This window comes from Scyliorhinus canicula, chromosome 14 (assembly GCF_902713615.1).
Source record: "Scyliorhinus canicula chromosome 14, sScyCan1.1, whole genome shotgun sequence".
Taxonomy (NCBI): domain Eukaryota; kingdom Metazoa; phylum Chordata; class Chondrichthyes; order Carcharhiniformes; family Scyliorhinidae; genus Scyliorhinus; species Scyliorhinus canicula.
The window spans coordinates 58514433-58802790 of record NC_052159.1 but is presented as its reverse complement, the minus strand read 5'-3'; the positions used below and the strand labels follow the sequence as shown (position 1 = coordinate 58802790).

The 288358-nt window shown below is 45.4% G+C and overlaps 2 protein-coding genes across 11 annotated transcripts in view; one reads left to right on the top strand and one right to left on the bottom strand.

The window, feature by feature from the left end:
* Positions 1-84384: 84384 nt before the first annotated feature.
* Positions 84385-244580, top strand: LOC119977091 (probable ribonuclease ZC3H12C). 10 transcript variants are annotated; one of them, XM_038817681.1, is made up of 8 exons: positions 84386-84457; positions 123470-123655; positions 129054-129341; positions 208337-209091; positions 225454-225593; positions 236647-236881; positions 237030-237136; positions 239141-244580. In XM_038817681.1, the coding sequence occupies exons 4-8, from the start codon at positions 208406-208408 to the stop codon at positions 240517-240519; spliced, it is 2547 nt and encodes an 848-aa protein (XP_038673609.1). In that variant the 5' UTR covers positions 84386-84457; positions 123470-123655; positions 129054-129341; positions 208337-208405; the 3' UTR covers positions 240520-244580. The 10 variants fall into 10 exon arrangements, with proteins under 10 accessions (XP_038673613.1, XP_038673609.1, XP_038673612.1 ...); XM_038817684.1 differs by lacking the exon at positions 84386-84457 and adding an exon at positions 87152-87168; XM_038817685.1 differs by lacking the exon at positions 123470-123655 and having other exon boundaries at positions 84385-84457.
* Positions 244581-260116: 15536 nt separating this feature from the next.
* The window catches only part of LOC119977196 (radixin-like), a 113875-nt gene continuing 85633 nt past the window's right edge, over positions 260117-288358 (bottom strand). Inside the window, 6 exon segments of the mRNA XM_038817893.1 lie at positions 260117-262318; positions 267070-267309; positions 267514-267606; positions 273121-273281; positions 273820-273950; positions 283971-284134. Coding sequence (XP_038673821.1) covers positions 262154-262318; positions 267070-267309; positions 267514-267606; positions 273121-273281; positions 273820-273950; positions 283971-284134 — 954 coding nt within the window. The 3' untranslated portion in view covers positions 260117-262153.

The following is a 288358-nucleotide window of genomic DNA, read 5'->3' as shown; positions in this document are numbered from 1 at the left end:
AACCCACAGAGAGCCGAGTGTGGTGAATGTATAAATACTGTTAATTCACCAGTATACTGTATTACGTTATACTATGTTATTAACCCTGTGGGCTCCAGCTATGGGCCATTGTGTAGCTTCACCCACAGGGGGAGATGTTGGAGCATGTACGGGCTCCGCCCATGGCTCCACCCTTTAGAGGAAGTATAAGAGCAGCTGACCTGCGGGACCGCCTTCAGTATTGTACTGGTCGCAGGCAGGCAAAGTTGTAAGTTGATTAAAACCACTGTTTACTTCGACACGAATCTTCGAGTGAATTGATGGTCGCATCAATTTAATCAACTTAGAGAACTACTATGGAGTCAGCCTTCAAACCTGACAGACTGGAGCTCAATCCACAGGCCACGGAGGTGAAAGAAATTTTTTCGTATTGGCTTCGATGTTTCAAGGCCTACCTTGCCGCGTCGGCGACGCCATCCGTCACGGATGAACAGAAATTGAGTCTCCTCCACACATGGGTGAGCCATCGCATTTCTGCCCAACTCGACGAAGCCACCTCCTATACTGAGGCCCTCGCAACACTCGAACGCATCTACGTGCGGCCTGTGAACGAGGTCTACGCGAGACATATCTTCACCACTCGCCGCCAGCGCCCCGGGGAGTCGCTGGATGACTATCTGCGCGATCTCAAAGCCCTCGTGCGCAACTGTAACTATCAGGCCGTTACGGCCACTCAGCACTTGGAGCTCGCCGTCAGAGACGTTTACGTTGCGGGCCCCATGTGCTCATCCTCGCTGGAGGTCGCTTTTCAGAGTCCCACTGCGTTCCCGGCTGACCACGTGACTCCCTCGTGGGCCCCCAACCAGAGACTACCCCAGGCCTGAGCCGCGCGTCCGCCCGCTCATCATGGGGGGCTACCTTGCTATTTTTGCGGCCAGCCTCAACACCCCCGGCAACACTGCCCGGACCACAAAGTGAACTGCAGCAGCTGCGGGCGAAAAGGACACTTCACCAAGGTCTGCCTGGCCAAGCCTAAACACTCAAACTTACAGACCCGATCCACCAACTCTCAGGCCCGCAGACCCCGTAATGTGGCAGCATGTCTGCCGTCTCAGACTCCGCACAGCACTTGCGACTCACGGGGGCCGCCAGCTTGGCCATCCTCCCCCAGGCGGCCGGCCACGTGCGATCCATGGGAGCCGCCATCTTGGATGCCATATTCCTCCCTGCCCGCCACGCTCAATCAATGGGGGCCGCCATCTTGGCCACCATCTGCTACACCACTCGACGCATACGACCTGCACGGACAGTCATCGCTGGGCCGCCCCAGCACCGCCGATCATGCCGCCGATTACCCTCAACTCAGTGCAGTCACCTTGGACCAGTCGCGTCCCAAACACCTCAGGAGCTCCATGATGGCCGTCCGGGTTCCCCCTCCCCCGGTGCCCTCAGTGATCCTTAGTGCACTTTGACTTCTTAGTTCTACCGCTATGTCTGGGTGTCTCCCCAGGATGCATACCTGAGGTGGAGGCAGACAGCTGCTTACCTTGTCCTGTGACCTTCGTTCCCCTAGTGGGTATCCTCTGGAAGCTCAGGGGCAGCTATTTTGCTGGTAGGGACAGCTGGTTTTCAAACAGTCTCGCCAGATTTGCTTCAGCATGTCACAGGGTGTGGATGATGCGTACCATCGTGTCAACGCCCTCGGTGATGCTCGTCAGTGATTGGGACATGATCTGCAGCGCCTTGGCAATGCCCATCTGAGAGTGGGACATGTCCCGCAGAACCTCATCAAGGTCAGCCTGGTACTGGGTGACATTCGCCCAGCGAGGCGGAGATTCTGCCGAGACCCTTGGCCATGGCCATGACCGACTGCGCAATGCCTTGGACACCTTCACTCATGGTGCCGACGTCATGCACCAGGCTCTCCACTGCGATCGCCACCCTGGCAATGTTGGCCTCAGTGCCACTCATTGCCGGCGGCATCTCCTGTGCCCATAGCCTCTGGGACTCCTCCAAGTGGCTATGATTCTGCTGGAGTGACACTGACATCTCCCTCTGAATGTCTCTGCTGCTCCCTATTATCTGCATCAGCTCAGGGATGGCATCTTCCACAGGCTCAGCATCAGGCTGGGATCAAGCTGGGTCCTGGGATCCAGCTGACCTCCGCCTGCTGTCTCGCCTGGAGGTTCATGCCTCAACCTGATGTGCATCAGCAGCTGTGTACTGCTCACCAGATTGTACCCCAGATGCCTGACCATTAACATTTCCCACCAAGGTGCATGAATCTGCGTTGGTGAAGGGTGGGGATGACAGCTGTGACATGATTATTACAGTGGCACCCTCAGAGTTCTCATCCAAGGTGATCTTACGGGATACTGGAGAGGGGGCCACCTGGGACGGGCCGGTCCCGTCGACTGGAGGGCCTGCAGGAGAATGGACATGTGGTCAGTGGGAGGAATGGGTCAGTCAGTAATGCAATAACAACTCACATTTGTCAGGTCTTCCGGATGGAGCCCGGTGGTTCCTCAACTCTGTGGCGTCTGTCAGCCTCCGCGTTGGTGACCGCCCTGTCCTCGGCCACATCAGTCACCTCAAGGGCACGCTCCTTGAAGCTGGTGAGCATTCTGATATCTGCCAGCCCGCGTGGTTCATAGTGGTGGGGGTGGGGTGGGGTGTGAACAGAGATTTGGGGTGAGGTTGAAGGGGAAGGTGGTATAGAGAAAGGGCTTGGGTGTTGAAGGGGAGTGGGTTTGGAGGGAGGGTTGGGGGTCGCAGGAAGAGTTGGGGTGGATGCTCCCGTGGGGGCGGAAAGGTTTAGTAACTCGTGCTGCCCGGTGTATGTCATTGACCCTTTATCGGCACTGGAGGCTAGTCCTCCTGGTCACACTCCCCGAGCTCACTGCCACCACCACCTTATCCCAGGCAGTACTGGCTACCCTATGACTGACCCTTCTGGACCCTCGGGGGGATCAGGACATCTCTCATGGCATCCATCTGGGCGTCCAGCAGCCTCCCCAGGTCAGCGTACCCAAATCGTGGGGCTGGTCTCTTTGGTGGCATTGTTGCGAGCTGGCTGGGGTTGGCTGATCAAGTGCAGGTTAAGTGCTGCTTGACCTTGTTAGCGGGAGACTTGCGAACACGGTCCTGGCGAATCAGCTGGCGAGCTTTCATCTGCAGCAGAGCCCGTGAGGCCTTGTTAAGTGGACCAATTAACATTGAATAGCGTTGCCAGCCTCGCTGGACTGAGCGCTGGGAAGCTCACTCCAATTTCCGCTTGCTACAACACTTAGAAATCTTTCTGGAGAATTGCGCCCTAGATGTTTTTTGAATGAATCGCGCCCAAACAGCATCAATATCTGATTCAGAAAATGGTGCTGATCATTGAGCAGTCTTCAGCAAACAGCCCCATTTCTGACCTTAGGATGGAAGGAAGGTCACTGATAAAGCAGATGAAGTTGGTTGGGCCTAGGGCACTACCTTGAGGAACTCCTGGATGTCCTGGAGCTGAGATGATTGTCCTAAAATCACCACATCTTCTTTTGTGCCAGGCATAACTCCCACCAGTGGAGAGTTTCCCCCGGATTCCCATGGACTCCAGTTTAGCTAGGGCTCCTCGATGCCATACTTGGTCAAATGCTGCCTTGATGACAAGGGGAGTCACTCTCACCTCATCTCTGGCATTCAGCTCTTTTGTCCATGTTTGAACCAAGGCTGTAATGAAGTCAGGAGCTGAGCGACCCTGGCAGAACGCAAAGTGCGAGTCCGTGAGCAGGTTATTGCTGAGTAAGTGAGTAAGAGATGCTTGAAAGTGCACTTTTAAAAAAATTCTCCAATCCACTACCCTGGTTGTGGGGGTGAGACCCAAGCAGACACAGGGAGAATGTGCAAACTCCACATGGACAGTGACCAGGAGTAGGGATCGAACCTGGGTCCTCAGCACCTTGAGGCAGCAATGCTAGCCACTGCACCACCGTGCGAGCTTAATAGCACTGTTGATGACTCCTTCCATCACTTTGCTGATGATGTGTAGACTGATAAGGCAGTAATTGGCTGGGTTGGATTTGTCCTGTTTCTTGTGTATAGGACACACCTGGGCAATTTTCTACATTGCCAGATAGATGTCGTTGTTGTAGCTGCACTGGGACAGTTTGGCTAGGATCACAAGACTATTGCTGGAATATTGACAAGGCCCATAACCTTTGCAGTATTCAGTGCCTTGAGCTGTTTCATGATATCATGTGGAGTGTGTTGAATCGGCTGACGACTGATATCTGTGATGCTGGACACCTCAGGAGGAGACCGAGGTGGATATTATACATTTCAATTCTGTGCCATTAACAACCATAAAATTAAACATTTCCAGCCATGCTAGCGACGATGCCTGCCTTTGGGTAGGCCTGGAAAACCCTGAACACAATTGAAGAACCACCTCTAAAAATAATTATTGAATTTTGATAGACTTAAATGCCACCAGCTTGCGCTTAATCTTTTGAAAATTGATGAAAGGAGCTATCTTCTGACACTTGCTGATTTTTGTGCTTGCTTAATACTGTTGGAAAACAGCAAGATTGCCTTGAAAGTGTTTCTATCCATTATTAAGTTGTATTTTCTCAGCCGATTATCAGAAGGCTTCTGCCTTCCACTAACAATGTTAATTATTTGGAGTAGGCAAAATCAATATAGATAGAACATTATTTGTGTTCTGTGATCTTTCCTGGATAGAAAATTAAATTAAATTCATGACCAAATAAAACAATTCTAAGTCTGCTTGTCACAACAGTGACTTCCTCCCAATGCTTTTCTTCTCATCACAAATGGAAAGTGTAGAATCTGCATAAAGTAACATACATAAACGGCAAGTAGAAAATACTGGATAAAGGTTTAATATCAATACAGCACGTCTCCACTCCCCTAAGATTCTCCTTCCCCGACCCTCACCCAGGGGTCTCCTTGTTAAGGGAAGTTTGCCCCCTTACCAGGGATGTTCGTATTCTGTGGAGGTCACAGGAAACTGAATGGTCCTTATCTCGCAACCTCCATGGGAGTTATAACAGAAAGCTTCCATAGTCAGTCCCTCACTTCCATCATCAGAAATCTAATTAATTAAAGAGTGTATGGGGCATAATGGTTGAAATGATGGTGAAACCTTCCATGCTCAACATCATTACTGTACAAAACCAGCAACAACATTTGCCATCCACACACACACACAATTAAATGTGGAAGTCAGGGAGTCGCTGTCACTGACTCACTGTTCTCCCACAAGGTGCACTGTTGCAGTCCTCGTATCAACCCAGGATCAACACAGAATCATGATCTGATGTGAATTTCAATTTTTAATGCACTTTACTCACAAGAAAAGCCAGTTAAATTGTTAACACAAGGCATACATAGAAACATACATAGAAAATAGAAGCAGGGGTAGACCATTCAACCCTTCGAACCTGTTCCCCCATTCATTATGATCATGGCTGATCATCAATACTCTGATCCTGCCTTCCCTTCAGATGCCTTGCTCCCTTTCGCCCAAGAGCTATATCTAATTCCTTCTTGAAATCACACAATGCTTTGGCCTCAACTGTGGTGGTGGATTACACAGGTTCATCACTCTCTGGTGAAGACATTTCCCCTCATCTCAGTCTTAAAAGGTTTACCCCTTATCATCAAACTATGACCCCTAGTTCTGGACTCCCCCCACCATCGGGAACATTCTTTCTGAATCTACCCTGTCAAATCCTGTTCGAATTTTATAAGTTTCTATGAGATCCTCCTGATGTACCATCAATTGGACTCGAGACATGATGAAGATCCAAACTGTGGCTTTAATCAGCTAGTTGTTAGCCCAGTGGTCGACTACAGAGAAAGGCCGACCGCCAGGAACTCTGGGTACTTATACCCCACCTTGGAGGGGTAAAACTGCACACAATACTCTCGGTGTGGCCTCACCAACGCGTTATACAAATGCAGTAAAATATCCCTATTGCGCCACTCAAATAATCTCGCTGTGAAGACCAACATATTATGTGTCGCCTTTACTACCTGTTGTACTTGCATGCTTACTTTCAGTGACTGATGAACAAAGACACCAAGGTCTCACTGAGTATCCACCACTCTCAATTTACATTCATTCAAATAATAATCTGCCTTCCTATTTTTGCTACCGAAGTGGATAACCTCACATTTATCCACATTATACTGCATCTGCCATGCACATGTCCACTCACTCAACCTGTACACATAACATTGAATCATCTCTGAATCCTCCTCACAATTCACCCTCCCATCCAATTTTGTATCATCTGCAAATTTGGAGATAATACATTTAGTTCCCGCCTCCAAATCATTAATATATAATGTGAACAGTTGGGGTCCTAGCACAGATCCCTGCAGTACCCCACTAGTCACTGCCTGCCAATCGGAAAAACACCCATTTAGTCCAACTCTTTACTTCCCATCTGCTAACCAGCTTTTTATCCATGTCAAGACACTACACCCCATATGCTTTAACTTTCCATATTAATCTGCTATTTGAGACCATATTGAAAGCCTTCTGAAAGTCTAAACAAACTACATCCACTGGATCACCCTGGTCAACTCAACTAGTTACATCTTTAAAGAATTCCAGTAGATTGGTCAAGCATGATTTACCTTTTGTAAATCCATGCTGACTTTGTTTGATTATACCACTGCTTTCCAAATGCTGTGCTATCAAATTCTTGATAATGAACTCTAGCAACTTCCCTACTACCAACATTAGACTCCCTTGTCTATAGTTTCCGTTTTCTCTCTACCTTCCTTTTTGAATAGTGGGTTTGTATTTGCTACCCTCCAACCTGTAGGAACCATTCCAGAGTCCAAAGAATTTTGGAAAATAACCACCAATGGATCTACTATTTCTCGGGCTACTTCCTTAAATACTCTGGGATGAAGATTATCAGGCCGTGGACATTTATTCGATTTCAATCCTATTAATTTCCCCAAAACCATTTCTCAACTAATACTGATTTACTAAAATTTGTTTCTCAGAACTCTGTGTGGAGTTTCCACATTCTCCCTGTGTCTGCGTGGGTCTCACCCCCACAAACCAAAGATGTGCAGGTTAGGTGGATTGGCCATGCTAAATTGTCCCTTAATTAGAAAAAGTAATTGGGTACTCTAAATTTTTTATTTACTGTTTTAATGTGTTGCCACTTTATTATCGAACCACAAACAGCGAGTACTTTTCTCGTATTGGCCAAATGACCACGCAACCAATATGTTAGTTCAAAAGACAGTTTATTATTAAACACAAGACTTATCTCTGTGCAATGATACACACGGCTATGCATTAAACTACACCTATCAACTAAGATGACCTTTACTTAATGTCTGGATGACCAGCTCTGTGCAGGTAGATAAGGCCTTTATCTGAATCCCCACGTGTGTCGGCTGGAAGTCGTCAGGTTCGTCTCGGCTGCGGCTCGTCTCTCTCAGGTAGCGATCGCGGGTCTTGAACCTGGCTGGTCGTTATGCTGCAGTTGGAGTGGTCACAGGCCGGTCCCAAAAGAGACCAATCCCTAGTGTGCAGGGCTTCTTATCCTTCTTCTCTTTCGTGCCCTTTTGGGCGGGGTTATCTCAGGATCCAATGGATTGATAGGATCTCGATCACTCTGATCGACACCGGCCAATTAGGGATGGTACCTTGATGGCTGGGAGGGTCCTAGTCATTATTGTTCCAAGTGCGTAGGCCTTTCCAAATAAGGGGAGGTGGCGCCGGGGATCTGCTACTTTTTAATTTGAGTCTATTGTCCTGGGGAAATCGGTGATTGACCTTTAACAGGTGCAAGTTTCAATTCGGTCTGGTTTTCCTTTGCTCAATACACAGAGGCTGTGAACTGTCTGTGTGCTGACTTGACCACAATTCCCTTGATTCTTTGCGGGTGGACATTTTAGATGGCCACAAATGGGTGGGATTTTCTGACCTTTCCTGCCAGAAGGTGATCCCCTGCAGCGGGTTCCTCGATGGTGGAACAAGTGAACCACACAGAATATCGTAGACATCAGCGGGACCCGAAGATCCCATCAGCAGCCAATGGCAAGACATCTCCGTTCCAGAAAAACATATCCTGTGGGTCCAGAAAATCCCACCCAATATTTCACCTTGTACATTAATCCTATGTGCAAGTTCCAACTTCATTCCGTTTCTCTGAACTGATCAAAATGTGAATTATACCCTAAGCTTTTTATTTCCTGCTTTGCTGTTTGTGGGAATTCGAATTGGTTGTTCAGCTTGTTTGATGATTTCACTGTTGCTCTCTGCCAGACATGCAGTGCCAGATTACACTACATCTCATGCTTTTCCAATTGATGCCATCAGCCATGGTAGTTGCTTTCTGGAACTAGCTAAACTTTAAAACGTGTATTCGTGAATAAGCTATTTGTAGAAGCAAGTAATGTAAGTGAAACATTGAATTAAAAATCTGGAAACACGTCACATGGGATTAATAAAAACAAGAATCAGGAGAGTTATAGAAATTCAAATCAAGGATTTCTGGGGAAGAAAGTAAGAAATTGTGTTCCTCAGTGAAAGCAGAAGACGACAGACATGTGAAGAACATTTTGCAGAGACTAAAAGAAGGTATCTCACCTCACTGCAACAAGATAAACTGAAACTTTCACTCAAAACATTATCTGCTTTTCTACACTATTTTGAAGAATGTACACTTGCTTTGAAAGTTAGCTGAAAAGTGCCACAATATTACAAGGTATAAGTACAACGACATGCTAATTACCACATGGAATGTTTGATGAGAAAAACTCCTGCATGTTGATTGGCAATTTGTCACAATTTCAATGTACCATTATCTTTTTATATTTTCCATCCACACTGGGTTCCAAGTACCTTTAACTTAAATTGATTAATTTTTGACCAAAGTAACCAATCTCTTCTCTCCAACTTGACCTCATCAATGCATTAGAATGTCAACATATCCTCACCACGGCAAAAGGGGTGGCACGATAGCACTGAGGTTAACACAGTTGATTCACAGCTCCAGGAACCCAAGTTCAATTCCCGGCTTGGGTCACTGTCTGTGCGGAGTTTGCACGTTTTGTCTGTGTCTGCGTGTGTTCCGGTTTCCTCCCACAAGTCCCCAAAAGACGTGCTTGTTAGGTGAATTGGACATTCTAATTTCTCCCTCTGTGTACCCGAACAGGCGCGCTGGAATGTGGCGACTAGGGGCTTTTCACAGTAACTTCATTGCAGTGTTAATGTAAGCCTCCGTGTGACACTAATAAAGATTATCATTAGAAAAGCAATGCACACTTTGCCAGAAAGGAGATACAGAGCTTCCCAGTAGAGCCGGCTTCCACATTGCTGGAGGAGGTGCTGACAACAGGGGGACCGGAGAAGGGGGTAGTATTGCCGTTTTACGGGGCTATTTTGGAGGAGGAGAAGGTGCGGCTAGAAGGCATCAAGGCAAAGTGGGAGGAAGAGTTGGGAGGGGATATGGAGGAGGGGTTCTGGTGTGAGGAGCTCCAGAGGGCGAACGCCTCCACCTTGTGTGCGAGGTTGGGGCTGACACAGCTGAAGATGGTGTATAAAGCGCACTTTACAAGGGCGAGGATGAGCTGGCTCTTTGAGGGGGTAGAAGATGAAAGTGAACGTTGTGGGGGGAGGGGGTGCGCAAACCACGTTCATATGTTTTGATCCTGTCCAAAGCTGGAGGATTACTGTAAAAAAAGTGTTTACGGTAATCTGTAATGTGGTGCACGTGAAACTGGACCTGGGCACTCGGGAGGCCATATTCGGGGTGTCGGACCAACCGGGGTTGGAAACAGGCGCGGAGGCAGATGTTGTAGTGTTCGCCTCGTTGATCGCCCGAAGGCGGATCCTGTTAGGGTGGAGATCATCCTCTCCACCCTGTGCCCTGGCATGGCGGGGGGGACCTGCTGGAATTCTTAATGCTTGAAAAGGTCAAATTTGAACTGAGGGGAAGGATGGAGGGATTGTACAATTCATGGGCGTTATTCATTATGCACTTTTGAGAATTGGACTACATCGAACATTAGGGGGGATGCTGGGAGGGTAGGGGGGAGGGAGACTGTGTGTGCTAATGGTGACTATGGGTGATTCCTGATTCCTTTTTGTCATTTGTTCATGTTAAAATGCGGGCCAATGTTTAGGGTTTGGTGGGAGGGTGGGATCGTTGTTATTTATATGGGGATTGACATTACATTCATTATTGATTATTGTTTATTGTTGGGTGTAAATTTGAGAGAAAATGTGAAAAAGGAGAATAATAAATACTTTAAAAAGAAAAGCAACGTATATATCTCAGGTACGATTGAATGGCTGCGTTGCACCTGGCGCGGATCCGTACACGCCAGTTAAATCACAAGAAAGACGGAAATCGGGATCCGGGACGGGCCTGGTTAGGGACTGGGTGCCATTGGTCAAGGGTTGCTCCTAAACCTGGAAAGGTGAGGGGATCAGCGCCAGAAGGTTCCCTGAATTGTACATACACATAACAGCGGCAACTACAGCTGCTGCCTGTCTGCACCACCAAACACTTCCAGGACAGAGCCCTGTTTGTGGTTATATGGTGAAGGTCACTTTAATTCCCTCTGGCTGCACAGCTGATGGCCATTACTAATAAGGAATTGGCATGTTAATTATGTGAGCACTGCACACCACTCAAGTGCATTCTTGGTGGTACACGTACTGTGGGCAGGATTCCCCAATTTTTTGAGAATTCGTGGAGTTCCTCGACAGCTAAACTGGCGCCACACCTGGACTGATTAGGCTACTGTTAAGGGACTAGCACCGGGGCCACGTGGAACACAATCAATTCCAATGAGAAATGGTGTGGGATTTGGCGGGTCAGAGATTGACACTCAGGAGTCTGACAAGCTGCAGCCACATATACACACTGCACTCCCCACACACACCATCCCAGCCAACAAGATGGCAGCCAGGAGAGTGGCCCCAAGGTTCACCGACACCAAGCTGGAGACCCTCCTGGACGCGGTGGAGGAGAGGCAGATGACCTTGTGCCCCGGCCCAGGAAGAAAGCTGCCAACCACCATGCCTTTGCACAAGTGGCAGAGGTGGTCAGCGCCATGGGTAACACTTTCCGGACCGGCCAGCAGTGCCGTAAGTAACTGCACGACCTCCTCAGGACAGCCAGGGTGAGTAGGCAGCACTATGCCCCTGGCACAAACCCCCATTCCACACACTGTAACCACACCCCCCACCAATCTCCCCGTGAGGGTGAGCGAATCCCCACCCTGCACCACATGCCAGCACCCATACCGGCCGCCATGGCCGGGTGCCCTGGCCACTGAGGCCACCAGCTACCCACCTCCTGGCCTGCATGCTTTGGACTGACTAACACTGTGGTTTTCCATCCCCCCCACCCACCACCACCAGGAGAAGGCCACCAATAAATTCCAGGTGCGGCAGAAGACAGGAGGGGGGCAGCCGGACTTGTGGTCCCTCACCGTGGCAGAGCAGAGGGCCCTGGATGTGGTAAGTGGCCCACAGGAACGGGAGCTTGCTGCGTTGGAGTGGGTGAGGAAGTGAGAGCCTGCTGAGATGCGGTCCCTGTGACATGTGTGTCAACCCCCTCCCAACACCTCCTCCATACCACCCTCACCCCCACACCACTCTCACCCTCACCCCATCTGTGTTGTCCTCTGCCTTAGCTATAACCAGATGGCTTTGATGTGTGGTGTTGATCAGAGAACAAGGGCCAGAATTCTCTGATAATGGGGCTATGTCCCCACACCCGCGAGAAAACGGGAGCAAATCACTCTGGACTTTCCTGGAGAAAGTCCAGAGTGATTTTTCTTTTGAAGGGGGCTAGCAGGACCCCGGAGTGGTCCACGAAGGTCTGGCTGCCGATACAGGGCCCTGCACTTCCGGCCGCGGGTCTGCGCATGCGTGCGGTGGCCGCCTGCAGTGGCAGCCCTGCGCAACATGGCTGACCCACACAGCGAGCCGGCCCCAACAATATAGGCCCCCCCCAGATAGCGTGCCCCCAATCGCGGGCCTGGCCATCCTGGATACCCCCCCCCCCGGTGACGGATCCCCCTACGCCCACCAAGGCGGCCGCAGACTGGGTCCTCTGCCGCCACTCCGAGCTCCCACCGTGTGGAACCATGAGTGAACCACGCCAGCAGGAACTCGGCCAGTTGTTGGTGCAGAATTGCCGCGGGGGTCTCTTACAATGGCCCCCCGACAGGCGCGCGTCAACCACGCGCACGCATATGCCGGCGATTCTCCGGGGAAGGCGTCAGACCCGATCGAGGATCTGGTGCCTCATTTTCCCCCCCTCCCCGCGTTGAGCGCAATCCCGGCAAACGAGTCTTGTAAACTAACAGTACTAACTATTTAACACTACAATTGGATTCAACACTTATCCCTCAGAACTAACAGTTGCTTAAACACACATAAACTATATTCATCTAACATCTAACTCACTAACTCATCAACTACTGTCTTGCTCTCTCACTATCTTCAGTACTCCTATCAGCTCCTGCTCCAACCACCTACTCCAACCTTCTGGCCGACAAGGCTCAGCGTCATCCCTTACGTACTGCTCGGATTGCTCCCTCTACTGGCTGTCTGTATACATTTCTTTAACCCTTACCTTATAATAATATAGTAATCTTTATTAACACCCAATATCACTATCAGCTTAGGTTGATTTGAGTTATTGCCATATGTGAACTTATTTTTATTCATTAAAGGGATGTAGACGCTGCTGACTAGGCCAACATTAATTGCTTATCCCTAATTGCATTTAACAAGGTGGTGGTAAACTGCCTTCTTGAACCACTACAGTCCAGCTTGTGTAGGTTCACCCACAGTGGTGTTTGGGAAAGAGTTCCAGAATTTCTGTCTCAGCAACAGTGAAGAAATGTTGATATATTGAGTGGCTTGGGGAGGAACTTGCACGTGTGATCCATAGAATCCACAGAATCCCTGCAGTGCAGAAAGAGGCCATGTGGCCCATTGCATCTGCTCTGACCCTCTGAAAGAGCACCACTCCTCCGCAACCCGTAACCTGCACATCTCGGGATTCTAAGGGGCAGTTTAGCATGGCCAATCCATATAGCCTTCATATCTTTGGTCTGTGGGAGGAAATCGGAGCACCCAGAGGAAACCCAGGCAAACATAGGGAGAACATGCAAACTCCACACAGACAATCAATCAAGGCCCTGGCATTGTGAGGCAGCAGTGCTAACCACTGTACCACTATCCCAGCCCAATGGTGTTTGCATGTATCTCCTGCCATTGCCCTTCTGAATGGTAGTGATCATGGGTTTGGAAGGTGCAGTCTGAGTTCCTGCAGTGCATTTTGTAGATGGTACACGCGGCTGTAATTGTGCGTCAGTGTTGGAGGGAGTGAGTGTTTGTGGGTGGAGTGCCTCACACTCCCATTTCCATTCCCACTCCCCCCAGTACCATACTGCTTCTTATAAACTAAAGCAGCATAATAGTATTTTAGTTTTTCATTTGGCAAAACTAATTCACAACCATTAGATCCAAGATATATAGAATCAGCATACATGAAGTTTAGCTAGCAGTGTTATTGTGTCAATTTAAGTATATCGGATTATACTGTCGTATCCGATTATCATCAACAGTAAAACCTGCAGACCTTGCTGATTGCTGCCAAGCATGCAAATTTGAACTAATTTTAAATGAAGGCAAGAAATGAAAATATCACTGATTATTCCCAAATTAGGAACATGCAACCAAACTGGGAACAAAGTAAATTATGTTTCAATGTATTTGTTATCCAGAATGTGAAGACACATAAATCCATAAAAGCAGTGTTTTTAAGAATACTGTTATATACAAACAGAATGTTGTTTCCCAAATAGTGTGTCTTTGAGTTCAATGTTTGAGACATTCCCGGATAAGCAATGACAGTGATGGGGAGTGAAGCAATTTTCACTTCTGCATTGAGCAGCAAAATTCCAAAAGACTGGCATGAGTAAGATACGGCAGGGAATGCAGCCTCCAATATCCATAACCTCAGGAAGGCTCCACCAGCCTTTTCACTGTGACATTGTCCTTCCCTGCACTCGCTCTTCGTGATAGAGGGTTACCTTTGTGCCAATTTGTGTTGACTGGTAATTAAATAAAGACAGGTATAATAATTTTTTCCTATTGCCCTTAATTCTAATGTTTGAAATGATTGTTATTGTCTGCTGAATTTCTATCCAGCCTGCAAAGGTGAAAGGAATTAGCAAAATGTATCATAATTTTCCTGCCTGGTGGATGATAGAATAGTAGTGGACCAGAATAAATATTCAAATTTATTTTGAAGCAGGTTGCTCGGATTTGTGTGTAGTTTATCCGATGTTCTCTACAGATATCACTGACAGAAGAACGTGATTAAACTCATGAATAAATCACCATGGTATTACATGTCATCACGGACTTTAATCCAAGTATTTATTACTAATTGCTATTCTGGTTTATCTACAAATTAAGGCTTGTTAGGAACAGATAAAGATTTCCAATTATATTTCCCTCTACAGATGCCTTTTTAACACAAAGAATTGACAATTATCTTGCTACTTAATTTGTGTCCATCAGCACCGTTCACAAAGATTGATTAATGTAAATTAAACCACTTGAATTAGCAGATCTGATTATGACTGGAGCATTTGTTGATGATTGCTTTGGATAGCTCATGCTTAATTGAAAAAAAAATTAACTTTGGTTTTTGAAATTAGACATGTTACACTCACCATTAAATTGAATTAAATGATCATACATAGGCAGTTCTAATGAACATAATCTCCCCATTAGCTTTATCTTCATGTTTTTCCCTTTATTTTCCTCATGCTTCTTTGTATTTTCATACTATTTTCTAGTTGAAGAAAATATTGATCGTATTACAACAGTGAACACTAAGTTTGCCTTAGGCGAGAAATCTTTCTGCTGTAGCATACAAATATTGCTAAATAGTTCTTGTGGTGTACTGGAGACAATAAAGTGAAGGAACTGGCATTAAACTGCAATGTATGCAATCCAGTTCCTGCCATGTGGTGCTATATCCAACACTCTGATTAGGTTGCAACTGAGGCAGCTCAGTTGAATGTGATGAGTACTCTGATTTAATAACATTTTAAAAATGTAATGGTAATTCAGTAAATGCAGCCACACAACACTGGATTCTAACTGGGAGAAATGTGAATTCTAGTATTGTTTAGCATTCATACACAGGCTTCTCCTGAGAAGGTTTGAGTTTGTGGGTGGAAAACTTAATCACGTGAATCAGGAGGAGGATTTAACCACCTCAAAAACAGCTTTTTCTCCACTGTCACCAGACTCCTAAATGACCCTCTTATTGACTGACCTCATTAACACTACACTGTATGCTTTATCCGATGCCAATGCGTATGCAGTTACATTGTATATCTTGTGTTGCCCTATTATGTATTTTCTTGTATTTTCTTGAATTTTGTTTAATTCCCTTTTCTTCCCATGTACTGAATGATCTGTTGAGCTGCTTGCAGAAAAATACATTTCACTGTACCTCGGTACACGTGACAATAAACAAATCCAATCATAGAATCATAGAATTTACAGTGCAGAAGGCGGCCACTCAGCCCATCGAGTCTGCACCAGCCCTTGGAAAGAGCACCCTACCCAAGCCCACACTTCCACCCCAATCCCCGCAACCCCGTATCCCCACCCAACCCCTTTGGCACCTAAGGTAAATTTAGCATGGCCAATCCACCTAACCTGCACACCTTTGGACTGTAGGAGGAAACCCACGCAGACACAGAGAGAACGTGCAGACTCCGCACAGACAGCGACCCAGGCCAGGAATCAAACCTGGGACCCTGGAGCTGTGATGCAATTGTGCTAACCACTGTGCTACCATGCTGCCCATATGTCCGACCGGACAGGCCCAGTAAGAAAATGCTTTGAAGGTGCCCATTCATATATCTGCTGCTTATCCTGCTATTCAGTTTACCATTGGAAGATGTTTATAAACCACTTGAAATTTTATTCTGATAGTTCATCATGTAATCCCTCCACTGTTCCAATAAGTTATTATTCTACAAATTTTGGAGCAGTGTAACTTAATTAAAAATGAAATTATTTTTAATTCATACTTCTTTTAATAAGTATTTGATATGCATAAAGTCATAAAAGTCTTGTTTTATGACAGGGCAGACCCACCAGAGATGGCTGTAAAGTGGTGTAAATGCTGGAGGGAGTGACCCTGGGAGTCGTGGGCCGAAATTCACCAGCCATTGTGATTCACTTTTCCCTCCCGCAGCACCCCTCCCCTCCTGTAGATTTCTCACGGCATCAGGTCAAATATGGCCCATAAAACCCCCTACAGATTACCACCCACCACCCTACCTCTGCTGATAAATCAATACTCCTCCATGTCAAGCATCACTTAGAAGAAGCAGTGAGGGTCGTGAGGGAACATAATGTACATTAGGTTGGGGACTTCACAGAGCATTGTTGTGTTCAGTTGTTCAATTGTTCAGTGCTTGATTGTGCATGAATGTTGCTATTCCCTGTGATGTGTTCTTTTATAGGCATGGTTATCAAGAAAGAGAAACTGAATGTAAACCAGTAGCTTCAGAAATGTTAAAAGCTTTTTTAATAAAGTGCTATTTTAACATAGAACCTAGTGTGTCTTTTTTTACTCATTCTTGGAATGTGGCCTTCATTGGCTAAGCCGGCATTTGTTGCCCATCCCAAGCAGTACGGTACTGGGGCGGAGTGGGAATGGAAATGGGAGTGTGAGGCACCCCCATTGCCTTCGAGAAGATGGTGATAAGCTGCCTTCTTAAACTGCTGCAGTCCATCTGGTCTATGTACACCCACAGTGTTGCTAGGGAAGGTGTTCCAGGATTTTTACCTGGTGACAATAAAGGCATGATGATGTATTGCCAAATTAGCTTGGAGGGGATCTTCCATGCAGTGGTGTTTCCATGTGTCTGCTGCCCTGTCCTTCTAGATGGTAGAGGTCATGGGTTTGGAAGATGTTGTTTAAGGAGCTTTGGTGAGTTACTGCAGTGCATCTTATAAGATTGTAAACACTCCTCCTGCTGTGTATCAGTGGAAGAGGGAGTTAATGTTTCTAGAGGAGATGCCAATCATGCAGGCTGCTTTGCCATGGTTGGTGTCAAGCTACTTGAGTGTTGTTGGAGCAGCACTCATCTAGGCAAGTGGAGAGTATTCCATCACACTTGACTTGTGACTTGTGACTTGTAGATTGTGGATAGGTTTTGGGAAGTCAGGAGGTGTGTTACTCACCTTAGGTTTCCTAGTCTCTGATCTTCTCTTGTAGCCTCAGTATTTAGATGGCTAGTTCAGTTCAGTTTCGGTCAATAGTAAGCCCCAGTATGTTGATTGTGGGGGATTCAGCGATGGTAATGCCATTAAAGTCCAAGGCTGATAGTTAGATTCTCTCTTGTTGAAGGTGGTCATTTCCTGGCACTTGCGTAGCACGAATGTTACTTGTTACTTGAAACTTGTCAGCCCAAGCTTGGATATTATCCAGACTTGCTGCATTTGGACATAGACTGATTCAGTGTCTGAGGACTCATGAATGATGCTGAATATTGTGCAATCAAGAGCAAACATCCCCATGTCCGACCTTGTGTTGGAAGGAAGGTCAATGCTGAAGCAGTGGAAGATGGTTGGGCCTAGAACACCACTCTGAGAAATTCCTGCAGTGATGTCCTGGAACGGAGCTGTTTGAAATCCAACAATAACAACCATCTTTTTTGTGCCAGGTATGACCCCATCCAGTTTTCCCCAACTCCCAATCTCCATCTCTGCTAGCTCTCCTTGATATAATAGGATTACATTATTATTAAGTCATACTCGGTAAAATGTCTGTCTATCTCCGAGGTACAAAACATAATAACTAACTGTCAATGAGGATGGAAGATTGTGTAAATTTACTGTTTCCAGCACCTTTCCTTTCTTCATTGGGAAATCCAGCCTTGACATGGGATTGATGGATTTCAGAGTTAAAGACATGTTTTTTTTCTGATGGGTATAGACGGTCACAGGTGGGGGCAACCGCAAGGAGGTGATGCTCTTCCATTACCTCAGAGCAGAAGGCCAGGGGGTATTCAAGCAGCTCACTGAAGACAGGTCTATGTTTGATACTGTGGTAACTGCTCTCAAAAAAGTTGGGCAAAGGACAAACGTGACGATCGACTGATATACATTCTGCCAGAGATTTCAGGGAAATGGTGAGACTATAAAACAATTTATAACAGCAGTTGGCCCACAAACTAATGAAATAATTAGTGATCAACTTATTGAAAAAAACCTCAATTCCACAAATTTGAGAATGCCTACTTATGCAGGATGATGATTTAACCTTGGAAAAAGCTACAACCTGGACAGTCCAAATCAGATCCACCATGTTTGATACAAAGATGTCACACAAAGATGCACCCTCAGATTTAGGGTCACGCGCACAACTTATCCAGCTGGCTCAAGTATAAGGGTTATGGAATAAGAGACCTCAGCAAGTTCATCAACACTTGCTGCATCATGGCCAGGTACATCAAAAATGTATATTGAAAACAGAGAATATTGGAAAAGCTCAGTAGGTCTGACAGCATCCATGGAGGGAGAAATGTAGTTCATGTTTCAAGTCCGTATGAATCTGAAGAAGAGTCATATGGACTCAAAACCCTAACTCGGTTTCTCTCTCCACAGATGCTGCCAGGTCTGCGAGCTTTTCCAGCATATTCTGTTTTTATTTCAGATTTCCAGCATCTGTAGTATTTTGCTTTTATTTTAATAACCTTCAAAATGTGCTCTACTTTGTGGAGGTGCACATCCATTCACAACATCAGCTCGAAGGAAAGTGTGTAATTCATACTCAAAAATGAATCATTTCACAAAGTGTGCAGGTTGCCGAAGATGAAGACTTAATTCGTGCAATACAGGGGACGCTATTCCCAAGAGTGAAATATGGCATGCTCATAACTTTTATTCATAGAATTTACAGTGCAGAAGGAGGCCATTCGGCCCATCGAGTCTGCACTGGCTCTTTGAAAGAGCACCCTACCCAATCCCACACCTCCACCCTATCCCCATAACCCAGTAACCCGACCCAACATTAAGGGCAATTTTTATTTTTAGCATGACCAATCCACCTAACCTGCACATCTTTGGACTGTGGGAGGAAACCCACGCACACACGGGGAGAACGTGCAGACTCTGCACAGACAGTGAACCAAGCCAGGAATCGAACCTGGGACCATGGAGCTGTGAAGCTAGCCACCATGCTACCGTGCTGCCCTAACATCATTGTAAGGATTGCTCAACAAAGATCAAAGATGATGATTCAATTGGCATGCCAGCCAACACTAGTATTTTCCTGCCCTTATGATTCCATTCCTGTCCCTAGAGCCCACAATTTCAGCCCTGTCTGTCGTTCAAGACAGTGAATTTATTTTCATGATATCATCCTGTCATACCTTTTGTTTCAAAAAGGAAATGTGCACAGGCAACATCAGATTACAGACACTTAAACTGAGGTTGTTCTTTGCTATGCCCTATTCTCTTCTGAAACTTTGAGGAGATCACTTTTCAATTAAAATTGTAACTTAAACGTTCCTTGGCTTCAAGCAAAAAAAATGCAAGCTTAAAAGGCATCACTTCTGCTTAAGGATATCAATCATGTTACTCTCCAGAGGTTGCAACAATATTTGCTGGACATTTTTCTATAGTTCGTAACTGATCTGAGGTCAAACTTCATATCCTTGTGGGTATCCTCAGATGCAAACTTTCTAAAATTGCTTTATTTAATACCCCTGTTCTAGTCAACAACGCTTAAGACAAATATTTTGCCACTCAATTCATAATAATAGGGATCACAAAACAGCATGCAATTCTCAAATATCATTAATAAGAAATGCAATTCAAGCAATAAATTTTAACTATAACATTCCCTGAAAGTAATGTATTATCCGGGCGGATTTCCACGGTTATCCCAATTGTCTGCTGTGTCTGCTGTAACTTTGTTTCTCTGCTAACCGAAAACTGTTGGACTTATTTATGGCCTTTTGGATTTAAGCCAAGTAACTCGCTGTCAGCTGTTCTGAGAAAGTTCAAAGGGCCTCTACATGTAGCTCAGACCACAGTCTGCAAAGTGATGAATTAGGCACTCAGACTGCATTTTGAGAGGAAAGTTGAGATTTCCAGGACCTTTTCTGTGAAGAAGTGCTTCCTGAATCGCCCCTGCAAAGCCTAGTTTTAATTTCAAGGTTACGTCCTCTTATTCTGGACTCACCCACGGAGGGAATCATTTCTGTCTGTCTACTCAATCAATCCTTCGGTCATCCTGAACACCCCAATTTGATCATCTGTTCATCTTCTACACTCTAAAGAATACAAGCTTAGTCTGCACGACCTGTCCTAATAATCTAATACATCAGCAACAGTCCCATTCTGGTGAATCTGTGCTGCAGCCCCTGCCAGGCCAATGTATCCATCCTGATGTGTGATGGATCAGCTTTTCGTGGATCAGTGCGGTATGCAGCATCTTGTTTAAGTACTGCCCTGATGCATAAGCTGGGTGGAAGGACAGACACCCTGTGTGGAATTCAGGCATGCCAGTGCAGATCCCAGCAGCAGACTGGGAAGTGGTGTGGCACCTCTGCACATGGCGGGACTGGTGACCGCCTGCGATCATGTGGCAGCCAGTCAATAAATAAACCGAAGGCATGGGGTCCAGCCCGTTACGTGGTGGGGCTGGTGGGAAGTCTCTGAGCCCGCCATCAGATGATGGGGTTGGAGGAACAGGCACCATTTTTAAGCAGCAGCCAAATATGCCTGCATGTGCTCGAAGGCAGAAGCTTTGATATTGCAGTCAGACAAATCCAACTCTTGAACAGAACTTTAGACTCAGCCTTATTCCCTGGCGCTGAATCCCAAGATCATCAGATTGACCTTCAGACTTAACCTAGTTTATCCTGAGTTGTGACTGGCCTTGAACAGGGAAGGTCCCTGGCTCAGGGCAGAAAAAGGGTGGCCCATTGTTCAGCAATGTTTCCCTGCAGTTCTTCTCCAGACTGCCTGGGAATATTGGGAAGTGCTCTTCCCCACTGATTGCATCAGAAGACCCTTCCGCCTGACCAAAGAAGCCTGGATGGAGATTGTAGTGGAGCATAGCAGTCTTAGGTTCCACAGGCGCGCCTGCGTGCAATATTAAAAGAGGGCCAATGACCTCCTCCGCACTGCCAGGGTGAGTATGACTTTGTCATTAGAACACCATGGGCACAATTCTCCGCGCTCATGAAAATTCGGAGAATAGTGGGCGGCGTAAATTTTTACGGACACACTGGTCCGACGCCCTCCCGCTATTCTCCCCCCCCCCCCCCCCCCCCCCCCACGGCCGCCCCCCCGACACAAATCGCTGCTCGCCGTTTTTTTACGGCAAGCAGCTATTCACCCCTGGCTGATGGGCCGATTTCCAAGGCCTTTACGGCCGTTTTTATGAACGTAAAACACACCTGGTCTGACCATTCGTAAAAACGGCCGTAAAGTCCCGATCTGGGGAACCATGGCACCGATTGGCACGGCCGTACCACGGCCGTGCCAAGGGTGCCATGGGCCCGCGATCGGTGTGAACCGATCGTGGGCAGCGGGTACTTAACCCGCACACTCTTTCTCCCTCCGCCGCCCCGCTGGATCCATTCGCTGGGCGGCTGAGGGGCATACCGGCCCGCGCATGCGCGGGTTTCACGCATATGTGTGATGACGTCATCCGCGCATACGCGGGTTGGAGTCGTCCAATCCACGCATGCGCGGCTGACGTCATCTGACGCGTCAGCCGTCGCTAACTCTGGCTAGCGGGCTTAACGAAAATCGTTAAGCCCGTGATGCCGGAGTTCACGGCTGCGCGATGCTAGCCCCGACCGGGGAGCTGGATCGGTTCCCGGTCGGGGGGGGGCGGAGGCTTGCGTCAAACGCGCCCGTTTTTGACGCCAGCTTCCCGAGTTTTCGTAACTCGGGAGAATCGCGCCCCATGTCTCTCAGGAGGACTGAAAGTAATGTGAGGGGAGCAGCGGGCAGGCGGGTGAAAGAAGTGGAAGGCACAGCTGCAGTTGCATTGTGAGGCTTGGATGCATGTGAGTGTGAAACTAGAGCTTCAAGCTTACAACACAGTAAAGGTCCCAGGAGAGTGCAAGTGTCTGCTGGAGAAATTGGCATATAATGCCAAAGGATGTGCAAAGATGGGTGGAGAGGGCCCAGCATAAGAACATTCACACCAACAGAGGAGGTGGCAGTGGATTTGGTCAGAGAGCATGGCTGAGTAATGGTCATTGAGACTGGAAATCAGAAAGAAAAGTGAGGAGACCTTGGGCGGGGTTCTCCAGTTGCCGAAGCCAAAATCGCATTCAGTGATCAGCCATAGCATCCCCGTTTGCGGAAAAATCGGGGACGGCGGCGCTTTTGCGATGCTCCGCCCCATCGAAAACGGCGTACTCTGTGAGCATACCGCACGCCGTCGAGACGGCCTCAGGACATCACCTGAGACCCAAACCCTGATGCTCCGCCCTGATGGGCCGATTTTCCAACGACGTGGAACACTTATCCTTTTTTTACCTGAACCCGTTGTTGCAGCTGCGACTGAATCTGCCGTGCACATGCGCAGCCATGGACCCGACAATTCTCCTGCTGTATCCGCAGGTAAAGCCGGGGGCTTTACGCTGCGTGGCTGGTAGCCTCCCACCAAGGGGAAGGGTCGGTGCAACTTTTGCGCCATTTTGTCTGGCGTAAAACGCCACTGTTCCCACACCGGCATTAGCACTTAGTCTCCAAATCGGAGAATCCAGCCCGTTGAGTTTAATGTTGACCAGTGAGCAGAACAGAGATATGTATCAGAGAGGGATGAGAAAAGGGATTGTGAATAATATGAACCTAATTATGAATTATGAGAGCTCCCTGGGGACTGAACACACACCTGGAGGACCCATCTCCTTTTCTCACAGACCAATTGCACATTAATGGAATGTAACCTTATACTGTTTATGAAGTAATTAAAGTAGCCATAGTCCCAGATAACCATTGGCTGCTTTCTCCTTTGAGGGGGTAGCTGACTGGTGGTGATTTAACCTGAGGATCACCACACTTCAGTCAAGGGGCAAGGTTGAGAAGGCGAGACCCTCATGAATAATGTCCCCTAGTACGGGAATTGAACCCGTGACGTTGGCCTTGCTCTGCATCTCAAACCAGCTGTCTAGCCAACTGAGCTAAACCAGCCCCCACTAAAGCAGCTAAACTGTTTATGAAGGTGGCAGATTGGTGCCACAATGCTCTGACCACCACATGTGTGCAGTCAGTAACTCCCCACATTTGTGGAAATTTTGATGGTCCCTAAGCCCACAGCTCCATGGGCCTGGGTCCCTCTACCTGTTCCATATCACACACACTCTTTGGCCCTTTTTAACAGGGCATTTGTCACTTCTTTGATGCAGTGATAAGAAGTGCCTAGGAGATGCTGCACATGTCGCCCATGGAGGCCTTGGAGGAGCTGCTGATGTAAAACGTTTGCCAACATCACATTCAACCCCACTGGCACGAGGCTGCTTCTGAGTTCAAGGAGCAGCAGGTCATCCTCCAACAGAACAAACAGTTAGCAATGGCCTCCCAACTGGTAATGTCCCTCAGACATTTGGAGATAGTTGAGGTGAGATTTGTATACTTTGGGATGTGGTCATGATCTTTGTCAGACTGGGTCATGGTTGGCTCAGTATTTGGTCCAGCTGCAGGTTGAACCCCTTGATGACCTACTGCCAGTTATGCTTCTGGAATCAACTCTAACCTTCCTTCACACCACTCTTCTGCCGCCAGGAATCCAGGAACCCTGGCTGGATAGACCCATGCTGCCTCCAAAAGCACTCCAGATATCAGGACCCTGGCAAGCGTGTGTCCGTCACTGGGTACTGGGCCTTCAAGAAACACCTGGCTCTGTGGTCAAATCACATCTTCCACAGTGGCAGCCAGTTAGATACACCTTGTCCTTCCTGAGATTACCCTCAACCATTCTGAGATCACCCTGGATCTCCCTGTGTGCAGTGACCTTCAATCTTTACATAGTGACACTTGCCTTACCTACCCCCGATGATTCACGGCCTCTGCTCCCCTCTTTTAAGAAAATATCCACGTGATGGCAGGTAGCTGTAACTGCCTCACCTTCTACCCATAGACTGACTCAGCTGCTCACTGCTACTTTGACCAGTCAGGAAAATCAAGGCCTTGATTCCTGTGCACCTCACACAAATTCAAAAGATAACATTGAATCACTAAAAGTTCCATGTTCATGGCCAATGATGATATGAAAAGTCATTGAAATGACCTTTCAGACACATTGCCTCAGTACTGCCAAGTCACTTCTTCCCCACTAACAGGATGATATAGGCCTTTATCCCAATATCAAGGAACTGACATGTTGCTTCCTGCACGATTCAATGACCACCCCACCCCACTCCTGACTTGTTCCCCAAGGCCACCATTAAATTCTGCCCCCTCTTTAGCATTGCAGGGGATTCATTCAGGAGGTGGGAATGCACTATGCTGGGCAGCAGGCAATCACCAATCTCAACACTGACTACAATATTTATCGGACCGAGAAACAGATACAGAAATTTGGTCACTTGTCATGTGAGAGAGATATTAGGAAATGAGGTCCAGAAATGAGACCCCAGTATAGCAGGCAATTTAGGGGTTAAAGAGACTGAAGACAAAAACCTGCTGGCACAGAGTCAGAGGGATACGCTAAAACCTGGCCAAATTACATTGTCCCAGTCAGACTTAAACTCGTTAGTGGGAATACACAGGATGCCCAAGATCCATTGTCCTTCGTGACATACCTGTCTGACCAGCTATTAGCCCATTACAGAGTCTAATGGCCTCTTTGTCCGTCACTGAAAGTTTAGTTGCATATCAATGCCATGGCACTGTTCTTTTGTGGGAGGGACCGGGTGGAGCTTAGAGAGAGAAAAAAATCCTGTTTTGAACAGGTGCAGGCAGTAGACTTTGGAAATCGGTCGAGAGAGGTCAGGAAAGTTCCCACCGAGGCAGGCTTTGAAAAAGGGATTTGAATGAATGTCACTAAAATAAAAATAAATAAACAATTGCTTATTGTCACAAACAGACTTAAATAAAGTTACTGTGAAAAGCCCCTAGTCGCCACATTCCGGCGACTGTTCGGGGAGGCTGGAACGGGAATTGAACCCATGCTGCTGGTCTTGTTCTGCATTACAAGCCAGCTGTCTTAGCCCACTGTGCTAAACCAGCTTGAAACCAGGTTTAAACAGAAGACAAATTGCTTTGTTAAATTTAAGTAGTGCCTTTGCCTGTTTATTTAAGTGGATGCTGCATGTTCATGTCCATCACCTCCACCCCCCGCCCCCCCCCTCCCCACCCCGCCCCCCCACCCCCCCTCCCCACCACCCCCCCACCCCCCCTCCCCACCCCCACCCCACCCCCCCCTCCCCACCCCCCCTCCCCACACCCCCCTCCCCACCCCCCCCTCCCCACCCCCCCCCTCCCTCCCCACCCCCCCCCACCCCCCTAACAATGCACACGCTCATCCTCTGTTTGCGGGGGATGCCCTATGCCATGCCCCAACCTTTGTATGTTTGAAGTTGGCTGCTGCCTCTATGGTGTTGACGGCCTCCAGGGTTTGGACAAAGTGAACAGGCCTCATAGTTAGATTGGAATGCATTGCAGTAATTGTTGTCTGAGTCATGGCAGGTGTACCCATGGGAATGCACTCTACAGCTGTGTAGTGCTCGTATACCTAACAATGCTAACTCCTTATCAGCAATAGCCTTCAGTTATGTGGCCAGAGACTCTCAGACTCAGAGGGGTTTAAATGACATCCCGGCTACTGCCAGGAACAGGGCTCAGTCCTGGGCGTGTGTGGTGGGACTGACGGGCAGCTGAGCTGCGGTACACTTGCCCCTGTTATGGGTACACACACATATTTCGGTGTTCAGCCCACAAGTGCTGAGCCCCTGCCTCCCACCACCCCCAGCTCAGGGGAGACCCACGATCGATGTCATTCTGTCACCTCTGACCAGACCTGTCCCCCTCTAGGGGCTCCTCCCTCCCCCAAGCACTGAGGTGGCCCGGTTTCGAGGGCGGCTATCACCTCCTCCAATCCCCTCGGCAGCATTGCTAGCGGCTCCCATTTTGAAATAGGTGTACTACTCAGCATTGGCATGATGCCCCACTGGGTAGCAGGTTAGATCCCAGGAGGCCATTAGAGAAGGCAAGTGTCTCGTTAATGTGATGGAGATTGTACTTAGTTGGTGATTATTGGTTTCTCGTCATGCCTAGGCGGGATCCTGAATCTGCCAACAGAAGCAAGCCGGTTAGATTGCAAACTGTTTGGCGTCAGGCAAGGTTCCCAACTTTGGCCACTCTGGGATCTAACCAGCTTGCCCTAATCCATGCCCGGCATTGTGAGCCATTAACTCACACCCAACAATTCCATTCTAGTATGCAGATGTCTTCCACACGTTCGCTCAACAGGAGGTACACCTATAGTTGAACATGGAGTGTTACAATACATCATCAAATAGTTCTTCAACTTCAACTTCCAATCTGTTTTCATATTCCACAGTTGTTTTGAATGTCTGGACAAAGTGCTCCACTTCACCATTTGCAGATGGCTGGGAAGGCGAGATGAGATTCTGCTTGATCGCATTGTTTTTCAGGTATGTTTGAAATTTGCATGATGTGAACTGAATTCTATTGTCAGGCACAATCTGCTCCGGCAATCCAAAAATAGAGAACACATTCTGGAGAGCATCATTGGTCTTAGTTGAAGTGGTCAACTTTACGGGAATGACATGAGGCCTCATTGTGTGGGTATCCACCACAATCAAGAATGTATATCAGAGAAGTAGTCCAGCAAAGTCTACATGAGATCTCTGCCAAGGGCAGTCAGGCCAAACCCATGGATGCAACAGGAGTAGGTACAGGAGAGGACTTTATTTCTTGGCATGGAAGGCAGTCACTGACCATAACTTCAGTGTCTTCAGTGTCTGTCATAACCAGGTGAGGCCAACATACATGTAAATGAGCCAATGCCTTTCATTTTGGTGATTCCTATGTTACTGAGATGAAGTAATCCTAACACTCATATGTGGAATCTTGCAGAGTCAGCTCAAATCTGTCGTAAGGTCTAAACTCAATAATCACTTCTTGGGGTGCACAGCAATCTTTCTATGTGTACAGGTAAACTTTGGAGAGGACAGCATCCCTCTGCATTTCAAGTCGAATTTGAGCCGCTTTAACAGGGAACATGTCTATCATGATTCTCAGCAGAGTGCAATTTAATTTCATATTGATAAGCAGATAAGATCAGTGCCCAGCTTTGTAGGCGTGAAGCGGCAAGTGTCAGGGTTTGTGACTTTTGGCTAAGCAACCAAGTCAAAGACTTGTGGTCAGTAATTAATGAGAATTTACACCCATGGTGGAACTTCTTAACTCCGTAGATTAGTCCAAGAGCTTCCTTCACTAATTTGGGCTTAATTTCGTTCTGCCTTGGATGATGTGTGTGAGGCGTATGCAATGGCCTTTCACTGCCATCAGGAAATGTGTAAGAGATGACAGTTCCAACACTACATCCAGATGCATCACAATCCAGGCTAACAGATAGCTTATCATTGAAATGTGCTGGGACTTTAGTAGAGGTGAGCTCTTGCTGGAGTTGTTTGAACATTTCCTGACAGGCTTGTGACCAATCTCATTTTGCATTCTTCTTCAGCAGATTATTCACTGATGCTGCCTTGGTAGCCAAACTGGAAATTAACTTAATGTAGTCATTCACAAGTCCCAAAAATGGACAAAGCTCCTCACCTTTCTGGGCTGTGATGCATTTATCACTGCCTCCACCTTTGGGTGAGGTTGAGATCATCGATCGCATATCCCACGTACTCCACTGTGGGCTTCAGGAAGGAGCATTTCGATTTCTTACAGCGATGTAATATTTTTCCAGTCTATGCAGGATCTTGCCTAAGTTCCTTTAAGGGGTATGGAGGTTTTTTTTGGGTTACGAGCATGTCGTCGTGGAAGCAGGTTACAACAGAGAGGCCTTGTAGTATTTTGTCTATGGCCTGCTGGATAAAGGCTGGTGATGACACAATTCCGAATGGTATTTATTTGTATTGATACACACTACACACCTCTTGTGTGTACTGATGATTGTATACTTCCTGAATATACAGCTGCATTTCCAAAAATTCCTGTGATAGGTCAAGCTTTGTGAATAATTCACCTCCATTCAGAGCAACAAACAGATCCTTAATTTTCAATAGCGAGTACTGATGCACTTCCAGGAAAAGATTAGTGGTGATTTCATAGTCATCTCATATTCTGATATCTCCATTATCCTTCACAACTAGGACTATGGGAGCTGTCCACTCTGCATAAACAACTTTCTCAATGATCTGTAAGTTTTCAAATCGTTCCAGCTCCTGCTTGATTTCCTGTTGCATTGAGTAGGGATGGTTTGAAGAACATTGGAGAACTATAAATTCAGCATCATAGCAAGCCTGGCTTCAATGTCTTTAATAACTCGAAGACCTTCCTTGAAGGACATGAAAATGAAAATGAAATGAAAATCGCTTATTGTCACAAGTAGGCTTCAATGAAGTTACTGTGAAAAGCCCCTAGTCACCACATTCCGGCGCCTGTCCGGGGAGGCTGGTATGGGAATCGAACTGTGCTGCTGGCCTGCTTGGTCTGCTTTAAAAATCAGTGATTTAGCTCAGTGATCAGGATGCTTGTATATCAAGGACAGCAACATAATGTTGCCATACACTTGATTTATTTTATTCTGGCAGCATGTGGCACAGTGGTTAGCACTGGGACTGCGGCGTTGAGGACCCGGGTTGTGTGGAGTTTGCACATTCTCCCCATGTCTGCATATGTGTCACCCCAACAACCCAAAAATGTGCAGGTTAGGTGGATTGGCCACACACTAAATTGTCCCTTAATTGGAAAAAAATAATCGGGTACTCTAACTTTAAAAAAATTATTTATTTTATTCCAGTCTGTAATGATATGTATATATGTAGCCATGTAAAGGATTAATTATTAAATCTCAGTGTAATACATCCACTAGAGGGCACCACTAGTCCCCACTATAAATATGAGAACTCAGAGGATCTTGGGTCTTCTAACCAGGCGAGTCTAGACAGCAGAGTGTAAGAGAGATAGATCGCAGCATAGATAAAGCAGCACATGTAGTTTAAATTAGTTATTACTTTAATATAGATTACTTGATTACTAGTCATAGTTCTGTGGAGTGTGCAAACTCAATATTAATCAATCGTTATTCAATAAATTTGTTTTGCTTCAAGTTAGAGATTGGTGATTTATTTATAATCACACCATCAGACCATTCTGGATTGCGAAGCAAGGAGCAACAATATATTGCCAAAGAGTAAAATAACACAATCCATCTGAATTTCTTTTAGCAGTTTCTGCCCTTAAGTGATGGGTGATCCAATTTCACAATGATAAGTGGTAACTTTGCTACCTTATCTCCATATTTAGCTTGAACTGACATTTTCCCAAGTATATTCACAGGCTGTTCAGTGTAGGTGCTAAATGGAGGAGGGTTTTCTTCAATGGGAATTTCTTGAAAGTTTTCTCCCACATGTTCCCAGAAGCATAAAAACAGATTCCCCAGTGTCAACTTCCATTTCAACTATTTTTCTATTTAAGGTAATGTCAATATATAGTCCTTCATCAAGTTTCAGATGAAACTAACAAGCACAGTACACTTGTGCTTGTTAGTTTCACTTTTTGTCTCAGCTGGACTTTTGTATTTTGTTTCCAAGTAGTGCATCTTTTTCAACTGCCTGTTTATCTTCATACATGGATTGTCTGTATTGTATTGCTTGGTTTAAGTAATATATGTCACTAACTGTAGACGACGTTGAAGAACACTCGAGTCTTCAAAGTAAACTGAAAGAATTTATTAACTAAAGACAAAACTAATAAATGAGTTTGACACTCTACTGATCTAACTCTAGCAACAAAGTAAAAGTTACTAATTGTACAAACTGTATCTAAGCTATACGTGGTGGCTGGACTGAGATCTCTCTGCTACACTGATGTTCTTCCTGTAACTCCTGCTGGAAGTCAGAGGGAGAGCTTCTGGGAGCTCCGGATATATAGTGGGTCGTGTAATACTCTCTAGTGGTTATGCCACAGTTCGGTGTTGTGATTAACCCCTTGGTTACATGTCTGTCTATATATCATTACAGTCCATGTGCACTTCATGACACAACTTCCCTGTATTATTTTATTGCAATCAGCTTTAGATCTGCATTGCAAGCTGCATGTGTCCTTTTTTCCCTTGGTAGCGAGAATCAATGGTTTTCCACTTAAAGACTTCTGCATTATGCCCTTTTCCATTACAGTGGTATCATATTTGGAAGCAAATATTCCCTGACTTTACTACTTTACCTTCAGTGTTGTAAGAATGCATATTAGCACAGTGGGTAACACTGTTGCTTCACAGCTCCACGGTCCCAGCTTCAATTCTCGGCTTGGATCACTGTCTGTGCGGAGTCTGCACGTTCTCCCCGTGTCTGTGTGGGTTTCCCCTGGGTGCTCTGGTTTCCTCCCACAAGGCCCCAAAGTTGTGCTGATAGTTAATTTGGACATTCTCCCTCTGTGTACCCGAACAGGCACCGGAATGTGGCGACTCGGGGCTTTTTACAGTAACTTCATTGCAGTGTTAATGTAAGCCTACTTGTGACAATAATAAAGATTATTAAATATTAAATTAAATCTCCAGCTTGTTTCTCTGCCATTTCTATGCATTGAACAATCTTGAATGCTTTTTTCAGTGTCAGCTCTTGCTCTACTATCAATCTACACTGAATTCTTTGATTTCCTGGTTCACAAACCAAGCAGTCAGGCAAAGCTACTTCCAGGCAATGTTTAATTTTCACAACTCAGCCAGGAATTGAGAAGCTGACTCACTCTCATGCTGTTCCCTTCGGTGAAACTTGAATCTCTCGGCAATAACTGCTGATCTGGGATCTAAGTGCCTTTTCAAAATGTTCATAACATCTTTAGAGCTTTTATCTGCTGGCTTGTGGGGGGCAATAAGAATTCTCTCCAAAGTGAAGTTTTTCATTCCGATGACTGCAACACAAACATAAACTACAAAGCCTATAATAGCTGGATCTAAAGCCCCTAATAACCCCACTTTTGTCGCCATTTGAGGTGTTTTGCCACTTATAAACAATGAAGAATACAAACACAAAGACACAATTGTTTGTGAAGTGAACTGCCGGCCAAAACAGGAAAGCCTCTTTTCTTCTATTCTGAACGAAAGAGAAATAGAAGACTCCGGCTCTAGCAACCCTACTGGCAGGTTATATATACCACTTCTTTATAACTAAACTGTCCTTTTACAAAAGCATATAATTGAATTCTCCGTTGATGTTGGGCAGGACTCGTGGATTTCTACAACAGCAAAACTGGTGCCACACCTTGACCGATTCTGCAACCGTTAAGGTGCGAGCACCGGTGCCACGTGGAACACAATCGATTCCAATGGGAAATGGTGTGGGATTCGCCAAATTCATGATCGAATCTCAGGAGGCTAACAAGCTACAGCTGCACATACATATGCCACTCTCCAAACACACCAACTCAGCCAACAAGACAGCAGCAAGGAGAGCGGCACCCCATTTTCCGTGCGCTGAGCTCGAGACCCTGCTAGATGCCCTGGAGGAAAGGCGGCAACCCTCTGCCCTGACCCGGGGAAGAGGCTGCTAACTGCCGCAGCTTGCCATGCCTGGGCACAAGTGGCCAAGGTTGTCAGCGCCGGTCAGCAGTGCCGGAAAAAACTGCACAACCTCCTCAGGGCAGCCAGGCTGAGTAGGCAGCACTGTGCCCAGGCATCAACCCCCATCCCACACACCCATAACCACCCCCCACCAGGAGAATGGCTGAACTCCCACCCTGCATCATATGCCGGCAGCATACCAGCGGCCATGACGGGTTGCCTGGCCAATGAAGCTACCAGCTGCCCATCCCCTGGGCTGCAAGTGTCAAATTGTCTATCACAGTGCATTTTCTGTTTCCCTCACCCCCAGAAGGCGGCCCATAACCACCGGGAGAGGAAGGAAACTGGAGGGGGACCATCGGACTTGCGGTCCCTCACAGCAGGCCCTGGACATGTTTGGCAGGCTCGAGGAAAGGGCAGTCGCCGGGGTGGAGGTCGGCGTTGGGCGAGGAAATGAGACCCTGCTGAGTTGCAGTTCCCCATGATGCATGTGACACCCCCCCAACACCATCCTCACCCCCACCCCACACCACCCTCACCCGCACACCATCCCCATACCATCCTCACTGCCTCAACACCTTCGTACCACCCCCACACCACCACCACCACCCCTACTCCCTCCTCCCAAACACCCACCCCCAAATATCCCCTCCACCCCCACTAACCCCCGGGCTGCGACCTATCCATGCATCTTGTTTTGTGTCTTGCAGGACCTGTTGGTGATGGGGTGGGCCCTTCTGGTGTCCCTCTCCCCCAGCCACAGCAAGAACCCCTGGCTGACTAGGGACAATGACACCGACATGGACGCGAACCATAGACCCGAGACCCAGGACACCCCAAAGCTCAAGTCGGAGGATGATACAGATTTCCCGCTATAGCTTTCTCCAACACCCTCCACCATCCCAGAGATGCTCACTTTGGTTGGGCATGTTAGTGAAGAGGCTTCTGGGACACTATCTGGTTTGCACCACACACAGAGGATAGCAAATGTGGTCCCTTTGTGAGGATAGCAAATGTGGTCCCTTTGTCCAAGAAGGGGAGTAGAGATAACCCCGGTAACTATAGGCCGGTGAGCCTAACGTCTGTGATGGGTAAAGTCTTGGAGAGGATTATAAAAGATACGATTTATAATCATCTAGATAGGAATAATATGATTAGGGATAGTCAGCATGGTTTTGTGAAGGGTAGGTCATGCCTCACAAACCTTATCGAGTTCTTTGAGAAGGTGACTGAACAGGTGGACGAGGGTAGAGCAGTGGATGTGGTGTATATGGATTTCAGTAAAGCGTTTGATAAGGTTCCCCACAGTCGGCTATTGCAGAAAATACGGAGGCTGGGGATTGAGGGTGATTTAGAGATGTGGATCAGAAATTGGCTAGTTGAAAGAAGACAGAGAGTGGTGGTTGATGGGAAATGTTCAGAATGGAGTTCAGTTACGAGTGGCGTACCACAAGGATCTGTTCTGGGGCCGTTGCTGTTTGTCATTTTTATAAATGACCTAGAGGAGGGCGCAGAAGGATGGGTGAGTAAATTTGCAGACAACACTAAAGTCGGTGGAGTTGTAGATAGTGCGGAAGGATGTTGCAGGTTACAGAGGGACATAGATAAGATGCAGAGCTGGGCTGAGAGGTGGCAAATGGAGTTTAATGTGGAGAAGTGTGAGGTGATTCACTTTGACAAGAATAACAGGAATGAGGAATATTTGGCTAATGGTAAAATTCTTGGTAGTGTGGATGAGCAGAGGCATCTCGGTGTTCATGTACATAGATCCCTGAAAGTTGCCACCCAGGTTGATAGGGTTGTGAAGAAGGCCTATGGTGTGATGGCCTTTATTGGTAGAGGGATTGAGTTCCGGAGCCATGAGGTCATGTTGCAGTTGTACAAAACTCTAGTACGGCCGCATTTGGAGTAGAACATAGAACATAGAACAGTACAGCACAGAACAGGCCCTTCGGCCCTCAATGTTGTGCCGAGCCATGATCACCCCTCTCAAACCCACGTATCCACCCTATACCCGTAACCCAACAACCCCCCCCCCTTAACCTTACTTTTATTAGGACACTACGGGCAATTTAGCATGGCCAATCCACCTAACCCGCACATCTTTGGACTGTGGGAGGAAACCGGAGAACCCGGAGGAAACCCACGCACACAGGGGGAGGACGTGCAGACTCCACACAGACAGTGACCCAGCCGGGAATCGAACAGTATTGCGTACAGTTCTGGTCACCTCATTATAGGAAGGACGTGGAAGCTTTGGAACGGGTGCAGAGGAGATTTACCAGGATGTTGCCTGGTATGGAGGGAAAATCTTATGAGGAAAGGCTGATGGACTTGAGGTTGTTTTCGTTAGAGAGAAGAAGGTTAAGAGGTGACCTAATAGAGGCATACAAAATGATCAGAGGGTTAGATAGGGTGGACAGCGAGAGCCTTCTCCCGCGGATGGAGGTGGCTAGCACGAGGGGACATAGCCTTAAATTGAGGGGTAATAGATATAGGACAGAGGTCAGAGGTGGGTTTTTTACGCAAAGAGTGGTGAGGCCGTGGAATGCCCTACCTGCAACAGTAGTGAACTCGCCAACATTGAGGGCATTTAAAAGTTTATTGGATAAGCATATGGATGATAAGGGCATAGTGTAGGTTAGATGGCCTTTAGTTTTTTCCATGTCGGTGCAACATCGAGGGCCGAAGGGCCTGTACTGCGCTGTATCGTTCTATGTTCTATGCTCCAGTACAGCAGATGGAGGTAAGAACTCCTGAGAGGGGCGGACGGTCGGAGGGTGGGTTGACCCCAGGGACTAGCTGCTATCTAGATGGGTTTTAGGTTTCTGGAATGGACAGTCCCATCGATCGTGGAGGTGCAGCCGCAGAGTCAGGGACTACTTGAGGGGTTGTCGGTGAGCTTCTAGCACCAGCAAGCACAGGTGGAGGAATCAACTGCATACTGGGGATGGTGCTGGCTGTGGATGCCACACAGGCTAACACTGCACAGATGGAGTCTGCAGTGGTGACCTTGGGATGAGGGTTTTGGCTATGGATCGGCATGTCCAAGGCCCACGGCACTCTGTGCAGGCAATGGCCAAGGCCCAGGACAGGGCTGCCCTCCTATAGGCAACCATGTGCCAGAGTCAGCTGGACATTGCAACGGCATGCTCCTGAGCACAGCGGGTCATGGCTGAGAGCGTCGGTGACATTGCCCAGGCGCTGGCCTCATGGCGCAGACACAGAGGTGGCCCAGTCCCAGAGGGAGATGGCGCAGTCACTGGCTGATGTAGCACATTCCCAGATGGAGGTGGTTCACTTCCTGTGCACCATGGCAGCGAGCATGCAGACCCTGGTTGTGATGGCAGGGGCCTCCAGGATTGGCAGAGAATGGATGGACGTCGGGGTGAGCTTGGCTCAGGGATCACAGTTCAGTGAGCTCTCTGGTGTCCCAGCCCCATCCCCTCCCCACTCTCCCACCGTCCCCATCTCCGCCAACCCAGGGAATCAATAGAACCGTGTGATGGAATGACTAACTCGCATGCAGGGATCACCCAGATGAATGGTGGGAAGTGCTACCGTGGGCAGGCGTCAGACATTGTCAAAGGAGGTGGAGCACCAGGGCTCATCACAGGGCGGGTTGTCATCATCCTCCATCCCAAGGGCCGTACCCAGTGTTACTGCCAACCCAGGGCTGCACCCCATAGTGTGGCATGTATGTATCATGGAGGGGTTGCGGGTTGCAGGGAGTGCCTTGGGCTCTGTCTGAGGTTGGGATGCGGAGCCATGTCCCTGGCCAGTACACCGCACAATCGGTGAACCTGGATCGATCAGAGCCTCCTGTGCGTGTTGGCCTTGGTGCACAAGTTGTGCGGCTGCCTGTGCCTGCCCAGGCCACAAGTCCTCACCATTCTCGGCCACCCAGGCATCATCCTTGTCGTATGAGGCCTGGCGTTGATCCTCCTCCTCCTGGAAGCCACCCCTCTGCTGCATGATGTCGTGGAGGATGCAGCAGGCTGCCACGATGTGGGCAACTCTCTCAGCATCAAACTGGAGGGCCCCTCCAGACCGGTCCAAGCACCAGAACCGTATCTTCAGGATGCCATGGAACTGCTTCCATCCCAATGTTGTTCGCTACCCTTTTCCCACCACTACTGTCTCCTGGCCTGTCCCCTAAGGCCTGATCAAATCCCGGCCAGGGTTTAATTCAGGAGATTTTGGGGCCTCACGGTAGCATGGTGGTTAGCATCAATGCTTCACAGCTCCAGGGTCCCAGGTTCGATTCCCGGCTGGGTCACTGTCTGTGTGGAGTCTGCACGTCCTCCCCATGTGTGCGTGGGTTTCCTCCGGGTGCTCCGGTTTCCTCCCACAGTCCAAAGATGTACGGGTTAGGTGGATTGGCCATGCTAAATTGCCCGTAGTGTAAGGTTAATGGGGGGATTGTTGGGTTACGGGTATACGGGTTACGTGGGTTTAAGTAGGGTGATCATTGCTCGGCACAACATCGAGGGCCGAAGGGCCTGTTCTGTGCTGTACTGTTCTATGTTCTATTTGTTAAACTGAAAAAGAAAGGGTCAATAAAAATGGACGGGCCCAGGTACAGTCATAGCTCACGATGTTTAGAAAGTACTTAGCAAACTGTTGAGGTTCATTCCTCATAACGAATTGGAATTATTAACAAAATCCTGGGTTCTGATTGTGGTAATGTGTGATCCTGCCACATATGATAGAGATATCACATACACAGGCCAATTTCCCACAGTGAGTACTTGGGTGGCATATATTACTGAAGGGGCTAATGAATGGAGTGCTGTAGAAAATGTGGAATGTTCAAGAAAAGCTATTGGCAAGTTCAAATATTGGTTAAATACTCAGGCCGCTGGTTAAGAAGTAAGGTCCATGGACTGGCAAAATGGGGTGAAAGTGTGGAAATTAAGAAAGCATGGTTTTAGTAGAGGGTTTTGTGGTGATATGCCTGTGCACAGTTCTGTATATAGTTAGCAGTGTGACCTCCAACTAGTTGGTGGCAATAGAGATCTAGCATGTGACTCAAGACACTCGCCAGTTGGTAGTAAGACATACAAGAGGATTGTTGCACTTAGAGGAGTTACAGGAGAATTCACTGAATTAATTTAATAGTATTAATGTTTGTTGGTTATCTTTCCACGTGTTTGTTAATAAATCATCTTTCTAGTTAAACAACTATATGTTCTGTGTACATCATTACAATGGCCATGTCACCAAGAACACAACAATAGTGAGTCCAGAAGTGACTCATGTGACAGAAAACAATCACAAACTGGAGAAAGAACCTCTGACAATGTAAGAGATAGATCTTGCAGTAGTAGCCCTGACAGACGTAAAAGTGGAGGTAGAAGCTATAGCTCACATAGATTAGACAATGAAATAAAGGTGACAGAACACTCTAAGATCAAACTTAGAAGCAGAAATTGTGACCAGGAGATTTTAATGGCTTCTAATAAACTTGAGGATAAGAAAGGTAGAACAAAGTGAGTTATGTAGTTGGAGAGATTTTGAGTATCAGATAATATCAGATACCGTGGGCAGCACGGTAGCACAGTGGTTAGCACAGTTGCTTCACAGCTCTATTATCCCAGGTTTGATTCCCGGCTTGGGTTACTGCCTTTGCGGAGTCTGCACGTTCCCCCCTGTGTATGTGTGGGTTTCCTCGGGGTGCTCCAGTTTCCTCCCACAGTCCAAAGATGTGCAGGTTAGGTGGATTGTCCTTCGTGTCCACAAAAGGCTAGGTGGGGTTACTGGGTTATGGGGATAGGTTGGAGATGTGGGCTCAGATAGGGTGCTCTTTCCGATGGCCGTGCAGACTCGATGGGCCGAATGGCCACCTTCTGCGCTGTAAATTCTATGATAATGGTCAAACAGCCTTGTCCAACAGGAGGATTGTATTGAAAAAGTCTTTGTAGATGGGTTTTATAAGGCAAACAAAAAGTTAGTTGCTCGAGGTGGAAGATTGGGGATACAGATGTTAGAGTGAGAAAAGTCATCTTAACAATTTCTTTTAGCTCTTTTGGCCACATGTTCATGGAAGTGTCGGTCAATCGACGTAAAAGCTACATTTCTGCATGGCAGTACCTCCAAGAAAATGCTTGCTGAAACCATCCAAATAGACAACAGATGTATAAAGGGAACAATGGAAACTAAACAAATGCATCTTCACTGATGACCCTGGCAATTTTTCAATAAGAGCTATTGTGCTGAAGAAAGGATGTGTTCAACTAAAAGCAGATTCTGCAATGTTTTATTGGTACCATAAAGCAAAACTTTCAGACGTGCTGATGGTGCATGTTCATGATTTCATATGGCATGGTACTGCGGAATTTGAGAAATATGTGTTAATTACAAGGTTATAGCAGAATTTAAAATTGGGAGCCAGGCTTGTGACATTTTTAATTATGATTTTTTAGATATTAAGCATAGTAGGTCTGGAATAACTTTAATAAACAATCCTTTTTTGAGAGCGTAACTGTTATCCCTACTAATTGTACAATATCATGACTGAAGAACTAAAAGACAGACGGAACAATTGTGAAGCTATATTGACCAGTTGAACTGGTTATGCACACAGTCTGGACCAAATGCTCGTTTTGACATATTGGATTAAGTACTATGATTTTTTTTTAAATCCCAAGAGTAGAAATTATTTTAGGGCAAAAGCCAGAGAGGCTTCTGCCAGGACCGGGGGAGTAGTGGAGGGTGGCCAGGAGGTGGGCTGTGGGTTGAGGGTGGATGGGCATGGAACACCATTTTGTCGCAGCCTTTGAGGCAGCCGTGCAGCTGCGCACGCCGCTGACTGCCCACTGTCAACTTAGGGCCACAGGCTGTATGGGTCCCCCCCCCAGGCCACCCCACCTAGGTGTCATCTGGCCCTAGCCCACTGCACACGCTCCAGCACAACCTGTACCATCTTGTTGGCTAGGATGGTACGTGAGGGGAGTGAAGTGTTTATCTGGCTTGTTTGCCTCCTGAGTGTCAAATGCAAATCCGGCGAATCTGGCACTATTTTTCATTGGAATCGATTGTGTTCCACGTGGCGCCTGTGCTCACCCCTTAACAGTCATTGAATCGGTCCAGGTGTGGCACCGGTTTTGATGTCGTGGAAGTCCACTAATCCTGCCCCAATGTCAACACTTAGTCTCAGGAACAGAGGAGAATCCAGCCGCTGGTCTTTATACTTCAGCTCCCTAGTCCAACACTGCCCTGGGTCCTGCTCCCACACATTGGCTGGGGTTCGGGCGTGCCCGCACGATTAACCCTGAGCCCGTCGCATGGTCCATGGAGCCCTCCCCATTTAAAGGGGCCACAATACCGCAGGTGGTAATGAGAAATGTTGTCCTTTAGCTTGGGAAACTAAGAACATGAAAAAGGTGGGTATTCTTGCTGCTAAAACGATGGCTCTGATTGAGACAGTGAATAAGGAATTGCATTTGTCAAATGATTTTAATGAGATTCTATACAATGTGAGCACTGAAAATAGTATACACATTGAATGTTGTTTAGGTAATTATTCCTTGTGGAATAATGTACCCTCTACACAAAGTGCCAGTGAGAAAAGATCATGGATTGACCTCTCTGGCTTGAAATATATGCTGGAGAAAAAGGATATTTCTCAAATTAAATGGGTGGTCATCAACTATTTGATTGTTTTACAAAAGAGTTGTCAGTATCAAGGAATTGTTAGGAGCCCGAGAGGAATGTCTCCCAATATAACATTTTTCACCCAATATGAAGGTTTTTGATTCAATTTCACGGAATCACAGAATATTTACAGTGCAGAAGGAGGCCTTTTGGCCCATCGAATCTGCACTGGCTCACTGAAAGAGCGTTCTACCCAGTCCCACTCCCCTGCTTTATCCCCATTACTTTGCACTTTCTTTCTTTTCAGATAGCAATCCAATTCCCTTTTGAATACCTCAACCAAACCTGCCTTCAGCACCCTCTCAGTAAGTTCGTTCCAGACTACAACCACCCTCTGGGTGAAAAGAAATTTCCTCAGATCACATCTATTCCTTTCGTTAATTATTTTTGATTTGTTCCCTCTAGTTCTTAATGCTCTCTTCAGTGAAAACAGTTTCTCACTATTAAATCCCTCCGTACCCTTTATGCAGAAGGAGGCCATTCGGCCCATTGAGTCTGCACCGACCCACTTAAGCTCTCACTTCCATCCTATCCCCATAACCCAATAACCCCATCCATCTAACCTTTTTTTTGGTCACTAAGGGCAATTTATCATGGCCAATCCACCTAACCTGCACGTCTTTGGACTGTGGGAGAAAAACGGAACACCCTGAGGAAACCCACGCAGACATGGGGAGAGCATGCAGGCTCTGCACAGACAGTGACCCAGCGGGGAATTGAACCTGGGACCCTGGCGCTGTGAAGCCACAGTGCTATCTACTTGTGCTACTGTGCTGCCCAGAATTTGGAATATCTCTATCAAGTCTCCTCTCAGCCTTCTTTTCTCCCAGGAAAGCAGTCCCAACCCCTCCAACCTATCCTCATAACTACAGTTCTTTAACCCTGGGATCATTGTTGTGAATCTTCTCGATACTCTCAATAATGCCTTCACATCCTTCCTCAAGTATGGGGCCCAGAACCTGATGCAGTACTCGAGATGAGGCCTAACTATTGTTTTATACAATTTCAACATGACCTCCTTACCCTTGTGCTCAAAGTCCCTGTTAATATTGTGGTGATTGTATATCAGTGTAGATGCAATACAACTGAGCAAGCACTAGAGGGAGCACGGGAGAGATATAAATGCAGAGGAACAGGAAGTGAGGACACACTTCACAGAACGGGAACTGGGAGCTAGACACACACTAGCAGCATCGATGTAACTTTAAGTTAAGCACTGAAGACAGCACGAACTCACAATAAAAGCATCTACTTCAATTTTGAGACTACGAGCTTTATTAAGACACAAGGAACAACTCAAATATAGCCGAAGATACTATATGGGCTGGAATTCTCCATCCATTCACGCCACCGGGATTCTCCAGTCCCGCTGCAGTGAATGGAATTGTGGCTGAGCACTAAATTCTCCATTCTCACTGGCAGCGGTGGAAAGCCGAACTCGGATCGGAGAATTCCGGCCTTGCTTTGTTTACTGTTCTCTCTCTACATGCCCTGCCATCACCAATGAATTACTATTTTAAAATATTGGTTGGCCGTATAAACTCTCATTTTTAATTAAAGCAAGAAAATGGAATCTGTTAATTGTAAATTTATTGTATTTGATTGCAAGTGATGGTATCACCTGAGGATTCACTAGTCCCTATATAAATAGGAACAGACTTGGACTGGTGTTAACTAGAAGCAAAATACAGCAAATGCTGGAAGTCTGAAATAAAAGCAGAGAGTTCTGGGAAAACTCAACAGGACTGGTAGCATATGTTGAGAGAAGAACAGAGGTACCGTTTTGAGTCTAATATGATTCTCCTTCAGAACTGGAACTAGAGGCAGCACGGTGGCCCAGTGGTCCGCACTGCTGCCTATGGCGCTGAGGTTTGATCCCGGCCCCGGGTCACTGCCCCTGAAAGTTTGCATATTCTCCCTGTGTCTGCGTGGGTTTCACCCCACAACCTAACGATGTGCAGGTTAGGTGGTTTGGCCATACTAAGTTGCCCTTTAATTGGAAAAAAAATTATACATTTTTTTATGATGTGGAGATGGTGGTGTTGGACTGGGGTGGGCAAAGTATGAAGTTTTACAACACCAGGTTAAAGTTCAACAGGTTTGTTTTGAATCACTAGCTTTCAGAACGCAATTCCTTACTCAGGGGAATGAAGAGGTGTGTTCCATAAACACATATATAGACAAAGTCAATGATGCAAGACGATACTTTGGATGCGAGTCTTTGCAGGTAATTAAGTCTTTACAGGTCCAGATGGAGCGACTGGAGAGAGGGATAAACACAGGTTAAAGAGGTGTGAATTGCCTCAAGCCAGGACAGTTGGTAGGATTTTGCAAGCCCAGGCCAGATGGTGTGGGGTGAATGTAATGCGATATGAATCCAAGGTCCCGGGTGAGGCCATATTCATGTGTGCGGAACTTGGCTATAAGTTTTGCTCGCTGATTCTGTGTAGTCGCGCGTCCTGAAGGCCGCATTGGGGAACGCTTACCCGAAGATCAGAGGCTGAATGCCCTTGACTGCTGAAGTGTTCCCCGACTGGAAGGGAACATTCCTGCCTGCCGATTGTCGCGCGATGTCTGTTCATCATGGTCGCAGCGTCAGCATGGTCTCACTAATGTACCACACCTCGGGGCATCCTTTCCTGCAACGTCTGAGGTAGACAATGTTGGTCGAGTCGCATAAGTGTGTATCGTGGGTGGGTGGGTGGTGTTCTTGCTTGTAATGGTGGTACCCATGACGATGATCTGGCACGTCTTGCAGAGGTTGCTATGGCAGGATTGTGTGTGCCGTGGTCGCTGTTCTCCTGAAGGCTGGGTTAAATTATTTTTTAAAAGGAACTGGAACTATGGTCATGCACGTTTATAATGTGTATCTTTGTCAATAAATGCCAATAAATGTGTGTAAAGATTGGTTGAAGTTGAATGCTTTATCATCTGACTTCATCATAAAACACATGGTGCTTCATAGATGTCCAGTTTTGAGTTGTTAAATCTTTTCATCCGACTTAGCACTGTGGTACTGCCACACAACATGGAAACTTTCTGCAGTGAGAAAACAGAACTTTGTAATTACCTAGCAGTATCGTTATGGAGTGTATTTTTATGCTCAACTATTTTAAGACTAAAGATATTAATCCTTTCTGGATTACTATATCCTCTACCTTCTTAACTAGTTGGCTACTCTAAGGTCTTCTATCCCTTAGACTCCTTTGCTGATACTAGATGGGAACTAATCTGTTTCAAACTATATTTCAAGTTTTTATAGGATCCCAAATCTACAAGGAAGAATTTTAACTCACTTACCACTCAATGTCCTTTAAGGGTCTGGATCTGTTGAGGATTTATAGGTGAGTCTTTTGGGTAAACCACTATTTCAGGTTTTAAATTTTGGGCTTCATGTATTTTTATCACCAACTTCTTTTTAAAATCTCCCCCTAAACCTAAGGGCCAAAAAGAATCTGTTTGGTGCAAGGATTTACTCCTCACCTCCTTAATGCAGACTTAAGTAGGGACTATTCAGATCAAACTAATATTTCAAGTTATTCGCAGTATAATCTATATCCACAAAGAAGATTTTATCTACTTACCACTCAGTAGCTTCGATCCTGAGTCCCGTCTTGCTGAGGTATAGTATAGTAGACTTTTCGATATTTTGTAATAACCACTATTTCAGGTTTTTAACTTACTTTATTTTGCTTCAAAAGATAACATCACCGTCTTTACAACAAGTAAAAAAGATCTTGCTCCTGAAATTTTGTTCCGGTTGATCAGACCTTCCTGGACTCCTTGACAATCTTTCTTCTTTATCTGTTGGTTTTCTCTCGGTAGTTTTGATTTCCTGTTTGGTTCCCGGGTCCAGCTTTCCCCATGCACCGAAGCCTCCCTGACAGCTGACTGCCTTGGCCACTAGCAATTCAGGATATTTATTACCCTTCTAGCCGCCTTACTGATTACATGAGAATGCTTTGGTGTACAATATTACCGTAGCTTGTCAGACTTTAATACATCTGGTGGCTGCTTCTTGGGGAGAAGCAGTTAGCTGCGGTGAATTGTACCATAGTAAACTCAACCGTTATCTCCAGATTCCCACTTTTACCTGGTGTCATTAAGTTTTTATCATTCACAAATAAACATTATTTCAAGTAATTCAAACTTAAGATTCTGACAATTCTAATCAATTGCTTGCTAAAATAATTAACTTCTATCAAAGGGTGGAAAATTTGTTCCCTTTGTGTAACTTTAAAACTTAATTTGCTAGAATTTCTCTGATTTGAAAGAAAGGTATCAGGTTACAGCATGAGCTGTTTCGAGCTGTTATCTTAAAGCCTGTGTGATGGCCTCTGTCTGCATTCTAAAAACTTTTTTGCAGCTGTTAACCCTTTGAGGGACTTCTGACTGCATTTTCTCATATTCCTTCGGGTTGATTATCAGACCTTCATCTTTCAAATGACATGTTTCCCATTTTATTTTACAGGAGTGACAAGTCTGTAGCAAATAGACTGATGACAATGAGATTACTTCACTGTTCTAAACTTTTAAACTAATTATTGCAATCCCAGTCTACCAGTTAATACCTTCTGGACTTAGCTGACTGACTTAGTGGTGATATTACTGAGCCATTCTTGATGACGAGCATTAAAGTCCTACCCCCACCCCGTCCCACCCAGAGTGTGTATGCATCCTTGTATAAGAACATAAGAGTAAATAAAGTCACCATAGTCCCAGATGACCATAGGATGCTTTCCCCATTGAAGGGGAGAGCTGACCGGTTGTGATTTAACCTGAGGATCGCCAGACCTCAGGCGAAGAGCAAGATTGAGAAGGCATGGTCTTCATGAATAACCTCAGCCAGTACGGGAATTGAACCCACACTGTTGGCTTCGCATCACAAATCAGCTGTCCAGCCAACTGAGCTAAACCAACCCCAGTTTGATAACGTAAGCATTTAGAGCAGGAGTAGGCAATTCAGCTCCTCTAGCCTGCTCCGTCATTCAATATGATCATGCTGATCTTATCTCGCCCTCCACTCTACTTTCCCACCTGTTCTCCGTAACCCTTCATTATTAATTAAAAATCTATCTATCAGCTCCGTGAATGTACTCAATATCCCACCCACCCCATTCTGGGGTAGTGATTTCCATAGTTTCACGGCCCTTTGAGAGAAGTCATTTCTCCTCATCTCAGTTTTAAGTCTGCTACCCCTTATCCTAAAACCTCTCGTTTTAGACTGCCCCACAAGAGGAAGCATCCGCTCTACATCTACTTTGTCAATACCTTTTTTCATCTTATATACCTCAATTAGATCTCTTCTCGTTATTCTAAATCCTGGAGAGTATAGGCTGAAACCGCTCAATCTCTCTTCATAAGAGAAACCCCTCATCTCTGGAATCAATTCAGTGAATCTCCTCTGAACTGCCTTTAATGCAACAACGTATTGTCCCTTTAAAGGCAACACACCTTGCTATGCTCAATGTATTCTCAATGGTTTTCAACTTGGAGAAACACTGATTACACTATCAAGTGAAGGCAACAGGTGGTAATCAGCAGGTTTCCTTGTCCATACTTTATCTGAAGCCATGAGACTTCATTATGTCCGGAGTCAATGCTGAAGACTTCTAGGGTCAAACAATCTGCCCCCACCCCTCCAAATGTATGCCACAGTGCACTCTCAGCACCCTCATCCCACCCCATCACACCCAACCTCATTGGGGTGATTTGAGGTCACATTTAGCCAGACAGGTGAGGATGGCAGGTTTTCTTCCCAAAAGGACATTAGCTGGGTTTTTACAACAATAACGCCATGGGCACTTTCACTTATAACAGTTTTTCCTTTGCAGATTTTTTAAAGACTGAATTTCATTGTTCAAACTGTCATGGCGGGATTTGAATTCAAATTCCCTGGGTTATTATTTCAATCCTCTGCATTACTAGACCAGTAACATAAATTTACCTACTGCAACCCTAGAATGTTGAGTTTTAAGGGTATGACTTGATCCCATAGTCTCAAAGAGCATTATCTAGAAATATTTCTCCAACACTGTACCCTTGGATTCTCTGACCAGCACTTCTTGTTACAGTGGCTCAACCTGAAAGCATGGAATTGTGCAATTATTTCTTTAATTTCCCTCTGTTACAGTAATTAGCGGAGAAAAATAACCTGTATACATTGTGTTAAAAACAATGAAAAGATGGGCAGCACGGTGGCGCAGAGGTTAGCATTGCTGCCTCACGGCTCTGGGTCACTGTCTGTGTGGAGTTTGCACATTCTCCCCGTGTTTCGCCCCCACTACCCAAAGATGTGCAGGTTAGGTGGATTGGCCGTGCTAAATTGCCCCTTAATTGGAAAAAATGAATTGGGTACTCTAAATTTATTTTTAAAAACAATGAAAAGAATGATTTGTAGCAAAATATGCATATTGCCGATACATTTAATAATGTAGTTTCTGTGTAGGCCAGAAAGAGCCAAACAAAACTTAACTTTATTAACATTAACATTTACATAGCACCAGTACTTCATTACTGGTCTTCTCTCTAGCTGATACTTAACTGGCTGGTTCTATTTATACAACAGAAAAGGTTAATGATTGCCCCGCCTCCTTATCGGGGGAGCTCATATTCTCCAAGGTCCATGGGGTAACCAATTGCCCCCAGCCAATAGGATCTGTGCAGGTTACAACAGACTTAACTTGCACACTACATCCTTTCTCCTTATCTGCCACACAATAAAACAATAAAGCATGGAACATTTGATTATGTATTTTAGTAAAGAGTTAAGGCTATGGAAGATAATATCCAGCATCCAATTGATCTTCAGAAGATGAAGATGGCTCCTGGTCTTCTCAGCTGCATTGCAGTACATGGTGGTGTACTGTGTAACTCTGTTGCTTGAGAATCACGGTCACTGTGAGCAGTCTTTCAAGCAGAACCTTTATTATTTCTGCTCTGTTTGGGGAAACGTGTAGCCATCTATTCCTGAATAAATTTCAATAACATTGCTGTTTTCTGTACCTCCAAGATCAGCTCACTGGATAGCAGTCAAAATAATAGGAGTTAACAATTTAAGTCCTCCCTGGGCATTTTTTCCTCAAGAATGCTGGCAAAGACAACTGAAATCCTTTAGTGCCAGCCTTGTGTGCTGAATAGCTGTCACGAGCAGATGATAATGATGGTTTTCTGCAGAAATTATGGAAACCTTTGACCACCTCTTGAGATACAATTCAGCTGTTAAAAAGGAATAGTCTGATGACTTTAACCCATTGAACCCCTTTTAACGCTCACAAAAATACATTTTCTTATTACTTCATATCAATAACATGCTGCCTATAATTTAAATATCATGAAATGGAGTTTCATTATTTGCTAGTTGCATTCCTGCAGCTTAAAGCAGCGCTGTAATACAATCAATTCAATCTACAAGAAAGAGAAATTGTTATCCAAAGTAAACATTTGTCAGATGACACTGATCAGTAAATAATGCAAAAAGCCCAATGTTTTATGGTGAACCACATATTCATGGGTATGAAGTTTGAAGCACAAATGAGTATATGGAGTTATTCAGCAATTCAAATAACTTGTTGTATTTCTACCATTTGTGTTGAGGTGATAATATTAGAAATATGTTTGGTATTGTGACTTTATTTACAGTTGCAGATTTACATTTGCTGAGTATTCTTTTAAATGTTTTTATTGAGTTTTCGTATTTTATATCCAACAATTTAAATATTCCAAAACCGCGCAAAAACTAACACATATATTCACAAGCGAGCATCTTCACAACTGTGGCCGCAACCCCCTTTTAGTCAGCATACATATCTTACATTCCCCAATATAGCCAAAACACAGGCAATTATTTCCAGGCATTTATATACAATTTTGTTTGGGCTTTAGCTTGCCCTCAGACTTGCCCTTGCGCTTTGTCCCTCCTGCTTGTTCCCACATTCCTTTTGCGTGCCTTTGCTCCCCCCTCCCTTTTTCCTCCCCCCACAGCCCCCCTCCCTTCCCCCATTCCTTTTCTTCTGTGCCCCGTGGCTCGCTCGTGTCTCTCCCCTTCCCCCCTTACTTTACTGGTTGCTGGTTATGAACAGATGTTGAAACAAGTTGGTGAACGGTTTCCACGCCCTGAGAAAACTTTCTTCCAACCCACGATGGCAAATTTTATTTTCCCCAGCCTGAGAAATTTGACCAGATTAGACAACCAGAGGGTGGTACTGCCGATCGCCAGCCGAGCAGGATTCTCCGGTGGGCGATCAGGGAGGCAAAGGCAAGGACATCGGCCCACTCTGCATGAAGAGTTCTGGCTGATCTGAAACCCCGAAGACCACCACTTTTGGGAATGACTCCACCCTCACTCCCACAATCCTGTACATGGCCGTGAAGAAGTTGTCCAGTACCCGACAAGTCTGGGGTAAGCCCAGAACATGTGGGTGTTGTGCCATTATACAAATGTACAGCATGTGAAGAGTTAATGTTATGTTAAGCCTGGCCACTAGAGGGAACTAACTGACTATAAATTGCACTGGCTCTTGGGCTTGGGGGGGGGGGCATTCGGTTTGGAGCTGAAGAAGACCAGATTCATAGTGTATAGCTATAGTCGTGTTAAGGTACAGGGTTTAGAGAACCCCAAAGTTCACCTGACCCTTAACTTTGAATTTACTGTGGTTATGGGGAACACATGGGCCTGCCTTTCAGGTGTTATTCAACAGCGAGTTACAGTACTTTTAAATTAAAACAATGTTTATTTATGAAACCAGTTAACACTTTATAAACCCACAGTAAACATCTTAACAACACCAATAAATCCCCAAAGAATACAGTACTCGACAGATAACCCTTAATAAATTGTCAAACAACATCTGGAAGACAAAGGACCCTTTTTAACACAGAGATCAGGTTTAAATTCTCTACTGAGAGCAGTCATCCCTTTGAAATCACCCAAATGAACTCTCTGTAGCTTGTATAGAGATCCATGCACATCTGCTGGCTTTCACTGCCGCTCTTCTCTCTGAAAACAAAACTAAAAACTCACCCTGTAGCAGCTTGCTCAAAAATGAAAGTAAAGCAGACAGACAGCCCAGCTCCACCCACACTCTGGCATCACTGATAAACACCCATTTCTTAAAGACCCATTTCTTAAAGTTACTCTCACATGACAGTTAGTAGACAGAGATAGTGTTAGTGAGTGTAGTTTAATTCTTACATGTATATTTGCTCTTCAGAATAAGTGTTGAACTCAAATTTAGTAGTGCTAATAAAATTAGTTTAGTTCTTCAAAAGAGCTTTGTGTGTCTTTGTGATCACAACGCCTCCCATCATGGAAACCCCTCACAAAGATCACCACATGGTACCAGGTTGTGTATTCCCGAAAAGCAAGCAGTAAGAAAGAAAGAAAATAAATCAGCGCATCACTACACATTTCAAAATTCTGCAAAGAACAAAGAAAAACTGAGACCAAAATGGATGCTTTGCAAAAACCAGATAATTTCTAGATGTCCAGTAAACTAAGTTTGAAGTGGAAAAACCTCAAGCAGCAATTTGAAGTCTTTCTCTCTGCCTCTGCACTTGAAATAGCTCCTGATACTAGAAAAATAGCTCTTCTACTAAACCTGGTAGGTCTGCAGGCATTTGAACTGTTTAACTAATTTGATTTTTCAGAAAATGAAGTTAAAAATAAGTATGAGAAAGTAATGGAAAATCTTAACTCTCATTGCAAAAAACAAGTCAATGAGGTGTGTGAGAGATACGTGTTTAAAAAAAAAGGGTGCAGCTAAAAGGGGAGTCTTTTGACTCTTTTCTAACTGATTTGAGACTCCGAGCACAATCCTGCAATTTTTTCTCAATCACCAGAATCAATCCTGCGTAACCAAATTGGGTTTGGAATATTTGAAGAGCAAATGCGGGAACATTTATTAAGAAAACCAAACTTAACTTCAGAAGAAGCTAATGACCTCTGTAAAGCAAGTGAGAAAGCCACCAATAAATATGCTGAATTCAGATCCCGTGAAAAAGGCGAGAACTTCAGCAACGTGGTCAGCACCATTGCCTCTGTGGCGCAGTTTAAAACAAATCGTGCTGCAGAAGGTAGCCGTTTTGCGCACGCGCGGTTAAGAAATAAACACAAAACCACATTCGACGTTCTGCGCATGTGCTGGGTCAGTTCGCTTATGCGCACTTTGAAAAAGGACGCAAACTGGAAGTTGACCTGTTTGTGCATGCGCACGAGAGATTTCCGCTTGACGTCACCAATGTTATGACGTGTACACAATGTGGACACTCCCACTTAAGGCAGCACTATCCTGCATTTGGAAAAAAATATGTACAGAATGTAACAAACTCAATCATTTGGCTACACAATGCCGATTTAACCCAACAACACAGCTGAATTATTTTAAAACGGCATTTCAACAGCATAAAAAAGTCAACTGTGTACAAAACATGGAAGAAGAAAACATTTTAAAATTAAAGAGAGTTGTTATCTCTGGGTTGTTGCCCGTGCCACGTGATAGTGAGATGAGGAATAGGGAGAGAGAGCAATTAAACACGTGGCTACAGGGATGGTGCAGGCGGGAGGGATTCAGATTTCTGGATAACTGGGGCTCTTTCTGGGGAAGGTGGGACCTCTATAGACAGGATGGTCTACATCTGAACCTGAGGGGCACCAATATCCTGGGGGGGAGATTTGTTAGTACTCTTTGGGGGGGTTTAAACTAATTCAGCAGGGGCATGGGAACCTGGATTGTAGTTTTGGGGTGCGAGAGATTGAGAGTAGAGAGGTCAGGAGCACAGTTTTGACTTCGCAGGAGGGCGGCAGTGTTCAGGTCTGTGGTTTGAAGTGTGTCTATTTCAATGCCAGGAGTATACGAAATAAGGTAGGGGAACTGGCAGCATGGGTTGGTACCTGGGACTTCGATGTTGTGGCCATTTCAGAGACATGGATAGAGCAGGGACAGGAATGGTTGTTGCAGGTTCCGGGGTTTAGGTGCTTTAGTAAGGTCAGAGAAGGGGGCAAAAGAGGGGGAGGTGTGGCGCTGCTAGTCAAGGACAGTATTACGGTGGTAGAAAGAATGCAAGATGGGGACTCTTCTTCCGAGGTAGTATGGGCTGAGGTTAGAAACAGGAAAGGAGAGGTCACCCTGTTGGGAGTTTTCTATAGGCCACCTAATAGTTCTAGAGATGTAGAGGAAAGGATGGCGAAGGTGATTCTGGAAAAGAGCGAAAGTAACAGGGTAGTTGTTATGGGAGACTTTAACTTTCCTAATATAGACTGGAAAAGATATAGTTCGAGTACATTGGATGGGTCGTTCTTTGTACAATGTGTGCAGGAGGGTTTTCTGATACAATATGTTGACAGGCCAACAAGAGGTGAGGCCACTTTGGATTTGGTTTTGGGTAATGAACCAGGCCAGGTGTTAGATCTGGAGGTAGGTGAACACTTTGGAGACAGTGACCACAATTCGGTGACCTTTACGTTAGTGATGGAAAGGGATAAGTATACCCCGCAGAGCAAGAGTTATAGCTGGGGGAAGGGCAATTATGATGCCATTAGACATGACTTAGGATGTGTTGGTTGGAGAAGTAGGCTGCAAGGGTTGGGCACACTGGATATGTGGAGCTTGTTCAAGGAACAGCTATTGCATGTTCTTGATAAGTACGTACCAGTCAGGCAGGGAGGAAGGGGTCGAGCGAGGGAACCGTGGTTTACCAAAGAAGTGGAATCTCTTGTTAAGAGGAAGAAGGAGGCCTATGTGAAGATGAGGCGTGAAGTTTCAGTTGGGGCGATTGATAGTTACAAGGAAGTGAGGAAGGATCTAAAGAGAGAGCTGAGACGAGCAAGGAGGGGACATGAGAAGTCTTTGGCAGGTAGGATCAAGGAAAACCCAAAAGCTTTCTATAGGTATGTCAGGAATAAAAGAATGACTAGGGTAAGAGTAGGGCCAGTCAAGGACAGTGGTGGGAAGTTGTGTGTGGAGGCTGAGGAGATAAGCGAGATACTAAATGAATACTTTTCGTCAGTATTCACTCAAGAAAAAGATAATATTGTGGAGGAGAATGCTGAGACCCAGGCTATTAGAATAGATGGCATTGAGGTGCGTAGGGAAGAAGTGTTGGCAATTCTGGACAAGGTGAAAATAGATAAGTCCCCGGGGCCGGATGGGATTTATCCTAGGATTCTCTGGGAAGCCAGGGAAGAGATTGCTGAGCCTTTGGCTTTGATTTTTAGGTCATCATTAGCTACAGGAATAGTGCCAGAGGACTGGAGGATAGCAAATGTGGTCCCTTTGTTCAAGAAGGGGAGTAGAGATAACCCCGGTAACTATAGGCCGGTGAGCCTAACGTCTGTGGTGGGTAAAGTCTTGGAGAGGATTATAAAAGATACGATTTATAATCATCTAGATAGGAATAATATGATTAGGGATAGTCAGCATGGTTTTGTGAAGGGTAGGTCATGCCTCACAAACCTTATCGAGTTCTTTGAGAAGGTGACTGAACAGGTAGACGAGGGTAGAGCAGTTGATGTGGTGTATATGGATTTCAGTAAAGCGTTTGATAAGGTTCCCCACGGTCGGCTATTGCAGAAAATACGGAGGCTGGGGATTGAGGGTGATTTAGAGATGTGGATCAGAAATTGGCTAGTTGAAAGAAGACAGAGAGTGGTAGTTGATGGGAAATGTTCAGAATGGAGTTCAGTTACGAGTGGCGTACCACAAGGATCTGTTCTGGGGCCGTTGCTGTTTGTCATTTTTATAAATGACCTAGAGGAGGGCGCAGAAGGATGGGTGAGTAAATTTGCAGACGACACTAAAGTCGGTGGAGTTGTAGACAGTGCGGAAGGATGTTGCAGGTTACAGAGGGACATAGATAAGCTGCAGAGCTGGGCTGAGAGGTGGCAAATGGAGTTTAATGTGGAGAAGTGTGAGGTGATTCACTTTGGAAAGAATAACAGGAATGCGGAATATTTGGCTAATGGTAAAATTCTTGGTAGTGTGGATGAGCAGAGGGATCTCGGTGTCCATGTACATAGATCCCTGAAAGTTGCCACCCAGGTTGATAGGGTTGTGAAGAAGGCCTATGGTGTGTTGGCCTTTATTGGTAGAGGGATTGAGTTCCGGAGCCATGAGGTCATGATGCAGCTGTACCAAACTCTGGTACGGCCGCATTTGGAGTATTGCGTACAGTTCTGGTCGCCTCATTATAGGAAGGACGTGGAAGCTTTGGAACGGGTGCAGAGGAGATTTACCAGGATGTTGCCTGGTATGGAGGGAAAATCTTATGAGGAAAGGCTGATGGACTTGAGGTTGTTTTCGTTAGAGAGAAGAAGGTTAAGAGGTGACTTAATAGAGGCATACAAAATGATCAGAGGGTTAGATAGGGTGGACAGCGAGAGCCTTCTCCCGCGGATGGAGGTGGCTAGCACAAGGGGACATAGCCTTAAATTGAGGGGTAATAGATATAGGACAGAGGTCAGAGGTGGGTTTTTTACGCAAAGAGTGGTGAGGCCGTGGAATGCCCTACCTGCAACAGTAGTGAACTCGCCGACATTGAGGGCATTTAAAAATTTATTGGATAAGCATATGGATGATAAGGGCATAGTGTAGGTTAGATGGCCTTTAGTTTTTTTTTTCCATGTCGGTGCAACATCGAGGGCCGAAGGGCCTGTACTGCGCTGTATCGTTCTATGTTCTATGTTCTATGTAAAGATTGATCTCACTATGCCTACTTCACTGGACAAATTCATAATAGAAGCAATCACTAGAACAAATTTAAACAATACTGCTGATAAACCAATTAGGCAACTATCCAATAGAAATAAAGATTGGATGGAAACATTGATAATAAATGGATCAGAGGTACAATTTAAATTGGACATTGGCACACACGCTAATCTGATAACAGAATCAGATTAGGGCAAATTAGAAACCAGTCCAAAATATAAAAAGACACATTGTAGGTTGACAGACTACAATGGAAATGAAATAGCAACAAAAGGTTCATGCTACCTCACTTCAGAGTGGTGATATTAAAATTCCATTTGATTTTGAAATTTGTGGATGAGACAAAATCCTCACTTATTGGAGTAGATGCATGTATCCAGCCAAACTTGATTCAGAGGATTCACATTGCCAAATCTTTCCCTGGTTCGAAAATATTAATACTTGCATACGTTGTCCAGAGCCACAATGCATGAGGATAACAAAGCTGTTGACTTAGTACTCAATATAAAAGCAGAAGTCAACTTCATCACAGCAATGCTACCTGTCACAGATGCTAAACTACAAATAATCAAGTGAGAAACTCTACAAGATACGACACTTCAGCAAGTGATTCAGGGCAGCACAGTAGCACAGTTGCTTCACAGCTCCAGGGTCCCAGGTTCGATTCCCGGCTTGAGTCAGTGTCTGTGCGGAGTCTGCACGTTCTCCTCGTGTTTGATTGAGTTTCCTCTCACAGTCCAAAGATGTGTGGGTTAGGTGGATTGGCCAAGCTAAATTGCCCTTAGTGTCCAAAAAGATTAAATTGGGTTATGGGGTTAGGGTGGAAGCGTGGGCTTGAGTAGGGTTCTCTTTCCAAGGGCCGAATGGCCTCCTTCTGCACTATAAATTCTATGATTCTATGATACAATATCTATGTACTGACTGGCCTAAAGAAAAATGTGCAAACTTTCGCAACATCAGAGAAAACCTAACAATCATAGACGCCTTTCTATTGAAAGGGGACCACATTGTAATTTCATCATGTTTTAGTCAAGACATTCTTGCACAAATCAACAAAGGACATCAAGGCATTGAGAAATGTAGAAGAAGACCACAGGAATCAGTGTATTGGCCAGGAATCAACAAGGATATAGACAACTATGTTCAATAGTGTCAGGTACGCCAAATGCACCAACCAGAACAATGTAAGCAAACCTTGGTGGAAAGCAAACTAGTTACTCAACCATGGACTAACATCGCCATGCATATATTTTACTTTCAAGGCTGTGATTATTTAATAATCATTGACTATTACTCAAAATTTCCGGAGGTTATCAAATTATCCGACTCAACAATGCATTCAGTTGTCAGGGCAACGCAAAATGTATTTGCCAGACATGGCATACCAGTTACTGTTGTCACAGACAATGGACCCTGTTTTAGTAGCCTGGAGTGGTTACAATTTGCTAACGACTAAAACTTCACACATATAACTTCTAGCCCACTATACCCGCAGGCAAACAGGAAAGCTGAAAAGGGGGTGGGAATTGTGAAGCAGCTTTTGTGAAGAGGACAAGAGGACTTTGACTTAGCACTGCTAACACACAGGGCTACACCATTTTCATCGGGGATTTCTCCAGCACAACTATTGAAGGGACAAAAAATACCTATAATGTTACCAACTTTAATTGTTCCAAACAAAGTCGTGCATCAAAAAGTGCAACAACTGAAGAATAAACAAAAGACATATTACATCAAAAACTCCATACAACTATCTTCACTCAGAGAAGGTGATATCGTACGCAGTTGTAATCCTGAAGGTTGGTGGATGGACATTGCAAAAGTACTCAATGGACTCACACCAGGATCGTACGTGATCAGAACAGAATCTGCAAAGATTTTCTGTAGAAACATAAGTGATCTCTTGAAACTTAAACAACCTGTTACATTCACAGAATCAGTGACAACGAGTCAACAACTCATATTTCCTACAAATTACTTTCCAAAAGCTATAATGTCAAATGTCCCAGACAATTCAAATAACAATATTGTAACATTAAGAAGGACTACAAGACATAGGAAACCTCCAAAGAGATTCAATCTGTAAATCTAACATTAGTTTTATCATTGTTGACATGCAGTATGATACTTTGAACAAGAAAATGTATAGCCATTCAACCTTGTAAGGAAAAGAAAAAAAAGTGGAACATTTTTTTCTCAAAGAAAGGGGGATGTGACATTATAAAAATGTACAGCATGTGAAGAGTTAATGCTATGTTAAGCCTAGCCACGAGAGGGAGTTAAGGGACAGTACTATAAATTGCATTGCCTCTTGGGCTCGGGGAGGAGATTAGATTTGGAGCTGAAGAAGACAAAATTTATAATGTATTGCATGGTGACTTTTGTCCATGACTGAGCTAGTTAAGATGTAATAGTTATAGTTAGTAGGTAGAGATAATGTCAGTGAGTGTAGTTTAATTCTTACATGTATGTTTACTATTCAGAATAAGTGTTGAACTCAAATTTAGTAGTGTTAATAAAATTAGTTTAGTTGTTCAAAAGGGCTTTGCGTGTCTTTGTGATCACTACGCCTTCCATTGTGGAAACCCCTCACAAAGATCACCACAGGTGTGGTTGGCCAGTCCCCAGTCCTCCCTGGCACCATTCGCAATTGTCCTCTACCTCCATGAAGACTTACTCGTGTTCTGGTTAGGTGTGCTCTGTGCACCACCTTTAACTGTGTTAGGCTCAGCCTTGCGCACGTCCAGGGGTTTGAGATGTAGAGGAGCAGGTCTTCCACATAGTGTGAGACTGAATGCTCTCTTTTTCCCCTTTGGATACTTCTCCACATCTTCGTCGCTCTGAGGGTGATCGCCAACAGTTCGATTACCAGAGCAACAACATGGGGGATTGCAGGCATCCCTATCTGGTGCCACTGTGCAGCCAGAGGTATTTAGAGCTGGTGGTGTTTGTCCATATGCTCGCCATTGAAGCGCTGTACAGTAGTTTCACCCAGGAGGTAAACCCTGGCCCAGACGCAAACCGTTCCATTACCTCTATGAGGTATTTCCAGTTGACTCTGTTGAAGGCCTTTTCAGCATACAGAGAGATGATCACTTCTGGTGTTCTATCCCCGGATGGGTTAATTAACACGTTTAGCAGACTCCTGATGTTCGATGTTAGCAGCCTGCCCTTGGCAAAGCCTGTCTGGTCCTCTACAACTGCTTCTGGCAAGCAGCTCTCCAGCTAACTCACCAGGGTCTTTGCCAGGATCTTTGAGTCCGCGTTAAATAGTGAGATGGACCTGTAGGACCTGCACTGTCATATTTTTGTCTTTTTTGGGTATCAGCGATATTGAGGCTTGGGCCAGTGTTGGTGGCAGGGTTCTCCTTACTAGTGAGCCTGCGAATATCTCCCACAGGTGTGGGGCCAGTGCTGGTGCACATTCTTTGTAGAAGTCCGCTTGAATCCATCTGGCCCCAGCACCTTTCCCACCTGAATGGAGTTGATACTCTCCATGACTTCCCCCAGTTCTAATGGTGCTTCCAGGCCCAGTCTCGTATCCTCCTCCACAACTGGTATGTCCAGTCCGCAGAGGAACTGCTTCACCTTCGAGTCCCCCTCCAGGGGCTCAAAGGTGTACAGCCCTCGGTAGAAAGTTGCGAAGGCTTTGTTGACCTTTTCTGGTACAGCAACTAGCCTGTTGCTTCTGTCTTTAACCTGGCTGCCTGCTTTCTCAGCTGGTGAGCCAGCAGACAACTGGCTTTGTCTCCACATTCATAAAAGGTTCCCCATGTCTGGCAGAGCTGGTGCATTGCTTTCCCGGTGGAGAGCAGGTCGGAATCCATTTGCAATTTTTTCCTCTCAGCCAGCAGTTTCACAGTTGTGGCCATGGAGTATCGCCGGTCCACCTCCAGTATGGGGTTGACTAGCTGTTGCCTGGCTGCCTTCTCCTCCCTGTCTTTTCGCACCTTGAATGCAATAATTTCCCCCCTGATCGCCACCTGCAGCCCCTCCCAGAATGTGGAGGGTGAGGCCTCCCCATTCTGGTTGTTGGTTACATACTTGTCTATGGCCTGTAATACCTGATCGCAAAATGCCTTGTCAGTGAGGAGGACCATGTCCGGCCTCCATGGGGGACTTTGAGCCGGCCTGTCTCCAGCCTCAAATCCACATTGTGTGGAGCATGGTCTGAGATTATGATTGTGGAGTATTCTGCTCCTACTACCGCTGTAAGCACTGATCCCCATTACAATAAGTCGATCCTCGAGTAGACCTTGTGGACCTGGGAGAAAAAGGAGAACTCTCTTGCCCCTGGGTGCGTGAACCTCTCAGTGTCCACTGCTCCCATCTGCTCCTTGAAAGTGTTCAATTCCTTTGCCATATTGGTTAGTTACCCCAGTTTGGGGCTGGATCTGTCCATCCATGAGTCCTTTATGCATCTAAAGCCCCTCCCCCCCACCACCACAATGAATCGGTGTGTGTCTATATGGGATTTCTGCCATGGTTTTCTTTATGAAATTCGTGTCGTCCCAGTTGGGTATGTACACGTTTACCAGGACCACTGGTGCCCTTACCATGACATACCGTCCCTCTGGGTCCATGACCATCTTTGTCGCCGTGGAGGCTGTCCTCACCGCCCTAGCCCTCGTTCCGTAACACGATTGGTACATCTGACCCACCCAGCTCTTCCTTACCCGCAGACGGTCCTTCTCCCTCAGGTATGTCTCTTGGAAGAAGAAAACATCAGCCCTCAGACTTTTTAGGCAGGCGAAGACTCTAAATCTTTTCATTAAGTCGCCTGACATTCCAGGTGACTATCCTGATAGGGGGTTAATGCCCTCTCTTCCTGCGGGGTCAACTATACTTATCCTGTGGATGCGCTCCTACTCACTGGGGTTTCCCTTTGTTTGGGGGCCATCCAGGGTGGCCGTGTTCACTGTACTTACCGTGTGGCAGCACCCCTGGGTTCTGCGGCTTCCCTTTCTTCGGGGTCCACCAAGATGGCCACTCTTGGATCCACTGTTTCCACTGCTCCATGTGCGACCTGTTGTAGCCAGATCTCTATCCTTCCCCCTCCCCCACGGTTCCCCTTCTTGGGTCTGTCCTCCCCTCTTGCCCCCCCCCCCCTTCCTCTCTGTGCCTCTGTGGGCCCCCGCGCCCCTCCTGTCTTTCTGGCACCTCTGTGTTTCTGGAACTCCTGAGTCAGGAGGTCCATCCACCCGCTTATCGGTGGATAGTCCGACTTGGATCCCAGCGACCGAGCCCGCTCACGTGTGGCCAGCTCCTACTCGTTCCTCATGTTAGCCATCGTCCCATTCCTCCTCTCCAGGCTTTTGCTGGCTCCACCATCCTATCGGGTCCTGGAGTTATTACCGGGCATTTCCCGGTAGTTGCAGCTGCCTTGTGGGAGGGTGGGGGAGGTTTAACAGATTTGGCAGGCTATTTTTGTGTACAAGATGCTGATTTTCTGAGTTCCTGGAGGAGCCATCTTTCCCTGCGTCCACTCAGTACATTCTCCTCATCGGATGTCCCATCTTCAGAGCATTGTACTATGAAGCTCCTGCTGCTGCTGGCTGTTCAGCTGATATTACAAAACAACATTCAGTTGGGAAAATAAGCAGCTAGTAACACATTGGGTGACATGTTTGGGGGGAAGGGTAGCCATATATTCCTGCGACAAACAGTGCTGTGACATCATTTTACATTTGGATAAGTTATATATTTTAGTTTTTGTATTGATTCTGGCAGATATAGATAACACAAACTATCCATAGTGGGGTGCTGAGCACTCAGTACTAATGTCCCTGGGCGAAGTCCACAGTCACACACCACCCCCACCCCCCCCCCCCCCCCCCCCCCCCTCGCCTCACCATCACTCAACATTCCATCCCTCTCCCACAGCACCTTCCCAGCACAGGCGTTGGAACACCTGGCCATTTACTATCTCCCAATTTTCACCATCCGAGGCTGAGAACATCCCTTCCAGGTGAAACGACAATGAAATTGTGCTTCTTGCTACTTAGTATACTGTTTTCGCCACTCATAGTGTGGCCTGCTGTACATCGGGAAAATAACAGACAAACTGGGTGATCACTTTGCAGAACAGCTCTCTTCAGTCTGCACTTCATTCTCCACTTTCCTTCCACTCTGACCTTCCTTTCCTTGTCCACCTACAGTGTTCCAATGAATCAGAACGCAAGCTCAAGGAACAAGTGCTTCGACTAAGCACTTTACAGCCTCCTGGACTCAATATTTTCAAATCAAAGCCTCTGTCCCCACTTTGCTTCCTTTCTCTTTGCTGAGTTGGCTTTTTTCTTTCTTGTTTCTCTCTTCAATCCTTTTGCTTTCTGACAGCAGTTATTCATCATTCTGTCATTCAGACCTCCTCCAGACACATTTTTGTTTCTTTATTTATCCCATCGTCATTTCCTTTGACCTTGCACAAGAACCCTTTGTCATTTTCGCTTTGCATGGAAAATCTTCAAGGGTTACATCCAAACCCTAGTTCACAACAGGAAGTGACCTGTCAGTGCTGCGGCAACTACGTGTGTTGAAAATCATTTTCAGAAAGTCATGTCTGGTGATGATAAGACCAAACTGTTGCCAATGCCCTGATCTTGGATGTCTCCAAGTCTCCATGTGGTATGTTTTCTTTCCTGAAAGGAAGTGCTAGTTATACAAAGCTCATGGTGATGATAGGCAGACTATCATCTATATATAACATTGAATAGTTCGTCATCACTGTAAATTCTATGATCTATAATCTTCATGTGTATTATAAATTATATGTTTTGCTGTTGTAGTTCTAGAATCCGACCAGCAGGTGGGGCGAGTACTGAGTCCTGGGACCCGGATGTACTATGCGTTCCTTCAGAAGTTGTTTGTAATGTTGGACTTCTATCTTTATTAATAACCACAAGATGCGAGTGCGTTCCGTGTGTTGGACAAATGATCACACAACCAGTATATTAGTACAATTGTAGCTTACTATTAAACATGCGTTTGGTTCTATACTTAACAACTCACACGCTACTACACATTAGACTTTATCTAGCAGTTTAACCAAACTTTACTTAACTTTCAAGTGACCGGCTCTGTGCAGGTTAGATGAGGTCTTAATCTGGTTCCCCACGTGTGGTGGCTGGAAGATGTCTGGTACGTCTAGGCTGAGGTACATCCTTCAGGTGGAGATTGCGGGTCCTTGAACTTGGCTGGGCGATTTGCAGGTGGTGGGCAGAGGCCGGCCCAAAAGAGACAGAGCGTTGGTCGCGCAGTTCCTCTTATCCTCCGATCTTTTGTGCTCTTTTGCGATCTTCTGGGCAGTCCCAGGTAGAGGTCCAATGGATCGATAGAATTCCAATCACCCTAATTATGGCCAATTAGGGGTGGGTCCTAGTTGTTACTGTCCAAAGCACGAATGCGCTCCCAATAAGGTGAATAGGCGCCCCTGAGTCTGCTACTCATGTTACGTTTCAATCTGAGGCCATTGACCTGGGGACATCTGTGAATGACCTCTAGCAGGTGCGAGTTTCTGTATAGGTCTGGGTTGCTGTTTGCCAATACAGACAAGCTGTGTCTTGTCTATGTCCCAAGCTCACCACAATTCCCATCATCCTTTGTGGGTGGCCATTTTAGATGGCCACAGTAAGGAGTTGATAGCAGTCGCATATTAGAACAGGTCTGTTGTATCGTAGTGTAAGTTAGTGTTTGACATTTATTTCCAACTGTATTCATCTTAGACATTTTAGTTATTCATTAGTGCAGTGTTAGTAATAAATAATGTTCTTTGTTCACATGGCAAAATTGAAATTTCACAGCAGCCCAATCAGTCCACATGGTAACAGCAACAGTCATGTAGTCTCTGTCAATTCTCATTTATCTTTCCCAGACCATAATGTCTGAAGCCGTGCCTCATGGTCCAATCCACTCTTCCATTGAAATCTCCCAGTAGGCAAAGATGTTCTGATTTAGGGATTCTCCTGAAAGCAGTACAAATTTCCTCATATAACTACAGTGGAACACAGAGTTGAAGCATAGATAACTGGCCCTGTTTGAGTTGAGAGGCATATAGAGAGAGCAAGTTCTGAACTATTTATGGGAGTTCTATCATTGAGAGCAGAGACTTTGGACCATGGTGGGCCAGCACCTTACTAGTCGAGGGCTGCCCGATTTCAGGTGAGCAGTGATGGAACATAATGATATCTCCTCCTTTGGACATAGCCTGTACCATCTGTTCTCTACTCCAATTAACTTGGGCTTATCACTCGTAACTACTGTCTCCTGTGTTGTCATGCAACCTACCCAGATAAAAACCAACCATGATTCGGTTGCTCTCTGGCATTCCCACAGTTAATGCAGCAGCAAAATAGAACATACTTCAAGACACCATCTTCAAGAACACACTGCGGAATGTGGCGACTAGGGCCTTTTTACAGTAACTTCATTTGAAGCCTACTCGTGACAATAAGCGATTTTCATTTCATTTCATTCAACATTTGGAAGCAACAGCAGAAAAATATTGACTGGTTTGAGGCTATCATCCCTGTAATGGACCCTATTATTAAAGATAAACGGTTCGTTCTCATTAAATGCAAGAGAGATCTGAGCAACAAAACTCTGAATGCACAAAGAACTGCTCAAAATAAAGTCCAACAGACTGCTCTTCTTTTCTGACTGCTAGATAGCGTGACAATGACTACAGGTTACAACTTGGCCAGAATATTCAGATGTCCTTAAACACAGGGAATGCTGGGGCAGATATAGCAGGATCAAAACAGCAACAGGTCCACCAGCAAAGAAAATATCTCCATAGAAAACAAAGGCAGGAGAGGTCATCACTGACTGCAATAAACATGTGAAGCGATTGGTGGAACACAATCTTTTTTTTAATAAATATAGAATACCCAATTAATTTTTTCCAATTAAGAAGCAATTTAGTGTGGCCAATCCACCTACCCTGCACATCTTTGGGTTGTGGGGTTGAAACCCAAGCAAACACGGGGAAAATGTACAAACTCGATATAAAGGGTGACCAAGAGCCGGGATCAAACCTGGGACCTCGGGGCCATGAGGCAGTAGGGCTAACCCTCTGCTCCACTGTGCTGCCCCTATGGAACACGATCTTGAGTTGTACTCTAGGGCAGGCATTTTCAAAGTCGGTCGCAACCCGCAAGTAGGTCGTGTGCGGGTGTCGTGAGAGTCGCGGAGCTGTCCGCCGCGGCGCTCCCGATCTCGCAAGGTTGCGTGAAACAGCCACAGCAGCCGGCTTTTAACAATGCTGGCTGAGAGTGGCCTTCAAAATGATGGTTGCGACCATATTAAAAAATGCAAGCACACTGCGCATGCATGCCCGCTCGTCGGTGCGCATGCGCAGAGCCACCCAGGACATCGATAGAGACAAGCAGAAACAAAAAAACAAGTTGACTTGGAACAAGGCACAGAGACCAGCGAATTGTGTACCTAATCAGCCTACTTGTCTTTCTCTTCAGCAAATGCTAAGTTTAATGAGTTTAGGAAATATTATAAAGAAGAAACACTTTTATAAATTTTCATGCCAGGAATGACACTCAATTGGTAGTTTTAAACTTCAAGTACAGGTGAGTTTTGAATAGATGGGTGGGATTTTTCAAACTGAAATGAAATGAAAAAAAATCAAATGAAAATCGCTTCTTGTCACAAGTAGCCTTCAAATGAAGTTACTGCGAAAAGCCCTTAGTCACCACATTCTGGCGCCTCTTCAGGGAGGCTAGTACCGGAATTGAACTGTGCAGCTGGCCTGCCTTGGTCTGCTTTAAAAGCCAGCGATTTAGCCCTGTGCTAAACTGGAATGCAACCTGATTGCAACAAATCACTTCTGGGTTTAACAGAGACACATTTGGCTGGCCACAAAAACCCTACTTACTGAAATTGGGCATCTGCTTACTGCAGGCAGGTGGGTACTTTCTGCCAGAATTAATATTCTTAGGAGATGTTAATGAACTGTTTGCAAATTGTTATTATCATGGCTTCATATTTAATTTGTACAACACAAGTTTCCACAGATTTGGGAAATTGACCATGGGAACAGAAGCGAGTTCAAGCTGAATTCAGCTGTGTAGAAACATAGAAAATAAGAGCGTGAGTAGGCCATTCAGCCCCTTAAGCCTGCTATGCCATTCAACTAAATCTCAGCGATCTTCTGCTTCAGTGACATTTTCCTGCACTATACCCATATCCCCTTGATATCTTTAATATCTAGAAATCTATTGATCTCTGTCTAGAGTATACTCTATGAATCCACAGCCATCTGGGGTAAAGAATTCTAAAGCTTCACAGCTCTGAATGATTCTTAATCCCAAATGGCCTACCCCGTAACCAGAGCAGGTCAACCCTGAAGAGGATTTTGATGCCTCTAGTGCAGCCAGAAAAGGTGCTCTCCATCAGCAACTTGTCTTGTTTCATCTCACATTATAGTTAACGCTGTCCTTGAACAGCACTGTGCAAACATTTCTGTGAACAGTGTCAAAACCGTTCCTAACCTCGAATTTTATATGTTAATGGAAGGAGCAAACAACTTTAAAGTCTCGTGCAGCCAGTGGATATGTGCAGTTCTCCAGAGGCCATGCTGCAGTGAGGGGAGGGGGGGAGGGGGGGGGGGGGGGGGGGGGGAGGCATGGCAGACACCTCCTCCGTCTCATTAACGATGGTCAAAAACGACAGCCCTCCACCAAAGGTGGCCAACTTGTTGGGAAAGGCCACACTGGGGCTTCCAAAGGCTGGAAACAAAGTCCTTGAACAGAAGGTGGAAGACCTCGCCTGCGAACTGGAGGAGGCCATGAAAAGAAACCTCCAGCACCAAACGTACAACATGCAGGGCCTCAACTTGTAGCTGTAGGAACAACGAAGGATCTGCTCACCAGGTAACATTTTTCCCTTCATAGAATAAATGCTACTGAAAATTTTATGTTCCAAAGACACAGTGCAGCATCCACGCCACAGTAAGATCTGAATAATGAGCCAACATTTTTGCTTTGTGTTGCAATCGAGAACCTCAACGGACAAGCCAGGCCATGAGGTCTTTAGGCTAACATCCCCCCCGAGCTACATGAGGATACACCTATATCACAATGGCATGGCGGCACAGTGGTTAGCACTGCTGCCTTACAATGCCAGGGATTTGGGTTTAATTCTGGCCTTGGATAACTCTCTGTGTGGAGTTTGCACATTCTCCCCATGTCTGCGTGGGTTTCCTCTCGCAGTCCAAAGACGTGCAGGTTAGGTGGATTGGCCATGATCAATGCATGGGATTGTGGGGATGGGAGGGGAAGGGGGGGGGGGGGGGGTAGGCGGGGTGGAGTGCTCTTTCATAGGTTTGGTCCAGACTCGATGGCCTACTTTTGCACTGTAGAGTTTCTATGGACTAACTACCACAGAGCCCAGTGTCCATGAAGACAGCTGGCTCTACACACCCATTGATGGAAAGATTATTTTTCTCAAGTGTACCAAGTAATCTTACCTGGCTCCAGAAAGCGCCTCTGGTACCTTACCGTCCATGTCCATGTAACATCTGTTTGTTCATAATTTCTGGACTTGTTGCTAGATACTTATGTTTTATTTCCCTACAGGTTTGTATAGTCCTCACGGAGTGTCAAATATATTATGTTCAAGGATGAGCGCCATGGGTGGAATTTTGAGTCCGCAAATACCGCCATTACCACCTGGTCTAATCATGCGTCCCGTCTTGTGTCTTGCAGGACCTGATGGTGATGGGGCGGGCCCTTCTGGTGTCACCCGCCCCCAGCCACAGCCAGAGCCCCAGGTGCTGAGCAGCGAGAGGATACCGATATGGAGGGGACCCATTTACCCGAGACCCAGGACACCCTGGAGCGCGAGTCCGATGATGACAGATTTCCCATCACAGCTGTCTCCAACACCCTCCACCATCCCAGAGACACTCGCCTCGGTTGGGCACTTTGGTGAAGAGACTCCTGGACCACTGTCTGGTGTTCACCACGCAAATATTCCAGTATATCAGTTGGAGGTAGGGACTCCTGAGGAGGTGGACGGTCGGAGGGCAGGCCGACCCCAGGGACTAGCTTCCATCCAGACGGGCTTCGGGCTTCTGGAATGGACAGTCCCATTGATTGTGGAAATGCAGTCGCAAAGCCAGAGACTACATGAAGGGTTGTCGGCGAGCATCCAGCCCCTGCAGGCACAGGTGGAGGATTCCAACCGCATGCAGTAGCAGGAAATGGTAATGGTCAAAATACATAGGTGGCGTCTGTAGTGGACGCCTTGGGGTTGAGGGTTTTGGCATGGATGTCCAAGGCTTGGGGCATTCTGTGCAGGTGGTGGCCAAGGCCCAGGACAGGGCTGCCCTCTCACAGGCAGCCATGTGCTAGAGTTACCTGGACATTTCAGCGACACTCCTGAGCATGGCCCAGTCACAGCAGGTCATGGCTGAGCGCATCGGCGGCTTTCCCCAGACGCAGCCGACCTGGCACAGATGCAGAGAGAGGTGGCCCAGTTCCAGAGGGAATTGACGCAGTCACTGGTTGATGTGGCACAGACCCAGAAGGTGGTGGCACAATCTCAGCGTGGTGTGGCGCAGTCCCAGGCAGAGATGGTCCATTCCCTGTGCTCCATGATCACGCGCATGCAGACCCCAAGACGGCAGCGGGACTCCAGAACTGGCATGCCAGGAGAGCCTCAGGGGTTAGCTCCGATCGCACCCTCATCCCATGGAGTAGCCTGGGGGCCATCGGGCACTCTAAGGGAGGAGAGGTGATGGGGCCTGTACCGGTGACTTCCGCAAGGGAGGTGCCGGAACAGCACAGCACCTCAGACTCCCCCTCCCTCCTGTCGCTGGCGCATCTGGTGGGCAGAGGGAAGAACAGAGCGGCACCGCACCACTTGAGACACCCAAACAGCAGCCTGATCCATCCAGGCCAGATGACAGCTGCCACAGGGGGCCCAGGGTGGGAATCACATCAGGCCGCCTCCACTCCTGATGTACCATCTGAGATTCACCTAGATGTAGTGTTAGGGACCCTAAGGCCAGAAACGTAGACGCTAATTAAGGGTGCAGGGCACAGTTTAGCAATAGGGGCTAGGGCACATATCTGTAAATATGTTTTCACATTAAATGCCTGTTCACAATGTTACAACCTGACTTGATGCTCTGTCAGAATGATGTGAGGGGTGGGTTAGTCTGGACTGGTCGCAGAGGAGGTGCGGGTGGGGGAGGGATGGGAATTGGCGGATGTTGTGGGTGGGTTTGGTTCAGGGACCGCAGTTCAGCCAGCGCTCACCGCTCTTCTGTGGCACCCCCATCCCACCACCCCCCATCCCCGCCCCCACCTCTGCCACCCCAGGGATCGGATGGGACCGTGTGATGGAATGGCCAGCTCGCATGCAAGGATCACCCAGGTGGGTGGTGGAAAGTGCCACCGTGGGTAGGAGTCAGATGTTGTCATGCGGAGCACCAGAGCTCATTTTAGAATGCGTTGTCATCATCCTCCATCACATGGACCACACCCGCTGTTATTGCCAACCCAGGGCCCGCATCTCATAGTGTGGCAGGTATGTGTCACGGGTGATGTTGCAGGCGGAGGGGTGGCTGCGGAATGAGGGAGTGGGACATGATGTCCATGCCCCGGACCAGACCCCCCCCCCCCCAGTCGGTGAACCTGGAGTGATCAGAGCGTCACGTGCGCGTTGGCCCTGGCACACACATGCCCCATATCCTTTCCATCCTCACCCTCATCCTGAGGGGAGCAGGTGTTCATTCTCCTCTTGCTGCACATCCCCCCGCTGCTGTGGAGGACACAGCTGGCCGCCACAATGCGGGTAACCCTCCCAGTGCTATACTGGAGGGCCCCTCCAGATTGGTCCAGGCACCTGAACCTCATCTTCAGGATGTTGAAGCACCGTTCAATCACGCTCCTGGTCACAACATGGGAGTCGTAGCAGGTCTCCGCGTCGGTATGTGGCCTTTGGATTGGCGCCATCATCCACGACCACAGCAGATAGACCCTGTTGTCCATGATCGAGGGTGCACCTCGAAGAGGTCAGGAATCGTCGAGTGTGCCAGGATGAAGGCATCATGCACAGTGCCCAGGAATCAGGCGCAGGCGTGTATGATGAGCATCTGATGGTCACACACCAGCTGCACGTTCATCGAGTAGAACCCCTTTCGGTTTGTGTAGAGAGGCCTGACATTTTAGGTGCTCGTAGAGGGACATGCAAACCATCAATCACCCCCTGGACCTGGAGCATGGTGGTGAGGGTGGCACCCTGGTGGACTCGGTCCACATTGAAATTGATGTATTGTGCTGACTGGGCATATAGGGCCTCCATGATGGTGCAGATCCACCTGTGCACCGAGCTCTGTGAGATCCCGGACTGGTCCTCATTCACACCTGGACGGACCCCATGGCGAAAACGTTCAGGGTGACTGTCATCTTGACGGCCACCGGGAGCAGGTGTCCTCCCACATTCCCCCACGGTGCCAGATGCACTGTGATCTGGCAGATATGTCGCACTGTCCCCCTGCTCAGCCGGAGTCTTCGACAGCATGCCTTGTCCAGCAGGTTCTCAAATGACATGTGCTGTCGGTACACGTGAGGTACACTGTGGGAATGGAGGCACCCATACTGCCAGTGTCACTCTATAGGGGTCAAGGTGGGTGGTCAGTGGGGTGCACAGCAAGATGGCTGCCTTGCAGGCCGCAGGAAAGATGGTACATGCCTGGACACCGCCCCAGTCCCATGGGGTGGGGGGGGGGGGGGGGTTACCCTGGCACACAACCCTTCCCCCAGTAACCCCCCCAGCCCTAGCAGGGTACCCCCACCCCTGCCAGCCCACACTGGCAGCCCACAGTCATGCCTCTCCCTGTCCTACCTCCGCTCTCTCCTTCATCAGCCATGGCGCCTGTTTCTCGATTTTTAAAAGCACAAGTGAATCTCGCCATCCGGAATTCACCCCGGTGGAGGCAGTGAATCATGGAGGCCCTGGAGAATACCGGGCCAGGCCCGCTAATGATATGCCAACGGCATTTGCTGTATGTGCAGAGTGGAACACATTGATGCCACTGTTGAGGCACCAGAGAACTGCAATTTGGCATGAAATCAGCACCCATCTGGGTGGGAAGCATACATTACTGTATTCAGAGCTCTGGGACCTGGTGGCCAAAGCCCATTTTATACTGGTATTCGCTGGTACCAGAGTTACCGGTTTATGCATTTGGGTTTGTTTCTGTGTCCCCTGGTTCTGGGTCCCCAACCAGGGGCAACATCCTTTCTGCATCTAACCTGTCGAGCCCTGCAAGAATTTAGTGTGCTTCAATAAGGTCACCTCGCATTCTTTTCAACTCTGGAGAATCCAGGCTCAGTCTCCTCAATCTCTCCTCAATCTCTCCTGCCATCTCAGGGGTCGGTCTGGTGAAACTTTGTTACACTCCCTCAATGACAATTAAGTACTTCTTTAGGTAAGGAGACCAAAACTGTAAACAATATTCCTGGTGCAGTCATACCAAAACTCCACACAATTGCAGCAAGAAATGTTTATTCCTGTACTGAAATCCTCTTGCAATAAAGGCCATCATATCATTTGCCTAATTCCTAGCTGTATCTGCATGTTAACTTTCAGTGATTTATGGCAGGGACACCAAGGTCCCTTTGACATCAGCAGTTTCCAATCGCTCACCATTTATGAAATACTCTTTTTTTCTGTTTCTCCCACCAAAGAGGATGGTTTCGCATGTTTCCACATTATATTCCATCTGTCAGGTTCTTGCCCACTCACTTAGTCTATCTAAATCCCATGAAGTCCCTTTGTATCTTCCTCACAACTCACATTTCCACAAAGTTTTGTGTAATCAGCAAACTTGTAGTTATTACATTTGGCCCTCACCTCAAAATCACCCACAATCTATACTGTAAATAGCTGGAGCCCAAGCACTGCTCCTTGCAGTACACCATGAGCCACAGTCTGCCAACCTGACAATAACCTATTTATTCCAACTTTCTGTTTTCAACCAATTTTCAATCCATGTGATCATATTACCCTAATCCCATGAGCTCCAATTTGATTTACTAACCTCCTGTGTGGGACTTTTTAAAAAAATCTTCTGTAAATCCAAATGTACCAAATTCAAAGATTTCCCCTTTATTTATTCTGCTATTTACATCCCCAAAGAACTCAAAATGGTTTGTCAAACACGATTGCCCTTTCAGAAATCCATGTTGATTCTTCCCAATCCTACCAGGCAATGGCAAACATTTAAAGATTTAATACTGGGTTTACAACATTCCTTTGAGGCACAGAAACCCAGCAGAAAAAGTGATCCAACCTGAGCTAGCTAGAGAAATTAAGGATTTTATTCGGTCAAAGAGGTTTATAAAGTTGCCAGAAAAGTAAGACTGAGGATTCGGAACTTTTTCAAATTCAGCAAAGAAGGATGAAGAAATTTGGGCCGGAATTCCCCATTTTGGGACTAAGTCCTGGGGCGGAGGCGGGAAGATGGAGTATTTCTCGCCTCAGAGGCCAGTGGGAAAACACGCCAAATCTTCTAGCCCAAACTTATTAATTATGCACCAGGGCATTTTGTGCAGTATTCCGTGGTGGGGCAGGCCTGATGGTGAGTAGTATGCCATCCTATCCAGGTGCCACATTGAAGAGGCATCCAACATTACTGATCCACTATTGAAGAAAGAAGGTGGACCTTCTGAAAATTATGATAAATCTCTAGCGGCACGCTGAGACCGGAAGATAGACCTCCTGAGAATGAAGATGCCAGGAACATTCTCAGTCCAGAAGATGAATTCCCTCCAGGATACCTAATCTGGACTGTTCATCTGCAGATGCTCCCCACTGTTGTGGTGTTCCAGGGTCCAGGGTAGTGGGAGATTTCTGATCAGAACTCAGGCGGCAGCCAAGGCATTGTTCAGGTAAATCCCGACATCCGCCGCCACACTTCGAGACATGTTTTGCACGGTGTGCTTTCCTGCCGGCACCACAGAGAATCTGGCAAGGGGTGTCGGGCCTTCATCTGCATTTAATTAGCAGGATGCAAATGAGGTTCACGCTGGCCTCCGTAGCACTTTCCATCCAGCCATTGCAGCCACCAGCGGAAGATCGCGCTGCAAAGTCACGTTGGCGTGAAACTGATTTCTGGACATCCTGTCATATTCTCTCCCCACGGCCGCCATTGAACCGACCAGCGGGGACTTGGGAAAATTTCACCCTTGGTGTCAAGCTGTCTAAGTGTCCAGTTATCACATCCTTTATTATAGGGTCTGGCATTTTCCCAACTACTGATGTCAAGCTCACCAGTCTGTAGTTCCCTGTTTTCGCTCTACCTCCTTTTTTAAATATTGAGGTTATATTTTTTACCTCCCAATCTAGAACCATTCCAGAATCAATAGAATTTTGGAAGATGACCACCAATGCATCCACAACCTCTACAGCCACCTTTCACAACACTCTGGGATGTAAATTATCAGGTCCTGGGGATTCATCAGCTTTCAGTCCTATTGATTTCTCCAGGATTACTTTTTTACTGATTCTTTTAGGTCCTCAATCTGGGTATTTCTGGGAGGTTCTTTTGTATTTTTCTCCAAACACAAACATAAAAGGTGGAATTTTGCCATGTTTTGGCAAAGTGTCAGCTTGGGTGGGAAAAGTGGAGTGTAGCCTGCCAGCTGCACAGCCGTCTTTTCCCGCCCTATTCTTTGACACTTTGTTACAAATAAATAAGATACGGACTCCACAACGTCATTCTGGCAGGACGGGCTCAAAGATCAGGGCACCCTTTTTAAAGGGGGCCCCAATGTATAAATTAAAAACAATTTCTCCGGTCCCCCAACACCCTCCCCCACGACATCACAGAACTCCAGAACCCCCCTCAGAACTATCCCCCCCCACACCAGAACCCTTCCCCGCCTCCCACTACAGTACCGTCTGCCCCCAACTACCACGGAACTCCCTCCACCCCACTGCGGAACCCTCCCTGGTCACTGCCCTCTGGGACTGGAAGGCCAGAACCCTCTCCTGCTGGGGGCTGTGTTCCCTGAGTGTCTCCGGCACCTTCTGTTCACCAGGTTCACATTGTGGGAGGCCTGCTGTGCTTCACGTTGATGTGAATAAACAGCTTAACACGAGGAGAACAATCAGGCGTAAAGGCCTGAAATAAAAATAGGCCTATTCAAATAGAAGTAAATGGAGATCCTGACTTTTAAAATCGGGATCCCCATTCCTCATTGACGGGGGCAGGGACCAGTGTAAAAGCCGTAGGAAAATAACCCCCCCCCCCCCCCCACCCCCCACCCCCCACCCCAAAAAAGATAGTTGTTTCATTTTTCTGCCATTTCCTTATTCACCATTATAAATTCTCTTGTCTCTGCCTGCAATGGGAAATATGTCCTTGTTAAAATTTTCCTCTTTACATACCTTTGGAAGCTTTTACAGTCCTTTTTATGTTTCTCACTAACTTACTTTCATATCCTATTTTCTCTTTCTTTATCAATTTATTGACCCTCTGCTGAATTCTAAATGCTCCCAATTCTCAGGCTTATGACTCTTTTTTAGCAACTTTATAAGCCTCTTCCTCTGAATTAATACAACCCTTAACTTCTCTTGTTAGTAACAATTGGATAATTGTTCTGCTGAGTTTTTGTGCCTTGAAGGAATGTAAATTTGTTCTAAACCATGTATTAATTATTTAAATGCTAGCCATTGCTTGTTGGTTCTCAATCTGCCACAGCCAACATGCCCCTCATACCTTTGTAGTTTCTTTTGTTTAGCTTTAAGATCCTAGTTTTGGATTGAATAAATGTCACTTTCAAACTTAGTGTAAACTTCTCCATATTATAGTAACTATTCCCCATGGGTTCCTTTACAAGTGATGTGAGAGTTGATATCAAAGCAGCATTTGACCAGGTTTGGCAATCCTGCAGCTATGTCCTGGTAATGGCAATTAGATCACACACTTTTTACTTCTATTTGTGCCGTCAATTTATCTAGCTTTTGCGAATACTGCGTGCATTCAGATAATGACTTTGTTCTTTCTTTTTATTATTTTTGCAAACTTTCGCCTTATCTGCTGACACAATCTTAAGTTTGTAAGCTCTGTCCCTTCCTGCCACAATCAAATCATCAATTCCCTTATTGCTACCCTTTATCCATGTCTTCTCTCTCATCCCCACTATGTTTAAAATGTATTTAAACTTGTAATTTCCTCATTGGAATAGAAGTTCACTTAATGTGGTTGGTGTCTCTGTTCCTTCTGCCAAATATTTGGCAGAGACCTCTTGCGTGCATACACTTTTTTCTAACCTGGGAAGCTTTCAAGTCTGAATGGGAGGCACTTTGGGTGTGTTCGAGAACACATCAGAAGACCACCACCATCCACAGCAGTGTTGACATAATGTGGTGGGATCTGCCCATGCACACGAGGGCTGTGCACAGAAGAGGGCCAAGGTCACAGGGTTTATGGTCAAAGATTCAACTTCATTAACTTCTCAGAACTGCAATCCTTCCGCATGATGTGTTGTTACATCAGGTTGTGGCAGACATCTGCAGACTCTGAAAAGACAGGTGACAGCTTGCACTTCATTGACACTAGAAAGGAAAATAAATATCTGCTCCGTAAGGAAGGCTAATTGAAACTTCTGCAGATCAATCTAATTCTACCTTCTCCCTGCCAGGCCTGTTGGCCATACAATAGCAGTACCTGGAAAGTAATCATTGCCCTTAACTTTCTCTCCTTGAGATCCTTTCAGAAAGCTGCTGGTGACACATCCAGAATCTCTAATTGGTTACACAGAAATAAGGCAGATCACTGATGGATTATTTGCCAGACCCAGACCCTGTGATGACAATTGTCAGAATGAGCAAATACTCAGATTCATCTTTCTGTCCGGATTATGACATGGGGAAATGTGAGACTATTCACCTTGATAGGATGAATAGAAAATCAGAACATTTTTAAATAGTGAGAAACTTTGAATTGTTGTTCAGAGAGATTTAAGTTTCCACATACAAGAAATACAGAAAGTTGGCATGCAGATACAGCAGGCAATTAGGAAGACAAATAGTATGCTGGTCTTTATTGTAAGGGGGTTAGAATACCAGAGGAAGGCGGTCTTGCTACAATTATACAGGACTTTGGTGAGACCACATCCGGGGCTATATTTTACAGACTCCTGTCTTTGGTGGGGTGGCATATAGAATATGAGGGATGGCAAGCTCATCATATTCCCACCCACCTCTGAGCTTCTCTCGTAACACAATAGGCGGGCAGGCACAAATTGGCAACCTCCACCTGATTTATTTTTTTTAAAACTCCATATACCTGCCTTTGGCTAATATCCCTTAATATCTTTGCTTAACAAAAGTCTATCTATTTCAGATTTTAAATTAACAACTGATCTAGCTTCTACGGCAGTTTGTGGGAGAGAGTGCCAAACCTCTACAACCCTTTGAGTGAAGACGTTCTTCCTGACATCTCTCCTGAATGGTCTAGCCTTAATTTGTCGGCAATGCCCCCTAAGTTTAAGAATCTCCAACCAGTGGAAATAGTTTATCTTTATCTACCCTGTCTTTCTCTATTAACCTTCTAATTCCTCCGGAAACAAGTCTAATTTGAGTAATCTCGCCTCGTAACTCACCCCTGTAATCCAGGTAATGGGACGGTTGTTTTGAGGGTTATGGATGTCTAGTCGTTGAGGATATTCAAGGCTGAAATCGCAAATGTTTGTACTGCAGCTGTATCAAGGCATTCGTGTATCCAGTGGGAAAGTGAAAAAATTAGTGATGATTTTTATTTTTATTTTAGAGTACCCAATTATTTTTTTTTTCCAATTGAGTGGCAATTTAGCGTGGCCAATCCGCCTAGCCTGCACATCTTTTGGGTTGTGGGGGTGAAACCCACGCAGACACGGGGATAATGTGCAGAATCCACATGGACAGGGACCCAGAGCCGGGATTAATACCCGGGTCCTCAGCGCCGCAGTCCCAGTGCTAACCACTACGCCACTGTGCTGCCCATTAGTTAGGATTTTGATGGAGCAAGCTCAACAAGTCATACTGCCTAGTTCTGCTCCTATTTCTTAAGTTCTTATTCTCACAGGTACAGGGGGTGGGATTCTCGCGACGCCACTCCGATGCCGGTCCGCCGATTCTCAAACGACCGGAGAATCGGCGCCATGGCGTCGGCGCAGTCAGCACGGTGCCGGTCAGGGGCCGCAGATTCTCCCAGCGCAATGAGCCAAGTGCCCGCTGAGTTAGGACGATTCCCACCAGCGGCGTTCTCATATGGACCTACACGGTGGGACCTCAGAGTTTATGTTGGAGGGGGCGGCCTGGTGGGGGGAGGGGGGATCCGACCCCGGGGGCGGGGGGGGGGGGGGGGGGGGGGTCTTCAATGGTGGCCTGGCCCACAATCGAGGCCTACTGATGGGTGGGCGGACTTATCCTGGTGGGGGCCTACGTTCCTCCGCGCCGGGCCCGTGTAGCTCTCTGCCATGTTGCGTCGGGGCCGGCGCAGAGAAGGCGAACTAGCGCCGGTCGTAGCGCACATGCGCGGACCCACAACGCTGTTCTGATGCCCGGACCGACAGCTGGAGCAGCGTGAGGCTCTCCAGTTCCGTGCTGGCCCCCTGTGCGGCGTAGGATCACTGCTCCTAGCCTTTTGACGCCGTCATAAAACGCTCTGGTGTTTACTACGGCGTCAACGCTTAGCCCCAGGTTCAGACAATCCCGCCCAGGCTGACGCACATAGCAATATGAGCACTGCCACAGGGTTATCATTCTATCAGTTCACAGTTGATATGCAACCACCAGAAGAGGTTTATGTAGTTGACACCAAATTCCCAGATGTCTATTCTGGTGCCTTTACAGTGCGGCAGTCCAACATTCAGGAATGTTTAGTTCCAGGAAACAATTTATGGCTGGCTCATAGAAGGCTTGGCTTATGACACGTCTGAGGAACCCCTTCAATGAGAAGCAGGAGCACTACCAACGTGACCCATATGACTCTCAGGTCCATTATGGGAGCAAACCAATGAAATGCAGGTCTGGAGGTGCCCTTCATTACTCACCATTCAGGGACTCCAGCACAATATTTATGTACAATGTGTGGACAGCATTGTGCAGCAGAGAGGATTTCTGGGGGTGAAGACTTGTGGGGCTCATCTCTCATCTTTGTATAAGGAAAATAAAGAGGAGGGGGGAGGAGGCTTACATTGCTTACATTGCTGACTGTATATCAGAGACACCCTAATTTCTAGTGTTTCAACCGCTCATCCACCCATTGCATGGACGGCCATGTATTAGTATTCATCAGAAAATAAGTGAAACACGAGTTGACATGCCAAATACAATAATGGGCAAGATGAGGAAGTGCTGCAAATCAATAAATTTTATGTGTCATTACCTAGTAAAGGAAAATTAATAGCAGAATATTTTGTGAAGCACACATGGATATACTCTCGATGAATTACAATTTCTTGGCCTTATGCTTCCTGCCCCTTCTACATGGTGCATCCAGTGTGGCTTCAGCTGAGACGCAGGCACACTGCTCAGAACTCCATCTGAATTCCAGAGTTACTTGTCATCTATGCACTCTGGATTTTGGAGTTCCTGTGGGTCTCGCCAAAGACTTTTCCACTGTTACTGTGCCAGACTTGGACAGTGGGAGATAAGGTAGCATGTTGGGTACAGGCCGATTAGATATGGTGGGGGCAGTGGTTAATAAATTGGACCAATTTGAGGGGAATGGAGTGAAGTTCCCACCTTCATGTCCACTTTTACCATGATCTCTCTCCTGGGCCAGAGCCACATTACTCCTACTGCTCTGCTACAGATTAGCTTCTTAGATATCAGTGACCTGTTGTAAGGCCAGGGATAAGGTACTTCTCATCCTGTTTAAGGCAGCAGGCATCTCCTGCATGGCCATTTGAGGGCCGTATCTGAATCTCCAAGGTGGCGGCCACTATGCCAGACATTTTCACAACTCCATTAATGATCATCCACTCTGCTATTGTGGAGCGTGTTTGCCATTTTTGTCAGTACCTGGCTAAGTATCTAATGCACCTCTAACATTTTCCATCTCAGGGTAAACCCCGAGATTCAGCATCTTTGTCGAGCTGAGCAGAGTTTGGTGAGAACTATTCACATCTGTCCCTACCATCAGTGTCTACTTGTGAGGTGTGAATCATTGGAAGAAAATGTTAGTAATTGTCTAAAAGGACACATCGAAGTTTGAATATTTGAACTGTTGCGTGGTTGTATTCCTATGATGGTGCACTCTCAGAAGAAAAGAAGTCCGTTGAGGAAGCCTCCTTGTGGGTGTCGGTTATGGATTGATAATGTTTAAGAAAAAAATCAAAACACCTAATTAACCAACAGAAATATACCAAAAGATTTCATGTTTTTCAACAAAAGTAACTTTATTGCATATCAAAACAAATTAAACAAAGTAAGCACAATGAACTTAACACTAAGCTTATAAAGATGTATGCTAAAAACTCAATTCTACATTTACTCCAGCCTTCAAGAGTTCCCTTACCTTACAAAATTTTGAGAGTTCATTCACCTTTCCTAGGGCTAACCCAAAGGTGTGTCACAGCACTCCGATTTACTTTAATTATCCTCAATATTCCACCTATCATTCCTGGGAAAATACTATGGATGTCCTTCCATTAGCTTTTTGGTTTACAATGCACCACTTTGCTTTACCGACCTCATGACAGTGGATGCCTTACTTCATTATTCAGGTTGATGGCAGAGATCCTGGGTGGGATTCTCCCTTCTGACGGCAGAGATGCCGTCGTAAAAGCCGGAGAGTTTAGCAACGGCATCATCGGACCGCTAAGTGCAGTGATCCTCTGCTGTACAGGGGGCTGGCACGGCACTGGAGCGACTCATGCCGCTCCAGCTGCCGATACCAGCATCAAACATGCATCGCGGGTCTGCGCATGCATGCTGCGACCAGTGCGAATGTGCGCATGTGCGCTGCGACTCGCGCAAACACACGCATGCACGGTAGCTTCCTTCTCCGCGCCAGCCCCGACGCAACATGGCGTAGGGCTACAGGGGCCAGCCCCTGTAGCCGTACGCCGTGTTGCATCAGGGCCGGGGCAGAGTAAAAAAGGCCCCCACCAGGAGAGGCCGGCCCGCCGATCGGTAGGCCCCAATCTCGGGCCAGGCTACGGTGGAGGCTCCCCCCCCCGCCCCCGCCACCAGGCAGCCCCCCCCACAGGATGGACTCCGAGGTCCCGCCGGGTAAGACCACATATGAACGGGTGGGACTCGGGCTTTCTTGGCAGCCACTCGGCTCATCCTGGGCGGAGAATAGCCGGGTGGGGAGGCGCGTAGAGTGGCCCCCGACCAGTGCCGCACCAACCGCGCCGGCGCCAATGGCGCCGTTTCTCCGATAACCGGAGAATCAGCGGACCGGCGTCAGGGCGACATCGTGCGAATCACGCCTGGCCCCGCGATTCTCCGAACTGACGCGGGCTGAGAGAATCCCGCCCACAATGTCTTTTCAAGCTAACTCTGCTCACTGCTGTCTGCTGCAAGGCTCTGTGAGGACCACAGCAGATTTCTTCAAGTAGCTGCAAGCTAGAGCAAATCTCCAGCTATAGCTGTTTTACCCTCACAAAATCCAAACTAAGAATGAGCCCATCCATATCCCACATGATGAATGAAGAAGTTAATATTTTCTTTGCTTGAAGTGCAGGCCTAACTGACTATCATTTTCTGTTGGCTCACTTAATCCCATGAGCTGCAGTCTAAGTGACTAAATACAGTGGCAGGTAGGATTAACGGCGGGTTTCCCACTAATCAGCAGGTCAGATTCTCATGCTTTGAAACCTCATTAATTATACATAAACGATCTGCTCACTGAATCACTTGGTGGGACGGCCACTGTTTCATCCATCTACAATCATCACATGGAATTGAAGTCCATGGCGCCATATCTAAATGGCACCTGAATACACACATTGCCCTCTGCACCCCAGCTGTGTGGCTAGAAGTTCTGGAGATGATCCCAAGGAACAAGGAGACTACACCAAGGTTTAGCTGCATTTCTCTGTAGGCTTTAGTTATAGGTGTCCACCAGCACCAGGAGGTTCTTTTTCTCAGGGATTAATCTAGGTGGTTCACCAACCTCACCTCGACGGCCTGGGAGTCCGTCGCAAAGGAGATCAGCACTGTAGACAACTACCAGACAAATGCAATCTCGTGCAGGATGAGGATGAATGATCTCATCCACAGCACCAGGGTAACTCACCCTTAAACTCACTCCAAACACACACATTCATCATGGCACTCTGCATTCAAAGCATCACACAGCTCAGGAATCTCACACAATATTAACGGGGGAGATTTCAGCATTGAAAGCCTCTTCACCAGCATCTCATTTATTATCCTGCACAAACAGTATCTTCAGCCCTTACTGGGGAGGGCACAGCACACAAAGCAAGAATGTACGCTTCCGAACCTCTGCTCCATCCCTTCTCATTTCATCCCATCTATTTCTCTTCAGGCAGGCCAAGTTTGCTCACAAGAGGGAGAAATCCTGGGAGTGGAGGGACAGCCATCATCCAAGAGCTCTGCAAATTCAAGGAGAATGCTGCCGAGTTGGCAGGGGTGGACAGGATCACTCCTGTGGGGAAGGTCAGCCTCTCGCAGCAGGCCGGTAAAGGTGAGACCTCTATGAGTTGATCACATCCTGACATTTTCAGTGAGTGTCATGTGATGTTTTATTTGTTTTATTCTGTTCATGAACTAAATCTATATTCTCACTCTTACAGGCAACAGTATGTCCAGAAAGACCAGCACAAGCAACATAAACCCCAGCCCCCAGAGGAGGGTGATAAGGATCCATTTGAAGAAGATCCATCACAGTGTTCACCTGCACCTTTCACAAGCGTAGAGATACACACCTCAGTCAGAGGCGGTGACTGAGAGAACAGGCACCCACACATCTCATTGGATGGTGAGCCTCTGGAAAAGGCTTTCACAAACATGCTGGAGATAAAACGGCAAACAGTGGAACATCGGGCAGAGTTGCAAGAGGTTTTGATTTGATTTATTATTGTCACATGTATTAGTATACAGTGAAAAGTAATGTTTCTTGCATACTGTACAAACACTGCATACCGTACACAGGGAAGGAAGGAGAGACTACAGAATGTAATGTTACATTTATAGCAAGGTGCAGAGAAAAGATCAACTTAATATGAGGTAGGTCCATTCAAACGTCTGATGGCAGCAGGGAAGAAACTGTTCTTGAGTCGGTTGGTACGTGACCTCAAACTTTGGTATCTTTTTCCTGACACAGAAGGTGGAAGAAAGTATGCCCAGGGTGCATGGGGTCCTTAATAATGATGGCTGCCTTTCTGAGGCGGTTAACAGACTAGATCAAAGGATAGAGGGGTCCATCCGCGATCTGTCTGATGTCATGTCGCTGATATATGAGTGCCTCAAGCTCTCCATGGGAAGGGTGGTGGCCACCTTGGAGACCTGAGTCCAGCAGATTCTTCCGGATTTGTACTTGTACCTGCACTCGATCACTTTAGGGCTGCATCAGTTGAGGAAGTGAGCAAATGAATATGATGGACAGTAGGACCCTGAGGGTAATGTGTTCACAGACAGAGAACAAAGGGATGAGCACAGCATGGCTAGGAAGGGGGAGGGGAGCTTTGCCTCCTGGAGAGAATAGTGAAAAGGATGCTGGGTAACAAGAGGCCCAGATAAGTGAGCTAATTAGGATATATGACCAGGTCAGGAGGCGTGTAAAATGACCAATGGGAAGTTTGTATGCGAATCTTGATGTCATTTGAAGTATATCTCCAGTGTCCCTTTGTTCTGAGGTTCTCTTTATCCTGGGTTCTTAGAAGACAGTGTGTGTGTCCTGAGGTCCTATGGATTGAGTCAGCCTTGCAAGTTAGTTATTATTAAATGATATGAGACCTGCAAATCCATCTCAGATTTTATTGAATCCAGACTGACAGCAAAATAATCAGGAATTAACATTCAGTGACTAGGCAAGAGGAGGAAGGGCATCTCAACCTCACTCCAGCTGAGACACAACCTCACAGATCTAGGTGAACAAGATGCCATCACAGCTACTTGACATCTTAATCTCAAAGAGATTGTAAGAGGCTTGACTGTATCCAGAATATGTGCAACCTGACTAAAGGCTCCCCTACTATGTCTGATCTGCGATACTGATTATACCTAACCTGTAATGTTGGAATGAGTGGGTGTTCTTTGGTCCGTTAGACAGTTGGGGAAAGCACCTTAGAGGTTTTCACAGATCATCTTGCAGATATCCGGCAGCTTCATGGTTGTCAGGGGCTCCAATTGCACTTCTCAATAAACTCTTTGTGAGTTCTATCAGCTCAGACTTCATTTCCATGGTGTTACACTAAGCAGTTTGAGGGTGCTCCCTATTAGGGCCAGAATCCAGCCATGCGCTGCTCCCAGCCCCCACCCTTGCAGATTCTTTTCCTATTTCACACCTTGTCTCTTAAGATAGTGATGCTGAATGTTTGAGACCAGCTTCGACCCTCTCCTCTCAGAGATTGGGTACCATGATCTTCCTGGACCCTCAAGATATGCAGGTAGAGCTCCCTCCGGTTATTCTCCAGCCTCTCTCAGTAACCCTGGATATCATTGTTATTGTGGTAGACATTCCAGCCCTCCCCCTCCAAACCATCACTGTTAATGTTTCCATGCCCCATATGGACTTCACCCCTCCCCACCTCAAAGCTGTGTGCATGGTCACATACAGAGGCTATACCCTCAGGAGAACATTTTCCCCATTTTCAGGCTGCAGATGCCTCCCCTGACCATGACCAACCCATCTGCAGCCCAATACTGAACCAGACACCGCCATTACCACCAACTGTGAGATTATGATGATGCCCTGCACATGAAGCAGTGCCTCACCCCTATTGAACATACAGGTCTTGCCCCTTCCTGGAGTGGAAACACAGTGTACCCATCATGCATAGCCCTGCAGTATGACCCTCGAAGCCCAGGGACTGCCTTAATCTCTCAACCAGACCTCTTTGCTGCAGTGCAGGCACTATGATTGCCTTTCATTCAGCTCTCTGCTTCTTTCAGGGCTGGCCACAAGACCATTTCCCCTCAATGAGTCCTTCTCGTGTAAGCCTTTCCCCTGACATCAGTCATGATTCTGTGTATAACCCTTCACTAGCGTGCCACACAAACCTCCCCTTTCATACTGTACAATCTGTGTGCATCTCTGCACATTCATGCAATCCGAATCCCATCCACCCCCTTCCATTTCAGCATTCCAGTGTTCCATATCAGGCTCCAGCTCCTCCTACTCCCATCTTACTCTGCCTTCTAACGTGTTCCCCACGCCTTTTATGCTGGTGAAAAATTTGTTCCACCTCCAGACTACACCCCACAATAATTACAGCAATATAGTGTCAAATATGGATGCTGCCTTTTCTCTATGTCCATATTCCATCCTTCAGCTTCCGTGCATGGATAGTCCCTTTAAATACAACTGAGATTAGATCATGTCAGCGTGCATCGCATCTACTGCACAGCTGGGAAACTCAAAACCTCAATGTCAAAATTAATTGACACAATTGGCTTGACACTGTAGATTCTAACCCACTCCTTTGACTGTCAGGCTTCATCTATACAGCGTAAATGACACCAACCCCACCCACTCATTCACCAGCTCAAAAGGCACCTTCAGTTAATAACTGGACCCTAGTTTGTGCTAAAGATATTGAAGTTCCATGAGATTCAATCACTCAATTAAATTTAACAGCCCCAGACTTGGAGGGCTGGATTTTTCTGTTTTTGTTCCTGGAGGGTCAGGGCAGCCTTCCATTCATCAGCCTGAGATTATTAGGTATTGATGGTAGTCCTACCTCATGAGAAGTGAGGAGTGGGGGAGGAATAGCCAATATTACTGTCGGAGCTGAAGGAGTTAAAGCAGCCTGTTTTGTATTGTGGCTTAATGCAATGTTTGAGACTAGTTCAGAAGATTGTTCAGTTATCATGTTTATAATCCAGCATTGGATGACCCGGAGTTTAGCTCCAGGGAAAAATGCCCACAAAGAATCTGTGGATGAAGATGATCTTGACAATGAGTGACATCTCACAGCCATTAAGGGAATCCCTTCAGAAGCCCTCATCGTATTCCATATGACAGCATGGAAAGGGTCTTCACACTCTTTACTTCTTTCTCAAAGTAGAAATGGCCCTCAACTGAAAGCAAGCAGATATCAACTCAATCTCACATGTTTTCTATTGCTTATCATCAGTCAGTCAGCTCAGAGGTTCATTTCTGGAGCAGCAGAAGGGCAGGTTTGAAAGACCATGTAAGACTATGCACTGGAGGGATCCTTGGTGGCCGTAAACAGTTAGAAACTGTCAGATTTGCTGTCAGTGAGATGTTTTTCATTGCTGATGGGATTATTTACAGAATGATATGAAGTAAGCTTAGGCAATATCTGAGGAGCTGCAGAATGATCCCCAGTGGTGACCTTGGAAGTTGTGGAGGAGAGTTATATGTCATTTAACAACTGATTGATAATGCTGCCTCATGAGACAGCACTCAACTGACATTGTGCACAGACCTTAATCAGCTGAAAGTCTCCTGGATGCGATGTTATGCTTTTGTAAGAGGATTTATAAGCATTGCCTAACTGGATCTGTAGACAGTAAAGTATGTATTACCAGTGGATAGGGCCTAGAAGCTGCTTACAGTCTCTGCTCATCCTGTCATCTATGCAACTGTCTTCGTGATGCTTTTTCTCTTCCTTCTCAAGCCAAAAGAACCTCACACCTGACTGTTCTTCCTCCACATCATCACAAAGTCCCTCAAGCTCCCAAAGACTTTCATCAATTTGCTTCTTGACACATCTCTATTACCTTAGGATGACTGGTATCTCAGGGTAGCTGCTGTCTTGGAGAGACCAGTTTCTTGCAGCCTTTCTTTTGCAATTGGAAACTGTGCTACACCCATGGCTGAAGGTCCCTCATGAAGGTACTGGAGAAGACCTTAAAGTAGCAGGGCTGCTGCTACTCTCCAGAGAAACAGCAACATCTGCGCACACTTCTTGCAGCAATCTATTACAGGGCAGATGCTCAGAGTTCCCATTAGTTACCTTCATCACAGAGCGATTAATCCCAGTGACACTTTCCTGTTGAAGGAATTCATGACATAGTGGAGGCTGTAACTGCAGAAGCCATCAATGTTCTTAAAAGCTTTCCCTGACTGCTTGACGTTGCAGAAATCATCCAGGCTATCACAGTCTCTGGATTATTCTGTTCTCCCTGCAATATTTCTGTATGTGCTACAGATGTGGGTTTTCATATATGTAATGCAGTAAATAATTAATCCCATAATTACCACCAAATTCTTATAGTGCTGTGAGGGAGGGAGTTCCAGGATTTTGATCTAGCAACAGTGAAGGAAGAGTAATATAGTTTGTCGTCAGGATGGTGTGTGGCGTTGGGGGGGGGGGGGGGGGGGGTGCTTGCAAGATGTGAGGTTCCCATACGCCTGCTCCCCTGTCCTTCTCACTGGTACCGATTGCAGGTTTGGAAGATGCTGTCAAAGGAGGTTTGGTGAGTTGCTGCAGTGCATCTTATAGCTGGTACATACTGCTGCCACTCACTGGTGATGGAGGGAAAGAATGTTTAAGATGGTGGGTGAGGTGTTGATCGAACTTCTTTCTTTGACCTGGATGGTGTTGAGCTTCTTGAGTGTTACTGGAGCTGTACTTATTTTTTAAAATGTATTTTTATCGGTTTTTCCATTTGATTGTGGCAACATTGTAAAAAAAAAGCAAAGTAATAAAAAATACAAACAGGAAAATGAAACGACGAGAGGGAAAACAAAGTATCAGGTGAGAATACGTAGGAAACATATATACAGCTGCGAGGCACGTTAACATTGGGCCCCAGTAATCAGTTGCCACAACCATACTGTTTAACTATTTACATGTGGCACCATGGTATTAAAACATACCAGGGGCATGTTTATGGCCACCAAGGCACACCCCATTGTTGTTGCCATGGCCACACCCATGAGCTCTATTTCCTTCGATGCCCTTTGGTTCCTCTGCCCTGCTTCCCTATACTCTGGGTGTTTTTTTTCCCTCCTCCCTTCTCATATATCCCCTCCCCCACCCCTCCCTTCTCTTTTCCCTTTGTTTGATTTGGTCCCCCCCCCCCCCCCCCCCCCCCTCCCTGCTCTACTGTTCACCCCACCTTCCTTATTGGTTGCTGGTCATGAACAGGGTCCTCAAACAGGTTGGTAAAATGCTTCCGTGGCGTGTGGCGGATGTACTGCGAATGCCTTCCTCCAATCCTCTGATGGTGAATTTTATCTTTTCTAATTTGAGAAATTTTGTTAAGTTGGGCAGCGAGTCTACGGCCTTGAGTGGGGTTGCTGATCTCCAGCCGAGCAGGGGTCTCCGCTGGGCAATTAGGGAGCCAAAGACTGCCCCTCTCCCCACAGAGAGTTCTGGCTGTTCTGATACCCTGAAGACCGCCACTAGTGGGCATAGCTCCACCCCCCCACAAACTTGGACATGGCTTCGAAAAAGACGGTCCAGTACCCTACAAGTCTAGGACAGGACCATAACATGTGGATGTGGTTGGCCAGGCCTCCCTGGCACTGTTCAGATTTGTACTCCATCTCCGGGAAGAACCTGCTCATGCGTGTTCTAGTCAAGTGCACCCTGTATACTACCTTTAGCTGCGTTAGGCTCAGCCTGCGCATGAGGAGTTGGAGTTCACTCTATACAATGCTTTAATCTTGAATCCTTCTTCAAATCCCCGTGGATAGGTTTTCCTCCCACTTTCCCAGTGTCTCGTCCAGTGGTGCCCTTACTCTCTCCAACAGTCGTCCATACATGTCAGTGCAGCTATGGTCCCCCTCGGCCGGGATTCTCCCTTCTGGCGACTAAGTCCCCACGCCGGTGGGAAAACCGGCGCCAACGACTCCGGCGTCAATGCCCCCCCCCCCCCCCCAAGGTGAGGAATTCTCACCTTTCTAGGGGGCTAGGTGGACGGCGGAGGGATTGGCGCAGCTCCAGCCGGTGCCGAAGGGCCTGCGCGAGTTCGCCCATGCACGAGACAGCTGGCGTGATTCCGCGCATGCGCAGACAGACAGCGTATTTTCACGCATGCAGAGGGCGTTCTCTGCTCCGCGGCGGCCCCCAGGCAGTATGGCGGAACCCTACAGCTTCCCGGAATGGAAGAAAAAAGTGCCCCCACGGAACAAGCCCGCCCGCAGATCGGCGGGCCCCAATCGCGGGCCAGGCCAGCGTGGGGGCCCACCCTGGGGTCGGATCCTCCCACGCCCTCCTGAGGACCACCACCGCATACTCACTTGCCAGATCCCACCGTGCGTGAGGTGAGTAATTCATGCCGGCAGGACTGGCCAAAAATGGATGGCTGCTCGGCCCATTGGGGCCCGGAGAATTGCCCGGGGGGGGGGGGGCGGGGCTGTCAACAGCATGCCGGTCATCCCACCGCCCCCCGAAAAACGGCGCCGGAGAATACTGCAGCCGGCGTCGGGGCGAGATTTAAACCCCCCCCCCCCCGGCAGGGCGTTGGAGAATCCCAGCCCTAGTTTCCGATGTCATATGCTTGTCCAGTAGGGTGTGCCCGGGTCTCTGGGGGTACATTGCGGACTCCTTGCCGAGGAAGTTGCTTAGTCGCATGTACCAGAGCTTGTTCCCTTTCGGGAGCTGGAACTTGTTCATTAGTTCCCAAAGGGCCATCTACCTATAGGTCCCCTATAGTCAGTACACCTTTGCTTGTCTCCACCTTTTAAAGGAGGCACTTACTGTTGCAGGGGTGAATTTATGGATTCTGCGGCTGGAGCTATAATGGACATTGCACCAGATGGAAATGGTGCCTGAGTTGATTCCACGTCCTCAGAGTGGCACCGGGTTCCTTGAGTACTTGGCAGGGGGGAAATGGGAGTGAGGTCATGGCCAATGCTCAGAGGGACGTCCCTGTGCAGAAGATCTCCTCCATTCTCACCCATTCCGCTTCCCGCTTCTTGGTCCACTCCCGTACCCTTTCTGCATTGGCCGTCAATGTCATTGCAGGACACTTTTACATATCCTAGCTTGAACGGTAGCTTTCCCAGCTCTGATGCCCCACACCCCGTTACTGGTTCACAGGGAAGATTTCCCTCTTGCTCTAGTTGAGTTTGCAATCTGAGAAGGCTCTGAACTCCCTAAGACCTTCAGAGATCCATTATTCTTCCCATGCTGGTTAAGGGGTTTGAGACATTTTAGAGCAGGTCATTCTCGTAGAGTGAGACTCTACTCTCCCTGTCTCCCTTCTGGATGCCTCTTCATCATTTCGCCAATGGCTCAATTACCAGGGCAAATAGCTGCGGGGACAATGGGATTCCCTGCCTCATGCATCTGTGCAGCCAGAAGTATTCAGAGCTGGTGATGCTTGCCTGTATGCTCGCCATGGGAGCGCTGTACAGTAATTTCAACCGCAAGGTGAACTCTGGCCCAAACCCAAACTGTTCCAGTACCTCAATGATGCCATCCCCTTCATCCTTATACCGAATAACATTTGTACAACTGCCCTATCTAATTCTTTCTTACCCTCAGTCGGTCCTTCTCCCTCAGGTGTGTCTTTTGAAGGAAAGATTTTGGTCTCCCTCAGGCTTTTTAGATGGGCAAAGACTCTGGATCTTTTCACCGGGCCCTTGAGTCCCCTGATGTTCCAGGTGACTATTCTGATGGGGGATTTCTGTCCCCTCACTCCTAAGTGGTCAGCTGTAACCATGTAGATGTGCCTCTGCATGCTGCCGTTACTTTCTTTGAGGGGCATCCAAAATGCCTGCCATTTTCTTCTTGTTCCAGCCGTTCCCATGTGCGACTTGTTGTGACCAGCATTCTGCCCCCCCCCCCCCCCCCCCCCCCCCCCGACCATGTCTCTGTGCTTTTGGAGTTCTATTGAAAGATGCTCCATCCACTGCTCCATCGGTGAGTGCACCGGCATTGGCACTGGCGATCCTGCTTGGCCCGCCAAGCTCTGCTCCACTCCATGTGTCTCCTCGCTCTGAGATTTGAACCTTCCTCTCCTGACTTTTACTTAGTTTCCACTTTGTGGGGCTGGTTTGAAGGCATTTCCTTGGATGGTTGTTAGTTTGGGGTGAAGATGGTGGTGGGGAGGGGTCGGGGGGGGGGGGGTATGGTCGTTATTTTTGGTATCCAATTTATGGAATAAAAGGGCCTAAATTGAAGTTCCCGAGGGAAAGCCACCTTTTGTGCGACCACTTAGCACATCAACATCGCTGGAGGTCCAACACTGAATCAACAGTTACACTAACACACCTGGAGCTGCATTCATTCAGGAAAGCAGAGAGTATTCCATCATACCTGACATGCCTTGTAGATGGTGGGCAGGTTTTGGGGAATCAGGTGGTGAGTTGCTCGGCGCAAGATTCCGAGCCTCTGACCTGCTCGTGTAGCGACAGTTTTGATATGGCTAGTCCAGTTCAGTTTAAGGTCAACAGTGTTAATTTCAATGGTGGTATATGATGGAGGAATATTATAGCAGCTTGCTTTTTACCTTCAGCAAGTTTATACAACATGCAGCTCAGTAAAGATACACACTCCTTATGGTTCCCCCACACCAACTGTTCCAGCTGTGCCCATTTATACTCTTTTGGAGGTTGGGCTAATAATCGTCATCTGTCTTTAATAAGACAATGAACCTAATAATGTAATTGCCAAAACAGACACTTGTTGATACGTTGACAAATGGTAAACCCCAGGATGTTGATTATGAGGGATTCAGCGATGGTAGCGCTATTGAATGTTATGAAATATTCCTTCACCATCGCTGTATCATATTCCTAGAACTTCCTTCCTAACAGCACTGTGGGTGTATCGACACCACATACACTGTGGTGGTTCAAAAAGGCAGCTCACAGCACCTTTTCTAGTGTAATTAGGGATGGGCAATAAATGCTGGCCTAGCCAGTGATGGTTGCATCCCAAGAATGAATAACAAAAAAAAATATTTTGGGCAGTAACCCACGGAAAAAAATATTTTGGCAGTATCCCACGACCAAATTGAAGTGCCCGGGCACTCCACAACCTTCCAGAGAGCAAATGACAGCAGAAAGTACACCAAAACTAAGTTTGAATGTTACAATACAAATGGTATTTCTATATTGCTTCATCATAAGAAGCCAGGTAAGAATGCTAATGCAGCGACATGCCATTCAAGTAATAATCTAATAATATATTAGTGATTTGTAATCTTTTCCAGTGATCTATTATTCAGGATATATTATTAAACTTTTAGTTGTTCAGCATTATTATATTGTTCTTTGATGCCGCTATTAAATTCTTACATCATTTTTAATCAAGGGGCAATAGACTATAACTGACAAAACATTGAACAAAATGTGGGAATTGCTTTAGTTCTTATCAGGAATGAAAAAGACATTTGGAAATCTTAATTTGTTTGATACATTCATGAGTTCAGGCAAGAAAATAAATTAATTTGATTTGAGAGACCGCTGAAAGCTGACTGACAGCCTTCCCCTCCCTGTTCCAACAAGAAAAATGAATCTTTTCAACTAAAGACTAAATCTCAATCATTATTGCCCTGGAGGCTATCGATACTGCCTATTAATATTAACTCTAGGAAGTCACTGTACTCAGCAAAAAAAATCTATTAATATTATCTACACAAAGTTACTGCAGCCAGCAAAATAATTCCATATCTCAGTTAAGTGAGAGTCTCATTTATAATGTCATACATTTTATATTCAGAATAAAACGTCTCGGCTGAGTATCACAATGAGTATCCAAACGGGAACAAATTATTGTTATTTAGTAATGTGGCATGGTTCAGTTGGCAGCACTCTCAAATCTCAGGCATAACTTGAGCACAAAATGTTTGTTCTACTGAGGGATTGCTGCATTGTCAGAGGTGCTGTCTTTCAGATGAGATGTTAAACTGAGGCCCTATCTGTCCATTCAGGTGGGCATACGTGATTCCATGGCACTACTTCGAAGCAGTTTATCTCTGGCCAATATTTATCCCTCAATCAACATGACTATCAGCCCACTGCTGTTCTTGGGAACTTGCTCTGTGCAAATTGGCTGCAATGTTTCCTACATTACAACACTGACTACATTTCAAAAATGCGTCATTGGCTGTAAAGTGCTTTCTGACACCCTGTGGTCATGAAAGGTAATATATATGTAAATCTTAGTTTTTAATTAGAATAACAATGAAGAAGATATGTTATTCAGTAGCGTTACTACTTCAAAGTTTTATACTCAGTGGTCTAAAAACAAGTCCCCAAAATAGCTGTTGTCCTTTAGGGTCTGGAAGCTTTTATCTGTTCTATAATTTATTAACATAGGAATGAGTACCTGAAAAGCTAACAATTATCTGGCACGCAGTAATCTTACTCGACTGCTTGTAATCTCTTCAAAATGGTGAATATTGCCAAGAATCCAAACGTTCCTCACTCAACCAACTAATATATTTACAATTAAGCATGAAAATGAACCTAAAAAAATCAGACTAAAGATGTAAGGTATACTCTGATGTTAATATTATTAGACAATCTGTAATGGGTCAATTAATCTTCTTAGAAATATATCTGGATTGCATTGAACAGACTTTGAGGTTTCTCGCCACACAGATTTCCCATGGCATCACTCCAGTCTGGTATATTAAATATAGCTGTAACATTTAGCCTGTAATGTGAAATTTTGTAGCAGATTCTCTGCAAAGCAGAGAAGCTGGCAAAGCATTCATTATTGAGCACAACATTCATCAGTTTCTGGGAGAAGTGATTTTCTAGGATTGGCTCTAGTTGGATTGCCAGGACCCAAATCAAGCCTGATGCTGTGAGCTCAGAAGCAGTTTGGGATGAAGAATTACATGCATCAGAAGTCTTCATAAAGCTGCATAGCAAATTGAAAAGATTATGATCATCCAAAATTAAATTGCCGACATGGAGACAACAAAATGCTTTTAAAATTGTATAAATTATTTCACTATATGCGTCAACCTATCCAAAAACTCCTCAGAGAACAAGTGTGCTTGAAAAACACAGGGACTGGCAAATTAATTGAATAAGCAACATTTGGGTGTGCCCCTTCCACAGAATGCTGAGGGAGGAGGGGATGTTGAGCAATTGACAATCTTTCAGGTTGTGTGTTCCAGGTGAGTAGCCAAAACAACACCATAATGGCACTGCTGGGTTGTGCCGGTGAGATGCCTCCTGGTGGCCCTGTAAATTCCTGCAGAATCAGGGCCCAAAGTTTATCAGGGACAAAGGTTTTTCAGGGCCAACGCTTTTAACGGGGAGTTTTTTTGAAACAACTACTGCATCATTGTGTCATTCGGTGTAGAAAGGCTGCCCTCTAGCAACAGTTTGGTGTATGGTTATAATTGAACTAAAGAAGGATTGTAATTATAGGAAAATGTTATTGTTAATTAATCATACCTAATAGTGAAAAATCGATTTCAGCTCTAAGGCTTATCAGAAATTCTGGTTTAAATTACTTTAAAGACCCTTTATTAACCTGCATAAGCCTTGAAAGAAACAGTCTTATTCCAGGGAAGGCCTAGGGGTGACCTGAGAGAAGTCAGATTATGAGAGTGTTTGATACGGTAGGCGTAAATAAAATGTTTCCATTGCAGCGGAGACCAGATGCAGAAGACATAAATATAAGATAGTCATTAATAAATCCAATAGTGAATTCAGAAGAAATTTCATTACCTAGAGAGCTGTTTGAATATCAAACTATTTATTATGGAGAGTAGTTAGCCTTTAAGAGGGATTTAGATAAATAATGAGGGAGAAAAGAATATAAAGTTATCTTGATAGGGTTAAATGAAGAAGGATGCTTGTGTGGTACATGAACACGAACCTGGACCCTTTGGGCCGAATGGCCTGTTTCTGTGCTGTAAATGATATGTGATGGTATGTAAAAAGGAAAAGGTTAGTAAAAAAAAATGTGGGCCCATTACAGGCAGAGAATGGTGTTGCCGCCCCCCCCCCCCTCCACCCCCACTCCTCGAGGATTCACAACTGACATGTCACACAAACTACACAAGACTAATAGTATTCATTTAAAGACTCTTTTTTGTGCTAATATGTCACACTGACTTTAAACTCGATAAATGTTACACAGACTATTTTGGCACACAGATTCTTTAACTCAATGAATGTCACTTAACTCTTTAACTCAATGAATGTCACAGACTCTTTAACTGAATATACTAATTAATGTTACTAAAATCAGGAATCCGAACTCAAATATCACCCTAGTAGAACAACTGGTCAGGTTCTTCTCCGGGGGTGCTTCACTAGCCTCTGAATACCTGACTCAGGGGCAGAATTCTCCAACCCCCCGGGGGTCGGAGAATTGCCCGGGGCCGGCGTCAATCCCGCCCCCACCGTGTCCCGAATTCTCCGTGTCCCGAGATTCGGCGGGGGCGGGAATCATGCCGCGCCGGTCGACGGGCCCCCCGTGGTGATTCTCCGGCCCGCGATGGGCTGAAGTCCCGCTGCTGACAGGCCTCTCCCGCCGTCGTGGTTTAAACTACCTACCTGACCGGCGGGATTGGCGGCACGGGTGGGCTCCGGGGTCCTGGGGGGGGGGGGGGGGGCGCGTGGCAATCTGACCCCAGGGGGTGCTCCCACGGTGACCTGGCCTGCGATCGGGACCCACCGATCGGCAGGCGGACCTGTGCCGTGGGGGCACTCTTTTTCTTCCTCCCCCGCCATGGCCTTCACCATGGCGGAGACGGAAGAGACCCCCTCCCCTGCACATGGGCCAGTATGACGTTGACCCTCCGGCGCATATGCGGACTTACGCCAGCCCGTGAAGTCCTTTCGGCCCTGGCTGGCGTGGCGCCAAAAGACGTTCACGCCAGCCGGCGGAGTGGGAACCACTCCGGCGCGGGCCTAGCTCCTCAATGTGAGGGCTTGGCCCCTAAAGGTGCGGAGAATTATGCACCTTTGGGGCGGCCCGATGCCGGAGTGGTTCACGGCACTCTGACATGCCAGGACCCCCCGCCCCGCCGGGTAGGGGAGAATCCCGGCCAGGGTCATTTTCTATGATGGTTGTTCCCAGGGTTTTTGCTCCCGGATTGTCTCTCCCGAGGCTTCAACATTCTGTACCTTTATATGATTTCTTTAGTCTTCGGGAATGTTCAGTGGCGTATATGTAAGACCATCATGTGGCTGTGGTCATTCTTACAAAAGATCTGGGAAACGGGATACATTTGTGTCATGTTCCCTAAGCAGTTTCCCACCTTAATAGCCATTTTCAACCACAAAGGTCAGATGACCCTCTTGCTCAGTATCTGCAAATGTCAGTGGTTGTCAGACTTTAACATCCCTTCCTCCTTGTCGCTATGAAGTTGCTATCTTTTGCTTATGACGTTCATTGTGGTTCACCACGGTAGGTCTTGGTCTGAGCATTGTGCACTTTTTAATGTAGCACAATGTTTCCCATCATACAATTTGGTTTGGCTATAATGGAGAATTAACAAGTAAGCGGCAGAGAAATAAAAGAAATATGTTGTGTCTGTCTTCATGGAGAAAGATACAAGAAATATTGAGGAGCCAAGGGACTAGTGAAACTAGTACTCGCAAAAAAGTAGGCTGGAAAAATTAATGAGGCTGAAAATTGATAAATCCCCTGGACCTGATGCTCTATATCTCAGATTATTGAAAGAGATGACTGTAAAGATAGAATATGCATTGGTTTCATCTTTCTAAATTGTCTAGCATTGAATTATATGAGGTGGATGGATTACCCACCACCCCTGACCAAAAAAGTCTTTGGCACTATGCCTACCAGTAACACGGCTGCCCTGCAGCGATAATATGCTGGGGGTAGCCTTAATTGGATCAGAGTGCCCCATCTCGGAGGAGGTCCCGCCCAAAAGAGCTGCCAACCAATCAGATTCGCTGGCAGCTCTGTAGTCCAGCAGTGTCAGAATCTAAAAGTGGTCCCTGATGGGACTACACGCAGTCAACATATATGAAGAAACGATGGATCCAGGAAAGTTAGGGGTTTTAGTTGGGTCTGCCAGCAAGGTGGGAAACAGAGATGGTGGGATTAGCTTTTAGAGGCATAGGATGAGGGATAAAGGGGGTGAGGATGTTTGATCTTGGGGAGGGAGTGACCCTACAGGCAAAGGGGTCCCCAACCCATCCTAAAGGGTAAACCTTCTCTTTCACCCAACAACAGCTTGCACTGTGAAAGCTGCCAAGCTGCTCGCTTAGCCTCTGCCTTCCCCAGCCACATGTAAAAATACAGCGGAGTTGGTACACAGTCCTGAAGAGGCCATCAATTGGCTGAAAGGCCAGCAGGCTGCCTGCCATTTTAGTTGACACTACAATATTGGAGTCAGGACTGTGGTGGGCAGGAAAGTAGCAGGCAAGACATCCATTTTGATTTACGAGCTACCTCACCTACAAATAAGCCAGCCGGGGAACCATAAAATTCACCCCTTAGTTACAGTTTGCTAATAATTATGTTTTTTGAAAACCGTGATCATTAGGCATTGTTCACCTATTGATGGGTATGAGGTAACCACACAAATCTAGAGGTCCTTCACTAACCAGGGAAGATAGTGGCATAGTGGTAATGTCACTGGCCTAGTAATCCCAGGTTGATGCTGTGAGGGCATGGGTTCAAATCCCACCATACTAGCCAGTGGAATCTGAATTCAATTAATAAACAGAGTAATGGTGACCGTGACTGTCATCACTTGCATCCATCTGGTTCTTCATTTTCTTTAGGGAGTTAAATCTGCCATCATTACTTGGTCTGGCCTCTGTGTGATTCCAACAATGTGGTTGACTTTTAATTGCCCTCTAAAATGGCCTAGCAAGGGCAATGAAGGATGAGCAACAAACGCTGGTCTTGTCAGTGACACCCGTAGCCCATGAAAGAATTTTTTAAAAACACACTGCAAAATTTGTTAATAGTATAGGCCTTAAGGAAAATCTATACTGGATATTTGATTATAGATTCATCAGCATAGTGAAAACAATGTTTAATTGTTATATAACTTTTAAATAGCATTTCAGAAGAGGCAATCAAATTGCTGATGATAGCAGTCATGTGAATGCGGGGTTTGACAATATGGTTTGTGTAGTGGTGCCAGAATGGCTGCGTACATCTGCACTGTCATAAGCTGACCTTATGCCATGTGAAGACATTTACAAAATGTCTCATCAGGTCTGGCGTAACACATGATCGACTGTGTCATAAGAGTGGAAGAGTGGGAAAATGTTGTAGTTTATAGAGTCATAGAGTCAAAGATGTTAACAGTATGGAACAAAGCCCTTTGGCCCAGCTTGTCCATGCCGCCCAGTTTCTATCACTAAGCTAGTCCCACTTGCCCGCATTTGCCCATATCCCTCTATACCCACCCTGACCATGTAACTGTCGAACTGCTTTTTAAAGGAACAAAATCGTACCTGCCTCTACCACTGCCTCTGGCAGCCCATTCCAGATGCTCACCTCATTCTGTGTGAAAAGGTCTCTTTTGAATCTCTCCCCTCTCACCTTAAACCTATGCTCTCTAGTTCTAGACTCCTCTACCTTTGGGAAAAGATGTTGACCATCCACCTTATCGATGCTCCTCATTATTTCACAGACCTCTATAAGATCACCGCTAAGCCTCTTACGCTACAGGGAAAAAAGTCTCAGCCTATCCAGCCTCTCCTTATAACTAAGACCATCAAGTTCTGGAGCATCCTTGTAAATCGCTTCTGCACTCTTTCCAGTTTAACAATTTCCTTCCTATAATAGGGTGACCAGAACTGCACAAAATATTCCATGTGTGGTCTTAACAATGTCTTGTACAACTTCAATAAGACATCCCAACTCCTGTATTCAATATTCTGACCAATAAAACCAAGCATGCTGAATGCCTTCTTCACTATCCTGTCCACCTGCGACTTCACCTTCAAGGAGCTGTGAACCTGTAGATCTCTTTGTTCTGTAACTCTCCCCAACTCCCTACCATTAACTGAGTAGGTCGTGCCCTGATTTGATCTACCAAAATGCATCACCTCACATTTATCCAAATTATACTCCATCTGCCATTCATCGGCCCACTGGCCCAATTGGTCAAGATCCTGCTACAATCTTATGTAACCTTCTTCACTATCCACTATGCCACCAATCTTGGTGTCATCTACAAACTTGCTAACCATGCCTCTTACATTCTCATCCAAATCATTTATATATATAAGAAATAACAGTGGACCCAGCACTGATGCCTACGGGCACGCTTTACAGGCCAGATCCATTGGAATTAGGACGGGGTGCAGCTGGTAGATCCCGGAGAGGCCACCCCCGGGATTCCCGACGGTCCATACACCTTGCAAGACGTAACCAGACCTCACGAGATGTTGTAATCTGGGTCTCACACAACTAACTGAGTTTAAGAACCCACATAGTCATGCTGATGCCGGATTGAACGGCCATCCGGCATCTATCGGCCTCGCTAAGGAGACCCCAGCGGGCACTGGTCAGCACTGATTCCCACAAACGGGAACCAGGGGGAACGGCACTTTGGGAGCGTGGTATCTCCCAGGTGATCAGAGGCCTCCAGGTGGTCGGCCTCCGGGCAGGGTGGCACCTTGGCACTGCCAGGTTGTCCATGTGGCACTGCCAAGCTGGCAAGGGCACTGGCAGCGTACGAGGCTATAGCAACAGAGTGCCGTTAGATAGCAGGGTTGCTCCTGGCACTTCTAGCACTGGGAATGACCCCGCTAATCCCGCCCAGAACAAACTCTGATTTTTTCTTTTGGTTAGATCGCGCCCTACATCTGGGAACTGAGGATCAGAGCATTGTGTTGAAGAACGAATGGAATCCCAGGAAGGAGAATGGAGAATGTTGTTGAAGTAGATCTTGGGGATGTAGTGGCATTTATTCCATCTGTTTTTTCTTTCAGGTTAAAATATATGGATTGTGAAATAAAAAAACAGTTCTCAGTTTTTACAGTAAATCATCCAGCAGAGGGCAGCAGAGCAGAGCTTCTGATTGGCTGTTCCGGGGAGATTTGCATGCGTGCAGTGCGGTCAGCGTAAGTTGAAGGTGCACCTGCACAAGTGACCCGCGGGGTTCGACGGAAGGAAAGCATCCAGCAGAGGGCAGCAGAGCAGAGCTTCTGATTGGCTGTTCTGGGGAGATTTGCATGCGTGCAGTGCGGTCAGCGCAAGTTGAAGGTGCACCTGCATAAGTGACCCGAGGAGTTCGACGGAAGGCAAGCATCCAGCAGAGGGCAGCAGAGCAGAGCTTCTGATTGGCTGTTCTGGGGAGATTTGCATGCGTGCAGTGCGGTCAGTGTAAGTTGAAGGTGGTTTGTGAAGGGGCTGTTCTCGAGTGACAGCTTTACCCGAAACACTACTTACATAGTGTCTCCCACCCATCCTCCTCCTCTAACCAAAAAAAAAGTTCTGTCCGTTGGATTGCTAAACTAACAAGTTTTTTATTTTTCAGTAGTTGGGAAGTTAGTTCAGTGGGAATGGAGGCTAGGGCAGTTGAATGTTCCTCCTGCAGAATGTGGGAGGAAAGGGTCACCTCTAGTGTCCCTGCTGACTACATCTGCGGGAAGTGCACCCAACTCCAGCTCCTCGAGAGCCGCGTTAGGGACCTGGAGCTGGAGCTGGATGAACTTCGGATCATTCGGGAGGCGGAGGAGGTTATTGAGAGGAGTTATAGGGAGGTAGTCACACCTCAGGTAAAAGAAGAAGGTAGATGGGTTACCGTCAGGGGAGGGAGAGGGAACCGGCAGGCAGTGCAGGGATCCCTGTGGTCGTTCCCCTCTATAACAAGTATACCGTTTTGGATACTGTTGCGGGGGATGACTTACCAGGGGTAAGCAATAGGGCACAGGTCTCTGGCACAGAGTCTGTCCCTGTTGCTCAGAAGGGAATGGAGAAGAGGAACAGAGCACTTGTCATTGGGGACTCCATAGTTAGAGGAACAGACAGGAGGTTCTGTGGGTACGAAGAGACTCACGGTTGGTGTGTTGCCTCCCAGGTGCCAGGGTTCGTGATGTCTCTGATCGTGGTTTTGGGATCCTTAAGGGGGAGGGGGACAAGCCCCAAGTCATGGTCCACATAGGTACCAACGACATAGGTAGGAAGAGTGATGGGGATTTGAGACAGAAATTCAGGGAGCTAGGGTGGAAGCTGAGAGCTAGAACAAACAGAGTTGTTATCTCTGGGTTGTTACCCGTGCCACGTGCTAGCGAAGTGAGAAATAAGGAGAGAGAGGAGTTGAACACGTGGCTACAGGGATGGTGCAGGAGGGAGGGTTTTGGTTTCCTGGATAATTGGGGCTCATTCTGGGGTAGGTGGGACCTCTACAAACAGGATGGTCTTCACCTGAACCAGAGGGTTACCAATATCCTGGGGGGGGGAGATTTGCTAGTGCTCTTCGGGGGGGTTTAAACTAATTCAGCAGGGGGATGGGAACCTAAATTGTAGTCCCAGTGTACAGGATGTTGAGAGTAGTGAGGTCAGGGATAGGGTTAAAAGTTCGAAAGAGGGCACCGGCAAGCAAGACGCTGGTTTGAAGTGTGTCTACTTCAACGCCAGGAGCATCCGGAATAAGGTGGGTGAGCTTGCAGCATGGGTTGGTACCTGGGATCTCGATGTTGTGGCGATTTTGGAGACATGGGTAGAGCAGGGACAGGAATGGTTGTTGCAGGTTCCAGGATTTAGATGTTTCTGTAAGAACAGAGAAGATGGTAAAAGAGGGGGGGGGTGTGGCATTGTTAATCAAGGAAAGTATTACGGCGGTAGAAAGGACGTTTGAGGACTCATCTACTGAGGTAGTATGGGCCGAGGTTAGGAACAGGGGAGGAGAGGTCACCCTGTTGGGAGTTGTCTATAGACCTCCGAATAGTTCCAGAGATGTAGAGGAAAGGATTGCAAAGATGATTCTCGACAGGAGCGAGAGTAACAGGGTAGTTGTTATGGGGGACTTTAACTTTCCAAATATTGACTGGAAATACTATAGTTCGAGTACTATAGATGGGTCAGTTTTTGTACAGTGTGTGCAGGAGGGTTTTCTGACACAGTATGTAGACAGGCCAACAAGGGGCGAGGCCACATTGGATTTGGTACTGGGTAATGAACCCGGCCAGGTGTTAGATTTAGATGTAGGTGAGCACTTTGGTGATAGTGATCACAACTCGGTTATGTTTACTTTAGCAATGGGCAGGGATAGGTATATACCGCAAGGCAAGAATTATAGCTGGGGGAAAGGCAATTATGATGCTATTCGGCAAGATTTAGGATGTATAGGATGGGGAAGGAAACTGCAGGGGATGGGTACAATCGAAATGTGGAGCTTTTTCAAGGAACAGCTACTGCGTGTCCTTGATAAGTATGTACCTGTCAGGCAGGGAGGAAGTTGTCGAGCAAGGGAACCGTGGTTTACTAAGGAAGTTGAAGCACTTGTCAAGAGGAAGAAGAAGGCTTATGTTAGGATGAGACATGAAGGCTCAGTTAGGGCACTTGAGTTACAAGTTAGCCAGGAAGGACCTAAAGGGAGAGTTAAGAAGAGCGAGGAGAGGACACGAAAAGTCGTTGGCGGATAGGATCAAGGAAAACCCTAAGGCTTTCTATAGGTATATAAGGAACAAAAGAATGACTAGAGTAAGATTAGGGCCAATCAAGGATAGTAGTGGAAAGTTGTGTGTGGAATCAGAGGAGATAGGGGAAGCGTTAAATGGATATTTTTCGTCAGTGTTTACACTGGAGAAAGACAATGTTGTCGAGGAGAACACTCAGGTTCAGTCGACCAGGCTAGCTGGAATTGAGGTTCAAAAGGAGGAGGTGTTAGCAATTTTGGAAAATGTCAAAATAGATAAGTCCCCTGAGCCAGATGGGATTTATCCTAGGATTCTCTGGGAAGCCAGGGAGGAGATTTCAGAGCCTTTGTCCTTGATCTTTATGTCGTCTTTGTCGACAGGAATAGTGCCGGAAGACTGGAGGATAGCAAATGTTGTCCCCTTGTTCAAAAAGGGGAGTAGAGACAACCCTGGTAATTATAGACCTGTGAGCCTTACTTCGGTTGTGGGTAAAATGTTGGAAAAGGTTATAAGAGATAGGGTTTATAATCATCTTGAAAAGAACAAGTTGATTAGCGATAGTCAATACGGTTTTGTGAAGGGTAGGTCATGCCTCACAAACCTTATTGAGTTTTTTGAGAAGGTGACCAAACAGGTGGATCAGGGTAAAGCGGATGATGTGGTGTATATGGATTTCAGTAAGGCGTTTGATAAGGTTCCCCACGGTAGGCTATTGCAGAAAATAAGGAAGTATGGGATTGAAGGTGATTTAGCGGTTTGGATCAGTAATTGGCTAGCTGAAAGAAGACAGAGGGTGGTGGTTGATGGCAAATGTTCATCCTGGAGTTCAGTTACTAGTGGTGTATCGCAAGGATCTGTTTTGGGGCCACTGCTGTTTGTCATTTTTATAAATGACCTGGAAGAGGGTGTAGAAGGATGGGTTAGTAAATTTGCAGATGACACGAAGGTCGGTGGAGTTGTGGATAGTGCTGAAGGATGTTATAGGATACAGAGGGACATAGATAAGCTGCAGAGCTGGGCTGAGAGGTGGCAGATGGAGTTTAATGCGGAAAAGTGTGAGGTGGTGATCGTGTTTTTGGGATCCTCACTTTGGAAGGAGTAACAGGAATGCAGAGTACTGGGCTAATGGCAAGATTCTTGGTAGTGTAGATGAACAGACAGATCTCGGCATCCAGGTACATAAATCCCTGAAAGTTGCCACCCAGGTTAATAGGGCTGTTAAGAAGGCATATGGTGTGCTAGCCTTTATCAGCAGGGATTGAGTTTCGGAGCCACAAGGTCATGCTGCAGCTGTACAAAACTCTGGTGTGGCCGCACCTGGAGTACTGCGTGCAGTTCTGGTCACCACATTATAGGAAGAATGTGGAAGCTTTGGAAAGGGTTCAGAGGAGATTTACTAGGATGTTGCCTGGTATGGAGGGAAGGTCTTACGAGGGAAGGCTCAGGGACTTGAGGTTGTTTTTGTTAGAGAGGAGAAGGCTGAGAGGTGACTTAATAGAGACATATAAGATAGTCAGAGGGTTAGATAGGGTGGACAGTGAGAGTCTTTTTCCTCGGATGGTGATGACCAACACGAGGGGACATAGCTTTAAATTGAGGGGTGATAGATATAGGACAGATGTCAGAGGCAGTTTCTTTACTCAGAGAGTACATAGAACATAGAACGATACAGCGCAGTACAGGCCCTTCGGCCCTCGATGTTGCACCGACATGGAAAAAAAAACTAAAGGCCATCTAACCTACACTATGCCCTTATCATCCATATGCTTATCCAATAAATTTTTAAATGCCCTCAATGTTGGCGAGTTCACTACTGTTGCAGGTAGGGCATTCCACGGCCTCACCACTCTTTGCGTAAAAAACCCACCTCTGACCTCTGTCCTATATCTATTACCCCTCAATTTAAGGCTATGTCCCCTCGTGCTAGCCACCTCCATCCGCGGGAGAAGGCTCTCGCTGTCCACCCTATCTAACCCTCTGATCATTTTGTATGCCTCTATTAAGTCACCTCTTAACCTTCTTCTCTCTAACGAAAACAACCTCAAGTCCATCAGCCTTTCCTCATAAGATTTTCCCTCCATACCAGGCAACATCCTGGTAAATCTCCTCTGCACCCGTTCCAAAGCTTCCACGTCCTTCCTATAATGAGGCGACCAGAACTGTACGCAATACTCCAAATGCGGCCGTACCAGAGTTTGGTACAGCTGCATCATGACCTCATGGCTCCGGAACTCAATCCCTCTACCAATAAAGGCCAACACACCATAGGCCTTCTTCACAACCCTATCAACCTGGGTGGCAACTTTCAGGGATCTATGTACATGGACACCGAGATCCCTCTGCTCATCCACACTACCAAGAATTTTACCATTAGCCAAATATTCCGCATTCCTGTTATTCTTTCCAAAGTGAATCACCTCACACTTCTCCACATTAAACTCCATTTGCCACCTCTCAGCCCAGCTCTGCAGCTTATCTATGTCCCTCTGTAACCTGCAACATCCTTCCGCACTGTCTACAACTCCACCGACTTTAGTGTCGTCTGCAAATTTACTCACCCATCCTTCTGCGCCCTCCTCTAGGTCATTTATAAAAATGACAAACAGCAACGGCCCCAGAACAGATCCTTGTGGTACGCCACTCGTAACTGAACTCCATTCTGAACATTTCCCATCAACTACCACTCTCTGTCTTCTTTCAACTAGCCAATTTCTGATCCACATCTCTAAATCACCCTCAATCCCCAGCCTCCGTATTTTCTGCAATAGCCGACCGTGGGGAACCTTATCAAACGCTTTACTGAAATCCATATACACCACATCAACTGCTCTACCCTCGTCTACCTGTTCAGTCACCTTCTCAAAGAACTCGATAAGGTTTGTGAGGCATGACCTACCCTTCACAAAACCATGCTGACTATCCCTAATCATATTATTCCTATCTAGATGATTATAAATCGTATCTTTTATAATCCTCTCCAAGACTTTACCCACCACAGACGTTAGGCTCACCGGCCTATAGTTACCTGGGTTATCTCTACTCCCCTTCTTGAACAAAGGGACCACATTTGCTATCCTCCAGTCCTCTGGCACTATTCCTGTAGCCAATGATGACCTAAAAATCAAAGCCAAAGGCTCAGCAATCTCTTCCCTGGCTTCCCAGAGAATCCTAGGATAAATCCCATCAGGCCCCGGGGACTTATCTATTTTCACCTTGTCCAGAATTGCCAACACTTCTTCCCTACGCACCTCAATGCCATCTATTCTAATAGCCTGGGTCTCAGCATTCTCCTCCACAATATTATCTTTTTCTTGAGTGAATACTGACGAAAAGTATTCATTTAGTATCTCGCTTATCTCCTCAGCCTCCACACACAACTTCCCACCACTGTCCTTGACTGGCCCTACTCTTACCCTATTCATTCTTTTATTCCTGACATACCTATAGAAAGCTTTTGGGTTTTCCTTGATCCTACCTGCCAAAGACTTCTCATGTCCCCTCCTTGCTCGTCTCAGCTCTCTCTTTAGATCCTTCCTCGCTTCCTTGTAACTATCAAGCGCCCCAACTGAAACTTCACGCCTCATCTTCACATAGGCCTCCTTCTTCCTCTTAACAAGAGATTCCACTTCTTTGGTAAACCACGGTTCCCTCGCTCGACCCCTTCCTCCCTGCCTGACTGGTACGTACTTATCAAGAACATGCAATAGCTGTTCCTTGAACAAGCTCCACATATCCAGTGTGCCCAACCCTTGCAGCCTACTTCTCCAACCAACACATCCTAAGTCATGTCTAATGGCATCATAATTGCCCTTCCCCCAGCTATAACTCTTGCTCTGCGGGGTATACTTATCCCTTTCCATCACTAACGTAAAGGTCACCGAATTGTGGTCACTGTCTCCAAAGTGTTCACCTACCTCCAGATCTAACACCTGGCCTGGTTCATTACCCAAAACCAAATCCAAAGTGGCCTCACCTCTTGTTGGCCTGTCAACATATTGTGTCAGAAAACCCTCCTGCACACATTGTACAAAGAACGACCCATCCAATGTACTCGAACTATATCTTTTCCAGTCAATATTAGGAAAGTTAAAGTCTCCCATAACAACTACCCTGTTACTTTCGCTCTTTTCCAGAATCATCTTCGCCATCCTTTCCTCTACATCTCTAGAACTATTAGGTGGCCTATAGAAAACTCCCAACAGGGTGACCTCTCCTTTCCTGTTTCTAACCTCAGCCCATACTACCTCGGAAGAACAGTCCCCATCTTGCATCCTTTCTACCACCGTAATACTGTCCTTGACTAGCAGCGCCACACCTCCCCCTCTTTTGCCCCCTTCTCTGACCTTACTAAAGCACCTAAACCCCGGAACCTGCAACAACCATTCCTGTCCCTGCTCTATCCATGTCTCTGAAATGGCCACAACATCGAAGTCCCAGGTACCAACCCATGCTGCCAGTTCCCCTACCTTATTTCGTATACTCCTGGCATTGAAATAGACACACTTCAAACCACAGACCTGAACACTGCCGCCCTCCTGCGAAGTCAAAACTGTGCTCCTGACCTCTCTACTCTCAATCTCTCGCACCCCAAAACTACAATCCAGGTTCCCATAGGGGTGTGGAACGCCCTGCCTGCAACAGTAGTAGACTCACCAACTTTAAGGGCATTTAAGTGGTCACTGGATAGACATATGGATGAAAATGGAATAGTGTAGGTCAGATAGGCTTCAGATGGTTTCACAGGTCGGCGCAACATCGAGGGCCGAAGGGCCCATACTGCGCTGTAGTGTTCTATGTTCTATCTATGTTCTATAAATAAACAGTTCACACAGAAGTGAATTGGGGAGAGGTAGTATTTGAAATTTAGCAGTTTACAATGTCCCATGAAATAACCTCATAAGCGCTTTTGTATTATTAATAGGAGATCTGGAATAGGAATCCAAAACTTTTCACCAGCTCCCTAGAAACACGCTTGTCTTTTCAATGTGCCAAGTATCTTTGTAGTCAATCACCCTTTAATAATTCTACAAAGCCTGCTGCAGTGGAATTACTAGGGCAGTGTTATTAACTGGCTCAGAAACCCTCTTAGTAGCTCTAAATAATTTACTATTTCAATTTAGCTCTTTCTTGTCTCATCCCGCTCACTGCTTCTCTCCCACTCACCAGGTTGGTTTCTCCGATCGCCGGCGCTGAAATCACGTTTGGCGATCGGCCGGAGAATGCATTTTTACGCTGGAATCGGTGGCGGCGCCATTTTTCTGATGCTCTGCCCATTCAAAATCAGCGTATTCCCGAGTACGCCACATGCCGTTGGGACGGCCTCAGGATGTCACCTGAGGCCCTCCCCCAATGCTCCACCCCCGAATGGGCCAAGTCCCCGACGTTGTGGGGCATGTGTCCTCACAAAGAATGGGGACCAAGCGTGGTAGCTGCGGACTATGACCAGCGCCGCCAACAGTTGGGGGGGAACTGTCCCGTATTGCTGGCAGGAGGGGAGTTCCGGCGGGGGCAGGGGGGACTGGTGGGGTGGGGGATCCGGGAGAGCAAGGGAAGTAACGGGGGGCATGTTACATGGTGCGGCCACCGGTTTTACGCGACGTGGCTACTAGCCCCCCCCACCACCACCACCGGTCGGAGGATTGGTGTGGGTGCAGCGCCGATGTTTTGGTCGTAAGGTCAGACGGATCCTCCGGACATTGCCGCAGAATCTAAGAATCCAGCCCTATTGTTTCCCACCGGAGATCACACTTAGAAATATTTTGGGAGAATTGTCCCCCCCATCTGGCAGCCTATTACTTGTTGTGAAAAACTTTGCATGTGTATAATCAATGCTGACAGACATTTTTGAGCTAAAACTGGATTGCACTGATAATTGGGTGCGAGGGTGTCAGCAAAACTTCTGCTGCAACCTCACTTTCATGTTTCTAGCAGAAGGTCAAGTGGCTCCCACACTGCTGGCAAAGTCAATAGGGTTGCCAACTATGATTAAATGATTCATGGAGATTTCATCACATGACTTTCCCCATACTCTCCAGCTATTAGTGGACCAATCCATCCATGTTTGTGATGCACTGCCTTTCTACACCAACTGGAAAGCAAAAAGCCTCATTATCCACTTAGATACTGTTTGACGTCAGCCAAACACCTTTTTTTGCCCCCCATTTTCAATATTTCTATATCTGGTAAAGGGAATGTGAAAAATAGGACAAAAAAAATGGGTGGAAGAATACAGAGCCCCTGGCTGGGATTCTCTGAGCCACCATGCCGAAATCGTGCTCAGTGCGAGGGTGGAGAATGAGGTCTCAGACCCGTGATCGGCTGTGACGCCAGGAGGTGATTCTCCGTGGACAGAGAAACGCCGCCAGCTGCGTGCAGTCAATGCAATTCCGGTCGGGTGCCGTTGAAAGAGGCCCCTGCGGCGATTTTCCACGGCCGAGTTCCACCGGCGTGGTTCCAACCTGGTTCCACCTGGCGGGAGCTCGGACCCGCAGCCGCGCTGCCCATCCTGGTGGGGGAGTGGGAAGATCAGACTCCGGAGGGTGCCTCCACGATGGCCAGGCCCACGGCCGGAAGTGCAGGGTCCCGTATCGGCAGCAGGAGCTGCGGGGCGCACGCCGGGGCCCTCTTGAAATCGGAGAATCAATCCTGACTTTTTGAAAAAAGTCTGGAGTGATTCCCGCCCGTTTTCCGGCGGGCGTAGGGACATAGCCCCATTTTCGGAGAATCCGGCCCCTGTCTCCACAGAAACCAAATTGGCATGGTGCCAACGTGCTTCTCGCCATCCTGCCCTCGAGCCATAAATCACCGTGGGGCAGATTAATGAAGTTTGAGTGGGGCTTCCACCCCTCATTGGGGCAGATGTCTTGCCCTCTGGAGCCACCGGCTAATCCAATTGACCAGCTGGTCCATTTGCCCCGGCAACACCTAGAAGGGGTCAATGGCTGCTACCAGGACTGCAGAAGGATAAAAAGATCAAGGCCCACGGGATTGACAAGCGGTTAATTCCAGAATCTTGTGTGGGAGGTTTTGGGTATGTTAGGTAGAGGGGTAGGGGGGAAAGGTTCAATTTAATGGAAGGAGTAGGTAGGAAGAAATTTAGGTGGGTGCCGACTTAAGGGTGGTCCCACATCGGCAAAGGGCAGCCCTGAAGAACAGGTCGGCCTTCCTTTCCTGCTTTTGAACATTCAACGTTTTTTGAAAAGAGGCTTTCCACTCCTGCGCTGCTGCCCATGCTAACCATTGTATGGCATAAGCACTGTTTGATGGCATGTGCAGCATATTATCAGGCTTAATTGGCTTGAAAACAAGACAAATTGACCCTTGAATCAGCAACCCTCCTTCAGGATTGCACACAGCAGTGTCCTGGAGTTTGACCGCCAATTCCTGGAGGTCAATCTCTGAGGGTTGGCAAACCTAAGGGTCTCCTGTATCCTGTGGAGGTTATTGGTTTGGGTTATCATGGGTCTGGCTATGACAGAGTCCATGGCATCCAGCATGGTTGAGAACATTGAGGATGATGCTATGTTCCTGCCTTATGTCGGTTCTTAATTTCCAGTTCACATCAGCCAGTGACTGCACCATCTCCCTCTGGAACTGGGCCACCTCCCTCGGCGTCAGTGCGACGTCGACCAGCGTCTGGGCAATGCCGCTGGGACTGGACCACGCTCAGGAACGCCGCTGCATTGAGCAAGTGGCTCTGGAACATTACTGCTCGGAGTACCCCAGGTCTTGGACATTCTGATCCATGGCTGAAACCCTCGCCCTCAAGGCCTCCACCGCAACACCACCCGTGCGGTGTTGGCCTGGGTGGCAGGCAAGGCAGAAACCATCCTGCACACGGTTGGACACCTCCACCTGCACCTGCAGGTGCTGGATGCTCACCGACAAACCCTCATGTAGTCCCTGGCTCTGTGTCTGCATCTCCACGTTCGATGGGACTGTCCGTTCCAGAAGCCTCAAACCAGTCTGGACAGCAGCTAGTCCCTGGGGTCAGCTTGCTTTCCGACCATCTGCCCCCTCAGGTTTCTGTCTCCACCTGCTGTACTGGAGCAGCTGTGTGGTGCGCACCAGATAGTGTCCCAGGCGCCTCTTCACTAAAGTGCCCAACCAAGGTGAGTATCTCTGTGATGGTGGAGGGTGTTCAAGACTGCAGTGATGGGAAATTAATGCCATCATTGCACTCGAGCTCTAGGGTGTCCTGGGTCTTGGGCATATGGGTCCCCTCCTTGTTGGTATCCTCGTCACTGCTCAGCACACGGAGTGGGGGGGGGGGGGGGGGGTTCTAATTGTGGCTTGTGGGGGTTGTGTGGGACGGGGATTGGTGCCAGGGGCACAGTGTTGCCTACTCATCCTGGCCGCCCCGAGGAGGTCATGCAATTTTTTTCTGCACTGCTCGTCCGTCTAGACTATGTTGCCCTCGGCTCTGACTGCCTCTGCCACCTGTGCCAAGCACGGCGAACGGCAGCGAATGGCAGGCTTCATCCAGGGTCAGGGACCAGGTCATCCACATGTCCTCCAACGCATCCCGGAGGGTCTCAAGCTCGGTGTCAATGAATCTTCGAGCCGCTCTCCTCGCTGCTATCTTGTTGGCTGGGATGGTGTGTGTGTGGGAAGTGAAGTGTGTATATGCGGCTGCACCTTGTCAGCAATTGTCAATTACGAATCCTGCACCGTTTCTCATTGGAATCGATTGTGCTCCACGTGGCTCTGGTGCTAACCCCTCAACAGCCGTTGAATCGGGTCCAGATGTGGCTCCAGTTTTACTGTTAGAGAAGTCCATGAATCTTGCCCTGGCATCAACACTTGGGGCGCGATTCTCCCCAAAACCTTCTACGTTAATTTGTGACAGTTTTTTCAAGGAGTTTCCCGCCGGCTCTGCCAAGTGAGGACATCCTGCTATGGGGTTCCTTGGGGTCACCCCTCTTCAGGCCTCCCCCCCCAAGCCCTCTTACAGCAAACCCTCCCATCTATGATCCACCCATCATCCATCCAACCTGCCAGAGGCCTCTATTTACCTGCCCTGTACTCCCCAGCCTTGAAACCCCCCCTTCGCACTAATTTAATGGGCATGGCCCCCCTCACGCCCTGGCCCTTGGCAGTGCCACCATGGCACTCAGGCACCTTTGAACTCCTTGGCAATGTCAGGGTGGCAGTGTCAAGGTGGCAGCTGGGCAGTGCCAAGGTGCCCATGTTCCATAGGAAGGGGCAGGGTGCCACCCTGCACTTACCCAGACCACCCTGGGGTCTTTGGTGGCCCAGGAAACCCTTGGATGCCATTCCGCCTGGTCCACGTTTCAGTAGGTCATCAGAAGGTTTAAGACCTACTTCCACGTGTCATTTGGTCCAGTCCACTTGGGACGGGATTCCGAGGAGGCGCAGAGCCCGTCGGGAAGCTCGCTGCAAGCCTCTCCTGACATTCTCTGGTCGCGTTGCGCTCAAGCGAGAGCACAACGTGGCCAGAGAATCGCGCCCTCAGTCTCAGGAACGGAGAATTCAGCCTGAGGTAGCCATCCAAACAAACTACAAAGGCCGCGGGCGGGATTCTCCCTCCCCAGGACACCCAGAATGTATTCTCCAATGGGACGGAGAGTCATGCTTCAGGGCAAAACAGGGATCGGGAAAGAGATGGAAAGTACTGAGGGCTTGTGCTGAAGCTGGAGGTGACGGTCATTAGCTAGAGCACCATGCTGACCCCTCGCTAGCAGCGTGAATGGGCTCCACATTGCACGTCAACAGGAGTACGGAAATAAATGCAAATGAGCTGTAATGATCCATTTTCATCTATTAATGGGCCCGGTACCCTATGCTCCGCCCTCCCGTGATTTTCTGGTCCTTGAAGGCTGGGGTTACGTGGGTGAGATTCACTTGTGGTCTCTACCATCATATCTTTTAGATGGTGGAGCCCGCAGTAGGCCAAGGGGCCATTAGCCCACCGTGAGGTCCACAATGGCAGGACCATGATGGTAGAGACCATCCAAGGACATCCCCCCTCCTGCACCGCAAATCAGACCCGACCCCCACATTCCAACCCCCACACCGCACAGCAGTCCCCAATCTCCGGATTGCCTGAGCACCTGCCCCACCCCCATGTATGGGGGTGACCCGACCTGCTCCCCACCCTACAGGTACCCCTGTAATAGTGGTACACCCACAGGGATCCATGCAATGGAGAGCTACCCCCGGGGACCCATGCAATAGGGAGACTCCCCACAGGTACCCCAGTAATAGGGGGACTCCCACAGAGATCCCCGCCCTAAAGGAACCTCCCATCACAGATTCCCCTCCATACACAAAAAACCCTCCCTCCCCCAAAAAAGAGACCCCTGTCTGAAAGCTGGTGAGCAGTCCAGACAGGGGCTGTGGGAAGCATTATAGCTGTAATACTTACCATGCAGTTCCACCTGCCCATTCCTCAGAGGTGAGCAGCTGTTCCTGTGCCTGGTTCACTTAAATTCACAGTCATCAGGGGCAGAACGGTGGCACAGTGGTTAGCACTGCTGCCTCACAGTGCTCGGGTCCCAGGTTCAATTCTGACCTCGGGTGACTGTGTGGCACTTTCTCCTCGTGTCTGCATGGGTTTCTTCTGGGTGATCCAGTGTCCTCTCACAGTCCAAAGATGTGCAGGTTAATGGATTGGTTATGCTAAAGTGCCTCTTAGAGTAGGGTTGCAGGAATGGGGTGGGGTATTGGGCCTAGGTAAAGTGGTCTTTCAAAAGGTCAGTGCAGAACCGGTGGGCCGAATGGCCTCCTTCTGCACTATTAGGATTCTATGAGATTTGCCACTTTAACCCTTCATGCTTCAGTGGCCTAATTGAGTTGGATTGGATTGGTTTATTGTCACATGTAACGAGGTACAGTGAAAAGTATTTTTCTGTGAGCAGCTCAACAGGTCATTAAGTACGTGAAAATAAAATAAAATACTTAATAGGACAACAAAGATAAACACCGGCATCGGCCGAAGCATACTGTTAATCAGGTCAATCCATAAGAGGGTCCTTTAGGAGTCTGGTAACAGCGGGGAAGAAACTGTTTTTGAGTCTGTTCATGCATGTTCTCAGACTTTTGTATCTCCTGCCCGATGGGGTCTTTGATTATGATGCCCACTTTTCCCAGGCAGCAGGAGGTATAGATGGAGTCAATGGATGGGAGGCAGGTTTGTGTGATGGACTGGGCTGTGTTCTTGCGAAGTTTCTTGCGGTCTTGGGCCGAGCATTTGCCATACCAGGCTGTGATGCAGCCAGATAGGATGCTTTCTATTGTGCATCTGTAAACGTTGGTAAGAGTTAATGTGGACATGCCGAAATTCCTTAGTTTCCTGAGGATGTATAGGCGCTGCTGTACTTTCTTGGTGGTAGCGTCGACGTGGGTGGACCAGGACAGATTTTTGGTGATGTGTACCCTAGGAATTTGAAACTGCTAACCATCTCCACCTCGGCCCCGTTGATGCTGACAGGGGTGTGTACAGTACTTTGCTTTCTGAAGTCAATGACCAGCTCTTTAGGTTTGCTGGCATTGAGGGATAGATTGCTGTCTCTGCACCACTCCACTAGGTTCTTCATCTCTCTCCTGTATTCTGACCCGTCGTTATTCGAGATCTGGCCCACTATGGTCGTATCGTCAGCAAACTTGTAGATGGAATTGGAACCAAATTTTGCCACGCAGTCGTGTGTGTACAGGGAGTATAGTAGGGGGCTAAGTACGCAGCCTTGTGGGGCCCCGGTCTTGAGGACTATTGTGGAGGAGGTGTTGCTGTTTATTCTTACTGATTGTGGTCTGTGGGTCAGAAAGTCGAGGATTCAGTTGCAGAGTGATGGAACCATCAATTCACCAGACACGTGTTTCCGATGTGAATCTAGGCTTTAATCGACTTACTTCAGAGCCAGCCTGTTACCTGTCGATGAACTCGTAGTGAACTCAGGCTGACTCTGGACACGGGTATTTATACAGCTGCACTAGGGGGAGGAGTCGTGGGCGGAGCCAAGGGTGGAGCCCAGTACAAGTTCCTGAGTGCTCCCAGCGCTACTCCCCCTAGTGGTAGGATAGCGCTACTGCGCTTACAAAGACAGTGTGAATTAACATATATACATCTATATTACATTCACCACATTCACCCCCTGCAAAAAAATCAAGTCCGGCGGGGGTGGTGGTCTAGTCTATCAAGTCAGTCTGTCCGGCGGTCGAACTGTCCACTGAGATCTGCGGAGCACCGGGGTTGCAGCCTCTTGCGGTGGCTGGATGGGTGTAGTGTGCTGGGGTACGATGGGGGACTCCAGGGAGGGTTGTATCTGTGGTGAATGTGATTCACACCGGATTATAATCTGTATATACATGTGTCTATATTGTAAGTGCAGTTGCACTACCTGTCCTCCAGGGGGAGTAGCTCTGGGAATGCTCGAGTTGTACGGGGCTTCTCCCTTGGCTCTGCCCAGGACTCCTCCCCCCAGAAGCTGCTGTATAAAGATCAGTGCCACATGGTCAGCCGGTCAGTTCACCGAAAGTTCAATGGCTAATAGGCTGGCTCTGTTGTGAGTATATTAAAACCGCTATTCTAATCCTACAAGTACGTGTCCGTAGAATTGTTGGTTTCAACAATTTAATATACTCAGGAAACAGTCGAAGAAATCATGGAAGCAGCCCTCAAGCCCGGACGCCTAGAACTCGACCCACAGGATGCAGAGGCTAAGGACATTTGTTCCCACTGGCTGAGATGTTTTAAAGCCTACCTGGCAGAAGCCAGCACCGCTGGAACAACGGAGGAACAAAAACTCAGCCTACTGCACGCAAGGGTAAGCCACAGAATATCCACACAGCTGAATCCGGCCGGTTCTTACACCGCAGCGCTGGCAATATTGGACAAAATGTACGTTAGGCCCATTAACGAGGTTTATGCACGCCACGTGTTTACGACCCGCCGTCAGCGGCCTACAGAAATGCTAGCCGAGTTTGTAAGGGAATTGAACAATCTTTCCAATGACTGTAATTATCAAGCTGTTACCGTGGCTGAACATAGGGAGCTTGCTGTGCGGGACGTTTTTGTGGCGGGCCTTAGGTCTAAATATGTGCGCCAAAGACTGCTAGAAAAGGGGGCCCAGGACTTAGACACTACTGTGGAGGCTGCTACCATTATGGAAGTTTCCTTCCGCAGCCTCACCTCGTTTCCCGCGGACCCCGCGACCGCATCGTGGACCCCCGACCAACAATCCCCCCAGGCCTGTGCCGCATGGCCCCCCAGCTACCGCGCTGCCAAAGCCAGTTACTCTGCTGCCCCAGCCAGCTACTCGGCTGCTCCAGCCTCCATTTCTGTGGCCAAAGCCAGCACCCGCGGCAGTACTGCCCGGCCCGTAACACGACCTGCAGCAGCTGCGGGCGAAAAGGACACTATGCCAGAGTGTGTCTGGAGAAGAAAGCCCCAGCCTCTAACCCTCCCACGGCTCAAAGCACTCGTTCCCTGAATTCACAGGCCTGCAGGCCCCGAAATGCTGCAGCCTGTATGCCGACTCCGCCCCCACCTGACATGTGCGACTCATGGGGGTGGCCATCTTGGCAATCCTCCTCCATGCGGCCGGCCATGTGCGACTCATGGGGGCGGCCATCTTGGGATCCATCCCCTTCAAACTCTGAAACTCACCTCGACGACTACGAACTCAGAGGGCAGTCATCACGGGGCCACTCCAGCACAGCTAATCGAGCCACCGACTACCCGCAACTCAGCGCAGTCACACTGGACCAATCGCGCCCCAAGCACCTACGAAGTTCGATGGCGGAGGTCCAGATCAACGGGTACAGCACGCCATGCCTCTTTGACTCCGGGAGCACCGAGAGCTTTATACATCCAGAGCTGGTAAGACGCTGTTCGCTTTCTATTTTTCCCGGTGAGCCAAACTATCGCCCTCACTTCGGGCTCCCACTCAGTCCAAATCCAAGGACGCACCGTTGCTACGCTCACAATTCGAGGCGCTAGTTATTCTAAATTTAAGCTTTATGTCCTGCCCGACCTCTGCGCGCCACTCTTATTAGGCCTGGATTTCCAGTGCAACCTCAAGAGCCTCACCCTCAGCTTCGGCGGGCCCCTGCCCCCACTCACTATCTGCAGCCTAGCCACGCTGTGCATCTCCCCCCCTCCTATCTTCGCCAATCTCATTCCAGATTGCAAACCAGTAGCTACTCGCAGCAGGCGATACAGCCTACAGGATAGGGTCTTTATCCGATCGGAGGTCCGACGGCTGCTCAGTGCGGGGATCATAGAGGCCAGTAATAGTCCCTGGAGAGCTCAGGTGGTGGTCGTCAAGAGCGGGGAAATATTTTGCATGGTCGTCGACTATAGCCAGACCATAAATTGCTTTACGCTCCTAGACGCGTATCCCCTCCCCAGAATTGCAGACATGGTTAATCAGATCGCCCAATATCGGCAATTTTCCAGGGTGGATCTGAAGTCTGCATACCACCAGCTCCCAATCCGCCCGGAGGACCGCCACTACACGGCATTCGAGGCCGATGGCCGCCTCTTCCATTTCCTCCGGGTCCCTTTCGGTGTCACTAACGGGGTTTCGGTGTTCCAATGAGCAATGGACCGAATGGTAGACCAGTACGGGCTGCGGGCCACGTTTCCGTATCTGGGCAATGTTACCATCTGCGGTTATGACCAGCAGGACCACGACGCCAACCTCCACTGTTTTCTCCAAATGGCACAGAAATTAAATCTCACTTATAACAAGGAGAAATGCGTTTTCCGCACAAACAGACTAGCCATCCTCGGCTACGTCGTGGAGAACGGAGTCCTGGGCCCAGACCTGGACCGCATGCGCCCCCTCTTAGAACTCCCCCTCCCTCATTGCCCCAAGGCCCTCAAACGGTGCTTGGGGTTCTTCTCATACTACGCCCAGTGGGTCCCTCAATATGCGGACAAAGCCCGCCCACTCTTTAAGGCCACACGATTTCCCCTGTCAGCTGAGGCGCGCCAGGCCTTCAGCTGCATCAAGGAGGACATCGCCAAAGCAGCCATGCGGGCGGTGGATGAATCCACTCCCTTTCAGGTTGAGAGCGACGCCTCAGAGGTAGCTCTAGCAGCCACTTTAAATCAGGCAGGGAGGCCCGTTGCATTTTTCTCCCGTACCCTATCCGCTTCAGAACTCCGACACTCCTCAGTCGAGAAGGAAGCACAAGCCATAGTGGAGGCTGTTCATCACTGGAGGCACTACCTCGCAGGTAGGAGGTTCACCCTCATCACCGACCAATGATCGGTTGCCTTTATGTTTGATAACTCGCAAAGGGGCAAAATAAAAAATGATAAAATCCTTCGGTGGAGGATCAAACTCTCCACCTATAGTTACGATATTAAATATCGACCGGGGAAGCTCAACGAGCCCTCGGATGCCCTATCCCGCGGGACATGCGCCAGCGCGCAGATCAGCCGTCTGAAAGCCATCCACGTTGACCTCTGCCATCCAGGGGTCACCCGGCTCGTCCACTACATCAGAGCCCGAAACCTGCCTTTCTCCAACGAGGAGGTAAAAGCGGTCACCAGGGACTGCCCGATCTGTGCAGAGTGCAAACCGCACTTCTACAGACCAGACAGGGCCCACCTGGTCAAGGCTTCTAGGCCCTTTGAACGCCTTGCGATCGATTTCAAAGGGCCACTCCCCTCCACTAACAAGAACATTTATTTCCTCAACATCATCGGCGAGTTCTCCCGATTCCCTTTTGCCATTCCATGCCCTGATATGACCTCCCACACAGTCATTAGGGCCCTGCATAGTGTCTTCACCCTGTTCGGTTTCCCCAGCTACGTGCACATCGACCGGGGTTCGTCCTTTATGAGCGATGAGCTGCGTCAGTACCTGCTCGACAAGGGCATCGCCTCGAGTAGGACTACCAGTTACAACCCCAGGGAGAACGGGCAGCTGGAGAGGGAGAACGCGACGGTCTGGAAGACCGTCCTACTGACCCTCCGGTCTAGAAAACTCCAAGTCTCCCAATGGCAAGAAGTCCTCCCAGACGCGCTCCACGTAATCAGATCCCTCCTCTGTACAGCTACAAATCAAACCCCTCACGAGCGACTCTTCATTTTTTCTAGGGGCACTACCACGGGAGTCTCACTTCCGGCGTGGCTGAGGACACCAGGCCCGGTCCTCCTGAGGAAGCACGTCAGGGGGCACAAAACTGACCCCCTTGTTGAAAAGGTGCGCCTCCTCCATTCCAACCCCCAGTACGCATTCATGGAGTTCCCGACGGTCGCCAGGACACAGTATCCCTTCGGGACCTGGCACCCGCTGGATCCAGCCCCCCCCCTACCCCTGCTGAGGAACCCCTTACCCCGTTCCCTATGCTGCCGCCCCCTCGCGCCCCCGCTTCCGCAAGCTCACCCCACCGGTTCCACGCGCCAGAACCAGCCCGCCCCCAGTCTCCGGTCGAGCCAGAGGTGTATAAAGTTCAGACGAGACCCGCCCCGGAGTCTGCCATCGTACCCCAGCTCTCAACACCCACCCAGCCACCGCAAGAGGCTGCAACCCCGGTGCTCCGTAGATCGAAAAGAACAATTCATTCACCGGATAGACTAACTCTGTGAGCTACCACCCCTGCTGGACTCGATTTTTTTCACAGGGGGTGAATGTGGTGAATGTGATTCACACCGGATTATAATCTGTATATACATGGGTCTATATTGTAAGTGCAGTTGCACTACCTGTCCTCCAGGGGGAGTAGCTCTGGGAATGTTCGAGTTGTCCGGGGCTTCTCCCTTGGCTCTGCCCAGGACTCCTCCCCCGGAAGCTGCTGTATAAAGATCAGTGCCACATGGTCAGCCGGCAGTTCACCGAAAGTTCAATGGCTAATAGGCTAGCTCTGTTGTGAGTATATTAAAACCGCTATTTTAATCCTACAAGCACGTGTCCGTAGAATTGTTGGTTCCAACAGTATCCGAGCTTCATACTCTCCTGGTTCGACCGGTGACTGGGGGTGCTGGGGGCTGGCCGGCGCGGGGACGTGGAACTGGTGGAGCGAGCTCGGGAGCGCCGGGGGCGGCACCATGGGGTGTAGGGTGAGAGGTCCTTCTGTGGGGGTAGAGGGGCCGCTGGATCCGGCGGGTGCCAGATCCCGGAGGGATACAGTGTCCTGACGGCCGTCAAGGAACTCAACGAATGCGTACTGGGGGTTGGAGTGGAGCAGGCGCACCTTCTCAACAAGGGGGTCGGTTCTGTGCGCCCTGACATGTTTCCTCAGGAGTACGGGACCCGGCGTCCTCAGCCATGCCGGAAGTGAGACCCCCGTGGTAGTGCCCCTGGAAAAAATGAAGAGCCTCTTGTGAGGGGTCTGGTTGGTCGCCGTACACAAAAGGGACCTAATAGTGTGGAGCGCGTCTGGGAGGACTTCCTGCCACTGGGAGACTTGGAGCTTTCTAGACCGGAGGGTCAGTAGGACGGTCTTCCAGACCGTCGCGTTCTCCCTCTCCACCTGCCCGTTCCCCCTGGGGTTGTAGCTGGTAGTCCTGCTCGAGGTAATGCCCTTTTCGAGCAGGTACTGACACAGCTCGTCGCTCATGAAGGACGAACCCCGGTCGCTGTGTACGTAGCTGGGGAAACCAAACAGGGTGAAGATGCTATGCAGGGCCCTAATGACTGTGTGGGAGGTCATGTCGGGGCACGGGATAGCGAATGGGAAACGGAAGAACTCGTCTACGACGTTTAAGAAGTAAACGTTCTTGTTAGTTGAGGGGAGTGGCCCTTTGAAATCAATCGCAAGGCTTTCGAAGGGCCTAGAAGCCTTGACCAGGTGGGCCCTGTCTGGTCTATAGAAGTGCGGTTTGCACTCCGCACAGATTGGGCAGTCCCTGGTGACCGCTTTTACCTCCTCGTTGGAGAAACGCAGGTTTCGGGCCCTGATGTAGTGGGCGAGCCGGGTGACCCCCGGGTGGCAGAGGTCATTGTGGATGACTTTTAATCGGTCGATCTGCGCGCTGGCGCATGTCCCGCGGGATAGAGCATCCGGAGGCTCGTTGAGCTTCCCGGGTCGATATTTGATATCGTAATTGTAGGTGGAGAGTTCGATCCTCCACCTCAGAATTTTATCGTTTTTTATTTAGCCCCTTTGCGAGTTGTCGAACATGAAGGCAACCGATCTTTGGTCGGTGATGAGGGTGAACCTCCTACCTGCGAGGTAGTGCCTCCAGTGACGGATAGCCTCCACAATGGCTTGTGCTTCTTTCTCGACTGAAGAGTGTCGGAGTTCTGAATCGGAGAGGGTACGGGAGAAAAATGCAACTGGTCTCCCTGCCTGATTTAATGTGGCTGCAAGAGCTACCTCTGAGGCGTCGCTCTCTACCTGGAATGGGGTGGATTCATCCACCGCCCGCATGGCCGCTTTGGCGATGTCCTCCTTGATGCCGTCGAAGGCCTGACGTGCCTCGGCTGACAGGGGAAATCGTGTGGTCCTAAAGAGTGGGCGGCATTGTTCGCATATTGAGTGACCCACTGGGCGTAGTAGGAAAAAAATCCCAAGCACCGTTTGAGGTCCTTGGGACAATGAGGGGGGGGGGAGTTCTAAGAGGGGGCGCATACGGTTCGGGTCGGGGCCCAGGACTCCATTTTCCATAACATAGCCGAGGATGGCTAGTCTGGATGTGCGGAAAACGCATTTCTCCTTGTTGTACCTGAGGTTCAGTTTCTGTGCCATCTGGAGAAAACGGTGGAGGTTGGCGTCGTGGTCCTGCTGGTCATAGCCGCAGATGGTGACATTGTCCAAGTACGGAAACGTGGCCCGCAGCCCGTACTGGTCCACCATTCGGTCCAATGCTCGTTGGAACACCGAGACCCCATTCGTGACGCCAAAGGGAACCCGGAGGAAATGGAAGAGGCGGCCATCGGCCTCGAAAGCCGTGTAGTGGCGGTCCTCCGGGCGGATTGGGAGCTGGTGGTATGCAGACCTCAGATCCACCGTGGAAAAGAACCGGTACTGGGCGATCTGGTTTACCATGTCTGCAATCCTGGGGAGGGGATACGCGTCGAGGAGCGTAAATCTATTTATAGTCTGACTGTAGTCGACCACCATACGGAATTTACCCCCCGTCTTAACAACCACCACCTGAGCTCTTCAGGGACTATTGCTGGCCTCTATAACCCCCTCATTGAGTAGCCTTCGGACCTCTGCTCTGACAAATACCCTCTCCTGCAGGCTATACCGCCTGCTATGAGTGGCTACGGGTTTACAGTCCTTAGTGAGATTAGCAAAGAGAGGAGGGGGGAGACTTCGCGGCGTAGCGAGGCTGCAGATCGTGAGTTGGGGCAGGGGCCCTCCAAAGCTGAGGGTGAGGCTCTTGAGGTTGCATTGGAAGTCTAGGCCTAATAAGAGTGGCGCGCAGAGTTCGGGCAAAACGTAGAGTTTGAATTTCGAGTAACTGGCACCTCGGATTGTGAGTGTCGCAGCGGTGCGCCCCTGGATCTGGACCGAGTGGGAGCCTGAAGCGAGCGCGATAGTTTTCTGCGCGGGGAAAACGGGGAGCGAACAGCGTCTTACCAGGTCTGGATGTATGAAGCTCTCTGTGCTCCCGGAGTCGAAGAGGCATGGCGTTTTGTACCCGTTGATATGGATCTCTGCCATCGAGTTTCGTAGATTCTTTGGTCGTGATTGGTCCAGGGTGACCGCGCTGAGTTGCGGGTAGTCGGCGGCTCGATCAGCTGTGCTGGAGTGGCCCCGTGATGACTGCCCTCTGAGTTCATAGTCTAATTCGAATTCCTCCGCTGAGTTGTCCGAGCGTGGAGATGCCGATCGGGCCCGTGGATCCCATGTGGCGGGCGGCGAGGAAGATGGCATCCAAGATGGCGGCCCCCATGAGTCGCACATGGCGGGCGGCGAGGAAGATGGCGTCCAAGATGGCGGCCCCCATGAGTCACACGTGGCCGGCCGCTTGGTGGAGGTTTTCCAAGATGGCGGCCCCCATGGATCGCACGTGGCTGGAGGGGGCGGAGTCGGGGCAGAGACCGCAGCGTTTCGGGCCCCGCGAGTGAGGGGTGCGATTACTGCGATTCGCTGGGGAGTTGGAAGCTGGGGCCCTTTTTGCGAGGCACACTCTTGCGTAATGCCCTTTTCGCCCGCAGCTGCTGCAGGTCGCGTTGCGGGCCGGGCAGTGCTGCCGTGGGTGCTGATTCTGGCCACAGAAATGGCAGGCTGGAGCAGCATAGTGGCTGGCTAGGGCAGCATGGTGGCTGGGCAGCCGCATAGCACAGGCCTGGAGGAGTCGCTGGTCGGGGGCCCATGATTGGGTCGCGGGGTCCGCGGAGAACGAGTTAAGGCTGCGGAAGGAGACCCCCATCGTGGTAGAAGCTTCCACAGTCGTTTCTAAGTCCTGGGCCCCCTTTTCCAGCAGTCGTTGGCGCACATAGTTAGACCTGAGGCCCGCTATAAAAACATCGCGTACCGCCAATTCCCTGTGTTCAGCCGCGGTAACTGCTTGATAATTACAGTAATTGGACAAATTATTAAGTTCTCTTAGGAATTCGGCGAGTGATTCCGTAGGCCGCTGACAGCGAGTCGTGAACACATGGCGAGCTTCATTAATGGGCCTCACATACATTTTTTCGAGAACTGCTAGCGCCGCAGTATATGAACTGGCCGAGTTTAGTTGCGTAGAGATTCTGTGGCTCACCCTCGCGTGCAGTAGACTTAGTTTCTGATCTTCTGTAGTTTCGGCTGTGCTTGCTTCGGCCAAGTAGGCCTTGAAGCACCAGATCCAGTGGGAGAAGATTTCTTTAGCCTCTGCATCCTGCGGGTTGAGTTCCAAGCGTCCAGGCTTGAGGGCCGATTCCATAATTGATCTTTACTGTTCTTAAGTCGATTAAATTGATGGAACCATCAATTCACCAGACACGTGTTTCCGATGTGAATCTAGGCTTTAATCGACTTACTTCAGAGCCAGCCTGTTACCTGTCGATGAACTCATAGTGAACTCAGGCTGACTCTGGACACGGGTATTTATACAGCTGCACTAGGGGGAGGAGTCGTGGGCGGAGCCTAGGGTGGAGCCCAGTACAAGTTCCTGAGTGCTCCCAGCGCTACTCCCCCTAGTGGTAGGATAGTGCTACTGCGCTTACAAAGACAGTGTGAATTAACGTATATACATGTATCTATATTACATTCACCACACAGAGTGAGGAGCCAAGTCCCAGGTTTTGGAACTTTGATATAAGCTTTGATATGACATTATTACAGGTAATACGCCACCTAATAGTTCTAGGGATGTAGAGGAAAGGATGGCGAAGATGATTCTGGAAAAGAGCGAAAGTAACAGGGTAGTTGTTATGGGAGACTTTAACTTTCCAAATATTGACTGGAAAAGATATAGTTCAAGTACATTAGATGGGTCGTTCTTTGTACAATGTGTGCAGGAGGGTTTCCTGACACAATATGTTGACAGGCCAACAAGAGGCGAGGCCACATTGGATTTGGTTTTGGGTAATGAACCAGGCCAGGTGTTAGATCTGGAGGTAGGTGAGCACTTTGGAGACAGTGACCACAATTCGGTGACCTTTACATTAGCGATGGAAAGGGATAAGTATACCCCACAGGGCAAGAGTTATAGCTGGGGGAAGGACAACTATGATGCAATTAGACATGACTTAGGATGTGTTGGTTGGAGAAGTAGGCTGCAAGGGTTGGGCACACTGGATAGGTGGAGCTTGTTCAAGGAACAGCTATTGCGTGTTCTTGATAAGTACGTACCAGTCAGGCAGAGAGGAAGGGGTAGAGCGAGGGAACCGTGGTTTACCAAAGAAGTGGAATCTCTTGTTAAGAGGAAGAAGGAGGCCTATGTGAGGATGAGGCGTGAAGTTTCAGTTGGGGCGCTTGATAGTTACAAGGAAGCGAGGAAGGATCTAAAGAGAGAGCTAAGACGAGCAAGGAGGGGACATGAGAAGTCTTTGGCAGGTAAGATCAAGGAAAACCCAAAAGCTTTCTATAGGTATGTCAGGAATAGAAGAATGACTAGGGTAAGAGTAGGGCCAGTCAAGGACAGTGGTGGGAAGTTGTGTGTGGAGGCTGAGGAGATAAGCGAGATACTAAATGAATACTTTTCGTCAGTATTCACTCAGGAAAAAGATAATGTTGTGGAGGAGAGTGCTGAGACCCAGGCTATTAGAATAGATGGCATTGAGGTGAGTAGGGAAGAAGTGTTGGCAATTCTGGACAAGGTGAAAATAGATAAGTCCCCGGGGCCTGATGGGATTTATCCTAGGATTCTCTGGGAAGCCAGGGAAGAGATTGCTGAGCCTTTGGCTTTGATTTTTATGTCATCATTGGCTACAGGAATAGTGCCAGAGGACTGGAGGATAGCAAATGTGGTCCCTTTGTTCAAGAAGGGGAGTAGAGATAACCCCGGTAACTATAGGCCGGTGAGCCTCACGTCTGTTGTGGGTAAAGTCTTGGAGAGGATTATAAGAGATACGATTTATAATCATCTAGATAGGAATAATATGATTAGGGATAGTCAGCATGGTTTTGTGAAGGGTAGGTCATGCCTCACAAACCTTATCGAGTTCTTTGAGAAGGTGACTGAACAGGTAGACGAGGGTAGAGCAGTTAATGTGGTGTATATGGATTTCAGTAAAGCGTTTGATAAGGTTCCCCACGGTCGGCTATTGCAGAAAATACGGAGGCTGGGGATTGAGGGTGATTTAGAGATGTGGATCAGAAATTGGCTAGTTGAAAGACAGAGGGTGGTGGTTGATGGCAAATGTTCAGAATGGAGTTCAGTTACGAGTGGCGTACCACAAGGATCTGTTCTGGGGCCGTTGCTGTTTGTCATTTTTATAAATGACCTAGAGGAGGGCACAGAAGGTTGGGTGAGTAAATTTGCAGACGACACTAAAGTCGGTGGAGTTGTAGACAGTGTGGAATGATGTTGCAGGTTACAGAGGGACATAGATAAGCTGCAGAGCTGGGCTGAGAGGTGGCAAATGGAGTTTAATGTAGAGAAGTGTGACGTGATTCACTTTGGAAAGAATAACAGGAATGCGGAATATTTGGCTAATGGTAAAATTCTTGGTAGTGTGGATGAGCAGAGGGATCTCGGTGTCCATGTACATAGATCCCTGAAAGTTGCCATCCAAGTTGATAGGGTTGTGAAGAAGGCCTATGGTGTGTTGGCCTTTATTGGTAGAGGGATTGAGTTCCGGAGCCATGAGGTCATGTTGCAGCTGTACAAAACTCTGGTACGGCCGCATTTGGAGTATTGCGTACAGTTCTGGTCGCCTCATTATAGGAAGGACGTGGTAGCTTTGGAACGGGTGCAGAGGAGATTTACTAGGATGTTGCCTGGTATGGAGGGAAAATCTTATGAGGAAAGGCTGATGGACTTGAGGTTGTTTTCGTTAGAGAGAAAAAGGTTAAGAGGTGACTTAATAGAGGCATACAAAATGATCAGAGGGTTAGATAGGGTGGACAGTGAGAGCCTTCTCCTGTGGATGGAGGTGGCTAGCACGAGGGGACATAGCCTTAAATTGAGAGGTAATAGATATAAGACAGAGGTCAGAGGTAGGTTTTTTACGCAAAGAGTGGTGAGGCCGTGGAATGCCCTACCTGCAACAGTAGTGAACTCGCCAACATTGAGGGCATTTAAAAGTTTATTGGACAAGCATATGGATGATAATGGCATAGTGTAGGTTAGATGGCCTTTAGTTTTTGACTTCCCATGTTGGTGCAACATCGTGGGCCGAAGGGCCTGTACTGCGCTGTATCGTTCTATGTTCTATGTTCTATGTTCTAAGTGTAACAGATCAATGTGGAAATTTCAACACTGGAATTTCCATAGGAATTATTCATTTCACATGCTTCCATGAAACAGTGGACTGTAAATAACAAAAATGTTATAGATGTGATCAGTGTATTTAACAGCGGTCAGTCATCCAAGCATGCACATCTGCAGAGTGCTTTACTTATTGGTAGCACATATCAGAAACATGTGCATGAACTGCATACAATTTTCCATCTGTTGAAGTGAATGGGGTAAAATGTACAACAGCATGTGTCCTATGCTATATCAACAGCCAAGACCCCGCCAACCATACAAAATTGTAAAATTACTTTCTACAGAGTGTTCTGAATTACGTTAAATGTAAGGGCCATCTATGTAAAGATGATAATTTAAATTCCTAAGTCATTAAGAAATTTAAGGAAGAGTTATTTATCATTTTCATCTGTTGCCATTTTACCTTTGGTATAATGGATTGAACAATAAGTCATACAATATGAAACTTGAAGTGTATTACTTACTGACTATCCTACAAAAGAACCAATTAAAAAAGTCATTAATTTTATTTTACAGTTGAGTTTTATTATTTATTTAACATACAAGTTATGGTGCAGGGTTAAAAAATTTCAGAATTAAACCCTTTACAAATTTTACAGCTGTAACCCTGGAAATACCTATTTTGTGCCTTTGAAATTTACTTTTTCAATACAAATATATTTCTTGCTACTAGCCAACCAATTAATGTAAGGGTGATGTCATTATATGTTAGATGATAATATAACCTTTTTACAACAAATAATATTTGCAACTTGCGAATTGTGCTAAAATGTGCTTATTATGACAATACAATGTTACAGTTTTCAGACCTGAACTTTTACAGCAGTTTTAATGATGCCTTTCTAATTCAAACTCAAATTCTTCTCTTTTCCCCTAGTTCCCTCCACCATCCTCCTGAAGGGAATACTCCTGCTGTGGGGCATCTGCAAAGACACTGAAACACCATGTCCAAGTGACCATTTTCATACGTGTACCTACAGCAAGAGTGTCCAGTTGGCAGGACAGCTAGTTTGTGATGTGGAGCAACATCAACAGTGCGGGTTCAATTCCTGTACTGGCTGAGGTTATTCGTGAAGGTCCCTCCCTTTGTTGCTCTCACCTGAGGTGTTAAATCACCACCAACCAGCTCTCTCCCAAAAAAGGGAGAGCAATCTATGTTCCTCAGAGACTGTGACGACATTTTTATACTAACAAAACTGCTAACTGAAGTTTGAATATAACTAGGAATTAAAGCTGTAATTTTTCATGTATTTGTAAGTCAGTAGCACAGTGGATCACATATCCAAATTATTAGGAAAGTCTTCCCTCTGACCCAAATATAATCAAACTAGGGGTGGCATTTACTGACCACCCCGCCGCGTGTTTTTTGGCAGCGGAGACGACCTGCCAGCGGGATCTACCGGTCCTGCCGTTGTCAATGGGATTTCCTGTTACCTCGTCGCCAGGAAATCCGTGCACCGGTGTGGGACCAGAATTTTCTGCCGACGTGAACAGCCGGCAAATCCCGTCCCAAACATTTACCAGATGCAAGAGAGGGGCAGAATGCTGAGACTTGTATTGACAAACTTACATTGGGCTGCTTTGAAACCAAGAAAGCAGGAACACCCAAAATATGAAGTCCTCACCATCAGCAACCTTTCCACATCTGTAGCCTTGTTTCGGGAGAGTGGAAACTCTGCCCCCAAATATGACCACTGGAAATCCTACTGGTCCGGAAGTCGGCGCATATCATCCCAATCATAATTTACAGCTGGACTCCCACTGCAGTTAAAGCAGGAATCCACTGAGGGGCAGCCAAGTAATTTCAGGACTGTTGTCTTTCTGTAATATGCATAAGACTAATATACACATTCAGCAATATACTCAAAGGTAATAGGTGCGATCTAACAGCTGCGTTGTGCCAGACTCAGGGCATGATGGGGCCGGTAAATCTCGTGAGAGGCCTCTCGCCACGCCTTGCAAGATCTACAGGGAACTCGTGGGACGTCGCAATCTGGATCCCTCACGTGGAAAATTTGCATATTTTCATCCTTCTCATACTTCCTCATCTAATTCTATCAGCATAACCATCTTTCCCATATCCCTTACAGACCTATCTAGTCTCCCCTTTAGTGCGTTTATACTATTCACCTCAACTTTCCCTGTGGTAGTGAATTTCACACTTTCCCCAATCTCTGGGTAAGGATGTTTTTTCTGAAATTCCTATTTCAAATTAAAGGATGATAACCACTAACCAATCAGAAAGCAGAAGAAAATTGACTTTAGTGTTTTCCTATTCGTTCTAACTAGGGCAGTACGTTGGCACAGTGGTTAGCATCGTTGCTTCATAGCGCCAGGGTCCCAGGTTCAATTCCCGGCATGGGTCACTGTCTGTGCGGAGTCTGCACGTTCTGCCTGTGTCTGCGTGGGTTTTCTCCAGGTGCTCCCACAAGTCCCGAAAGACGTGCTGTTAGGTAATTTAAGCAGTCAGAATTCACCCTCCGTGTACCCGAAAAAGTGCCGGAATGTGGTGACTAGAGACTTTCAACAGCAACTTCATTGCAGTGTTGATGTAAACCTACTTGCGACCATAAAGATTATTATTATTAAACCCTTCATAGTTCTAAAATTCTGTACTGAATCTTCTCTTTGCCTTCCCTGCCACACTGGTAGTAGTCCTAGTATTTCAAGTCTTACCTCACAGGTATCGGGTGGGATTCTCCGCTCCCGGGACTAAGTGCCCGGGCTCCGTTCGCGCCGCGCCAACCCATGCATTCACAGTTGGGGGTCGCTTATTCCTGCGCATGCGCAGTTGGGCTGCACCATCCTGCGCATGCGCGGGAAACTCCTTACGCACGCCGGCCCCTCACCAACATGGCGCCGGGATTCTGGGGCCAGCCGCAGAAGGAGTTAGGCCGGGGGGGGGGGGGGGGGGGGGGGGAGGCCGGCCCGCCGATCGGTGGGCCCCGAACGCGGGCCAGACCCCATCGGAGGCCCCCCCCGGTGAAGGAGCCCCCCTCACCCCTCCCCCCCCCAAACAGGCCGCCCCCCAGCGTTCCCGCAGAGTTCCCGCCGGCAGCGACCAAAGGTGAACGGCGCCGGCGTGACTGTAATTTTTTTCACCGGCCGGAGAATCGCTGCTCGCCGTTTGTGATTCTCCCACCCGGCGTGGGGAGGGGGAGAGCATTTCTCATCCTTGGCAGAATCCTGTTAATTATATTGTGTCGGCTTTCAATGGTCTTTCTGCAATGAGCTGTCCAAAACAACTTCTAATACTCTGTAATCTAACTTATTTCCTTGTAAAAATTAATCAGCATTTCTTATGCTTGTACTCCATTAACCACAAGACCATAAAACATAGGAGCAGAATTAGACCACTCGGCCCATCGAGTCTGCTCCGCCATTCAATCATGGCTGATATTTTTCTCATCCCCATTTTCCTGCCCTCTCCCCATAACCCCTGATCCCCTTATTGATCAAAAACCTATCTATGTCTGTCTTAAAGGCACTCAGTGATTTGGCATCCACAGCTTTCTGCGGCAAAGCGTTCCACAGATTCACCACTCTCTGGCTGAAGGAATTCCTCCTCATCTCTGTTTTAAAAGATTGTCCTTTTAGTCTGAGATTGTGTCCTCTGGTTATAGTTTTTCCTCCAAGTGGAAACATCCTCGCCACATCCACTCTATCCAGGTCATACAGTATCCTGTAAGTTTCAATAAGAGCCCCCCTCATCCTTCTAAACTCCAACGAGTACAGACCCAGAGTCCTCAACAGTTTCTCATACAACAAGCTCTTTATTCCACGGATCATTCTTGTGAACCTTCTCTGGACCCTTTCCATGGCCAGGACATCCTTTCTTAGGGCCCAAAACTGCTCACAATACTCCAAATGGGGTCTGACCAGAGCCTTATATAGCCTCAGAAGTACATCCCTGGTCTTGTATTCTAACCCTCCCTACATGAATGCTAACATTGCATTTGCCTTCCTAACTGCCGACTGAACCTGCACGTTAACCTTAAGAGAATTATGAACAAGAACTCCCAAGTCCCTTTGTGCTTCTGATTTCCTCAGCATCTTCCCATTTAGAAAATAATCTATGCCTCCATTTCTCCTTCCAAAGTGCATAACCTCACACTTTTCCACATTGTATTCCATCTGCCACTTCTTTGCCCACTCTCCTAGCCTGTCCAAGTCCTTCTGCAGCCCCCTTGCTTCCTCAATACTACCTGCCCCTCTACAGAACTTTGTATCATCTGCAAACTTAGCAACAGTGCCTTCAGTTCCTTCCTCCAGATCATTATATATTGTGAAAAGTTGTGGTCCCAGCACTGACCCCTGAGGTACACCACTTGTCACCTGCTGCCATCCTGAAAAAGACCCCTTTATTCCCACTCTCTGCCTTCTGCCAGTCAGCCAATCCTCTATCCATGCCAGGATCGTACCTTTAACACCATGGGCTCATAACTTATTTAACAGTCTCCTATGCGGCATCAGAAGGTCAAAGGACTTCTGGAAATCTAAATAAATCACTTCCACTGGTTCTCCTTTACTAACTTCCTTGTTACTTCCTCAAAGAACTCTTAACAGATTTGTCAGACATGACCTTCCCTTGACGAAGCCGTGTTGACTCAGTCCTACTTTATCATGCACTTGCAAGTACTCCGCGATCTCATCTTTAATAATGGACTCTAAAATCTTACCAATGACCAAAGTCAGGCTAATCGACCTATAATTTTCCTTCTTCTGCCTCCCTCCCATCTTAAACAGTGGTGTTACATTAGCCACTTTCCAGTCCTCTGAGACCCTTCCTGCCTCCAGTGATTCCTGAAAGATCATCACCAATGCCTCCACAAACTCCTCAGCTATCTCTTTTATGACCCCTGGGGTGTAGCCCATCTGGTCCAGATGACTTATCCACCTTCAGACCTTTCAGTTTCCCCATAACCTTCTCCTTAGTAATGGTCACTGCACTCACCTCTGCCGCCTGGTTCTCCTGGAACTCTGGCATCCCACTGGTGTCTTCCACCATGAAGACTGATGCAAAGTAACTATTCAGTTTGTCTGCCATTTCTTTGTTTCCTATTATTACTTCTCCAGCCACATTTTCCAGTGGTCCAATGTCTATTTTGCCTCTCTCTTACCTTCTGTATATTAAAAACAAACTCTTCCTATCTTCCTTTATATTGCTAGCTAGCTTGCACTCATACTTCATCTTCTCCCCCTTTATTGCTTTTTTAGTTGCCCTTTGATCACTTTTGAAGGCTTCCCAATCATCTGGCTTCCCACTAATCCTCGCCACTTTGTATGCTTTTTCTTTAGCTATTCTTTAATGTTTTTATGCATATACAATATGTATATCGTATATATTGTGGGTCACATACAAAGTAGTATTACTGCAGGGCTAATTTCAATGGTGAAAGGTGTGTGCTCTACCACCTAGAGGGACAAAGGAAGGGAATGCTCGGGAATACCCGCACCTGCAAATTCCCCTCCAAGCCATACCCCATTCTTATTTGGAATTATCTTGGTGTTTCCTCACTGTTGCTGGGTCACAATGCTGGAACTCCCTTCCTTAACAGCACTGTGGGAGTACCAACACCAGGTGGACTGCAGTGGTTCAAGAAGGCTGCTCATTACCAGCATTTCAAGGGCAATTAGTCCTGGGCAACAACTGCTGGTCTTTCCAGTGACCTTCTCATCTCATCAAAGATTTTTTTTAAAAGGCAGAATAAAATGTTGAAATGGAGTTGCCCTTTGATCACTTTTGAAGGCTTCCCAATCATCTGGCTTCCCACTAATCCTCGCCACTTTGTATGCTTTTTCTTTAGCTATTCTTTAATGTTTTTATGCATATACAATATGTATATCGTATATATTGTGGGTCACATACAAAGTAGTATTACTGCAGGGCTAATTTCAATGGTGAAAGGTGTGTGCTCTACCACCTAGAGGGACAAAGGAAGGGAATGCTCGGGAATACCCGCACCTGCAAATTCCCCTCCAAGCCATACCCCATTCTTATTTGGAATTATCTTGGTGTTTCCTCACTGTTGCTGGGTCACAATGCTGGAACTCCCTTCCTTAACAGCACTGTGGGAGTACCAACACCAGGTGGACTGCAGTGGTTCAAGAAGGCTGCTCATTACCAGCATTTCAAGGGCAATTAGTCCTGGGCAACAACTGCTGGTCTTTCCAGTGACCTTCTCATCTCATCAAAGATTTTTTTTAAAAGGCAGAATAAAATGTTGAAATGGAGGCCATTCACACATATACCAACAAATGCATAAAAATAATAACGTACTAGGTTGAATGAAATTGGTGTAGTTCTGCTTTTTTACCAATAGGTGCTACTATTGTTCTTTCATTTACAATTTACAGGCAGATTCCATTTTAATTTTCTGTGTTACAAAATTGTACGCTTGTTTATGTGCAAAGATGCAAGTTTCAAATAATGAATTGGATTCTCTTCTTTCATTTAACAGCGCAGCTTGACATGTAATAAAACAGCACCTTAGAAACCAACACCTAAATTTTCAAAGAGGACAAACCAGCCTTTACCACAACAACAAACAACATTGCAACTTATAACAGATTAAAATGTGGAAGACAAATCGACTATCCATTAAGACTGTTGTGTATGTGGGGAAAATCACAAATGTGGAGCGACGAATTGAGAACAGCAAATTAAACAAGAACAACTGGAACAGCTAATTTTTATGTTCCTTGAACATTTTGCACTTGAGCACAGGGAAGAGTATGACTGAGATTAGGTAAGAATGAATAGAGCAGCAGCTCCTAAAAGACTACTTTTAATATTTTAGGTGAGCTAGTGCTACCTGAGACCCCTCTACATGTAACTTGCCCATGTCACGGGATCCTATTTTAGGCCATCTCCTTTGCCAGTAGCAGCCCATAGATAAGTGCTGGAGGAAAAGAGAACAGGAGGAGGAAGAGTTTGTCAGCTAGCAGCTCACTTAGCATTTTGGTGCAATCATTCACTGGGTTAAATCCATGCCTGCAAAACAAGCTCAACACCCCCACCACTCAGAACAGGCCAGTTTCCCAATGGGGTCCTTAAACCTTAATATATGCAATGAGCTGAACACTTATTTTAGGCAGCAACAGCAGAAGCCTGTAAAATAACTCAACCTAATATTGCGCATTCCTGAGTCAAGGACATTATTCCCTGAAAATAGTTCTCATTGAGCCTGTTTTACATTTGTCCCATTTCTTCCCTTTCCTCAGTATACATAATGAGATTTAAGACTCTCAAGATGCTATCATCCCAGAGGAGGTCAAGATGACAATGCTAAATTATAAAGTCAAAGTCGTATAAGTTTCTGGAATCATTGCTAAAGCTGAGTAATAAGATAAGCTTGTTAAACTTTAATAGTTTCCATAGATGCTGTCAAATCCTGTTAACATATCAGCTATAGGAGGAGCCTAAACATAAACTTCTCTTACCAATTTATCTCTGACTCAAATATTGACTTTTTAAAAATCCTTTCATGGGATGTGGGCTTCGCTGGCTCGGCCAACATTTATTGCCCATCCCTAATTGCCCTTTAGAAGGTGGTGGTGAGTCACCTATTGAATCGTTGCAGTCCATGTGGTGTAGGAACAACCACAGTGCAGTTCTTATTTTCCCTATTTGATTTTTATGGAATGTGGGCATCGCTGGCCAGCATTTATTGCCCATCCCTGAGGCCATTTAAGAGTCAACCACATTGCCATGGGGTCTGGAGTCACAAGTAGACCAGACCAGGTAAGGATGGCAGATTTCCTTCCCTAAAAGACATTAGTGCATCAGATGGGTTTTTACGACAATTGACAATGGTTTTATGGTCATCATTAGACTTTTAATTCAAGATTTTTAATTAAATTCAAATTCCACTATCAACATCCTGAGGGTTTACCATTGACCAGAAACTGAACTGGACTAGCCATAAAAATACTATGGCTACAAGAGCAGGTCAGAGACTAGGAATCCTGCAGTGAGTAACTCACCTTCTGACTCCCCAAAACCTGTCCACCATCTACAAGGTACAAGTCAAGAGTGTGATGGAATACTCGCCACTTGCCTGGATGAGAGCAGCTCCAACAACACTCAAGAAGCTCAACAACATCCAGGACAAAGCAGCCCTTTTGATTGCTCCCCCTTCCACAAACATTCAGTCCTTCCACCACCGACAAATGGTTGCATTGGAGGAACTCACCCCATTTCCTTAGGCAGCACATTTCAAACCCACAACCACTACCATCTAAAAGGACAAGAGCAGGGAACACCGCCACCTGGAGGTTCCCCTTCAAGCCACTCACCATCCTGACCCGAAAATATATCACCGTTCCTTCAGTATCGGCAGGTCAAAATCCTGGAACTTCCTCCCTAACAACACTATGAGTGTACCTACAATGTGGGTGTACCTACACATCAGGGACTGCAGTGGTCCAAGAAGGAACCCCACTACCACCTTCTCAAGGGCAACTGTGATGGGCAATAAATGCTGGTCTAGCCTTGCCCACATCTGATAAATGATTTTTTTCTTTTGAGGATTTATATGGCAGATCCAGTTCGAGCAATGGCAACTCTCAGGATGTTGATCGTGGGAGATTCAGCGGTGGTATTGCCAATGAATGCCAATGGGCAATGGTTAGATTCTCTCTTATTGGAGATGATCAATGGCGCTTGCATAGAGTGAATGTTACTGCCACTTATCAACCCACGGTTGAAAGTTCTCCAGGTCTTCCTGCATATAACCATAGACTGCGCCAGTACTGAGAAGTGGTGAATGGTGCTAAACATTGTGCAATTGTCAGCAAACATCCCCATTTCTGACCTCATGATGGAGGGAAGGTGAAGATAAAGCAACTGAAGGTGGTTGGGCCTAGGACACTACCCTGAGAAACCCCTGCACTGATGTCCTGGAACTGAGATGATTGACCTCCAACAACCACAACAATCTTACTGTGTGCCAGATATGACTCCAACCAATCGATCGTTTTCGCCCTTACTCCATTGACTTCAGTTTTGCTAAGGCTCCTCCTTCATGCCATACTTGGTTAAATGCTGCCTTGAACTCATCTCTTGAGTTCATTTCTTTTGTCCTTGGTTGAGTCAAAGCTGGGATGAAGTCAGGAGCCGAGTAACCCTGATGGAACCCAAATTGAGCATCAGTGAGCAGGTCATTGCTGAGTAAGTGTTGCTTGATCGTGCTGTCGCCGACACTTTCCATCACTTTGCTGATGTCCAAGAGTAGACTGATGGGAATTAATTAATTCAATCAATGTCTTAAACTATGCTGATAGAGGATTGGAGCCATGAATGTTAATATAATCTAAACATGTTAATATAAGACGTTTGGCAGGGCTGGGGAAATTTAGGTACTTAATAATTGCGTAGATGGGAACAGTGAATTATTGGACAATTCTTTGATGATGGATTACAGTGAAGATAAAGATGATCTTTGATTATTTGTTCTTGCGAGGTACTAATCCCAATGTTCTTACAGTGCATACCTCCCTGATTTGTAACAGAAGTTTGGAGGGGGAGACAATGGTGTTTTCCGGAATGACAAACCCCCCAAAAGGGTTCACACATTACAAATACACCTGAGACATAAGGGCGCTGTATATTTACATCTAAGATGGGAAGAGTCAGCATCCTTCAGCTGATCACAGTATGTGTCATTGATATTTTCCGCAAGCATCAAAAATGTGCCCAGCCTCCTGATTCCACACAACAGCATGGCCGCTGGTAGCACCAGCAGCCGCAAGAGGATGTATTGTGGTACTTACATCAGGAATTAACTCCAAGTAGATGTTGGGGTCACACTCTCTGTTTGTTTCAATTTAAAAAGGGAGAAGCTCTGAGTCTTCTTGTCTCATGCCAACAATGGAAGGTAAGAAAGCAAATAACTTGGAGGCCTCGGTCAGCTAAATGAGTCGCTGAGACATGTCTGAGACAAATCACAGATGAATAAAGCACAGGAGGTGGTCATTTGGCCCAGTGTTTTTCAAACTTTTGTTCATAATGGAGCAAATATGAATCAGCATCATAACAATGGGACAAGTGAAAGGCAGGGAGATCCCGACAGGATACACAGGAATTGCCTGCTAAATCTTGTATACGGGTGTCATAGAATCATAGAATCCCTGCAGTGCAGAAGGAGGCCATTCAGCCCATCAAGTCTGCACCAAGCCTTCGAAAGGACACCCTTGCCCACTCCGTGCTTAAATAATATTACTTTTCAGAGTTTCCCAGTTGTGATGAAAGGTCATCGACTTGGAATGTTAACGGTTTCTAAGTGATGCTGACTGACCTGCTGAGTATTTCCAGCATCTTCTGTTTTTATTACTCTAAAAGTTCTTGCACCTTTCTGCAATTTTCCTACAAATCTGCAGCTTTATGTCTTTTCTGCTATTTGGTGAATTATTGTATGGAGCAAGCAGGAGGTTTGAGGCTTGGAGTTTTAACTCCGCAAAGCTTGTCCACCATCTACAAGGCACAAATCCGGAATGAGATGATAATAATAATAATCGCTTATTGTCACAAGCAGGCGTCAATGAAGTTACTGTGAAAAGCCCCAAGTCACCACATTCCGGCGCGTGTTCGGGGAGGCTGGTACGAAAATTGAACCCATGCTTCTGGCATTGTTCTGCATTACCAGCCAGCTGTTTAGCCCACTGTGCTAAACCAGCACCTAGATAGAATCCTCTCCACTAAGAGTCCAGCTCCAAACGGACTCAAAATGTGCTACGCCATTCAGGACAAAGCAGCCCACTTGACCGGCACCCATCCACCGCCACGTTAAACATTTACTCCCTCCAACGCTAAACACAGTGGCAGAGATGTTTGTCAACTACAACAGAGTTTTTCAAAGTGCAGGTTACGACCCAAGGGTGGGTCGTGGACGGGTGCAGGGAGGGTTGTGGAGCGACAGGTTGTGGCATTCCAAATGCGGGAGAAGCGTCCAATGGCTGCCACCAGCTTTTAAACTGAGAATGCCAGCCGCAACCGGCTTTTAAATAAAACGATGCAGTCTTCCTGCCAGAAGCAGTGGCAAAGAGCAGATCACACACCCAGCACATACACTGATGTCATGCACCCTGTACATCTGTGCTTTTAGAATGAAATCACAGAGAGAGCTTCCTCCATTTTCTAGCTTTGAGCAAGCATTGCAAGGAACTGCAGATGGATTGTTTTGTTATAAGGACGAGAGGGCCAAAGACACAAATAGGCAGTTGTACCTCCAGGCAAGAACTCACAACTGAATCTGCTGGACAGAGCTGCACAGGAGAGTCCACGGCTGGACAAAGAAGTGCTTGTGTTAGCTCTGTGCAGGATCTCTGGTGAACGACCAACAAAGAAAAAACTGAATTAGTGTTATAACCTGCCTGCTTACCACTGGCTGGGGACGACTGGCAATCCCCCAATCCTTGGGGAGTATGAGCTTCCCAAGGTGGGGGGGCGGGGGGGGGGGGGGGGGGAGTCGGAGAAATCATTAGCAGAGTCCCTGCATAAATAGAGCTGGCCAGTATGGAACCAGCTAGAGAGGAGTGAGAAGCAAGGGAGTACTGCTGCTGCTGTTGTATAAATATGTAATTGTAAATAAATGTTATTTCTTTCTATTCTACAAACTCGTGCTGGATTCTTCGTGGCCTCACAAAACTGGTGACGAGGATTAAAGTGGATAGCCGCCTACGCTGCTGAAGCCACCTCCCTGGATTTTTGTTGGATATAGGTTGGAAGTTATTTTCTATTACATCATGCCTCTGTATGGACGTTTGGATGTCTTTGATGCTGCGCTGGAAAGTTGGAACCAGTACGCACAACGGATGCGTTACTATTTCCGGGCAAACAACATCACCGAAAACGAGCGCCAGGTCGCCATTTTGGTCACCGCCTGCGGCCCGCATACATTTGGGGTGATTAGGAGCCTTACGTACCTAGCTGCGCCCGACACCAAGACATTTGATGAACTTTTGACCTTAGTGGGGCAACATTTTAACCCAATATTGTCCACGATAGTCCAGCGTTACCGTTTTAATACCGCTGAGAGGACCCCAGGAGAATCCCTTGCAGAGTTTCTATCCAGGCTACGCAGGATTGTGGAGTACTGTGACTATGGTGAGACTTTGTCAGAAATGTTACGCGACCGTTTGGTTTGCGGTATTAACAACGCGGCCATCCAGAGAAAGTTGTGAGCCGAGCCAATATTGACTCTTCAACAGGCCCCCGCCCTGACTGACCCTTCGAATCTTCGTTCTTTTCTCGGCCTCGTAAACTATTATGGGAAGTTTCTCCCCAATCTGGCAACTACGCTGGCCCCGTTGCACCTTCTGCTAAAGAAGAATCATACCTGGGTTTAGGGTCAGCCGCAAGAAACCGCTTTCCGGCGGGTAAAATAGCAATTGGCGTTGTCTGGGTTACTAACCCACTATGATCCTGGAAAGCCTTTGCTCATCATGTGTGATGCATCCCCGTATGGTATTGGGGCTGTCCTGTCCCACAAGTTGGAGAAAGAGGCTGAGCAACCTATAGCCTTTGCCTCCCGCACATTGACTACAGCGGAAAAGAAGTACGCGCAGATCGAGAAGGAGGGTCTGGAGGTGGTCTTTGCGGTGGAACGCTTCCACCAGTATGTGTATGGCCGGCATTTCACTATCATGACTAATCATAAGCCTCTGCTGGGTCTTTTCCGAGAGGATAAGCCAATTCCGCCCATTGCTTCCGCACGGATCCAGCGATGGGCTTTGTTGCTCTCTGCCTACGAGTATTCTCTGGAGCATAAACCAGGAACCCAGATAGCGAATGCCGACGCACTGAGCCGATTGCCTTTGTCGACCGGCCCCATGTCAACCCCCACGACCAGTGAGGTGGTTGCAACCCTAAATTTTATGGACTCCTTGCCTATCACAGCATCACAGATCTGTGAGTGGGCCCAGATGGAGCCAGTCCTGTCAAAGGTTCAACACATAGTCCTGTATGGTAGGCAGCATAGACAGCTCCCAGGCGAGTTGCGGGCAATTTCCTCCAAGCTGTCAGAATTTAACGTGGAAGACGGTATCCTCTTGGGGGGGGGGATGCGTGTGATTGTCCCGGAAAAAGGACAGGAGCTGATAATAAGGGACTTGCACAATGGGCACCGTGTGTGGCCAAAATGAAAATGTTGGCCCGGAGTTATGTCTGGTGGCCAGGCCTCGACACTGACATTGAGAAGGTGGCCCAAAACTGCTCTATTTGCCAGGAGCATCAGAAGCTTCCACCGGCCGTGCCCCTACATCACTGGGAATGGCCAGGGCGGCCTTGGGTGTGCTTGCATGCGGATTTTCAAAGATCCATGTTCCTTCTATTAATCGATTTGCAGTCTAAATGGTTAGAGGAGCATAAGATGGTAGGCACAACGTCTTGCGCAACAATCGAGAAGATGCGTTTGCCTTTCAGTACGCATGGCCTCCCCGAGGTGCTGGTCACAGACAACAGCACTCAGTTCACAAGTGAGGAGTTTGCAAGGTTCATGAAGATGAACGGAATACGCCGTATCCGCACCGCTCCATACCACCCGGCTTCCAATGGTTTGGCGGAGCGCGCAGTGCGGACATTCAGACAGGGCCTAAAGAAGCAGTCTTCCGGATCTATGGACACAAGACTGGCTCTTTTTTTGTTTTCATACAGGACCACTCCACATGCGGTGACTGAGGTAGCTCCCACAGAACTCCTAATGGGCCGGAGACTTCGCACCCATCTTAGCATAGCTTTCCCGGACATTGGGGCAAAAGTACGCTGCACTCAAGAACGGCAGGGACATGGCCTTTCTCAGCATAGACCGATTTGGCAGTTTGCGCCCGGTGACCCAGTGTTCATTCAAAATTTTGTTGGTGGTGCCCACTGGGTCCCTGGCGTTATCTTTCACCGAACGGACCCTAACTCTCACCAGGTGCAAGCCCAGGGTCATCTCCAGCGCAAGTATGTAGACCATGTTCGGTCCAGAAGACCATTTCTTCCAAAGATTCCCCGCCCCCGGAGCTCACTTCTACAGCCACAGAGACACAGTGGGGAGTATTCCTCACAGTCTTCCTCTGGTGCCGCACTCAAAGCCTGCGCAGGTCGTTGCAGAACCGCGTGGAGATAGAGATGCCGAGATGACGGACGCAGTGGACTCCGACTCCGAGATGGAGACACAGGACGCCTCAGAGGGGGAATCCTCGGGCCCACGGGCTGTGGATGTACAACCGTTACGCTGTTCATCACGGAAGTGCTGTTCTCCGGCTCATTACACGCCGCCTGATCCAGTGCCTCGTGCAAATGGTGTCCGGCCTGCGGCAAAACGAGTCCGACACCCTCCTTCACCAGGGTCTTTGGTGGATTCCTTGGACTTTGGGGGGAGGGATGTTATAACTTGCCTGCTTACCACTGGCTGGGGACTAATGACAGTCCCACAATCCTTGGAGAGTATGAGCTTCCCAAATGAGGGAGTCGGAGAAATCATTAGCAGAGTCCCTGCATAAATAGAGCTGGCCAGTTTGGAACCAGCTAGAGAGGAGTGAGCAGCAAGTAAGTACTACTGCAGCTGTTGTATATATATGAAATTGTAAATAAATGTTATTTCTTTCTATTCTACAAACTTGTGCTGGATTCTTCGTGGCTCTCACAAAAATCGGGGAGAAAGCAGTATAGAGATGATTTCTTGAGGTATGGCTTTATTAATTGTGCACATGCAAATCGGGATGCAAAGCCAATATGAGGGAAGTACTGTCAAATGACAGTTAAAACCCTCAAAACCTCAAAGGCATTGAGTTCGAGGACAAACCTCTTGATTTTTTTCAAAGCATGCAGTGAGAACTTAAATCATCAGTTGAAGTGTTTGGTAGAAATGTAACATTGAATGACAAAGCAAGGGTACCTGCAGGTCACATGACCTGCTCACTGCTCCCACTTCTGGCCGAAAGAGTGCACACAGTCTCATTTCTTCTCATTTAAAAGGTGGCAGCGACCACCATTCTCAATAAAAATGCTGGTAGCGGTCGTTGGTGCTTCTCCCATGTTCGGGAACAAGGGAACACCTCGACCGATCGCTCCGCGACCTGCCCAACAACCCACCTGCATGTCACGACCTGTACTTAGAATAGCCCTGCTCTACAAAGCAATTTTGTCCTTGCTGGAATGTGGAGGCCCAAACTGTACACAAAATTCCAGCTGTGGCCTAATAAATGTTTATACAGTTCCATGTTAAATCCCTGCTTTTGTATTCAGTACCTTGTCCAATAAAGGAAAGCATTCAACCTACTTTCTTTACCACCTTACATTCAACCAAAACATTATCATTATGGGGAAAAGAGCTAACCTTTTTGCTATCAAAGACAGGGCCAATTTTTCTGTCATATGCAAATTTCCAAATCATGCCTTTCATATTTAAGATCAAATCGTTTATATATACAACAAACAGCAAGGGACCAAACATTGAGCCCTGTGGAACACCACTAGAGACCATTTTCCATTCGCAAAAACATCCATTGAATAGTACCCTTTATTTCCTAATACTGAGCCAATTTTGGACCCAACTCATCACTTACCCCTGTATTGCACAGAATTTCACTGTTCTGACCAAATTTCACTTTTCTGACCAGTCTGCCATGTGATGTTAAATGCCTCACCAAAATCCATGTAGACCACGCCCACTGCACTACCTGCAACAATCTATCTTTCTCACCCATTTTAAATAATGTTTCTCCAATCCTCTGTTGCCTCGCCTCGGGAGGATTGTGAAATGATCCTCAGGGTATCTGCTATTTCCTCCCTGGCTTCCTTTAACTGCCTGGGATACAATTCATCTGGCCTTGGTGATTTATCTGCCTTCATCAATGTCAGTCCTTCCAGTTCTTCCTCTCTAAAAGCTATTGTATCTAATATTCCACACTCTTTAATTAGAATGTCCATATCATATCTCACAAGTGCCTAACCTGCACTTCTTTGGACAGTGGGAAGAAACGGAACACCCGGAGGAAACCCACGCACACACTGGGAGAACGTGCAGACAGTGACCCAAGCTGGGAATCGAACCTGGAACCCTGGAGCTGTGAAGCAACTGTGTTAACCACTATGCTACCATGCTGCCCTTGTGAAGCGGCATCTCTCGTCATAAGAACTGCTGACCCACTTCGACCTGAACAAACCCCCTACTCCTCGCATGCGACACCTCGTCATACGGAGTTGAGGCGGTCCTAGCACACCGCATGCCTGATGGCTCTGAGTGGCCTATAGCTTTTGCATCCCGCGTGCTGACAGATGCCAAGGGAAACTATGCCCAGATAGAAAAAGAAAGCTTGGCAGTTGTCGTCGCAGTAAGGAAATTCCACCAGTATGTTTATGGGCGGACCTTCACGGTACATACCGACCACAAGCCCCTGCTGGGGTTATTTAAGGAAAATCAGGTGATTCCACCAATAGCACCTGCTTCTGTCGGCCTACGAGTACACTATGGAGCATTGCCCAGTCACAAGAATCCCCTACGCTGTTGGGTTGAGCCGCCTGCCCCTACCCACAAAGCCACCAGCTCCTGCCGCAGCCCCAGAGATGATAGCCAGAGATGGACACCTTACCAGAAACAGCAGCTCATATACCCGAGAATGGAACTCGCAACGCATTTCTTCTGCCAAGTGCACAGCCTCAATTATGGCATGCAGTTTCTGTTCATCGATCTGTGAGGTCTTTTTTTACCCCCTGCAGGCATTGCCTGTCCTATACCAGAATCTTCTCAAAGTCTGGAGTATGGTCGCCTCGTGTCGCAGCTCTCGTCCGGCAGGGAGTGGTGGCTGTTGTCAGGGAGCCACTACTCTGGAATCTGCACCTCCACCAATACCATTTTGAATGGCTGGCAGAGGAGCGGGCTGTGTCTGCCGGGGTGACCAGGGTAAGGGATGTGCTGGGGGTAGAGTGGGCTGGATAACACCGCACCAGTTAGCACAACACGTGGCGGTGGACATGCGGCTCTCGATAGATGCCATCCAAGACCTCAATGGTTGTGCTCAGACCCGATGGTATTCACGGTCTAGAGGTCGTGCAGGTGTGCGGTGGGCTCCTGTCTGAGTGAACCCCTGCTTGGACGGATTTCCACATTGGGCCCAGGCCCTAAAAATTCCCTCGGGGGCTAGTGCCCCACAATCCTAGCTGCCTCATGGTAATGTCCTCTGTGTCTTTTCACACTGCACGGAGGGGTTTCCTGCACGGGCAGTGGGGACCTGGGGTGGAGGGTGTTGCATGCAGCAGTGCCATACAATCACCGATTGCACCTGTTCACGGACTCTCAAAAAGTCTGCCATTTTTATGGCCTTGTGGAGTCCGTGGACTGCGTCTATGCTACGTGTTATAGGCTGCACTCACTTTGCTTTTCTGAAAAATATTATGTTCAAGTTTTGTTTGCGCTTCAGCTCCATACTCCTGATCCACACGCACCCAGTGTGGAGAGGGGCGGGGAAGGAGGAGGACCTCCATGTAAACCTGCTCCTCGGCTTGGCGAAGCGTGCCATTTATAGGTCCAGGCAGCGGGCGACCGAGGGGGTCATCTGACCAGACTGTCTGTCCCTCTTCTGCGGCTATATTCGCGGTTGGATGTGCCTAGAAAGGGAGTATGTGGTATCCACAGGCACCATCGAATTGCACTTCCATTTGATGTTTTTGTTTTATAAATTTAGAGTACCCAATTTGTTTTTTTTCCAATTAAGGGCAATTTAGCGTGGGCACTATACCTAACCTGCACATCTTTGGGTTGTACATGCAGACACGGAGAATGTGAAAACTCCACATGGACAGTAACCCGGGGTCGGGATCGAACCCGGGTCCTCTGTGCCATAGGCAGCAGTTCTAACCACTGCGACACCCTGCCGCCCTGCTCATATGAGATTTTAAGTTTCCGTTGATATTTGTTGCATTTGGGCACCCTATCAGGAGCGACCCTTCTTTGCTTGATCCCTAAGTTTGTTTCCTTTCTTCTATTTGGTTGACCTAAAAAGAATGGCCAATCCACCTTACCTGCACATCTTTGGAGTGTGGGAGGAAACCGGAGCACTGAGAGGAAACCCACGCAGACACGGGGATAACGTGCAAATTCCAGTTTCCCAAGGCTAGGATTGAACCCGGGTCCCTGGCACTGTTAAGGCATCAGTACTAGCTACTGTGCCACCCCCATTGCAGTTCTCTGAATTGCTACCAATGCACTTGCATCCTTTCTGAAATAAGGTGACCAATACTGTACAGAGTACTCACAATTTGGTCTCACTAGTGCTCAATATAACTGAAGCATAACCTCCCCACATACGTATTCAATTTCCCTTGCAATAAATAATAATTTTCTATTAGCTTTCCTAATGACTTGCTTTACCTGCATCCTAGCCTTTTACAATTCATCCACTAAGACCCTCTGCTATCTCTCACCATTTATATAATACGCTTCGCTTTTACTCTTCCTGCCAAAATGGGCAGTTTTACATTTCCCCACATTATTTTCCTGATCTTTGCCCACTCACTTACCCAATCTAAATCTTTTTGTAGCCTCATTATGTCCTCTTCACAACTTATTTTTCTACCTATCTTTGAGTCATCAGCAAATTTGGCAATAATCCCATCCAACTTCTCATCCAATTTAAAAATAAGGGATCTAACATTTAAGACAGAGATTAGGAAAAAAGATTTCTCGCGGATGGTTGAAAGTCTTTGGAACACTCTTCCTCAGAGAGACAGGGTCTTTTGACTATTTTTATGGCAGACTTGGATTCTTGATGAGCAAGGGGGTGAAAGGTTATGGGGTAGGCAAGAGTGAGCATAAAACAAAACCACATCAGCCATGATCTTATTGAATGATAGAGCAGGCTCGATGGGCCAAGCGGCCCACTCCTGCAGCTAATTCAGCAAAGAACAAAAAATTACAGCACAGGAACAGGCCCTTCGGCCCTCCAAGCCTGCGCCGATCCAGATCCTCTATCTAAAACTGTGGCCTATTTTCTAAGGATCTGTATCCCTCTGCTCCCTGTCTAATCCGTAGGTACGTTGATCAGTCAGCTATTTAGGCGAATGGGCAAGTTAATGTTTGGGATTTAATCCCTCGTCAGAACTGAAAACTCACTAAAATCTTAATAGTTGCTGTGCATTTCCAGCTTATTTTAATTCAATTGTTTGGCAATTAGACAGGAATGGAGAATGGACAGGAATGGCATTACTGCCACTGAAATAAATTGAATGTTGCATGTTTTCACTAGTTACTAATAAAAATTGAACTTTCCGATATTCTAAACCATACCTGATGTGGTAGTTGATTAAGGCTTGCCTTCTGACCTTGCCCATGCTTGATGTGAAGTGATACCCATCAAGCTCTTATCACTGTGTCTGGCTGTTTCTAAATGGAGAGCCCATGAACCTTCATGTACTGCTGCCACCATTGAGCTTGGTGGCACGGGAATTTGTTTTTGCCAAAGTTGACAAAAAAAGGAAATACATGAATTTAGCACAAATAAGCGACAAACTATGTATTGAGTAACGGAAGAACTGAACACTGCTCCTGTCGTGGCTGCAGATGGCAGCAGCTGCAGGACAGCGCGGGACCGGGAGACGATTCTTCAAATAATGAACCGTTTAAGCGCGAGCTCCGGATCTGACCGGACCGGGCGGCAGCAGCAGTAGGTGCATCACACACCGGGGCGGCTGCGGGGAAGAGATGGAGGAAGAGGAAACTGCTTCGGGGTCCGTCCGCTGGAAACCCCATCGTCAGTGCCCGCACTCGGCCTCTAGCTCGGGGCCGTCGGCGTGAGTCAGCGGCCGGACCGAAGCGAGGGGAGAGGGAGAGAGAAAGAAGGAGACGCCCGGCCGCGGCCCTCCGGTAGGGAGCAGACGTACAGAGCGAGGCCGCTGTGGGCTCAGTCAGGGCCTGTGAGTATGTCGTGTCCGCCGTGTTTCTCTGTCCCCCGCGGGGCGTCACCGTGAGCAATGGGGCTGATAGACCAGCACTAGGCCTCTGGCAGGAGCCAGCAGGCTCCCTGGCCGCTCGCTCCCATATTGTGGACATTCATGTGGGAGAAAACCCAAACTTCATCCACCCCGAGGCAGTTGGCCGGCGCTTTAATGTTTTGTAGAATTATAATCATAAACCCCCATCTACTTATCACAAGTTTATATTTTAGTATCTCCACATCCTGTAAGTTCTCGACTCTGACCAATTGGCATTTTGGGCGAGATCCACTTTTATTTGAAGGTTCATAATTTTCGGATGTTTTGCCACATGGAATATTGCTTTTGCAATAAAGGTTTTTCCGTGTTCTGGCAAATGTTTGTGTAGCAGAGGATGTGCTTTGCTGATCTTCTGCACCCATCTTTAAAAAACACCTGTGATGTTTGTTACACTTTTTCCTAAAAGATAACAATGTTTCTTATCGGATTTAAAAATACTTTATTGAATTGTACGTAAGTAAGGGGCTGGTTTAGCTCACTCGGCAAAACTGCTGGCTTTTAAAGCAGACCAAGCAGGCCAGCCTGTACCAGCCTCCCCGGACAGGCGCCGGAATGTGGTGACTAGCGGCTTTTCACAATAACTTCTTTGAAGCCTACTCGTGACAATAAGCGATTTTCATTTCATTTCAAGTATCCTGCATTATAGTGAATTGGAATATGCATTTATTTTGTAACATGTGAATCTGCCAAGCCCTAACATCTCAATCTCTGCTCCTGATTTGAACCAGAGATGTTTGTGCTCTCATCCACCCATCAATGTCTCCCTTTTTGCTGCAGCTTCAAGAAGATCTTGTACTTTTCTCCATCTGTGAAATGATGCGGATCTGCTCCCATGTACAGCACAATCAGAACGGCATAAGTATTGTTGCCAATTTGAATCTTGCCCCCCCCCCCCCCCCCCCCCCCCGCTATCGAGTTATCTGCTCCTTGTTTTCCCAGTCAAACTCTACTGCTTCTCTAATTTTCCAAATCTGATGTGTATTCTGCTTTCTGATTATTCCTAGTTGACTGCTTAACTAGACTGTGCTACTTACTGTCAGCCACTCTAACTGTTCTGGCACTGATTCCACAATGAGCCTTTACACCACTGCAGTAATCCTGAACTAGTCCACATTCTGCCAATGCCTCCTGCCTAAGATGCTGACCTCAAAAAAGGTTCTTGGATGCTTTTCCTTTCTTGTATCAACCCCTAGTTTAAGATGCTTCCTGAGTAACCATCTCCTATCTCCATTCATGTACTCATTTTGCTTGCTGCTTAAGCCCCATTTTGTCTTTCCACCCATTTCTGGGCCCTGTTCTGTTACAGCCTAGGGTTCTAAAATATACAACTGCAGAGATAGTTGATGCACAGGTTATGGTTTCCAAAATTCCATAGATTCTTGGTAGATCCTAACAGATTGAAAGTTGGCAAACATAACCTCTATTCAAGGGAGACAGAAAGCGGAAACTCGCAGGCTAGTTAGTGTGACATTAGTCGTCAGGAAAGTGCTAGGATCTATTATTTAGAAATTTTTAGAAGTGTACTTGGAAAAGCATGGAATAGTGCGATTAGACAAACTCTACATGGAAAATCATGTTTGACAAATTTATTAGACTTTTGAGAATATATCTAGTAGGGTAGATGGAGCGGAGCTAATTGATATAGTGTACTTGCATTACCAAAATCATTTGATAAGGTGTCATGAAAGACAAGGGCTCATGGAGTTCTTTCTTGAGTTCTTTTCTTTCTCCTGCTCCTTAGGCAGTACCTCGGAGTTGAGGATAACTTGCTTCCACACTAAAAATGAGTTCTCAGGTGACTGAGGTGTCCAATGCGTGACCTAAATTCTTTGTCGCAGGTGGTGGTTGGAGGAGTGGATGGGTGGGATGCTCAGATTGCCATGCTCTCCTTAGCTGTCGATGGTTGGCTTCAACTTGCTCTCAGCTATGGAACACAAGGTGTTCAGCTTCTTCCCAAATGCTTTTCCTCCACGTCAGGTGGTCTTGTCCCAGGGCATCCCAGGTATTGGTGGGGCTGTTGCACCTTTTCAAGGAGGCTTTGAGGGTGTTCTTGAAGCTTTTCTTCTGCCCTCCTGGGGCTTGCTTGCCGTGTCAAAGCTCCGAGTAGAGCACTTGTTTCAGGAATCTCGTGTCAGGCATGCAGACAATGTAGCCCACCAAGCAAAATTGATCGGGTGTGGTCAGTGCTTCAATGCTAGGGATGTTGGCCTGAGCAAGAAAACGTGTTGGTGCACCTACCCTGCCAGTGGATTTGCAGAATCCTGTGGAGGCATGCTGGTGGTACCTCAGGGTTTTGAGGTGCCTGCTGTCCATAACCCACGTCTGAGCCTTATAGGAGGGCAGATATCACTACTGCACTGTCGGCCATGAGCTTGGTACTGTGTCTGAGGTTCTGGTAATATGTTAGCGTGAATGGATAATAGATGACCAGGAAGCAAAGAGTAGGGATAAATTATGTATTTTCACGTTGGCAAACTGTAATTGGCGAAGCACTGCAAAGTCGTTGCTGGGGCCTCAACTATTTAATATATTAATGACTTCAATGAAGAGACTGAGAGTAATGTATCCAAGTTTGTTGGGAATGCAAACTGATGAGGACGCAAAGAGATGTAGACAAGATTATATATGAATGTGCAACAAGTAGATTGGCAGACGGGTTATGTTAATGTGGAAGTGTGAAGCTATTCACTGTACCTGCATCCTAATTGTGTATTCCTTGCATGAGTAATTCCAAGTGTCTCTGAAAATCAACATTTAAAAGTTTCACGCCTATTAAAAAATGTTCTGCCGAATCCAGCAGATAGTGGAGGATGACAAAGGTGAAGGAGCAACTAGTATGGAAACTCTTCTGTGCAGAGCGAATTGGACAGAAGGTATTTCCGAGAGGCAACTTAAATTCTAAAGTGACAACTCCCAAGGGAGATTTCGCTGTCTGGTATAATCACTCCACATACTTCAGCCTCCTCGATATGCCTAGTGGAGTTCGGACCAAGTGTTCCTTGTAGTATCATGGTGGCCTTGGCTTTGAGGCAGATACTTTGACTGGATGTGCACTGAGCCAGCTGCTCTGGTGACATCCAGCCACTTCACCATTTGGTACATCCCTGATTGTGGTGATCTTGCCATCAGGGCCCTTTCCTCCAACAGTCATCTGAAAGTATGCTTGAGGTATGAATTCCTTATCAATGGCCCCCACAACATAGCTACCACTCCTGTTACAGAGAAAATCCTCGCTGGAGGTGATCAACTTTGAGAGCCTGTTCAGTTCCTTGCAGAAGACGTGCAGCTCCTTCAAGGAGACACATTTCCCCCAAGAGTGACCGACTTAACACAGCATAATATCCATCAGCTAATTTATGACCACTGCTTGAACCCTTTAGGACAGCACTCTTAGCAGTTTCCAGCACCCTGGGCAAGCACCCTTCGGCCTCTATCTATTGCTAGTTTGCTGTCTAAGCTTCCTTGGCAGGCCAATGTGGACTCCTAAGTAGAGGAGACCCAAGTTCCTCCAGTGGAGAATCCACCTCCAACTTGCCTATCTGGAGTCGAGAACATTTCTCCGGGTTGATCCTTGCTGAGAATGTGAGCTGAGAATGTGAACGAGGTGGCATTGCCCTGGCAAGGATCTTTACATTCTAAAGAAGGAAACTGGGTACCAGTTCTCCAGCAGAATTGCCCCTCTTGGACAGCTGGGCAATGACTGCTCTGTGCCAAAAGGGGCATTCCCCCACCCCCTTTGACCCAAGGATATCCCACAATGTTCCATGGAGTTCTTGGGTGACTTCGTACGGCCCTGGGAACTTTCCCCTCGAGCGTTATGTGATCAGCTGTGCAGGCTTAGCAGAGCATTGATCAGCTTGGTGCCCTCTGGGCCGACGCTCGGCAGGTGCTCCCACAAATCTCTGCGTGCTTGGATCCTTGTTGGATCAAGGGAAAACAGAACCTAATATTAGGCATGTGTTTTGACACTGATCTCCTATGGATCCATCATCAACCAGCAATCCCAAGAGGTGCTTATGGTCCCTCTATCTTTATTTTCAGCAAGCTGAAGGTGGTTCAATTGCCAGAGGAGCTGGACCCATGCCCTTGCATATTTGTCCAAGAACCTGACAAGTTGCAGGTCCTTCAGCACTCCCTTATTTTGTGCATCTTCTGAAGGACCAGGTTGTAGATGAGTTGACTAAGGCAGGGCTTGGGTTGAGCACCTCCTTCTCCAACCACACCTACCCACTGGAGCTTGGGGATAGACCAGTGTGTAAGCAGCAAAGGGGAAAACTGGTCAGTCGCAACACCGCATCATTGCAGTGCCTCGTCGAATTGACCAGGTGAGCTTTCTATTTTACTCAGTTAAAATTGCACCGCACCTTGTAAAAATGTCTAGTTTTCAGACAAGACAGCCAGATTTGTGACACTGTACTGTATAAATCCAGGTAACAGTTGAATGATATTTCTAAACTTGCAACATAATCAGTTAATGAAATATAATAAAGATGACAGGACAGGTGGTGTGTTTCATCTGTACCATGTAGGAACATTACCTACTGGCACTAACATAGAAATTGTGTTGCATTTAATCGGCAGTAGAGAGATGTGAGGGAGGAATTTACAGATAGCTGTGGTATGTTTGAAGGCCCTCCGGGGGGGGGGGGGGGGGGTGTTTATTGTGGGTGGGGAAGATGTCAGGTGGTTTGCCCACTGTTGGGCCAATTGAGGCCGCTAAATGGCCACTAAGTTCCTCGATCCACCTCAGCTACTATTTTGCCCACAGCAGGGGAGACACATGCCAGGTGAGTAACCCAGCTGCTTTAACTGGCTTTGGTCAAGTGGGGGACCTCCTTTATAGGTCCTTTAGAGAACCCCTCCCAGCCTCAGTCCCTCATTTCCCCCTCTATAACTATGTTATGGAACCAACTACAGATAAAGCTTTTTTAGATCTAGTATTATGCAATGAGGAACATTTGTAATGTCATAGTAAAAGATTCACTGGGAAATAGTGAGTAATGAGTAACTAAAATAAATATTTGATTTATTATTGTCATATGTGTTAGTATACAGTGAAAAGTATTGTTTCTTGCATGCTATACAGACAATGCATACATAGGGAAGGAAAGAGAGACTGCAGAATATAATGTTACAGTCATAGCTAGGGTGTAGAGAAAAGATCAACTTAATACGAGGTGGGTCCATTCAAAAGTCTGATGGCAGTAGGGAAAAAGCTGTTCTTGAGTCGGTTGGTACGTGACCTCAACCTTTTGTGGCTTTTTCCTGACTGAAGAAGGTGGAGGAGAGTATATCAGGGGTGGGTGGAGTCCTTAATTATGCTGGCTGCCTTTCTGAGGCAGCGGGAATTGTAGACAGTCAATGGATGGGAGACTAGTTTGCGTGATGGATTGGGCTCCATTCATGACCTTTTGTAGTTTCCTGCGGTCTTGGGAAGAGCAAGATCCATACCAAGCTGTGATACAACCAGAAAGAATGCTTTCTATGGTGCATCTGTAAAAGCTGGTGAGAGTCGTAGCTGACATGCCAAATTTCCTTAGTCTTCTGAGAAAGTAAAGTTGTTGGTGGGCTTTCTTAACTATAGTGTGGGGGTGGGGGTAGAACCAGGACAGGTTATTGATGATCTGGACACCTAAAAACTTGAAGCTCTCGACCCTTTCAACTTTGTTCCCATTGATGTAGACAGGGACATGTTCCCCACTACGCTTCCTGATGTCGATGATAATCTCCTTCATTTTGTTGACATTGAGGGAGAGGTTATTGTCATCGCATTAGTTCCTCTATCTCATTCCTGTATTCTGTCTCGTCATTGTTTGAGATCCGACCGACTACTGTGGTGTCATCAGCAAATTTGAAAATCAAGTTGGAGGGGAATTTGGCCACACAGTCATAGGTGTATAAGGAGTATAGTAGGGGGCTGAGGACACAGCCTTGTGGGGCACCGGTGTTGAGGATGATCGTGGAGGTAGTGTTGTTGCCTATCCTTACTGATTGTGGCCTGTGGGTTATACCTTGTCTTGCTGTGTTAATGACTTTAATGAAGAGACCAAGAGTAATGTATCTAAGTTTTCTTATCATACAAAGCTATGTAGGAATGCTTGCAGTGAGGGTGTCACAAAGAAATATAAACAAGGTTATGTGAGTGGGCAACAAGTAGAATCGAGAACGTACGGGCACATTCTTACGATAAGGAGCTGATCATTTGGGATATGAGAAATTTGTTCACTCAGAGAGTTGTGAATCTTTGGAAGACTTTATCCCAAAGGGTTATGGATGCTCTATCATTGAATATATTTATGGCTGAGGTAGAAAAATGTTTGAACTCTCAGGGAATCGAGTGATATGTGGACTAGGCGGGAATGTGGAGTTGTAGCCTAATATCAGCCATGATTGTGTTGTGAGGCAGAGCAGCTTGATGCATCATAGGATTTACTTCTATTTCTTATGTCCTTATCATCCTTTGAGCAAAGTTACTCTGACTTATAAAAGCAAAATGCCGTAGATGTTAGAAATCTGAAATAATCAAAAAATGTGGAAATATTGGTCTTCCTATCTCAACTCCATTTTTTTCTCTCCTTGTACATCTCTAGTTCATCCAAGGCTCTATGTCACCTCAACATTTTTAGGATTCCCGGCTCTGGCCATTTCTTCTTCCCTAATTTGTCTAAACTTCCGTCCCCAGTTTGAGAGCTCTCCACATCTTCCTTGAGGAGACCCAACCAGCCCTTTTCCACCATCACCTCCTTCGCCTGGCTGACATTGTGCTCACTCTGAACAGCTTCTCCTTTAACTCCATTCACTTCCTCCAAATGAAAGACATTTCTGTGAGTTTGTGGGTCCCAGCTATTCTTTCCTTTTTGTGACATATGTGGAACATTTATTATCCCTGTCCAAATCTACTTTTTTTGTACGTTAATGACTGTATCGATGCCTCCTCCTGCTCTTGCTGCGAATGTGAAAATTTCATTAACTTTGTTTCCAATTTCCAGTCTAGTCTCACTTTTATCCGTTCCCATCTCTAATTCTTCTGTTCCCTTCCTCGACTTCCCTGATGCATTTCTCACCTGCTCTCACTCCTTCCCTTCCCTCCCAGAATCATGATCGGTTTCCTCTTGCTTTCACCTTCCACTCTACCAACCTCTGTAAGGTTTTCTTTTTTGGTCAGCTGTTCGCCAATTCCAGTGTGATGCCATCACCAAACACATCTTCTTCCCCTTTCAGCATTCCAAAATGATTGATGCACCACCCTGGTTCACCCCTCAATCACCGCTAATTATCCTTACCTAAGACCATAAGACATTGGAGAAGATTTAGGCCACATGGCCCATCGAGTCCTCCACCATTCAGTCATGGCTGATATTTTTCTCACCCTATTCTCCTGCCTTCTCCCATAACCCCTGATCCCCTTATTAATCAAGAACCTATCTATCTCTGTCTTAGACACTCCGTGTTTTGGCCTCCACAGCCTTCTGCGGCAAAGAGTTCCACAGATTCACCAGCCTCTGGCTGAAGAAATTCCTCCTCATCTCTGTTTTGAAGGATCGTCCCTTTAGTCTGAGATTGTGTCCTCTGGGTCTAGTTTTTTCTACAAGTGGAACATCCTCTCCATGTCCGCTCTATCTAGGCCATGAAGTATCCTGGTTACGGGGTTAGGGCAGGGGTGGTGGGCCGAGGTAGAGTGTGCTTTCAGAGGGTCGGTGCAGACTCAATGGGCTGAATGGCCTCCTTCTGCACTGTAGGGATTCTATGTTTTCTATATAACATTAGAAGCCCTATACTTGGGGATGCATAGATTGTGGGGTTTAAAATTCAGGTTAGAACAGAGTGTTGAAATTGAATGTTTGTCTCGGCATGAGATAGTGGAGCTTATGGCAGGTCTGAAGCTGAGAGTCATACATTACTGATATCTAGCTACAGGAAGCAATGACTCATCCAAGACATTCTAGCAAGCGGTCTTGACAACATTGAGGTCTTGAGGTGATGCGAAGAGGTAACGGTGGGTGTTATCAATGATCTTGGCATTGGCCCCATCCTTGCAGACGATGTCTGTAAAATCTCAGATACTTCGGCCAGTTTTACCTAGATGTCTTTTTGCTGAGGCATACAAAGGACAACACAAGTATAAAGTTCAATCAAGTTTATTTAACACAATAATACTAACCCTTAACTTATCCCAATATTGTTCACAAAAGGTCCCAAGATTCATGATACTACCCGTATCGATGAAATCAGTTGGGCTACAGGTCCGATTCTCTGACTCTCTCGTTTCGCAGGGTCGTCTTTGCAAAGGTGGGTCTCGCTGGCTGCTTCCTTATGTCAGTCTTCTGAATCGTCATCGTCACGGTCACCTCCACGCCGAGGCATCGCTGGGGTGCGACTTTTGGGGGGGGGGTCTACCTTTACGCCCGCCTTTCGCACCTTTCCAGAACCTTCTCTGGCCCCCAATATCCAATGGGCTTGATGACGACTGCTTGGGTCCCATCCCTAGGTGACCATATCCGGTGGTGTTTGTACATAGCCGTTTACCATATATGGTAACGGTGGGAACTCTGGGCGCCAAAAAGTCTGGCTCGGTCTGAGCAACCCATAACAGATAAATGCATATGAATGGAACCGATTATCTCCTGATGGGTGATTGATAACACAGGCCCAGACATGTCTTGTCAGTATTTTTGTGTTTAGTGTATTTGGATTTTGGTCAAGTTCGAATTCCCATCGGCCTACCTGGAATAGACTGCAGTTTAATTTAAAATATCCAATTCTTAGTGTGCAATTTTATCAGGCCGAAAATCCAGGCCATTCCAGACCACCGCACTCTAAATGGCAATGTGTGGATAAGGTAGAGGAGGGGCTGCAGGATATATCCTTCCGACAGATATGAGAGAAGGAGATAAACCATTGATTTAAAATCGTTACTATTCCTATCGAGGCCAATAACCTTTTAAAATATGTTTGAATTTCCAATGGCTTGACTGAAAGGAACACACAATAAGGTTTTAAGACTTGTACTGCAACATTATCTAAATACTAATAAAATACAGAAAATGCTGGAAATACTCAGCAGGTTACAGAAACATTTGTGGAGAGAAAGAGAGTTAATAACTCCGGTCTGTGACCTTTCACCAGAACTGATGAAAGATCTAATGAAAGGTCACACAGACTTGAAACATTAACTCTGTTTCCCTCCACAGATGCTGCTATAACCTGCTGAGTATTTCTGGCATTTTCTGTCTTTATTTCAGTTTTCCAGCTTCTTCAGTATTCTGCTTTTTGATTGTCTGAATACTATTCAGTTCACTCTCACTGTTTTCTCACATTCGTGCCTGAGAGTTTCAATCATACAACTAGAAAAACTGCAACCTGAGACTACAATGGCTTTCTATTGACTTTCCCTTTCCTGGCAATGTGAATCGCATGGGCCTTGTATCCAAGTACCAACGCTAAATAGCTACCCTCGAGAATACCACCCCCCCTTCCCCAACTTCATTGTACCTTGGAAGTAAACAGTACATTTGAAAAGACTGACGTTCCCAACACCTTCCTGTGAGACTTTGAGACCAACAGCCTCCCCACAGTCAGCACGACTGCTGTTGACATTGTCTACAGGTGTGAATATCTTGCACACTCTTCCCAATAAGTCAACTTGCCCCCACCCCCATAGCAAACAAACCACCCAGGCTTGCTGCCGGGTATAATTCGAAGCAGGCCACATTACCCCTTTCACTACTCCATTTTACTTTAAATTAAAGAGATGGTTGCAAAACGTAACAATCTTAAACTTTGTATTTGTAACAAAATGCATTGACTGTGTACAGGTATGCAGAAATGGAACAATACAAGAGCAGTTCCACACAGTTGGACAGCAGAAGTGAGATAGTTTTGGGGTGGGTGGGGGGGGGGGGGGGCGCGGCCGGCGGTTGCGGATGCGGATGGAGTTGTGTGAGCAACTTTATTGAACAATTTTGCAGAGGATGGAAACAGATATCTTGATCATGGCATTGGTGATTTCTGGCAGTGTGGAAGTTTTACTGGAGGAATTTATTTTGGAGAATTCAGCACTTGGGTAAGGAGGTAGGAGTGATAGACAATAGACAGCAACTTGACATTAAAATTGAGACTGTAACTGTGCTATTGCCCACTGTGATTCTGTTTTGGTTCAGGAGCATCTATATGTAATATGGTCTGACCCATATTAAATAATTGCGGAATAATGAGACTTGGAATTGTAATTTTTAAAAATTGGTGCTCTTGTGTTCACCATATATGTAAGGCATGGAATATTGTGGTATGGTTCCTTTCTCTTCCTTACCCTGTGGATTTCAGGTTTGAGCAATCTATGTAAAACCTTGTGCTCGGTCCTTGTCTTTGGCAAAAGTTAACAAGATGAATGTGTTTTCAGCTGTATAGAATCACAACACACTGCAAACTGAGATGTTGCATATGTGTCCAATTGCAGCTTGAATGGAATAGGGGCATAAAATTTAAGAGCCACAACAATGTTGACCATGACCTGCTTTTAGGCTGTGGTTGTGGCTGCAGCAGTTGACAGGTTTCATTCATAGTCCCATATGAATTGGTGATGTTGGTCTTCACTGACTGTGCACTTGTCGCCACTGAAATTGAGGCAAGAGAATTGTTCCCTGCAAACTCTGCAGATATGGCTTACTTCTGAATGTCTTGGTCCACCTCCTCCTCCCCCAATTCGAGCAGCATGACCTGCTCTGTGGCACCTCTTCATTCTCCCAGCCATGTTTAATTTCCATAGAAATGCAACCAGACCATCCATGCCTAGAATGAACTTCTTTCTGCATAATATTTTAAATGTCACAAGTACTGTAAGATCAGCCAGACCATCCTTAAAAACTTCAGTCAAGTATAGAAAACCTAGTGAAACCTAGAAAAAAATAGTGTGATTGTTTCATCTGGCTGATGGAACAGCCCAGCAGCTAAATCCTGAGTACTTCATAATCCCTTTAAACTGCACAAGTGGAATGCCCTTCTTAGATGCACATTCATTTTGGTCATTCTGTTCTCATTTTTCACTCATAAATCTGGATAAGCAAGTAGACCTGGCCTGCATTTGCGAAGATGGTGGATATCCCACCATAATTTTAAATTAATTGCCATGATTCAATTAAACATGGGTTTAGTTGGTATGCCTTGGAAATTAGGCAGATTTCAATTCTTGGGGGTTGAATGTGTGAAAAGTGTACAGGGAGGGGAAGAGAAAGAAAGTGTGAACAGTGACATGCATTATAAAAGTCTGCTATGTTTCATGGTGGATCTGAAGGAGCTGTCGCCACCTTCTTGAGAGAACTGAATGGTAATTAGAACAACCTTTACAGTGTGAATCCTGTGAATGTGGTACTCTCATAACCACGTGGAGTGGTTAAAGACAATAGCCTTGATGCATGAAAGGGGAATAGAGGGATGGGGGCAGGGTGAGGAGAGCTAAAGAATCTACCTTCTTAGGCAGACCCTCAGGACTGAGGATGATTTTCTTCTGCTCTGGGGTTGTGGGCCCTGAGTTGGCTTAAGAAGTCTAATGCTGGATCTGCAGACAAATAGGGCAAGTAGTGTTTGATGAGGTGGGTGGGTGCGATGCCCTGATTTTGGTACACTACTTCTGCTGTTTGTGCTTGGTCCCCACCTGGGTCTGTGTAAACGTTCAAAATGGTTAGCACCTTCATGGATCCTTCTCCAGTTTGGGCAATCTCAAGTAAGAGATTTCCACTTATATGGAGGGATATTGCATTTTTTTTCAGGAAGGCTTTAAGGATGTCCCTGAAATTGTTCCTCTGCCCTCCTGGTAATCACTTGCTGTGACAAGGCTCCGAGTGGAGAGTTTGTTTTGGGAGCCTTGTGTCAGGCATACGTGATCCTTAACCAACGGATCTGCCACAGACCACCAAACTGGGGTCAAACAAGGTTGTGTCACTACATCAATGTTCTTTTCCATCTTCCTCCCTACAACACTCCAACCCATCTCCTTGAAATTCCCCACAACAGTGGAACTACTCTACAGCACCATAACCAGTGCTGGTTAAACTAATCAACAAATGCTGCTTCCAGTCCAGAACCAAGATCACCTCAACCTCTGTTGTTGAGCTGCAGTACGCTGACGACATTTGCGTATGTACACATTCAAGATGCCGAGCACCACACTTTCATTGATGCATTCACGGAGTCATAAGGAAGAATGGGCCTTAGGCTAAACGTCCAGAAGACAAAGGTCCTCCACCAGCCTGCTCTGTTGTGCGGCACTGCCCTTTGATCTATCAAGATCCACGGCAAACCATTGGACGATGTGGATCATATCTCATACATAGAACATAGAACAGTACAGCACAGAACAGGCCCTTCGGCCCTCGATGTTGTGCCGAGCAATGATCACCCTACTCAAACCCACGTATCCACCCTATACCCGTAACCCAAACAACCCCCCCTTAGCCTTACTTTTTTAGGACACTACGGGCAATTTAGCATGGCCAATCCACCTAACCCGCACATCTTTGGACTGTGGGAGGAAACCGGAGCACCCGGAGGAAACCCACGCACACACGGGGAGGACGTGCAGACTCCGCACAGACAGTGACCCAGCCGGGAACCGAACCTGGGACCCTGGAGCTGTGAAGCATTTACGCTAACCACCATGCTACCGTGCTGCCTTGGTAGCCTCCTCTCAGCGAGGGCAGACATTGATGATGATAACTCAATATCACCTCCAGTGTGCCAGCACAGCCTTCAACCAACTGTGCAGAAGTGTGTTTGATAACAAAGACCTGAAACCCAGCACCAGACTCCTGGCCTGCAGGTCTGAAGTGCCATCTGCACCGCCTGTATGTGTTAGAGCCGCGAACAACGAACAGCCGACATCTTAAATCCCAGGAGAAATATCACCAGCGATACCTCTGCAAAATCCTGCAAATCAATGGAGGATAGGTAGTCCAACATCAGTGCTCTTTCTCAGCACTGGTTATGACTAATCAGCTGAGTGGGCCACACTGTCTGTATGCCTGGCACAAGTTTTCCAAGCTAAAGGATAACTTTGACATAATTATATGTTTCTGCTTAATCTCTTTCAATAAAGGATTTTAATTAATAAAAACGATGCTTTGATCAGTGAAGAGATCCTGATGTTCTCTATTCTTTTGCGGGTTTGTCTAACAACCGAGATCATGTCAGAGGTTCCTCTGGAAGATCTGAAGCTACACTCTCTGTTTGAGGACTTTGTCAGCCACAGCAAGTAGGGAGAATGCATGTCAGGATTTTTTCCCACTATGGACAAGAGGGATAACTGTACCTTGATTGTTTCCACAGCATGATTTATCCAGCAAAAGCAAGTTCAGTGAATTGGTTAGTCTGGATGGCCGAAAACCATTAGTCTAACCAGATCCTCTTTACTCAACTCTCGAGCCCAACATTCAAGGGAACGACAAAGAAAATGCTTCAAAGACATTCTGAAGCTCTCCTTGATGTGCGGTGATATAGACCTTAATGACTGACTAGGAGGAGTTTGCTGCCAGTTGTTCAGAATGGTGACCCGTGTCAATTTAGCTGCATCTTGCTTTGAGTCTCAACACCTTTCATAATGAGGCAGAGCAGTGATAGAGAAGGAAAGAAAAGGAAGCAAATGCTACGTTCCAGATCGCACTACTCACGAGACATCCTGCCCCAATCTCCAAAGTGCTACGGTCCAAGAATTGGCCTGCTCAGTCACATGACAAACTTCCGACCTTGAGTAGATGTCATCCTGCAATCCATGAGGAGCTGCTGCCACTAATTTTATTTAGTAGAACTGAAGGTAGAATTGTTTGCAGCGATTTAACCATCATCAAGGAGGTATGACCACAGAATAATTTGTCTAGTGCAACTAGATTGTAGGTGCGAGGAGCAAGATCAGATGGAACGCTTCCTTGACATGTAAAAGCAAGTATAACATTGCCTTTCTGGTTGGGGAATGGATCTTTGAAATTAAGATTTTTCAATTGATGTTGTATTTCCCAAATGGACATCCAGAAGTGCAACAGGAAGTAGTTAGTGAAGGATGAACTTTCACAAAAAATAGCTAGAATGCAGTGAATTTGAAATGGGATGAAATGAAATTTAAGATCCTAAAGATAAACAAGGTAACATGTTGGGCAATAGGACCAGCAAACTTGGTGTTGGTTTCATATTCATAGAATCATAGGCTTTACCGTGCAGAAGGAGGCCATTCGGCCCATCGAGTCTGCACTGGCCCTTGGAGAGTGCACCCTACTCAAGCCCACACATCCAGCCCATCCCCATAACTTAATACCCCACCCAACCTTTTTGGACACTAAGGGTATTTTAGCAAGTCCAATCCACCTAACCTGCACATCTTTGGACTGTGGGAGGAAACCCACGCACTCGTAGGGAGAGGGTGCAGACTCCACACAAACAGTGACCCAAGCCGGAAATCAAACCTAGGACCCTGGAGCTGTGAAGCAACTGTGCTAACCACTATGCTACTGTGCTGCCCACAAAACATTACACTACAAAACGCAAGTATTTCTGACATTAGTAATATTGTTGGTGGAAGTTATAAATAGCTAGACTATAGAGCCTAAAACATTCAAAAGCTATCTAAAGCTTTAGGTGCAAGCATTACTTCAGTTTTATTTTCTCATTCCCCTCTTAACCTCTATAAGCATGTTGAATACTGTCCCTCTGACAAGAATCTTACAGGGTCAGGAATCTATTGGGTTTATTAAAATATTTGACCGTTATTAATGTTGATTCAGTTCCTTTATTCTGTGCACAGCGGATGAATTCCTCCTTCATTTTTTATTTTAAGCGCTCAATATAAATGAAGGTTGGTGATAATTAATTCTTTATACCTCTATTTTCAGATCAGTGACAAAGCTCGACATTTAAGACTATCCATATTTTCTCTGGAAACTAATTTTGGAAGTTTTTAATCTTATAGAACATAGAACAGTACAGCACAGAACAGGCCCTTCGGCCATCGATGTTGTGCCGAGCATTGTTCGAAACCAAGATCAAGCTATCCTACTCCCTGTCATTCTGGTGTGCTCCATGTGCCTATCCAATAACCACTTGAAAGTTCCTAAAGTGTCCAACTCCACTATTGCAGCAGGCAGTCCATTCCACACCCTAACCACTCTGAGTAAAGAACCTACCTCGGATATCCCTCCTATATCTCCCACCCTGAATCTTCGAGTTATGCCCCCTTGTAACAGCTGCATCCACCTGAGGAAATAGTCTCTGAACGTCCACTTTATCTATCCCCCCATCATCTTATAAACCTCTATTAAGTCGCCTCTCATCCTCCTCCGCTCCAAAGAGAAAACCCCTAACTCCCTCAACCTTTCCTCATAAGACCTATCCTGCAAACCAGGCAGCATCCTGATAAATCTCCTTTGCACCCTTTCCAATGCTTCCACATCCTTCCGATAGTGAGGTGACCAGAACTGCACACAATACTCCAAATATGGTCTCACCAGGGTCCTGTACAGTTGCAGCATAACCCCGCGACTCTTAAACTCAAGCCCCCTGTTAATAAACGCTAACACACTATAAGCCTTCTTCATGGCTCTATCCACTTGAGTGGCAACCTTCAGAGATATGTGGACATGAACCCCAAGATCTCTCTGTTCCTCCACATTCCTCAGAACCCTGCCGTTGACCCTGTAATCTCATTCAAATTTTTTCTACCAAAATGAATCGCCTCGTACTTATCAGGGTTAAACTCCATCTGCCATTTTTCGGCCCAGCTCTGCATCCTATCAATGTCTCTTTGCAGCCTACAATAGCCCTCCACCTCATCTACTACTCCACCGATCTTGGTTTCATCAGCAAATATACTGACCCACCCTTCAGTCCCCTCCTCCAAGCCATTGATAAAAATCACAAATAGCAGAGGACCCAGCACTGATCCCTGTGGTACACCGCTGGTGACTGGTCTCCAGTCTGAAAATTTTCCATCCACCACCACCCTCGGTCTTCTATGTGATAACCAGTTACTTATCCAATTGGCCAAATTTCCCTCTATCCCACACCTCCTTACTTTCTTCATGAGCCGATCATGGGGAACCTTATCAAATGCCTTACTAAAATCCATGTATACGACATCAACTGCTCTACCTTCATCTGCACACTTAGTTACCTCCTCAAATAATTCAATCAAATTTGTGAGGCAAGACTTACCCTTCATGAATCAGTGTTGACTATCCTGGATTAAGCTGCATCTTTCCAAATGGTCATAAATCCTATCCTTCAGGACCTTTTCCATTAACTTACTGACCACTGAAGTAAGACTAGCTGGCCCATAATTACCAGGGTCATTCCTATATTGAACTTTGATTTGTTTAAACCATTTTCATGCTAAGGATCAGTTTATTTTGTTTAGATTTTTGAAAGGCATGAGCCACTGACAACTATATTCATTGCCACAGCCTCTAACATGTTTATGAAAGAATGTGCTTTTGACTAGTTGGAAAAGATTTTTAAAGAGACAAAATCAAAATAAAGCTGCGCATCATGTATTAGATGAGGGCCAGATTGAAGAAGAGGGTAAGGGGTCGTTATTAAAGTTGAAAAAAATTGAAGTTCAGATTGGGAAAGGTTTTAAAAAGGAGTCAAATATTGGGGACAAAAGGGACAATGTGTGATTAAGGAATGTTACACTTGATTTATAAAGAAAAATCAAGGTTCACAATGTAGTTTTTCCTCACTTCGTTTGAGTAACTGAAAACTTACACAAGCTGTCAGGATTAATTAAGGAGTAAAATCTGCTCCGTAATCTTAATAGAAAAAGCAGGTATCATTTAAAAATTAGAAGAATTTTGAACCCGTTGGCAAGCAAAGCTATATTTCTTTGGGGTGGTTTGTACACAATTTTCCTTTTGAATTGAATGGGTCTGAACTTCTGAGCTCCTCGGCGTCACATTGGGAGATACCCCAAAGGTGTGCTGGGGAATACCTTTCGGAAGTTTACGGATAAGCTTTGCACAGCAATTGCTCTGGCCCTCCCCGCACCTCCAATTTCCTCTGTGACACGGCTTCTTCAATCCTGCTCTTCTACACTTCAATGCCTCAAGGATGCACTGCAGTGTCTGAACCTTGCCTCGCCTAAGTCAGAAGGTCAAGTGAGACAGGCTGAAAAAAAATACCTCAAGTAATTGAGTATGGAGTGGCAATCCAATGCAGATTGCTACTCTGAGGAAGTTGTAGCCCAATGAAACTGAGCAAACTTAAATTTAGACATGCAGACTTTTAATCACCAGTTCACCACAGTAAGGTGGGGTAGGATCAACCAAAAAAAGGCAAACCTGTTTGCTGTTTATTTTTAGCAGTCTTTGTTCAACATGAATTCAGAGTCCTGAGACGCCCACTGTTCCTCCTCAGTGTGGTAATATTTACAGTAACTGGTAGGCCAGCCTATGGTTATATATTGTGTTTGAGCTCTTTCCAAAACATTTGTGCCTGGTTAAGGATTATAACGTACCATTTTAATGTTTTTCACTTGTCAATCCAATTTCAAACCAGTGAATATTGGTAACCATTCAGTTAATTTCTTGACTGATGCATTGAACGACCAGAAGCATAATATTTCATAATATCATAGAATCCCTACAGTGCAGAAGGAGGCCATTCAGTCCATCGAGTCTGCACCAATCATGTAAAAGACCCTATCTAAGCCCAATCCCCTGCCCTTTCCCCATAACCACCTAACCTTTTGGACACTTGGGTGGAGTGGCCATGCTCAATTACCCCTAACCTGCGCATCTTTGGACTGCTGGAGGAAACCGGAGCACACTGAGGAAACCCAGGCAGACAGTGGGAAAATGTGCAAACTCCACACAATCACCCGAGGTCGAAATCAAACCCGGGTCCCTGGCGCTGTGAGGCATCAGTGCTCATCACTGTGCCGCCCTTCCTAGTTCGTTGTTGTAAATTCTAGTTTTTTATCATAGAATTTACAGTGCAGAAGGAGGCCACTTGGCCCATCGAGTCTGCACCGGCTCTTGGAAAAAGCACCCTACCCAAGGTCAACACCTCCACCCTATCCCCACAACCCAGTAACCCCACCCAACACCAAGGGCAATTTTGGACACTAAGGGCAATTTATCATGGCCAATCCACCTAACCTGCACATCTTTGGACTGTGGGAGGAAACCGGAGCACCCGGAGGAAACCCACGCACACACGGGGAGGATGTGCAGACTCCGCACAGACAGTGACCCAAGCCGGAATCGAACCTTGGACCCTGGAGCTGTGAAGCCATTGTGCTAGCCACAATGCTACCGTGCTGCCCGTATACTTTTAATCCTTTGGAAAATGGATTATATACCCTTGGCGTTTCAGTAGCTATGTTGCTTGAATTCTAGGTGAAATCAGTATTTCTTTTCAATTAAGCATCTTTAACCCTTTCATTAGTGTTGTCTCTGAATGCAACATTGTCACATTGGATGTAATTATTACTTTAAGAATAGAATTTGTTCCCATCTCTAGCCCTGTGAATTCAAGCTTCAAGAGCAGAGTACCGAATCACATTTATTTTTAATTTGGCAGTTTTTTGATACTCTAAGCTTTTGCATAACTTGTTGTAATGACAGCAATAAAGTAAAACCTGCATATTTAAATATAAAGCAGATATTGTCTTTCAATGTATCTTGTCTCACTACAATAGTAACAGGGTTTTGGTGAGGTCCACAACTAGCCAGGTGTTTTTGCCGACAGCCTGCTGCCTAATGACTCATGCCCTCATTCAGCAGCTGCCTGCTAGTTCCCTTTGTTGTTGGCATTGTTGCTGCACACCCCTTGTTAATACACATGATGCCCAGGGCAGACCTTGGTTGACATCAGTGTACTTGTCTTAAGAGGCCTCAAGACCTGACGTGGGATAGAAGTTGGTTTGCATCTGCCTCAGAAACTAATTGTGAACTGGATGATCTCTTATTGGCTAGAAACATGCTTTGGTAATAAGGGAAAGCATAGACATTGTTGGTCCATCTGTTCAGCTATTCATTGTTCTCACTGCCTGCCTGGATGTCTGCAGCTCAAAGTGTATTCGGATTTTTTGTTAACTGCAACATAGAATCAAATGTCTGTCTGCTTTTCAGCTAATGTAAGTGGTAGAAATAACTTTTTTATAAAAGTGATAGTTGTACTTTCTTGTGCCAGGGCAGTTTATACTTGTAAATATAGGAAGTAGAGATTATGTAGTTAAATAAGTGCAGAATTTAAGTGTATCATGTGGATGTAGACCACTTCCTCTTGCTAATTTTTGAATTGCAACCTATCTTTTATATTTGGAAAATTTGATACCAGAATGGCGTATAGCTTTACAGTTGCAATATAATCCACCATTTTAAGCACTTGGTTAAACTTGGATTTTTAAAAGCTGTAAACTATTTTGATGGAATGAAATTGTTGAGAAGAAACAACTAGAAAGGATTTTCATTGTCTCTGACATTTGTATCAATAACATGTGCTACATCAAATCTACAGTTCTGAATATCCTGTTGATTAACTTTCATGAAAGATTTGGCCAAAAATATATGAAGCCTTAATTCTTTTGTGTAGGAAATCAAATTGAGAAATAACTGCTTTATGTTTCAAAAGTTAATAAAACCAAAAAAGTCTTGTTAAGTCAGCTTCTGCAAAGAGAAAGAAAAGTTTTGTGCATATGCCCTTTAATGTTTTTTGCAGACACTAACTAATCTGATCTATATTTCCAGCATTTGCTTTTTTCCAGTTTTTGTATTGTTTCATTTAATTTGTAAAAAACAAAGGGAAACAAAGTTACCTTTTTGGTTATATTGGTTTGTATTTGGAAGCTTTGTTGCACCAAGATTTGTTTTTATATCTATGTTCATTTGTGCAATTTAAGGTGCAAAACATTTGTTTTTTCCATAACGCAGTATACTTTGTAAATACAATATAGGTTGTGGCTGGAAAGGGGTTAAAATACATTGCTATTGTGTCCATACATGCAGCAATTAATGCAAACTTTTCAACGAGCAGACCACCAGTTGCTTGCCTTCAGCAGCCTTCATGGACATCTGGTGGTCCTTTTGCATTAACCAGTTCATTTTATGCAAGTACTTATCTTTTTGCAGATACTGGTTGAACATATTATTAATGTTGATTTTTAATTTTAAAACTAGCAAGAGATTTGTAGTGTTATCAGCTTAATATAGTAATTTGATGGCGACTACAACACTGTATATGGTATGTACTACTATCTGGAGTGTACCACTTCTGTTATATGAAGCCTTTCTGCTTCAGTAGACAAAGAAGTGCATGAGAAAACCTGGAACTGAGCAGCCATCATGGTAGCATCACTAATTTATGTAGCAAATAATTTCTTAATTGTTACTGACATTTGAAGTAATTCCTATGTTCACCCATTTAATAGGTATGGTTAGTCACTTGACCAACTATCATACTAAAAATGAGCCGGCTCTGTTTTTAAAAAAAAAAAATTTCAATTTCTAAGCTGAGTGTATACTCTAACCGTTGGACAAGTACTTGAGATAAAAGACTGCAAAAAGGCTATGGAAAATGGTATAGCATTCTTGTTGCAACCGACAAGCCAAAACTTTACTTGTTTTAATAACATTTTTGTGCCTTTCCAACTACTCTGAGCAGGATAGGAAAATATTAGCCAAAGAAACCCACAATATAGTATTCAACAGTTCGGCATTTGAATAATAACCCTTAAACTGGTTGGTATGTATATTTTCATTTTTTTTCCCTCGCCACTGAATGAGTTAACACTGGATATCCTTTTTAAGCTGATAAATGTAGTATTGATGTGCAGTTTTTGTTCATTTGTCTATACAATGTTAGCATCCAGTGACATGGTATCAATTATTTACCACTTTTATGTTCCTTTGATCCAAGCACCAGTATCCACTTGGTAAAAGGGATTCACTCATGTCAAGGACTATGCATCTGTAGTATATTTTGGACAAGTACATTGTAAATTGAGTGAGTGTTGCAGAATTACAACAATATATGAAGGTGAACAAGATGTGATACAGAAGAAATTGTGATGATTTTTCTTTTCACAACACCTAGCAGGCCCATTTATTTCTGTTACAACTGTGGTGCATATGCTCTGTGAAAGTCGAGCACCTAATGTGCCAGATATTGATGCTCATCATTATCATTGTTATTTGAATAATTGGTGTGTATGCATCTCGGTTGATTTCCTGTGAAGTGTTTTAATTTCTATATAATATAGCTAACAGCACTTATTCCATTGTGAAGTGTTGGAATACTCTAAACCATTCAGCAACTTGTCATTATGGGGATAAACATGCATTAGTCCTGCAGTCTAAAGTAATGTTGAACATATTGCTTACATGTTAAATGTGCCGATCAAGTACTTTCCTGCGGGTGGTTGAGGGGTGGGGGTGGCAGCGGTGAGTACATTAAAAACCTTTATATTTCACTTTGTTTCTTATGCTATTGATATTCCTATTTTCCTTTATGATCAGCCTTGGAAGACATAAACTCTTAACAAAAGTAGATCTCAAACAACTTTCTAGTCATGAGTTGGTACAGTGTATATAACATCGCCAATAAAGAGATGAATATCACCTATTGAATAACTTCTCCATTTGTGATAAAATGCAGTCTATAAGACAATGATGTCGGTGTTCCATGATTTGTTTGGCAGTTGTATTGTTCCAAAAGGGCAAGCCAGACACACTCAAGCCCCTGCACTCTTTGGCCTTTGTTCATTCAAAATTGTTCATTCAGTATTGGTGCATTCATGATGGTATGCTGAAGCATCGCATCCTAGCAACTAAGAGTAGTTGCTTAGCATCACATTTTTGAAATCGATTCACCCTTTTACGCACTTTTAAACCGGGTGCATGGAGAATATAATTGTTTTACTTTTCAGTTGGTGATTTCTCTCTGTTAAATGTTACATTATAGAAACATATAATAATCATTGATGAAGCAATCTGGTGCATTCATTTTAAGCGTTTTTGCTTTGTTATTGTCAAAAAAATGAATATCCAGATTATTCCTCATTCATTCAAAGTCCATGGATGAATGAGGTTTTCTGTCTTCCACAGAGGCAGAACCACACCTTGTGAGCACCATTAGTTTTACAAGAGCCTGTCTTAACAAAGCACTTAGAAAATCACAGTAACATCAGACAGAGACAAGCGTTTTATAAAAAGGACATCATATTTGATGTATGTATTGGCAGGTTTTGAGAATCTAACTGGAAGGGTAAATGAAGGGGAGCCAGCAGATGTGGTATACTTAAATTTCTAAAAGGGGTTTGATAATATGCCCAATCAAAAGATTACTGTGCAAGAAGGTCTTATGCAGTTGGAGTAATAACATGGATGGTACATTGATTAATGGGCAGGAAATAGAGAGTAGGATAAGTGTTTTCATGTCGGACTAATATGGGGCAGTGTGAGGTTATTCACTTTAGTAGAAGAATGGATGAGCAAAATATTTTTTTTAAGGCATGAAACTTTAACATATTGTTCAGAGAGACTTTGGTGAGTACAAATGAACATGAAAGTAAAGTAAACCAACATCCTGGGGGTTACCATTGACCAGAAACTGAACTGCACTAGCCGCATTAATACTGTGGCCATAAGAGCAGGCCGGAGGCTAGGAAGCTTGCGGCGAGTAACTCTCCTCCTAACTCTCCAAAACCTGCCCACTATGTACAGGGCACAAGTCAGGAGTGTAATGAAATACTGTACTATCCATTTTCCTGAATGAGTGCAGCTCCAGCAACACTCGGGAAGCTTGACAGTATCAAGATCAAAGCTGGCCACTCAATTGGCACCTCTTCCACAAATATTCACTCCCATGGGCTGGTTTAGCACAGGGCTAAATAGCTGGCTTTTGAAGCAGACCAAGGCAGGCCAGCAGCACTGTTCAATTCCCGTACCAGCTTTCCCCGAACAGGCGCTGGAATGTGGCGACTAGGGGCTTTTCACAGTAACTTAATTTGAAGCCGGCTTGTGACAATAAGCGATTTTCATTTCATTTTCATTTCATTCCTTCACCATTGACTAACAATGGCAGCAATTTGTACCAAGCGAAAGATGCACTGCAGGAACTCAACAAGGCTCCTTCGGCACCACCTTCCAAACCCACTACCACGGCTATCACTAGAAGGACACGGGAACACCATCTGGAAGTTCCCCTCCAAGTCACCCACCACCCTGACTTGGAAATATATCACCGTTCCTTCACTGTCGTTGCGTTAAAATCCTGGAACTCCTCCTAACTGCAGTGTAGGTGTTCAAGAAAGCAGCTCACCACCACATTCTCGAGGGAAATTGGGGATTGCAATAAATGCTGGCCCATCCAGCAATGCCAACATCCCATGAACTAATTTTAAAAGGATGGTAAATGACATTTTGGTCTTTATTGAAGGAAGACTAGACTACGAGAACAAGGAAGTCTTTTTGCATTGTATAGGGCTGGAATACTGTGCACGGGTTTGGTCCCATTGTCCAAGGAAAGACATACTTAAATAAAAGCAGAAAATACTGGAAAGGATCAGCAGGTCTGGCAGCACCTGTAGAGAGAGAAACAGTTAAGATTCCAAGTCTGTGGACTTCGGTAAGAGCTATGGTGTGATCGTTCACACATTTAGCAACTCCCGCTTGAGGCATTTTTTTTAGTCCTTTTCCCGGTTGTGGGTGGACGTTTTGGAGAAAAAAGATGCAGAGGTGGTGGAGGAAAGCTAGACTCCAACTGTGAGGTCGGTGAATGGATCTGCGGCCCAGAATTGGGTCTAGAACAAAGGAGCTGCAGGAGCAAGAAACTCTTTGTGCGACACAAGGAACGATGGCAGAGGGTAGAAGGTTGGCCCCACCAGCCCAACTATCAACGGAGCAGTTGGTGGACTTTCTGAATTAAAAGTTCAGCCAACAGAGGAGGGAGGTTCAGGAGGACCTGGCGAAGCTGGTAGACATGCTGAAAGCGGGGATTGACCATGTGGAGCTGAGGCTGGAGACCCAGAGTCAGGCGATCCAGAAGGTGGAGAAGGCGGCGAGGGAGCATGAGGAGCAGTTTACCTTGTTGGTGACCAAACAAGGATGCTGAGGGAAACCCAGAAATGGCTCAAGGACAAAGTGGAGGATTTGGAGAACCACCGTCGGAGGAAGAATTTGAGAACAGCGGGAATGCCAGAGGACATCGAGGGACTGGATGCAGGTTCATATGTGGCCAAAATGTTGGAACAGCTAATGTGGGAGGGGGCCTTTGACCGCCCCCTGAAGGTTAATTGGATGCATAGGGCGCTTATGAGGAAGCCGCAGGCGAATGATCCGCCGACGGTGGTGAGGCTACACCAGTTCTTGGACAAAGAGAAGATCTTGCGGTGGGCCAGGCAGATGAGATGATGTATCTGGGAGTGCAACGAGCTCTGGGTATACCAGGACCTGGGCACAGAACTGGCAAAGACGAGAGCCAGATGCAACTGGGTCGAGGCTGCCCTCTTTAAGAAGGTGAAGGTCGGGATGCTGTACCCGGCCTGCCTTTTGGTGACGCACAGCAGCCGCAAATATTACTTTGCAACACCAGAGGAGGCAATGGAGTTTCTGAGAGACAATGAACTGGCAGGAGAAGGAGGACACCGAACTTTGGAGGGAATATGATGTGGTGTTGGTTTGTTTGTTGTATTGCTCTGTTCTTATTTGGGTGATGACCAGGGAGAACCTCTCTTCCCTTCGGAGCTTTTTGGTTGGAGGATGGTAAAGGGTCAGTGCACCTTTTTTTCTTCTTTTCATTGTCCTTGTTTGCACTTTGAAACTGTGCAAGCAGAGAGGATGGGAATCAGTGGGTGGTAGGATGTTTGGCGCCATGTGCAGTGCCAGCCAGGTTAACTGGGCGAGCTAGTTCACGGGAACGCAGTGGTTAGAGATTTAGAGGGGGGTGAGATTGCTGTGGTGTTTGGGGAAGGGAGCACTGCTGCTGGCGGGGGTGGGGGGAAAACGGTTGAGGTGCAATAGGGAGGGAGTTGGTGACGGTGGAAATCCGAAGGCAGGCCTGGTGGGTTACAGGACACAAGGGGAGGGGGCAGGGTGCTCCCCGACCAGGCTGGTTTTCTCCCAAAGACCATTTTTAGGAAAGTTTACACCCTGATTTCAGGGTTTGTTTGGGCGGGGAAATTCCCCTGGGTAAAGAAGGTGCTGCCGGAGCAGTGATGCGGTGTGGAAGGGCTGGCCTTTCCAAACAATGAAGTATTACTGGGCAGGAAATATAGCCATGATAAGGAATTGGGCAGTAGGGAGGGGATGATGTGGGAGTGGATGGAGGCAGCTTCTTGTAAGGTCACAACTTAGGGGTACTGTTGATGGCGCCTCTGCCATTCTTGCTGGTCAGGTACTCCACAAGCCTGGTGGTGGTGGTGCCCTGAGGGTGTGGGATCAGTGGCGGCAGCATCTGAGGTTGGAGGGTGTCTCGGTTTATGTCCGATCTGTGAGAATCTTAGATTTTCTGCTGGGAGATTGGACGCAGAGTTCTGGAGTGGAGGCGGGCAGGGATAGAGTGGTTTCGGAACCTATTTGTGGGGGGCAGCTTCTCGAGCCTAGAGGAACTGGAAGAGGAGTATCAGCTGCACAGCGGGAATGGGTTCCGGTACTTACAGGTACGGGATTATGTTTGGAAACAGGTGTGTTCTTTCCCAACCTGCAACCCCAGGGGCTGCAGGGCAAGGTGGTGTCGAAAACAGGAGTTGGCAAGGGTAGGATGTCGGAAATTTATATGGAATTAATGGATTGGGAGGGAGCCCCGATAGGAGAAGCTAAATGGAAGTGGGAAGAAGAGCTGGGGAGGGAGATGGAGGCTGGTTACAGGAGGAGGCTCCGAGGGGAGTGAACGCATCCTCTTTGTGTGCTAGGCTTATTCTTGTTCAATTTAAGTAGTCCATAGGGCAGTGTTCTTCAAACTTTTTTTCCGGGGACCATTTTTACCAACCGGCCAACCTTCGGCACCCAACCTGGTTGACCTTCGCGACCCACGCCGGCCGACCTTCGCGACCCATGCCGACTGACCTGCGTGACCCACCATTTTCTCTTACCTTGTTTGCTGCTGCCAAAAATGGAGGAAATGGTTTTGGGACCCATTGGCCCTCGTACACACTCCTCCAATGGAACCTGTTGGATGAAGGTGAAGCCTTTCGGTGTTGGAAAGAACGGAGTCTCCATCTGTCCAAAGTTCTGAATTTTTGTCCTGTAAACTTTTCTCAAATAAACCCCCCCCCCCCCCCCCCCCCCCCCCGCCCCCCGAACTTGTAAAAAAAGAAATAAAATTAGTAAAATAAATGAAAAAAGTGAATAAAACCCCCCCCGAACTTGTAAAAAAAATAAAATGAATAAAATAAATGAAAAAAATGAATAAACCCCCCCCCGAACTTGTAAAAAAAAAATGAATAAAATAAATGAAAAAAATTAAAATTAAAATAAATGACTACAGAACTTGTAAAACAAAAAGCTGCAACCGTTTATAAAAAAACAAATAGCGGCCGCACTGCGCATGCGTGCCTGATTTGCGCATTGTGCGCACATGCGCAATGCGGCCAAATTTGTTTTTTAACATGTTCCCGGCCACTTGCAGCCGGCGTTTTGAAAAGCTGGCTGCTGCGCGAGGATTTGCGCGACCAACCCGCTCCGTGACCCTCCCGACACCCGCCCGCGACCCACACACGGGTTGCGCCCCAACTTTGAAGAACACTGCCATAGGGCACATATGACGGTGACCAGAACGAGCAGGTTCTTTGAGGGGGCGGAGGATAGGTGTGGGCGGTGCGCGGAGGGTCCCTCGAACCATATCCACATGTTTTAGACTTTTCCGATTCTGGCGGGATTCGCTAACGTTATGTCTGAGGTATTGAAGGCGAAGGTTGTCCTGAGTCCAGAAGTGGCGATTTTCGGAGTGCCGGGAGTCCAGGGAGTGAGAGAGACCGACGTCTTGGCCTTTCCCTCCCTGGAAGCCTGGAGGCGGATCATGTTGGAATGGAGGGACTCGGGGTCGCCGAAACCGGGGCTGTGGGTGAGCGACCTCACGGAATTCCTTAAGTTAGAAAAAAATCAAGTTCTCCTTGAGACTGTGGGGATGTTTGTCCGGTGATGGAAGCCATTTATTGACTTCTTCAAAGATAGTTAAGACGTCAGCAGTTGGTGGGCGGAGGGATGAGACTTCCTGTCTGTTATCTTTTTTCATGGTTTTGGTTGTGTTTTATGTATATGTTTATAAATGCCTTAATAAAAATATTCTTTAAAAAAAGATTCTAAGTTTGTGTCCTTTCATCAGGATATATTTGCCATGGATATGGTATAGCGAAGATCCACTAGATTGGTTCCGAGGACGGTTGTGTTGTGATGAGAGGCACTGGGATCAGTGTTGTAATGTGATGAAAGGCTGAGTAAGTTAGGCTGATATTCTTTTGGAGTTGAGAAGAACGAGAAGTCATCTCATTGAAAATGTACAAGGGGTGTCACGTGATGTAAGCAATGGAGCGGCTGCGTTTTTGCGAGTTCTGCGCTGCTGATCGTTTAATCCTTTTTTTCCTATCCGAATATACGATCCATAATTATTTGTTTTCATATGTGTATCCTGGGTTTTGTTCCTGGAAAATCCTGGCTAGATTTTGGCAATGAAGAGCTGCGTTAGGTCGAAAAATCCTTGTTTGATTGGGGCGATCGTAGTTGCTTGGGGTGGGGCCCAGCTTGCAGTTGCGGTTTTGTTGCTGAGCAGGCCTGCGCTTTGGTGATGCTCTTGGCATCGAGATGATGGCTGCCATTATGAATGAAGTTGGGGATGACAATCTCTACTTCTTGGCGAGGGTTGTTGGCACTCATATTGATGAACTGCGAGATATCCTTGACAAAATAGGTGAGGTTGAGAAAAGAATCCTGTCAGTCGTTAGGGCAGCCTCCTTTGTGGGGGCCTGCCTTTGCTTCATGGAAATCCTGTTGCATGGTATGCTGAATATCCTAATTGATTCAGCGAGATTGTGCACCCGGTCCCCTGAGGGGAGCTGGGAGCAAATTCCCAGCTGTGTTTGAGAATTGGCTGCCATGCTTTTGTAATCTTCAAGTCAAGACTGGACGTTTCAAGTTCGACGGAGCACATTGTCTCTAGTCTTCAGGGCCTGGTGCCAATTTGAAATCCCAACCACTAGTCTTGCGGTGTCTCATCTTGTTGTTTGTTGGAAAGGAGTGGTTGTTGCCAGATGTGATAAGTCCTCTCTTCCCTCCGGGATGGGCTTTTGAACGGCGACGTGGCAGAGATGTGGGTGCTTTAATGGAATGCAAAGCAATCCTGAATGTGACCCAACAACGATGATCCTGTAACGGCTTTAGCCTTTAAAATTTCTGTGGATGGTGATGAAATCATCCGGCAGTTCATTAATTCCCTGAATTTCGTTCCCTTGTAATTATGTTGCTGATCTTATGTTATTGTCTTTTGTCCTACAAGGGTGTACAATGTATGCACGCACAGGCGTTTGTCGCCTGTTATCCTCTTATGGAGAAAGTCGAGCTTTGCTGGTAGTGGGACATAAGGGTTGTGCAGTACTTGCCTAGTGAGGCTTTTTTTTGGGGAGATGTAATCCTTGTATTTACGGGGATGTACTATCTTGGGTACTTTTCTCTTTGTTCATGGAGAAGATGAGCAATGCCACAGCAGGGCAATGGGTAGATGGATTGGGGTGGAGGTGCTTGATTTGGCCTTATAGGTCCTCATTGTGGTTGAGGAATGGCCCCAGTTAGAACCTTTAGTCTTGTGTTTTTATTTTGTTTTTTTGTTATGCTGGGACTATAGAATTCCATTTGCCTCCTATTATATAGGACAGATTATGTGTCCGAGAGAGGACTGGCTTCCTTTTCTTCTTTGTGGTTGGTGTCTCTGGTGCGGTTGGAGAAGGGGGAAATTTGTAATGGTGCACCCCCGGTTGTAGCTGATTAATGAGGGTAATGGCAGTGGTCACTACCTGGGACACTTCCTTTATCAATCGAGGCATAGATTATAAAAGCAGGGAGGTCATGTTGGAGTTGTGGCCTGGGATGGAACATTTGAGTTATGAAGAGAGGTTGGATAGGCTTGGCTTGTTTTTGCTGGAGCAGAGAAGACTGAGGTGCGACCTGATCAAGGTGTACAAGATTATGAGGGGCATGGGTAGGGTGGATGCTCCCATTAGTTGAAGGATCAGTTACGAGGGTCTCTAGTTCAAGGTGAGGGGCAAGAGGTTTAGGGGAGGATTTGAGGAAAACCTTTTAAAGCTTTTTACCCAGAAGGTTGCGACGGTCTGGAATGCAGTCTGATAGGGTGGTAGAGGCGGGTTGCCTCATCCTTTAAAAGGTACCTGCATAAGCACATAGCCATGAATTTTTTTTTTCAAAAATTTTTTTCTTTTTTTTAAAATAATTTTTATTGGAATTTTTTACAGAAAATATAAAAATATAACAACAAGTATAGCAACAAGCAGTAATATGCAACTAACAGCCCCATAACACCGACAATTCCCCCCCATACCGTAACATCACATGTATCACACTCTTTTTCCCCCCCCCCCCCAACAAGAGAACTTAACCAGAAATTAAAATTAAATAAATCAAATTTAAATAAAATAAGCCAACATAATCAACGTGGTCCCCCCCCCCCCCGGGTTGCTGCTGCTACTGTCCCAGTACCCTATCGTTGAGCCAGAAAGTCGAGGAAAGGTTGCCACCGCCTAAAGAACCCTTGCACCGACACTCTCAGGCCGAATTTGACCTTCTCTAGCTTAATGAAGCCCGCCATGTCATTGATCCAGGTCTCCACGCTTGGGGGCCTCGCGTCCTTCCACTGTAGCAAAATCCTTCGCCGGGCTACTAGGGACGCAAAGGCCGGCACACCGGCCTCTTTCGCCTCCTGCACTCCCGGCTCTACCCCAACCCCAAAGATCGCGAGTCCCCATCCTGGCTTGACCCTGGATCCCACCACCCTTGACACCGTCCTCGCCACCCCCTTCCAGAACTCCTCCAATGCCGGGCATGCCCAGAACATATGGGCATGGTTCGCTGGACTCCCCGAGCACCTGACACACCTATCTTCACCCCCAAAGAACCTACTCATCCTCGTCCCAGTCATGTGGGCCCTATGCAGCACCTTGAATTGGATGAGGCTAAGCCGCGCACACGAGGAGGAAGAATTTACCCTCTCCAGGGCATCAGCCCATGTCCCGTCTTCGATCTGTTCCCCCAGTTCCCCCTCCCACTTCGTTTTCAGCTCCTCTACTGATGCCTCTTCCACCTCCTGCATAAGCTTGTAGATATCGGATATCTTCCCCTCCCCGACCCAGACCCCCGAGAGCACCCTGTCACTCACCCCCCTCGCGGGGAGCGCAGGGAATCCCTCCACCTGCCGTCTAGCAAATGCCTTTACCTGCAGATATCTAAACATGTTTCCCGGCGGGAGCCCAAATTTTTCCTCCAACTCCCCCAGGCTCGCAAACCTTCCGTCGATAAACAGGTCCCTCAGCTGTCTAATGCCCGCTCTATACCATCCCCGAAATCCCCCATCCATGTTCCCCGGGACGAACCTATGGTTCCCCCTTAACGGAGCCTCCATCGAGCCCCCCACTTCTCCCCTATATCGCCTCCACTGCCCCCAAATCTTGAGGGTAGCCGCCACCACGCCTCATTGAAAGTTCAAAATATTTTTATTAATGCGTAAAGAATTTTCAAGGGGGGAAAAACAACAAAGCAAATGCCACCCACCCAATCAACAACCAAACCCAGCCAATGTGGCTTACATACACAATTCCCCAATCCCCCTTTCCCACTAACTATATCCTACCTCAACCAGGCCCCCCATGCCTCCCTCTTTCCTTTTACCCCCCCCCCCCCCCCCCACCCACACACACACACACTTTCTTCTGACAGCTTAATTTTCCCCAAAGAAGTCGATCAACGGCTGCCACCTCCGGGCAAACCCTAGCATTGATCCTCTCAGGGCAAACTTAATAATCCTCTCAAGCCTGAGAAACCCAGCCATGTCACTGACCCATACCCCTGATTTTGTGAGTTCTGTGTCCCTCGACGCCAACAAGATCCGTCTCGGGCTACCAGGGAGGCAAAAGCCAAAACATTAGCCTCTCTCACCCCCTGGACTCCCGGGTCCTCCGACACACCAAAGATCTTTGACACGACATCGGCAAATTTCTGCCAAAATCCCCTAAGCATCAAACATGCCCAAAACATGTGGACATGTGTGCCATCCCGCACACCGCCCACACCTATCCTCCAGCCCTTCAAAGAACCTGCTCAACCGGGCCACAGTCATATGCGCCTTGTGGACCACCTTAAATTGTATCTGGCTAAGCCTGGCACACGACAAGGACGAGTTGACTGTACTCAGGGCATCGTCCCACAACCCCTCCTCTAATTCACTGCTTCCCCTTCATCCGCTCCACCAACCAAGCCAAACCCAGCCTGTGCAGCTGCTACCACCTCCGCGCTACCTGGAAGGCCAAACACCAAAAGCTCCCTCCCACCACCCTGAATGACATCACCTCCAGTCTCCTCTCCTGCACCCCCCCCCCCCCCCCCCCCCGGCTTGAGTCGCAAAGACCTCATTCTTGTCCATATTCAATTTGTACCCCAAAACCCAGCCGAAATCCCCTAGGGTCCACGTAATCTCTCCAATCCCCCCAGTCGGTCAGAAATATCAAAAGCACCTCGTCCGCGTATAGAGCGATCCTGTGCTTCCCCACCCCGGCCAGTCCATCAACACTCTTAACACCATCGCCAGTGGCTCTATGGCCAAGACAAACAACAGTGGGGAGAGTGGACACCTCTGCCTCTACCCCCAGTGAAGCCTAAAATAATCCGAGCTCACTTGATTCATCCCACGCTCCACCGGTGCCTGGTACAACAACCGGGCCGGTCCACAAAGCCCTGCCCAAACCCAAACTGCCCAGGACCTCCCACAAATACTCCCACTCCACCCAATCGAAGACCACCTCCGCATCCATGGCAACCACCACCCCCCAGTACAAATTTTACAATCCACACCAAACACAAAGAGAAGAGCAACCCACCACTCCCCTATTCCATCAGGAACAAAACAGACCTAAAAAGCCCAACGGCCCCTAACCCAGTGCAAAGGTGGTTCATACAAACCACAAAAATACCAAGATACGAAACAGGAACATCTCCTCCAGAGTTCAATGTCCTCCTTCTCCTGCCAGTCCATTGTCTCTAACAAATTCCATCGCCTCCTCTGGCGACCCAAAGTAGAGTTCCCAGCCTTCATATGTTACCCTCAAGCGCGCTGGGTATAACATGCCGAACTTCACCCCCTTCTTAAAGAGGGTCGTCTTCACTTTGTCGAAGCTCGCGCTCTTTTGGCCAGCTCTGCACCCAGGTCCTGATAGACACGCAGCTCACTATCTTCCCCAAGCGCAGTGCTTCATCTGCCTGGCCCATCTCAAAATCCGCTCCTTTTCCAAGATCAGGCGCAGCCACACCACCATCGTCCTCAGCAGCTCGTTCCCTTGAGGCGTCCTCATCAGTACCCTGTGCACCTGGTCCATCTCCAGGGGCCGAGCAAATGCCCCTTCACCCAGTAGCTCCTCGAACATCCGCGCCACATATGCACCAGCATCCGCTCCCTCGCTGCCCTCCAGCAGGCCGACGATCCTAACATTCTGCCTGTGGGATCTATTCTCCAGGTCCTCCACCTTCTCCTACAGCCTCCTTTGTTAATCTCGCATCAACCCCATCTCCGCAGCCGTCGAGGCAAGCTGCTCCTCGTGCTCCCCCATTGCCTCCTCCACCTTCTGGATCATCTGACCCTGGACCTCTAACCTGATCTCCATGCGGTTGACATCCACCTTTATCGGATCTACCACCCTGGCCAGGCCCTCCCAAGTTCTCCTTCCTCTGCTGGGCAAATGTTTTGTGGAGGTAGCTCACGAGCTGATCTGTCGACCTCTGGGCGGGCAAGATTGGGCCCTGAGCTTCCATCATCTTCCCCCGTGTCGCAGGCACCACACCAGCTTTCGACCATTGTTCTTTCCTTTTTCAACCACTTCTGGTCCACAAATCCATACATCGGTGTGATATTTTGTTCTTCTACCCCTCCTGCACCTTTTACAATGTCTCAGCTCTGCCGTTAGCCAGGGAAAAGATCCCAAAATGTTCAACCATTCACACCATGGCCGCCACCGTAAGTCAGCTTTGAATGTTATAACGAGCCATGGGCCAAGTGCTGACAAATGGGATTAGGTCGGGCAGGTCAGGCATTTTTCATGCATTGGTGCAGACTCGATGGGCCAAAGTGACTCTGACTCTGGTGGGGTCAAAATGCAGGAGGGGCATTTAGTTCCCATTCTACGTGCCTTGTGGAAGTAGGTGTACACCGTGGGCCCAGCTGCTCTTGACTATGGGCTCAATTCTCCAGCCTCGTTGCACTCTAGATCGAGCGAAACGAGGCCAGTGAATAGTGGGAGGGGCCGAAAACGAGAAACATGGTAGGCACCAAACCATTTGCAATGCAACCGGCCTGCTCTCGGGAGCGATCCCATATCCAATGGCCTCCCATCATTCATCAGCCTCCCCAATAAGTGGTCACACTGGTGCCGATTAATGCTCCTTTTGAAAAATGAGAACTTGGCATTAAGAATAGAACATGGATAGAACAGGGCGAAGAATGGTTGTTGCAGGTGCCGGGGTTTAGATATTTCAGTAAGCTCAGGGAAGGTGCTAAGAGAGGGGGAGGGGTGGCATTGTTAGTCAAGGACAGTATTACGGTGGCTGAGAGGACATTTGATGAGGACTCGAAATACTGAGGTAGTATGGGCTGAGTTAAGAAATAGGAAAGGAGAGGTCATCCTGTTAGGGCGTTTCTATAGGCCTCCGAAAAGTTCCATTGATGTAGAGGAAAGGATTGTAAAGATGATTCTGGATAGGAGCGAAAGTAACAGGGTAGTTGTTATGGGGGACTTTAACTTTCCAAATATTGACTGGAAACACTATAGTTCGAGTATTTTAGATGGGTCCATTTTTGTCCGATGTGTGCAGGAGGGTTTCCTGATGCAGTATGCAGATAGGCCAATGAGAGGCGAGGCCGTATTGGATTTGGTACTGGGTAATGAACCAGGACAGGTGTTAGATTTGGAGGTACGTGAGCACTTTGGTCATAGTGACCACAATTCGATTATGTTTATAGCGATGGAAAGGGATAGGTATACACCACAGGGCAAGAGTTATAACTGGGGGAAAGGCAATTATGATGCGATGAGGCAAGACTTAGGATGCATCGGCTGGAGAGGAAAACTGCAAGGGATGGGCACAATGGAAATGTGGAGCATGTTCAAGGAACAGCTACTGCGTGTACTTGATAAGTATGTACCTGTTAGGCAGGGAGGAAGTGGTCGAGCGAGAGAACCATGGGTTACTAAAGCAGTTGAAACACTTGTCAAGAGGAAGAAGGAGGCTTGTGTAAAGATGAGACGTGAAGGTTCAGTTAGGGCGCTTGAGAGTTACAAGTTAGCTAAGAAGGACCTAAAGAGAGAGCTAAGAAGAGCCAGGCAAGGACATGAGAAGTCTTTGGCAGGTAGGATCAAGGATAACCCTAAAGCTTTCTATAGATATGTCAGGAATAAAAGAATGACTAAGGTAAGAGTAGGGCCAGTCAAGGACAGTAGTGGGAAGTTGTGCGTGGAGTCCAAGGAGATGGGAGAGGTGCTAAATGAGTATTTTTCGTCTGTATTCACACAGGAAAAAGACCAAATTGTCGAGGAGAATACTGAGATACAGGTTACTAAACTAGAAGGGCTTGAGGTTCATAAGGAGGAGGTGTTAGCGATTCTGGAAAGTGTGAAAATAGATAAGTCCCCTGGGCCGGATGGGATTTATCCTAGGATTCTCTGGGAAGCTAGGGAGGAGATTGCTGAGCCTTTGGCTTTGACCTTTAAGTCATCTTTGTCTACAGGAATAGTGCCAGAAGACTGGAGAATAGCAAATGTTGTCCCCTTGTTCAAGAAGGGGAGTAGAGATAACCCCGGTAACTATAGACCAGTGAGCCTTACTTCTGTTGTGGGAAAAGTCTTGGAAAGGTTTATAAGAGATGGGATGTATAATCATCTGGAAAGGAATAATTTGATTAGAGATAGTCAACATGGTTTTGTGAAGGGTAGGTCATGCCTCACAAACCTCATTGAGCTCTTTGAGAAGGTGACCAAACAGGTGGATGAGGGTAAAGCAGTTGATGTGGTGTATATGGATTTCAGTAAAGCGTTTGATAAGGTTCCCCACGGTAGGCTATTGCAGAAAATATAGAGGCATGGGATTCAGGGTGATTTAGCAGTTTGGATCAGAAATTGGCTAGCTGATAGAAGACAAAGGGTGGTGGTTGATGGGAAATGTTCTGACTGGTGTCCAGTTACTAGTGGTGTACCTCAAGGATCTGTTTTGGGGTCGCTGCTGTTTGTCATTTTTATAAATGACTGGGAGGAGGGCATAGAAGGATGGGTGAGCAGATGACACCAAAGACGGTGGAGTTCTGGACAGTGCAGAAGGATGTTACAAGTTACAGAGGGACATAGATAAGCTGCAGAGCTGGACTGACAGGTGGCAAATGGGGTTTAATGCAGAAAAGTGTGAGATGATTCATTTTGGAAGGAATAACAGGAAGACAGAGTACTGGGCTAATGGTAAGATTCTTGGTAGTGTGGACGAGCAGAGAGGTCTCGGTGTCCATGTCCATAGATCCCTGAAAGTTGCCACCCAGGTTGAGAGGGTTGTTAAGAAGGCGTACGGTGTGTTAGCTTTTATTGGTAGAGGAATTGAGTTTCGGAGCCATGAGGTCATGTTGCAGTTGTACAAAACTCTGGTGCGGCAGCATTTGGAGTATTGCGTGCAGTTCTGGTCACCACATTATAGGAAGGATGTGGAAGCATTGGAAAGGGTACAGAGGAGTTTTACAAGGATGTTGCCTGGTATGGAGGGAAGATCTTATGAGGAAAGGCTGAAGGACTTGAAGCTGTTTTCATTCGAGAGAAGGTTAAGAGGTGACTTAATTGAGGCATACAAGATGATCAGAGGATTAGATAGGGTGGACATTGAGAGCCTTTTTCCTCGGATGGTGATGTCCAGCACGAGGGCACATAGCTTTAAATTGAGGGGAGATAGATATAGGACAGATGTCAGAGGTAGTTTCTTTACTCAAAGAGTAGTAAGGGTGTGGAATGCCCTACCTGCAATAGTAGTGGACTCGCCAACACTAAACACATTCAAATGGTCATTGGATAGGCATATGGACGATAAGAGAATAGTGTAGAGGAACTTTAGAGGGGTTTCACAGGACGGCGCAACATAGAGGGCCGAAGGGCCTGTACTGCGCTGTTATGTTCTATGGCATTAAGGGCTTCTGCGTGGAGGTGAGGTGAGTAGCCATCTTAGCTCACAGGAAAGTGCTCAGGGTACTTGTTTTGCTGCCCTAATGCTCGGCGGAGTTGGAGGACCCTCAGGGGAGGAGGGGGCATCTTTCCGGAAGGATGGGCCGTCATGGGGGGGGGGGGGGGGGGGAATGGAGCAGGAAAGAAAAGAGAGAGAGGCAATCGCTTGTGACACCAGCATGCCAACCGCTGGATCGTGTGTACCCATTCCAGGGTCAACCCTAGCCCCTGCCTGTCTGTCCCACCGACCACCCATAGCCCCCACAAACCACCGAGGCCTCTGGCAGTGCGGCTGGAGGCTATTGTTAATAGGGAATTGACAAACGTGGTTAAGTGAACACCATACAACCCAGTGGCTTGGATTCTCGTGGGTGAGCGGGCCATGTAGCATGTGGGATTCGTTGCCTAGCATTCCAATCACACCTTGATGCATGGAGACTGTGTTTGAACACTGCGGGAGGCAACAACATACACACAGCAGCCAACATCTGAACACCCAGGGGATGGGACACAGCTCCGGGGGCATGCCCACGGCCGAAGGGTCGGTGAGTGCTGCGGGGAGCGGGAGATATCTGGAGAGATGGGCCAAGGGAGGTTGGCCCGCATAGGGGGAGAAAGTGACAGAGGTTTCACTGGTTGTGATCAAGTGTTTTATGGATGTCACGGGTGTCATACAGTTTCCCACTCGTTATAGTGCCACTCCACTCTCCCCACCAGCCCACCCTCTTTTTCCACCCCCTACCCCGGTGCCCTCGGTGATCCTCAACGTGCTTCACCTTCCTAGCTCTACCGCTACTTCGAGGTATCTACCCAGGATTCACATCTGAAGTGGAGGCAGCCAGCTGCTCACCTCATCCCATGGCCTTTGATGCCCATGGCAGACGTCCTCTGGGACTGAGGGCCCTGGTGCAGTTTTCGATGGCAGATGCACAGGTGTGCCGCCCTCTGCCGGCTGCTGACCTAGAGACGTGATCTCATGAGAGGGAGGAACTCGGGGAGCTGGTGGCCACTATCCCCACTCTTATGGTCCGGGTTGGCACCCATCGTCACCTCCTCCTGCTCAGTGCCCATAGGGCCCGGGATTCACCTCGGGACAGAGGGGCAGCAGGTTTGAGCCCCGACTGCTACAGCATCTTCTGGCTCTGCCAGTCTTGGTGGCTCCACGATGTCTACACCAAGGTGTTGATGCCCTCGGCTATACTCCTCTGTGATTGGGGGGTTGTTGGGTTACGGGTATACGGGTTACGTGGGTTTAAGTAGGGTGATCATTGCTCGGCACAAAATCGAGGGCCGAAGGGCCTGTTCTGTGCAGTACTGTTCTATATTCCTCACAGGAACGTGCCGGTCCTGAATTCCTTTCAACTGACATTTGAAAGCCTCCCACATGTGAGATGTTGATTTACCCTCAAACGTCCGTTCCCAATTTAGGTTCTTCAGTTCCTGCCTAATATTGTTCTAATTAACCTTCCCCCAATTTAGCACATTCATCCTACCTTGTCCACCAGCACTTTAAAACTGATTGAATTGTGGTCACTGTCCCGAAATGCTTCCCTACTGAAACTTCTAGGCCAGGCTCATTCCCCAATACCAAGTCCAGTATAGCCCCTTCCCTCGTTGGACTATTTACATATTGTTTTAAGAAGCTCCTTACAAACTCTGCCCCATCCAAGCCCCTAGCACTAAGTGAGTCCCAGTCAATATTGGGGAAGTTGAAGTCTCCCATCACAATAACCCTGTTGCTTTTACTCCTTTCCAAAATCTGCCTACCTATCTGCTCCTCTATCTCCCGCTGGCTGTTGGGAGGCCTGTAGTAATCCCCAACATTGTGACTGCACGTTTCTTATTCCTGATCTCTATCCATATAGCCTCTCTGCCCTCTGAGGTGCCCTCCCGCAGTACAGCTGTGATATTCTCCCTAACCAGTAGCGCAACTCCTCCACCCCTTTTACCTCCCCCCTCTATCCCGCCTGAAACATCTAAATCCTGGAACATTTAGCTGTCAATCCTGTCCTTCCTCAACCAGGTCTCTGTAATGGCAACAACATCATAGTTCCACGTACTAATCCAAGCTCTTAAGTTCATCTGCCTTACCTGTTGTACTTCTTGCATTAAAACATATGCACTACAGGCCACCAGTCCCGCTGTTTTCAGCAACATCTCCCTGTCTGCTCTTCCTCAGAGCCACACTGGCCCTATTCCCTAGTTCTCCCTCAATTTTTTCACCTTCTGACAGGGAATGTCCTTCCTGTCTAGTCCTGTTAGAATTTTATAGGTTTCTATGAGATCCCCCCCCCCTCATTATTCTGAACTCCGTGAATATAATCCTAACTGACTCGATTTCCACCTATATCAGTACTTCCATCCCAGGAATCAGTCTGGTAAACCTTCGCTGCGACTATGGGCTTTTCACAGTAAATTAATTGCAGTGTTAATGTAAGTCTACTTGTGACAATAAAGATTATTATTATTATGATTATTCTATAGCAAGAACATCCTTCCTCAGATAAGGAGACCAAAACTGCACACAATATTCCAGGTGTGGTCTCACCAAAAACCTGTATAATTGCAGCAGGACATCCCAGCTCCTGTACTCTAATCCTCTCATTCTGAAGGCCAACACACCATTTGCCTTTTTCATCGCCTGCTGCACCTGCATGCTTACCTTCAATGAATGTTGTACGAGGACATCCAGGTCTCGTTGCACATTCCCTCAGATTATAACCTTTCGAATAATAATCTTACTTCCTATTTTTACTACCAAAATGGATAACCTCACATTTATCCACATCATACTGCACCTGCGATGAATTTGCTCACTCAGCTTGTCCATATCACACTGAAGAATCTCTGCATTCTACTCACAGCTCACCCTCTCACCCTGCATTGTCACTTGCAAATTTGGAGATCTTGCATTTAGTTCTCTCAACTAGTGAATAGCTACGGTCCCAGCATTAATTCCTACTGTAGCCCACTAGTCACTGCCTGCCATTCTGAAAAATACCCGTTTATTCCCACACTTTGTTTCCTGTCTGCAAACCAGTTTTTTTAAATCCATCTCAATACACTACCCCCAATCCCATTCATTGTAATTTTACACGTTAATCTCTTATGTAGGACTTCGTCAAAAGCATTCCGAAAGTCCAAATAAACCACATCCACTAGCTCCCCCTCATCAACTCTACTAGTTGCATCCTTGAAGAATTCTAATAGATTTGTTGTGCATAATTTCCCTTGCGTGAATCTATGCTGACTCTCTCTTATTCTGCCACTATTTTCTCAGTGTCCTGCTATTGAATCTTTTATAATGGACTCAAGAATTTCCCCCACTACAGTCAACAGGCTGACCGGTCTATAATTTCCTGTTTCTCTCCACCTCCCTGTTTAAATAGTGGGGTTACATTAGCTACCCCCCCCCACAATCTGTAGGAAATGTTCCAGAATTTAAAGAACCTCGGAGTATGCCCATTAATGCATCCACTATTTCTCGGGCCAATTCCTTAAGTACTCTGGAATGTAGATTATCAGGACTTGGGGATTTATTGGCTTTCAATCCCATCAATTTCCCCAACACCATTTCCCTACTAATACTGAATTTCTTCAGTTCCTCCCTCTCACTAAATCCTGTGCTTTGCAATGTTTCTGGCATGTTATGTGTGTCCTCCCTTGTGAAGACTGAACCAAAGTATTTAGTTTGTCATTTTTTTTCCGAATTATAAATTCCGTTTCTGACTAAGGGAACTACATTTGTCTTCATCAATCTTTTTCTCTTCACATACCTATAGAAACTTTTACAGTTGTTTTTTATGTTCCTCCCAAGCTTACTGTCGTCCTCTATTTTTGCCTTAATACCTTGGTTCCCTTCTTAATCAATCCCTTGGTCCCCCTTTGCTGAATTTGGGCTGACCTTAAAAGGATTTGGACCCAATCAAACTGTCACATCCAAATTTGCGGCATTTTGTTCAGTTTCATTGTGAGACGGAAAGTTTGGGGGGGGGGGGGGGGAGAAGAGTCATAATGAAACATCAGCGTATTACTCTTCTGTTATGAGCCCCGTTGATGTTCAATGCCAGGGGCATCCCAAATCTCAGCAGGGAAACTTGGAATGCCAGTTCTTAACTAATTTATTTTTGCAATGGAAAAAAATGCGAGAAAAGATTTGAAACCCTTTGAGGAAAGGGCTGAGTCTTGCCAGAAATTATTCAAATAACGAAACATTGAACTTTTAAACAAATGAGAAAGGCAACAGTAAAGAACAATATCGAACTTGGGACCCTGGCGCTGTGAAGCCACAGTGCTATCCACGTGTGCTACCATGCTGCCCACAAACCTCCAAAGAAGCATTCCATAGGTTTTAACAATCTGAGCCAAATGTAGAAAATAATTACCACATATGACCTGTTTCTTTTGGGGACCCTTCTAGTTTAGAATATAAGCTATGGGGTCTCACACAGATATATTTCTGCTTTCTTTGTTTTCTGCACAATAGGTTGCTCTGCTTGTGGCTATGATCTAGGTATCTATGCTGCCAGTCTCCACTTTGTTTAACGAAGTATTTGTTTCACCCTGCTGCTGGACTAATCTGCATCTCTCGATTCCTCAGTGCAGTTAAACCTGATCAGTTTCTTTTTTTCCCAATTCTTTACTTTTCATTTCAGAACACTTCCATAATGCAATTTTCTTCATGAAGGTTGTAATTTGATCAACCAGCTGAAGAATGTTTGTGTTCTTTCCTTGCATATTTGCATTCAGTTCATTTAGTTGCCCACATAATCTGTGACGTAAGCAAGGAGGCAAATTTGGAAAAAGCCAGTAAATTTTGATTTTCTTTTACAGTACATGGCAAATGTAAGCAGCTGATCCATCAGCTCAAAAATACCTTTGCAGTACCTTTCCTCTTGATACCCGAGACCTTAGTATGAAACAACACCACAACATGATAAGAACCAGTGTCTTCACTCACGTTAGCAAACAGAAGTGTATGAGGTTTAATATACTTCAGAATTTGTGACCCACTGCAATACTTCACCTAGCTCTGTGCTCAGTTCTTTAATTGCTATTTTTCCCTGTAAATCACGCAGTGAGGCCAGACAGCATTTGGAGAAACTCTCTTCTCCAAGGCATACAGGCCTGTCTTGTGGCCTGCCTTAGCTGGAGCACCATCAGTCTTGTGACACACTGAATGTTCCCTGGCCTGGAAGTAGGAGACAGAACAAAATGTCCTCAAGAATACTCTTCTGCCACATGTGATGTACAAAGGTCACTTGTGTAGTGTATCACACCCCTCAGTGCTCACATCAAATTGAAGAGCAAAAACCAAGTGTGCATTTCAGGCACTCCACCAGCATGGTTTCCTGATCAGCTGCAATTGCCTCAATTCTTCACTTCGTGGTTTTGTTTGTGAGGGGCACAGCTGTGTATTCATTTGCCAAGCCACCCCAAACATTATTTTAACCATATTGATTGCATCAAATAAATTCTACAATTGTGTGTAGTTATGTGTATCTATATACATCAGGGGTTAATGCATAGTCATTACAGTTAAATGATCACTAGAGGGTAACACTAACAGGGGGTATAAAAACAGACTCGATCTGTTTTCCCGCATCTTTGTGTGTATTATGACTAGAGACTGGAGGTGTAGAGTTGGCTCAGAGTGCAAGTCTAATCATAGTTTATCCTAATTCTATCTTGTTTCATTTAATAGCTAGTAAAAGTATTAAAGAATTGAATGCACAAGTTAATTGATTAGTTACTCAATAGATTATTTGTTTTCATTGGACGACTTGGAGTATTCATCATTATCACGTTTAAGAACATTTCAGTATAAACAAATGAGTAACATATATTACTCCAAGTAATATAACAATGTGAGGCTTCTTTGCCTGTACAATTAAATACTCAGAAGATGCTCTTTGAGCTTGTTTGGAGGTGGTTCAGGCCCCCTGAAAATGAACTTGTTGCTGCAAAAGCTGCTCTTTTGGATTTTGAAAAAATTATCATGGTATCTTGAAGTATTCTTTGTGAACAGCCTCCAAGTGTTGCTTAAGCTTATTTTTGAGCTTATTGGACCCATGAGGCCAATGCCTCATTAGTCATTGCCTCAAAGACCAATGAGGCATTTTGATTTTTCTTCAGATTTATCAAAAATACTTGTGAACTCGCACTCAAGAAAAGCTCAATTTCACAAACATGTTGTCTTTCATTTGAAACAGAGTCCGAAGGCTCACTGCTGGAGATACAAGCTCTGCATAAAATCTCGTCCTCAATACTAGAGTCAGGTTGCTGGCAATTATCAAAATAACTCTCAGGCTGTTGAGCTGCCGATTAGACTATTCAGGAATTCTGGAACTTCCTGCAGAGTGGCTCCTTCTTGGCCCACCCTCGCCAATCCTCCGATTGCAGCATGTCCTTCTTTTCTCCACTTCCTGGCCTCCAATTGGAGTTCTCGCTGGTTCAGTGGGGTCAGTTGAAGGTACTCTTCCCCTCCCCTCCCAGCAAACCAGGCCCAGAAAACAAATTCTGATGCGCGTGTGGTAGACAGTGATGAGGCCTCTGAGCTCATTCTTTTCACATCTGCCCACCGAAACACAGCCAGAAAAAAAGAATCAGGCATACTTGTGTGATGGGGCCTTGGTGCCAATCCTGGCCATGAACTCGAGCCCATGAACACATTGCTCATCCCAGAGTCACGACCTACAGTTTTGGGAACCCCTGTTCTGGACTTTCACTTCCCTGAACAGTGTACCGATCGCTTCTTGGTGAATAGTTTAGCAATCTGAACTCACTTGTTTGAATATAATGTAGAAGGGAGACTTAATATGATGTGAATCATTTTTATGCTGCTAACTAGAAGTCATGAGTAAATAAGTCAACTTATTTGAGAGATATAGAATTACTAGCAAATTGCGGTTTTTAAGTTTGTCACATTGAGAATTACATTTGTGGGTTTATGTCTTGGATGCAGAACTGAATGTTTGTCTGGTAGTAAACAGGAAGGGTTGCAAGCCATTTGTGGTATTCTTTAAGTTGCTGTAAGTGGGTCATTGAACTTGTATCTTTTATAGTAATATTTTAAATGAGTATCGACTTGTTTTTAGAAATAATATATCACCTATATATGCAACATTGCTTTTTAAACATTTCTGGCAGAATTTTGCTGTTTTTATGGCAAGATTTTAACATTTGAGTGTTTCAGAGGCCTGCATTGGGACATTTTGCTAGTGTGGTTGCAAGTTAAATTTATTATATGATCTGTAGTGACATTTATATATAGCAGGAAGTTGAAAATCAAAATTATTTTCTTCTCTTGCCCTAGCAGTTCAAGCATTCTCCTGTTGTATGCAACTGATGTTAGCAACAACTACTTGCATTTTTATTAGTACAAGAAAAATTATTTTGGTTGTCATTGTAAATGAGGGAATGCTGGACATATTGAATAATTACTTTGCAGTTTTACAGTATTTACAGTGAGAAAGAGGTCAGAATGTTGGATATCCCACAGAAACCTATATTGAGTCAGGGAAAGGGAGTTTTCAAAATTGAAAAGTAAAACAACAGTAATAAAGAAAACAATGGCATTGAATCTTGATGGCCTGTTTCTGTAGCATAGTAACTATTATTCCATCATTCAGCGTTTTGAATGATGGTCTCACTTAACTGTAATCTTTCAAAGTTGACTCTCAAATACTTTAGATTGGGAAAATTGTACACATCACTCTGCTGTTTAAAAATGGTGCGAGAGGAAATCCAGAGAATGGTAAACCGTGTGGATGGCAGCATAATCTATTCATTTCTCTTTTTGAAATGTTAAGTAAATGGGCAAAGCTGAAGCAGATAGATTTCAATGTAGTCAAACATGAGGTCATCTACTTTGATCGAAAATGGGTATTTTTTCAAAGCTAAAAACAGGGGAGATTGAAAGAGACTTGGGGTTCTGGTACGTTTAGTGGCTGGTTTAGCATAGTGGGCTAAATAGCTGGCTTGCAATGCAGAACAATGCCTGCAGCACGGGTTCAATTCCCAAACCGGCCTACCTGAATAGGCGCTAGAATGTGGCGACTAGGGGCTTTTCACAGTAACTTCATTGAAACCTATTTGTGACAATAAGCAATTATTATTATTACGTTGATCATTAAAATGTCATGAGCAAGTACAGAACATAGTCAAAAAGGCTAATTGAATTTTGGCCTGTATATCTGGAAGACTAGAATACAAGGTAACACATTGTGTTTTTAATATTTTCAGCACTCTTCATTAGTGAGAGGATACAGTTAGTTTGCCTAGGTTACACTGGGTTTCCATTTTAATGTTGGAAGAGTTTGTACATATGTAAGATTTAATTTATTATTGATATTGAATATAAATGCAAATTTTTTATCATAAAGGACTTATTTCAGGGCTGGTTTAGCACAGTGGGCTAAACAGCTGACTTGTAATGGAGAACAATGCCAACAGCGCGGGTTCAATTCCCATACTGGCCTCCCTGAACAGGAGCTGGAATGTGGCGACTATGGGCTTTTCACAGTAACTTCATTGAAGTCTACTTGTGACAATAAGTGATTATTATTATTAATATTTTGTAAAAGTGAAAAGTTAACTAAGATGGCCTGAAGCAATCCCATGGCAGTGTGTGGAAGTAATTCAGCCATGTCTCGGTTGGTATCATATAGCTGATGGCCAAACGACTGAAGCAAGGTTCGATGGAATACCAGTATTACTAAGAGTCAGCATTTATAGCCATGAAGAATTGAACACTGGGGTTTTAGTGATTGGAACAAAATTAAGGTCGTAAATCTGACACAAATTGTCAAATTATCAATGTTCATTTCCAATGGCTGTTTCCACCAGTAACAGATGGGCAAAGACTGGATTACTAGAAGAATGAAGATATGATTTGAAGACATGTTTTTCTGAGCTTTAAAACATGTAATGGTTTATCATAAGAACCTATTTAAAGCAAATTTTACACTTTTACGATCCCCATGGGAGAACTGTAAACTCAAGTAGCTAATTTTACTGAATAATCCCTAAATTAAGAAATTACTGACAAGACAGAAGTCACAGGGTAGTAGTCATGGGTGACTTCAACTTCCCAAATATTGAGTGGAAACTCTTTCAATCAAATAGTTTGGATGGGTGGTGTTTGTGCAGTGTGTCCAGGAAGCTTTTCTAACACGGTATGTAGATTGTCCGACCAGAGGGGAGGCCATATTGGATTTGGTACTTGGTAATGAACCAGGGCAAGTGATAGATTTGTTAGTGGGGGACCATTTTGGAGATAGTGACCACAATTCTGTGACTTTCGCTTTAGTAATGGAGAGGGATAGGTGCATGCAACAAGGCAAGGTTTACAAATGGGGGAAGGGTAAATACGATGCTGTCAGACAAGAACTGAAGTGCATAAGATGGGAACATAGGCTGTCAGGGAAGGACGCAATTGAAATATGGAACTTGTTCAAGGAACAGATACCACGTGTCCTTGATATGTATGTCCCTGTCAGGCAGGGAAGAGATGGTCGAGTGAGGGAACCATGGTTGACCAGAGAGGTTGACAGTCTTGTTAAGAGGAAGAAGGATACTTATGTGAGGCTGAGGAAACTAGATTCAGACAGGGCACTTGAGGGATACAAGATAGCCAGGAGGAATCTGAGGAAAGGGATTAAGAAAGGGCATGAAAAATCTTTGGTAGGTAGAATCAAGGAAAACCCCAAGGCCTTTTACACACATGTGAGAAATATGAGAATGACTCGAGCGAGGGTGGGTCCGATCAAGGACAGTAGCGGGAGATTGTGTATTGAGTCAGAAGAGCTAGGAGAGGTCTTGAATGAGTACTTTTCTTCAGTATTTACGAATGAGAGGGGCCATATTGTTGGAGACGACAGTGTGAAACAGACTGGTAAGCTCGAGGAGATACTTGTTAGGAAGGAAGATGTGTTGGGCATTTTGAAAAACTTGAGGATAGACAAGTCCCCCGGGCCTGACTGGATATATCCAAGGATTCTATGGGAAGCAAGAGATGAAATTGGAGAGCCGTTGGCAATGATCTTTTCGTCCTCACTGTCAACAGGGGTGGTACCAGGGGATTGGAGAGTGGCGAATGTCGTGCCCCTGTTCAAAAAAGGGAACCGGGATAACCCTGGGAATTACAGGCCAGTTAGTCTTACTTTGGTGGTAGGCAAAGTAATGGAAAGGGTACGGAGGGATAGGATTTCTGAGCATCTGGAAAGACACTGCTTGATTAGGGATAGTCAGCATGGATTTGTGAGGGGTAGGTCTTGCCTCACAAGTCATATTGAATTCTTTGAGGAGCACGTGGATGAAGGTAAAGCAGTGGATGTGGTGTACATGGATTTTAGTAAGGCATTTGATAAGGTTCCCCATGGTAGGCTTATGCAGAAAGTAAGGAGGCATGGGATAGTGGGAAATTTGGCCAGTTGGATAACAAACTGGCTAACCGATAGAAGTCAGAGAATGGTGGTGGATGGCAAATATTCAGCCTGGAGCCCAGTTACCAGGGCGTACCGCAGGGATCAGTTCTGGGTCTTCTGCTGTTTGTGATTTTCATTAATGACTTGGATGAGGGCGTTGAAGGGTGGGTCAGTAAATGTGCAGATGATACGAAGATTGGTGGAGTTGTGGATAGTGAGGAGGGCTGTTGTCGGCTGCAAATAGACATAGATAGGATGCAGAGCTGGGCTGAGAAGTGGCAGATGGAGTTTAACCCTGAAAAGTGTGAGCTTGTCCATTTTAGAAGGACAAATATGAATGCGGAATACAGGGTTAACGGTAGGGTTCTTGGCAGTGGGGAGGAACAGAGAGATCTTGGGGTCTATGTTCATAGATCTTTGAAAGTTGTCACCTAAGTGGGTAGAGCTGTGGAAGAAGGCCGATGGTGTGCTAGCGTTCATTAGCAGAAGGATTGAATTTAAAAGCCGTGAGGTGATGATGCAGCTGTACAAAACCTTGGTACGGCCACATTTGGAGTACTGTGTGCAATTCTGGTCGCCTCATTAATGGAAGGATGTGGAAGCTTTGGAACAAGTGCAAAGGAGATTTACCAGGATGTTGCCTAGAATGGAGAGTAGGTCGTACGAGGAAAGGTTGAGGGGGCTTGACCTTTTCTCATTAGAACGGAGAAGCATGAGAGGCAACTTAATAGAGGTTTATAGGATGATCAGGGGAATAGATAGAGTAGACAGTCAGAGACTTTTTCAACGGGTGGAACAAACCTTTACAAGGGGACATAAATTAAGGTGAATGGTGGAAGATATAATGAAAATGAAAATCGCTTATTGTCACGAGTAGGCTTCAAATGAAGTTACTGTGAAAAGCCCCTAGTCGCCACATTCCGGCGCCTATTCGAGGAGGCTGTTACGGGAATCGAACCGTGCTGCTGGCCTGCTTGGTCTGCTTTCGAAGCCAGCGATTTAGCCCTGTGCTAAACAGCCCCTGTCCCAGGGGGATGTCAGAGGTAGGTTCTTTACCCAGAGAGTAGTGGGGACATGGAATTCGCTGCCTGTGGAAGTAGTCGAGTCGGAAACATTTAGGACTTTCAAGCGACTATTGGATAGGTACATGGATTACGGTAGAATGATGGGGTGTAGATTAATTTGTTCTTAATCTAGGACAAAACTTCGGCACAACATCGTGGGCAAAAGGGCCTGTTCTGTGCTGTATTTTTCTATGTTCTATTCTACTTTTTGTAGCTTTTACAAACACTAATCAGAATCAATATAAATTACACCTGAATTATCAGGCAAATAATACTTTAAGTAAAAAGATGAATTTCACTTTAATGATAAAACAAAGATGCATCTTACACAAGCACTGCATTCATTCCCCACAGAAATGTGGTACAACATGTTATCTCAGTCTTTCGAACTCAGCCTCTAGTCAGTTGAATCTCTCATTTTCCCATTCAACTGATTTGGCCTTGCCGTCACGGTCACCGGCAGTTGTATTCTATCCGAGGTCCCCAAATACAGTTACACCGACAAGGCACACAGCTATGAACCCTCCCTCATTCAGGTCATGCCAGACCTGATGGCGTATCTTTCCAGAGTCCCTCTTACACCGATCAACTGTCAATATCTGGTTGACAATCTGGTCACCTGATCGAAACTTTCAGCTCTTCGCGCACCTGAGCTGTTCACATTGCTTTTAAGATTCAGTCCCTTTTAGCTTGATCATGCATAGCTTCCCCAAGAGCTTCAGCAATTCTATTTTTCTTTTTTACTGGCAAATATAAAACTGACCCTTTTTGTGGAGAACATGGTTTGCTCCTAAACACCCCAGGAGTTTGACAACTTGGCAGTTGCTGCAACACCTGTGCCTGCATCCGTGGCCAACCTCTGCTTCCAACTCTCCTTTGTGTTCGCCAGCCACATGGCTTCTGGTCATAAGTTCCTTCAAATTGGCACAGCTTCCAAGTCAAGGGTTACCAGCCATTATCCAAGAAAATTACAACTGATCCCTTAAACAATTGATGAAAGCTGTTGTCGTGAAATCCATTGTACTGTATGGCCTGGGCGCTAAAGTTGCCACTTGTGGAGATTATGGGCGGGATTCTCCCATTCGGTGATAGAGTGTACACGCCGTCGGAAACACGACGGCATGAAGGGGCCACTGGGAGTACCGATTCTGGCCACTAAAGGGGGCCAGCACGGCGCTGGAGCGGTTCACGCTGCTCCAGCCTCCCATTTCAGCGCGAACTGTGCGCCGTGCCAACCCGCGCATGCACAGTGGCCTCCCTCAACATGCCAGCCCCGACGTAACATGGCGCTGGAGTTCAGGGGCCGGCGCGTAAGAAAATAGGCCCTAGGAGCGAGAGGCTGGCCCGTCGATCGGTGGGCCCCGATCGCGGGCCTGGCCCCATCGGAGGCACCTCCCGGGGTCGGAGCCCACCCCCCACAGGCTGCCCCCCGACCCTGTGCGCAGAGTTCCAGCCGGCTGCGACCAGGTGTGGACGGCGCCGGCGGGACTCTGCCTTTTTAGAGCGGGCGCTCGGCCCAAGCCTGGCCCATTACTGTCTGGTGAACAGAACTGGTGGAGCACAGAATGGGAAGAAAGATGTGATGTGTTTTGGATATATTTGAATAGAGGCTTGCCAAAGTTTTTGTTTTAGTTTTAGTGCCCAATTCAATTTCATATGGGGATTAATATTCCTCTTCGGATCTGCAGCTTTGCCTTTATTACAAAGTTTCTCACTTTAGAAATATTTGGTCACAAAAGGCGGCAATGTGCTGATGTCAGTGGCACGAATGAAATGTGGGAAACTTCCTGGTGTTTGTGTTTATGTGAAATATAAACGGTGCATCACTTGTGTGTGTGGATGTGTGTGTCTGTCTCAAAGTCTGAAAGTTGCTGGCTGCACAATGTAACGCAGATATCTCCTTGCAGGGTCCCCCCACTTCTACAGATACAGAGCAGGATTCTCCGTTAGCTGATGCCAACATCAGGAAAGGCGATTGGGCGGAGAATTTGTTCCGACTCCAAAATCACGGCAGGCGCCGATTGACGTCAAATCACAATAGGGAACGCACGTACAGTAGACACTGTTTGTATATCATTAGTGTGCCCAATCTGGTATTCTCCGGGGCCTCCGCGATTCTCTGCCTCCGATGGGCTGAATTCCCAATTCACTTGTGCTTTTATAAATCGGGAAACCGGTGTGGCAGCTGCTGAGGGAGAGAGAGGGGGTACGGAAAGTGTCCAACATTGCCATAATTTGCTGACAGTTGTACCACTGGCCGGGGTGTTTCTGCCAGGGCCGGGAAGTGTAGGGGGTTAGCCAAGAGGTGGGCTGTGGGGTTGGGGTGGACGGGCACCAAACACCATTGTTACAGCAGGCAAGGCAGCCATGTAATAAAAGCAAGTTACTGAGGATGCTGGAATCTGAAACGAAAGGGAAAATGCTGGAAAATCTCAGCACGTCTGGCAGCATCTGTACGGAGAGAAAAGAGCTAACGTTTCGAGTCCGATGACTCTTTGTCAAAGATTTGTCAATGCTTGTCAAAGCACAGTGATTAGCACTGCTTGCCTCACGGCGCCAAGAACCCGGGTTCGATCCCGACCCCAGGTTACTGTCTATGTGGAGTTTGCATATTCTCCCAGTGTCTGCGTGGGTCTCACCCCCACAACCCTAAAGATGTGCAGGATAGGTGAATTGGCCATGCTAAATTGCCGCTTAAATGGAAAAAATAATTGGGTGCACTAAATTTTTTTTAAGAAAGGAATGTTCGAGGCTATTATTGAAGACATAACAGGGCATTTAGATAAAAGGTAATCTGGCAGTGATTCTCCGTTTTGCCGGCACCGGGGGTTTCCTGACGGTGGGAAACCCCATTGATCGGCCGGCGTAATGGAGGATCCTGCTGGCGGGTGGAGTCTGTAAAGTGGTGTGGCGGGGTGGAGAATCCAGCCCACGGTTGCTAAATTTGCTGATACCACAAAAGAAGCGTAGGAAAGTAAGATGTGAAGAGGACATGGGAGGCTACAAAGTGATAACTATAGGTTAAGTGAGTGGGCAAAGATCTGGCTAATGAAGTATAATGTGGGTAAATGTGAAATTGTCCATTTTGGCAGGAAAAATACTAAATACTTTTATATAAAGGGTGAGAGATTGCAGAGTTCTGAGATGCAGAAGGATCCAGGTGTCTTTAAAGTACAGCAAATAATTTGGAAAGCTAATAGAATGTTATTGTAACAAAAGCAAAAGCCGATGCTGGAAACCTTAAATCAAAACAGAAAATGCTGCAAAAACTCGGCAGTTTAAGGCAGCACGGTAGCATGGTGGTTAGCATAAATGCTTCACAGCTCCAGGGTCCCAGGTTCGATTCCCGGCTGGGTCACTGTCTGTGCGGAGTCTGCACGTCCTCCCCATGTGTGCGTGGGTTTCCTCCGGGTGCTCCTGTTTCCTCCCACAGTCCAAAGATGTGCGGGTTAGGTGGATTGGCCGTGCTAAATTGCCCGTAGTGTCCTAAAAAGTAAGATTAAGGGGGGGGGGTTGTTGGGTTATGGGTATAGGGTGGATACGTGGGTTTGAGTAGGGTGATCATTGCTCGGCACAACATCGAGGGCCGAAGGGCCTGTTCTGTGCTGTACTGTTCTATGTTCTATGTAACTCAGCAGCATCTGTGTGGAGAGAAACAGAGTTAATGCAGAGATGCTACCAAACCTGCTGAGGTTTTCCAGCAATTTCTGTTTTTATTTCAGAATTTTATTCATTGAGAGGGCAGTTAAATAAAACAGTAGGGAGGTTATACTTTAGTTAACTAGGGCATTGGTGAGACCACATCTGGAGTACTGTGAACAATATTGGTCTCTATTTTTGAGGAAGGATGTAAATGCATTGGAAATATTTCAGAGAAAGCTTACTGGATTAATACCAGGAATAGGCAGGTTGTCTCATGAGGAAAGGTTAAACAGGCTAGGTGAGTATCCAATGGGATTTAGAAGAGCAAGAGGTGATTTGATTGAAACATAAATTCCCGAGGAGGCTTGACAAGTTGGATGTGAAGAGGATCTTTCCTCTTGTGGGAGAATCCAGAACTAGGGGTCAAGGTTTAAAAATTAGCAGTCAGTCATTTAAGAGTATCATGAGAAGTTTTTGTCTCTGAGGGTCGTGAGTTTTCCTAAAAATGTGGTGGAAGCAGAGTCTTTGAATATTTTTAAGGCAGAGGTAGATAGATTCTTGATAAGCAAGAACAAGCAATAGGATGTGGGCATCATTGGGTGCCCTTAAGGTGGTGGTGAGCTGCTTTCTTGAACTATATGTGGAGTAGGTAAACCCACAATGTTATTAGAGAGAGAGAGGGTTCCAGGATTTTGACCCACTAACAGTGAAGGAAAGATGATATATTTCCAAACCAGGATGGTAAGAGAGTTGGAGGGGAACTTCCAGGTGCTGGTGTGCCTCAGTGTTTCCTGCTCTTGTCCTTCTAGATTGTAGTGGTCGTGGGCTTGGAAGGTGCTACCTCCGGAGCTTTGGTGAGTTCCTTCAGTGCATCTAGATGGTACACACCCATACCACTGTGGATCTGTGGTGGAGGGAATGAATGCTTATGGCAGAGATGCTAATAAAGTGTCTGCTTTGACCTGAATGGCATTGAGCTTCATGAGTGTTGTTGTAATTGCACTCATCCAGGGAAGTGGATAGTATTCCATCACACTCCCCGTGGAGGTAGCACAGTTGTTTCACAGCTCCAGGGTCCCAGGTTTGATTCCCGGCTAGGGTCACTGTCTATGTGGAGTCTGCACATTCTCCCTGTGTCCTCACATCTCCACCCTATCCTCACACCTGCGTGGGTTTCCTCCAGGTGCTCCGGTTTCCTCCCACAGTCCAAAGATGTGCAGGTTTGGTGGATTGGCCATGCTAAACTGCCCTTAGTGTCCAAAAAAGGTTAGGTGGGGTTACGGGGATAGAGTGGAGGTTTACATAGACTTACATAGAACATACAGTGCAGAAGGAGGCCATTTGGCCCATCAAGTCTGCACCGACCCATTTAAGCCTTCACTTCCACCCTATCCCTGTCACCCAATAACCCCTCCTAACCTTTTTTGGTCACTCAGGGCAATTTATCATGGCCAATTCACCTAACCTGCATGTCTTTGGACTGTGGGAGGAAACCGGAGTACCCGGAGGAAACCCACGCAGGTGTGAGGATTGGATGGAGCTGTGAGGATAGGGTGGAGGTGTGGCCTTGGATAGGATGCTCTTTTCAAGGGCTGGTGCAGACTCAACGGGCTGAATGGCCTACTTCTGCACTGTAAATTCTATGATCCTTTACTTGTGCCTTATAGATGGTGGACAGTCGTTGGGGAGTCAGGACGTGAGTTACTCGCCAATGGATTCCTAGCCTCTGACATGTTCTTGTATCCACAGTATTTATATGGCTAGTCCACTTCAATCACTGGTCAGTGGTAACCCCCCCTCACAGGATGTTGATGGTGGGGGATTTAGTTATAGACTTCTTAATTATCCTTGAAGTCGATAATGATTTCCATCTCTGGGCATACCCCTCCGCAGTCCACCTCAAGGCGAACTTGATTTTTTTCCAACCTAAGGAATTTTGCGAGGTCGTTTACCCGCACCGCCAGTTTCAGCGACCCCGAGTCTCTCCATTCCAACAGGATCCGTCTCCGGGCTACCAGAGAGGCAAAGGCCACAACACCAGTCTCTCTATCACCCCCTGGACTCCAGGGTCATCGACACTCGCAAAATCACCTCTTCTGGACTCGGGACCACCCACCTTTACCCTCCGACATCACGTCAGCGAAACCCTGCCAAAATCCCTCCAGCTTCGGACAGGCCCAAAACATGTGCTCATGGTTCGCGGGCCTACGCACCACCCACACCTATCCTTCACCCCCTCATAAAACCTATTCATCCTGGCCACCATCATATGTGCCCTGTGGACTACTTTAAATTGAATTCGACTAAGACTAGCGTGCGAAGAGGATGAATTCACCCTCGTCAGAGCCTCCTCCAATAACCCAGCCTCCCCAGCTCTTCCTCCCATATCCGCTTAACTTCTATTGGGGCGCCCTCACAGTCCATTAATTCTTTGTAAATCTCCGACACCCTGCCCTCACCAACCCCTGTTTTCGACACCACCTTGTCGTCCAACCTCAGAGGTGACAGATCAGGAAAGGATGGCACCTGTTTCCTCACATAATTTCGCACCTGTAAGTACCGGAACCCATTCCCGCTGGGCAGCTCATACTCCTCTACTAGACCCTCCAAGCTCGGGAAGCCGCCTCCCATGAATAGGTCTCCAAAACGCTCAATCCCCCCCCCCCCAGCTTTCAGCTGCACCTTCCACCCTCGGTGCAGCCACCACTGTCAGAATTGTGGAGTAAATACCTGGCCGGTGAGAATGGCAGAGGCGCCGTCAATATTTCATTAATGCCCCCAAACTAGTGTCCTTGCAAGAGGCTGCTTCCATCCGCTCCCACACGGACCTTTCTCCCACTACCCACTTCCTGACCATGGTTATATTTACTGCCCAGTAGTAGTTCATCAAATTTGACAAGGCCAGCACCTCCCATCCCCGCCCCCAAACATCCCTCAACGTCGCCCCTCCAGCTGCACCTTCTTCACCAGTGGGACTTTCCCCGCCCACACAAACCCCAAGATTAATGCATTAATCATCCTAAAGAAGGCCTTTGGAATAAAAATAAGACAGTTCTGGAGCACAAATAGAAACCTCAGGAGTACTGTCATCTTCACAGACTGCACACGCCAACGACAACAGGAGCAGGTCCCACCTCGTAAAATCCACCTTCATCTACTCCTCCAACTGCGCCAGATTCAATTTATGTAGCTGCTCCCAACCCCGCACCACCTGGATACCCAGTTACCTGAAACTCGCCTGCACTACCTTATATGGCAGCTTGCCCAACCTCCTCTCCCGCCCCCCTCACCTGGATCATAAGGACTTCACTCTTTCCCAGACTTATCCCAAGAGAACCGGCAGAATTCCACCAAAATGTCCACGATCCCTCCAATACTTTCCAATGGGTCTGAAATATAAAGCAACAGATAGTCCGCAAATACCGAGACCCTGTGCTCCAACCCCTCTCCCCCGCACTATCCCTTTCCAACCCCTTGACGCTCGAAGGGCCATTGCCAGTGGCTCTATCACCGAGGCAAAGAGCAACGGCAGGAGTGGGCATCACTCCTCGTCCCACGATGCAGCCTAAAATACCTCAAACCACCCGTTCGTCCTTACACTCGCTGCCGGCACCGATACAACAACCGGACCCAATCCACAAACCCGAACCGCCCAAGTACCACCCACAAATATTCCCATTCTACCCGACCGCAGGCCTTCTCCAGGTCCATAGTGACCTCCATATTCCATCCCTCCAAGGGTATCACAACGTTCAACAGACGCCTAACATTAGCCGTCAGATGTCTCTCCTTTACAAACTCCGTCTGGTCTTCCTCTATCACCCCTGGTACACAGTCCTCAATCCGTGAGGCCAAGATCCTTCCAACAACTTGGCGTCTACATTCAGCAGTGATATCGGGCGGTAGGACTCTCATTGCTCCGGGTCCTTAGCATAGATTTCATAGAATTTACAGTGCAGAAGGAGGCCATTCAGCCTATCGAGTCTTCACCGGCACTTGGAACGAGCACCCTACTTAAGCCCACACCTCCACCCAGTATCCCCACCGAACCCTTTTTTGGACACTAAGGGGCAATTTAGTGTGGCCAATACACTTAACCACATCTTTGGACTGTGGATGGCAACCAGGTACCGGGAGGAAACTCACGCAGACAATGGGAGGAAGTGAAAACTCCACGCAGACAGTCACCCAAGGCCGAATTGAATCCTGGACCCTGGAGCTGTGAGGAAGCAGTGCTAACCACTGTGCAACGTGCCACCCACCCTTCTTCAAAATTAAAGAAATTGAGGCCTGCGATAATGTGGGGGCAGCTCCTCCTTCTCCCTTGCCTAATTGAATGTCGTTACAAGTCGGGGCCCCAGGTCACCCAAAAACTTTTTATCAAATTCTACCGGGAAGCCATTTGGGCCCGGGGCCTTCCCTGTCTGCATCATGTCCATGGGACTCCGATTCATAAAGTCTCTTGTGAAACTCCTCAAATACCCCGTTCACCACCACCGGGTCCAATACCACTCTGCCACTCCCGTCCTTCACCCTTCCAATCTCCCTCCCCGCCTCCTGCTCCTGAGTTGGTGGGCCAGCATCCTACTAGCTAGCCTTCTCCCCGTACTCAGACACTGCCCCTCTGGCTCTCTGCAACTGCCCTACTGGCTTCCCCGTGGATACTAGCTTGAATTCCATCAGAAGCTTCTACCTCTTCTTCAGCAATCCTGCCTCCGGGGTCTCCGAAAACTTCCTCTCCACCCACAGAATCTCGTCCACCAACCTTGCCATCTCTACTTGCTCTTCCTTCTCCTCCCTATGCACCCGGAATAATATAAACTCCCCCCTAACCTCTGCCTTGAGCACCTCCCACTGTGTGACGCTCGAGACCTCACCGTATCATTTAACTCCACCCTATCAGCAGACTCTTATTCACCACAAAGTTATCTATCTGCGAATACGTCCTGTGCACATGGGTGAAGTACGGAACCCCCTTCGTCCTCGGCCTCTCAAACCTCCACGGTTCACCATGTGCTCCACCATGTGCTCCATGAACTCCTTCGCCACCGCCGACACCCTCCATGACCTCGGGCTTGAACGGGCCAACCCTGGATTAATGACTGTGTTAAAATCTTCCCCTCTTATTATCAACCGGTGCGAGTCCAGGTCGGGGATCTTCCCCAGCACCCGCCTCATGAATTCCACATCGTCCCTATTTGGGGCATAAATGTTTACCAGGACCACTGCCATCCCCTCCAGATTCATACTCACCATCACAAACCTTCCTCTTGAATCTGCTACTATATTCCCCACCTCAAACACCACCTGTTTATTTACCAGCACCGCCACAGCCCTCGTCTTCATGTCTAATCCTAAATAGAAGACTTGCCCTATCCCCCCTTTCCTTAGCCTTGTCTTATCCTCAATCTGTGTTTCTTGTAAAAAAAGACCACTTCCGCGACCGTTTAACTGGCCCATTCAACCCCCTCACATTACACCCCGCCCCCTCCTCCCCTGCTGATCAACCATACCCCTTCTTAGGCCAGCCCCCGGCCCATGCCACCTTTTTAAAGACGGCAACTTTCACCTGATTAAATCCGGCTCTCCTCTTCGCCAGGTCCGCACCCAGGTCCTGGTACACCCGAAGCTCACACCCCTCGCAGGTGCATCTCCTCGTCTGCCTCGCCCATTTCAATATCTTCACCTTGTCCAGGAACCAGTGAAGACACATCACCATCGCCCTCAGCAGCTCATTTACCTGCGGCTTCGCCATCAGCGCCCTGTGTGCTGTCGACCTCCAGGGGCCGGTCAAAGGCCCCCCTCTTCCATCAACGTCTCCAGCATCTTGGCTACATATGTGCCAGTATCCGTTCCCTTGATGCCTTCAGGTATCCCCATGATTTTTAGATTGTGTCTCTGGGAGCAGTTCTCTAGGTCCTCTCCTTTAACCATTTCAGCCACCAACGAGGTGAGCTGTTACTCGTGCTCCCCCATCGCCTACTCCACTTTCCGAATAGCCTGGCCCTGGGACTCCAGCCTCTATTCCATGCAGTTAATTCCCACTTTTAATGGTTCCACTACCTTGGCTAGGTCCTCCTGGGTCTCCCTCCTCTGTCAGCTAAATTTCTCATTTGAGAAGTCCACCAGGTGCTCCGTCGACCATTGGGCAGGAAAGGCAGACCCTTTACCCTCCGCCATCTCGACCTGTGTTGCATGAATATTCTCTTGCTCCAAATGCTCCCTTCACCCCCTTCTGTCCGTGGATCCATCCGCAAGCCCCACCAGTGGAGTCAAACGTCTCTCCAGTCACCACTGCACCCTTTTCCCACAAAACAGCCACCTTACAAACGGGGGAAAAGGTCAGAAAAAACAGCATTGAGCAGGAGCTGCCGAATGTGCAAACACTCACACCATGGCCACCACCGGAAGTTGTGCAGTGATCATTGAATATCCGCACTTATGACCTTGCAATGGAAGGAAGGCCATTGATGAAGCAGCTGGCAATTGTTGAGCCTAGGATCGTACCTTGAGGAACTCCTCTAGCAATGTCCTGGAACTTGGATGATTGACCTCGAACAACTATAATCATCTTCCTTCGTGCTAGGTATGACTTCAACCAGTGGAGAAGTTTCCTGATTGCTTTCAGTTTTGCTAGGGCTCGTTGATGCCACATTCAGTCAAATACTGCCTTGATGTCAAGGGCAGTCATTCTCACCTCACCCCTGGAGATCAGCTCGTCTGTCATGTTTGAACCAAGGCTGTAATGAGATCAGGAACTGAATGCCCCTGGCAGGACTGAAATTGAGCAGCAGTGAACAGGTATTTTCAAGCGCCGTTTGACAGCACTGTTGATGTCCCCTTCCATCACCTTACTGGTTATCAAAAGTAGACTGAAGGACTGTAATTGGCTAGGTTAGATTGTCTTGCTTTTTGTGTATAGGACATACGTGGGCAATCTTCCACATTACTGAGTAGATGCCAGTGTTGTGGCTGTACTGGAACAGCTTGGCAAAGGGGCATAGTATGCGCTAGAGCCCAGGTCTTCAGTAATAGATCTGATATATTGTCAGGGCCCATAGCTTTGCAATATCCTATGCTTTCAGCTCTTTCTGGATATCACATGGAGTGAAACAAATTGGCTGAAGACTGGTATCAGTGATCCTGGGAACCTCTGGAGGAGGCCAAGATGGTCATCCATTTGGCATTTGTGGCTGAAGATGCAACAGCCTTATCTTTAGTACAAATGTGCTGGGCACCCTCATCATTGAAGCTGGGTATATTTGTGGAGCTGCCTCCTCCAGTGAGTTGTTTCATTGTCCACCACCATTCATTACGGGAGGTGGCAGGACTGCAGAGCTTAGATTTGATCCGTTGGTTGTGGAATCCCATGGCTCACTCAATCGCTTGCTGTTTATGCAGTTTGGCACACAAGTAGTCCTGTATTGTAGCTTCACCAGGTGACACCTCATTTCAAAGTATGCCTGGTTCTACTCTACCCATGTTCTCCTGCTCTCTTCATTGAATGTGGAGTTGCGGTTACGATCCGATCAGCCAAAATCTTATTAAATGACGGAGCAAGCTCAAGAGGCTGAGTGGCCTACTCCAACTCCCAAGTTATATGCTCATATGGTTCCTTAAAAACAACGAAAGTCTCCTATGTCAGTGAGTGATTGCAAATGGATAGGATTTAAAAAAGGAAAGAGTCACAATATTGGTGCCATGGTAGCACAGTGGTTAGCAATGTAGCTTCACAGCTCCAGGGTCCTAGGTTCGATCCCGGCTTGGATCACTGTCTGTGCGGAGTCGGCACGTTCTCCCAGTGTCTGTGTGGGTTTCCTCCGGGTTCTCCAGTTTCCTCCCACAGTCCAAAGATGTGCAGATTAGGTAGATTGGCAATGCCAAATTGCCCTTGGTGTCCAAAAAGGTTGGGTGCGGTTACGGGGATAGGGTGGAGGTGTGGGCCTTGATAGGGTGGTCTTTCCAAGGACTGGTGCAGACTCGATGGGCCGAATGGCCTCCTGCACTGTAAATTCTATGATTCTATGAATATTGCTTAAAGAAACAATTATAACCGTGAGAAGGGATGATGTGCTGGAAAGGACCATCAAATGAGGCCATATGTGTTAAATTCAGAAGCAAAAAAGGAACATTAAGTGGTGGAGTAGACACTGTAGCTGAGGTGGAGTATAAAATATGTAGATAAGACAAAAGAAAATTTACGGTCTTTAGTATCCTTAAGTGGAAAATTCATCAGGCCCAGGTGAAAGGTAGCCTATGCTGTCAAGCAAAGAAAAGCAGAAGCTCGAGCCAACATTTTCCAATTCATTCTAGAGGACTGCGAATGTTGTACCATTGTTTGTTTGTACAAGGAGGAAGGGATAGCCTAATAACTACAGACCAGTAAGCCTAACCTTGGTCGCTGATGGACAAATAATTGGAAATTCTGAGATTATATAAATTGCCATTTAGAAGGATAGATTAAATAAGGATAGTCAGACCATGGATTTGTTAAGGGAAGGTCTGACTAACTTGATTTTATTTTTTGAGGTAACAAAGAGGGTCGCCATATTACGGAAAGGATGGGATTATATTAGAGAGAGTACAGAAGGGATTTACAAGTGATGCCAAAAAAACTTTAGCTGAGGAAAGATTGGAAAGGTTGGGTTATTTAATTGAGGTGTACATATTTTTGAGGGACCTAGATAGTGATAGGAAAGACCTGTTACCCTTCATGGAGAAATGAAATGAAAATCGCTTATTGTCACAAGTAGGCTTCAGATGAAGTTACTGTGAAAAACCCCTAGTCGCCACATTCCGGCACCTGTTCGGGGAGGCTGGTACGGGAATTGAACCGCGCTGCTGGCCTGCCTTGGTCAAGAGAAGTCAATAATCTGATTTAACGTAACTGACACAATGATTAAAGGGAAATTGAGTGAGCAATTTTTTTCATCACTGGTGGTTGTACCTGGAATTCACCTTCTGAAAAGCTGGTAAAGGCAGAAAATTTCATAACATCTAAAAACACTTGGATATGCAATTGAGGTGCTACGGGCCAAGATCCAGAAGCTTTGATTAGGCTGGATGGCTCTTTTTTTGGCCACACAGACATGATGACTTGTGCTGTAAATCTTTGTTTCAACACTTTGAAAAGCAGCACAGTTTGTGCCCAGATTGTTGATTGCACCCATAGTGGAGACAACACTTCTTTGAGTAAGCTTTAATTTACCACTCCTATTATCTCCTATTTCATCTTGGTGTTGAAGCTACTCAAAGAATCTATATCAATGCACATTGTTAAGTCTAGTTTTTATTTGACCATTGTAATTTCATGATAAAAAATCCACAAGAGCACCTCTTGTTGATTCATGACATAGGCTGAAAATGTTTTGTCTAATCATCGCAAATTTGAATCATCTGCACATGTAATTTGCAACCCTGCAATCTTGTAGCACTTGTGCTTAGAATTTCACTTAGTATTTGAGATGAAGTAGCATGAATTGTAATTTGTCTGCACCCAAAATGCATTGTGCATACTGAGTCATTCTTGATCAGCCCAATTTAAAGACCAAGTGACCACGGACTTTAGGAATTTGTCAAGGTGAGAGAAACTAACATGCTGCTGTGGGATATTTATGTTAATCGTGCAGAGGAAATGCTTTTAAATCTATGTGATCATTCAAGTACAAGAAACTAGCGTCGCTAAATGACTATTCTCTTAAAAGAAAATCCTGCTGGGTACGTTGGCCCTGTGTGTTAGGTTATAATTGCCTTTTTTTAACCATGCTATTTTTTAAAGTATTTGGAGGATCAGCAGTACAATCTGCCCAGTGCCTTGCAAGTTTTGTTTCTTTCGTTTGGGGTTTTGAGAGCCTTCCCCTATTGCAAATTGGTGCACTCTAATTTTGTGATTTTAGTCTTAAGATACCGAAAGTATTACTTGCTTGTGTTCCAATAGGTTAATAGTGTTATAGTAAAAGGGACATTTATCAAAAGAACAAAGGGGTCTATCATTCTACAGCAACAGCTTGCATTTATATTGTACCACTCGTAATTTGTATATAATATAAAACATGTCCCACAGTGCTTCACATGTATATCCTATGTTTTTATTTAATTTGGGAGCAAAGCTACCACTGAATGCACTGGTTAGATTTTACTTGTGTATGCACTAAATTTGTTTAATTTTACCGTTGCATTTCAGATATAATCTCTTATTGCAAAGCTTTTCTTAGAAACTGCACAAAATTGATACCCTTGATATAGTAGTACCAGTGACTTCAGTCTCAAATTCAATGAGATCTTTTAGAAACTCACTTGTGAATTGATTTGTAATGTCACATGAGACTCATTCTTTGCAAAGTGAAGTTTTAATAATTAGGTTCTCTGTTAAAGTTGTAATCTGTATTGCTTTTTTAATAAAGGGAATTGCAGTTACTGATCTGAGAATGAAAGCTGCAGCACTTGTGCAGCCAGGCAGTACAGAACATAGCAAATACAGCACAGAACAGGCCCTTCGGCCCACAATGTTGTGCTGAACTTTTGTCCTAGATTAAGAACAAATAAATCTACCCCCCAGCATTCCACCGTAATCCATGTACCTATCCAATAGCCGCTTGAAGGTCCCTAATGTTTCCGACTCAACTACTTCCACAGGCAGTTCATTCCATGCCCCTACTACTCTCTGGGAAAAGAGAGTTTGTTAGTTTGTTATCCAACTGGCCAAATTCCCCACTATTCCATGCCTCCTCACTTTCTGCATAAGCCTACCATGAGGAACCTTATCAAATGCCTTACTAAAATCCATGTACACTACATCCACTGCTTTACATTCATCCACATGCTTGGTCACCTCCTCAAAGAATTCAATAAGACTTGTAAGGCAAGACCTATCCCTCACAAATCCGTGCTGACTATCCCTAATCAAGCAGTGTCTTTCCAGATGCTCATACATATCAAGAACACATAGTATCTGTTCCCTGAACAAGTTCCACATTTCAATTGTGTACTTCCTTGACAGCCTATGTTCCCAACTTATGCACTTCAGTGCTTGTCTGACAGCATCATATTTACCCTTTCCCCAATTGTAAACCTTGCCCTGTTGCACGCATATATCCCTCTCCATTACTAAAGTGAAAGTCACAGAATTGTGGTCACTATCTCCAAAATGCTGCCCCACTAACAAATCTATCACTTGCCCTGGTTCATTACCAAGTACCAAATCCAATATGGCCTCCCCTCTGGTTGGACAATCAACATACTGTGTTAGAAAAGTTTCCTGGACACGCTGCACAAACACCACCCCATCCAAGCTATTTGATCTAAAGAGTTTCGACTCAATATTTGGGAAGTTGAAGTCACCCATGACTACTACCCTGTGACATCTGCACCTTTCCAAAATCTGTTTCCCAATCTGTTCCTCCACATCTCTGCTGCTATTGGGGGGGCTACAGAAAACTCCTAACAAGGTGACTGCTCCTTTCATATTTCTGACTTCAACCCATACTACCTCAGTAGGCAGATCCTCCTCGAACTGCCTTTCTGCAGCTGTTATACTATCTCTAATTAACAATGCCACACCCCCCCCCCCCACCTCTTTTACCACTCTCCCTAATCTTATTGAAACATCTATAACCAGGAACCTCCAACAGCCATTTCTGCCCCTCTTATATCCAAGTTTCCGTGATGGCCACCACATCGTAGTCCCAAGTACCGATCCATGCCTTAAGTTCACCCACCTTATTCCTGATGCTTCTTGCGTTGAAGTATACACACTTCAACCCATCTCCGTGCCTGCAAGTACTCTCTTTGTCGGTGTTACCTTCCCCACTGCCTCACTGCATGCTTTGGCGTCCTGAACATCGACTACCTTAGTTGCTGGACTACCAATCCGGTTCCCATTCCCCTGCAAAATTAATTTAAACCCTGCCGAAGAGTACCAGAAAACCTCCCTCCCAGGATATTGGTGCCCCTCTGGTTCAGATGGAAGCCGGCCTGCTTGTACAGGTCCCACCTTCCCCAGAATGCACTCCAATTATCCAAATACCTGAAGCCCTCCCTCCTACACCATTCCTGCAGCCACGTGTTCAACTGCACTCTCCCTGTTCCTCGCCTCACTATCACGTGGCACCGGCAACAAACCAGAGATGACAACTCGGTCTGTCCTGGCTTTTAACTTCCAGCCTAACTCCCTAAACTTGTTTATCACATCCACACCCCTTTTCCTACCTACATCGTTGATACCAATGTGCACCACGCCTTCTGGCTGCTCACCCTCCCATTAAGAATCCTGAAGACACGATCCGAGACGTCACGGACCCTGGCACCCGGGAGGCAACAAACCATCCGAGAGTCTCTCCCGTGCCCACAGAACCGCCTGTCCCCTATAAACTAGTGCTCTCCTAACCTCCCTCCTTCCCTTCTGAGTCCTAGAGCAGGACCTCGTGCCAGAGACCCGGTCACTGCAGCCTACCCCTGTTAGGTAATCCCCTCCCAACAGTATCCAAAGCGGTATACTTATTGTTGAGAGGAACAACCACAGGGGATCCCTGCACTGGCTGCTTCCTCCTCTTCCCACCTCTAACCTTTGTTCTCAGGTATAACTATGTCCCTGTAGCTTCTATCTATCACCCCCTCAGCTTCCCGAATGATCCTCAGTTCATCCAGCTCCAGTTCCCTAACACAGTCTGTGAGGTGCAAGTGAAGTCAGCAAGGACACCGGCGGTCTCCCTTACCTCGAACACTCTGCAGGGGGAACATTCCGCTGCCCTAGCTGCCATCACCTCTACTTAGTCTCCCAGTAAAAAAAAAGTAAATAGCTTACCTACACAGCAAAAATCGCCTCCAAAAATCACTCTCCTCTCTGCCCGCTCCGCTGTAAGAATTAGTAATACGAGTTGAATACATATTTTCTTAGAAAATAATTGTACATCTGTGGTTACGGTCAAATTTAAGTTGCCTTGAAGCTTGTTTAAAAGGTCAATGTTCTGACACCATGGGAGGATTTTTTGTCATTTTTTACAAACTACTGAGGAGAGCCAAAAGAAACCACTTTATGAAGATGTTGCTGAAGCAATATTAATGTACTCTAAAATGATTTTCTCACTATCAGCAGACAAGAAGACTTTCTAATTGAAGGCCATGATTTCATTTACTGATGGATTTCATGGGCCAAACCTTCAAAGAACTGTTTTCAGAAATGTTAGCTGAGGTGGATTTCTGCCACCGAGTTTCACAAATGTGTCAACACAACCTTCCGGGTTTTACCTAATCTAATGTCTATTGTATCAAAACGTAGACTAGAATTTTCCGGGCGGCGAGGGGTGCATTCAACAGGAAACCCCATTGACAGTGGCAGGACCAGAAGATCCCGCCGCCGGCCAATGGCAGGCCACTTCCTCCACCACGAAACACACAGCGAGTTGCATGGAAAATCCCACCAATCCCTGGATTTGAAATTCTGCTAAGGGTGTATATGCAGAGCTAGTGGCATATTTTGATACAGAAGCAATTTTGCTGGAGTTTCCGCCATCCCTTTATTAACATGGTGCTAGTGTCCTCACATTTGCACTAGCACAGAGGTCCGGATTTTCAGGGCGGGACCAGGAATAAACAAGTGTTTCTTAATGCAGTGCTATACCTAAATATCCTGTTAATAGCAAAGTTTGAAATTAGACATGTTTAGTTGCATGGTGCTTGGATGAAATAGGCGACTGCCTTGAAAGCAAGGAATGGTAGGTGCATCAAAATGAACAATGATACAATGATGGCACCAAAAATAGCAACAAATGTTAATCCGCCAAGTTTTTAAAGCTGTAACAATTGCTGTGCTTCTTTAGGCTTACTATTTTATCCAGCCTTTAAAGTTGCACAACAGTGGTTTCCATCAATGGGGAAATGCAGCTTAATTTCTAGGGTGGAAAGGTTTAAGATAGGGTGTGCAGTTGTGCAGCATTGCCAGCTGTTCCTGAACATTAAGCACAGCCCCGTTGAAAATCCAGGGCTGATGCAAAGGCAAAGATCCTGATTTTCTTCTCTGCCTGCCTTATCAAATAGGAATGTCATTTTGCTCTCTACACTCGGTACTTTGATGAAGGAAATATAATGGAGAAAATAGAAACAGTCGTTGCAGAAAACTTGTTCCTAATTGGTCTTGAATGATTTGGTTAGCTCTATGAGGTAACAAACAACCATTTTGAATTTCTTTTTGCTTTCCACCATCTAGAAACACAGCCTGTTGTGTATCCAAACACGCACAACTCCAGGATTGACTCCACATACATGCAACAAATTCATGGGCTTGAATGATCACTCTGTGCATGAGAACAGCATTGTTCTGGGACTGCTACATCTCAATGTGGAAAGCACTGACAGACCGCTAAACGTGATAACATCTTGGTCAATGGTGGAAAAACCAGCAATGGATAAAGGGTGCTCTAGTACAGAGAATGTTAGGGAGTGGTTAGTGCAAGACACAGACAACTCGGATTCAGACAGTGAATTGGAGCATTTGGAAATTGCCATGTTAGAGACTGGTCCTTTAAGTAAAGCTCACCGACAACTTTGTAGGTCACCTGGTTTGGAATCAAATCTATTAAAATGCAATGAGGTTCTACAGGATTTAAAAATAGATGCTGAAACAAAACCAAAAGAAGATTTAAGACCCGCTGATGAAGACAAAGACTACCAAACCAAAATGGAGTTTGCACTGAAATTAGGATATTCCGAAGAACAGGTACAGCTTGTCCTGACTAAATTAGGAACTGATGCCCTTCCTAATGATATACTAGGTGAACTTGTTAAGTTGGGGAACAAACTTGATTCTGATGCTTCCTGTGTCACAAGTAACCCTGGAACTATGACTCCACGTGATACAACTTCAACAGATTCTCAAAGATCCGATTCTCCTGTCGAAGAATTGGTGGATGATGGTGATAATCTAAAGCCTGTGGTCATTGATGGTAGTAATGTGGCAATGAGGTAAGTGGGAAAATTGCATGTTTCCCTATCCCTCTCTCCGTTGATTGCTCTAACTATTGGACATAGAACTGCCAACTAGAGCCTTAGATTTTCTGCCCACGTTGGTTTAATGTAAAATATGGTTTATTGTGAGGGGTGATGGTGAGGCAGCAGAGGGAAGTAGAGCATTTGGCTACCAACAAAAGCTGATTTCAAGCCATTCCACAAGTGACTAATATGACTAATGATAACCAAAGTCCCTTTTACTAAGATAGGCATCTAATTATAGATGTTCATTAGCAGCCTTTCCTGTTTTTATTACATGAACGGGTTTCATTAGTGAAATAACCAGGATGTTTGAGTGGTACTTTTTTAAGCTATAAAGATGTTTCTATTTATCAAAGATCTTCCAACTCTTCCGTTACTTACCAAATAGGCAGTGGGAGTCAGGGAAAGATGGAGCTAGGGAAAGAAGGTAAAACAACAATTTTAAATTAATTACGATATATAAACATAGACTAGAAAAGATTTAAGTTGGCATTTTTTTTAAAGACCACAGAGTTGATCGTGTTAGCAGAATTAATGTTTTAAAAATCTTTGCTTCTCTCCGTAATTAATTTCTGGACTGTGATTTTGTTACTGTAATAATATTTTGGCTATATTGCTATGAATTTTCTATCTGTTGGTATATATTTTTTCAGGTCTACAGGTATAGATTTTGAAGGGAGGAAAACATTTCAATAAAAGTTTAAACTTTTTATTTGACTTGACAGTGAAAAATAGTGATCAAGTGCAACAACAGAAACTGAAATTCATCAAACAAGCTTCTTTCTCGAATTGTTGCAAAATGCCATGCTCTTTTGAAATGTTTGCATCACAACTGTTATGGTGTTTAAATACAAAGGGCTGGCTTTTAATTGAAGCAACAGCAATGAATTTCACATTTTACATACGTGCAATAAAACTATCTACACCTGACCACTGGATTCCAAAAAGGCCGACCCAGTTGTCATAAATCAGAAAAATCTACCCAGTAGACTATTTTGTAAGCTGATGATATGAGAAAATAACTAGTTACATGAGATTAATAAGCTCTAAATCATATTATAAAATTGTTTTGTTTTAAGGAATAAAAGTATACGATAACCCACAGGTAGACTCCTGAGTACTGAAATCGCAAAATTACTGACTTTATTGGGGAAACCAGGAGGTGTAGAGTCATTTGGCAAATTCGTACATTAGAAATTAACAATTTTGAGCACTTTATTTATTCCTCTGGTTGTGGATGCAACCCCGCTTTTCTATCTGACCCAATAATCCTTCACTTCCCAGTGTCAAAAAATTTGTCTAACTACCTTGAATAAATTCAATGACCCAACCTCCACTATTCTTTGGGGAAGAGAATTTCAGGTTGTAATGCCCCTCAGAGAAAATAATTCTTCTCATCTCAGCCTTAAAAGGAAGACCTCTTAAACTGTGTTCCCTGTTTCTAGTCTTCCTACGAATGACAACATCCTCCCAGTATTTACCCTGTCAAGTGCCTACAGAATCTTGTATGTATCAATATGATCACCTCTCATTTTTCTACTTCCAGTAGGTATACGGCTCAACCTGGTCAACCTTTCCTTCTTAGTACAAGCTCTTCACCCCTGAAATGAATCGAGTCAGCCTTCTCTGTACTCTTTCTAATATATAGAATCATAGAATTTACAGTGCAAAAGGAGGCCATTCGGCCCATTGAGTCTGCACCGGCCCTTGGAAAGAGCACCCTACTCAAGCTCACGTCCACCCTATCCCAGTAACCCCACTTGACCTTTCTGGACACTAAGGGCAATTTAGCATGGCCAATCCACCTAAGCCGCACATCTTTGGACTGTGGGAGGAAACCAGAGCACCCGGAGGAAACCCACACAGACACTTGGAGAACGTGCAGACTCCGCTTAGACAGTGACCAGGGCCGGGTAGAACCTGGGACCCTGTGCTGTTAAGCAACAGTGCTAACCATTGTGCTATTTTTCAAGTCCGGAAACCAAAACTAAACACTAGTTCAGATGTGGTCTCATTAATGGCCTGTACATCTGCAGTAAATCTTTCCTACTTTTACATTCCATTCCATTCCCTTTGCAATACACACCAATATTGCATTTACCTTCTCATTCAGTTGCTGTATCTGGATATTTTATGTGACACGTGTCCCAAGTCATCCAGATCCTTGTGTACCAGAGTTCTGCAGTCTCTCTTCATTTAAATTGTATACTACTTTTCTATTCTTCCTGCTAAAGTGAACAAGTTCACATTTTCCAATCTGACAATTTTTTTGCCCACTCACTTAACCTGTCTATATTCCCTCTCTACCTCCTCTTGAAAACTTACTTTCTTATTTAGCTACATACGTTCTGCCCCTTCATCCAAATAATTGATGTAGATTATAAATAGTCAAGGCCCCAGCACTGATCCCTGTGGCACTTCACTAGTTAAGCTGTCAGCCTGAAAAAGACCTATTTATCCCTGCTGTCTGTTTCCTGTTAGCGAACCAACCCTCAATCCATGCTCATATGTTACCCCTACATCATGAGCTCTTATTTTGCAGAGTAACTTTTGATGTAGCACCTTATCAAATGCCTTTTGGAAATCCAGTATACCACATCTAGAGGTTCCCCTTTACTGATCTTGCTTATTACCTCTTTGAAAAGCTCCAAATAAATTAGTTAAATGCGATTTACCTTTCACAAAACCACATTGACTCTGCCTGATCATATTATGATTTTCTAAGTATCCTCTTTAATAATGTATTCTAGCAATTTCCCTATGTCAGATGTAAGGCTAACTGGCTTGTAGTTTTCCGCTTTGTTTCCCACCTTACTTGAATAAAGGTGTTACATTTGCTATTTTCTAATTCAGTGTGACCCTTCCAGAAACCAAGAAAGTTTGGAAGATTATAACCAGTGCATCTACTATCTGTGCAGCCATTTCTTTTAAGACCCTAGTATGTAGGTCATCTGGTCCTGGGGACTTGTCAGCTTTGTGTCTAATAGTATTCCTAGCGCCTTTTCCCCAGTGATGGTGATTATTTTAAATTCTTCCCGCCCGTTCACCTTCGACTTTCAAGTATCTTTGGGAAGTTTTCTAAGTCCTCTATAGTGATGACAGACACAAAACGCGGGATTTTTATGCACAACAGAAGAGGCAGCCTACCATTGTCCGGGATCTTCTGGTCCCGCCATTGTCAATGAGGTTTCTAATTGAATGCACCTCTCGCCACCGGGAAGCCCCTGGAAGGGCGTGCCGTCAGCAGGACCGGAGGATCCCACTGGCATGAACGTTGGAAAATTCCAGCCAAAATACCTGTCAACGCCCATTTCTTTGCTTTCCATTATCAATTCCCCAGTCTCGTTCTATAGAGCACCAATACTCACTTCCATTTCTCTTTTCCTATTTAAACATTTGAAGAAACTCTCGGTGTTTTTTGCGTTACTAACTAGCTTTCTCTCATTCTCAACTTTCTCCTTAATTTAGTCATTCTTACAGGTTCTTAAAATCTGACCAATCTTCTGACTTACCACAATTCTTGCAGATTTGTACAGTAGTTCTTTCAATTTGATACAAGCCTAAACTACTTTATTCAGCCATGAGTGGTGCGTCTTTCTCAAAAAGTCTCTTTCTTTTAAAATCCGTTGGAGTCTCTTTCTTTTAAATCTTTTGGAGTTATTAAATATCTCCTCAAAGTCTGTCACTGCATTTCGACTGTCCTACCTTGAAAACTAGTTTCCCAGTTCACTTCAGCTAGATCTATTTTCATACCCGTTTAACCTTTAGTCTGGTTTAAAGCTCTAGTCTTAGAACCACACCCCTTCAAACGGAACCATTAAATGATATCAGGTTATTATCACTGTCACCAAGAAATTCCTTTACAATTAGGTTATTGATTAATCCTGTCTCATTGCTCATTACCAGGTCTAGAATAAACTGCTCCTAAAAGTGACCTCTTATTTTTTTCCTATTTATCTCTCCAAACTGCTTTAAAATTGCTCCCACAAGTGACCTCTTACCTTTCCTATTTATCTCTACCCAAACTGTTTCTACGGGTGGAATTGTCTCATTATGAGACAAAGTGCCCTGGGGTGTGCAGAAATGGGGAGAGTTTCCCGCTGCAGTGGCCGGTGAGAAAATGCACCAATTCTTCAGGCCCCAACATCATTAATTATGCATCCAGGCATTTCACACCATATTCAGTGGCGGGGCAGGTTTAGAAAGCACATAATCTGCCGTCATATATGGGCACCATATTGAAAAGGCGTCAAATATCACTAACCCACCATTGAAGAAAGAAGGTGGACCTCCTGAAAATGAAGGTAAATTTCCTAGAACACTGAGACCAGAAAATGAACCACCTGAGAACAAAGCTGGATCTCCTGGACCATTCTGAGGTTGGAAGATGGACCTTCTCCAGGACACCAAATCTGGAAAGTCCACCTGAAGATGCATCCCTGACCCACTGCTGTGTTAATCCAGTGTCTTGTGGGTGGCCTTCACCCTGAACTCCAGAGACCGGCTCAGGCATAGTTTGGCTGCGTCCTGACATCTCCATGCCATGTTGTTCCGAATGTGTTTCCTGCTGGTACCATGAGGAATTTGGCATGAGGGCTAGGTCTTCACCTGAATCCCATTAACGGGATGCAAATGAGGCTCATGCAAGGCACCAGACGAAGATCCCACTTTAAATTCAGGCTGGCATGAAACAGATTTCTTGGCCTTCTGCCATCAAACCTGCTGGCAGGGGCTTTGAAGAAATCTGCCCATCATCTTGTTCTTAGAGCTTAAGGTCACCTCCCACCACTGTATTAATGACACTCTTCATTAACAGAGCTATTACACTACTTTTTCCAAGCTTCCAATATTTTCAAAATGTCAAATATCCTTCAATATTCAGGTCCCAATCTTGGTCATCCTGTAACCGTGTCTCTGTGATGGCTGTCAGGTTGTACATATTTATTTCCATCTGTGCCAGCAGTTCATAATTTTGTTACAAATGATGCCTGCATTCATTTACAACGTCTTTAACTTTTGTGTTTTTACCATGATTATAATCTTTGGCCTTATCTACAATTTCTGGCTTTATCTATTGGCGCTCTCTTAAGTTTGCACTCTGTTCCTTCCACTCTTATCTTTACCCAAATCACTACCCCACCCCACTCCATTATTTAGTTTAAAGCCCTCCCTATCGCCCTAGATATGCAACTAACCAGGACATCGGTCTCAGCATAGTTCAGGTTAAGTGCCCCATGATTAAAATCATTTTACCTACACCAGTCTTTGATCCACGCATTCACCTCTATAATCATGTTTACCCTTTACAATGTGCTCGTGTCTCAGGTCATACTCCAGAGATTATTAGCTTTTGAGGTTTTACTTTTTTCTTTGGTCCCTGGCTGCTCATAATCCTCGAGCAGAACTTCTTACCCAGTCCTTACGTCATTGGTGCAGCTTTGACAACTGGGTTCTTCAGCCCTGAGCAAATGTTCCAAACCATGCCACTAGGCAGGCAACACAGCTGTCTTGACCCACACTCTCAACTGCAGAAAACTCTGTCACCACCACCCCCCCCCCCCCCCCCCCCCGACTCTACTGTCCCATACTACTACTATTACATTCCTATTAACTCTTGCCACTTGAATGGCTACCTGTACCATGGTCTCATGGCCAGTTTGCTCTTTCACCCAGCAGCTTTGCTTTCATCTCCAGAATCTTCAAGAACTTTGAACCTATTGGACAATTGAAAGTTATGAGGCTCCTCCATTTCTACCTTCTTGATCCCCTTAACAGCCTCACTTGCAGTCACACCCTCCCGCCTCTGACCACTGACCAAATCAAAAGACCATAACCTGCGTGTCTTGCTCCGGGAACAAAATGTCCAGGTAACTTTCTCCATTCCTGATGCATCACTTTGTCTGCATTGCCTTCATGTTTTCTTACTTCTATTCTTATCTTAGAGCTACTCAAGACCAACAGCATAAATCTGTACACCATAAAAACAGGACAAATCCAACCCGGCTAATTACGACTCCATCAGGTTACACTCAATCATAAGTAGTGGAAGGGGCCACCAACAGTGCTATCACATGACACTTGCTTAGCAATAATCTGCTCACTGAGGCTCGGTTTGGGTTCTGCCAGGGTAACTTGGCACCTGACCTCATTTCAGCCTTTGTTCAAACATGGACAAAAGAGCTGAATTCCAGAGGTGGGATTAGTGTGACTGTCCTTGACATCACGATAGCATTTGACTAGAGTCCGAGCAAAGTTGGAGTCGATGGGAACTGAAGGGGAAACCCTCCACTGGTTGGAGTCATACCTGGCATAGAAGAAGCTAGTTTGGTGGTTGGAGTTCAATCACCTCAGTTCCAGGATATGACTGCAGGAGTTCCTCAGGATAGTGTCCTAGGCTGAACCATCTGCAGCTGCTTCATCAATGACCTACCTTCCAGCTGAAGGTCAAAAGTGATGATTGCATATGTTCAACACTATTCAGTAACAGTCCATGTCCAAATGTAGCAAGACCTACATAATGTCCAGGCTTGGACTGACAAGTGGCAAGTAGTGTTGATGCCACAAGTGCCAGGCAATGAATACCTCTAACAAGAGAGAATCTAACCATCTCTCCTTGACAACCAACGGAATTGCCATCGCTGAATCCTCACTAATAACATCCTGGGGTTTACCATTGACCAGAACCTGAACTGGACTAGCCATTATGAATACTGTAGCTACAAGAGCATGTCAGCAGCCAGGGATTCTATGATGAGTAATTTACTCCCCGACTCCCAAAGTCTGTGCACTATCTGCAAGGCACAAGTTAGGAGTGTCATGGAATATACTTGCCTGGCTGAATGCAGCTCCAATAACACTCCAAAAGCTTGACACCATACAGGACTAAGCAGCCTGCTGGATTGGCACCCCATCCACATTCACTCCCTCCACCACTGATGCACAATGGCAAGAGTGTGTATCATCTACAAAATGCACTGCAGGAATGTACCAAGGCTCCTAAGGAAGCACCTTCCAAACCCATGGCCACCACTATCTAAAAGGACAAGAGGAACACCAGCACCTGAAAAATCCCCTCCAAACCACTCACCATCCTGACTTGGAAGTATATCGCCACGTCTTCGCTATCGCTGAATCACAATCCTGGAGCTCCATCTCTAACAGCATTGTGGGTGTACCTACATCAAGGGACTGTACGAGTTTAAAGAAGGCAACACACTACCATCTTTGAGGGCAGTTGGGGATGGGTAATAAATGCTCGCCTAGCCAGTGACGCCCAAATCCTGGAAATGAATTCGGAAAATCCCTCCTCTCTGCTCGGGTTTTGAGATGCCTACTGTAGTTGGCTCACGTCTGAGCCATATAGGATGGCATGTATCGCTAGTGCATGGTACTGGGTCTGAGGTCCTAGGCTTCAAACACTCTTCCTCATGCGACCAAAGGGTTGTGCCAGCACACTGAAGGCAGTGTTGAACCATGTTGTTAATATCTATCCTTTTCGATGGAAAGTGGTCCATGTTGTTCAAGGCTTCATGGATTTTGATCCGAGGCCAGTGCTGTGTGGTGGGGGAAGGTTGGTAGAGAACTTTGTCTTCCTGATGTTTAGTACAAGGCCCATGTTCTTGTATCCCTGATTGATAATGGCTTGAAGCTCGACCTTTAAGAGTGTGCGAAGATGCAAACATTGTCTGTATACAGTAGTTCAGTGACCAGAGGATGGGACAACCTTGTATCTGGCCTGTAGGCGACGGAAGGCCGAACACATTCCCATTTGTTCTGTAGTTTAATTCCACTTCACTTCACCCCAGCTTGCTGTGGGTGAGATGGAGCATTGCAGCAAAGAGGATTGAGAAGGCAGTTGGTGCAATGACACAGCCTTACTTGACCCCAGTCCGAGCGTGAATTGGGCCTGTGGTGGATCCATTGGTCAGGATCATGTCATCATGGTGCTTGCGGAGCATGGTGGCAAACTTTTGGGGGCAACCAAAACTGACAAGGATGCTCTGTAATCCTCGCAGTTGCGTTGAAGGCCTTTTGAGGTCAAGGAAGGCATATACAAGCATTTGTGCTGTTCCCTGCATTTTTCTTGTCATTGCAACACGTTGAAGGTAATATTTCTTGTGCCCCTTAGCGGGAAGAATTCTTCAGGCACAGGGAGAAAGTAATTAAGGAAGACTCTTGCGATGACCTTCCCTGTTGTCGATAACGGGGAAATTCTTTGATAATTGCTTGTCATCTTTCTTGAAGATGGTCACGCTTACAGCGTCTGAGATCTCCAGACATGTTCTCCTTCCATTTAAGGGAAATGAGGACATGTATTTGCACATCTCTGCCATGTTTTACTGATTTGTGGGGATTCCATCTACTCTTAATGCCTTGTTGTTCTTTAGCTGTGGTTGCTTTTTCCGCTTCTGCTTTGTTGGGGTTGTGCTGAGATAATGACGAGTATCATGCTGCAGGATGGAGTTCAGGACACGTGTTTAAAGGCAGAGCCTCTGTTAGAGAGGTCTTCAAAGTGCTCCTTCTAGCGGCCACTGACTGCCCCACTGTTCTTGATAAGCACCTCTCCGTTCATGGCTAACAGTGCTGTGTGATCTTGGGCTGTTGGTGGCCTTGACTGCGCTAAAGAAACCTCCCGCATCATGGTTTTTGGCTAACTGCTGGATCTCCAGCACTTCCTCCACCCATCATCTGTTCTTTAGGTCATTGATTTTTTTTGCTTAAGCTGCCTGTACAGCTGCTTTCTTGCTATCAAGTTGGGTTGCTGCTTCTTATCAAACTTGTCTTGGTGTTTCCTGGTTTAGTGACCAAGCATTTCTTGGTAGGTGCTAATTATGGAGGCCTTGAAGGCAGACCAGGTGCTATGGACACTCTGCACCTGAGTCACCAGAATTTGGCAGGTGGGCAGTGAGGTGCTGGCTGAATAGGGCTCTCTTAGCGTCTTGGAGTGCCTCAGGGTGGATTTTCCTGTGGCATTGTTTCTATTGCCATCATTGATTTGGGGCTACATTGATAATCACAGAGCAGATTAGATGGTGACCAATCCAGCAGTCGCCTGCTCCTGACATGGCGGATTTTTCCTATCCGTTCTCTGCAGATTGCACCTTCCCAAAAGTCAGTGTACTTTCCAACTCTGACGAGAGGTTGCTGAGGAGGATCAGCTTGCCATCTATTGTGATGTGGGCCAAGGATTGTTTGAGGCTGCAGCAGAATTCCTCTTTGGATTCTTGTGTAGCATTCAGTGTTCGGGTGTACGTGCAAAGGACTGTAGCGCAGTGGTTCTGGGCTTGGTTGAAGGCACAGCTGCTGATGCAGAAATTATGAAAATCGTTTTGTGCAAGAGGCAAATTTAGACTGCAGAAATGTTGGGGGATGTAGAACTGGAGAGACATGGAGGGGGGGGGTGAAAATTGGAAAATTGGGATGAGAATTTTTAAAATGGAGTTGTTGCCCCCCAGCAATGTAGGTCAATGCGCGCAGGGAGTAATAGTGAATGGGACATGTCACAAGTTAGGAGTAGGACAGTTGAGATAATATACACCTGTTCCACACCAAGGTCTACTCGTGAAGAGGATTCCTTTTGTATTGGAAATGGCTCTGTTACTTCCTGTATGATTTACATTTCTTTTGTAAAATATAGATTCATTCTTTCAGTTGCACTTGAAAAATGAGAGTGATTATCAAGAATAATAGTAACATAATAATCTTTATTGGCACAAATAGGCTTAAATTAACACTGCAATGAAGACAAGAAGGCTAATAGATGCTCTTTTCTATAGTTATGGTCATTTATGAACTGTTCAGTTGCAAGTTTAAGGGGCATAACTAGATGGAGAAAATACTGGAAAAGTATAGTTGGAACCAGAGATATAAAGAGCTTTGCGAAGGGAGTTTGAGGAATTGAATGGATTTAAAAGATAGCTATCTAATTATATGTGATTGGAATATTTCCAGTGTTTGGTGCTAGCTAGGATGTTTTGGACAAAGCAGATTAAATGCTTAAAGCGTAGTGTGAAGGAAGGTGTTGTGAAAGAGGTTATAAATTCTTATGATTGCATGATAGAACCGGGGATGGTTCAATAATTTTAGATCATAATCTCTGTCCCTATTTTGTTTGTGTTTTTTGCTGCTTTGGTTTTTCTTTTGTTTCTTTCTTAATCCCTTTACTTTGCATTCAGATGGTTGCTAACCAGCTGTTCACACCTCATCCAGACATATCCTTTGTTTATTTTCTTTATCCATTACCACTCGCTTTGGCTTTTGAACCATGCAACCTTTTGTCATCTAATTTCTCCTGCCTTCCACCCTATCATGACCTCTTTTGTTCCTCTCTACCCGGCAATCCCTTGTCATTCTTCACTTGTTCAACATCTAACTTTCCTCCGTTCTGATGCAGGTCACAGACCTGAAATATTAACTCTGTTTTTCTCTCTATCAGATATTACACCTATTGACTATTTTCAGCATTTTTTGTTTTGGTTTCAGCGACACGGAAGCTCTGCATACAGTTTGGTTTTATGAACCGGTGTAATCATAGAGGGATTAAATAGAGCAGAAATAAGGGAGTTTGGGGGGAAAAAAAGAAAGGGTGGGGGTAAGAATTCCTCCAATTATAGGGCAGATACAAATGCTTATGAATGGTGAAGGGGATATAATAGGAATAAAAAGGAATTGGGATTAGTGTTTTATAAGACTGTGGAAATATTATAAATAAGCAAGGAGTTAAAGGTACAGGTTTGGAGATGCATGAGGTAATTGTGGAAAGTAATTAATAATAGTCTTTATTGTCACAAGTAGGCTTACATTAACACTACAATGAAGTTACTGTGGAAAACCCCTAGTCGCCACATTCCGCCGCCTGTTCGATACACAGAGGGAGAATTCAGAATGTCCAAATTACCTAACAACACATCTTTCGGGACCTGTGGGAGAAAACCGGAGCACCCGGAGGAAACCCACACAGACACAGGGAGACCGTGTAGACTCCGCACAGTGACGCAAGCTGGGAATCTAATCTGGGATCCTGGAGCTGTGAAGCGATAGTGCTAAGCACTGTGCTACCATGCAAATGTAGAAACTTGGGGCAGAAATAGCCTATTTTGCCCTTCAAGCCTGCTCTGCCATTCAATATGATCATGGTTGATCCTCTATCTCGCTGCCACATTTCTACTTTTCTCCCCGTACCCCTTGGCACCTTTAAGATACTTTTTAAAAATCTCTCCTGATCACATTGAGTAACTTCAGCTTCCACAGCCTTCTGTGGTAGAGGATTCCGTAGGTTCACTACCCTTTGGGTGAAGAGGTTTTTCCTCATCTCAGTCCTAAATGGTCTTCACCGTATCCTGAGACTGTGTCCCCTGGTTCTAGATTCCCCAACAAGGGGAAACATCTTAACTGCATCTAGTCCGTCCAGCCCTGTTAGAATTTTATACGTGTTAATCAGATGTCCTCTCATCCTTCTAAATTCTAGTGAATACAGGCGAACCATTCTCTCCTCATAGGACAGTCCCGCCAACCCCGATATCAGCCGAGTGAACCTCCGCTGCACTCCCTCTATGGCAAGTATACCAAACTTAGATAGGGAAATCAAAATTGCACCTAATATTCCAGATGTGCAGCGGACTGCAACGGTTCAAGAAGGCAACTCGCCACCACTTTCTGAAGAGCAACTAGGAATGGGCAATAAATACTGGTCTAACCAGCGACGCCCACATCCTGTAAATTATTTTTTTTTAAATGTGGTCTCACCCAAGGCCCTGTATAACTGCAGGAAGACATCCCTACTTCTGAACTCAAATCCTCTTGCAATGCCATTTGCCTTCCTAATTGCTTGCTGCACCTGCCTCTCCACTTCATTGATTGGTGTTCAAGGACACCCAGATCCCTTTGAACATCCACGATTCCCAATATATCACCGTTTAAATAATACTCTTGCTTTGTTTTTCTCACCAAGTGTAACATTTAACCACATTGTACTACATCTGCCATGTGTTTCTCACTCAACTAGTCTAAATTAGGTTTTAGCTAGGGTGAAATTGGGAAATAAATATGATGACTAAATTTGTTTAGGACAGGTGGAAAATACTACAAGGAAGGTGTACCCTTACTAATTCTGTATGGTTAAACCACTTTGTTAACAGTTACTTAACAATGACAAAGAAATAGGGTATGAGATTTGTAGCTAATTTGGAGAGGTTGACAGTAGAAATAATTTAAGTTAACTAACCTGGGGTAGATTGGGATGAGAAGAGTTTGTGGTTGAAATGTATCCAAGACTATTAATTCTGTACTCTGTCTGCCAATAAGGAATACAGTGTGTTGCATGTATAAACAAGGAAACACTAGACACTAGATATAATTTTGGATAAAAGTTGCTGACCTTCCTTGTTTCATGTATTAGAACAGTTGACAAACACAGGCTATAAGCTAATTAGGTTCACATTGAAAATAGAGACACATGAGTGATGCAAGCTTGCAATTCAACTTGTTTCAGTAAGATGAAAGGGATTCAAAAAAATATTAGTTCATGGTATGTGGGTGTTGCTGACCAATTGTTCCCCAGTTGCCCTTGAGAAGGTGGTAGTGTGCTGTCTTGAACCGCTGCAGTCCCTGTGTTATTTGGAGCCAGAACGCTGACAGTGAAGGAACGGCAATATTGTTCCAAGTCAGCATGATGTGTGACTTGGAGGATACTTGCAGGTGATGGTGTCCACATGCATTGGTAAACAGCTTAAGATTGTTGGGCCACGAAAACCACCCTGAGGAATTCCTGAAATGATGTCCCAGGACTACGATGATTGACCTCCAACAACCACGACCATCTTCCTTTGTGCTTAGCATGACTCCAACCAGTGGATTGTTGGCCCCCCCCCCGTGCGACTCCCACTGACTTTTTGCCGCACTCGGTCAAATGTTGCCTTGCTGTCAAAGGCAGCACTCTCACCTTCTTGTGTTCAGCTCTTTTGTTCTAGTTTAGACACAGGTTGTAAGGCGTTCAGGAGCTGAGTGGCCCTGATGGAACCCAAACTGAGTGTCAATGAGCAGGTTATTGCTGAATAAGTGCTACTCGAGGTGCAGGCAGCAACACTTTCCATCACTTTGCTGATGATTGATGATGGACTGATGGAGTGGTAATTGGCAGGGTTGGATTTGTCCTGTTTCTTTTCTAGCCAGGCACACCGATAGCAACTTTCCATATTGCCAGGTAGATGCCAGTGTTGTTAACTGTACTGGAACCGCTTGGCTAAGGGTGCAGCTCATCCTGGAGCCTAAGTCTTCAGTACTATTAGTTATAATTTAATTGGTTGACAGAAACGGCAGGTGAAGCAACTGACTATCCCTGTTAGGTATTTAAATATGAGATGAATAAAGTACAGGTTAAATATATTGTTCCTACTTCCTCAACCGTGATTTCCCACTTACAGTTGTTGACAGGACCCTCAACAGCGTGTGTTCCATCTCCCGTACTACTACCCTCGCACTCCCCTCTGCTCCCTCCCAGAACAAAGATAGAGTCCCCCTCAATCTCACATATCCACCTGCCTTCAATCCTCCGCCATGTTCGCCAACTCCAGCGTGATCCCACCACCAAACAAATCTTCCCATTACTCCCTCTGTCAGCATTCCGCTGAGACCATTCCCTCCGAGATAATCTATTCCACTCCTCCACCATACCCAACACCTCTCCCATCTCCCATGGTACCTTCCCATGCAATCGCAGAAGGTGTACACCTGCTCCTTTACCTCCTCCATGCTTAACATCCCAGGCCCAAAACATGCCTTAAAGGTTAAGCAACGTTTCACTTTCACCTCTTTCAATTTGGTCTATTGTATTCACTGCTGCCAATGTGGTCTCCTCTATATCTGAGAGACCAAACGTAGACTGGGTGATCGCTTTGCAGAGCACCTTCGGTCTGTGCGCATTCAGGATCCTGACCTTCCCGTTGCTTGTCATTTTAACACAAGACCCTGCTCTCATGCCCACATGTCTGCCCTCGGCCTGCTGCAATGATCCAGTGAAACTCAACGCAAACTGTAGGAACAGCATCTCATCTTCCGGTTAGGCCTTCCAGTCTCAACATCAAATTCAACAACTTCAGATGATTAACTCTATCCCACCTCGACCACTTTGTTTTCATTCCATTTTAACTGTCTTTTACATTTTACTTCTTTCTTGTCTTTCTTTATATATATATATATATATAATATATATATATATTGCCCCCCCCCCCCCCCCATCATATCCCCTCTCTCCTTACCTTTTCTCCCCTTTGCTCCCCTCCCCCCATTACATCTGTCACAGCTTACCCTTTGATTTTAGTTTCTCTGCTGTTTGGCCTTTTGCACCTTTTATTCTCTCTGGAGACTGCCATTAGCACTCTTTTCCTTTGTTGTCTGCGGCTATTAGCACTGTTTTCCCTTGGTTTCTGTGGCTATGACTCAGCTTTCATTCCCTCATCCCACAGTATAAATATTTCAACTTTCTATGTCTTTTAGTTTTGTCAAAGGGTCACCTGGACACGAAACATTAGCTCTTTTCTCTCCCTGCAGATGCTGCCAGACCTGCTGAGATTTTCCAGCATTTTCTTATTGGCTTCAGATTCCAGCATCCGCAGTAATTTCTTTTCATATTGCTACTAGAAGGAAAATAATGTAAATCCATGGATAACATGGGGTTTTAAAGAAGTAAATGTAGTGGAGTAATCAGTACACAGAAATGAGTCTGCATCAGTGTTTACTCACTGAAAGCAAATAGCACTTACCTGATTTTCCTACCTCTTCCCATGTTCCTTAATTCAGTGAGCCTAATGTTGAATGTTGATAATTGTGTCTAAACCATGAGAACTAGAAGTGAATTCCACAGGGCTGCGCAGTGGGCTAGCCCTGCTGCCTCACGGCGCTGAGGTCCCAGGTTTCATCCCGGCTCTGGGTCACTGTCTGTGTGGAGTTTGCACATTCTCCCCATGTTTGCGTGGGTTTCGCACCCACAACCCAAAGATGTGCAATGTAGGTAGATTGAACACGCTAAATTGCCCCTTAATTGGAAAAAAATGAATTTGGTACACTAAATTTATTTTTAAAAGAAGTGAATTCCACAGCCTTACAGTTTTGTATAAATAAATTTCCGTTGCTCTGTTCTAAACCTCCATGAATTACTAAATTGTCCTCTATCAATCCTGACCTATCCTTTCATACTTTTTAGTGCTTTTACCATATTGGCCCACAATCTGCATTATTCTTTTGAGATTTTCATATTTTTGCTTCATTGCAGACAGCATCCTAGTGAATCATGTGAAGTATAATAGGTTATCGTTGCCTATTAACCTTTATATTCTATAACACTTATTTAAACCTAGAATTCACCCAACTCTTAGAACCTTATTAAGCTATGGTACTGCCTTTATGTTCAACAAATATTCAAAGAAATTGGGTATTTTCCCGCTAGAACTGAAAGATTGAGCAGCAAAGAGTCTGAAAAGTCTTGAGGAAAATAATGAATGATTGTTGGCAATTTGTTGCATCAATAACTAGGGATGTGGACTGAATTATCGCTAGGAACATGGGCAATGCTAGCATTTTTGGGGGGTTATTAGCACATGCTTTGCAATGGCTACTGAGACGGATGAAGATAATGGAGAGATAAGAATGAAAAGTAGAGAAATTGGATTTGGTTAGTTGATTCGTGGGCGGCACGGTAAAACAGTGGTTAGCACAGTTGCTTCACAGCTCCAGGGTCCCAGGTTCGATTCCTGGCTTGGGTCGCTGTCTGTGTGGAGTCTGCACATTCTCCCCGCGTGTGCGTGGGTTTCCTCCGGGTGCTCCAGTTTCCTCCCACAGTCCAAAGATGTGCAGGTTAGGTGGATTGGCCATGCTAAATTGCCCTTAGTGTCCAAAAAGGTTGGGTGGGGTTGCGGGGATGGCTTGGGCTTAAGTGAGGTGCTCTTTCCAAGGGCCAGTGCAGACTCGATGGGCTGAATGGCCTCCTGCACTGTAAATTCTATGATTCGACGAACAAACACTTGCACAGGTGTAATCCAATAGCAACCTTCTATACTGCAATAATTTTCTTTTTCACTTTTGTCCTGAGCAATCAACTTTTCACCATTTGTTTATGTCTGTCTTAGTATCTTAAATTGGAGTTCCACAAATGAAAGCTGTTGCTTTACCTGTATATGCTTTATTTATTTTTCAAATTTGAGTATACAATGGTGCTTTTTAACTAATATTTTAACAATTGATTTTTTTTTCTGGTATTAACACTAACGATCAACAAATAGGGGTAAGTAGAAAAAATAATATTGAATATATTGGTTTCAAATCAATTTTTATTTCTTGCAGTCATGGCAATAAGGAAGTGTTCTCCTGTCGAGGGATAAAGTTAGCAGTGGACTGGTTTTTGGAAAGAAGCCATAAAGATATTACTGTGTTTGTGCCTGCCTGGAGGAAGGAACAATCAAGGCCTGATGCCCTCATCACAGGTGACCTGTAGCACTTATTCAGTTGGTTTCAATTGGTGAATAAAATAAATATTGCCAGTATTGTTGCTATTGATGGACTGCCATAGACTCCCAATTATTCATTTATTCAAGACTTGAAGTTTAAATAATTCTCAAATTCTTTGGGTGAACATTATTAGTGTTGTATTGTGGTGAAACAGAACCTTGAAAAAATAATTAGATTAATAGCTTTATTCTGTAATAAACACATTATCTTTCTATAAAGGATAATGTATTCGGCCTGTTAAATGAATTGTGAATATCACACAGGATAAATAATACTGCTGATACAAGCAGCTTTCCAGAAGATTACAAAATAGTTTGCTTAAAGGTGCTGTTGGTAGACGAGGCAGCTTCATCTATAACAATTCTACCCATAAAGTACAGCTTCTATTCTGGTGTAAGTTGGGTTAGTTTGGCTAATAATTGTTTTTCATAACATCTTCTGAATCAGCAACTCTAGGTTCATATACTTTGTGTTACTTAGTGATGTTTAATGTGTTTAATTAGCACTTCAGTATGTTTGAGAAAGGTATCGAGGTTCTTGAATTCTAGTCTTTTCCACCTGTTGAGGAATAAGAACAGAAGAACGTACAGTACTTCAGGTGATGTAAATGATGAGAGTGGATCTTATTTTTAAAAAATCCAAAGTCAAGGTTTAACTTGAGTGCAAAGTTCAGTATAGTCTCAGATTGTATCCATATCTTGAAGCTCAAGGACAGTGCAAACATAAGAACTAGGAGCAGGAGTAGGCCATCTGGCCCCTCGAGCCTGCTCTGCCATTCAGTGAGAGCTTTTGTGGACTCAGCTCCACTTTCCTGCCCGAACACCATAACCCTTTATTCTTCAAAAAACTATCTATCTTTAACTTGAAAACATTTAAGGAAGGAGCCTCAACTGCTTCACTGGGCAGGGAATTCCATAGATTCGCAACCTTTTGATGAAGAAGTTCCTCATAAACTCAGTCCTAAATCTACTTCCCCTTATTTTGAGGCTATGCCCCCTAGTTCTGCTTTCACCACCCCTATCTATACCCTTCATAATTTTATATGTTTCTATAAGACCCCCCCCCCAGCATCCTTCTAAATGTCAACTTGTACAGTTGCAGTCTACTCAACCTCTCCCCATAATCCAACCCCCTCAACTCTGGGATTAACCTAGTGAATCTCCTCTGCACACCCTCCAGTGCCAGTATGTCCTTTCTCAGGTAAGGAGATCAAAACTGAACACAATACTCTAGGTGTGGCCTCACTAACACCTTATACAGTCGCAGTATAACCTCCCTAGTCTTAAACTCCATTCCTCTAACAATGACGGACAAAACTCCATTTGCCGCCTTAATCACCTGTAAATCAACTCTTTGCAACTCGTGCACTAGGACACCCAGGTCCCTCTGCACAACAGCATATTTTAATATTTTATCATTGCTGTTAGTCCTACCAAAATGGATCACCTCACATTTGTCAACATTGTATTCCATGTGCCAGACCCTAGCCCATTTACTTAAACTATCCAAATCCCTCTGCAGACTTCCAGTATCCTCTGCACTTTTTTCTTTACCACTCATCTTAGTGTTGTCTGCAAACTTGGACACATTGCACTTGGTCCCCAACTACAGATCATCTCCCAGAGCAACCTTTTGTGAAGATAGTTAACTTATTTTCTTTATGCATTAAATCTATTGGTTTAGTACTTTTTCTAATTGCCATTGCAACTTAAAAAATCTATATTTTTATTCAAAGCTTTTTACATATATACATGAAAATATCAGAAGGCCAACACATCAAGACAAACAAAAACCACAGATCTCCAACCTCTCTCGATACCAACACCCCACCTTGCTACTTTTACCCCCAAATCCCCCCCCCCCCCCCATGCTCCAACCGTAGGACTTATGCTAAATCACTCACCCATAACCCCCCCTCCCTTCGGCAGCTCTGAGTCCCACCAATACAACAAAATCCGTCTCCGGGCTATCAGGGAGGCAGAGGCCAATATATCGGCCTCTTCCCCACCTGGACTCCCGGATCTCCGACAACCCGAATATCGCCGCCTCCGGGCTTGGGGCCATCCCACACCCAGAATCTCGGACTTAACATCTGAGAACCCCCTCAGCTTTGGACACGGCCAAAATATGTAGAGGTGATTCGCGGGTCCCCCCGCACACTGCCCATATCTATCCTCCACCCCTGCAAAGAACCGGCTCATTCTCACAACTGTCTTGCGGGCTCGATGCACCACTTAAATTGGATGAGGCTTGACCTCGCAGATGATAAGGATGCATTAACCCTCCTCCAGGCATCTTCCCATGTCCCGATCCACACCTCCCCTCTCAACCTCTCCTCCCATTTGCACTTAATCTCCTCTCTATCAGTTCCCTGTAGATATCCAACACCCTCCCCTCCCAATATCATCCTCCGACAACAATTTGTCCACAGTCCTGGCACCTCTTTCCTCACAAAATCTTTCACCTGCAGGAACCTAAAACCATTCCCTTTGGGCAACTTGTACATTTCCTCCAAATCCTCCTGCCCTGCAAACTTGCCCCCTATGAACAAGTCCCTAAGGTACTCTATCCCCATCTGCTGCCAACTCCGGAACTCGCATCCAACCTCGCTGGTCGAAGCCTATGGTTATCGCATATCGACGCATACAACGACAACCCGAAATGCAGCCTGTACAGGCTGCACACCCGCAATGCCGAAACCACCACTGGGCCCACTGAGTTTGCCGCCCAATAATAATTTATCAAATTCAGTAACGCCAGCCCCCAAATTCAGCAAAGCCAGCTCCCACCCGCTTCCCCACCACCACAAACCCCAATACTATTCCATTCACCTTCCTGAAAAGGACTTGGAAACAAAGATGGGATGTTTCTGGAACACGAACTGGGCAGCACAGTCATTTTCACCACCTGCACGCGCCCAGCCAGTGACAGCGGCAACACATCCCACCTCTTGAAATCTGCCTTCATTCCTTCCACCAGTCGTGCCAAGTTCAATTTGTTTAATTGGACCCAGCTCCGCATTACTTGGATTCCAAGATACAGAAAACTTTCCCCCATTACTCAGAACGGCAACTCCCCTAACCACTTTCGTCCTCTAGCATTAACCAAGAACACTTCACTCTTCTCCATGTTCAATCCCTATTCACTCTGGGTCCGTCAGCATCTTGCCCCTCTTGTCCCTCACCCTACCGACCTCTCTCGCCGCTGCCTACATCCTCAACTGGTGGGCCAGCATCCTCCATACCTTTTCCCAGTGCTTGTACACTGCCCCTCCACAGCTGCCCCACCTGTAAATACTAACAGAAACTCCATCTGGAGCCTCTGCTTCCTTCAACAACCCCTCCTCTGGCAGCACCAGGTTCCTCCAATCCACCCTCAGAATTTCCTCCACCAGCCTTGCCCTCTCGCTCCACCCTGTGTGCCCGCAGAGAAGTAAATTCACCCCTAACTACCGCCTTGTGCCTTCCACAGCACGGCGACCCTGACCTCCCCCATATCATTCAACTCCACATAACCCCGATTGGCGGCCCTTACCGCTCTCACACCCCCTCATCCGCCAACAGCCCCACCTCCAATCTGCACTGCAGCCGTTGGGCCTCACCCTGTGCTACCCGCCAGTCAGAGGCCATAATCCGCGAGGACTCTGAGTGAGCCACCCCGCCAGCAGCGCCTTATCCATTACAAAGAAACCGATCCAGGAGTACACCCGGTGCACATGTGAGAAATACAAGAACTCCATCGCCGTGGGCCTTCCAAACCTCCATGCCACACACAGCCCCCCCCCCCCCAATGTGCGATTCATGAACCCCCTGGCATACTCAGCATCTCTGCTCCCCCCTGTTGTGACCTGCCAAAATCCACCCACCCTCTATGCCCCACAATTTACACAAACCTACTTTCCAATGTTCAATGTCCTCTCATTCCTCCCAGTCCATGGTCTTGCATAAAGTCCATCGCCTCCTCCGGCGAGTCAGCATAAAATTCTTGTTTTTGATGCGTCACCCACAAGAAAGGAAGGGTACAGCCTGGTTTTTCCCATCTTGTAGAGGCCGGCCATTATCCGATTATACCTGACCCTCCTTTTGGTCCAGGTCTTGGTAAATCCGCAGCTCACTTCTTGTGCACTGCTTGGTCTGCTTAGCCCACCTCAAGATCTTCTTTTTAATCGAGAAACCGATGCAGATTCACTACCATCACCCTCGGTGGCTCCTTCGATCCACCTTGAGGGGCTGGTCAAAGCCCTCTCCCTCATCAGCGTCTCCGACATGCTCTCCACAAACTTGGCGGCCTCTGTACCTTAAATTCTGCTCCCTTCAAGCTTCTCTCTCAGCCTTTTCTAACTGCTCATACAGTCCCCATCTCCACCACCAGCGAGGTCAGCCGATCCTCATGCTCCACCACAAAGTCCTCCACCTTCGCCAGACCCTGAGCCTCGTGCCTCTGCTCCACATGCTCGATCGCCGCCCTAAAGCGGCTCCACCACCTTGGCCAAATCCTCTAAGGCCTCTTTCCTCTGCTGCTGGAATTTGCCATTTAGGAATTCCACCAGCTGCTCTGTCGACCACTGGAGGGCAGCGCTGCCCCCTTGCCCTCTGCCATCTTCACCTGTGTCGCACCACGAAAACTTTCCTGCTCCAACTGCTCCCTCTTCCTTGTGGCACTCCTCGTCCGATGAGCCATACACCAGCCCCACCAGAGGAGTACTGTATTTTCTGGCCATTTATACACCTTTTACTCTCCAACACCACACACTTCAGGTGGCGAAGAAAAATCCACCTCGATCGGGAGCCACCAAATGAGTGATTACTCACTGCATGGCTGCCACCGGAAGTGCCGTTGCAACTTTTTGATACTTCCTTCTGAACCGTGTGCTAAGTCTTCCTATTTACATGCCAGTCTGATCTACGTCAGGACTCTACTCTTTTCAACTTCACAGCACTCAACTATAAGTTGCCCTTGCTCCTAAAAAATAGATATGCCCATCCTGTTGTCATGTCAGGCTGTTGTGTAATTCAGAGCAATTCCTTACATTCAGGCACTGTAAATTCACCTTATTACAATCCCAGTTGTTTTATCTGGATCCCAGAATGGAACCCTGGCTCAAAAGACCATAAATTTATATTTTTTTCTGTAAAATGTGGAGGAACAGAAGTCACAGGACTGCTAATTAGTTTTTAAGAAAAAACATTTATTAAACAGGAGAAAAATTTGATTGATACAATATACCTTTATTCCCAGTTACACACCGGTTTACGGATTAACACAGATTAAAAATTAATCTTAATCTACAATGGTTTCTAAATCCCTTTTCAGCATGCCAGTTGACTGTAGGCAAATTAATTCTCCACTCTGAACCCCAAGTGAAGGTTTGTCGATGTCTCGTCAGAATCTCCACGATGATTGTCATGAGAGAGTTTCCAAACTCACTCCCAAAATACACATTTTTAAATCATCTTCCATAAATATGCTTGCCCTTAGTGGTTTGCGTTCCAAAATCCATACCAAGCTTTCCGATTGACACTTTTAAACTCAGCTTCTGCTCTACTTTTAACAGGGAATTCAGTCCAGGATTTTACACCAACCCCTTTAAGAATTTGTGATCAATTTGCACAGCAGTAAGACAATTGCTTTAACTCTTGATTCCCAGACTGTGTTAAAATGACACATTTCATCTACTTCTGAAATTTGATGTCCTACTTTAAATCTGGTTAACTCCGAACACTTGTTTACTCTTCCTTGAATTGTTCTGAACCATACCTTCATCTCTGTTCACTTAACTTCAGTCATTTTAAGACATTCTTTCTGTTCCTGGTTATCTGGATTGCATCTTATTTCTTCGGAAGCTTGCATCTTTACAACACCCTTGTCTTCCCCAGCTTCTCATGGCAGAGTTGAGATGTTAACTCCCCAGTGTCCTGACTTCAACTGGCTAAAACTAAAACTTAAAAGCTTCTCTACCTTGCAAGGTCTCAGTTACTAAGCAACACCCACATACTATGCCTTTTATTTATTCTTCACTCTGTAGCCCCCTCTAAGCACAAAAGAATCATAGTTGGAACTTAACCAATTCGCACACATACAAACACTTTGTCCAGCAGGAATCCAATCTACGTTTTACCCTTCCAGGCACAAAAACTAAGCACACTTAAAACTATACCTTATTTCTAATGTTTACTAATACAAATATAAATCCCCTAAAACTACCATTGTTAATCCGAACAACCTGCACCCAGAGTTGTGAAGAAGAGCCATGTTGGACAACTGTTTCTCACCACAAATGAAACCAGACTTACTGAGTTTTCCAGCATTTCCTGTACAAAATGAAATCCAGTCTATAAATCTTTTCTTTAAGAAGCTAGGATTTGAGAGCAGGAATATGCTGATTTTTACAACTCCACCTTCCCAAATATCCCCATAGTCTCATAAAATCCATTAATCTGACTTGATGTCAACCATGGCTCCGTTGGTAGCTCTCATCTTTGATTCATAAAGTTCCAGGTTCATGTCACTGTTCAGGGCAGAATTCCTGCACTAGCTTTTGGATGAAACTTCAAACACGGGTTCCATCTGCCTGCTCAGATGGATGTGAAAGAACCCATGATTTTGAAGATGAGCAGGGTAGTTATACTTGGTGTCCTGCCAATATTTATCCCTAAAAAATCGGCACCACAAAACAAATTCTATTTGTGGGAGCTTGAGGTGTACAAATTTGCTGCCACTTTTTCTACATTCATACTCAGAAAATACATCATTGACTGTAAAGTGCTTTTGAGAGGTTCAGTGGTCATGAAAAACACTATATAAATGCAAGTTTTTCTTTGTATTGATGGGATCCATTTAGGCACCAATTTTAAAATCTCAGTTACTCACAAGGAGAATGAAATCACGAGATTCCATGGTTTTGAACGAACAAAATAAACTTTACTACACAAAGTAACAAAAGTAAAACAATTTATAATATCTATCTTGTATTCCAACATTCAGCATTAACATGAGATAAATAGGAATGAATGAGCAAACTGTGGTTGAACACACCACGGTGCATGTTAAATGACAGATGCGACCAAAACAGATCCCATATATTTCTCAGCAATAGGCGGTATGGTGGAGCAGTGGTTAGCACCGCTGCCTACGGCACTAAGGACGCAAGTTCGATTCCGGACCCGGGTCACTGTCCGTGTGAATTTTGCACATTCTCTCTGCATGGATTTCACTCCCACAGTCCAAAGATGCGCAGGTTAGGTGGATTGGCCAAGCTAAATTGCCCCTTAATTGGAAAATAAATAATTGGGGACTCAAAATTTATATTGAAAACATTTTTTAAAAAATAGTTTCCTCAGCAACCCGCGCAGATATCAGTGACCACTGAGTCACAAATTCTCATTAAAACTGTCTCCCTCACGAGGGATTTCAACCTCTTACTTTCAAAGATTCAGCCTCTGAATTCCCTCAGGAGCCTCTCCAACTCTAATTGGCCCAGTGATGGTTCACCTGCTGATGGTTCAGCCTCTTCTCTGAAGACTGCATTCCACAGGTTTCACATAGTTGCACTCCCATCACCAAATCACTTCCAAATTGTTCCTAGATCACTAGCTTCACTAAGTTGCATTGCCCTGGGTTTCTCAAAACTCCAGACTCCTCGCTACGCTGAACTATAAATATCTCCCAGACTTCTGAAGGTTCCACCTTGCCTTTATGTGCGTCATTCTTTTGATGGCTCATTGACCCTTGACCACAATCTTTGGGTTGTACAAAGGTAAACCTTCTTTTGAAGCCAGTAGATTACAAAGGTAGCATTAATATTGCCGGCACACACCATTCAATATTGCAAGTCAGAGCAGCATGCAAATGTTGATGCTTCGTCATGATTGCCATTACAAGTCAAGCATGAACCTAAAGAACATTTTGTGCTCGTGGACAATCCTAGAATCCCTACAGTGCAGAAGGAAGCCATTTGGTCTATCAAGTTTAGAACATAGAACAGTACAGCACAGAACAGGCCCTTCGGCCCTCGATGTTGTGCCGAACAATGATCACCCTACTCAAACCCACGTATCCACCCTATACCCGTAACCCAACAACCCCCCCCAACCTTACTTTTAGGACACTACAGGCAATTTAGCATGGCCAATCCACCTAACCCGCACATCTTTGGACTGTGGGAGGAAACCAGAGCACCCGGAGGAAACCCACGCACACACGGGGAGGACGTGCAGACTCCGCACAGACAGTGACCCAGCCGGGAACCGAACCTGGGACCCTGGAGCTGTGAAGCATTTATGCTAACCACCGTGCTGCCCACACTAGCCCATGCCCCCATCCTATCCCAGTAACCCCACCTAACCTTTTGTACACTAAGGGGCAATTTAGCATGGCCAATCCACCTAACATGCACCTCTTTGGACTGAGAGGAAACCAGAGCACCCAGAGGGAACCCATGCAGACACGAGACGGAAGTGCCAACTCCACACAGTCAATCCCCAAGGCTGGAATTGAACCCAGGTCCCTGGTGCTGTGAGGCAGCAGTGCTAACCACTGTACTACCGTGCCGCACTGTGACCTGTAATGTGCCTGTGACTTCTTCACGAGTTCAAAGATACATAAGAACTGATACAGTGATGGGGAAAGTGATGGACTTTGTCCAGAAAGGAATGCTGTCAGACGTGCATAGGAAAAATTCAAACCTCAAGCCCTACATCACAAGAAGACTTAAATTGACCGTACGGAATAGAGATGAGGAATCTATAATTATTCCTCCATACTCACAAAGTAAAGTCCTTGACCAACTGCATGAGGGGCATCCTGGTGTGGTGAACATGAAGAAACTGGCATGTAGTTACTTTGGTGGTCAGGGTTAGATTGTCAAATTGAAGAGAAAGTAGGGCAATGTCAATCTTTACAAAACTAAGGAACACTCCACCATTACAATCATTATATCTATGAGAATGGCCAACTCAGCCTGGCAGAGAATACACATCAATTATGCTGGTACACTAGTAGGTCACATGTTCTCAGTGATTGTGGACATGTTCTCAGTGATTGTGGACACATACTCTAAATGGCCAGAAGTAATGACAATGAAGTCAACAATGACTGATCATTGAGAAACTGGACATAATATTCGCAAGATTTGGAACACCAGAACAGGTTATTAGTCACAATGGTACGCAGTTTCCTTCGAAGGAGTTTGAGGACTACTTGAAGGGAAACAGTATATACAATATCAAGTCAGCTCCATATCATCCTGCAACGAATGGAATGACCGAATGTTTTGTGCAATCATTATAGCATTCTATCAAAGCATCAAAGGACATGGGGACATTGGCAAGAAGAGTACAGAAATTCCTAATGTCTTACAGGAACACTGTACACACTACAATGCAAAGTTCACTGGCAATGAATTTACAAACACCGTTTGATTTTTTAACTCCACCTCATACTTCAGAGATTGTCAAATGACAACAACAAGCACAAATTGCTAGGAGGGAGCAAAAATCTCAAAAACGAGTATTCAGCCAGGGAGAGAGAGTGTTAGCTAGGAGCTACACCGCCAACGAGAAATGGGTACCTACTATGATCCTAGCAAAGACTGGTCTAATATCATATCCATACAGACAGATGAAGACAAGAGTTTGGTGACATAATGCTGATCAGCTAATTTGCTTTACAAAGAGAATGAGCCAAAACCTCTCTAAGTTCTTCCCTTGGAAAATTTAAAGAGCGATACTTCGGAACAGATACAGGAGACAGTGACAAGTTCAGATTCTGTTTCTGAGGACTTTCCAATATCTATAGTGACAGATACTGGAGTAACTACCCACGATTGACATTTACTGAAGGAAATTAGGATATTTCCAAGATCTCGAGTAGCCAAGTTCCAGAAAGCAGAATTCTACCAAAAAGGAATTGACGTCCACCACAGACTCTGTCTTATATAATTTTATGTTCAGTTGGCAGTTAGTAAGACTAATGCAATGTTAGCATTCATGTCAAGAGGGCTAGAATACAAGAGTAGGGATGTACTGCTGAAGCTGTACAAGGCTCTGGTCAGACCCCATTTGGAATATTGTGAGCAGTTTTGGGCCCTCATATCTCAGGAAGGATGTGCTGGCCTTGGAGAGATTCCAGAGGAGGTTCACAAGAAAGATCCCGGGAATGAAGGGCTTGTCATATGATGAGCAGTTGAGGACTCTGGCTTTGTACTTGGAGTTTAGAAGGATGAGGGATGATCTTATTGAAACTTACAAAATACTGAGAGCCCTGAATAGAGTGGACGTGGAGAAGGTGTTTCCACTTGTAGGAGAGATTAGAACCCGAGGGCACAGCCTCAGACTGAAGGGACAATCATTTAAAACTGAGATGAGGATGAATCTGTGGATCACTTTGCTGCAGGAAGATCTGTGGTGAAGACTGGGTGTCTTTAAGACAGAGATAGATAGGTTCTTGATTAATAAGGGGATCAGGGGTTACGGGAAGGCAGGAGAATGTGGGTGAGAAACATCAGCAAAGATCGAATGGCAGAGCAAACTTGGATGGGTCAAATGGCCTAATTCTGCTCTTATATCTTATGGTATGTATGTATAGAAATAATGCCCAAGTGGATCTGTTGTATCAATGTTTATCGTTATTGTTGCACTAATTAAGTGAAGGGAGAGGAGTGTTATGTATCAAAGAATAAATCCCTGCTGGTAAGCTTCACGTCACATGTAATGACGTCAGCAGAGCTTTGCTGAGTTCTCCATCTTCCTGTTGATAAACCTCTGATCTTTTTTGAAATAATCCAGAGTGTGGGCACCTGCATACCTTTTCTCCTTGCGGCAATAAAGAAAAACAGGTTCATAGGCTGACATCAAAGTGATTTTAATGACATGAAAGAATATTGGTTAAAGTCTTGTACTTTAAATCTGGGAAACTAAATGAGCCAAAAGTCAAAACCATAAATTATGCCTTGAAGCCTAAAATTGTATTTAAATAATCCAAATAGCGATAAAGCAATTTATTAAATGCGAAATAATTTTATTTTCACAGATCAAGAAATCTTACGCAAGTTGGAAAAGGATAAAATCCTAGTATTCACACCATCCCGACGTGTGCAAGGGAGAAGAGTGGTTTGTTATGATGATCGCTTCATAGTGAAATTGGCTTATGAATCAGATGGCATCATTGTGTCAAATGATAACTATAGGGATTTGCAGAATGAAAAGCCAGAATGGAAAAAATTCATAGATGAAAGATTACTTATGTATTCTTTTGTTAATGACAAGTGAGTAATCAGATTTTGCTATACTGTTCTGCAAATTCAATCAGACCCATTATATTAGTGGTCATCCAAATCATTACTGAGTGCCTTGTGATAATGTAATATCACTTGATTCTGTTGTGTATATCATACTCGTATACTTTAATTTCAGATTCATGCCACCTGATGATCCCCTGGGTCGCCATGGGCCTAGTTTGGATAACTTTCTGAGGAAGCGGCCTGTTGTACCAGAACACAAGAAGCAGCCATGTCCATATGGTAAAATGATTTTCAAATATAAGAACTGTTGGTGCTATTTTTGAATTTTAGCTTCACCAAGATAGGAGTAGCAATCTCCAAATTAGAGTGATGACACCACTTCTGAAGAAACTAAAAGTACACTTTGATGTGAAGAGCCTTGGCTGCAAGGAAAACTATAAGTGAGCATGGTGGCGCAGTGGTTAGCACTGATATCTCACGGCGCCGAGTACCCGGGTTCGTTCTCGGCCCCAGGTCATAGTCTGAGCGCAGTTTATACATTCTTCCCATGTCTGCATGGGTCTCGCCCTCCACAACCCAAAGATGTGCAGGGTAGGAGTATTGGCCACGCTAAATTGTCCCTTAATTGGGGGGGAAAAAAAGAATGAGGTATTCTTTAAAAAAAAAAAATTATTTTAAAAAAGGAAAATTGTAAGTCATTTTATGTGAGCATTGTCACTATTCGCAGGATATATATCAGTTCAGTCTTGTACTTCAGATCAGCATGAAGACAGTATATGGATGGAATGTGTACATGCTTTCATAACACTTCAGTTATCACACAAGACAGAAAATTATTGCAGCCAACTCTGAGTTTGGATTTTTGTATATCCCACACATGGAGCGGAATTTAAGCCATGTGATAAGGATCTTGCCCGCCAGATGGAGGGCAGGCAAGATCCCCATGTCACTTATGTTGGAAAAGGCTCATGGGGTTAAATGCCCATCAGGAGTCAACTGGCCAGCAGCGGGCCTTCCCCTGGATTTATGATCCCAGGGGAGTTTTTAACACTTTCATGGGATGTGGCAATTGCTCTGGGCCAACATTTGTTACTCATCCCTCATTGCTTTTGAACTGAGTGGCTTTCTAAACCATTTCAGAAGGCATTTGAGAGTCAACCACATTGCTGTGGATCTGCAGTCACATGTAGGCCAAACTAGGTAAAGATGGCAGATTACACTAACTAATATTAGTGAACCAGGTGGGTTTTGTATGACAATTGATAGTTTCATGGTTCCCATTACAGAGACTAGCTTTCCATTCCAGACTTGTTATCGACTGAATTCAAATTCGAGTAGCAGCTGTGGTGGGATTTGAGCCCATAACCTCAGTGACATTACCAGTATGCCACCATCTCCCCAACGTCCTGCAGAGAGCTGCCAGCCAATCACAGGCCAGCAGCTCTCCATTGCCTGCCAGCCCCGCCAGGAGCAATGGCAGCTGCTGGCGGTGCACAAGGGCACAGGTGAGTGAGCTCCGGGTGAGTGTCATGGGAAAGCTTGGGGGTTGTTTGGATAAAAGGCTAAAGTGGATGGCTGTGAGCAGGCCCCAAATCCCATTGCCAGGTCGCTGAATCAAACTCGAGTGCCTTTGAAGGAGACCATTCCCCCAAAGGCTTGGGTTTCCCTTTCAGATTTCCCGTGTAGCAAATTCTCCCCCTGTGAATATCAGTGGCAGTGAGATGCGGCAAGTCTTTTTTTCCCACAGGAAGGTCACTGTGCAGTGATCAGGAATGAAAATCCAGGCCAGCAACTCCAAAGACATTTTCTCCTTTGTTGAGGGATGCTAACGCCGGTAACATCAACCCCAACTCTTCCAAAAGTGATCAACCATTTCAACACTCCTATTTGTTTTTTGCTGAAAACCAGTGGCTGGAATTTTCCGGCCGTTCTCGCTGGCGGGATCTTGTGGTCCCACCGACGGTGGAGGGGTGCGTAGAACAGGAAACCCCGCTGCCAGTAATGATACATGTCTTATTTGTGTTTATGTCTTTCTACATCGATGATATGGATTTCATTGATAAATAGGGTCTTCCCTGATAAATGCTGTCAGAAAATGTATAAAACAAAATAGAAATTGCACTGAAGCCTTGTTGAAGAGGTAAAATCTTATTATCAGTCAGATAACATGCTTCACCATCATGATGTCACATGATTGTTTAATTTTTTTTACATTTGGATTTGAATAACTATGTGGCACATTTGTTCAACAGTATTCATTTAAAACTTCTGTGTTTTCAACAGGAAAAAAGTGCACATATGGGCACAAATGTAAGTATTACCATCCAGAACGAGGTACACAACCGCAACGTTCTGTGGCTGATGAACTCCGTGCTAGTGCAAAGAATTCAATAATGAAAACCACTAATGATGGAGCCCTGGTGAAGAGCAACAGTGTTCCAACTAATATCAAAATTGAAGGTACGCTTGATGTCAAATGTACAGTGCCTAAAAGGCAGTCTGACCCAAGTATACAATCACCTCTTTATAACGAGGTTGAAGAGAAACTCAGCAACAAAACCAGATTGGAAGCTAGGTCTGTGCCATCACTTATTGGTTCATCAAATCCTTCAGCAGCAAAAGTCCAAGGTAGTGCAGTATCCAGTTCTGGAATGCACTTTTTGACACGAGAACAAGGGGTGCCAGTACATTACTCTACGATTCTGGTGAATAATAGCCGTGGAACACACAAATCCTATAACCAGCATCCAAAATGTGACTCTCCTGTTGATGGAGGATATTACTCCATGATGAATCCATATCATAACCTTGGTGCATCTGGTACACACAGCCCTGACCAGTTTGCAATAGATAAAGAATACGGACTAAACCATGTAGGTTCTGATTGTAGCAGTGAAGGTAGTATCAGCTGTGGTAGCAGTGACTCATATATTGGTTATAATGAATCAGCCTACCTAAGTTCTCCAGTTACAGTGCTGGAGGAAAATCTTAAATGTCACCAGTATCATAATCGGCATCAGCCCCATCTTCATGGTTATCATGATACTCTAACAAGAGTACAAAGTTATGGTCAAGAAGAGCAAAAGGCACTGCATAAACCTTCAGTCTCTTGTATGGCATCACATTTGCAGCACCCAGTAATTGGAGCTCGCTCTAGTTGTCCTAGTGAATATCGCCCTGTGCCTCACAATGCCCAGCATCCACAGAGCATGCACATGGGAAGAGCTCTAGGAACTACAAGGATAGAAAGCTTTTCAGATTCGCGTTTGTATGAAAACCTACCGGTGAGGCAAAGAAAACCATATGTAGGTCAGGAAGCAATTGCCAATTGGAACAGGCTTGGCTGTGGTATCGATAGTTATGGTTATGCACAAGGATATTCATTACCAAACAATCCAACTCAGCCATGTTATGATCAGTTTACATTCCAAAGCCTACCTGAAAAAAGGGAGCCAACCTGGAGGATGCCATGGAGTGGGCTACCTCCTGAGCCTCCAAATCCACAAAGATTACAGGATGCCCGTGAGAAGATCTTCATTAATCTGTGCAACATATTTCCTGCCGACCTTGTGCAGATGGTGATGAAAAGGAATCCTCATATGATTGATGCCCAGCAACTTGCTGCAGCTATTCTAGCAGAAAAGTCAAAACTGGGTTATTGAACTGAAATGCATCATCTTGGTGTTCTTATTTCTCAGCCCAAATGCTGAGGTAGCTTGCATTTGAGATTCTTCAAATAAGGAGATGAAAGAGTATACAATGTAAAGAAATCCCCTCTGCAAAAGGGATATTTTTGTGTGTTTCTATCAATAACTTTTAGAATTGTGTTATTTAAAGCTGCAGTTTGCTATAGGAAACATAAAATGTATATGCTAAAGCACCTTTTTAAAATTTTAATACTGGCGATATGATCTACTGTCTCCATAATATATTGCAGCTTTAACCTGAAGATATAAATAGGAAGTCTGAGGTTTTTCTCAAAACAATACATTTAGTGGCTTATGGCACTTTTCCTTTAGCATTTTGAGAACGTATTGGTGGTAAAGGTTTGTAAATACAGATTTCAGCCTTCCCTTCCAAAATGCAGCTGACTTTACCTAATGGCCATTATTTAGATGAACAGAAGTAACAGTTATTATTTGAGGATATATTGGTACTGTGCTAAGTTTTGAGGTTGCAATAAAAAAAACAACCTTTAAATTAATTTAGTTTAAGGATTTTAAAATATATTGTATACTGATTTTTAATAATGCACTCAGGCTGTGGTATTATGAACAGGCCTGATTTATCTTGCCACAATTTTTTTTAAAAGTAGAAACAAACAGATTGTTTAGTTTCAATGAGTTGTTTCTGGTATTTTTAATGGATTTTGCCAGCTTCAGTGTCATATTCATCCTACAAGGAATCTTCTTAGCTATTCATTCTGTTTAGCTGTTGAGTGCATTGCAACTTTAAGCAAGTCCTAAATGGCCAGAAATGACCAGTTGTTGTTGATACAAATTGTATCTTTAAAATAAAATCTACAGTACAGTTTTAAATTTATATTTAGTAATACTGTAAATACACAAACTTGTGTAAATGTGATTAGGGACCATTTGGGCAACATTTTACCAGATCCTTGAAATTAAGCATCAGTTTGCAAAATTTCTGTATTATTGCTTTTCATTAGTTGGAAAACATTCAAGTTTGGACCCAATGCCTCCTCCGTAACAAAATGCTTTAGTTCTGTAAGGAGAAGCAGAAGCCCAATTAGTAAAGAGATATGATCAGTGCCTTTTATAAGAAAAATATGCATATAATATATAACTTTGGGATACAACAGTAAAAACAATTCATTTTTTCTTTCCACTGGTTCTGGGTAATCCTGTAGTTACAGTTTCCAGTTTTAGCACTGACTGACCGATCTACCAGCTGAACTTGTAATGTGCCTCTTCTCTTCATGGCTTGGCTGCAAGGTGGGATGTCATCCTGTGGTGGATTGTTAACTGAATTTTCAATGTTGGTATAGTTGCTATTGTGTTATCCTCTGCAAAACATGGATTACCTGATAGCTAAAGATATGGTTGCAAACTGTGGAAAATAACCATAAATTGAACCATGATTTCAACTGAAGGTGATAGGATGGCCTTGATTTGAGAAAATGAATGGTAAGCACAAATACTGAAAAGGAAATAAAATTGAAAAGCTAACAAAGTTCTACTATGATATAGATGCTCATTTAATGATATGTACACACATTTGAAAGTGAAATGTAATTAAAAGCAGCAGGCCGTTCATCCCATGAGCCTACTCCACCATTCATTAAAATCAGCTGATCTTATCCAGCTGCACCATCCCCATATTTTTTTATTTCTGTAATCAGAAATTAGTCGATCTATCTTTAATATACTCGATGGTAATACCATCCACTGCTCTCTAGCGTAGAGGGTTCCAAAGGTTTATACTGAGTGAAGAAATGGCGTCTCCTCTCAATCCTAAATGGCCAACCCCTCGCTTTGAGACTGGCCCCTAGTTTTAGTGTTTCCAGCCAAATGAGAACATTCTCCTAGTATCTATCCTGTTAAGTCCCTTCTGAATTTTAAATGTTTCAGTGATTCAATCATTCTCTCCTCATGGGACAATCCCCTCATCCCAAGAGTTAGCAGTGAACGTTTGTTGTGCTCCCTCCAAGGCAAGGAGATGAAAACTGCAGTACACCAGGTGTTATCTCACCCAAGCCCAATACAATTTCACAAGTCTTCTTCACTATTATACTCCAAAGACTAATATATAATTTGCTTTTCCAGTTTCTTACGATACTTACTTGTTAACTACTTGTTTGTATGCAAGGACATCCAGGTCCCTCTGAATTCCATCATTTCCCAATAAAAAAGCAATACTGCAAATGTTGGAAGTCTGAAAAAAAAAAGAAGAAAAAAACCTCAGAAAACTTGAAACATTAACCATATTTCTCTTTCCACGGATGCTACCTGTTCTGCGTTCTTCTGGTGCTTCTCTGATTTTCCAACATTTTGCAGTTTCCTGCCATTTTTCTCCAACATGGATAATTCAGACAGCCCCGCATGTTTCATCTGCCACACTCTTACCCACTCAACTTTTGCAACCTCCGTGTCTTCCTCACAGTTTACATTCTCCTCTGACCTTGTATCGTCAGCATACTCTAAAAAGCTAACCGGCATTGTTACACCTTGTTACGTTACACCAATTTCCATCAATTTCTTTACTCCTTGAAGCCATACAATTACAAACCCCAGATTTCAGTCCATACTTTTTTAGACTTGTCAATGCTATTCCATTATTGGATAGCTGACCGGGACTAGACTATGTCTATGTTTTCTTTTATCCCTCCTAAGGTAGAATGTAAAGATTTCAAGAAACATACCATCTTGCAGCCTGAGAAAAAGCCAATGAAAGTTGCACATTGTAATGAATATTTCCATGTGCTATACGTATATCATAACTAAATCAAGCAGGGAAAAAAAATAACAAATTTCAAGGAACATGGTAAAATGGTTCCTAAAACCATGTCCAAACACACCTAATAGAATAACCTTTTCACTACTTGTGTGACACTATGTGTCACACTAAGTAGACTTTGGGTATGAATGCTTTTTTAACAGGGCATTGTGCTTATAGCCATAACTGATACTCTGAACCATGTTCAGCACATATCCATAACAAATTGTTGTATACAATAATAGTAATAGTTAATGTTTCCTTCTTCATTTACAGTACAATGTTGTTTTTTGAATTGCACACATTCTACAGTACCATTATAAAGCTCACTTTGTGTTGGTACTATAAAATCTAGTAAGCCTGTTGAAAATTTACTGATAGTTTTCATACGTTTGGGTCAATATTGGAATTTTAAAATAATATTCATGAATAATTAACTCCTCTTTTCCCCCTCTCAGGTGCCATATCTTCTGGTACCAAAGGGTTAATTTATCTAATTATTTTCAGATGCAACAGTACTTTAATTGTATCATTTATGTTCTACAAGTTCAAAGTTATTTGCAATTTAACTTATTTAAGTTATTTGCAATCAATATTTTGCAACTTAATGACTTGTTTTTTTCAATAGTAAAAGATGAAAAAATATTTTCAAGCATTTGTGATATCTGCTTTCTAGAATTAAGCATGTTGGGGTTGTGAAGAACTTCAAAAAATGCAGTTGATATTAATGCACATGGCTTTTGGTACAAACTGCTAAAATATATTATTTTCATGCATAACCAGTATTATACTTTAGATTTAAAGCTACAGTAATCGATATACTCATGGTAAATTATAGTTTTGATCTATTTTGTGTGAATATCCAGCCTCCTAAATCAGAACTACTTTCATGATTACCTCCAGATATTTTAATACAAGGCAATATTGAGGTTAGTTATTTCATAACATTTTTAATCTTTAGTCAGCATTTATTTTGCATTTCAAAAATATTATCCATCAGTGCTTGATATTGGGTTTCAAAGATAATAAGAATTTCCAACTCTAATTGTTAAAATCTTTGTTCTTCTTACTTGTAAACAGAAGTACGAAATTCATATGAAACCTGAAAGCATGCTTGTGGCGATTGATACAATTCATGTGACAATTAATGTATCTAAATCTACCAAAACTAACATCGTGTTCACTTTGTTACTTTATAATGACTCACTGTGTCAACACTTTTTACGGGAGGGGAGGGAGGTGTGCATATTAAAATTCCTAATACAAATTGATAGTTTCCTTGGCACTTGCACTGGTGGTATCTTACAAGCATATTTATAACGTCTAATAATTATATGTGTATACATTTTAAATGGCATGGTAGAGCACAATGTATGTAAAATACATGTTAGATTAAAATAGTCATGTAAATCTTTTATCAGCCTCAGCTCAAATTTTGTAGTAAGTTGATAGTGTAACTTTAAAAGGGTTGTATTGTTTTAAGGTGGTTTATGCAATAATGAAATGAAATGAGATCAGTCTAAATTTGTAAACCCTTATTTTATATTAATTGTTTAACTATTGCTAAATGATTGCGGTTTTCTATGTAATGTTTAAAAATGTGATGTACGCCATTGCTCACATATTTATTAATCTTGCTCCTCAAGCATCTTTAAATATTTATCATCAGACCTAATCTTGTAGGATTGGGTTAAAAGCATGTCAATTGTCATTTTATGGGCACTGTTAGAACTTTGGCTTGAGCTCTCCTTTGTCTGTTCTAAGTTATTGTGATATCCTGATCAAGCTTTGTGTAAATTGTACTGCATCAGTTTTAAATATCTGTTTATACAGTATTTTCATTTATTTTAATGGGTGAACTTCTGAGCATGGCATAAAGAGGAACATAGTTTGAAGAAACATTAGAAAACTATAAGCAGGTTTATGGGAAATAAAGAAATGCCCATTGTAGCTCAGCTATGGACTGAGCATAATATTGCCTAATTGGATGTGCATTGTCCATAATTGTTGGAAAATTAATTAATTAATTAATTAATGTATTCAATATCTTTTGATAGTGGATGGGGCTCCCTGCCAGCAGCTCAAAAGTTGAAAAATTATCTGCTCTAAATAATGCTGTGACCGTATCCGTCAGTTATTATTTCTCCCATTGTACACAACAGATGATGGGGGAATATACTGACCAGATAAAAGTATTAGATTCACAGGCATTTTTTTGCTTATTATTTACCTCCTCTCAACTTTATTCGCTGAAATTTTAACTTCTTGTAGTGCAGGATGACATTCACATTACACAGCACTGAAAGTCTTCAGCCACAAGCACTTATCTTAACTCCGTGCTAGTGCCTAGGTCCAAGGTTGAATACACTGGACTACACAGTACCAGTGATAGATACCTAAATGTTGTTGCCTTTTGCTGTTGCAAAATGAGGGGTAAAGATGCCACCAGGCTTAGTCAAAGGCTTGATGTTATCTCCTTAATGCACAATAGGTCAGGAGTTATCAGAAAGCAACAATTGCCTAAAATGTGTGTGAAAGATGCAGCACCTTCATCCCTCCAATACAAAATATACGCAGTTATAAAGTGCTTATTGATATATGCCATAATCTGTTACAGATATTTCAATACAAAAATGAATATGTTGTGAGCAATTTTCCCTCCTCTTCAGAGCCTTTACTAAGTTGCTACAACTATTGGGAAACCGTCTTGGGCTGCTGCTGTCTGCGAGAGCTAGATTACACAGGTTCTTGTTGCAACAAAATACATTCATTTTATTAAAAGTGTTTTTCAGATGAAAGTGGTAACCTCAAAAGTTCCCTCTAAATTCTCTTTGCCGATCACATCATGTTTGATTCACTGTGCAGTCCCCTTAAGATTGCTGCATGGCTATGCATGCACATATGCTAAAGGGAATATCTGTAATGCCCCCTTTGTTCCCTATGCGGTAAATTCCAGATGCACCAAGCAATTCAGAGGGAACATTGCTTCGAACAGTCTGTTTTTTTAACATTTCCCCAAACAGGCTATTGAAATTTCCACCTCCACTGCTCAAGTTTTTCATTATCAAAAAATCATCTGCCAAACACTGCTCCCTCACGGCGCCAAGGTCCCAGGGTTCAATCCCGGCTCTGGGTCATTGTCCGTGTGAAATTAGCACATTCTCCCCGTGTTTGTGTGGGTTTCGTCCCACAATCCAAAGATGTGCAGGGTAGGTGGACTGGCCATGCTAAATTGCTCCTTCATTGGAAAAAATGAATAGGGTACTCTAAATTTATTTTTAAAATTAAAAATATCATCCGCCAAAATGGATGCTATGGCAATGAAATTCAGTGGATCTAAATTTAGATATAAGAATAGGAGCTGAAAGTATAGGCCTGCACAGATTTAGCTTGCGATTCAGAATTCACACATTTACTGTAAAAATTGGAATTGACCTCTGGAGAAAATGGTGATCGTGCAGATTTGCAACGTTAAACAAAGAACAAAGAAAATTACAGCACAGGAACAGGCCCTTTGGCCCTCCCAGCCTGGGCCGATCCAGATCCTTTATCTAAACCTGTCGCCTATTTTCCAAGGATCTACTTTCCTCTGTTTCCCGCCCGTTCATATACCTGTCTAGATGCATCTTAAATAATGCTCTCGTGCCCGCCTCTACCACCTCCGCTAGCAAAGCGTTCCAGGCACCCACCACCCTCTGCATAAAAAAACTTCCCACGCACATCTCCCTTAAACTTTCCCCCTCTCATCTTAAAATCGTGACCCCTTGTAATTGACACCCCACTCTTGGAAAAAGCTTGTTGCTACCCACCCTGTCCATACCTCTAATAATTTTGTACACCTCAATCAGGTCCCCCCTCAACCTCTCTTTCCAATGAAAACAATCATAATCTACTCAACCTTTCTTCATAGCTAGCACCCTCCATACCAGGCAACATCCTGGTGAACCTCCTCTGCACCCTCTCTAAAGCATCCACATCCTTCTGGTAATGTGGCAACCAGAACTGCACGCAGTATTCCAAATGTGGCCTAACCAAAGTCCTATACAACTGTAACATGACCTGCCGACTCTTGTACTCAATACCCCGTCCAATGAAGGCAAGCATGCTGTATGCCTTCTTGACCACTCTATCGACCTGCGTTGCCACCTTCAGGGTACAGTAGACCTGAACTCCCAGATCTCTCTGTACATCAATTTTCCCCAGGACTCTTCCATTGACCATATAGTCCATTCTTGAATTAGATCTGTTGCCCAGCCAGTTCTTTATCCATCTAGCTAGTACACCCTGAACCTCATACGACTTCACTTTTTCCATCAACCTGCCATGGGAAACTTTATCAAACGCCTTTCTGAAGTCCATGTATATGACATCAACAGCCTTCCCTCATCAATTTACTTTGTCACTTCCTCAAACAATTCTATTAGGTTTGTAAGACATGAACTTCCCTGCACAAAACCATGCTGCCTATCACTGATAAGTCTATTTTCTTCCAAATGTGAATAGATCCTATCCCTCAGTATCTTCTCCAACAGTTTGCCTACCACTGACGTCACGCTCACAGGTCTATAATTCCTTGGATTATCCCTGCTACCCTTCTTAAACAAAGGGACAACATTAGCAATTCTCCAGTCCTCCGGGACCTCACCCGTGCTCAAGGATGCTGCAAAGATATCTGTTAAGACCCCAGCTATTTTGTCCCTCGCTTCCCTCAGCAACCTGGGATAGATCCCATCCGGACCTGGGGACTTGTCCACCTTAATGACTTTAAGAATACCCAAAAGTTCCCCTTCCTTCTGCTGACTTGACCTAGTGTATTTAAACAGCCATTCCCAGCCTCAACATCCACCATGTCCCTCTCCTTGGTGAATACCGATGCAAAGTACTCATTAAGAATCTCACCCATTTCCTCTGACTCCACGCATAAATCCCTCTTTTGTCTTTGAGTGGGCCAATCCTTTCTCTAGTTATATACGAATAAAAGGGTTTGGGATTTTCCTTAACCCTGTTAGCCAAAGATATTTCATGACCCCTTTTAGCCCTCTTTATTGCTCATTTGAGATTTGTCCTACTTTCCCGATATTCCTCCAAAGCTTCATCAGTTTTAAGTCGCCTAGATCTTATGTATGCTTCCTTTTTCATTTTAGCTAGTCTCACAATTCCACCCGTCATCCATGGTTCCCTAATCTTGCCATTTCTATCCCTCATTTTCACAGGGACATGTCTGTCCTGCACTCTAATCAACCTTTCCTTATAAGACTCCCAAATTTCAAATGTGGATTTACCCTTAAACAGCTGCTTCCAATCCACATGATTCGGCTTTTTTTCTGACCTTGAATAGGCATGTATCACCTGTACTTATAGTGACTATACTGTCCCCAATAGACTAGGACAAGACCTTGCATACAGTCAAATGGAAAAATACCACTTGAACACAATAAGGTTGTAAAATGATTGATTTTCACAGGAAATTCTTTCCCTCTCCTCATGTTAATACAGTTGCCTATAAATAAGTAGAGTAACTTGATTCAGAGAGGCGCTCCTCCTGAATCCCTGGAAAAAATGAGCTTGAGCAGACATTACATAACAGAGTGGGTTTCTATGTTGTTACAATTACAGATTGATATCAGCACACAGGTAAAGTTGTCACTTATTAGTTTTAAGTGTGCCACAAATTTGTCTCAAAGTTTATGTCCTGCTCACGAGGCTTGGAAACCTTTAAAATCAATGACTTAATGGAAAGTGTACAACACACACATCATAGTTTTAAAACTTTTCCTAGGAAAAATCTTGGAAAAATATATACATGCATGAAAGAACAATGGTATATGGTCAAGTACATGGCTCTCTGTACACCTCGGGCGAGCGATTCATAATTATTGTAGAAATGTGTGGTGAATCACTTGTTTGCCTGCAATGGTCTATGAAGCTTTTCACAATACTATAATAAATCGAAAAACTATTTGGATTAGTAGTTACCCAAATAACAAGTCTTAATGATGAAATGCTGTTCAGGAGAAGCTTGTGGTTTTCAATTTGGTCTGCATTTAATTGGTTTCTACATTGATACGCATAGCACTAAATGGTTCCTAAATGAGGTTGGCACTTCAGTTCTCATTTGCTGCACTCACTAAAATGAATGAGAGTGCTGCTGCAATCAAAGTCTGGGTGGTTTATGTTTTCCAATGTAATAGGAAGCAACTTTTAATGGAGTACAGTAACTTCCATGTTTCATGTTTGCTGGATAATGTAAGATGATCCCATCACCTTAACCCTCCATTCTTTAGACTGATCAGGTACCCATAAACCTTAGTGTCTGGTGTGCTTGTGGAACTTACATTAACAGAATAATTGAATACACCAGCCTGTAAGGTATATCTCCTCATTTATCCTCCATTTCTCACTTCTGTTGTATTCTATTGCACAAATGAGCAGAGAGGTTTCCTATCTGCTACTAACTTTCAGCTTCAGTGTAGTATTCAATGCATTAAAAGATAAGAACTTATTCGCTGGGGAAGGGCTGAAACAATAGACTGTTACATTCTTTTAAACTTTAGTTTGTTTATCATCTTGATTGAAATTTACAACTTGGAAAAGTTCAGTCCCAAGGGTGTGTAAATTCTAACTTTATTGGGATGTTCAACAGACATTGTTCTGATCTGTATGAATTTTCATGTTGATTACAATTTTCCAATACCAGAAAAACCCTGAAATCAATAAGCGTTTTTTACATTATATGCAAATACTTCAATATTTACATATTTGTACTAATTTTAAAATCATCGTGTGCTTAGTTGAAAGTTGTTGCCCATCAAATTGCAGGTGTGGTCATTATGATTTGGTTTTGCCCAAATGAGGCAAGGCGTTTAGAGTAAGATTTGAGATTTTGTCAAATAGGCTGTATGTCGTGGAGTAAGTGCCGTTTCTTTTTAGTTTTGATGCCTAAAACCTTTAAAATCTGCTTGTTGTTGCTCATTGTTTTTTCTTAAATATGCTAATCGCCTTGTTACACCAGCTGAAACTGATTTAAAAAAATGATTTTTATGTACTGTTACTGAATCGGGAAAAGCTGACTGCGGCTCATTAGTTCATGGAGCGGCATATAATTGAATTTTTAATTTCAGCATCCTGAACTGACACTTGTACAATAATCAGTTAACCCAGTTAGTGTCATGTGATGGTACTCAAAATTGAATCATCAAATATTATGATTGGAGTAAAAAAAATGCTATTTTCAAATATTGTATGCAATTTCCAGAAAAAATTCATGGTTATGAAATTAATAAATTCAACAGAATGTTAAACAATGTTTTAAAAAATAATTTGCACATTTTATTTTAATCTCTCCTCTATTTTTACCTGTACGTTTAGGCCCCAAGTTTCTGCCTAAACCTTCACCCCGCTCTTTAAAAGCCTACCTCTGACCAAGTTTTTTTTTGTCTGTCCTAGCATTTCATGTGGCTTGGTGTCAAGTACATTATCATCTTATGTCATTTTACAGCATTGTGAACGCAAGTTATCATTTTTAGACATGTCTTTTGAAATAACCCCCGTCAACTTCCCCACACCACCCAGAAGATGTTACTAGGATAATTCTCCCATCTGTTCTCTATTACTGTTCTTGTATGCTTTATAAAGTGCTCTTCTGCCCAAAAATCTTAAACTGGCCAGTTTTCTTTTCTTTGTCATTTGAAGGCTAGATACTTAAAACTTGTAATGTTAGCTGGCCAAGAACAAAGCATTTGGTATTGTCTCCAATGTGTACATTTTCTTAAGGTATGCTGCAACATTGAGCTGCTCGCCAAAATAGAAACTGTTACAGGAGTGAGCCAAAGGACTTCAATTTCTTGAAGGTGGGTGAGGGGCAGAGAGCAGAATGAAGAAATTGAACTGCAGCTAGTCTTTCCTAAAACAGATTAGTGAGAATTTAATGACAAAGCTAGTAATTGTGTGCAACCTTTTAAGGTTTTTTATTAACTTTGAAATCCTATAATCAAACACCCTTGAGCCTAATAAGGCTACGATCACAATAATTTAAACAACTTACAACTTGATCTGAACTTAATATGGTTGGAGATACTTCCTTTAAGGATTGAATGATCAGTAATGAGGTAGTTAATTGCTATATTTGTTCCTATTTTGAACAAAGAATATTTCAGGCAGAATCATTTTGGTCTATGGACAGTGAGTTTTATATAACAAGATTGTAGACCAACTTGTGAACCACTAGCTTTGAATTCAGATTTCAGAACAAGTAAATTGTAGAGTTGAAAGTATTATAAGTAAGCAACTGTTTTGTGTTCTGTGTTTTTAAAATGTAACAACTTTCAAAAACGTTGTAACCAAGGGCAAAATAACTCCTGCAAAAACTTGGGTTAATTCTGAGATTCATATTGGTATTTAGTTTTGGAATCCAATAAACTTTAAGTTTAATTAAATCTCTTGTTACACAATTAGTTTTACTCTTGTTCATTTGTGTATTATCCTTTTACTATGTAAAGTATCAGCTTGACTCATTCTGCATCAGAGTTTACAATTTCAAAACACAAATTTGAACATATACTCAAGACTACCATTACACATTAGTATTGAGTAATTGCTTTATTATTGGAATTGGATTCTTCCATGGGGAAGATTGTCTGCCTGCCATGGTGGTTTTCAGATGTCATGCTAGTATTCCTCCCTCATCCAGTGCCACAAACAATAAATTAGCCACTTGTACTTGGCAGTTGTGGAATGTTGTTGCCACTGACTGTTTTATCCTTGCAAGTGTCACTATACCCAGTCCCAATAATGTGCTGAAACATTGTGACATAATGATGTTACATCAGCACAAACTGCAGACGCATTGATGTTTTACATCAAATGGAGAGCTAACCTGTCGGATATAATCTTGACTCATTACCAGTTATTCTACAAAATTCAACATAAATGGAAGATTAAATCTGACTCACTCCTTTAATTTTGAGGAAATGACAGCCAGAGGGCCTATTACATGGAATGCATTGATTTCCAGAAAACACAATCGATCGGCTTTTATGAAATTTTAAGTTCAAATCTCCGGAGATTCAGGATGCAGTTTGGGAATGGATATGGAATTGACTGAAGGGTTAAAAATAACTGACTACTTAATGTTGAGGTGGCAGAAGTACTTAATAAAGAGTTTGAGGCATCAGTCCCATCCAATTTTGCTCAGCTAAATATACACAGTGAAAGGTGGATGGTTGCAAAATTCACTTGGGAAGGCATTTATCCCCGGACTTGTTACTGCTCACAACTTGGAGTTTTTCAATCTTCAACGGCATCGGGCTTAGTTTTTCTCACTGCTATTATGTCTTGAGATTGAAGAGAAATGAAGGTGGCATTATTAATGGATTTTAACTAACACCTATGGAACATAATGAAGATCTGGGCGTAAAACTATATCATGAGATAATAAATAGGAAGGGAAGTTGTAAAATTCTGTCAGAGACCACCACACTGCAGATACAATAGGAGAGATCTGCAACTTGTTCATTTGGGGTGATTAGTGGACAATATTGTTTGATTTTAACTATCCCAATTTAGATTGGACTTAATAGCTGCTCAGTGAAGATCACTTTAAAATGCAAAGAGTGCCTCCTAAGTTTGTGGACAGATCAAGAAGGCTGTTGGTAAGATGGAGCTGACATGTTTTTAGATGATGTTAGGGACAGATTTTTGGGTCACTCACAAGATGATGGTACAGGATGAGAAAAGAAGCAATTGCAACAGTTTATATAGCCACATCTGTTAAGGTGAGAATTGAAACAGCTCGAGGGGCAAGAACAAATCTGGATGTTGGAAATAACAGGCCATGTTCAGCATGGATGGCATTGTATTAATGGGTATGGTAAACTCCATGTTTCCTCTTCACTTGATAACAAATGATCTCATCCCCTTAAAACCCTCCATACTTTGACACTAACCGGTAATTTTTAGTCTGGTGTCCTTTGTGATCATAGAATTTACATTAGCAGAATAAGTAAATACACCAACCAATCATGTGTATCTCCTCCTTTCAACTATTTAATAGGAATCCATAGAATCCCTCCAGTACAGAAGGAGGCCATTCGGCCGATTGAGTCTGCACCAACCCTCTGAAAGAACACCTTACCTAGGCCCATACCCTTCCCTATCCATCTTGTACTACCCTTGTACCTACTTTTAGATTTCTGTAGAGAGTATTTCATCACACTTTATTTACACAGAAAGGACTGTCCTACACAGATGGACAACAGGTAGAGGAGACATGTTGGAAGATGATTGTGGTAGGTAGAAAAGAAATGAAAGGGAATAATGTACCAATCAGTTTTATAAAAATATATATTTGTCTCAAGTGTCATGTTGACAAATGCTCAGGGTGATTGGCATCTTGTTGGTGTGCAGCAGGTGCAGCAAAATGAGTGTTCATTCACTACTTGATCAGTAAGGGCTGGCAGAAAAGAGATTTACAAACTAGAGTAGGCTGCTTAGCCCTTAGCACGATGACCCCGAATTTATATTATTAATGCAAACATGCGCCATTGGCTTTCTTACACAGCAGCAAAGCCTGGCCCGATTCCAATTCTTTCTAATACCGCCATCAAATAACCCCACTCTACCCCATCAAATGCCTTCTCAGTATCCAGTGCCACCACCACCACCTCCGTCTCCTTCACCTCCGCTGGCGACATGATCACTTTTAACAACCTTCTCGCATTCAAAAACAGCTGCCTTCCCTTCACAAATCCTGTCTGATCCTCTCCTATCACCTTCAGGAGACACCCCTCCAAACTTACTGCCAGAACCTTTACCAATATTTTGGCATCTACATTCAGTAGGGATATGGGCCTATACAACCAACACTCCACTGGGTCCTTATCCCTCTTTAACAGCAGGGAAATCAAAGCCTGCCCCAACTTGGCGGCAAGACCCCCCCCCCCCCCCCCCCCCCCCCACTTCGCCTCTTCAAACATTTCCACCATCAGCGATGCCAACTTGTCCTTAAACTTCTTATAATATTCCAGTGGGAACCCATCCAGTCTCGCCGCTTCCCTGACTGCATCCTCCCAATTGTCTCCTTTACCTCCTGCTCCCCCACTGGCCCCACCAGCCTTGCCAGTCTTCTTCCTCCAACCTCGGGTACTCCAACCCGTCCAGAAACTCCCTCATCTCTCACTCCTCTCCCAGTGGCTTCAACCTATACAACTTCTCATAGAACTCTTGAAAGACTTTATTGATCTGCTCTGGGGTCACCACTAGCTTCTCCATTCTTATCCTGCACCTGGACTATCTCCCTCGCCACCGGCTCCTTCTGAAGCTGGCCAGCCCACATACCAACCTTCTCCCATGTTCATCGCTTCCCTCATCCTTCTAACTGGCGCACTGCTTGCCCCGTGGACAACTGGTCAAACTTTGCCTGAAGCTCTGTCCTCTTAGCCAAAAGGGCCGGACCCAGGACCCCTGCGAACCTCCTATCCACCTCCAGCATCTCCTCTTATCAATTTTTGGCACTCCTCTTTCTGTCGGCCTCGTCCACCTTAAAAAATGGGGGGGGGGAAATATAATGGGGCTGCCTTAAATGAGATCACCTCCGCCCTTACTACCGCCTTCAGAGCCTCCCAGACCACCGACTGCAAAACTTCTCCTGTGCAATTAAATCCCACATATACCTCAATCAACCCCCAAACTCTGGTTCCCGAACAATCCCATGTCCATTCTCCACTCCGGCCTCTGGGCCACCCCCTTCTCCGAAACCACATCCATTCAATGAGACCTGTCTATCCTCGGCTCTTGCACCATATTGCAATTCCCCCCCCCCCCTATTTTTTTTTAAATATAAATTTAGAGTACCCAAATAATTTTATCCAATTACGGAGCAATTTAGCGTGGCCAATCCACCTACCCTGCATATCTGTTGGGTTAGATAGATAGAACAGTACAGCACAGAACAGGCCCTTCGGCCCTCGATGTTGTGCCGAGCAATGATCACCCTACTCAAGTCAACGTATCCACCCTATACCAGTAACCCCCCCCCCCATAACCTTATTTTTTAGGACGCTACGGGCAATTTAGCATGGCCAATCCACCTAACCCGCACATCTTTGGACTGTGGGAGGAAATCGGAGCACCCGGAGGAAACCCACGCACACACGGCGAGGACGTGCAGACTCCGCACAGACAGTGACCCAGCCGGGAATCGAACCTGGGACCCTGGAGCTGTGAAGCATTTATGCTAACCACCATGCTACTGTGCTGCCCCGGTTGTGGGGGCAAAACCCACGCAAACACAGGGGGAATGTGCAAACTCCACATGGACAGTGACCCAGAGCCGGGATCGAACCTGGGACCTCAGCGCCCTGAGGCAGCAGTGCTAACCACTGAACAACCTGCTGCCCTTACCCCCCCTTACTATTAACTCGTGGGTGTCCAAATCCAGGATGGCACCCAGCACCCTCTTCGCAAACCCTGCAACATCCCAGTTGGGGCCATATATTCTCGCCAGTGCCACCAACCTCCCCTCATACCTGCCCGCCTGGGGTCCACCACCACCATCTCCATCTGAAACCTCACACAATCCCGCCCCCGCCCCCGCCCCCCCCCCCCCATCTCTCATTTTAACCCTAGTCCTTCGGAATACCTCGGCTGCCTCCACCGTCTCAAAATAGAAGTCCCTCGAGTTGTAGGTCAACCCTCGGCTTCACAGGATGGACCACGTCGAACTTCACATTACTGTAGAGTGCCACCTTCACCTGTCCGAAGGCCACACACCTTCTGCATAGTTAAGTCCAGGTATATACACAAATACCAGCTCCTTCCCACTGCACCTCACACCTTTGTTTCATCCAACTCAGGACCTTCTTCTTGACATGAAATTTGTGGAAACAATTTATGACCATCCTTGGCAGCTCAATTGTCTTCGGCTTGGGCCTGAGCTACCAATGAGCCCTGTCCAGTTCATACGGGGAGGTGTCTTCCCCCTCCCCCAACAACTCCGGCAACATCTTCGCAAAGTGTTCAGTCGGCCTCAGACCCTCCAACTCCAGGCAAGCCCACAATTCTTAAATTCTGCCACCTCGACCTGTTCTCCAGGTCCTCCATCTTGGCTCCGAGTCCTTTGTTGACCTCCACCACCCTCTGCACCTACTCACCCATCGAGGTGAACTGGTCACTTATGTTGCGACAGAGCTTCCTCCACCCCTTCAACTTCTCTCCCTGTTCCCATACCTCGGCTGATGTCTTCAACACTGTTGCCTTCACCGGGGCAATCACCTCCTCCACACACTCCTTCATTGGAGCCATCATCTCCTTTTGCATCACCTCCATGTGTTTTGTGAACTGCCTCTCAAATTCTGCGGCCATCACCTCAGTCAGTCTCCACTGTGAAAGGCGTGGCCCCACCCAGTGATCAGCCTTTCCCATCTTTCTTGCTGTCGGGTTGACCCGTTCACTTGACGGTGAGCTTTCCATCGCCCCCATCTTCCCAGTGGCTTTTCTCTGGATCTTCAACATTCCCCTCCTTCCTTATGTCTTCCTGCACCAGCTTATCCAAAAACCCTGAGAATTGTTAGCCCGCAGCTCAAACAATTTGGTCAGTATACTTCCCAAGTGATTGGAATTCTCCACGCCTACCACCCAGTTCCTCCCACCTTTTGATTTTCCAGTTTACAGCTTGAAACTGGATTGCTCAATTTGTTAGCTTCGCCTTTTAAAATATCTATAGAAACTCTTGCTTCCCGTCTTTGTGGCACAGTAGGTCACGGTTGCAGGCGTGGGTCACCATCTGTGCGAGTCTGCACGTTCGCCCCGTCTGCGTGGGTTTCCTCCGGGTGCTCCAGTTTCCTCCCTCAAGTCTCGAAAGACGTGCTCGTTAGGCGAATTGAACATTCTGAATTCTCCCTCCCTGTATCCGAACAGGTGCTGGAGTGTGGCGAGTAGGGGCTTTTCACAGTAACTTCATTGCAGTGTTAATGTAAGCTCATTTTGTGACACTAAAAGATCATTATGTTTCTAGCTAATTTTCACTCATTTGAATTTTTCCTTCCTTATCAAACTTCTGGTCGTTGCTGTTTTAGAGATCCTGTTCACTCTTCTGCCTGGCCATCCACTTTTGTAGAAGAATATGCTTTCTCTTTAAGTTTTATACGGTCTTTATTTTTTGAGTTAACCATGGAGGGGGAGTCCTCCCTTTGGAATTTTCCTCCTGTTGGAAATAATCTATTCTGTGCATTTTGAAAGGTCTCCTTAAATGTTCCCAATTGCATCTTTATTCACCTATCCCTTAACCTAATTTGCCAGTTCACTTTAACCAGCTGTGCTTTTGTGTCATTGTAAATTCCCTTATTTAAATTTAAAATGCTAACTTGGACCCACTCTTCTGTTGCAATCCCAGCTGATGTTACTCGTGGACAATAAGGTCCCAGAATGGAACCTTGGCTCAATTGATTGTAACTTGTATTTATTATTTAGAGACCTGGATGAAGAGAGTCAATTAACAAAAGAATGAAACCTTTATCAAACATGAAAAGATTGATTATAATGCAATACTCCTTCGCCCCACTTGTATCGTCACAGATTTATAAGGATAATTCAAGTTACCTTAACCATCTCAGTAAAGTACACATTCCATATAAACCAACAGGCCAACTGTTCTCGGAAAGCAAGTGCCGGATGCCACCCACTATAACTTTCACGGATTTCTTATCAAATACCACCCCACCCCCAGATGCTTATCACAGAGACAACTGGTCAAACCGGAACTCTGCCTCCTACACGTGTTTCCAAACCCCAGTCAGAAAAACATATCTTAAGAGTCTTGTCCCAAACAACACTTTCTTCATCAAGGATCCACTTCCAGGATTTCAATCTCTTGCAGTATTCCTCTGCCTTTGGATTACCATGTGCATTCAATCTTCCCTACATTCGGGTACCCAACCATACTAAAACTACTGCTTCACAGGTTGTATTAAGCGGTCACCAAACTTTTGATTTACCTCGCTGTCTGGTTCCCCATTATAAAATGTGATTACTGCAGTTGCATCTTTATCTCAGATTAAAAATCCTGAAAGTGTTCTCACTTCATTACCATCCGGAGACATTCTTTGTCTCAATTCCTGTTCCTGGATGCGTTCATTTTGGGAAGTCTGCTTTCTGCAGCCCCTGGTCCTGTCCAGCTGCATCAGGGTCAGCTCTCATGCCTGCAGCATGTATTGCAAGTGCAGGAATAGCAGCATTTCCATGGGCTCTGGCACAAATCCTTCAGTTCTCTCATTTATACTATTTACACGACACATACTTACCTAATCTGAGAGGGAATACTCCATAGTATGTTTCTAAAGTGTTGATGACAAAATGCCAAGGACTCCTAAGATAAGCGTCAACAAAAGGAAGTAGTTTTTAAAAAATAAATCTTTATTGTTACAAGTAGGCTTACATTAACACTGCAATGAAGTTACTGCGAAAAGCCCCTAATCGTCACATTCCGGCGCCTGTTCGGGTTCACGGAGGGAGAATTCAGAATGTCCAAATGACCTAACAGCACGTCTTTTGGGACTTCTGAGAGGAAGCCGGAGGAAACCCACGCAGACACGGGGAGAACGTGCAGACTCTGCAGAGACAGTGACCAAGCCAGAATCGAACCTGGGACCCTGAAGTTGTGAAGCAACTGTGTTAACCACTGCACTGCCCTAGAAAAAATTATATCCAGTCTACAAATTAATTTAGTAGGTAAACACATTTTCAGCCTAGAATATGGTGCCTCAGGCTCTACCACAATGATTCTAAGGCAAGTGTCAAAAAGCAGGTAGTTTATTACTTAACCATAACATGTTAAAATATATTCTCTTCATTTCTTCCTGTTCTCCAGCAGAGGTCAGAATTGCTCAACTCCTGGAAGTTAATAAATCCAAAGCGGGATACTTTTAGATACATTTTTAAGTCTTTAAGAATGCATCAAATTTTCAACTGGACCTCCACATGACTTCACTGCTTTTGGGAGAACAATGTTCATCGTTTAAAAGCAAATTACTGCGGATGCTGGAATCTGAAACGAAAGGGAAAATGCTGGAAAATCTCAGCAAGTCTGGCAGCATCTGTAGGGAGAGAAAATAGCTAACATTTAGAGTCCGATGACTCTTTGTCAAAGCTTTGACAAAGAGTCATCGGACTCTAAACGTTAGCTCTTTTCGTTCCCTACAGATGCTGCCAGACTTGCTGAGATTTTCCAGCATTTTCCCTAATATTCATTGTTTGATGTACTGTTACAAAAATTGAACAAAGCATTTCCCCTGCAGCTGAAGCCAAAAGCTATAATGCTTGTTGTGGCTGTTGTTTTACAAGGAAGCCCAAGCATATTGTACAGAAACCCACAATCGCAGATCCACATTTAGCTGCATTATAATTTATCCCAGAATAACCTGAATGTGCATACTTATGCAAAGTTTTCCATTTCTCCTCCACACACTCGACTAGAAGCATGAACAAGGTACATTCCCAAATTATTTTCCCGAGTTCTAACACACCCTATACCCAATTACTGACATCCAGTAATCTGGAAAAGCTGGTTATTACTGTACTATATCTAGGTGGGATTTGAACATCCAACTCTTTCTGCCCAACTTAGTAACTGAAAGAATTGTGTATTTGAGAAATTCCACAAGTTGTTTCCAGTAGACCACTTGAGCAATGCTCAACATCTCAATAAGTTGACTGACAACAATTACAAAAGCCATTATATAATCTCCACATTTACACTGAAGCCTGGTTAAAAGAATAACCACAATTTAATGAAGAAGAGGGAACCAGACAGGTTTTTACATTCTTTAATCGTTAACCAATGAATGTTGTTCAAAATAGTTATGTCCAATTGTACAACACGGTACATGGTGCTAGGGAAAAGCATTTGTAAAGTTACTTTTTGGAAGAAATAAACCAATGTATTTTATATTAATGTGTTCTATACTGCTAGTGGTTGCATTTTTAGCCATACAGTTTAATTTTTGCACAATTGTATAAATGGAACATTCTCATAACCTAGCTCATATAGCTATTAAACTGCAAACACAATAACTGGTTGTATTATCCAACAATGATACCAATACACTGACGCGTCAATGTTAGTGTACACATTTTCAGGAAAAAAATCCATTGGAAGCATAGTATTTCAACTTGCTATGGCAAACTGCTTGAACATTACAAAAATACTAATGCTCATGCTTCAGTAAATGTTCCTGATGCACCAAAACAGTATGCTATTACACTGCAAGTGGAAATACTTCACAAAAAGCAGTTTGATGCATGTGCAGAACATTCAAGAATTGCCAGCTGTCCCTCAGCATATAAATGAAACAGAAACCTCACCTGCAATTACAAAACACTAGATGTTTATTCATGACTTAAAATCAAAACTTAAACCTGCAATAATAGCCACAAAGAGCACAATAGTATTGCCCATCATTATCTTTAGCAACTGGGCATGTTAAATGCTCAACTATAAATGGCAATTTCAATAAACCATCATTACAGATAATAAATGCTGATTTATGAGTGCATAATACCAATGGGAATTTAGCTGAACCAAGTACAGAGGAAGCAAGGACACAAAATCTATTACAGTAAATCTTCAATGACATGATCAAACATTTTAGCTCAAGAAATGTGGCAAGCTTCACAGACAGCCAATTGTCAGGACAACATGCACTGCTCTTCCTACTGTAATTTGCCACTTAAATGCTTGGATTTAATAATGCAAGTTACCTCAGTACCTCATCCTCTTATCTCAAGAAGCATCATTCGCCAGAAATGTGCGCACAAACATTCACTCATTCTCCCACAAGGAAACAAAACACCCTCTGGGTACCAGCAACAGAAATATTAAGTGTAATACAAAAACTTCTTTATGTGCCATCATTTTACATATACAACATTGAGTGGTCTGATCAACACCCAAGCATTGTGACATTACTAACAATTCAGAATTTTAAGGGAAGAAAGGTGCCAAAGAAGCAAAGATGCAAGATTAAAAATCGCACAAACGATATCTTGCAGAAAATGCACACTAGGAAAGGGTGTTTGACTGGCCATTCATCATGTGTATAATATTGAGGTAGTATACTGTCCCCTCCTTGGGACTGATGTTTTCATATGCTCCCCTGCCAGAAAGGCCGATGTTAAAAGGTTGTTCACTATTTTATGTTTCATTTCAATTTGACCTATGCGGACAGACACAGAAAGCCTAATGCTAAAGCAATGCTTGCTGCATCTTGAGCAAAAGCACATCCCATTTTCTAGCTGAACTGCTACCTTGAGCAAGTCTTTGTGAACAGGTAGGCAAAGAAAACCATCTATGATGATAGGACATGAAACACCAACCTTACGACAACGATGTTCAGTCTGACAACACTATTCAGTTAATGTTACATCTCAAATTACCAAAATTTAGATACGAATGTTGCAGACTCCCCTCAATTTAAGGCAGGTTGCTTAAGCCCTCACAAAAGTATCAATTGTTCTATTAACTTTATACACCTCTAATGGCAAGCTGCAGAGACCAAGCCATAACTTCATACATGCATTTCATTGAAATTAAACATACCTGTTCAAAAGAAAATCTGTATTTCCTGAATAGTTCCAGCTAAGTTCTGTTAATTGTTGTACTGTAAAATTCTTAAAAGGGCATTTACCAACTGCCTTAGAATAGAAATTTACACCCAACTCTTACACAGGTATAACTGATACAATACTTTGGCAGGGTGAAACACTACTCTTATTAGCAGTACAGTGCTGCTTGTTCCTCTGCTGTTGGTTCAGCTGTTTTAAAGAACATAATATAAAGTAACTGCACTTTCACATAGCTTCAAACTCATCAATTCGCTGTTTTGTGTTGCCTTGTCGTATTTGTCGAAGGGTCTTGTATTTGTCACGGCCTGCCTTAACATTTTCAGCATGTATGACATCGTTTATGGTTTTCTTTGTTTCGTCGCGGGCATGGGCCAATTCAGAACTTAGTGCCTGTTAAACAAACATGGAATCAGTGGTCTTTCAACAAGAAAATCTTAGTGTGCATCTATTGTTTTTAAATTAACTAGTAAACGATGATCAAAAAAATATTTGAAACATTCAATGAAAGTTTGCAGAGGGTCATGTCATAACTAGAGTACGTCTTGGCTTACTTGCAGGTCTCCACAAATTGTAGAATCTACAACTAAAGCATACGAGTACACAGCAATCAGAATAATTTGGGGCTCAGCTTTGATTTTGAGTGATTTACACAAGTTTTATTTTTTTTTAAATAAATTTAGAGTACCCAATTATTTTTTCCAATTAAGGGGCAATTTAGCATGGCCAATCCACCTATCCTGCACATCTTTTGGTTGTGGGGGTGAAATCCACGCAGACATGGGGAGAACGTGCAAACTCCTCACGGACAGTGACCCAGAGCCGGGATTCAAACCCGGGTCCTCGGCGCCGTAGGCAGCAATGCTAACCACTGTGCCAGAAGCTTTATGAAGTTGACATCTCTCAAATGGCTCGACACGTCATTTAAACTTTAGGTTCACTAAATGCAAGTGTACATTTTCCCCCCACATATTATTTGGAATTGATACAAGATGTGCCGGTCAGGTGGATTGGCTATGCTAAAATTGCCCCTTAGTAGTAGCCAAAGATGTGGTTAGGTGGAGTTACGGGGATAGGACCTAGGTGGAGTGCAGACATGATGGGCTGAATGGCTTCCTTTGGGATTTCTAGATTGCTAATCAAGAGGAAATAATTGTTAGGCTAAGGTGGAAAATGCAGTGGAGGGGGGCTAATTGGGTAGCTTGTTCAAAGAAACAGCATAGGCATGATAGGCTGAATGGACTCCTTTTATGCTGTGCAGTTCTATGCTTTCATTGCACAGAGGAATTTTAAGCAGAAAATATCCAGCTAAGAGAATCAGAATTACAGAGTAATATTTTAACCGCCCCCCCGATAAGCATATCAGCACACTTCAAATAAGGCTACACATTAAAAGCCTGAAAATAAATCTCAACAGCAACAATTTAACCGGCGATAGCACTTTTGTCTTTTAAATTACAAACTAATAGGCTCAATAAATAATCGAGCGTGAAAATGAACATGGCCTGTCAGACCAGTTTGCGAAGTAGAAACCAATGCTGAACATAAATCAACAATATACATTTGATCGGCACTTCTAATACTGCAATAGATCCTACCCAGAGCAGCAAGCTAGAAATTAGGGAAGTGGTCAAAAATAATTAAGTCAATTTTAAGTTGATGTTTGAAGTGGAGGGGTTAGACAGGAATTCCAAAGTGAGCGGCACGAATAGCTGACTGTTCTAGCACCAATGGCAAAGCAGAGAGAGGGGAAATGTCAGCACTGGATCGGTGAGGGGTGACCTACTGCGATATGGGGAGCTAGTTAATGGCACTTGGCATAGATAGTGGTGGTCGTAGAGTCTGTGGTTTCCCACCGGAGGGATGGGCACACGCATACAGGATGAGGTTAGGTGGACTGGCCATGATAAAAGTGTAGGTAGGTGGGATTACGGTGATAGGATGGGGGATTGGGCCTGCATGTGGTGCTCTTTCAGAGGATTGGTGCAAACCCGATGGGCTGCATGGCCTCCTTCTGACTAACTCTAATTCTAACTCCATCAGATTGCTAAAGGATTTAACATAATTTCACCTTAAAAAGGTGAATGTCAAAACAAGTTCAGAACTCCAGGGGACAGAGTCCTCTGGGGAGCAGACCATGCTGTCTTCAAAAGCATAAACGTTTTGGATTCTTTCCATCTACAAGTCAATCACCCATAAAACAATGGACTGCAATGAGCTTGAATAGAGTGTTGACTACCTTTCCAACAGAACACTGGCCAAGTTGCACCACATGCACTTCATAGTCTTCATTGTTTGCAGAGTGCCAAGAAATTGCATTGCTTGAAGTTCATTTCAGAAATGTCTCCATCAACAAAAAGCAACAGCTGCAACAAGAGGACAAAATTCCTCAGGGTGTCACGGTGGCGCAGTGGTCAGCACTACTGCCTCACGGCACTAAGAACCCAGGTTCGAACCCAGCCCCAAGTCACTGCCCGTGGAGTTTGCACATTCTCCCCATGCCTGCGTGGGTCTCAACCCACAATCCAAAGATGCACAGGGTTGGTGGATTGGCCACACTAAATTTCTCCTTTCTAAAAGAAAAAAATTCCTCAGCAACTACCAAGAGTAAAACAGGCCCATTATTCCACTGATGATAATTTCAGCTGCGGGTTAAGATAAACTTTGCTTTATATCGTGGACAGAAAATGCTGTACACAGGTGGTCAGACAGCATCCGTACAAGGAGAAACCAAAATAAAGCTTTCAGTCCATGATCATCAGAACTGAGTTAGAGACGTAACAGGCTTTAAGCAAGAAGAGAGAAAGAGAAAGGGACGATGAGAACAACGAACAAAAGGGAAGATCGGTGATAGGGTGGCTGGCAGGTGAGTTTAAGTTGATAGTTAATGAATCCCCTCTTGACAATGTAACTTTAATAAAATGAGGCAAGTCTAAGAGAACCCAGAGTCCGGGGGGGGGGGGGGGGGGGGGAGGGGGGGGGAAGAGGAGGAGGAGGAGGAGGAGGGCGAGAGAGCCACACCACTACTGGTGCTGGGTATGCCTGCTGGCTTTGGGCCAGAATGCAAGATGAACTAATATAAACCTCTGCCAGCCCAGATAGCACAGTACGTGATCTAATTGGAGAGTCACCACACAGCCAGCCTGGTGAGAGCTGCAGGGTGCCCTAAACTAACAATCGTTTCAAAACTGCAAAAAAAGGTTTCAGAAGAAGGAGGAGCAGATGAGTCCAGTGTTAAAAAAGGTGCAAAAGTCAAATTGTTCTTTGGTAAAGTATCCAGGCAAAACTCTTTAATGGCAGCAGACAAATACCAAAAGAAAAACATCTGCAAATCCCCTCCGTGGCACTGAAGGAGTCACACGCTTTCCCTGTAAAGCTGGCTTCATACAAACCCAATATAGAAATGCACAGAGACATAGATTTGAGCCAGGGAAGTGGGATGGAAATTTTCAGAGATGGGAGGGGAAAGGAATTAAGACACAAAGATTTGTTTCTTGGGGGTTGTTTTGCGGGATTGAAGGAGCTGGGAGCAAAGTATGGGCTGGAGCAGGGATGCAGGTTCCGAGACGTTGCCAGAAAGGAGATACAGAGTTTCCCAGTGGAGCCGGCTTCCACATTGCTAGAGGAGGTGCTGATGACAGGGGGACTGGAGAAGGGGGTAGTATCAGTGGTTTACAGGGCTATTTTGGAGGGGGAGAAGGTGCCACTAGAAGGGATTAAGGCAAAGTGAGAGGAAGAGTTGGGAGAGGGTATGGAGGAGGGGTTCTGGTGTGAGGTGCTCCGGAGGGTGAATGCCTCCACCTCATGTGCGAGGTTGAGGCTGATACAGCTGAAGGTGGTGTATAGAGCGCACCTTACAAGGGCGAGGATGAGCTGGAGGCTGTAGAAGATGTATGTGAACGTTGCCCGGCCGGGGGGGGGGGGGGGGGGGCACAAACCACATTCATAGGTTTTGGTCCTGTCCAAAGCTGGCGAATTACTGGATGGAGGTGTATGTGAAACTGGACCGGACCGTCAGGAGGACATATTCGGGGTATCGGACCAGCCAGGGTTGGAGACGGGCGTGGAGGCAGATGTTGTAATGTTGTAGCCTTCTCCTCTTGATCGCCCGCAGGCGGATCCTGTTAGGGTGGAGATCAACCTCTCCATCCGGTGCCCTGGCGTGGCGGGGGACCTGCTGGAATTCTTGACGCTTGAAAAGGTCAAATTTGAACTGAGGGGAAGGATGGAGGGGTTCTACAATTCATAAACGTTATTCATTATGCACTTGCGAGAATTGGATCACATCGAACATTAGGGGGGTTTGGGGGGAGGAGAGACTGTGTTAATGGTGACTATGGCTGATTCTTGATTACTCTGTCATGTGTTTATGTTAACATGCGGGCTAATGTTTGAGGGGGTCGTTGTTATTGATATGGGGATTGACATTGCATTCGTTATTGATTATTGTTGGGTGTAAATTTTGGAGAAAATGTGAAAAAGGAGAATAAAAAAATATATATTTTTTTTATTAGAGTACCCAATTCATTTTTTCCAATTAAGAGGCAATTTAGCATGGCCAATCCACCTAGCTTGCACACTTTTGGGTTGTGGGGGCAAAACCCATGCAAACACGGAGAGAATGTGCAAACTCCACACGGGCAGTGACCCAGAGCCGGGATCGAACCTGGGACCTCAGCGCCGTGAGGCTGCAGTGCTAACCCACTGCACCACCATGCTGCCCTTTAAAAAAAAAAAGAAATGCACAGAACAATTATTAATTCAGTTAAAGCTCAGCATGTCGGCACAGTGGTTAGCATTGCTGCCTCTGTGCAGAGGATCTGGGTTCAATCCCGGCCCTGGGTCACTGTCCATGTGGTGCTTGCATATTCTCCCCGTGTTTGTGTGGGTCTCACCCTCACAACCCAAAGATGTGCAGGGTAGGTGGATTAGCCACGCTAAATTGCCCCTTAATTGGGAAAAGATGATTTTTTTTTTATAAAGTTAAAAGCTCAGCACACTATGGTGTTGATTTAATATTTTTAACTTCATGCCATTGCAAGCATTCTTGCAAACTTAAGGGTATATATGTAAATGCCTTTTCCAATCCAATAAATGGAGTAATTTGTAGTAAATGCACAAAGACAACAACTAAATCAATTCACCTGCAGCTGTTTCTTTACACGCTCATTCTTCTGTGTTTCAGTAATACGTTCTTCCTCACTGCGATGATTTGCTATTCCTTCTGATAAGAGTTCAGCACTGGCTTCAGCATTGTTCTCATCCTGCTCATCATCATGTTCATTCTCAGCTTGTGGAATAATTGGTGGAGGTGGAGGAGGTGCCGTCATTACAATTTTCAATTCCTCCTTCGTTTTTTCCAAATCTTCCTGAGCTGTCACAGCCTAGTCGAAAAAATGCACTTTTCATCATTTGTACCAGATATTTTTCACTGATTTCTCAAATATTATTTACATTAAAGATAATTATGATCAGATGTTCTTATTCATTTTGGAAGCAACATTACTTCTGTTGCACACTCAGTCATTGCCCCCTGAAATAACATTTTTGATACTCCATTATCACAGCAAAATTACTAAATTACTTACTTTATGCTGCCATTCAGTGGCCTCCTCTTCCTTCTTCCTCTTGGCATCCTCCAGAAGTGCAATTTTGGCGGTAAATTCAGCAAGTTCAGCTGCCTAAAATAAAGAAACATCCTTAAATCAATCAAAATTTGAGAATTTCAGACCTCAAGGCATGCAAGGTAAAAATTGTACATTGTACATTGTACATTCGATTGGTACATCTGTTACAGTCTTTTTAAAAGCCAGAGTTAACGTAAAAATTGTTGCAGTAATATTAAAGAGCTTAGGTTAAGGTATCCCAGCCTGTCTACTAAAGCTTTAATTAAGTCATAAACGGTGAAGTCAGAATTCTTTCCAACTACTTTCTTGGTTAGAAACAATGGGTTAATGGAACCTTATGATTGCTGGAGATTCCCTGGAGAATAGATCATTTACAAGGGGGTTGTATCAAGTCCTAGTTAAGCAGGTACAGGTGATGTAATTAATGGAAGGGGCCAGATCAGTCTGTAGTTTTTCAGTTTCCCATAGAATTGGAGTCTGACACGACAGAAGGATTTTATGGTGAACAGCAGTTTTGCCAAAAGCTGCTGGTTTGAGCAGAAGTGTACTGGTTCTGCTCCTGAAACACAACTAAGTAAAACGCTTGTTAACTTGATTTGTGAGTGGCATTTGAATTGAACTGGGTTGCTTCATTGGAGTTAGTAGCAGGTATAGATAACAAGTTTATTTTTTTCCTTTGTGTTTTGGAGCTGTTTAACTGATCATTGTAAAGCAATATTATTTGATATGAATGCGGTTAATGGTGTTTAAATTAGCTTGTTTTAACATAATAGAAACCTATTGGTCAGTTATCACACCTCGGTTTCACAAATTTAGAAAAATTGTGCGGGCCTCTCGCCTGGTCGCCCAACCAGCGGCGGGGCCTCTCGCCTGGTCGCCCAACCAGCGGCGGGCCTCTCGCCTGGTCGCCCAACCAGCGGCGGGCCTCTCGCCTGGTCGCCCAACCAGCGGCGGGGCCTCTCGCCTGGTCGCCCAACCAGCGGCGGGGCCTCTCGCCTGGTCGCCCAACAAAACTCCCTTCCCTCACTAACCAATACATTTCTAAATGTATAACCAAGAAGGCAAGTCGTATTTCACAAATTAAATGTTTTTGAAGAATTGACCAAATAGATTAGAGATCAGGAGGACTTTGGATGTGTCGGGGGAAAAGACAGTTCAGAGGAAAAAGTACAAAAGGAAATGTAGCAGCGAGAATTGAAAAGTCACCGGTTTCCTACAGAAGACATGCATTTCGGCATATATTTGGATTTGGTAAACAAAGTGGGCTATAAAAGACTCTAGCTTGCAGGTACACTAAAGTGAAGAAAATAAGGAATGGGAGTATAAAATTAATGGAAAGCAATTAAAGGGTATGGATGAACAAATGTCTAGAAGTGGTAGGTAAGAATTCTTTTAATAGATTGGAGGCGGCAAATCTTGCCATTAAAAGAGATTGGAGATCAAACCGTAGTAACAAGGACAGGGTAAAGTTACTAATAGTTGCTTTTCTTCAGTCTTCACTCAGTAGACAATGCTCAGTTTCCATGAGTTCAATGTAAATTAACGCTAAAATGTAGAACATCAAAGTGAATGCATGTATAATCTGGGAAAGAATGATCTGATGTAGCTGCAACAGCATTCACTTTAGGAATGGATTGTGGGCAACTCTGGGTTTTATATTCAATAGTTCAAATTGGAGTCTAATGTAGTATCAATATTTATTTATTTTTAAAAAGGGAAGCAAGATGGAAGGATACACCAATTAGCTCAATCTTGAATACTAGAAAATTGTTCAGAGAAAATTCAGACACTCTACATAACCAAGAGTAGGCATTAGAGAAGCCCAACATTTTATGGAAGGAAAAGTATAGCGAGACTAACCTGGTTGACAAGTTGGTGGATTAAAGTTGTTCGGTTTACATTATTCCAGATTTTCAGGGAATTTTGGACAATATATTGCACAAAATAGATTTTTATTTTATAAAGAAAGCTATAGGATATAAAAGGCAGTTGCTAGACTAAATAGGAGCCAGACAAGGTCCTTGCTTTGCCTAATTTTACAAGATACAAAAGATAGGTAGACATTGGGCATGTGCCTCAGTTATGCTAATCACCTAGAACTTTTGTTAGTCACATACCCAATATCGGATTACACAATTATGTTTCGGTGAAACACGTGTACTTGGGTACAACTGGCACATTAAAAAGGTGCTATATAAGTCAAAGCCAGAAATCAATTTCACTTCTCGTCTCCCTAACATTTTCTTGCCACAAGGGACTACTTTGAACTTCAAATTCATTATCTGTACTTGCATGCAGACAGTCATGTATAAACCAGCCACATTTCAATTTTAAAATCAAGGAACAGACTATGGTAAGAAATAATTAATTTGTATAAAGCAGTAATTAGGCCATTGTTAAGAGTATGGAGGTCAGTTTTGGGTATCGAGTTATAGAAACAGCATTAAACCAAAACAAAGAGTGCCAATTCAGCAGGATGATATCACCAATATAAAATAGTTACAAGGAATTTCCAGAGCTTTTAGGGCTACACGTTCATAAAGTATTATAAGAGCAGAATTCGGCCATTTGGCCCATCGAGTCTGCTCCGCCATTCAATCAGGGCTCATTTTTCTTATCCCATTCTCCTGCCTTCTCCCCATAACCCCAATCTCATCCTGGCCTCCACTTCACCGTCCTACCCCCCTCTCCATAACCAATTAAAAATCTGACTAACTCAAATTTATTCACTGTCCCAGCATCCACTACACTTTGGGGTAGCGAATTCCAGAGATTCATAACCCTTTGGGAGAAATAGTTTCTCAACTCATTTGCTACCTCTTATCCCAAGACTATGGCCTCTCGTTCTAGAATGCACCACAAGAGGAAGCATCCACTCCACATCGACTTAATCAGTACCTTTTACAATCATGCATTCTCAATTTGATCTCCCTCATTCTTCTAAACTAGAGGGTATAGCAATAAACTGTTCAATCTCTTCATACGACAAATCCCTCATCTCGGGTATCAACCGAGTGAACCTCCTCTGATGCCACTACATCTTTACTCAAATAAGGGGACCAAAACTGTGCACAATACTCCAGGTAGAGTCTGTAAAGTGATGTAGGAGGAATGAAAGACTGTCTTCACTGTGACTTAATTCATTCAAGATTGGGGAGGGGAGGGGGGGGGGGCAGTGGTTAGGCACGTTCTTTACAAGAACTTGGGATAGTTTGGCAGAACTGGTAGTAGTTGAGATAGAGACTATTTTTGAAAAAAGAGGGAGGAACTAAGGCAGAGAAAGAAACACTCAAGAGACTGAGAAAGGAATATTTTTGATTTGCTTGAACGGATAGATTTGAGCTTCATGTTGTGAATATCTAATGGTCTCCGTAAGAGATATAGCTCTGGAGACGGGTACAGAACAACAAAAACATGTTTAGAATCAGAATCGTTCAGAGGAGTAACTAGTGAAAGAGGAATTTGCAGAGTTGAAAGAGTAGCTGAAATAGTAAAAAAATCAGAATCTGGAAGCATTTAAGACAGGGGTGGGCAAACTTTTCCGTGCAAGGGCCACATTCAGAAATTCACAATTCACAAAGGGCCGCATAAGTAAAATAATTACTTCACCCGGTTATGATTCTGGGCGCCTCATATAGAACATAGAACAGTACAGCACAGAACAGGCCCTTCGGCCCTCGACGTTGTGCCGAGCAATGATCACCCTACTCAAGTCAACGTATCCACCCTATACCAGTAAGTAACCCAACAGCGCCCCCCCCCCCCCCATTAACCTTAAAAAAAAAAAATTTTTAATAAAAAAAAAAAAATTTTTTTTAAAAAAATTTTTTTTTTTTTTTTTAATGACTTGGTGGGCCGCAGAAATACCTTTGGCGGGCCGCATGCGGCCCGCGGGCCGTAGTTTGCCCACCCCTGATTTAAGAGCTTGAAGCTAAAGTTGGGGTTTACCAACTTTTCTAAATGGATTAAAAAAAGGGTGGGCTGTGTTGCCTTTAAGCTCTCTTGTGATTGGTGTTCCGCACAACTAGCTCTGCTGTGAAGAGAATCTCAAGAGGACAAATTTACAGGCAACTTTCCAGAGAGGTTTTCAAAGGTTATAAAGCCGTTTCCCTCTAGATCTTCAAAGAACTGCCTTGATAATCAATATATGCAGGCTTTATCTCTTTTCTCTCCCTACAGATATTGCCAGACCTGCTGAGATTTTCCAGCATTTTCTCTTTTATGCAGTCTTTTTGATGGCTTTAAATTTACCCCTCCAATCTGCTGACTTTAAAAAAAAAAAAAAAAAAATTCTGTTCTGACTCAAAGACAAGTCTTAGTTTCCTAAAGCTATTCACAAATCTGCTGTTATCCTACAGAGATTCTCAAAGACGTCTTGAAACAATTACTCTTAAAAAAATTATAGGCAGTATTTTGAACAAAATTTGTAGGAACTAAAATTGAGTAAGAGCAGTTTCTGGGTCTAGACTTCAATATGATCCTATTAACACTCATACAGGTGCCAAATTTACAAAATTTGAAAGCAATCCAAAACTTGGGCAAAGTTTGTTTTCATTTATTGTAATTTTGGAGGTTGACATGGAGAGCAGAGCAAAGAGAGAACCACAAAAGGAGCTACGTCTCGTTTCTTTCTCCTTGGTTTTCAGACATTTTACTTCAAAAAGATACTGAAAAATATATCCAAAATTATGACATGGTATTCTCTTGTCTGCTTCCTCATTTGTCTCCCACCTTTCTTGCATCACTGAGCACACGAGATGCTGATGGGCAGGTAGGTTTATATGGTGTATTTGAATAATTAGTTTAGGTGACAAGGGTGTGCAATGGGGCTTGTGGAATGAGGGAAATAAAAGGTTACAAAGCCTTTAGGTTTGGGGTGCCCAAGCATATTAGTAATCAACAGTTGCATCAGATCACAAACACTAGCCAAATATTAGTCGATACAACTTCAGGCCTCAAAAGATCTGATCTCAAAGACGTTACATTAAAATGCAATTACATCCTCAACAAACTCTTGAAGTCAGTAGTTTTGTTATTCACTTTTTTTTTAAATGTCTAAATGCATGAAATCCAAATTCTCATTATTAGGGATATTACCAAAAAAAGAGTAATTGGAGGGAAAAGAATTAAACAATACCTCTAATGGTTTCACTCAGTGGACTAGACAGCTGGTTTGTGATGCAGAACAAGGCCAGCAGCGCGGGTTCAATTCCCGTACCAGCTTACCCGAACAGGCACTGGAATGTGGTGACTAGAGGCTTTTCATAGTAACTTCATACTTGTGACAATAAAAGGTTGTTATTATTATTACTACATACTGCAAACTATTTAGTTTCAGGTGACAATCAAGTCTCATATAATGTACTCCTGTCTCAGGGGGAATTTAAAATAGAAAGCCTCCTACTAAATGGATAAGAATTTTACAATCATCATCTTCCCTCGTCTTGAGATGCCACTTCTAGATTTCCAGAATCTGCAGAGAGCCCTCAGAACTTGCTGACAAAGTTCTTGAGAAACAGCTTTCCAGTTGGCTGGTTTATGATTGACAAAGACAACTAAGATTCCTACCAGATGCTCTTGATTCTTCATTTGATCTTCAGCCTGTTTGGCCAAGGCAGCTTTTGCTTCTTCTGCATTGTGACGTTCTTTTTCTAGTCTCTCAGCCTCTTCTTTTGCTCTTTTCCTTTCCTGCTCAAGTTCTAAAGCTCTACACGTTTGATCTTCTAACTCTGTTGGAAACATTTTTCTTAAATTAATTAATTAGAGATCCACATCTGATCAGTGGCAGGCAGGATACTGCAGTGTTTTCTTGAAAAAAAAAATTTACCACTCAAGGTTGTACACTTCATTATATTCTTCAAACACTTTGTGACCTGCCTAATCTTTTCAAAGGTATCCATCAATCTGCTAGAGATAGAATTCTAGATTATTGGGACACGGGCTTGAAAGTGAAAATGAAGCTTCTTCCCCGACCCCAATTTTGAAGGGGAAGAATGAATGAGAGTTGACAAAACTGCCTCAGAATAACTACAATGTTTAGCAGGGGTAGAAAGGGGCAGAATTGCAATATTTAAAATCACAAGTCAAGAATGCAAGCTGCGGGCTAACCTCTTCATATTCCCATTCTAGAGAACATGGAATAAATTACCATAACTCGATATCAGCTTTGCAAAGACAGTCTAGAAAATAAGCCCAAAATGTTGAACCAGATAGAAAAAGTCTCCATATATGTATACATTGCAAAGTGATCAAAGTGTAAACCATTACCTTTCTGAGCCTTTACCGTCTGTTCTTCAATTTGTCTAAGTCTTTCCATAAGCTCCTCCTTCTCTTGTTCTATCCTTTCTTTTTCCTTTTCTGCCATTTCTCGCTTCTTCTTTTCATTTTCCAGCTGTGCCCTTTTAAAAACATAATTAGATTATGTACTGATCAATGAACACTTAGTTATATGAAAACCATTTTTAAAAAAAAGAGTACTAGGTCAAGGAATTTGGGGGTGTACATGTCATTTTTGGAGAGGTGGGATTAAAGGTCAAGTAACAAAGCAAAGAAATGTGCCCATACTGAAGGTGATGCAGGGAAAATCAATGAAATAAAAACTGATCCTAAAACAGAGATGAACAATGAAAACAGATCAAAGAATTCCCAGCAAATGCTCCTTAAGGAAGAGGGAGTAGGAACATTCAAGAGGAAAAAAGCTCCAGGGAGGCACAGTGGTTAGCACTGCTGCCGAAAAGGCGCTGAGGACCCGGGTTCAAATCCCGGCCCTGGGTCACTGTCTCCATGTGAAGTTTGCACATTCTCCTACACCCCCACAACCCAAAGATGTGCAGGTTAGATGGATTGGCCAGGCTAAAATGTCACTTAATTGGAAAAAAATAATTGGGTACTCAATTTCAAGAACATCTTTAGGCAGATCATGTAGATTAGGCAGATTATGTAGATGCTTTTCAAAAATCGATCATACACTGATTAATCAGACAAATAAAGCCGAGAACACAAAATATTTCAATAAAAAGGCAAAGTTAAGAGAAGCTTACAAATGGCTGAAAATAAAAGAAACTATACTGATCAGTCAGCACCCAGGGAGAAAAAAAATGCAGACTCTTGACAATCAGACCAGCACCTTTCACCAGAAAGAATAATACATCCATAACTACTCAAGCATCTTGTAATTGACAGCAATTGGTGTTTATTCTCTAGGATAATATTTCAGCATTACCATTAATAGGCATTCACAAAGAGGTAATCTGGCATTTTTGTAGCATTTATTACATCTCACAAATCTTCCAAGACATCATTTTTACTTTGAACTGCAATGCAGTGACTTACATAAACATAGCTGGCAGCCAGATTCCCAAAGCAGCAGTGACAGCAGTATTTAAGACTCATTTAATTGGAAGGAAAGCAATCAGCCTGTAACTGGCCAAATTAAATTTACCCAGTTTGTGTATAGACGTTACTGGGCCAGATTCCACATTGTCAAGTAGATGCCAATGCCATAACTGCATTGAACAGCTCAGCTAGAAAAGCAGCAAGTTCTGGCAGAGGGCTTCGACACTGCAGAATATCTTAAAGACCCAAGCTTCTGTCATTTGCAAAAGCCTGCTTAATACATGGAGTAGCCACTGGTGGAGGAATGAAACGTTACTTTTTGGACTGAAGACGCCTGTAAATACTTCAGCCTCGAGGTTGAGGTTGGAATGCCCACAGAACATTGTTAGCTGCATTTGTGTCCACCATTTCTGACTGCAAGTGGTAGAGTTTTGCTGAGATCAGGTTGTTGTGGTACAGCTGAACTTAAATTTGCTTCTTTTGTTGTTCAGAATGTAGGCAGCCTGTTTAGTAGCTTCACAAGGATAATGCCTCATTCAAAAGGAATGCTTAGTTCTGCTCCTGGAACACCTATCCCCACACACCTTTTTGAAGCAGAATTAACCTACTAGCTAAATGGCGAAGGATGTGCCAGATGTTTGCAAGAGGAAGTGGATTTGGGGGCGGTGGTGTCCCAACAGTAACGAAAGGATGGGGGTGGGCCTGGGGTTATGCTGATGGCAGAAAGGCTGGGTGGTGGTTGAGACCACGGGTCAGAATAGTGACTTGGAGCCGTTGGGGCTGGGGGAACGGTGAAGAGATAGAGTTTTTGCACACTTGGGAGTTTAAAAGCAGATGTGGTACTGCTGTAGGAGACCTATTTAGAATAGAATAGAATAGAATAGAACAGTACAGCACAGAACAGGCCCTTCGGCCCTCGATGTTGTGCCGAGCAATGATCACCCTACTTAAACCCACGTAACCCGTATACCCGTAACCCAACAATCCCCCCATTAACCTTACACTACGGGCAATTTAGCATGGCCAATCCACCTAACCCGGACATCTTTGGACTGTGGGAGGAAACCGGAGCACCCGGAGGAAACCCACGCACACACGGGGAGGACGTGCAGACTCCACACAGACAGTGACCCAGCCGGGAATCGAACCTGGGACCCTGGAGCTGTGAAGCATTGATGCTAACCACCATGCTACCGTGAGGCCATTTGGAGGGTGAAGGATCAGGTGAGGCTTAAGAATGGCTTGAGAGTCAGGTGTTCCATTCGGGGTTTGATTGTAGGGTGCAGGGGGTGGCGGTATTGGTGGGCAATGGTGATGAGGTTTCACATGTAGAAGGTAGTGCAGATCAGGTGGATAGGTACATGATAGGGTGCATTGGAGGAGAGGTTGGTAACACTGGCAAGAATATATATAGCCCCAATTGGGATGATGCGGGGTTTGAGAAGAGTGCGTCGAGTGCCGTCCTGGATCTGGACACCCACGAGTTGATAGTTGGGCAGAATTGGAACTGAAGGTGGACAGGTACCTGGTGGGAAAGGTGCTGTTGGCTGGGGTTAAAAGGTCAGAGTATTCAGAAATTTGAACTTGGATCACACTCCATCTTGGATGGATGTTGTTTTGGAGAAGGGGGCAACCCAGTGGCCGAGGTGGAGAATGGATGTGGGGTTACTGGTGGGCCAGAGCTTCTGTGACAAGATAGGGAAGGTAACTGAGGAGTACGGGAGAGGTCTTGTGGTCAGTGGTCTGGGAGGCACTGAAGGCAGTGGTGAGGGGGGGGAGGTAATCTCGTTTTGAGGCCAAGATGGATCGGTAGGAGGGAGAGGAATGGCAACGACTGATGGAAGAGATATAGGAGGTGGATGGGGGGTATGGGGGGGGGGGGGGGGGTCTCTTGGCAAGGAGTTGCAGGGCAAGGTTCGACCCATTGTCCACGGGGAAAGTGGTATGCCAGTAGAGATGGGTGATGGAAGCTGTCTAGGAGTATGGGGAGAAGACAGGTCAGCTCAGGAGGGAGGCCACAGCGAGGGAGATAGTTTGGTGCAGGATAGGATGGGAGGTAGCACCAGAACAGATTGATGAGGTGTTCAAGGAGGAGGAGCAGGAGATGAGAATGTTTCTGGGTGGGCTGGTGTGTCCGAGGTTGGGGGAGGTGGAGGGGGCAGAGTTGGAAGAGCCGGGAGAAGAGGAAGAGGTGAAGGTGGCGATTGGGAGGATGCAAGCAGGGACGGTGGCAGGACCTGATGGATTTCCGGTCGCCATTGATGGGGAGAACGTTTGAGGACATGATGGGTCGGGGTATCTTGCCATAAACCAATGGAGCAGGCTTCCATCTAACCTTTGCTAAAGAAGGACAAGGATCCGGTGGAGTGTATGTTTCCAAAAGTAGTGCTGTGAGGCGATTTGGATATTCTGGATTCTCCCTCAGGAGTATCTGAACGGACGCTATATAGTGGGGATTTTCACAGTAACTTCAATGCAGTGTTGATGCAAGTCTACTTGTGATACTAATAATAAAGATTATTATACAGGCCCATATCTCTGCTGAATGTAGATGCCAAGATACTGGCAAAGGTGCTGGTGTTAAGGTTGGAAGGTTGACCTTCAGACGTGATTGGAGAGGACCAGACAGGGTTCGTACAAGGAGACAGTTGTCCTCGCATGCAAGGAGGCTGTCGAATGTGGTGTTTTCCCCCCAGAGAGAGACAGAGGTGGAGGTGGCACTGGATGCAGAGAAGGTTTTCAAGCGGGTGGAGTGGTATTGGAGAAATTTGCTACTGGACCGAAGTTTGAGCCATGGTGCAACTGATGTAGAGCTCAGGGTTGTGGAAGAGGATAATGAGGAGGAGGAGGAGATGTGGTACATAAGGTGTCCTGATATGCAAATGATCTATTGTATATTTTGGAACTGAGCTCTTCGGTGGGAGTATAATGGAGTTGCTCCAGAGATTTGGGATGTTTTCAGGGTACAAATTGAATTTAGGAAGTGTAAGTATTTTGTGGTCTCCTCTGGTGAGTAGAGTGGAGGGACAGCTATTTTGAAAAGGTTGGAAAGACCTTCCTCGCACAGTCCTGCACCTGCTCCTTTCACCCAGAGCCAGCCCAAACATCTCGCCCAACCCTGCAAATTGCCCTCCCAGAAACAAATGCTTTTCATTTCCTTAACTGCACCCTCCTCTCTTCCCATCCCGGAACCTTGCATCAATCCTCCCCGACTCAAACCCATGATTACCCCTAATCGGCATCCACCGACACAGCTCCCAACCCAAAATGCTGCCTAAACTGCCTCTACACCACAATCCCAGCCAAGCTCATATCAAAGCTCCAAAACCTAGGACCTGGCTCCTCACTTTGCACTTGGATCCTCGCCTTTCTGACTCAGAGTCATAAAGCCACAATCAGTAAGAATAAGCAACACTTCCCCCACGATGGTCCTCAATAACGGGGCCCCACAAGGCTGCGTACTTAGCCCCCTACTATATTCCCTATATACACAGGACTGGGTGGCAAAATTTGGCTCCAACTCCATCTACAAGTTTGCTGACGACCGTAGTGGGTCAGATCTCGAACAACGATGAGTTAGAATACAGGAGAGTGAGAACACCTAGCGGAGTGGTGCAACGACAAAAATCTCTCCCTCAATGTCAGTAAAACTAAAGAGCTGGTCATTGACTTTCGGAAGCAAAGTATCATACACACCCATCTGCATCAATGGGGCCAAGGTGGAGATGGTTGACAGCTAGGTGTGCACATCGACAATCTGTCCTGGTCCACCCACATTGATGCTATGACCATGAAAGTACAACAGCATCTATACTTTCTCAGGAAACTAAGGAAATTCGGCATGTTGACTCTTACCAACTTTTAAAGATGCACCATAAAAAGTATCCTATTTGGCTACATCACAGCCAGGTATGGCAACTGCTCGGCCCAAGACCGTAAGAAACTAGAGTTGTGAACACAGCCCACTCCATCACATCACACCTCACCTCCTGCTGCCTTGGGAAAGCGGGCAGCATAATCGAAGACCCTCCCACCCGACTTATTCATTCTTCCAACTTCTTCTATTGGCAGGAGATACAAACGTCTAAGAACACGCACTAACAGATTCAAAAACAGCTTCTTCCCCACTGTTACCAAACCCCTAAACAACCCTCTGATGGACTGATCTGATTTCTTCACACATCTTCTCTACTGAGTAGTACTACACTCCTGTATGCTTCATCTGATGGCTGAGTCTATGTATTTACATTGGCCCTATGCACTTTTCTCATGTATGGAATGATCTGTCTGAACCTTACTCCGAACAATACTTTACACTGTACCTCGGTAACAAATCAAATCTAATTGGCTGTGATTATCTAAAAATGCATTTCATATAAAATATATTGACCTTCAGTAACTTGACAACATTTTGCCTTCATTTATTTTTCAATTGTCATGGCTTTTCAGTGCTCCTCCGCACCACATGACAAGTGAAAACAAAGTTGAAAGAGTACATCTTTAGCGGGGAGAAATGTGGTAGGCATGTGTTGAATTGGTATCCTTGAGCTTCTGGAACATTAAAGTTATAAAATCAGGTTCTGAAACCATCTAGAAGCATGAACCCATATACATAAGAACATAACTGTTAAAATGGAATCGCTGTCTAATTTCAGAAACGTTCAGTTTAGTTTCCATGGCGGAGTTTTTCTGGTCTGTAAATGATTCATAACTGATAACACCACAAGACTAGTCTAGTACAATACATATATAGCAATTGAACATGGCAATAAGGTTCCTTTAACATGCATCTGAGGAAAAAGAACAATGGGTCATTTGCCCCAATGGAGTATAATTTATCAGACATATTTCATTTAAAGGAATAATACCAAATTTCCCACACAAAATCAGAAGAATCCACCACTTTCACCACCAATAAGGGAAGGGGAAGATGTAGGCACATAATGGGTATGGACTCGGAAAACATTCCACTTTTTACATACACACAACTGTCAGAATGAGGAATTTTCTTTCAATCTCAATGAGTAGTGAACATATTCTCAGCTGTGCAAACAGGAAAATATTGAGATGCTTTCTTCAACCTATGAATTGTTCACCGTTTTACGATGATTTCCATTTCAGTATAACATGGGGGATATTGCTCGCCATAAACATTGAAAGTTAGAAAAGAGTTAATATAAGAAAGCAGTGGTTGCACCAAGGTAAGATTTGGAAATTTCCTACATTATAACATGAAGATTGAAGGGATTCCAGTTTTAAACATCACAAGAAAGAGTGGATTTAGTCTTGGATTTTAATGCAGTCCAGAGACCGAAATGAGGAAGAGCACAATTATCAATGAAAATAAGGAAATAGTGGTCATGTTGTGGAGGAAGAATGCCGAACACTCCAAGGAAACCAATCGGAGATAAGAACTCTCCAAAATTAACAGAAGTAAAACAAATGCAATGGTAGCAAAGACTGACAAATTCCAAGGATAAGAGTTTAAAATAAGTAGCGGAGAGCTTTGCAGATGACCTGACTACAACCTTCTCAAAGTTCTCGTGATCTGGGATTGATTTCTTTAGATTGAAAAAAATTGCACAATTCTCCAAGGCAAGGGGGGGGGGGGGGGAACACACAAAGGAGTTGCAGATTGTTTAGCCTAATATCTGTTGTGGGAAATTACTACCAAGGATAATGTGTAGCCACCTGGGGTGGCCACTGCCCAACACAAAATGGAAGATTGCAAGGAATGCAGGGAAAATGGACATTTTGGAAAGCAAGCAGCTTGCAAGGCGATTGTATATTGGGACGACTGCAGAAACCAGTTTTGACTGTTGCAGAAACCAGACAGCACTGTGAAAAGAAACCAGTTAACATACTAATGAGGCAATACCGGGCGAGTCCCCAGATACAATGGAAACAAGTTAAAGCACAAATCGATACATTCTATGGAAGGCCAGACCCTGTGGCGCCAGAGAAGCCCAAAACAATAAGTCCCAAGAACCGCCCCAGTGACCCCTATGATTGGGGGGTTCAAACATATCGATTGGGGAGAGACCCAATCGATTCCAAGCAGGTAATGGCGTCCGCCCAAAGGGGCGCGGACCCCCTGGGACCTATGAAAGAAAGGTCCCACACATGGTTCAGTCTCCTGTCTCCTACTCCAGCCGTCGAGCAGCAGCCACCAACAAGTGAGTGCCTAACGACGACCGCTACCAGAAATAGGCACTCCTGACCCCCTTTTCAATTGATAACAATCTGAAGTCTGCAGACCAGAGCAGAGCAAGAGGCCTTGTTCCCTGACCCAGCAGTTCCTTCGAGATAAGTATTAGTTGTTTAGCGGTAGGAGCAAGTTTAATCCTTTAGCATGTGCATGGGTAGTTATTATAATTGTATTATAATAAACTCTAGTTGTTTGGACTTACTAATTGGTGTACGGTTTTATTGCTTTGAACTTCACCTTGAAGCTTGTGGCGGTGTCTTAACGGCACCTGGCGACTCCAGAGCTTAGAACAAGAAACAGAGCCAAATTGAGTGTTAAGCACACTCACCCAGAACGACCAACGAATGTGACTAAACACCTTAAATTTCAGCTATCAGAGAATCAACATGAATTTGTAAAGGGGAGGTCATAACTGAACTGGTTGCATTTTTTTATGAAATGGGGACTAAAAACGATGAACAGGGAAATGTCTAAGGATGTTACATTTGATAAAGTCACTGATAAGAGATTGTTAGTTTAAGCTGAAGTTCATGGCTATGAAGGTAAAGTTATTAACCTGGTAGTTAGTAAATAGCCTTTTGAATGACAGACAATGGGGTAATGGGCAGGTATAATCAGTAGGACATGACTAATGATGTTTCACAAGGATCTGTATTGGAGGCTTCATTGAAAGTTCATAAGATTGTGATGATTGGAGGATTTTAGTGATTTGGTTTACAATTGTAGTGGGCGATTTAAGGGTTAAAAGTAGATCAGCAATGGAAGCAGCTAAGAGAACACGGCCATTTTGTAAGAAGCTGTGAAGAGATACAGGGGCTGGAGAAATGCTTTTGGAAGTGAGGTCTGACATGGCAACCTTGGTTTTTCTTGAGACAAGTAAAAGGCAGAGATGCAGTGAGTTTGGGGAAACTTTGAGAAACGAAAAGCGGAGTTCCCATCTGCCTGATTCGGAGGCCACAAATCCTTTCCAAATAGGACAGGTTACAAAGGTGACACTATTTTAAAAGATTGAAACAAAAGCAGCCAATTGAAGAACTTTCAGATAGAATAAGAAAGAAATTTTCATAAGACCCAGGATTTGCTTTGTAAGGAAAGTATCACTGCAGGGCCTGGTTTGTTTTAAGCTGGATTGAGAACTGTTGTGTATTTTCTGGTTGTTTAATCAGAAATTGAATGGTAGTTTTGGGTAGGTTATGGGTGCACTGTTTGTTTCGTTTTTAATTTTTTTTTTTTTAAAAAGGTTTAATATTGTTCTTTATAATAAAGTTTTGTTTTAAAAAAGCTCAACTTCTTTATACAATCACTCCTGGAGCAAATCAATCTTTCCACAGTCTTAAAAAAAAGAAATATTGGGGTTTTCAGTCCAGTATCCTAGCCAATGTTGGGGCCTAGTCAGGGATCACAAGGTGAACAGGCAAAATGGAAGAGGAAAGATAGAAATAGTTGAACTAGAGGGTGAAAGGGGGGCCTGTAAAGCTGGCAACATGAAATCTAATGCAGAGATGAGACAATATTCATCTTTGAATATAAACAGGAATTGGGAAAGAATTATATCGAATGGCATGAAGAAACCATTGCAAGTTGAATCGGATGGTTTGCAGTTTTGTAAGACAACAGCCATTTTCAGCCCAGCAAGGTTCAAAGAGAGAGGAACAAAGGTGAGGCAGCATCAACCTCCCAGGAATATTTTTCAAGATATTACACCTTTTGCAAATCACTGCAGAGTCTATTTAGGGAATCTCTCTATCCACATGTTACTGGTCTAAACCACAGTTATTCCAATCTGGATCACCACTTTCGCTCTAATCATTGAACTCTTCCTGCTGTTAAAAGCCAAAACAACAAAAAACTTTACATTGACAGTAACAGAGTGATAATGTTACTGGACTAGGAACCCAAAAGTCTACACTGATGCTTTGGAGAAGAATTCAAATCATGGCAACTTGGGAGAAATGTATAAAATTATTAATAAATGCGGAATCAAATGATAATGAGACCACTGGGTTGTTGCAATACAACATCAGGTTCACTAATGTCCTTTATGGGAGGAAATCTGCCATCCTTACCCAATCTGGCCTACATGTGACTTCAGACCCACAACAGTGTGGTTGACTCAACTACCCTCCGAAATGGCCTAGACCACTCAGTTGAAGAGCAATTAGGGGCTGGTTTAGCACAGTGGGCTAAACAGCTGGCTTGTAATGCAGAACAATGCTAGTGCAATTCATGTACCGGCCTCCCCGAACAGGCGCTGGAATGTGGTGACGAGGGGCTTTTCACAGTAACTTCATTAAAGCCTACTTGTGACAATAAGCGATTATTATATTATTATAATATGAAGGACAGGCAATAAGTGCTCACATCACCAAGAACAAATAATACGAGTCTGCACGGGTTTCCTCCGGGTGCTCTGGTTTCTTCCCACAAGTCCCAAAAGACGTGCTGTTAGGTAATTTGGATATTGAATTCTGTGTACCCGAACAGGTGCCGGAATGTGGCGACTAGGGGCTTTTCACAGTAACTTAATTGAAGTGTTAATGTAAGCCTTCTTGTGACATTAAAGATTTTAAAAATTAAATTCTGCAAGATTCTGCTCCCTGATAAGCTAAGAATAGTTTACCATGAGAAATGCCATGTAAACATAATTTATTTCAAAAGCCCTCTTCCACAATCTGATTTTGCTTTAAATGCTTCCTGTTGGAAGTCAATTATGCATTTGGAATTTATGCAAGGGTTAACACTATTTATTCAAAGAAGGATGAACCCTTCCCACTTCTGCAGGATAAAGGACAGATTAAAGTCAAAGTTCACATCAATGCATACAGCAGATGTGGTCTTGTATAGGATGACGGTGAAGTTGACCAGTCTCATTTACCTTTCTAACTGTTTCTGATGTTTTTCCTCTCTGGCCTGTGCCTTCATTTGCTGTACTTCAATAGTGTCCGGTTTTCTCCTTCGCATATAGAGTTCATGATTTCCCATACAAAGTGCTAGAATTCGTTTGTTGATTCGCAGACGTGGAGCATAAAATACAAAGTCCTATATTAAAAAATTAGTAAGAATTAGGACTCAACATAATATTCAAATGACAAAACAATCACTTGCATTTATATTTTGACATTAGCTTTACTCTAAAAGGTGTTTAAGTAGAAAGTAGCCTATTTGGCAATAATCAAATATTACTACACCGCGTATTTTTGTAACCAGTGTGAATAATGAGGCAAAAGCATGGGGAAATAACAGAAAACTGGAGTTAAAATTCAGACGTACTAAATAATTGATTTTTGAAACTAAAAGTTCCCAAATTCCTTTTGGAAATCATGGTAAGAAGATTTTCTATCCGCGAGGGCACTAAAAACCAATAAACCCCAAATCTAGATGATCATCTTCCCAACAAAATTTCCATGCATGTGTTTAGAGCTGAAATTTTAACTTCTTTACTGGCCGCATGTACTAACAAGCATACTCCTGCAGTTTTGGAAGGAGACCTTCAGTTTTCCTAGAGCACCTTTAACCGTCAATAGACTGCACAGAACATGGTGGCATGTAGATTGTATTGCCTCAATAGCAATTGTGTCACCCCTCCGGATTAATATTTCCATCTTTGCTAAATTTACTCCCTCATCCAATCTGGGCGACACAGTAGCAGTGTTTAGCACTGTTGCTTCACAGCGCCAGGGACCCAGGTTCGATTCCCAGCTTGGGTCACCTTCTCTCCGGGTGCTCCAGGTTCCTCCCACAAGTCCTGAAAGATGTGCTTAAGTGAACTGGACATCAAATTCTCCCTCAACTAGTGGATTTTCACTAACTTCATTGCAGTGCTAATGTAAGCCTACTTGTGACACTAATAAAGATCTTTTCCCTACACTCTAATTTTAGGTTTCCAGTTTCCTGGCCTCAACAGTCTCCTTTACATTATGCAGATCCAATTCCTCCACACCTCCATACAAGACCAACATGGCTGGAGAGCTGTCCACTGCTTCCCTGAAAAGGAGGAGCAAACAGTTCCATCAAATCACCATATTTCTACTATTAAGCCCACCAACTCCTACACCCATGTACACACCCCACCCCATTGTCCCAGTTTCTCTGCCGTGACAAGGTGACTTTTCATATTAATGCTTCGGATGAGTCTTTTTCCTCAATCCAGGACTTCGCTCTACAGTGGTTGACAGGGCAATCTTGTGCCCATCCCATTTGCCACACTGCTGCTCTCACCCCTCCCCCATCCTCCCAGATCCACAATAGGATTCCACTGGTCCTAACCTTCTATCTCTAACTTTCACATTCAACATCTCATCCTCAGCCATTCCTACAGTTTCAGCATGACAGCAATGAACACATCTTCCCCCTCACCCTCAACATTCTGAAAGGACTGTTCTACTTGTTAATCACTATTCCCCTCATAAGACACCTAGTGCAAGAGCTGGAGATACAACACCTGCTCTCTACCTCTTCCCTTTCCACCATCGAGGACATCAAACACTTCCATGTGAAACAGATTTACTCTTTTCCAATCTAGTATACCACATTTGCTGCTCACAACCCAAACTCCTCCACACCAACTGTTTTGCAGACTTTCTCCATTCAGTCTGCAAGCGTGAACCTGGGAACTTCCAATCATCTGTTATTTCAATTCTCTACGGTTGCAGTTAGTAACATTCTGGTTTGTGTCAGCGAGGTTCCTCTGTGGCCAGAGTACAGAAATCAAAGCTGACACACCAGTGCTTTGGGGAGGGCACAGGGTGTTGGAGGTTTCAGCTTTTGGATGAGATGATACAACCAAGGCCCATCTTCCCTCTGAGATGGATATTTTCAAACAGCAGGGGAATTACCCTGGCCAACATTTTTATTTCTTTCTTGTCATTATCACATTTCTGTTTGTTGGTGCTTACTGTGGGAGAGGTTTTTTTTGGGGGGGGGGGGGGGGGGCCTCTGAGTGCAAATTGCACGTGGTTGCATTTTATACAGTACACTTCAAAAGTGCTTCATTCTAAAAGCACTTTGGAATATCTGGTGGTTCTGACGGGCACTATACAAGTGGCAGTATTTGTATTTCCCACACCCTCCGATTTCCTCGTCCTCTGTCTTCTACATTGCTCGAATGAACAAGTTGGAGGAAAAGCAACTTGACTTTTGATTAGATACTGTACAGCATTCCAGACTATAAATTATATTCTTGCAAATTGCAAAATCCTACCAACTGTCCTGGCTTGAGACAATTCACACCTCTTTAACCTGGGGTTACCCCTATTTCTGGATCTGTAATGATTTGATTACCCACAAATGCTCACATTCCAAGCATTGTCTGGCATCTCTGACTTTGTCTATATAAATGTTTCTGGAACATACCTCTCCATTCACCCGAGGAAGGAGCAGTGCTCAGAAAGCTCGTGTTTGAAACAAACCTTTTGGACTTTAACCTGGTGTTGTAAGACTTCTTACTGTGCTCACCCCAGTTCAACACCGGCATCTCCACATCATAAATTATATTCAACATTTCACATAACCACTGTCCCACGTTCTTTGGACAACAGCTGATGATTCTGCTAACCCTTCCTCTGGACCCACCTTTTGTTTCTGGTCTTATTACCATCTCCTTTACCTTTTGCACCTTATCCCTTAACATTTAAGTCTCACCATCTTTTATCTGATCACAGATCTTTACTTTCGCTCTTTTCCACTACCTTCTTCGGACTCCGTACTTGCTCTAAACCTATCACAGTTCTTTTCTCCAATTCTCATGAAAAATCATGGGCGGGATTCGCTCAGCCCTGGGCCGGGCAAACTCAGTGACCGGGCCACGCCGCCCCGACTCTCCGATTGGCGTGGTGCCAGTCACTAGGCGCTCTACACGGCCGGCCCGCTGATTCTCAGGCCAGGATGGGCCGAGCGGCTTTCATGGAAACGTAGCGTCCTGCCGGCGCTGTCCACACCTGCTCTCAGCTGGCATGAACTCAGCATGGCAGGGTCGGGTGGCGGCCTTCGATGCAGCCTGGCCCGCGAATCAGGGCCTACCGATCAGCGAGTCTGCCTCTGGCTGGGGGACTCATTTCCTACGCTGGCGCGTTGAAGGAAGCCACTGCGCATGTACGGAGCCCGCGGTGCCCAGTTCGTGCTGGGATCACGTGAACCACTCCAGCGCTGTGCTGGCCCCCTGTAGGGGTCAGAATTAGTCCTGGGAGTGGCCCGTTCACACCGTCGTAAAACACGACGGCGGTTACAACGGCGTCGACACTGCCGCGGGATGATAGAATCCGCCCCATGTACCTCAAGTGCCAACTTGATTCACTCCCCACCAACAGGGAGTATTCCCAATTTGTTTTTCTAATTTAGGTTGTTTTGTAAAATGTACCCATGGCTGAGGCTAGACAACGGTTACCAGCAGAGAGTTGCTTTGTGCAATGATATTTGGATTTCTTCATGTAGTGGATTGGTTAGTGCACCAACTGATTTCCCAATAACTGAAGCAAACATGTAAAAATGCACAATATATTCCCTAGTCACGTGCAACGGCAGAAACACAACACATCAGATTTGAGTAAACAGGCTAATTTTACTTGGCGAGACCTAATTATACACTGAATACTCAAACAAGATACTCGTCTCACAATGAGTTAGTTAACACCGAGTTAACACATTCTTTTCAGACAGTTAAATACAGACTGCTGTGGCAAAGAACAGGACTCACAAACACGTATCAAAAGTTCTACATGGGGGAAAACTCCCCAGTACTAGTACATGCAACAAAAAGCTCCAACCGATTATGTGGTAATCGAGGGAGAGCGTGGTCACAATCAGGGGCGAGGAACACACATTTCGGAGGCGTTTCTGAGCTGAAATAGTTTGAAGATCAAGGTTGAGGGCCAAGACCGATTTCTGGAAAATTTAAACTTGTGAAATAATAGGGGAGATAGACAAAAAAGGGGAGACAAAATATGAGACTTTAATGAGCACTGGGGACACAAGTTTGGACAAGTCTAATTTATGAAGGGAGGATGGGGTGCAGAGCCATTGGCATGAGCATGGCTGAAGGCAAAGCTATCAGCAGTATCCGAGAGGGATAAGCAGAGGTGTGGACATACAAAATTGGGTGTCATTTTTCTCTATTTGTTCATGGGACGTGAGCTTTGCTGGCAAGGCTTGCAGTTTTTGCCAATCCCAAGTGCCCTCAGAAGTTGGAAGTGTGCTGCATTCTTGCACCGCTACAGTCCATGTGATGTAGGAAGAAAGTACTGGGAAAGGGTACTGATCGCTAGGAAT

What these genes read in the sequence shown, in the direction of transcription:
- LOC119977091 (XM_038817676.1), top strand. Translation starts at nt 161,658, where the DNA reads ATGTCTGTCTGCTTTTCAGCTAAT. An exon ending in GGTAGTAATGTGGCAATGAG is followed by an intron (nt 209,092 to 225,453) that starts GTAAGTGGGAAA and finishes TATTTCTTGCAG; the next exon opens with TCATGGCAATAAGGAAGTGT. An exon ending in GCCTGATGCCCTCATCACAG is followed by an intron (nt 225,594 to 236,646) that starts GTGACCTGTAGC and finishes TTATTTTCACAG; the next exon opens with ATCAAGAAATCTTACGCAAG.